General features: G+C 47.1%; 2 protein-coding genes and 1 long non-coding RNA gene across 19 annotated transcripts in view; 2 read left to right on the top strand and 1 right to left on the bottom strand.

Moving 5' to 3' along the window:
* The window catches only part of LOC123344345 (katanin interacting protein), a 177,514-nt gene extending 139,209 nt beyond the window's left edge, over nt 1-38,305 (top strand). For 4 of the 7 annotated variants that reach the window (XM_044980452.1, XM_044980457.1, XM_044980455.1 and 1 more), the window contains 6 exons: nt 3,033-3,143; nt 7,251-7,390; nt 16,470-16,571; nt 17,074-17,234; nt 20,828-20,916; nt 36,523-38,301. In XM_044980452.1, coding sequence (XP_044836387.1) covers nt 3,033-3,143; nt 7,251-7,390; nt 16,470-16,571; nt 17,074-17,234; nt 20,828-20,916; nt 36,523-36,581 — 662 coding nt within the window. In that variant the 3' untranslated portion in view covers nt 36,582-38,301. Of the gene's footprint in view, nt 1-3,032; nt 3,144-7,250; nt 7,391-16,469; nt 16,572-17,073; nt 17,235-20,827; nt 20,917-36,522 lie in introns of all 7 variants that reach the window. The other 3 variants (XR_006572527.1, XM_044980454.1, XM_044980456.1) reach the window with 3 other exon arrangements.
* Nucleotides 38,306-73,211: 34,906 nt separating this feature from the next.
* GSG1L (GSG1 like) lies at nt 73,212-200,338 on the bottom strand. 11 transcript variants are annotated; one of them, XR_006572557.1, is made up of 8 exons: nt 199,553-200,338; nt 164,202-164,249; nt 143,108-143,260; nt 130,450-130,561; nt 126,118-126,285; nt 106,238-106,305; nt 94,555-94,670; nt 79,421-79,557 (listed from the first exon to the last, which is right to left on the bottom strand). XR_006572557.1 is itself a non-coding variant. In XM_044980692.1 (7 exons), exons 1-7 carry the CDS (start codon nt 199,851-199,853, stop codon nt 73,579-73,581), a joined length of 1,806 nt encoding a protein of 601 aa, XP_044836627.1. In that variant the 5' UTR covers nt 199,854-200,331; the 3' UTR covers nt 73,212-73,578. The 11 variants fall into 11 exon arrangements, 10 of the variants coding, with proteins under 10 accessions (XP_044836627.1, XP_044836626.1, XP_044836628.1 ...); XM_044980692.1 differs by lacking the exons at nt 94,555-94,670; nt 106,238-106,305 and adding an exon at nt 73,212-74,005 and having other exon boundaries at nt 78,961-79,557; nt 199,553-200,331; XM_044980691.1 differs by lacking the exons at nt 94,555-94,670; nt 106,238-106,305 and adding an exon at nt 73,212-74,008 and having other exon boundaries at nt 78,961-79,557; nt 199,553-200,331.
* Nucleotides 107,847-159,296, top strand: LOC123344455. The gene is made up of 5 exons (XR_006572558.1): nt 107,847-107,970; nt 131,980-132,168; nt 132,787-132,844; nt 149,829-149,882; nt 158,767-159,296. It is a non-coding gene; the product is annotated as an uncharacterized LOC123344455 (long non-coding RNA).
* Nucleotides 200,339-215,260: the final 14,922 nt, after the last annotated feature.

Here is a 215,260-nt window from a genome sequence, read left to right on the forward strand (position 1 = left end):
ACGGTTACCCAGAAGTCACCTACTATAGGACAGGCCCAACAAGGAAAATAACAGAACACCACTGGCCATCACATACAGCCCCCCACTAAAACCTCTCCACAACATCATCAACGATCTACAACCTATCCTGTAAAACAATCCCTCACTCTCACAGACCTTGGGAGGCAGGCCAGTCCTCACTTACAGACAGCCCCCCAACCTGAAGCAAATACTCACCACCAACTACACACCACTCCACAGAAACACTAACCCAGGAACCTATCCCTGTAACAAACCTCGTTGCCTACTCTGTCCCCATATCTACTCTAGAGACACCATCAGAGGACCCAACCACATCAGCCACACCATCAGGGGCTCATTCACCTGCACATCTATTAATGTGATATATGCCATCATGTGCCAGCAATGCCCCTCTGCCATGTACATTGGCCAAACCGGACCATCTCTATGTAAAAGAATAAATGGACACAAATCAGACATTAGGAATGGTAACTTACAAAAGCCAGTAGGAGAACACTTCAGTCTTCCCTGGACATTCAATAATAGATTTTAAAGTAACCATCTGTAGTCAGGCGGTGTGACTCCCCTCTGCCCCGGAGGAGGAAGAGCCCAGCCAGAGGCCTGAGTGGGCGGAGCTAGTGAGCTCTGAGCCCGCCCCTCAAAGAGTCAGGCGGTGACCCGTAACTATAAAGGCCGGCCCTCAGGGCTCAGTAGGAGCCCAGCCGCCGGAGAGAGCAGACGTCCCTAGGGGAGCCCGAGACTGGGAAGCTCCGGCGGCCCAAGGCAGCCGTCCAGACTGGCCAGAGCTGCCCCATGCCCACTACCCGGAGGAGCTGCTGGAGCTGCCCCATGCCCGCTACCCAGAGGAGCTGCCGGAGCTGCCCCGTGCCAGCTACCCGGAGGAGTTGCCCAACCTGCCAACCAGCCCCGGCCGCGACAAACCCATGCTCCTGGACCCTGCAGAGGCCAACGTCAGGACCCAGGTAGGGCCTGAGGGGGAGTACGGAAGTAGCCCGGGGGCAGCCGACCCCAGTCTGGCTGCAGCATTACCGAAGCCTATGTCAGTGTGTTGCGGCCAGGATCCCCACTGACTAAGCAGCGGATCGTCAGCCGCTGCTAGGGCCCCCGGCTGGGATGCAGTGGAGTGGGAGGGCCTGCATCCCCCCTTCCATCCCATTCCTGGGTGGCAGACTCCCCCTCTCCCTGGCCTGAGGAGGCCGAAGCCTGTTACTGTTGCTCAGCCCTGCCTAAGGGCCTGAGCACTTCTGACTCAGTGGTTGCTGCCCCGCCCTGACCTAGGGCCGGGGCTCATAACTGTTGTTACGACTCAGCCCCGCCTGAGGGCCTGAGCCTCCTAACTCAGTAGTTGTTGCCCCGCTGGAGCCGGGACCAGACGTAACCACCATGCAGCCAACTACCGCAAGGGCTACCGAGGGAGACCCCCGGCCGGACTATTTCCCCGGACCCATCAGTGTGTAGTGAGCCAGCGTGGCTCCCCTCTGCCCCGGAGAGGGTCGAGCCCCGGTGAACTCGTGTATACCATCCTTAAACAAAAAAACTTCAAAAACAGGCTTCAAAGAGAAACTGCAGAGCTACAATTTATTTGTAAACTTAACACCATTAGTTTGGGCTTGAATAGGGACTGGGAGAGTGGCTGGCTCACTACAAAAACAATTTTCTCTCTCTTGGAATTACACCTCCTCATCAGTTATTGGGAGTGGACCACATCCACCCTGACTGAATTGGCCTTGTCAACACTGGTTCTCTACTGGTAAGGTAACTCCCTTCTCTTCATGTGCCAGTATATTTAAGCCTGTATCTATAATTTTCACTCCATGCATCTGAAGAAGTGGGGTTTTTTACCCACGAAAGCTTATGCACAAATAAATCTGTTAGTCTTTAAGGTGCCCGCCCGAGTCCTCATTGTTTCTGTGGATACAGACTAACATAGCTACTCCTCTGATACTTAGGAGATGCATATTATCCCACATCTGCGCATTGTGGGGTTTCTTGCACTTTTGTGGTAAGTATCTGGCCCTGGCCACTGTTGGGGACAGAAGTCTGGACTTGATGGACCCTGGCCTGATCCAGGATGGCAATTCCTATTCCCAGTTACTATGTGGGTCTGGGATTAGTCCAGCACAAGGACTTAAAAGGATGTTGCAAGGTCTTGAAATCTCACTTAGTGCAAACTATTTAATCAAAAGTCTGGTGGCTGGAAGTTCAAGCTAGACAAATTCAGATTGGAAGTAAGGCACAGTTTTTTAACAGTCAAGGTGGTTAACCATTGGAACAATTTACCAAAGGAAGTAGTGGACGCCTCATCACCTGGAACTCTGTTTTTTCTAAATGCCATGATCTTGTTCAATCAGAAGTTATTGTACTTGGCATAGGAATTACCGGGATAAATTCTATGGCTTGTATTATGAAAGAGACAAGACTAGATTATCATAATTGTCCCTTCTGACATCAGAATCAGTGAATCTGTATACTCATTAATTGTAGCCCACATAAGCTGTTAGCTAAATGGGCTTTATAGTTACCTGAATCCTCTCCTGCAAATCAGGATACCTGTGTGGTGTATTTGTGCATAACTTATTTAGTTTCATAGTAGTTGGCTCATCATGTGACCAGCACCTAGGGAAGACTGTGATGCTTGAGAAAAAGAATATGTACAGTACTGTGAATGCAGATTATTAATTAGAGAGAAGACAGCTTATGGTAGAAGCAGTCTAAATCAAGGAAGGAATATTTGACCATTATGACAATGAATTAGTGAAAGTAATAAGAGAATGAAAAATGATAATGCAAGATGTTACCCATGTAAATAAGACTGTAGAAAAAAATGTATGATGTACTAAATAGTGTGTGCCCCTGTAATTAAAGGCAGTATCATAATGCATACACACAAGTGGGCAGAGCAAAGGTTGCACAGCCATTTCTTCACCTTAGAGATTTAATATTTTCTTATAACTTTCTTCTGAAATAGAAAAAATGTTGGAATCAAAATTTTCCTTAATAACATCTTTCAGTTATTTTCCAGTTTCAGCTTCTAACAAGCTGGGGTGATCCATACTATATTGGTTTGAACGGACTAGAGTTGTATAATGAACATGGAGACAAAATCTTACTCACTGAAAACAGTATCCTTTACCAGACTGAGCTTCTTTTTCTCTTTCATATGCACTCTTCGGTCCTTGATTGACCCTATCCTACCATCATCTGCTGACCTATACAAAAAGTGCAGTATTACCCCTCCTGACTAACTGCTGTGATTGCTCTTGAGTTTTTGGTGATATTTATTGAGGTACAATTTCATAATGTTGCTGCTTCATAAAGTGGCCTCTTCACATTCCTGCTCTTGGGATGGGCCTGGCAATGCAGCTTGGACTGGTGGATCCTGCTCATAGTAGTGCCCATTAGAGCAGTGCTTCTCAAAGCCGGTCTGCCCCTTGTTAGGGAAAGCCAGTTTGTTTACCTGCCGTGTCCGCAGGTTCGGCCGATCGCAGCTCCCACTGGCCGCGGTTCGCCGCTCCAGGCCAATGGGGGCTGTGGGAAGGGCAGCCAGCACATCCCTCAGCCCGCACCGCTTCCCACAGCCTCCATTGGCCTGGAGCAGCGAACCGCGGCCAGTGGGAACCGCGATCAGCCGAACCTGCGGATGCGGCAGGTAAACATTTTAATTATTTTACTTTTATTTTTTATTTTGTTGGCTCGTATGCCTTGGCACAGATCCACAGTTCCAGACCACCACCAAAGGGAAAGAAATCAGGATTCAAGAGGTGAGCTTCTTGAATGTGGTCAACAATGTTGGGCTTTTACCATGGTTATATTGGTCTGAGGCAGCCTCTTGCTCTCTTGGGGAGGAGCCTCCTTGGCTACAGCCAGACACAAGCACACCTCTCAGAATTAAGACTGTCTTTATTCAAGCTCATATCTCTCTCAGGGTTTCTGAATACTAAGAACGTCACCCTTTTTTTCCTACAGCTTTTAACAGCTCACTCAGCATCCTCCATTGATCTTCCTGCACCCAGAATATTTTTAAATGATCTTCTGGACCATAGAACCACACAAGTTTTCATTATTCTTTGGGGTAGGTACCTTCATTTTAGTAGCACAGTGGCTGGGGCTTTGTCTTGCAGTTTCCTTATGGTCCCATGTTTTTATAGCTCTAGCAGGGCAGCTCTTATTTTCAGCTGACTGTTGTACCTCCTTCACCAGCCTGTTCTCATTCTGTATAGCCTTACTCTGCAATATTCCAGCTCTTATTGCAGGGTTACCACTTCAGCCTTTAGGTCCTCTAATTCTTTATCCTTCTCCAAGTCAGACTTCAACCCTTGCTTGACAATAAGCTGGTTCTGGAGTGCAGTTAGTTCCTTCTATAGCAGTGAAGACTGCTGTTCCCCAGTCTCCTTTTCAGCTCTGTGGCGGGTTATCCTCTGCTTCCACTTTATGGCTTGCACTCAGAATCTTTCCCGTGAAGAGCAAATCTCAGGGATTTCAGCCCAGTTCCCATCAGTTGTAGCAGCCTTCTCCTTCAGTTCCCTCCAGCCCATTATTATATAGGTCTGCTGGGTAACTGAGGAGTCTACTGACATTATTGAAGCTTCTTCTTTGTACTGGTTCTTAGTGTTCATGCCATGGGATTCCCAGTCCTTTGACAAACAGCCAATTTTCCTTCTTGGAAGGCCTTTCTGGAGCTTTGAGGGGGTCAAACAACTCCCCTGTAGCTACACCAGCCTGGCACTAATCTACTTCTGGGCTCTGCATGTGAGTGCAGGTCTCCACCCATGCTTTAGTGTCCTGGTCATACCATCCTTCACAGTCCTGGACCAGTTTTCCCTGCAACCCAGCTTCTTCTGTCACAGTGTGTAGGCTAATGCTTCATTGGCAAGTTTCAGGAGCTCACTAGCCTTAGTCTCCAGCTTCTTTTACCTCTTGGTAACCCACTGCTCCAAGGTATGATTGACACTCAAACTCCAGTTTCTGCTTCAAAGCTTCTTCCATTGTTCTGCTCAAGAAAAGGATCTCTCTCCCTTCCTTTGTACTTTTCCTTCAGCATATTCCCTCACATCTCTGCAGTGGGAGGAGCAGTTCTCCAGAATTAGCAGTCCTTCTGACTTTTGTCCTGGTTGAGATCCCTAACTCAAGATTTCCATTTTCTTCTGCTCTTTCACACATGTGCTCCTTTAGGGTGTTCTCACTCTCTAATGCAGTGGTGGGCGGCCTGCAGCCCATCAGGATAATCCACTGGCAGACCGCAAGACAGTTTGTTTACATTGGCTGTCCGCAGGCATGGCCGCCCACTGCTCCCAGAACCCATACCCTCTCCTGCACTGGAAGGCTGAGATTTTTTTGATGGTCTCAAAACTTTGGGAGAACCAAGGATTTAAACTTCTGAAATTGATCCAAGATCAGGAAGACTTTTCCTAAATCTGTCTTGAAAAGAGCTTGTGGGTGAGTGGTCCCTGTAAAGGAGTCTGGAACCTCTTCTCCTGACGGACGATAATATTAGAATATGGTGTCTTGACGAGAATGGCAAACTGTTTCCCATGCTGAGGAAGTATTTATTTATCTGCAGACAAAAATACTGCATTACTTATTACAAAACCACAAGCCAATGTAAAGTTAAGGCATTTAATAGTACATATTATCTACTTCTCTGTCCAGAGACACATGTAACCTTACCACTGGAACAGTACGTCATAGTAAACAAACTCTTACTTTTATCAGAAGATCATTCAGGCAGCGATAGATTTGAATCTTCAAGCTACAAACATCTCTGAGCATATTCACAGAGGTGTGGTAATAATAGTGGCTCAAGTCAGAACCAAAGAAATTCATTTGTTCCCTTGTCTAGTTGGCAAAGACAAGATACCATACTGAATTGGAACAGGCAACAAACACTGGCATCAGGGTGCTGTTATCTTTTAGATTTATGCTAAATCATGACAAGGGCAGCCTCACACCCACTTATTCGCTGATATGCCTGGGATTACTCATACAGATTACCATAGGGAAAATGGTTATCAAAACTATAAAGGTATGGCACTCTAGATCCAAAGCTCAAAGAGATCATAAGAGCCTACTCAGACCCCTGGGATGATTATTTTTTCCATTGACATCCCCTGACCCAGGTTTCACATGAGGAACCTTCACAAGTTCATACTAAAAAACTGGGGTTCAACACAGAAAAGTATGGAGAGGAAACTCTCATCTGTGAGGATGGAACTGTGTTTATGAAGTCAGAGATACTTACTTTGAAATCAGTGGGAGTTAGGCATATCTAATCCATGTAGGCATTTTCAAAAATCCCAATAGGCTTCTAAATACTAGGCCAAACACCCCCTTCTCTGTATGCTGGATATGTCCTTAGGGAGTGAGACTGCTGCACCTATTCCTTGCCGGGTCAGGCATTTGTCTCCTTTGCTTATGGAGGTCCAGAAACTCCTGGCACAAAACTGAATTACACCAGAGTTTTGTAACCATTTCTATAAAGGAATATTAGGCATGGGAATGGGTACAGACCAATGGGCTAAATGTAGAGAGAAACATAAGGGAATTCAACAACAACACTGAAACAGTGAAACAACAGCACAGTCCCTTCTCCTGCCTCTGTAGGTGCCCAAAACCTTTAACCCCTTCACCCGAGGCCTCTAATCCCACTGGTGGGATACATAAAGCTGAGCTGCACTAGCCTGGTAAGGTGTACTGCTCTCTGGTGGCTGCTCAGTCTGAGCCTCCAGCCTGGTGGGGCGCTGCTTTTTGACTGCTTGGTCATCACCTGCCCTCGGGACACTAGTGAATCTGAGTCCAAAGTGCTCACAACTTGTCCTTTCCCCCAGACTCATGCACACCCATACCAAGGGAAACACAATCCTTCCTCCTTCCACCAAAGCCCCCCCCACACACACATACTACAGCCAAGATGGCACCCACCCCACAGTTCCTCCCAGCTGCCATGGACTCCTCTGACCTTTTGTTCCTATAGGCCATTGATCCTCCAGGACTTGGCTGCTCGCACTTAGGTGCCATCTGCTGGTTTATTCCAATAACTTTGAAAATCTGGCCCTAAATTCTTCAGTTAACTGACAAAGTCACCAATAAGTGTCCTCTAATCAGCCTAGCTGTAGGAAGGATTTTATAATCTATACATTTATCATGAAGTCTGGTAGAAAAAACATAGGTTGTAAAATGATGGTGTTTTTGATCCTTCTTGTTTGGTTAGTTAAGCTTAAGTTTTGTTTCAGACATTGCTGCTTTTCCAGACAGTGTCAACATTTTAGAGGGTGTGTGTGGAGATATCCGAACTCCAGATAAACTCATTGACAGAGTTAATGACAGTGCTGACGGCAGACACATGTGGCTTGCACCAATTCTTCCTGGTTTGGTATGAATACTTTTCTGTTTTCATCTCTTCCTTACGTTTGAGTGCTCTGTATGTGTCATGTGTGCAAAGATACAGATATACAAACGTGTGTGTGTATGTGTATACTTTTTAAAGTGAGGTTGATGCCAGTGTAAAGTGCTGGACTGACACCTTTCAAAGCAAAATCCGCTGTCTCTTGAAGTGCTATAGAATGGACAGCAACAATGCTGGTTTCCCCACACTGTGACTCCCCTGTGCCTGCACTCTGACATGGAGGCATGACTTCTAGCAACAGAGTCTGTAGATCCTTGGCCTCTCAGCTGAGACTACCAACAGGGGAGGCAGATGTGTGTGTCTTGTGCAGTGGACACCTGTCCACTGAGAGGTGGGCTCAGAACACCAACTCATTTCATGTTAACCAATGCTCTGTATTGAAAATAGTGAACTAGAAAGGACAGGCCCAGTGTTCCATGTCCCAAGGTTCTGAGTAATGCATCCCCTTCTAGCAGCATCATTTTAAATTTGTGTGTGGTTTCTAATATCTGAAAGGGAAAAGAAGATAAACCAGACTAGTTCTGGCCTATGTTTAACTTTTGGGGATGAACCATTTTGCACACCTGTATTGTGGACATTTACATTTCTCCACTTAACCTTTCAGAATTGGGCAGGCTGGAAGTTTCCAAAGAAGGTCTAACATGATATCTGATGGCTATTGTGTTGGGATCCTGCATGTAGGGTTGCCAACTGTCTAATCGCACAAACCTAAACACCTGTGCCCTGACCCTGCCCTGATGTGTGCATACCAGCAGGGCTTACACAGACCAGTTACTTACAGTGACACATTAGTCCTCTTTATAAATCACAGCCCCATTGTGCAGATTGCTACTCCATTGTGGACAAGGCCTCCGAATGTTAAAATTACAATTATAAACTTAAACTGTCAATTAATGATAAATTTCAAAAACAACAAAAGAAAACAGCTTGGGAAATTATACAGACAGCATTATGTGTTGCAATGCAGTGGATATAAATGAGGCAATGCTACCAGATACGTAAGAACTCTTGGATATCTGCATTTCTTGGGGGTAATGAAAAGCACGAGACTAATTGCAATACCGGACTCTTGTAAGTATGCAGTACACCTGAAATGCCACAGCCATGTGGATGTTATTCCTTACACAATTGCCTCTTCTCCCGTATGTGCTCTTTCTTCTGTAAATGCTGTGTAGTGAAAACCTTTTCCTACACTTCTTTGGCCCTAGACTTTGCCTTCATGGCTGTGCCAAAGAATCTTGATTTCTTTGTAGCAGTGTAGTTGGTTGTGCTGGAGTACCACAAGATGGATGTATTTATTCCCTCTGGTGCATGCATCTCTTTTACTTTGAGACTGGAGTCTTGTTTCACAAAGCTCTTGGAGCCTCCAGTTTGCTATTGGTGAGAGTATTATCTGTACCATACACCTCTGAAGAGGACATTCTTCATAGCAATACACCTCTATCCTGATATAACGTGACCCAATATAACACAAATTCGGATATAATGCGGTAAAGCAGCACTCCAGGGGGTCGGGGCTGCACACTCCGGTGGATCAAAGCAAGTTCGATATAACGCGGTTTCACCTATAACGCGGTAAGATTTTTTGGCTCCCGAGGACAGCGTTATATCAAAGTAGAGGTGTAGTTACAGCCTAGTCATAGTGAGATACAGTCCAAATGGCCAAATTCTCTGTAAACAGTAGTCTATACGGGAAATGTGATGTGGGCAGTGATTTTATCCACATTGTCAATCTCAAGTCATCTCTGTTTCCATCTCTTACAGGCCTCTATCCTGTTTATATTTCCCCAACTCTCTTTTGCATCATTGCTATGACTCACCAGGTGTTCATTCACCTGAATATATCTAATGGTACTCATCTAATCTAAAACCAGCATCCATTGCAGGCCATCTGTCTTTTTCAGAGAATTTGCAAAGTTGTTACTTGAAGTTCTGTATGTATTTGAAACCAGATTTGTCCCTCACTCATGTCTGATCTTGAAGAACGAAATTATGGTCACTTATGATGCTTTCTTGACCTGCCATTCAGAGCTGATGCTCATTTGGGCAATCTTGCAATCTCTGATCACCTAAAACTCCTCAGTACACCTTCTGAGTAGGTTGCACTGCTTGCTAATCTCCCACAAGTGGGAATATGCAGAGGCCACTCAAAGAAGGGGAGGATACTTACTAGTAACTGTTGTTCTTCCAGAGTGTTGCCTCTGCATATTCTCAGTCCCTGCCAACCTTCCCCACTTCTTCAGAGTTCCAGGCAAAGAATTCTGAAATTAGGAAACAAATTGAGAGTGGTTTGGGCCATGCTTCCTTTTGTACCTTCAGAATCCAGAAGAAGGGGCAAATGACCCTAAGGGACTCCTCTCTAGTCCACAGCTCAACCCCAGGATGCATCATCAGTCCCACAAGTATGAATATGCAAAGGCCACACTCTCAAAGAATGACAGTTACCAGTAAGTAAGCATGTAAAATGTTTCCGGCATTCAGTGGAAGGTCACACTCCCAAACTTATTTTGCCTGTGCAGTCTCTACTTCTGGGACGAGGAAAGATCAGAGCCATTAACTTAGTGATGCTCTAGCACAGATTGAGGTGCCATAGTGTGCAGATCTTCCATTCTGGCACCGAATCCTTGGGTCATCTGTTTTATCTGGAGTTTCAGAAGGCTTTGATTCCCCTGTTGGAGTCTTTTAAGAGAAAAGAGACCATTTTAACAACTGCTCTTGCAAAGAAGAGAGCCCTAAGCTGGAAGTAAGGAGGTCAGGAGAGTTGAACTGGTCACTTTCTAGGCACAGAGGAGACTCTGGTTCTGACCATATTTCTTTGCCATGTTTCTGTGCAGGGCTTTGTTCTCAACAGTCAGATTCAAGACACTTGGATCCACTGAAGCATCAGGCCTGGTGTTCAAGTGATTCTTTAGTTCCACACTAGGTCTGGTACCCTCCAAGCCAATGCTAAAGTTAGAAACTGTTATGAGGATTGAGGAGGATTTAATTCTGGGACTTGGAGCAAAATCTTTCCAGATCCATCAGGATCTGCACAGAGAGGGTCCTCTGATCCATTGTCTGGATGGAAGGTGCCTCAAATGAGGTTTAGGTCAGATCCATATGAATCTTTGAGATGGATAACCATGCTTCAGTTAATGCTCAGCAAACCAATAGCTTCTTTTGTTCTCAGAGAGGATGTGTCCAATGTCAGATACCTCTGAGTCACCTGGCCCTGGTTCTCTTATCATTCCCCCAGAACAGAGTTTTGTATTTTCCGTTGCATTTCCCCAGCTGTATGGGGAACTACTGTTCCATCGCATGTTACTCAGGGTCAGTGTTCAGCTTACATGCCAGTATGGCCTTAATTTCACATTTAGGCTGTTAGAGCACCTTCTCCTAGATCAAGACCATCTGGTGGACCTCACCCACCTGAAAAACAAGTTGCTTGTCTCCTTGAAGCTTCTGTGCTTCTATCAACACTGGAGTTAACATTTCTGACTGTAGAGGAGTTGGAGGACGGCAGGTGGTAAAGGAGATTCCTGGGACTTCTACATTCATGAATGAATTCTCATTACCTTTTCCTCTTACTCTCCAAATGACAACAAAGCTTTGGAGATTCTTGTGGCTGCAGTTCCAAGGAAGTTGTATAAATTATTCAGTGTTTTCCAATCCAAGGAAAGAGGAAGGTGTCCTTACCTATTCTTAAAGGCCGTAAGGATTTTGCCGTGGATGTCTGCAAGTATACAGCTTCTTTGCCTTCTAATTTCAAGAAGTCTGATAGGACATACCAGGACCTGCAACAGGATTTAAATATTTTTCTTTCCCCCTCCCCATTCTGAGGACTGTGCAGATGTTTGTCTCAGCAGATAGACCTCTATAGTTCCCCTCCCTCCATCCCCCAGTGCAATAAAGAGTCTAGAAGTTTGTGTATTTTATTGGGAAAAGTGTATTCACTTGCTTGGCTCCTTGAGTGACATTTGCCTCTGAGTTCAAAGTGCTTGCATCACTAACGTCCCACTTAAACCCTCTCAATAACAGTGACTCAAATCGATTTGAATATAAATTGTCTAATGTTCCTCTTCCCTCTAATCTTTGTCTGCTTGCCTGCCAGCATCTAGATTGTGAGCTCTTCAGATGAGGGACTATCCTTGAATGTTTGGAATGTGTTTAGCACAAGTGGGCACTAGCTACCATAAATAAATGAATGATAAGTACAACTAAGCCCTTCAGAATCATCTGGCTCTTTGTGGAGATGTCCCAGGGGAAAACAATAACTGTTGAGAGACTGTGAAAATGGATTGAGCTCTCTTATGTTATTGAGCATACTGCCAATACCAGGCAGACCAGTAGTGGCTTAGTAGGGACTAAGCCCCACCAATTAAATCATACCCTCTTTAGATTTTTGGGGTTTCCAAATATCCATCCTTTCTCCTCTTTCTTTCCCAGTGCAGTTCCATGGAGAGCAGTCCAGTGGGGCTATTGACATGTAGCCCCTGCAGTGCAGCTGTCGGGGGAGGAAGAGATTGATGGAAGTGGTTGCCTCTAGCTCTTAAGAGAACTCCTTCTTCCAGTGAAAGTATTGAACAGTGCAGGGACCATCACATGTTCACAGCTGGCTTTTCAATTCCCTTTGAGCATAGCCTCAGTACAGAGCTACACACCTTCCTTAGGTGCTGTGGCAGTGGGAAAGGGAAGCAGAGCTGTCCAGCGTCCTGCAAATTTAAAGAGGAGCAGAGGCAGCAAGTGTGTAGGAAGAGGGAAATGGATGGTTAGCAGCCCAGCGGTGAAGGGTTGGGCCTCTCATACAGCGTAGTAGCCTAGCGGGGAGATTCAGGAGCTCAGTGAGGGATGGCCTTTGGCTTGTCAGGTCTGACAGTGGGAGCTGAGTGGCTGGAGCCACAGCTTCTTTTCAGGAGAGGGGAGGGAGCTAAGGTGGGGCCTTTTGCCTATGTCCTTGTTGGAAGGGATGGTAAGGAGCAGGAGAGGGGAAGGAGCAGAGTGAGTGGAGCACCACCGTTTGCTTTGGGCACCAACTGCCACTAAGGGGGACTTGGAGAGAGAGGAGAGACAGGCTGGTTACTTCAATGACTTCCATCCGTAACGTTTCCATTATGGCAATATGTAAAGCTGGTACTTGGCATTTGAACCATGCCGGATGAAGTATTTCTCTTTCCATTGAGATGCCAGTCTGATTACTGATTTGAGAGAGTAGTGCTTCAGTCTCTGTTTAATTAAATCTCCTTAGCCCTCCCTCTGTAGCTGTCTACTGCTTGCCAATCTCCTTAATAACTGGGAGTTAGCAAAACTCATTTCATGATAGTAAAAGGAAAATAACTCACCAATAACTGGAGTTCCCCTAATATATATGTATCTGTGTACATCCACACAGTTCTTTCCTCCTTCCTCTCCTCTTTGGAGGGTGGTTAGTGTCAGGAAGAAGAAGCAAGCCGAGCCTGCGGGGTGTGAAAAGGGCAGTCTCTGTAATGGCATCAGTTGGAATGCTGGACCAGATCTTTGGAATGCATGCGCCTCCTAATGGCCAGGCTGCTTTGAACTGTTCCAGGGACCCACCAAAGCAAGTGTGCCCCTCTTTAACTGGAGATCTGCAACACATTCAGCAAACTTCTCTTTTCTATTAAATAATCTTCCTTTTTCTTTTACTCCTTGTATTTAATCAGGCAGCGTAGTTCTGTCTTGGGGCTTGATAGATATTTGTTTGGTCAGAATGATTCATTTCTCCATCTCTGATAGCTGTTTTATTATTAATATATATGTGTAACCCTTCTGCCGGGCCGAAACAATAGCAGCAAGGGCCGGGTTCAATACATAGTTGTCCCTTCCCCACAACATAATGCAAAACCAGCTCGAGCCCCCACCCAGTGACCTGGGAAAATCTTACACTCACCCCTGGGCACCTCGAAGAGGCAATACTTCCCCTCTCGCAAGCACAGAGTCTTGGTGTAGCAGAAAAGGTTTAATTACATGACAAACAACAAGCATTAAATTGGGAAAATACCTCAGCTAGAGTTCATAGGTCAAACCGTGAGCAAAGACCCACTCCAGCAAATTGGGCCATGTCCTTCTCTCGGGGCCCTTGAGTCCAGCAACCCCCAAATCACCCACAGTCCCAAAAGTCCCACAATCCAAAAGTCTCTGTCCCGGGTCAGTGCAGCCCCAGAGCTCAAGAGTCTCTCTGCAGAGGTCCCCCTCCCCAGCCAGGGTAGAAAGGAGCACCTTACGTGGTTTCGGGGCCAACTGCCCTGCCTCTTCATGGGGTTCTGCTTCCACTAGTCATCTCCGCAAACAGCTCAGCTCGCTCTGTAGGCTGCTCCGCTCTGCCAGCTGCTCTGGTCCACCAGCTGTCCTGTGAGCCACTCCAGCCGTCCTCGCGAGCTGCTTGGCTCCACTCACCCAGTGGCTGCACAAACTGCTCCACTCTGCTCTGCCAGCTGCTCTGCTCCACAGTATGGCTTCAGGCTCCCCCACTCATTAGCACAGTACTCAGTGCTCTCAGCTCAGCAAGTCCAGCTCTTCAGTGATTTCAGCTCTTAGTGGGGGAGCCCCAGTACCAGTGAATTCAGCTCAGTAACCTGCATTTAGATTCTTCAGGGAATCAAAAATTAACTCTGACATTCCACAGTGGAGAGAGGCATAGGTGGAACTGGTGCTTCTGGCTCACACAAGGAGCCTGCACCACCAAGTACAGATCTCTGTCCCCAGCCTCTCTCTCTCTCGACTGGGTTTTGGAACCCATGTCCCTTGTCTAGCAAGTGCTATTTAGTTGACAATGAAACCCTCTATCATAAGACAGTTTTGTAGTTCCTCATTTACTTAATCGGGATGACAACATTTTATTGCTCCTGCCCCAATAACAACAAAATTGGGGCTCCCATAGCTGTGAAAATAACCATCCCAGGCTGCTTTGCGGTATGCTAAGTGGAGTGGGAGTGCCCATGCAAATAACTGAAATGCTAATGCGAATATTTGAAACTTCTTTCCGCACTCCCCATAATCTACCACCAGATGTCAGGGTAGAGCTCATCCTGACTCTGCTTACATATGAATAGCCAGCAAATTATTATTTCCCCTGAATGTAACTGTCACAAGGCAGAGTCTTTGCTGCAGGGCGGGGGTGGGGGTGGGAGGGCTTGGCTGGAGTGCATTTTTGGCTTTTCTCAACTGCAGGACAAATCAGATAGTGTACTAAACTGCACCAGACGTAGTCAGACCAAGAATCAAGGCAACACAAAGGTGTCTTAAAAGCCACTCTTGAGCCACTTTGGGCTCAACCACCCCCATGAACCTGGCCTATTGTCTTCAGTGGAGTACTCCCAATCTTTAATTGTGTAGCTGAGAGCAGAATCAGTCCCCTGAGCTCCCAGGTAAGTTAGAAAGCTGAGTCAGTATATTAAATACCACCATTAATCTTCTCACAGGCAAAAGCAGTGTCAGATCTATATTTCAGGTGGATTCAGAAAATAAAAAACTCAGTGTCAGCATCTGGCAACCTGAAGTTACAGAAGCAGATTTACAGTAGTATATACTTAATTGCTGCCTTAGAAAGCGTATTAAAACCCCAAGAATATTAGTAAAGACCCCTAAGGCATGACAACTCCATCCCTTCTTAAAGATAATCAGAGAGTAGCTACTGTTTCTTTAAAGAGATTGTGCTGGAAAAGTTAGCTCTCCCTGTGGAGAATGTATTCATGGAACCACACTCTCCCTGAAACCTGAAGATAGAATCCTAGCAAGAAATAAGAGTAGAACAATATATTGAAAACATACAATATCATACAATATTATTATTTTCAACTTTTAAAAATAGGCTTGCATACTCCTGAGGTCGGCGAACTGCTTCGGAACATCTGGCAAGGCTTATCCATGCTCTATTGCTAAACTTAACTGAATTACAGTAGCGCTGAGGAGGTCCCAGTCATGGATCAGAACCCTGTGGTGCTAGGTGCTGTACAAACACAGAGACAGTCCATACCCCAAAGAGCTTACAGTCTGAGTATGAGACAAGAGACAACAGGCTGACGCATCCAACAGAGGGGGGAGCGCAAGAAAGCAATGTGACAATCCTAGCCAGCCATGTTAAGTTTTTTGTAGGCCTCAGGGCAAAGGGGAGTTTTAAGGAGGGATCTGAAAGAGGACAATGAGCTAGCTTTGCAAATGTTATGAGGAGCAGCTCCTAGGCATAAGGGGCAACATGGGAAACAGCACCAAGTTGGAAAATGTAACAAGTGGGCAGTGGAAGAGGCATTGTTAGGAATGCAGAGGGGAGAGTCATTATCTCGATAATGTATCAGAGATGATGGGTAAGTGGGGATAGGCCACAAGGGCCTTACAACCAAGACCAGTAGTTTTTGATGCAGTAGCAAGGGGGGAGCCAGTGGAGAGATATGCAGAGAGGAGGGACATGGTTGGAGTGATGAGGCAGGAACATGATCTTTGCTATAGCATTTTGGATGGATGTAAATGGGGAAGAGTGCATTTGTCAAGGACATATTGCAGCAGTTGAGACATGAGATGATGAGGACCTAGGTGAGCGTTTTAGCTGTGTGGATGGCAAGGCCTGGTCTTAGAGATATTGTGTAGGAAGAAGCAGTAAGATTTCGACTGGCCTGAATCAGTGAGCCTAGAGCAAGATCTGAGTCGAAGAGAACACCCTGGTTCCAGGCATGAGAGATAGGCGGGAACGTGGTGCTGGCCACAGTAACTGAGAGAGGAGGGGGAGGGAAAGGCTTTGGACGAAGAAGGAAGAGCTCTGTTGTTGGTTAAGCTGATGGCTGGACATCCAGGAGGAGATGTCAGAGAGAGAGGCTGAGATTTCAGTTTGAACAGAAGGAGAGAGGTCCACAGCGGAGAACTAGATCTGTGGATCATTGGCATGGAGATGATAGCTGAACTCATTAAATGCTTAAATATCATTTTTCTGCTTACTAGCTCTGCTCCTTTAATACAAACTTTGAGTCTTGTTCTTCATGTTTGTCATGCTTTGTTTGCATTCCTTCATTGGTGTTTGTCATGTTTTACTGAAAATTAAATGAATTCTTTTCTCTGACAGGTGAATAGGGTTTATGTTATTTTTGACCTGCCCACTACCGTGTCAATGATCAAACTGTGGAATTATGCGAAAACTCCCCAAAGGGGAGTGAGAGAATTTGGTGTAAGTACTTATTCATAAGCAATTTTGATGAGTCAGCTTGCCCTAATTTCCTTTTTTATTTCATACTTATAATTTATCACAGTGTGATTCACACTTTTTGTGTGCAACTTCAACATAAATGTCTAAGTTTTTAAAAACATGATGATTCATTAAAGTTAATAACATGCAGAATAACAGAATCAATTTCTGTAATAGGGTGTAGTCAGTTCTCCTATGCCTGCTCATATATTTTATTAGAAACTAATCTGCCAGGAGACAGAGTGAGAAAGCACCAGAGGCAAACTGAGAGAGATGCAAACTGTTTGATACAGAGACACAGCTGAACTAGTGACCAGCTCTCCTGGAACAAATGGTGCAACTTCTATTGAGCTGACAGAGAGGACTGTATTGAAAGCAATGACATTTCATTCAGACACTTTTTCCAGAAGAGTTTTCATGAATAATAATAATAACTGTTCTGTTGCTTAAACAAAACTGATTCTTGATTATTTTATGTTTCCAGCTTCTTGTAGATGACTTGCTTGTGTACAATGGAATTCTGGACATGGTGAGTCACATAGTGCATGGCATCCTGCCCACCTGTGACCCTGTGGTCCCATATCATACCATTCTCTTTACAGATGATGAGAGGATTTGCCAGCGAGAAAAGAATACAGTGATTAGGTATGTGCTGGGCTTTGATTTTAATGAGGAATCCTGTTTACATAATTTTATTTCTAGTGGCTGATGTCAGCAACTTCTACATTACTGCAGAGAATTGCAGTGCTATGTACTGACTGGCATAGAAAGCAATTGTGCTGTATATTGTATTCAAAGGATCAGATACCAACCCAGTGATGCTAAATGAAAAGGAGATTTTAATAAAATGAGGAAGTTAGTGTCAAAAGTGAAAAAAAAAATTAAAATCCTTACATTTGGCATCAGTTCTACTAAGGAAACAATACTAGAGTCTCACCAAGTATGCATACCATAGAACAAAAAGGTAACCAGGAAGGTGAGCAGTAAACCAGTCTGGCTAACTGGTAAGGTTTGAGAGGTTATTCAAGCTCTTTCCCACTGCACTGTTCAGCACTTTTTGTAAACTTTGGGCCTGATTCTGATCTCATTAACCTGTTTAAATCCAGAGTGACTTCAGTGGAGTTATTTTAGATTTACACTAATGAAGCCCGAGGTAGAATCTGTCTCACTTAGTGTTATTTTGAGATATCCCTCCTTTGTCTCCAAGAATGGAAATCTAGTACAATAAGGTATCTTTAGATAAAAGGAAAAAGGTAATTATTGTTTTCTGAAGCTATCATATCACTGGATTCCCACTCACCTACCCTTAGGGTTTGCTTTTTTTGGTGGTTGATATGTAAGCATAAAATGGGGTTGGTCCATTTTGTTAATTTGCCAAGGTGGCCGTTAGATTTTAAAGCTAAAATCTAACAAACTAGGTTTGCCAATTGGATGAGTGTTATAGCCAATATAGAATGGAACCTAATAGGATAACCCCTTTGTTTTAAATCCAGGGAACATTAGCTTACTATTTCTCATTCTGGGTTCTTTACAGGTCAGCTTTTAACTTAAACGGTATTTCTGAAATCAGGACACATGCTTATTCTTAACCAACCAAGAATGTATTAATTCACCCAGAACCATGTTAGTATACAATCACACATTCACCACTCAAGTGTAGATAACAACCAGTGTTCTAGGTGTGTAGTACACACACACACACACACAATACAGTCTTGCAATCGATTATCACAATCTGGAGTTGTCTCAACAGTTATACCAAGCAACAATGTAAATTATCAAGAGTTTTTATTACATTTACTTATGATACTCAGTTTCAGTTCTTTAGTACCTAGCACTTTTATCGCATTCCAAAGATGAACTTGTCTTTAAGGCACTTTTAAGAGTGTGGTTGCTACAGTTTGAATGGATTGGTCCAACAGTGAAAAGTTTAGCATGTCAAAAGCAATTGCTTAAAGTTATTGGTTTTTATCTCTCATAGGCCAATTTGCTTGGACATGCAAAGGAATTAAAATCTAAAATACGGTTACTTTAGGACTCACTAGAAAGTGTAGACTAGGCAAGATAACCTACAGTTATTTATATTAAAGATTAGAAGGGGAAATACAGTCTTCGAAATGAAATCTCATCACTTCTTCATATCCACTTAGCCTGGGATGCGGGAGAGTTCTTTCCACCTGGCTGGTCTGGGCATCAGTCACACTTAGGATTCTGCAGCTTCTTATTCGGTTCAGTCAACTCTCCATTTGCACATGGTGACCTCAATTTTATAAACTCTAATTTCAAGGCTGGTTGGAGGGGCCAACTTCTGATTTCTATTGAACAAGTGCCAAGTGAGTGCTCCGATTTCAGCTCTCTCCATTTTTGCTGCTTCCATAGGTATCCCATAGTGTAGGTGTACACAAATTTCTTCAGTCCTTTTCTTATCAGAAGCCTTTACATGTTCGATTCATTTCAAGGATTGTGTTTCGTTATTAGCCCCTACTATCAATTGGGATCCACCCCTTTTAGCAATTTCTCTTAATATCCCAAAGTTATATCTTTCAACAGTCCTTCTTCCTTGTGCCAGACAATTCCTATTACTTCTAGAGTGCACCAGTTATTTACAATGAAAATCAACAAAATCTCTTCTCATCTTCTAAATCTGGAGGACATACTCAATGCATTCTTTGGTTGTACATAAGCATTTCACATTATTTAAGACTGACAATAGAACAAGAAGGATATATATATATTGAAGGAGATAGATCTGACTCACAAGGCAAACAAACTTGCAGCTTCTAATTTGGGGTGAAAGATTATCCAGGGTATATTTGATTTACAAGGAAAACAATATATAATTTATAAATTGGGGTGAAAACATGTGGCTTTGATTTTCGTGGGGTAGTTTGCCCAATTTGACCTTCAGTCTTACAGCCAGTCATCTCTAGTTTGCTTAACTTGCAGCTTCCCCATTCATCTCTTGATCCATTCACAATGTGCAATGGGCCACTTTGCGTAGGATATGAAGGTGTCACTCTTTCATGTAAATTGGAGTTCTTTTTTGGTAGGTTGGGAGGGAGAAAGAGGTTTTATCCATATGCAGATCATGAGAGAGTCTTGCCTAGGTGATTAACAGTACTCCCGTTTAGCCATTTTAATTTCTGTTCTTTGGGAGAAGAACTTCCAACCTTGGCTGATCTGTGGGTCTTAGACAAAAGTGTCTCACATGATGCGAATAATTTTCTTCTTGTCTTTACTTCTTAGATGGATCCTGTTTTAGGATAAATAGCAGTGGATAGCTTCTCTAATTTTTTTTAAGGCCAGAAGGAGTCAGTAGTTATTAATCAGTTGACATTTTTTCTGTATTTAATAGTATTTAAATTTGATTAGATTTTGAAGCTATTGAGTCCTGCTTGTAAAGGAACAGACAGTCTGTCTGCAGTCTACACACAAATGTTGCATTGGTTTAACTAAAAATCAACTTTTAAATAAACCACTCCCATATGGACACACTTAAACTGGAAAGAAAGAGAACATTTTCAACAGTGAGGGTAATTTGGTAACATTGGAACAACTTACCACAAGTTTGATTCTCCATTGTGTGCAGTCTTTAAATCAAGAATTTATGTTTTCTAGAAGATATTTTTTAGTTCAACCAGAAGTTATGGTCTTGATGCAGGAATCACTGGGTAAAATTCTCTGGCCTCTATGATGCAGGAGGCCAGACTAGATGATCATAATGGTCCCTTCTGGCCTTGAAATCTATAAATGTATGAAATTGGTTTATAACTCTTTTATATCAATTTAGCTTAATTCAGTAAATTACCAAATTAAGCTAAATAAATTTAGGATGGTTGCAAACTGATTTAAGAGTGTCTACATGGGTACATGGCACTGGTTTAATGAAGTTGATTTAAAAACAGATTTTGGTTCAGATGGTCAGACTTTGCATCTAGAGAAGGTCAGAATAGGCTGTGAAGTGGATGTGATAGTAGCAGTTGGAATGTGTGTTTGAGAGCACCCCTCCCAACAAATACAATTGTGAGGAATAACTTTAGGTTCTTAGGTTTATAGCTGTGGGCTATATGAGGGTGAAGCCTCATCCTTCCAGACTGTGACTCACAGAAGGCAGTGGTGTCAGTGGTGCAGCCTCACAGTGGTTTAGGTAACACATTGCAGTGTGCTTCCCTGTAGCTGCAGTGGTGTCTATGGACTATTGATTCTCCCTGCTATTGGTCTGCTTTTCATCTTTGCAGCAATCGTGTAGAGGATCAGGATGTACGAATGATGAACGAAAATCAAATTGTTACAAACTCCAAAAAGAAGCAGATTGCTGCTGACCCAGGTGAGTTTCATTTCTTTACGAGAACCTTTTGTCCACTTTCTGCAGACACAGAATGAATAACAGACATGCTTTTTGGCAGATATACAATCACCAAGAGTATGGAAAGTGGGGAACCTCCTGTAAATATACCTCCCTTCCCTGCCACCACCACCCCACCCTATGAGGGCAAACCTTCTAGTTCAAGCTCCTCCTTCCCCAGCATGACAGCAGGACCCCTTCATCTAGGCCAGTGGTTTTTAAACTTGTTGATGCCCATGATCCAATGGAGCTGGGGGTGAGGGGTTTGGGGTGTGGGAAGGACTTAGGGCTGGGGAGAGGGTTGAGATGTGGGGGTGAGGGCTGCGGGGTGGGGCTGGGAATGAGGGTTTCAGGGTGTGGGAGGGGCATATGGGCTGGGGCAGGGGGTTGGGGTGAGGGAAAGGGTCAGGGCTCTGGGCTGGGGGTGCAGTCTCTGGGGTGGGACCAGGGATGAGCGGTTTGGGGTGCAGGAGGGGGTTCCAGGTTTCGGGGGACTCGGGGCTGGGGTAGGAGGTTGGGGCACGGGGTTGGGCATGGACTTAGACTCATAGACTCATAGACTTTAAGGTCAGAAGGGACCATTATGATCATCTAGTCTGACCTCCTGCACAAAGCAGGCCACAGAATCTTACCCATCCACTTCTGTAACAAACCCCTAACCTATGTCTGAGTTATTGAAGTCTTCAAATTGTGGTTTGAAGACCTCAAGCTGCAGAGAATCCTCCAGCAAGTGACCCGTGCCCCATGCTGCAGACTTACCTCCGGCAGCTCCCGGTCAGTGGCACAGCCAGGGTGCAGAGGCAGGCTTCCCGCCTGTCCTGGCACCACGGACTGCGCTGCACCTGAAGCAGCCAGCAGCAGGTCCAACTCCTACGTGAAGGCACTCAAGCAGCTCCGCATGGCTCTCACCTGCAGGCACGGCCCCCCACCCAGCTCCCATTGGCCGGAAACCAGCCAATGGGAGTGCTGAGATGGTGCTTGGGGTGGGGGCAGCATGTGGAGCACCGTGACCCCCTTTCCTGGCCACTTCCAGGGCACAGCGCGGTGTCGGGGCAGGTAGGCACTAGCCTGCCTTAGCTGGGCAGCACTGCCAGTGGGACTTTTAACGTCCTGGTTGGCGGTGCTGACCAGAGCGACCCAGTACCTTCCATTCTGTGATTCAGTACTGGGTTACAACCTGAACTTTGAAAAACACTGATCTAGGCCACACCTCTGCCACAGGGCAGTAGGACCTCTTATCCAGACCTGGTTTAATATAACTAAACCCTTGAACTCTCACAACTCTAAGGACAGCTCTGCTCACAGGTTTAAAGCTTGAGGAATAATAGATGAGAAAACTTATCTCACAGTTCTCCTCCTTTCTCAATTCACATAAAGTAGCCCCTTTCCGTCCTCACTTTCCCCCTCTCCATCTTCTTCCCAGATATAAAAAGTGAGCCCTTGCTTACCTCTCTATACCCCTCCTGGCCTGCTTCCAACATACTTGCTAAATGGAAACAACACAGCACTATGAATACAGATAGTACCTAGGATGACCAGATGACAAAGATGAAATATCGGGATGAGCTGGGGGGAGGGCGCGGAGCAAAAAAAAAAAAAGACGGTGGCGGAGCAAAAAAAAAAAAAGCCGGAGCGCCCTCCCCCACCTGCCGCCAGGCGGCAGTGGCACAGCCCCGTCTCCACCCAACTCTTGGCGCTGACACCCCAGATCCCCACCCTGGCTCCCCCATCCCCTCGCTCCCGGGCCCAGCCTGGGCTCCGAGCTCTGCAGCCGAGCCATGTTCCGGGCCCCTCCTGCAGCTCCCAGCCCAGCCGCTCCCAGGCTCCATCGCCCCGGCCCTGCAGCAGGGGCTGCTCTGCTCCACCCCGCCCGGGACACTCGCCCCTTGCAGCCCCGGGAGCCCCGCTCCGGCCACGGGGAGCTCGGGGACCCACCCAGGCAGGGGGCAAACCAGGCAGCCAGGCCCGGCCCCTCCTGGCAGGAGTGTGTCTGCCCCACACTTGTCTCCGTCCACCCGGGCCCTGCCCGCTCCACGCTGCCCCCAGGCCCACCGCGCTGTCCCGCGGGCTGCAGGGCTGGAGCAGCCTCCACGCTGTGCTCCTGGCCCTGGCCATGGCCCGTGTGCAAACCTGGGAGGGAGGAGGAATGCCGCATGCTTGGGGAAGAGGCGGGACCAGGGCGGGGATTTGGGGAGGGATCCAATGGAGTAGTGAGGGGGCGGGGCCAGGACAGGGATTTGGGGAGGGATCCAATGGGGGAAGGAAGGGGCGGAGTCGGGGCGGGGGGGCAAGAGCCCTTCCGGGCTCCGCCTGTGTGCCGGAGCGGAGGGCAAAATTGCTTGTTTGTCCAGTGTCCCAACCAAACATCGGTCGAGACGCGGGACAAACAAGCAAATATCATGACAGTCCCGATAAAATCGGGACGTCTGGTCACCCTAATAGTACCTGCTCATAGCAGAGTAGGCAGTTTGTTTTCCCACTAGTTAGCAGGTTGAGTTAAAGACTATGGGGGAGCCTATTCTGTAATTCGACCTGCTGACTAATGTGAAAACTACAAATTGCCTTGTCTTCACTAGGCTTTTACCTTGCATTTGTTACCTTGAGTTAGCTAACTATGTGGAAGCCCTGAGGGAAGGGCTCATAGCCCTTAAGAATCCCTCAGAGAGGAAGCAGCAAACTTGCTGAAGGGCTTCCTTGTTCACCGCTCCAAAGTCGTGCAGGTGAGTCAGAATTTCCACATGGTCAGTGGTATCAAGAGCTGCTGATAGAGTCATCTTACACTAGTCTGCTACTAGTAGATCATCCCTCGTCGAGGTCAGCACAGTCTTTGTTCTGTAACTCAGTCTGAAAATGGACTGATATGGATCAAAGAAATCTGTTGAATGCAAGTGTAGCTCACGCTGACTCATCACCACCTTCTTGATAATGGAGCCCAAGAAAGGGACCCGGTTCAAGATGAGATGAAAATTGATGAGGTTGTCCATGTCCAAAGTTGGTTCCCAAGCAAGGGTGTAACTGCTCTTGTTTAAACATGGCGGGCAATTTTCGTACCTCAAGGAAGACATTACAGTAATGCTACTCCTCAGTACTGCCCTCGGTGTGTCTCCACGGAGTTTTTAATCAGCTTTGAAAGACATAAATTCATCTCAGAGGTGGTTGGTTGTGCTCCCCAAGTAAACCACGCAGTCAAGACAGTGTTTTTATTTCCATCCACTCTTCTCATGGAAGCTGTCAATCAGCCTGGATCTGATCAATCTTCTCTAAATAATAATCACAATTAATCGGCAGTTCTTTGTAGACTTTACTGAGAAATACTTGGACTGTGTTACCATACTGAATATGAGGATTCATGGGACTTGATCTCAGGTCTATGCTGACGGGAGAAGCTGCAGAGTTTTAAGTGTAGACTTGCCCTCAGAGTGTGACAGCTAAATACAACATGGAACAGATTGTTTAGCACAAGTATTTAAAACACATTTCAAGGGACCATTCAAGATTAAGTGGCCCATTAACACCCCTGTATTCATGAGGAGGAAGGGTGGGGAAGCAGCTGGGGGAGAGTTAGTGGGTTATAGATTGTTGTAGTAAACCATAAATCCAGTGCCTCTGACTGGAGGGGTGAAAAAGCGCTTTGTGTAAGCTTGTAGGCTTGTCTCTCTCACTAACAGAAGTTGGCCCAATACAATATATTACCTCACCCACCTTGTCTCTAATATATTAATCGCCCATGAAGCAGAGCTCCAACCTTGTCTCCATGGGTCCCATGCTCCAGGCAGTTTATGCTAGCCTCAGAGGCTCACTGCAACCCTCCACATTGCCCTTCTCTCTTTAGGGGCAGGGTTACAGTTCTCTGAGCCCATTTCATCATAAGCCAGCAAGGAGATTGGTGGGAGAACTCCCACAGACTCTGTTGTCCCTATGGGCTTATTCAAGAACAGTTTAGCCTCCTGTCCTGACAGGGGCCTGTCTTCCCCTCCCAGGAGGGTGTTTCTGTAGTGGCGGGTTGGGGGGAACCCGGGCCCACCCTCTACTCTGGGTTCCGGCCCAGGGACCCTACTGGCAGCAGCTGTTGGCAGCTGACCTTTCACCACCAGAGCTGCTACACTTCCCAGGGCCGCTTCCTCACAGCTCCCCCATTTCTCTCTCCCAACACCTTCTTCACCCTTATCTTAGGGCTCCCTTTCCAGTGGCTTGAGGGTATCTTCATTACCCAGACCATCAGCTGCACTCCCTTTCCTCTGGCTCCCTTTTCCTTCCCCTGACCAGAGTGTGCTCTTTTACAGTATCAGAGGGGCCTTAATTAGAGTCAGGTGTTCACATTAGCCTAACGGCCTCACCTGACTCTTTGCAGGCTAATTGAAGTCATGTGTCCACCCTAGCCTGGAGCAGCCCGCACTCTGGTCAGTCAGGGAACAGAAAACTGCTTATCCAGTGGCAAGTATATCTGCCTTTTACTACTCTGCTGTACCCAACTGGCCTGGGTCTATCACACCCCATATATGTTCTGCCCCATAGATAGTTGCAGGTACTATATTTAAGTCAAGGCAGCCCCCTAGCAGGGCACTTCAGATGCCTCAAAATCTACTGCCTAGCCTCCCGCTTCTTATAGTGGCCCTGGATGTGGGTTGAAATTCAGGCTCATGTTGACTCATGTGACTTATGCACTTGCACCAAGGTGCTGCACACCAAACCTCTTGGCACCTTCATGCCTCTGGAGACTCTGCCCCAGCCAAGGACAGCCAGTGCCATGATTCCATCGTAGAACTCCCCAAATCAAATGGCCACACAGTAGTACTAATAGTTGTAGATCAATTGACCAAGATGGCACACTTCCTCTCCTGTGCCCACATACCGTCAGCTCAGATGACGGCTCAGCTCTTAGTAACAAATATCCTCTGCCTCCCTGGGCTCTCCTGCCTCTGACGCGAAACCCTCAGGCTACTAAACATCCACGCTTATGCCTCCTTAGCATACCACCTGCAGACGGATGGCTGGATGGAGAGGATGAATTAAGTACTTGCGCAATATTTACAGTCCTTTCTTAATTACAGCCAAGACACCCTCGTACTGTATGCTGAATTTGCATACAACACCAACTGTGCTTCCATAGGGAAAAGCTCTTTTTTTTTTTTTTGCTAACTATGGAGTCACCCATTTCCTCCTGCACCACCAATAGCCTCCCTGAACCCACCGCCTACTGACATGGTTCAATGAATCCACTACATAAAAGAAAAACTAAGGGGACACTTTGAGGACGCTAAGAAGGACTACACAGGATACACAGACAGCCAGAGACAGGAGGGGCCAGTCTTTTCAGTACACAAGAAGGTCTGCTTATCTGCTAAGAATCTCACCATGAACAGGCCATCTCGCAAGCTAGACCACCGGTTCCTTGGAAACTACCAGATTTGTCAGAAAATCAGCTCTGTCACTTTCAAACTCCACTTACCTAGTCCCTCAAAATGCACCTGATCTTCCTTGTTTCCTCTCTTGAAACCATACACTGAAAGCCTGTTCCCTGACCGAACACAACCACTGCCCTCACTAGTTCAAGGTCCAGATGGTACTGGACTCTGGACTGAAGTGGGATCAGTTGTGATACCTCATAGGCTAGGAAGGTTGTGGTCCCAGAGAGTGCTCCTAGGAGCCTGCTGGTAACGTTCACACCCCATGACTTGTACAAGAGTTTCACAAATATTACCTTGACAATCTGGTCTTACAGTACCCCAGGGGCACCCCGATGGAGTTGGGGCATGATATGAAGGTTCATGGGACGTGACCCCAGCACTTCCATGCTGCCACGGCAGAGCCATCATGAATGCACCATACATTCTGGGAGACCAGCCACTGCTGGAAGTGGTGACCACAGTAGAGATGACTGGTATCCCCTACCATGACCTCTGATTGACCCAGACATACTATTTAAGTTGGAGGGAGTATCAGGAAGTTGTCTGTGGAACAAGGCAGATCCCTGACTTGCTGTTGAAACAGATCCAGCATTATTCTTACCTCCTTGCTCTGCCCCCTGTTTTCTGGCTATTGACTCCAGCTTGATCCTTGGCTGTGGTTCTTGGCTATTGACCCTGGCTCAACCCTAGGCTTCAGTCCCTGGCTACTGACCTTGGTGTGACCCATGGCTCTGGACTCCGGCTACTGACTCAGGCCCAACCACTTATGGCTTCAACCATTGAACCTGACCTCCCACACCCTGATTCCTGACTCTGAGGAGTCCAGGTTTCTCATATTGCCCACAACTCAGACCCTAAGAGAAAGAAATTTTGCCTCAACCACACCTACAATATAGGAATAAAAAATGTCCATATCATGCAATCAATTGGATTCAGAGCTAGTTTTCCAGCACCTGCACCCAATCCTTTTCCCATTGTTTCCTCTGTTATGTGTTACCTAAATTCTGTGTTGACCTGCAAGATCAGTCCTGAAGCAGAAGGTATCCAGGTGCCCTGTACAGAACAGTTACACTTTGACTTCTTGTCGCATCTCTTGTGCCAGCACTGAGTGGTCATGATAGCACCCTGTGTCTGGGTCAGAGATGGTCTAGGTCTCATTCTTCACTATCAACTCCCCAACTGAGGAGTGAGGATCACCTGCTGCTGCTTCTGAGTTGCTCCCATGCAGGACTTGCCTTTAGATAGCTGGGTAGACTGCTGTCCATCCTTAGCCTCTTCTCATTCAGCTCATCCCCTACTTTGCAAAGATGAAATGTATATTGCTAGTACTGAGATTGAATGATGCTCTTCTTCCTTACCATATTGCCATGTTCTTCCACTTTCCTTTCTCTTCTTCCACATCCATCCCATTTATCGTGTCATCCTGCCATGTCTCCCATAGGTGCATCCCTATGTGACCTGTCTGATTCAGCTATAACTCACAGCAGATTTTGCTTCTGTCTGAACCTCCCAACTATCTCCTCCAGAAAAGAAATTTGTACTTGTGCATATGTAGCTCTTCTAGCTTTCATTCAGAAATAGAATGATATACAACTTCCACATCAGATCGTTCTGGTTCAGTCAGGAGCCATGCTAGATTCTAGCTTATTTTCTTTTAGAGATGCCCTCCTCTTTCACTGTGGAAAAGGTTTCATAGATTTATAAGAACATAAGAACATAAGAACGGCTGTACCAGGTCAGACCAAAGGTCCATCTAGCCCAGTATCTGTCTACCGACAGTGGCCAATGCCAGGTGCCCCAGAGGGAGTGAACCTAACAGGCAATGATCAAGTGATCTCTCTCCTGCCATCTATCTCCATCCTCTGACGAACAGAGGCTAGGGTCACCATTCTTTACCCATCCTGGCTAATAACCATTTATGGACTTCACCACCATGAATTTATCCAGTTCTCTTTTAAACACTGTTATAGTCCTAGCCTTCACATCCTCCTCAGGTAAGGAGTTCCACAAGTTGACTGTGCGCTGCGTGAAGAAGAACTTCCTTTTATTTGTTTTAAACCTGCTGCCTATTAATTTCATTTGGTGACCCCTAGTTCTTGTATTATGGGAATAAGTAAATAACTTTTCCTTATCCACTTTCTCAACATCACTCATGATTTATATACCTCTATCATATCCCCCCTTAGTCTCCTCTTTTCCAAGCTGAAGAGACCTAGCCTCTTTAATCTTTCCTCATATGGGACCCTCTCCAAACCCCTAATCATTTTAGTTGCCCTTTTCTGAACCTTTTCTAGTGCTAGAATATCTTCTCTGAGGTGAGGAGACCACATCTGTACACAGTATTCAAGATGTGGGCGTACCATGGATTTATATAAGGGCAATAATATACTCTCAGTCTTATTCTCTATCCCCTTTTTAATGATTCCTAACATCCTGTTTGCTTTTTTGACCGCCTCTGCACACTGCATGGACATCTTCAGAGAACTATCCACGATGACTCCAAGATCTTTTTCCTGACTCATTGTAGCTAAATTAGCTCCCATCATATTGTATGTATAGTTGGGGTTATTTTTTCCAATGTGCATTACTTTACATTTATCCTCATTAAATTTCATTTGCCATTTTGTTGCCCAGTCACTTAGTTTTGTGAGATCGTTTTGAAGTTCTTCACAATCTGCTTTGGTCTTAACTATCTTGAGTAGTTTAGTATCATCTGCAAACTTTGCCACCTCACTGTTTACCTCTTTCTCCAGATCATTTATGAATAAATTGAATAGGATTGGTCCTAGGACTGACCCTTGGGGAACACCACTAGTTCTTCTTCGAGTGATTGCTCCTATGCATTCCAGTTAGGTGTGCGCGCCGCGCATGCACGGCTCTTCGGAAGATTTTTACCCTAGCAACTCCGGCGGGCCGGCTGGGCGCCCCCTGGAGTGGCGCCGCTATAGCGCAGGATATATACCACAGCCGGCCCGTCCGCTCCTCAGTTCCTTCTTTCCGCCCGTGACGGCCGTTGGAACAGTGGAGCACAGCTCAGCTGACCTCCACTTCCCTAGCTACTCGTAGTTTTCTCTCGTTCTGTTTATAGTTGTAGTTAACTCTGTTTGTTTGTAGAATAGTATAGTGTATTTATTTTACAGGGGTTGGGGTTTATCCCCTTCCCCTCACCCGGGGCCGGGTCCGATGCCCGGTCCACGGGGTTTTCTAATGCTCGGTCGGTCACAAGCCGCTGCCGACAAGAGATCTTCTCCTAAGTGCCTCGAGGGATCTTACCTCACAGATAAGTGCCGCATTTGTGAGGCCCTTAATCCGTGAACAAAGGGGAGCGGGGGTTTCGTTTTAAACAGCTCCTGAGGGAGGCAGCTCTTGCTCCTCCGCTCTCGGCGCCGAGCGCTAGTTAGTTTTCACGGCCCGCTCCCTCGGCACCGGACCGCCGGTGCCGCCAAGGCCTCCTGGCACCACCGTCGCTGACTCCGACGTACCCTCGGCATGGACCCCTCTCCTGGAGGATGAAGAGTTACTCCGGCCAGGCAAGAGCCGTCGAGTCCGGTGCTGGAAAGCTCCCCGGTACGCACCGTGGTCGAGCTCGCCCGGAAGCTGCGTCCGAGCCGCCTGCTCCGCAGCCGAGCGCTATGCTCAGTCGGATCGCCCGGCACCGATGTCTGCCGCGGCACCGACAATATCCGCACCTTTCACTCCGGCCAGGCAAGAGCCGTCGAGTCCGGTGCTGGAAAGCTCCCCGGTACGGACCGTGGTCGAGCTCGCTCTGAAGCTGCGTCTGAGCCGCCTGCTCCGCAGCCGAGCGCTATGCTCCGTCGGATCGCCCGGCACTGATGTCTGCCGTGGCACCGACAATATCCGCACCTTTCACTCTGGCCAGGCAAGAGCCGTCGAGTCCGGTGCTGGAAAGCTCCCCGGTATGGACCGTGGTCGAGCTCGCTATGAAGCTGCGTCCGAGCCGCCTGCTTCGCAGCCGAGCGCTATGCTCTGTCGGATCGCCCGGCACCGATGTCGGCCGCGGCACCGACAATATCCGCACCGTTAACTCCGGCCAGGCAAGAGCCGTCGAGTCAGGTGCCGGAAAGCTCCCCGGTACACACCGTGGTCGAGCTCGCCCGGAAGCTGCGCCCGAGCCGCCTGCTCCGCAGTCGAGCGCGATGTTCAGTGGGATCGCCCGGCACCGATGTCTGCCGCGGCACCGTCAATGTCCGCACCATTAACTCCGGCCAGGCAAGAGCCGTCGAGTCCGGTGCCGGAAAGCTCCCCGGTACGGACCGTGGTCGAGCTCGCCCTGAAGCTGTGTCTGAGCCGCCTGCTCCGCAGCCGAGCGCTATTCTCCGTCGGATCGCCCGGCACCGATGTCTACCACGGCACCGACAATGCCCGCACCATTAACTCCGGCCAGGCAAAAGCCGTCGAGTCCGGTGCTGGAACACTCCCCGGTACGGACCGTAGTCGAGCTCGCTATGAAGCTGCATCCGGGGTGCCAGCTATGGTCGAGCTCACTATTCCCTCCACACCGGAGACAGTGTCCACGGCGAGGGGGCTGATTGCAACGACAGCATCTACGCTGCCTCAACCCCCGGCACCGCCGGTGGGGGTTACATAGTCGATGGGCAAGCCTGCCTTGATCAGACCACCCTACCTCGGCACCGCACAGCGGCACCGTTCAGAGTCGCGGTCCCGCAGATGTTCTCGGTCCCGTCACCGATCTAGGTCTCGGCACCGTTCTCCATGTTGGTACCAGTAGTGCTCGCGGCACCGGTCAGCATCCCGTTCGCCGGTCCGGGACACTCAGCTCCGATCAAGCCCCAGGCACCGGGACGCTCGTAGCCACTCCTGATCATCGAACCTCGCACCCTCGGTCGACCGCCCGGCACAGCTTCGGTGGCAGGTCCCGTTCTCGGTACCGGTCTGTCTGCCGGTACCGATCCCCGGTGCCGCATCGAGCGACGTCAGTTACAGACGGAGACTCTACCAAGAGCTTTCAGCTCCTCCAGGGCCATCCAGCCACGCATCAGTGTCGTCCCGTGCGGACACTTCATATGCGTAGCACTCTGTTTTCCGATGTGCCCTCCAGAGTCTTCCAGGAGACCTATCAGTGGGCATTCTGGACGCCGTGGGTGTACTACCACGCCAGAGGCGTACCGGTGATCCCATCTCGCTCCGTTCCCTCCGAGCTCTGGGTGCCAGAGGTGACAATTAGTCGTCCCCGTCCGACCGGTACAGAGCAACCCCCGGTTCGGCACCGGGCTCCCAGATCCCACCGGATCAGGAGGTTGTCCAGGAGCTCGAGCCCACACAGGACCCGCTTGTCCCGGGCCTTTCTTCTTCCTCCTCCCCAGATGAGGCGAGGGCAGGAACATACCCCTCCGGCCCTCCTCTAATCGAAATGCGACCAGCCCCTAAATCCAAAGAGGCTGGGCATGTGGTCTTACTGGGTATAAGATGTACCCGGAGGGGGCCCTGCAACTTCGTGTAGCGAACCAGCAAGCCCTGCTTATCCGCTACTGTGGGTGGCGGTGGGCAAATTTACAGAGTCGGTTCTTCGGAACTCCCGTTAAGAGTTCGATGCCCTCCTGCAGCAAAGGACGGAGCTGGAGAGAGCTTCCCTCCAGGCCTCGTTGGACGCAGCTGACTCCGCTGCCATGACTCTGGCCTCGGGTGTTGCCACATGGCGCGTTTCAGGGCTCCATTTATCGAGCCTTCCCTCGCAGCTGCAGCACGCTATACAGATCTTGCCCTTCAGTGGCACAGGCCTGTTCTCTGACAACACTGGCCCTAGGCTGCAGAACCTAAAGGGCAGCAGGGTCACTTTGCTCTCTCTCTCTCTCTCTCTCTCGGCATACACATGCCGGTAATTCAGCGCCGACGTTTCCGTCCCCAACCTCCGCTCTTACCCTGCGCCTTGACAAGGTCAGGACATGGCCAGCGGGCGTGATGGCTTACACGGTCGTGGCCATCAATCCGCACCCCAAAGAAGCCAGAATTAGGGTCCTTCTGACCACCAATGGGGCAAAAGCCTACCCATCCTCGCCCCTCCTAAGGACCCCTCTCATGAGCGATTCCTCTGGCAAGAGGTGCGGACGCTCCTCCTCATCGGAGCTATACAGGAGGTACCTAAGGGCGAAGCCTATTCCCCTAAGCGAAGGGAGGTCTCAGACCTATCCTAGGCCTGCAGGAACTCAACAAGTCACGATGCAGATGAGTTCCGCATGGTACCCAGGGCGACCGTCATCCCATCCTGGGATCCCGGAGACTGGTACGCCGCCCTCGATATGAAGGGCGCGTGTTTTTCACGTTGCCATTTCTCTTCCACACAGAAGGTACCCTCGGTTTGGGGCCTACCATCGTTATTCCCAGTATACGGCCCTCCCGGTTGGCCTCTATACAGCCCAGGGGTATTCAAGGTGCAAGGCTGTAGTCGCCGCCTTTCTTCGCCACCGTCTGATACACGTTCTCCGTGTCTAGATGAGTGGCTCATTCGAAGAACCCCCGGCCCAAAGTACCAGTCATGTGGGCATCGACACGAACCTATTCCTGTGTCTAGGCCTGATGATCAATAGTAAAATCCACTCTGATTCCCATATAGGGAAGGGAATTCATTGGGGCCGTCCTGGACTCCAGACTCGCCAGAGCCTGCTTTCCTCAGCCTTGGTTTCAGGCGAGGGTAACAATTGTACAAGGTCTACGGACCTTCCCGCCAACTTGGGCTCGCTCTTGCCTCGGTTTCCTGAGTCACATGGCTGTCTACACGTTTGCAACTAAATATACCAGGCTTTGCCTCTGTTCACTCCAATCGTGGCTCACCTGGGGGTGCCACCTGGGCAGAGATGGCATACTCGTGGTCGTCTTGTTTCCCCCGAGCAGCCTAGGCTCCCTCGACCGGGAGTCGGCGTCCTCCCCGGTGTATCCGGGGATGCTGTTTCATTCACCCCTCGGGGTCCCTCATGACAGACAGCCCATCTCTCGGCTGGGTGTGCACCTGGTGTAGTTTTGCACTCACGGCCTTCGGTCAGCGCAAGAGCTGGCCTTACACATCAATGTCCGAGAGCTGAGAGCAGTCTGCCTTGTGTACCAGGCGATTCAGCTGGCGGATCGTCTCAGCAGATCCTTCCTGTCTCACAAGTGGTGGTTTCCTCCCGTCTTTATCTATTCCGTTTTCCAGAAGTGGGTCTTTCCCCGCATAGCCCTCCTCGCTTTCGCGAGAACGGAAAGAGAGAGAGAAATTCTCCTCGTTCCAAGGCCTCTCCCCAGGCTCGGTCTTGGAGGATTTTCCTGAGGCCATGGATCAGCCATCTGCCGTACGCTGTCCACTGACCCCGCTGGTTCACAAGGTCCTGCTCAAACTCCGCAGGGACAGAGCGCCCCTGATCGGGTTCGCTCCAGTGTAACCTGGGCAGCACTGGCACACCATGTTGCTACACCTGTCGGTAGCAACCCTCTTGGCACAGACCCCATGACGCAGAATCATGACAACCTTCACCACCCGGTCTTGTAATCCCTGCACCTCACAGCAGGACTCCTGCATGGCTAAACCGATCCGAGTTACGTTGTTCGGCCTCGGTTCTACGGGATTCTCCGGGGTGGTAGAAAATCGTCCATTCGGTTAAAGTATCTGGCCGAGTGGAAGCGTTTCTCATGCTGCTCCGAAACGCGCAATGTTTCTCCCGCCGAGATCCCGCTCCATTCCATCTGGTTCCTCAGGGCTTGGAGCGTTTATACACCCCCCCCCCAGTGGGGCCCCGCCATAAACCTGGCTCTTCAATCTGGTTCTACCCAGTTTTATGACTGCCCTATTCGAGCCAATGTCAACATGCTCATTGATATAACTGTCCTGCAAGGCAGTTTCCTGTAGTCTTTCCTGCGGCCACACGAGTCTCCGAGCTTCAGACTCTCACAATAGGCCCAAGGTATACTGTGTTCCTCAAGGACAAGGGCAGTTATTACCACGTCCGACCTGCCTCCCTAAGGAGGTGTCGGCCTTTTATATCCACCAGGATATCTTCCTTCCGGTCTTCTTTCCGAAGCCACTCTCTGTGCAAGGAGAGCAACGGTTGCCCTCCTTCGACATCTGCAGGGCATCCGCAATCTATATCTAGTGGACTGAGCCCTCTCGTAACGCCCCCAAAACCTTCATCGTACCGGCATACCGGACGAAGGGCATACCTGTATCCTCCTAGAGGATTTCATCTTCAATGACGTTGTGCATCTGCACCTCTTCTGTTTCGGCCCAGGTGCCATAGAGCCACCTTGCTGCACATTCTGCCAGGGCTCACGCTTCTCAGCTGCCTTCCTGGCTCGCATTCCCTTTCGGGGGATGTGTTGTACACCTATCTGGTCCTCGGTCCACACCTTTGCCTCATTGGTCTGGGAGTCCAGAGCTGTTGCAGCCTCTGGCTTAGCGGTTGCGTTCTGCAACATCTAACTCCCACCCCACCGCCTACGTAAGGCTTGGGAATCACCTAACTGGAATGCATAGGAGCAATCACTCGAAGAAGAAAAGACGGTTACTCACCGTAGTAATTGTTGTTCTTCGAGATGTGTTGCTCCTATCCATTCCAGACCCGCCCTCCTTCCCCACTGTCGGAGTAGCCGGCAAGAAGGAACTGAGGAGTGGACGGGCCGGCTGGGGTATATATCCTGCGCTATAGCAGCGCCACTCCAGGGGGCGCCCAGCCGGCCCGCCGGAGTTGCTAGGGTAAAAATCTTCCGAAGAGACGTGCACGCGCGGCACGCACACCTAACTGGAATGGATAGGAGCAACACATCTCGAAGAACAACAGTTACTACGGTGAGTAACCGTCTTTTACCCCTCTCCAGTCTGAGAATTTACCATTAATTCCTACCCTTTGTTCCCTGTCTTTTAACCAGTTCTCAATCCATGAAAGGACCTTCCCTTTTATCCCATGACAGCTTAATTTACGTAAGAGCCTTTGGCGAGGGACCTTGTCAAAGGCTTTCTGGAAATCTAAGTACACTATGTCCACCGGATCCCCCTTGTCCACATGTTTGTTGACCCCTTCAAAGAACTCTAATAGATTAGTAAGACACAATTTCCCTTTACAGAAACCATGTTGACTAATGCTCAACAGTTTATGTTTTTCTATGTGTCTGACAATTTTATTCTTAACTATTGTTTCGACTAATTTGCCCAGTACCGACGTTAGACTTACCGGTCTGTAATTGCCGGGATCACCTCTAGAGCCCTTTTTAAATATTGGCGTTACATTAGCTAACTTCCAGTCATTGGGTACCGAAGCCGATTTAAAGGACAGGTTACAAACCTTAGTCAATAGTTCCGCAACTTCACTTTTGAGTTCTTTCAGAACTCTTGGGTGAATGCCATTGGGTCCCGGTGACTTGTTAATGTTGAGTTTATCTATTAATTCCAAAACCTCCTCTAGTGACACTTCAATCTGTGACAGTTCCTTAGATTTGTCACCTACAAAAGCCAGCTCAGGTTTGGGAATCTCCCTAACATCCTCAGCCGTGAAGACTGAAGCAAAGAATCCATTTAGTTTCTCTGCAATGACTTTATCGTCTTTAAGCGCTCCTTTTGTATTTCAATCGTCAAGGGGCCCCACTGGTTGTTTAGCAGGCTTCCTGCTTCTGATGTACTTAAAAAACATTTTGTTATTACCTTTGGAGTTTTTGGCTTGCCGTTCTTCAAACTCCTCTTTGGCTTTTCTTATCACACTCTTGCACTTAAGTTGGCAGTGTTTATGCTCCTTTCTATTTGCCTCACTAGGATTTGACTTCCACTTTTTACATGGTTGTTAAGCCACGGTGTTTAATACCAGAAGGGATCATGAGATCATCTAGTCTGACCTTTTTGTATGTTACAGGCCATTAAATTTTACTGTTACCCCTGTAGGAGTCCAGTAACTTGTGTTTGGCTAAAGCATGTCTTCCAGAAAGGCATCCAGTCTGGATCTAAAGATCTCAAGGGATGAAGAATCCACCCATTCCCTTAGGAGTTTGATCCAATTGTTAATCTTTCCTCACTCTTATAGTGGAGAGGGTTCTCTTTCTTTGGGGCTCAGTACCGGGGAGAAAAGGTATAGCTTTCTGTCTGGGGTGGAAAATGGAATTGATTCTTGTCTCCTGGTTTAACTTGCGACTTCACTGTTAATATGTATTATTGGTCTTAAAACAACACACTTTTCTGTCCCAACAGCTTTACGTCCAAAAACCTGCATACGTGATAAAGGAATGCTGAGGAGGAAAAGACACTGAGGGGTTATGAAGTGGATATCCTGAGCCCACCAGCTGAGATGCCTACCATGTGGCACTTCTGAATGCAAATCAACCATGTGGCAGATGTTTGCCACTTGACACTCCTGAACCACCACCGAAAGGCCTGAAATCTTTACTGTCTAATGATGGGAAGTTTCATTTGATGGGGGAAGCTCTTTAGAAATGAAATTTTGAGTATACACTGATAGTGTTTTTTATTATGTCAGCACCTATACTATCTGCATTTTCATTCTCTGTTAACTGGCAAACCAGTAAACAATGTAAGTAAAGTCACTGTTAACTTCTACCTATCTCTACCTAAGTGGACCTGCTTTTGAGTAAGAACCTTAATGCTAACTGGAGTCCATTCTCAATGTGTACACATAGCTTTGGGGAAGCAGTATTGTAGAACTGAGAAAAGACCTTCAGAGTTGTAGTTCAGTCCTAAACTCTCAAGTTTTAAACTGCTGGTCAGCCACAAAGCCTTTGAGCCCCTAAATTATTTCTGTTCTGTTTCAGGCAAATTTGTATATAATCCACTGGAAAATGTACATATTAGGAAAAACTGTACTTCAGGAGAAAAGCCCCTCCACCAGCTCACTATGGAGTAGTGCTGTTAGAGGCAGGAAGTAACATTGATTTTGATGCCCATGGAAGCTCCTTTCCCCCTCATTCCTCCAATTGACAGAGGTATCAATGATAGCATGGGAATTGCCTTTTAAAAATTCAGGTCAGGAAGCAGGGTTTCCATGACTTCATGATCAGTAAAGTTTTAGCAAATTGCTCAATTCTCATTTTTGCAATGAAAGGATTTGAAATAATGATAAATTTGCATTAATTTCACTATTGTGAAAATAGCAAAAAAAATGTGTAGCTGGACCATTACCTCCTTACACATACTTCATAACCCTGCAGCTAGAACACTCCTCTCCTCTTCTCTTTTACACACACATGGTTACATACTGGATTGTGTACAAAGAGGCTGTAGCAATGCATGCCATATAGTGCACAAAACAGATCTATTGTCATCAACATACCACACCCATCCTGGCAAACTAAGTGCTTTCCCTCTGGTAGGTAACTTGTGTTCCATATATAAATCAATTATATTTCTGGATCTAAACCTGAAAAGTCCAGATATATTGTACTATAAGTGTGGTGTTATACAACTAAAAATGTGTCAAAAAAATGACTATGTTTCAGGATGCAGTTATATAAGTGTCATTTTCACTTAAAACTTGTAGCTGATTATAACCTACAAATCTCTTTTCCAGAAAAAAGATTCTTCCTTTTCCCAGATAGAGAGTTCCCAGTGTTCACCGTAGAGGTGAGACACTGAAATACCATAAGACACATTTCTTTTAGCCAGATGCTATTTTAAACATAAAGCAGAGACTTACCACTGCAATTCCTGATACAGCAACCAAATTCATTGCTGCCAATTCTAGGCTACATCACGATTATCTGAGAACCTGATAGCTTGTATATTTGCTTATAAAAATATATTTTATTCTTTGTCCTGGTCAATGTTGTTTGCTGAGTTGTAAAGCACAAATGAAATGTGCTCCCCCCGATTTCTGTGTATTGATATTGCAGCTATATGTAACATTTTGTATTTTAGACAAAAATAACTTTTTACTTCCTCTAAATATAAAATAGATTTCTATCTCTATTTCAATATCATTAAAATGCTATTATATGGAAATATTGATGTGCTGGGTATTACCATGAAAAAGTCTTATTGCAGCAGCCAGGAGATAAATGGTAAAGTCACTTCAACAGAGCAGGGTTAAGATCCTGATTAGGAATACTGTAAATGGAAGTCTCCTTTTGGTTCCTAGAAGGCATTTGTCCACATCATAAAGCAGCTGTAAAAATTTCGTTTCTTGGCCCTTTCTGCTCAAGGGAATGCTGCCAGTCAGGACTGGAGTAGATTTGGGATATTGTGGGTCCAGGTGAGGACTGTTACAGTAGTGAAGGGCTAATGTTTTGGGTTCCAGGTCTGCACCATCGTCAGTAAAGCCTAGTCTACACTAGAAAAAATTAGTAGCCACAATTCTTGACTATAACAGCTCACTATGGTAGCAATGGTGGAAGCTGTAGTGTAGATGGGATTTAGGCATGGTTGTACAAATGCCTCAGTCCTAAGCACAGTTGAGATTCTGCCTTAGCTACCCAGTAGAGCTGCACCGATTGTGAATTATGATGACAAAGTTTGCTAGTATAGATGCAACCCAAAAGAAACCATATAGAATAATGTTAGGAAAGTGAATAATCCAAGAACTGTTGGATTGTGCACTGGTTCAGCTCTACTGGTGTTAAAAATGGTGAGAATGAGTGTGTACAGTGCAGCCACTGGCATTTTGAGCACTGTTGTCTTCATAGGCTCAAAGCATGTCTCTGTGCCCAGTGGCCACATCTTGTCTACACTATTGCTCCCACTGCTGCTATCATCAGTGGAGCTGAAATTTTAGCAAAATGTGATAGCTTGTATACATAGTGATTTAGTGTGTGACAAACTAGGGTGTGAATCTACAGTCCACTAGCATGCTGCACGCTAACTGGTCATGTGAACCCTGCTACCTCACACTAAACATTCTGTCTTTTAGTGTGCAATGGCAGAGCCCACATGAGCAGTGAGTGCATAGCGTGCTAGTGCACTGTAGAGTCACTTGCTGGCTTCTCGTGCATTAAATCACCTTGCAGACAAGCCCTCTGAAGGTCTTGGAGAACTGGAGTTTAAAGAATGACAATTATTGGTAAGCTGCTTGTTAAAAAGCTTCCCTAACTTATACCACTTATTTATGTCAAGTCGCACTATGCCTTCATTGGTGAACTGAAGATAATATTTCCCTCCTCACAGGGGTGTTGAAGACATTGTCATTAATGTTTGTGAGGTGCTCAGATACTACAGACATAGGTAGATAGAGTTGAATGTTGTATTTTGCAAGGCTAGGTAACCGGAGTGTAGCTGTTGAGTAACATGACAGTGGACAGTACTGAGATACGTCTGTTAAAACTGCTTTCAAAATAGGCCTGGAGTAATGGATACTAGCATCCAAATAAGCTCTGCATTTCTGAATGATCAGCCATAGAAATGCTGCCCATTCTCCTCTGAGCCAGCTGGGCACCATTAAAAATGATACATTAATTTCTTATTAACAGTCTAACTTGCAAAATGTCCCAATGTCAGGCAGGAAAAGGTATTAAACTCTTGGAGCTGGGCCCTCCTGGAGTTTGCGGTGGACCCACTATGTGCTTCACAGTGGGGGAAGAGGTTTCCACATTCCCTCCCCAAGGCCGGGTGATTTTGGAAAACATTGCCAAGGAAACCTCCCAGAACCCTTCTCAGAACCTTCACCCATGGGTGTTTCCACAGTAATGAGTGGCTGGGCCCTCTGCAAGATATGTGTTCCTTTTCTGCACAGGGAGCCAACAAAATAAAGGTTTTAAAATAGACGGGGTACAACCATCACTGTGTTATATCTGGTGCAAAGTTCCTCAGCTCCTCTGGCCACTGTCATAACCTTGGATTGTCTCCACCGTAGCCACAGCCAGAGGGAACTTTTGGGAGCCTAAGCCCCAGCATGTCTTTACAGAGGGGGCTCCATGGGAGGGAGTAGAGCAGGGGACTGGCTGTGCTCCATGACACCAGACACTGCTCAGGCAGGAATTATGCCAGCAGCATTAACTGCAGCATTCCCTCTGCAGCTGCAACTGAGCAAGTGCCTGGGATCTTAGCCAACACAGGAGTTGGGGAGGCCTCACTAGAGCTGGTTAGAAATTTTCCATCTAAACATTTTTTTGACGGACAATGCTGGTTTTCGTCTAAGTTAAAAGAGTTTGAAAAAGTCTCTATTGCAACAAAAAATTCCCAGGAAAATCATTATTTTGAAACAATCATTTTAAAACATTTTCCTTTTGCAAGTTTTCAGAATTTTTGTTTAGCTTTCAAAAAAATTTTGAATTTCAAAATTTCATTTAGAATTTATTTTGGCCTTTTTATAAGTTTTACATTATTTCATGATATGTCAGTGGTAGTATCTTGCCATTTTGCCTTTAAATCTCTCTTTGAAACCTACCTCTGCCATGATGCTTAAAGGTCCCTCCCATCAGGTACTGGGTAGGTCAGGGACCAGCTGGACCTTGGGTTCTCTGTTACACGTTGTTTACACTATTGTTATCTTGTCTCCTCCACCCACCCAATCTCTGACCTAGATTGTGAGCAACGTGTTGTGGTGACTGTTGTATTAATTTAGATGGCATTCATAGATTCCAAGGCCAGACGGGACCATTGTGATCATCTAGTCTGACCTCCTGTATAACAGGCCAGAGAACTGCCCCACAATAATTCCTAGAGCAGGTCTTTTAGAAAAACATCCAATCGTGAGTTAAAAATTGTCAGTGAAGGAGAATCCATCACGACCTTGGTAGATTGTTCCATATAAGGGGCCAAAGGTGTTAACAAGACCCTGTCGCTGTCCAACATTAAACAGTATTAAACAAGATTCAGTATACAGATACCTCCGCCTGCCTAGTGTCATGGCAAACACATCATTAAATATTCTTTTAGCCTTTTAGTAAACATGCAGTTCAAGCATTTGAAATGTAAAGTATTAAGGCTTTCATTGTAACCTTATGCCAGGTTCCCTTTCCCTTTAGCTGGCGAGTCATTAGAAGGAAACAAACCCTTGTTTGGCAGTCTTCAATCATTGCCCTCTTGTGGGAAACAGAGAAGGAGTTAGTTGAGATGGGCTGGAGCCGTTGTTGCTGGTCCAGTCCCATCGCCTGGAAAACAAAACAAACAACCACACACAAGAGGGGAGAGAAAAGAACAGCAAAGAAAGAAAATGCAACTTCTGTCCCTGGTGTTGACTCTCACTTGCAATCTCATTGCTGGAGAAACACAGACATCATGCATGGTCTGATCAGCCACTCAGACCTGGCAAACTTGTACCACTGTCAGGCTGTTTAGGGCATTACTTTTAGTTGCCTCTTTGGCCACAGGCTTCAGCCGTGTTGCAAAATATTGTCTTGGCCAGCTAAGCCAGATTCTTACCAACAGAAGGCTTAAGAAGAGGGATAGGAAAGAGAAGAAAATAACGTGGGAAGGAAAAAGATAAATTGGGGAGACGGGGGTTGTTGGGATGACAAAATCTCACATCCCAAGTGGGGTTTGGAATTTAGTCAGAGCTGGCGGAAGTGGTGATGTCATCTGGGGCCCTCTCTTTAGCGTGGTCTGATCTCAGGATTAGGACGATGAAGGCCCAGCAATGTCACGGTAGAGCCCAAGGTCCCAGGAGATGGTGGGACTGGCGGCTATGACGGGCAAAGCTCACTCCAGCAGTTGTTTGCAGACAGATTCTTCTCCTCCCCCGCCAAATCTTTTATTTTAAGGACCCCCCAAAGGATAGATGTGGGTGAAATAGCCCATCCCCTCATTATTTTGGTCACCAATTTGACCTAATTTCTGACACACCAATTTTGGTCCATTGATTTCCAGTCCCACACTTCTCTTGTTTACCAGGCATGATCTTATTAGAGTTATATCAGGATGTGTTTTTGTTTCTACTAATTCAGCCTTTCTGCCTCCCTTTTGCACCTCATCCCATCAACATGTATATTATAAGTTATTGTAACAGTTCACAAACTTTCACTTATTTTTGATAGTTGCACTTACTATGAGGGAAAATTTGTTGGCCCCGTTATTACAATATAATCCCTCTCTTTCATGAACCAGTTCCATCCAGGATTGGCCACTGGTTCATGAAATTACTATTACAAAAACAGAAACCTTGCTTATTTTAAGCATAGAAAAACGGAAAAGGTATTTGGCTATATTTTTAGGTTTGCAAATTTCTTATTCCAAAATGGGGATTTATAGATTTTATTTGATTAGATGTTACAAAAACTACAATTAAACCTTAGAGATGTTATCAAAGTGCAGAACAACTTACTTCATTTGTAGCTAAAACAAACCCCAAACTGCTGCTATGATATGTATATAAGATGTTTAAAAACAAACCCTCTCTTATTGCTTCTTTAGCTCTGTGCCTAGAATGGGTAAAGATGCCAAAAATGTCTCCCTTCTTTTTGCCATTTACACAGTTAAAGCTGTACAGTTACACACCGTGAAAATTTTATGCACTTAGTGCTTACTTAGAGAACAATGGCATTTTCACCCAAGTGTGTTGCCTCCTTTAAAAAGAAGCAACAAAATGATGTTCATTGGAACCATTTTTGCATTCATGAGCCATTTGCAAGACTCAAAGGCAGTGAAAATTTGTAGGCATTTTTAGTCTATGCAGGGCCGGCTCCAGACACCAGCCTACCAAGCACGTGCTTGGGGTGGCACCTTGGGACAGGGCGGCACTCCGGGTTTGTTTTTGGTTTTTTTGGTTCGGCCGGGCGGCGCTGGGAGGAGGTGGGGCTTGGGAGGCGTGGCGCCGTGCTGGGGGGCGGGAACTTGGGCTGTGCGGCGCTCGGCGGGGGCGGGGGACTTGGGCGGCGCGACGCAACACTCGGAGGGGGCGGGGGATTTGGGCGGTGTGACGCTCGGGGGGCGGGGAATGGGGCGACGCGATGCTCAGGGGGCGGGGTGACGCGACACTTGGGGGGCGGGGACTTGGGTGATGCAACGCTCAGGGGGCGGGGCGGCGCTCTTTGTTTTCGCTTGGGGCGCCAAAAATGTTAGAGCCGGCCCTGAGTCTATGCCATATCCTACCCACCTGTTTCACCACAAACATTTGTGAGGAAAACGTGGCCATTGTGGGCTTGTGCCAATTTAGCCCGTTATGGGGATCATTAGCACCATGCTGTCTCTCATGTACAGAACAACAACAAATATCATTTACATCAAAAACAAAACCACCCCACATTGCAACAACACCACAAAAAGGAAGAAATTGCAAATCAAACAATCGCAAAAAGGTTTAGTGTTGCAACAGCCCTCGGTTCAGGTGATTTGAAATTTAATTTACAGTCAATTAATTAGAAGCCCTCAATTAAGAAAATAAGAATGTCCATACTGGGTCAGACCAAAGGTCCATCTAGCCCAGAATCCTGTCTTCCGACACTGGCCAATGCCAGGTGACCCAGAGGGAATGAACAGAACAGGTAATCAAGTGATCCATTCCCTGTCGCCCATTCCAAGCTTCTGGCAAACAGAGGCTAGGGACACCATCCCTGCCCATCCTGGCTAATAGCCATTGATGGACCTATCCTCCCTGAACTTACCTATTCTTTTTTGAAGTCTGTTATAGTCTTGGCCTTCACAACATCCTCTGGCAAAGAGTTTCACAGACTGACTGTGCGTTGTGTGAAGAAATACTTCCTTTTGTTTGTTTTAAACCTGCTGCCTATTCATTTCTTTTGTTGACCCCTAGTTCTTGTGTTATGAGAAGGGGTAAATAACACTTCCTTATCTTCTTTCTCCACACCAGTCATGATTTTATAGACCTCTATTATACCCCCCCTTATTCATCTCCAAGCTGAAAAGTCACAGTTTTATTAATCTCTCCTTATATGGCAGCCGTTCCATGCCCCTAATCATTTTTGTTGCCCTTTTCTGAATCTTTTCCAATTCCAATATATCTTTTATGAGATGGGGCGACCACATCTGCATGCAGTATTCAAGATGTGGGTGTACCATGGATTTATATAGAGGCAATATGATATTTTCTGTCTTATTATCTATCCCTTTCTTAATGATTCCCAACACTCTGTTCACCTTTTTGACTCAAGGATCAGCACCACCTGGGCTTGTGCCTGCAGTAACTTATATACAGAGCAATGTAATATTTCATTAATCTCTGTGGGATGGGAGCAGACATGAGTTTCTGCATCCCTAATCTGAGGGATTAGCCTGGATGCAATGACCTTATTATAAACCATTGCTAGCAAAGGACCTCTTTTATCCCTATACTCACATACTCTCTGCTGCAGATACCAGTCCAGTCATTAGAAGAGCAAAAACTGAGCTGTTGTTTTAATTTCATTTTTTCAGTAATAATATTTGCAAAAACATTTATCTCACCCCAGGGCTCACAGCAGGCAGAGAGGAGAAACAAAATTGTCATCAAGAAAGTTTCCTGTAGTCAATGTCAGGTCCAGTTTCAGCAAGAGTAATTCATTCCCATGCAGCAGCTGCATATCATTCAACATAGCCAAAAGTGTGATGCAAAAAGAAGAATTAATGTGACTTCTTGTCTTGCTGTTAAATGTAAAAGATTAAACTTCAGGCTTATCCACCAATTCAATTTCCAGGCCATTAAGCAAACCATCACAACGGGATTGTTCACCTTTACCTATAGCCTGCTTACTCAGAATGAACTGAATCTGGATTGTAAACATTGGTTTGTTTATCACAGCATGACATTGGCAAGGGCAAAGAATAAAGAAAAAACAAATCTGTAATGGACCATATCTCAGGCCAAGTCAGATCTACAATTGCCTTTTGATTTTTGAAAATCTAGCTAGCTATCATCACACTGGTATCTGATCACTCCGTGCGTCCAAGGATGGCTTACTAGCTTACATTTTCAATTTCTTTCTTAAACAAAACCAAATTCATCATTCAGCAGAATTTCAAATGCTAGTTCCTGGTAGGGGGCACTGGGTAGTGGGCAGGGGAGCACTGGTGGCATTTTAGCAGCCTTGGAACTTCTGAAAGGTGCAGGGCAGGGCAGCTGGAAAATTGCTGTAATGAGTCAGGTGAGGATAGCAGTGGTGATGGGGAACTCCTTGGTGATGTCAAGTCAGCATAGCAGGCTCTGGGCCAGCTGTTCCTGCTCCAACCCCTTATCCCCTCAGTTATAGGGTATGTGTCAAGTCCAGATCAGAAACAGCCAGACCTAGTGGTCAGAGCTGGAGTCCACAGTCAGGCATCAAGAGTCAGGACACGAGGAAATCAGAAACAGGAGACAAACTGGAGATCAGAACCACAAGTCGGCAACCAAAGCCAGGCCAGGTCAGGATACCCAGGGGTCAGAGGCAGGAGCCAAGCCAGGTCAGGATGCCAGGAAGTCAAGTAGGAGCAGGGTGGATCCCAGTTGTTCAGAAAGCTTCTGGTTCCTGTTGTTGGCTTACGTAGGGCTAGGGTTGCCAACTTTCTAATGGCACAACCTAGCCCCGCCCCTACCCCAAAGCCCCGCCCCTGTCCCACCCCTTCTCCAAGGCCCCGCCTCCACTCACTACATTCCACCTCCCTTGGTGGCTCACTCTCCCCCACTGTCACTCACTTTCACTGGGATGGGGCAGGGGCTTGGGGTGTGGGAGGGGGTGAGGGCTCCAGCTGGTGGTGTGGGCTCTGGGGTGGAGCCAGGCATGAGGGGTTTGGAGTGCAGGAGGGGGCTCCAGGCTGGGGGGTGGGGCTGAGGAATTCGGAGTGTGGGAGGGGGCTGCGGGTTGAGGCAGGGGGTTGGGGTGCAGGAGGAGGTACAGGCTCTGGGCTGGGTCTGGGGATGAGGGTTTTGGGGTGCAGGAGGCAGCTCTGGGCTGGGGGGGGTCTCAGGGCTGGGGCAGGGGGTTGGGGCTCGGGGTTGGGGTGCGGGCTTACCTTGGATGGCTCCCAATTAGCAGTGCAGCGGGGCTAAAGCAGGCTGCCTGCCTGTCCTGACACTGCATTGCACATGCCCTGGAAGCGGCCAGCAGGTTCAATGCTAGTAGGCGGCGGGGCAGGAACAGGGCTGGCTCCAGACCCAAGCGCGCGCTTGGCATGCCGCGGGGGGCACTCTGCCTGTCGCCGGGAGGGCAGCAGGCGGCTCCGGTGGACCTCCTGCAGGCGTGCCTGCGGATGCTCCACCAGAGCCGCGGGACCAGCGGACCCTCCACAGGCACATCTGCAGGAGGTCCACTGGAGCCGTGGGACCGGAGACCGCCAGAGCGCCCCCCGCGGTGTGCCGCCCTGCTTGGGGCGGCGAAATTGCTAGAGCCGCCCCTGGGCAGGAAGCGCCGGCCACTGCTCTCGCCCGCCATAGGCACACACCTCCCCCCGAGCTCCCACTGGCCTGGAACTGGCCAATGGGAGTGCGGAGTCAGTGCTCGCAGCAGGGGCAGCATGTGTTGACCTGTAGGCCCTCCACTCCTAGGAGCAGGACCTGCTGGCTGCTTCCGGGGCACAGCACGGTACCAGGACATGTAGGGACTAGCCAGCCTTAGTGCCTTTAACAGCCTGGTTGGTGGTGCTGACCGGAGCCACCGGTCCCTTTTTGACTGGGTGTTCTGGTAGAAAACTGGACACCTGGTCACCTTAAGTAGGACCAGCAGGCCAATCGGTTGCTCTGGGACTCCGCTAATGGGAAGTCAGGGGCAGAGCCTCAAACTGGGCTGGACTTCATGGGTCTTGGGTCAGCAGTTGTCAGTAGGCTGCCAAGTGGAGGGTTGAAGCATGGCTGCTTTTGTGGCCCCGGGTTTGAGGCCTGTGGATCATGCTATCGTGTGTCAGGGAAGGCCCTGGAGCAGGAGAGTGTGGCTGGAGTGCATTGCCCTCTGATAATGGAGACCGTTACTGCTGGGGTAACAGAGCATCTCTTCTACAGCGTAAGTTACACTGGGGCCTGAAACAGCAGCTGAAAGTTGGCGTGAGACCTTTCCCACCCTCCCCTGGAGGCGGGGGTGCAGGTGTCTTGGTGTCTGCATGAAGACGAGCTGGTAAGATTTTTATACAAAGCTTTCAGAGCTTTCTGTGCGTTCTCCACAGGCCTGCAGCAAAGACTCGTACAGTACAATGTCGTTTCCATTCAGGTCGGTGTCAGTGACAGAATCAAGTAGGGAAGAGCTGTAGCAGGCCCACCAATACAAACTGGTGAGCAGGAAGCTAAAAGATCAGGTAAATTCACCGTCTGAGTCACAGGCCAGACAGTATGTTGCTTGTTGCCTTTTGGAACACCTGGGAAAATTGGACACGTATTTCACTGCCACTGCTGCTCTATAGGGGATAACAATGTGTGGGGCCCACTCCTATTGTGCTGGGCCCTGGGGTCCCATAGGAGCTCACTGCCCAACCTGGGTCCAGAAGGGGCTGGTTTGAGAGTCAGCGCTGCCTTGTCAAGTTTGGTTAATGGAGGAGTTAAAGCCTGTTTTCGCCTCTTCTCCAAGTCCTGATTCTCTCTCAGGAGATAGAGAGACTGGTTGGAGAGAGAAACTGGGCTTAGTGCCGCTGAGGCATTTCTGTTGCCTGCCCGGGGGATGGGTCATGCCCACACGGAGGACACATTGTCACACTCTGCGGAAGCTCTTGACATGAATGAAGTGGATTTGCCAGGAGAGACGCCTTGAACTCCACCAGCCCCAAGTCACAGACTCTCCTCTCCCTCAGAACTAGATGGGACTTTGCGGGTCGGAGGGAAGCTCTGCTGCATTAACCCAGCACTGCAGGCTTCACTGCTCTTGGGTTTAAAACCCCTGAGGCCACAGCATCCCTCCCCTTCTGTCTCTGCTTAGCCAACAAAGACCAGCTGGTTCAGAAATACCTAAACAAAGCAACATCCCAGGCCCATTAATAAACCTAAAACCAACCCTCTTCCCTCCTCCCTGAGAACTGGAGTGCCTGGTATTAAATGAGGATATTGATATAACAGGCATCACAGAAACTTGGTGGAATGATGATAATCAGTGGGACATGATAATATCAGGGAACAAAATATATAGGAGTGACAGAGTAGGTCGCGCTGGCCGGGGAGTGACGCTATAAGTGAAAGAAAGCTAGAGTGAAAATTTTAAATGACTCAAACTGTACCATAGAATCTCTATGGATAAACTTCCATGCTTGAGTAATGAGTATAGCAGTAGGAATATACTACTGACCATCTGACCAGGATGGTGATGGTTGTAGGCTTTGCTGGAGCCCTAGGCATAACTGACAGCGTGAACCAGAGCAGGCCTGGCCATGGCAGAATAGTAACCCATTAGCTGTCAGCTAACCAGGTAAGCACATTCCTGACCAGAGAGGATGGTACAAAAGCACACACATCACTCCAGTAATTACATAAACATATTCCTAAGAGCTGGTACAGGAACACACTGACCCCTCATAATGCTAAGGGGATGTTGTGAAGTCCAAAATTAGAATTAGATAAGTTGATGGAGGAGAGGTCCATCGCTGGCTATTAGGCAAGGTGGTCAGGGATGCAACCCCATGCTCTGGGTGTCCCTAAGCCTCTCTCCAGAAGCTGGGACTGGACAACGGGATGGATCACTCAATAATTGCCCTGTTCTGTTCATTGCCTCTGAAGTATCTGGCAGTGGCTGCTGTTGGAAGACAGGTTCTTCAAGTAGATGCATCTACTGAGGTTTGTGCGCTCTCTGGAGTCAGAGAACTTTGCTGAGAAGTACCCTTAGGGGTGGCATGTATGCCCTGTGGCCATGGCCATGGCCCCTCTCCATATAAGGAAACCCCCTCAGTTCCTTCTTACTGACCAAAGCTAGAGTAGGGGCACAGTGTGGTCTTTTTCATCTTGCACGTTCAGTCTCAGTTTTGGAGAAAATGTTCTTGTACGTTGTAGTTAGCGGTACTTTAGGTTAAGCTTAGTGTTAGTTTAGTCTTAGCTTAGTTGGCTGCTCTGTGTGATGCCCTCACCAGGATTCAAGCATTGCCTGTCATGTAGGGGCCCATCCCCAACAGTGATCCCCACGCGAGGTGCGTGTTGTGGTTCAGTGAAGGACACATTGAAGAGACTGTTGCTCCATCTGCAAGTCATTCACAAAGAAGAGTCAGGTGGCGAGAGATTTGTGGCTGAAGCAGCACATGTTGGAGCAGGCCATGAGGCTTCATTGGCACCAAGGCTCTCATCTTATTGGTACTCACCTTTGGATCCAGCAAGTGATGCCACTTTGCACTCAGGCTTTGCCTTGTCCCCCCAGAGGAAGAGGGGTCATTTCCCCTCCTCTGGTATGGCAAGGAAGAGGTCCCATAAAATGAATTGGGCCCATTCCAGGCCTTGGAGAGATGCTTCCTCATCTTCTAAGAGGACAGGTGACCAGCACTGTTCTCCCTCCCCCAACACGCAGGATGGAGCTGGTCCGTCTAACCACTATCTGGTACTGCACTGGGAGCAGCGAGAGCCCACACCATTGACTCCAGTTTGGGCCATGGGGCATGCGTTGAGTCCAGTACCGATGACGTCCACACCAATGCCGACTGTCTCCATGCTGGTGGAGGTGGCATCAGACCTGCTTTGCTTCTCAGTCCCGGATTCTCCATTGGTTTGAGTTAGCTGGTGCCATGGCTTCTACCACCTTGTCCTCCGTTGTGCTCTTAGCAGCTTCTGATCTCATCGCAGAGCTACGGGGCTTGTTAGCACCCCAGCGCACACCGCCAGGCCTCAGGCTGTGGAGTTGAGGCTGATGCTGGGCCCAGCACCACAGGCTCCATCAACATTGGCGCATCCTTTGGCAGTGTCGCTGTCTTGGCAGTAGATCTCTTCATTGAGCTCAGTACCACCCTTTAGCTTCGGTACCAGCGCCTCTCCTGGTACCGGGTAGGAGTGTCTCTCATTTGGTACTGCCAGTGCCGATTCCCACCCCCTTCATTCTGCTTCAGCACTGATGTCGCCCCCCCCATATTGGGCTTCCGATAAGTCTGTTTGCTGCATTGGGGTTTGCTTCCCCATTGTTACCAGAGAACCTCAGGTTCCAGGTGGAGGTGGTCCTTTCCCTCCTGATCTGATAGGCACCAGAGATTGCCCTGGGATCACCATTGGTACCGAGATTGGCATCTGTCCCACAGTTGGACATGGGCTCTTGACCCGGTGCCTACTGGTCATCAATGCCTTATCTGTATGCCCAGTGGCCTCCTTGGAATCCTTAGGATGCTCCTCAGTCCCTGGCATCCCACTCCCCCCTTCTCTGGAGGGAGATCACTGGTCCAAAGAGTGACTCCTGCTCCCAAACCATGTCAGCCACCAGCGACCACTAAGCCTATTCCCCCCGGGCCCTTCAGGATTCTTCCGGCTGGATACTGTGGTCAAGAATACGACCCATTGTTGGCACAGAAAACTGCCTCCTCATCCTCCCTGGATGACTCTACTGTGCCGGAATCTCCCTCTTCCTCTGTGCCTAAGAACTTTAAGGCCTATTAGGACCTCCTGAGGCATATGATCGCTACCTTGGCTATCCAGATGGAATTGCTGCAGGAGAATATACCTAAGCTGCTGGATATTCTCCAATCATTAGCTCTGGGGAAAGTAGCCCTTCTGGTAAATGAGGCTTTCTTGGAGCCTGAAAAAGCTCTCTGGAATATCCCATCTTCACTGCCCCCGACAGTGAAGTATTGGTAGAAGCCATACTTCATCCCTATGCAGGGTTTGGAAGGTTTCTACTGCCAACCAGCCCCTAAATCCCTGGTGGGAACTGCAGCAAATGACAGGGCTTGGCAGGGGAGACATAAGTTTATTCTAAGGACAAAGAGTCCAAGAGGATGGACTCAGCAGTGAGGAAGATTTATAGCTCCTCTTCCCTGTAAATGTGCACCGCAAGCCACCAGGTGTTGCTCTCTAAATACGACTTTTGATTGCTTTCAGCTTCCCAAGTGATCCAGATCTCTCCATGTCAGGGACCTGTTGTTACTATTTGCCAGCCCATCACTCATGACTCTAGCACACTGGTGTGGCCAGGAAGGAGTCCAGGGCTGCACTCTTCATCCTCAGAAGAACTATCACATTGTGGGGGACAATCCAGACCAGTGATGGGCTGTGTCTTCCCTTCCCTGCCACCTTGGTGCCTCGCAATGCTTTGCTGTTGTGGCTTCCAACTTGGATCGCTCACAATCAGCCTGTCAGCATTCAGGTCACACCCTGAATGTCTGTGTATAGCCACAGGCCTGATCCAGCCACTCTGACCCCAGCAGCCTGTCAGCAGCACACCAGCCACACTCTGGCTTCCAGCAGCCTTGGTTACTACTTGCAGGGTGACCCCACCACGCTCCTAGTCTCAATTTCCCCCCCAAAAGCGTGTTCTGCACCAGCCAGCCCTCACCTGGACAGTCCAGATATTGGAGGTCTATTGCCCTGGAAAAGGGGTCACTGTACAATCGTTTAACTGCTACTTTAACCAGAGTTACCCAAACAGTTCATGCAACACTGGATTAGTTTTGTTTAAAGAATAAAACAAGTTCATTTAACTACAAAGAGAGATTTTAAGTGAGTGCAAGGCATTAAAGTCAGAACTGGTTACACGAGAAATACAGATAAAACGCTTTCTAGCAACTAAACGTAACAAAGTAGACTTGGTTCAAGGTAAAATCCTCACCCCACATTCCCAGCATCACTGCTGACCAAATTCTCACTTCAGGATCTGCCTCCAAAGGGTTGGTTTCTTTTGTCTTCTTCGGGGAACGAATGAGAGAGAGAGAAGTGCTGGGGTGTTTTTGCCCCTCATTTTATGTTTGTCACCATTTGAAATGCTTTTTCTGAGGGTATCCCCTAGACCACAATTTGAGGACTTCAATAACTCAGACATAGGTTAGGGGTTTGTTACTGAAGTGGATGGGTGAGATTCTGTGGCCTGCGTTGTGCAGGAGGTCAGACTAGACGATCATAATGGTCCCTTCTGACCTTAAAGTCTATGAGTCTATAAAGTGCCCTCCAGCTGTGAGGATGGAGATATGGGATCTCCTGATGAAAGAGGCTCCATGGTGGTGTTACTAAAATGCAGCTCAGCCCATTTCTGCCCCCCTTCCTTGCCAAAGAATGGCCACCTGACACGTGATTGCTCATCAGCTTTGATAACACCTGGCTAGAGGTGTCAGCTTGTCATTTGTCTTTGAGAAACCAGTTTAACCCCTCCCTAGACGTGTCTGGTAATATGTTGAGTCATAATTTCAGCTCATGTTCATAATTCTACATATAATGTTGCTACACACATTGCACCATAATATTATTGACCAGTGAGTTATTAGTTTTCAAAGGATATCTCCCAAGGCATATTTTTACAAATCTTATTACAATAATAACATGTAGGGTGTGAATACAGAGGTGCATTCAGTCACAAGAACATTTGAAAAAAACATGAGCTGTCACATTTGTCCTAGCATTTACTGCAGAGAAATTTGGAAGGGATGGGAGGGGAGGCAGGGGTGACTGTGCAGTGAAAAACATGAACACATACAGAGAGGGCCACTTTTTTCATGGCCTCAACCCAATGTCCAGTTCTGCAGGTGTAGTCAGGTTGCTAGGTGTGTAGATGGTGGCTCTCAGGGGTGCATGGCCATGGTCTCTCGAGACTAATAGATGCCTACTATTAGATGGTGGCATGTGTGCCCACAACTAATGATGGGCACAACAAGATAAAAAGTGTGACAAAAATAAAGGCCACTCCAGAAACCCAGGGCTCTGCTGTATAATACAGAGAGGACAGTAAGGGGAGAGGGGGGGAGGATGGTGCCGATTGGGATGTCAGAAGTGCTTATGACTCTCCTGGGGTGTTGGGGCATAGGGATTCAGGGGGAAAGGAGATTGGAGCTCTTGGCTCAGGGCCTCCACTGCCCGTTTCTGTGACTGTTTGTGCAGAGAAATGACTTACATCCCCTGTGAGACGCAAACATCCCTTTATCACGCAGCTTGTGTCACCCTAATGCAATTCTGTCAGTTGAGGATAAAATGTGGACTCAAAAAGCAATTACCAAGTGAATCTCCCAGCTGCTGGGAAGAGCTGAATAATGGGGACAGAGTGCCCATCCGGAATAATATTCTGTCTGACTGGCCACTAAATCTTTCTGGGAAGAGATCAGTTTCCCTCCCTTGTCTAATGGCCTCTGCTCCAGCCACCCAGCTCCATTCCAGGAGGAGCTGAGCTGAAATGTATGCACAGCAGGAGACACCTGGAAGTTATGGCTTCTTCCCTGTTGTATTGGCCTGGAAGTTAATGGAAAAGGGAAAGCAAGGCTGCAGCTTCTTCTTCTCAAGGATCTAAACCTTCCCTTCCCCAGCACCTGGTCCAGACAGAACCCTGGATGGTCCACATGATTCACAGCAGGGGAGCTGCCCCCAGGCTAGGCAATCAGCATACACCCCCTTCCCTCTGAGCAGCACACTGTGGGCCATGGCATTGGTACTAACTAGGAGAGAACAGCACCAGCTGACAAGCTGCTAGGATTATTTTTCAGGCTGCATGGGCTTCCCTTGGAGGTTTCCCATTCATATGGTGATTCAGCCTAGCCCTGCTTAGCTTGCAAGGGCACAGTGAGGTACTATGTCTGCAGAAAGTCTGCACCACCATATACTTGGCATGATCAAAATCAGCCACCCACACTTACAAACTCCCAGTGTGTCAGCTGTTCGCTACTCTTTGGGGCTCTGAGGATAGCTGGGGGAACACTCCCTTTGCCCTTAGACCTGAAGGAAAACATTTCCCTTGCAGGGTGGAGTGGCTGGCTGGGGAAGAGACTTGGGAAGAACTGATTTAGTTACTGTTTGTTTCAACATTTGCTGTTTGTTTTAAGCGTTCTTACGCTCCAGGCATGTGAACAATTATCTCTTATACGAGCTGCCTGCAGGAAGTCCTCACTCCTTAGCACTCCGTGGAAGTACAAAATGAGAGCCTCTTGCATTACTGTTCACTAACCACCCCTTACCCCTGCCTATGAACAATGGGGGCAGGTCAACACTTAAAAACTGCACTGGTGCAACTGCGTCGCTGTAGCACTTTTGTGATGATGCTGCTAGGTTGGCAGAAGAGCTTCTCCCATCAGTGTAATTAATCCACCTCTGTGAAAGCCGGTAGCTGTGTCAATGGGAAAAGCTGACATAGTGCTGTCTACACTGGGGGTTAGGCCAGCATAACTACGTCACTCGGGTGTGGGTTTTTCACACCCCAGAGCAACGTAGTTATACTGGTATAAGTTTGTAGCGTAGGCCTGGCCTTAGAAAGCAGTGCACTTAAGACACCCAAAGACAACTAATACCCAGGACGGATGTGCTATTGAAAAGGCCAGAAGCTGGGCTGTCATTAAAACAATGTGAGTGGTGGGAAGGGGAGGGTCCTACACAGGGACTATGCTGATTAAAACTGAAAACACCTGGAAAAGGGAGCTTCCAGCTGTGTTTTAAAGTGAGCAGGGCTGCATACGGGAGTGACGGTGAATTCAGTAGCAAAGAGTCTGCCTCCTGCTTAGCCAAGACACAAACCCCAAGAGGGGGGCTCAGAAAGAGCCCGGTCCCTCTCCAGTCAGGGTTTGAGAGCCCAGGGGCCAGTTTAAAGCCCGTTGACCATATTGTAGGCAGCTGGTGTGAGGGGATGCGAAGTGGAATTCTCTTATTGGTTGATCTGGATTTAGAGGTTCCAACCCACAGCTCACTCTGGGGGTGTCAGGGAGCCCAGTGCATAACTGCTTGCTCCCAAGAGCTGTGGGAATGCAGCAGAGTGCCAGCTGGCAGCTCTGCAGCACAAGCAGATTTGGTGCAAATTGCATCCCAAGTGCAGTGGGGGTGAAGCAGAGAGCGGAATGGTCTAGTCTCAGGCACACGAAAAAAGCACTCTGGCTAGGATGGGCCAAATCAGGAGACAGGAGAAGCTGCCTCATGATTCTCAGCGTTCTCCCACTGAAGGAGGTTCAGCCTGTGAGATGCTTGGGAATGGTCCCTTTGTGGATGGGGGATGACAGAGGAACGGTTGCCACTACCACCTTATAGACTCATAGACCTTAAGGCCAGAAGGGACCATCATGATAATCTAATCTGACCTCCTGCACATTGCAGGCCACAGAACCTCAACCGCCCTCTCCTGTAATAGACCCCTAACCTCCGGCTGAGTTACTGAAGTCCTCAAATCATGATTTAAAGACGTCATGTTACTGAGAATCCATCATTTACACTAGTTTAAACCTGCAAGTGACCCATGCCCCATTCTGCAGACAAAGGCAGCCTCCAGGGTCTCTATCAATCTGGCTCAGGGAAAATTCCTTCCCAACCCCAAATATGGCAATCAGTTAGACCCTGAGCATGTGGGCAAGACCCACCAGCCAGACACCTGGGAAAGAATTCTCTATAGTAACTGAGAGCCCTCCCTTATCCCACCACTGGCCATTGGGGATATTTGCTGCTAGCAATCACAGATCGGCTACATGCCATTGTAGACCCTCTCATCATACTATCCCTTCAGAAACTTATCAAGTTCAGTCTTGAAACCAGTTGGATTTTTTTTCCCCCTCACTGTTCCCCTTGGAAGGCTGTTCCAGAACTTCACTCCTCTGGTGGTTCTCTACCAGGGTGTTTCCAGAACAAATCCTGCTGCTCTTGGCAACCCAGCAAGGTTTGGTCAAGACAGAGAGTGATGCATTTTGAGAGGATGGGAAGACAAGCAGCACCAATGCAGCCGCTGTCCAGGAGTGCACTGACTCTGTGCCAGCTTGGTACATTATGGCCAGGATGATCATAGAATCATAGGACTGAAAGGGACCTCGAGAGGCCATCTAATCCAGTCCCCTGCACTCGTGGCAGGAATAGGTATTATCTAGACCATTCCTGACAGGTGTTTGTCTAACCTGCTCTTAAAAATCCCCAATGATGGAGATTCTACAACCTTCCTAGGCAATTTATTCCAGTGCTTAACCACCCTGACAGTTAGGAAGACTTTCCGAATGTCCAACCTAAACCTCCCTTGCTGCAATTTAAGCCCATTGCTTCTTGTCCTATCCTCAGAGGTTAAGAAGAACAATTTTTCTCCCTCCTCCTTGTAACAACCTTTTATATATTTTAAAACTGTTATCATGTCCCCTCTCAGTCTTCTCTTTTCCAGACTAAACAAACCCAATTTTTTCAATTGGGTCATGTTTTCTAGACCTTTAATCATTTTTGTTGCTCTTCTTTGGATTTTTTCCAGTTTGTCCACATCTTTCCTGAAATGTGACACCCAGAACTGGACACAATACTCCAGTTGAGGCCTAATCAGCCTGGAGTAGAGCGGAAGAATTACTTCTCATGTCTTGCTTACAACATTCCTGCTATACATCCTGTCATAAACAGATAGTTAAGGGTTAAGGTCTCTTTTACCTGTAAAGGGTTAACAAGCAGTACCTGAGAAACACCTGACCAGAGGACCAATCAAGGGACAGGATAATTTCAAATCTCTGTGGAGGGAAGGCTTTGTCTGTGTTCCTTGTTTGCTCTGTGTTCTCTCTTTGGATCTAAGAGAGGCCAGACATGTCTCCAAGTTCTCCTGGAGTAGTTCCTACTATCCAATAGTGAGTATTAATTAGAAAGGCGGATTCGTCTTATAATTTGATTTCTACATTTGCAATTGTGTGTTTGCTGAAGGAAATTCTTTATTTCTGTTGCTGTTACTTTGATTATTCTGAGGAGGAGGGAGGGGAAGTCTCTCCAGGTTATAAGTTAGACCCTGTATTTTTGCATCCTGGTAATACAGAGAGAGTGTACTTTTTTTTTCTTTCTTTAATAAAATCTTTTCTTTTTTAGAACTTGATTGATTTCTTCCCTTGTTTGGATTTTCAGGGGAGGGGAGGGGGGAAAGTGAATCCCTCTTTGTTTGATTCAAGGAGTTTGAATCAAGGTATCTCTTTCCAGGACTAGGGAAGGGGAGGGGGAGGTGAGTCCCTCTTTGTGTTGAGTCAAGGATTTGACTCGGTGTGTAATCTCTCCGGAGCAGGCTGGAGAGAGGGAAGGTGGGGGGAGGGGAACTGGCCGTTTCTCTCTCTCTCTGGTGAGATTCAAGGGGTTTGAATCTGGGTTCCCCAGGGAAAGTTTTGGGGGAACAGGGAGTGGGTCAGACACTTAGAAAACTGACTGGTGGCAGCGAGAACCAAATCTAAACTAGAATTTTAGTTTAGAGGAGTCCATGCAGGTCCCCATCTTGGAACCCAACAGCTGCAAGTCGGGGAGAAGACCTATGACACATCCCAAAATGATGTTTGCTTTTTTTGCAACAGTGTTACACTGTTGACTCATATTTAGCTTGTGGTCCACTATGACCCCTAGATCCCTTTCTTCAGTACTCCTTCCTAGGTGGTCATTTCCCATTTTGTATGTGTGCAACTGATTGTTCCTTCCTAAGTGGAGTACTTTGCATTTGTCCTTATTGAATTTCATCCTATTTACTTCAGACTATTCCTCCAGTTTGTCCAGATCATTTTGAATTATAATCCTGTCTTCCAAAGGACTTGAAACCCCTGCCAGGATGGTATCATCCGCAAACTTTATAAGTGTACTCTCTATGCCATTATCTAAATCACTGATGAAGATATTGAACAGAACCGGACCCAGAACTGATCTCTGTGGGACCCCACTCGATATACCCTTCCAGCATGACTGTGAACTACTGATAACTACTCTCTGGGAATGGTTCAATCAATTTGAAAACATAACTGGTAGTTATTCATCCACCTTATAGTAGCTCCAGCTTGGTTGCATTTCCATAGTTCATTTATGAGAAGGTCATGCAAGACAATACCAAAAGCCTTACTAAAGTCAAGCTATACCACGTCTACCACTTCCCCCTTATCTACAAGGCTTGTTACCCTGTCAAACAAAGCTATCAGGTTGGTTTGACATGATTTGTTTTTGACAAATCCATGCTGTCATTTATCACCTTATTATCGTCTCGATGTTTGCAAAATAATTGCTTAATTATTTGCTCCATTATCTTTCTGGGTACAGAAGTTAAGCTGACTGGTCTGTAATTCCATGGGTTGTCCTTGTTTCCCTTTTTATAGATGGGCATTATATATTTGTCCATTTTCAGTCTTCTGGAATCTCTCCTGTCTTCAATGACTTCTCAAAGATCATTGCTAATGGCTCAGATATCTCCTCAGTCAACTCCTTGAGTATTCTAGGATGCATTTCATCAGGCCCTGGTGCCTCAAAGACATCTAATTTTTCCAAGTAATTTTTAACTTGTTCTTTCCCTATTTTAGCCTCTGATCCTACCTCATTTTCACTGGCATTCACTATGTTAGACGTCCAATCACCACCAACCTTCTTGGTGAAAACCGAAACAAATAAGTCATTAAGCACCTCTGCCATTTCCACATTTTCTGTTATTATTTCTGCCCACCCCACCTCCATTATTAAGTAATGGGCCTACCCTGTCCTTGGTCTTCCTCTTGCTTCTAATGTATTTGTAGAATGTTTTTTTGTTACCCTTTATGTTTCTAGCTAGTTTGATCTCGTTTTGTGCCTTGGCCTTTCTAATCTTGTCCCTATCTAATCTATGTCTCCAATACATTCCAAGAACTTGTTGGATAATTTGTGTCCTGCTGTGTTATTTTCCCAACAGATGTCTGAGTAGTTGAAGTCCCCAATCACCACCAAGTCCTGTGCTTTGGATGATTTTGTTAGTTCTGTAAAAAAAGCCTCATCCACCTCTTCCTGGTTAGGTGGTCTGTAGTAGACCCCTACCAGTCATCACCCTTGTTTTTTTACCCCTTTTATCCTTACCCAGAGACTTTCAACAAGCCTGTCTGCTATTTCCATCTCAACCTCAGTCCAACTGTATATATTTTAAATATATAAGGCAACACCTCCACATTTTTTCCCCTGTCTGTCCTTCCTGAGCAAGCTGTACCCTTCTGTATCAATATTCCAGTCATGCATATTATCCCACAAAGTCTCTATGATGCCAACTATGTCATAGTTGTGTTTATTTACTAGCATTTCGATTTATTCCTGCTTATTCCCCATACTTCTCACCAGGGCCGCCGGGGGGCAAGTGGGGCAATTTGCTCCAAGCCCCGGGCCCTGTAGGGGCCCCGCAAGCCCTGGCTTGGTGGCGATCCAGGTCTTTGGCGGCATTTCGGCGGCAGGGGGGCCCTTCAGTCACTCCAGATCTTCAGCAGCATTTCGGTGGCGGGGGGGCCCTTCAGTCGCTCCAGGTCTTTGACGTCATTTTGGCGGCGGGGGGGGCCCTTCAGTTGCTCTGGGTCCTCGGCAGCATTTTGGCCTGAATCTGCTGGGCAGCCCTGCTTCTCACATTTGTATACAGACATCTAAGATACTGATTTGATTTCCCTCCCCCCCACCCCGTCTGTCTTGTCTCTCCCTTATCCCTGCTTAACAGCCCATGCTCCCACCAAATTCCGACCCTTCTCCCAGGTCTCCATGTTTTTGACTTACCTGTGGGCTTTGGTCACCTGCCCCCTTTGAACCTAGTTTAAAGATGAGATAGCACGAGCCCCCACAGGAATGGTTGGGAACGTCAACACCCGTGCATATGAATAATTTTCATAAACCTAATTTGTAAGGCTCCCTTCAGTGAGAGTAAAAATTGTAGGGTAGGTGGCCAGGCCTGGCTGGAGGGTCCTCTCCCCTTTGCCCAGAGTCATCTGCCCTCTCATCCCGAGATTTGATGGGAGATCCAATATTGTGTGTGTGTGTGAGATCCAATATTGTGTGTGTGTGTGTGTGTGTGTGTGTGTGTGTGTGTGTTGGTGAAAGAGAGAGAGAGCATGCTGGGTACAGGGATGGGAGTTCCATGCTGTTTATTATATAACCCAGTTCATTCAGTTCACACATCAGGTTAGGAATGACAAAGTAGCGTGAGCTGCAAATGCCTTTACTACATTTCTAAACACTGTCCCATCCCTTTGCTTTGGGGAAGTAATTGTGGAACTGGGGAATAATGTCACTGTGGAGTTCAGTGCATGAGCTGCCTTGATTTTGGCTGTGCCCAGAAATGGTGGAGTTCTGTGTGGAGGAGTGAAAACATCACTGAGGCCTGGTTGGAACTGAATCAGTATCTAATTCCAAATGCTTGCGACTTATTGGTAAACTGGCAGGAGGGGGATGTTTAAGAAGCCCGACCTGTCCCAAGTACATTAGCAGGTGGCTGTGGAGGGGGCTTTTTGTTTTGTTATGTTTTCTTAAAGAATGGTGAGCAAACTCAAAGGCCTATCCATTTACCAGTCGCATTGCCTGTGCTCTGTCATTGCTTCAGTGAACAATGGATCCCGTGCTCCAGTAGGGAAAGGCATCACTTGTTATTTGGAAGATACATCGATAGTGAGAGAAACAGAAGAACATGGCTCATCCTGGAACACTTCAAATTGGTTCTGGAAAGGTTGTAGAAATATGATTGGTTTTCTGGGGGACAGCAGCACATAAACCAAAGGGGGATTTCTAAAGAGAGAATATCTCCATTGCTGAAAATGTTTCAGGGTGAGATTTTTTGGGGGTATATTGAATTGATATGGAGAATTCATTCTAAATATATCAACATTAATCAGACCCATGTCTGCATTGCTAAAAATCTGTGCAGTGGGTTTGGACTGAGACAGAAAATGCGACTCTTGAGGAAGTGATGCCAAACCTGAGTTGTCACAGAGTAGTGATGCATTTTAATCTACCGTTTCCCTTCTAGTGTAAGATGCTACACAGTGTGGGTAAAGAGGGCCAGAATCTGGCACTATACTGATGGGGCATATTCATGATAGTCAAGTGGCTATATGCAAAGCTCTATTAAATCCCGCTGGCTGTCAAATGAGATCTGCAAAGTTGGAGGAATCTGATGACTCAAGGGTTGTGTCCTGTTCTGCTGCTGGCTAGGCCTGTGCTACTGTGCAGGGCCTGCAGGACCCTGGAAAAATTAATAACAAAAGAGGAAACACATCTAAACCCCAAAGGGGAAAAAATGAAACCCAAAGTTCCATTCATGACTGGAGTCTCCAGAGGGCTCTGGAGCTGGCATGTTTTCAAACAGCTATTTTCACCGGTGGAAGAGGAACAATTTTTGCATGGCTTTTCTATCGGTTTAAAGATTATTGGGTGAGAAATAGAAGGTGAAGGAATGAATCAAGTTGACATTTCCATTACCAACAGGAGATCAGTTTGTGGTCAGAATTCATGGAGAAGGATGCTGGATGCTACCAGGACTATTTATTACGTTTTAACACTGTCAGAGAGATGAAATAGCTTCTATTATTCATCTCCCCAGGACAGTAATGCATCTGTGAATATTAAAGCAAAACACGGAGAGCTGATTCAAACCTCTGACCCACCAAAGTATTTATCTGAATGTGGAAACATTTTCGTCTTTCCCATTTGGACACTGAGAAAATGAGCCCTTCACAATTAGGCTGCAAGCCGCTAAGATGCATATTTTGATTGCTGTTCCAGTGGTTTGATAATGAAATGCAAGCTTCCCTTTCAAAGGCCATTCTGTCTGCAGTCTGTGTCATGCACCTTGGGCTGCCTTCTTTCAAAGTGTCTTGTATTCATTCTTTCACCCTTGAGAGTTGACATAAGAGCACCGATGAGATCTGTGGTGCCGTGACCTGCCTAGGAGTGCACAGACTGGGAGCAGAAGGATTGACACATCCCAGCACATGGTGCATGCAGTCTGAGCCTAGCAGGAATTACTGATGTGAGAATGAGAGACACCTGAACACAAGGCCCCTGACTCTGCAGTGCTTTGTTCCTGCATTTGGCTATGGGGCAGAGATGGAGGGGCAGAGATGGGTGCTTTTAAGGTGGGTGTTTTTAAGGCACCTTTGCCTCAGCCCCCAGCACAACTTAGAGCAGCCCCAGCCTGCCTCTGACGTGCCCCTATGCCCTGGCTGCAAGGGGAGCTGGGGTAGCATTGTTCTGTCAGTGATAAGAGTATTCTGAGAGGGCCATTTCCACCCTTTACATTGCCAGAGCTGCACCATATGGAAGGCTCGGCACCAAGGGCAGTAACCTTCCCTCCATGTGTTTAAGAGGGACTCTCTGGCACAGCACTGGCTGTAGGAGGCATATTGCTCATGTGTGATTCTCCTCTCTACTGGGTGCTCCAAGTCTGGGCCACAAAAAGGAAACAGCAGTCCAGTGTGAGCTGCAAACCACTTCTTTGCTCAGGGCTACTTCCTTCATTTCTCCCCAGCGATCTTGCTTGAGTCCATTTGCGTTCCCTGTGTCCCAGAGTGGTTTTCACAGCCTTTCTGCTTATCTGTAACTGGCCAAACTGCACCACCCCTCCTCTGGAAACCTTCCCACTGTACCAATGCCCACTTGACATGTCATGCCATATGGAATCACAGTCTGTCTAAAACAGGAAGCATTTATTAATGAAAACAACTACAAATGATGGACACAAATAAACAGGCTTCCACACGGTTTGAGTTCCTGCTTTGTCTCCCTTGTTCACCAGGGACCACATCCTGCCTGGAACTCTAGAAAACACAGAGACATCTAGTGGCCAAATGATATGCTGCATGTGAACATATCATAGACTGGCCTGGCCTGATCATTCCCTGCTTCCCAGAGTCTTATATCAAAGCCCCCAGATGATGATACACCAACTCACCAGCCCACTCCAGCAAAACATGCACATGGGATTGGGAATGGCAAAGAGGAGACTCCCTTTAGGCACTTTACTAATGTGGAGTGGAATTTTGACTGTTCCTGGGAGCATTTGAGACAGAACCAACCTCATTGAGGGAAGCCCAGTGATTGTTAGCCTACCCTCCAGTATATTGGAGTATGGAGTCACCAGAAAAGAAGAAAGCTCTGGTTTACACTGGCAGGTGCTGGAAGCATTAACTGGAGGTGTCAGTAGGTACACCTCGAAGAAGTGCTGACCGTGCTGGGTCACTCCGTGGTTTTCTCCTTTGGAAGCCAGACCATGCTCCTGCCTGCGCCACAACATGGCATTGTGTTAGACCTGAAGAGAGGACTTGGGGAGAGAAGGAAGAGCATGAGTGAAAGGGGAGGTGTCATGGACTCACAGGACCTGTGCTCTCTCTTGGCTCTGTACAGTCCCTGGGAGAAACCCCCTTCAGTGCAAAAGCCCTTCTCGGGGGTCCACTCTCTCCCGGGGGTTAAGCTGTAGGCCCCTCCACCTCCTGGAACCGCACCTCTCAGAGCCTTCAGCACTCCTGTCTCTCACTGTGGGCCCCCTCAGGGAGTCCCCTCACTCTGGGCCTCTGGGGCCTCCACTCCCAGAAGCAGGGCCGGCTCCAGGGTTTTTGCCGTCCCAAGTGGCAGAAAAAAAAAAGAAGCTTCAATCGTGATCGGTGGCAGCTCCACCGTGCCGCTTTCTTCTTCGGCGGCTCTTCGGTTGCAGGTCCTTCCCTCCGAGAGGGACTGAGTGACCCGCCGCTGAAGAGCCCGACATGCCGTCCCTTCCCTTTGGCCGCCCCAAGCACCTGCTTGCTGAGCTGGTGCCTGGAGCCGGCCCTGCCCAGAAGGATTAATGCAACCCTGATCTCGAGACCGGAGTGATCTCAGCCAGCGTAAAACAGAAGGGTTTATTGAGCATCTGAACCCAGTACAGGAAATTCCCTGGGCCTTTGGGCCTAGCAACCCTCAGCCCAGTACATCTAGGTCTCTCCTGCATCCATGTGGGCTCTGGCTGCTCTCTCTCCCCAGTCCAGAAGCCCCCTCCTTCCAACTGATCATCCTATATCATCTCCCCCAACAGCCCTTCCCCTGTACTTTGCCTTTGGTCCCAGGTAAACAGGTCGCTGGGGCCCCTCTCTTCGTCCTTTTTATCCCACTGGCTGGTCAGGTCATCGAGATCCTCCCTCCTCAGCACTTTGTCCTCCCACTGGCCAGAACCAGCTGACTGCCAAGCTGGGCCGGGCCTCTTGATCACCAGGTCACCTGTCGCTAGGGTCCCCATCTCCAGGCCATCGTCCGGGGGTCCCAGCTGCTAGGCAAGGTCACACCTGGTCCTCTGTAACAACAAACCCTCTCCCACCTCCTTGTTAAACATGCAGCACCCAGGGAAACTGAGGCACACGCACACACCATTCCTGTAAAACACTACAAAAAAACCCAACTTCATCACAGGAGGGTCTGCATTTCTCACCCCCCAGCACAGAAGCAGGCTGCACTAGCAGAGTGAGAGAGCAGCTAAGACCCTGGGAAGGGCTGAGAGGTCAGGGAAAAAAACAGCCTGATGGGGACACAGAGACATAAAAAAACGGGTTTCACCGCGTTACTTAATAGATTTGTCATGCTTCACAGAAGACAACATAGACCCTTTGTGTTAAACTACAGGTCACGGTTAGTGTGTAAAAAAGGGAATCCTGCTTTTATGATCTTTGTGTGAAAGGTGGATTAACTATAAAAATATGCATCAAAGATAGTACATTAAAATATTTATGAGAGGGTGCCAAAGCACTAAGTAAAACAAGCATTTCTTATGAAATTTAACCAAGAGGAAAGTTTTGCCTTTTGGTAGCAAATGCATTATTAGTAGAAAGCTGCTAAGAACAACACTGATTGTTAAAATTCTGCAGCCCGAGGCGTGTAACTACCACATATGCAGTTTAATGCCACTTGTATAGAGGGATTAATTAAATTTTATTCTGTTCAATTCTGTATCCATTTAAAATTGCTTATTGATTGGGGGGGTGGGGAATCCAACCACCTTGAAATGGCAAGGGGCTGGTCTAATGGGAAATTCTGTTGCTTAAAAAAACCCTGCGACCACAGAGTATCATGAATATTTGTTCTTTTATTTGAAATCGTATGTGACTGATCCTTTGGTTACAAGGCAAGAGGTGATAGAATTTATTTCCATTCTAGCTGAAACCAAGTGACACATTTCCCTGCACTCATGTTCTATGTAGGACATGTCACACGTGTGTGTGTGGTGAGGGGGTGGAGACAGAAGGAGCATGCACAGCCCTCACAAGGACCTGCCATAGTTGCCATCCAAGGAGTGCATGGATTGCTCTGTCAGTGCACCTTTGGGTTGCCTGGTGCCCCACGGTGCCATGCCCCCCACTGCACCGGCCTGCGGAGAAGCTGCCTGCACTGGAGGCAGCAGGCTTTTCAGGCCCCCAGGGCACTGGTATGCTTGGTCCAAGCCCTCTCTGTGGAATGGTGCAGCTGCTTAGCTATTTGCTAAGCCCCACAGTAGGGCCCTGAACTGAGCTCAAAGACATTGTGTCATAGAAGAACTGGGTGGCCAACGTGGTGCATCAGGGGCATGTTTAGAAGTGTGCAGATGAAGCAGTTTAAGCTCAGAAGTGAAATGAGAAATAAATGAAGGCAATGGGTAGTTACTGATGTGGAGATGAAAGAGTGAAATGTGCATTTCATTGAAGCTTGTTTTGAACCGAGTCCTAATTTGACTGGGAACAGACACAGCCCAGCTGATGTTGTATTGCTGATAAACACGGACTTAATAAGTCAGCTCATAAACCCAGCAGAGAATGTGCAGCTTCTTGGCACTGAAAGACAAACTTCCCAGCAGGCTTCATGCAGAATGGAGCAAGTGTCAGAGTGTACCCAGGTGCGTGGGCTGTACTTGAAGTTCGAAGCAAGTGACTGCAGTGTGGCCACCTCGCCTGATGTATCATGAATCTCATGCTATTTGGAGTCATGTGATTAGGAGTGATGCTCAGCTTCCATTAAAAACACAAGCAAATGTGAGTTTCTAGCCCTCGTGCAGAAAGTCGTGATAGTGTGGCTCCGAAAGGCCCCACACCCGAAGGCAAGGAACGATTTTAAGCAGGGGCAGCTCTAGCAATTGCGCCGCCCCAAGCAGGGCAGCACGCTGCGGGGGGCGCTCTAGCGGGCGCCAGTCCCGCGGCTCCGGTGGACCTCCTGCAGACGTGCCTGCGGAGGGTCCGCTGATCCTGCGGCTCCGGTGAAACGTCCGCAGGCATGCCTGCGGGAGGTCCACCCGAGCCGCGGGAGCAGCGGACCCTCCGCAGGCATGCCTGCGGGAGGTCCACCGGAGCCGCCTGCCGCCCTCCTGGCAGCATGCCGCCCCAAGCACGCGCTTGGCGCGCTGGGGTCTAGAGCCGGCCCTGATTTTAAGGCAATGAGTAACCGGATTTTGGGGACCTGATTTGTGATTTTTGAACACTTGGGGATGTCAATACTGTGAATGTCATGCAAAAGGAGGGCCTATGGGGGAGGGGCTGCAGGGCACAGGCTGAACCACCCAGCTGGTCTCATTGACTGAGAATTACCAGGGTTGGTTGAACATTTTCTGTTGAAACTTTTTTTTTTAATGGAAATTTGATTAAACAAAATTTGTCATGCAAAGTGTTGCCTTCCCTTTAACGTTTTCAATTTTTCTGTCAGAAATCTCAAAACCTCAAAAGTATTGATCAAAACCTGAAAAATGTCAATGTTCATTTCTTTGACAAAATAAACCCAGATTTTCCGTGGGAAAAAAGCACATTGTCCAGCCAGCTCTAATTGTTACCCCAAATATTTTGCTATATAGGGGTTCAGGGTGTGGGAGGGGGCTCTGGGCTGGGGCAGGGGGTTGGGATGCGGGAGGGTGTCAGGGCTCTGGGCTGGGGGTGCAGGCTCTGGGGTGGGACCAGGGATGAGGCAGTTGGGGTGCAGGAGGTGGCTCCAGGTTTGGGGGGAGGCTCAGGCTGGGGCAGGGGGTTGGGGTATAGGAGGGGGTCAGGGCTCTGACCTAGGGGTGCAGGCTCTCGAGTGGGGCCAGGGATGAGGCAGTTGGGGTGCAGGAAGAGGCTCCAGGTTTTGGGGGGGGCTCAGGGCTGGGGCAGGGGGTTGGGGAAGGGGGTTGTGGCTCGGACTTACCTTGGGTGGCTCCTGGTCAGCAGTGCAGCGGGGGTACTAAGGCAGGCTTCCTGCTTGTCCTGGCACCGTGGACCGTGCTGCACCCCGGAAGCGGCCAGCAGCAGGTGTGGCTCCTCTCACCCACAGACACTGCCTCCCCTCAGCTTCCATTGGCCGGGAAACAACCAATAGGATTGCGGAGCTAGTGCTCGGGGTGGGATCAGTGCGCGGAGCCCTGTGGCCCCCCCACCCCCGCCTAGGAGCCGGACCTGCTGCTGGCTACTTCCAGGGCACAGAGCGGTGTTGGAAGAGGTAGGAACTAGCCTGCCTTAGCCGGGCAGAACCACCGACAGGACTTTTAACAGCCAGGTCAGCAGTGCTGACCAGAGCCACCGCGACCCAGTGCCTTACATTCCGCAACCCAGTACTGGGTCGCGACCCGTAATTTGAAAACCACTGGACTAGATGACTTCTAACTGTACAATTCTATGAATTTATTATTTGAGTGCTATTACCACCGCTTGTACAATGGCTCAATTTTTCCTTCTTTATCATGGGAAGCTTTGATACTTGCCTCCCTTATAGGAGAGGAGTATGACTCTTTGCTTAGTAAGGGCTGTGACGTACAGAGAATTAGTAACATCATTGAGAGAAGTGGAACTTGAACATAGGGTCTCCTGGCTCCAAGCCCAGTGAACCTGCCTTTAGGCAAAAGGATATGTTGATGATGGGTTAAGGCAGCAGCAGGAGAAGGGATTTTATCTGTGGCCCATCTGGAGGGATGCTCTGGTCTGGGTGGCTATTTCAGGAGACTCAGCAGGCCCAGGGAACTTGCTTGCTGTAGATGGAATGTTCAGAGTTTAGTAACAAGTTTGTAACAAGCTCTACTGAGAATGTGCAAATGGTGGTGCTGGGTGGGGGGAGATGTGGGGGAAGGGGAGGCCGGGCGGGGATGGGGAGGCTTATAACTTGGCCAAATCTGGCCATAATGTTTTGGGTAGAAACTTAAAAAAAGCAAAAGAAATTCAAGCCAAGGCAGAGACCAAACATGGAAAATGACTGTCCACATAGTTAAAACACAGAAAAATAACTATAAGCAGTTGTAACTAAGGGGTTGTAAATGATAGTGTTAGGCAATCTTAATCTTAGTGGTTGTTAGTACTCGTGGTAATAATCATCATCATGAATAACTACCCCTGTGTTGGATTGGTGATATGTGGGTAACACCCATCTTGCTTAACCTCTGGGAGGCAAGTACCTCCAAACAGAATCTGGTTAGAGCAACTCCAGCACAACATCTGCTATAGGCCCTTAGGAAAGTTTGATCAAACTGTATATGTGAGGTTGCACTCCATATGATTTTATGAAAATATGCTAACGAGGGTGAATATAATGTAACTGGAATACGCTTCACGAAAACAGTCTCTTGTAAGGTATCATTACAAAGCTTATAATCTACTGAGTGTGTTCATCCTATGTGTATGAATGTATCATTCTTGTATCTGAAACTAGGAATATAAAATATAATTCTGAGGTCCTATTGTAGTTATGCAAAGTGTGGGCCATTAATAGTGGTTTAGAATCTTGATAGCTCCCATTGACTAGGACAATTGGTTGTAAATAGCTCTATTTACTTGCAAGCCTTCCTGTGAGTAAGATCAGGAAGAATGAAGGCTTGGGAGGGGTCTCACAGGACATGTGACCATGTCATCTGGTACTGGAATCCATCTTAAACCTGGTGCTTTTCCATTTAGAAGGAGTGGGGGCGGGGCCCAAAGAGACAAGATTCCCGCCTTGTGCCAAAGGTATATAAGGGGGTGGAACAGAACAATGAGAAATCCCCTAGTTACCACCTGAGCTAACAAGGACTGTACCAGGGAAAGGATTGGGCCCAGATTAGGAAGGAGTCCAGTCTGTGAAAGAAGCTTATTGGAACATCTCTGAGGGTGAGATTTTATCTGTATTCAGTTTCCTACTGTATTAGGCTTAGACTTGCGTGTTTTATTTTATTTTGCTTGGTAACTTACTTTGTTCTGTCTGTTATTACTTGGAACCACTTAAATCCTTCTTTTTATATTTAATAAAATCACTTTTTGCTTATAAATTAACCCAGAGTAAGTAATTAACTCCTGCGTGAGAAAACAGCTGTGCATCTCTCTCTATCAGTGTTATAGAGGGCGGACAATTTATGAGTTTACCCTGTATAAGCTTTATACAGAGTAAAATGGATTTATTTGGGGTTTGGATCCCATTGGGAACTGGGTATCTGGGTACTAGAGACAGGAATATCTGCTAAGTGGTTTTCAGGTAAAGTCTGCAGTTTTGAGGGGACATGGTTCAGACGCTGGGTCTGTGCTGAAGCAGACTGGCATGTCTGGCTCAACAAGGCAGGGTTCTGAAGTCCCAAGCTGCCAGGGAAAACGGGCTCAGAGGTAGTCTCAGCACATCAAGTAGCAGTCCCAAGGGGGTTTCTGTGACCCAACCCGTCACAGTATAAAATACCGACTTCGCATGAGAAGGGAGCTGGGAGCTTCTCTTAACTCTAGCATAATGCGAGAACAGGGGGATGTGAGGTGACTCATGATATCTGCCACCTTCGCTCCTAGCAGGCAAGACACCAGAGCATTCTCTCAGGCACTGCGTGCCAGCTGTTTATATTCCAGGTGATCTAATCCCACCAGCACAGCCTGTCTTGCTCTCCCCACTGTTGCGACCCCTTCAGCGAGTGAGGAGTTGTCTGCTGTCTCTATCTCAGTCAGCAGGTGGGTTGCAGCTAAGCGGCGTGTGGCCCTCCATACCGCCTCAGCGCCCTTCCCTCCTGAGACTGGATTCCTCAACTAGAGGACAGGAGAGTCGGTTCTGATATGGGCCCTTTCCACAATGTTCCTAAATGTTGTTTCTGAAAACAGTTCTGTCTCGCTCTGCTCATCCAGGTCATCAGCTCTGGCCTGCAGACGCTGCGGGTGTCAAGGGCCACGAGCTGCTGGCCCTGGGTGCACACATACGCCACGTGGCAATAGACATTCTGCAGTAACTGGGCAGTGCTCCCCTTGGCTAGTCCGCTGCTGGTCCGCTACCTCCACAATCAGAGGGAGTTTAAGTAGCGCTACAGTATGGCTTTTATGTGGTCGGTTGAAGCATTTAGGGCAGAAGCTTTTAATTAGCCTAATTGTCTCTTAGCAATGAAAGTCAGAAGCCTGCTGCCCTCGGTGCCCAACTCCCCTGTGCTCACTCTGTCATTTGCCCCCTCCCTTGGCTGGGGACCTCTCCTTATGGAAGAACCAACCAGCAAGCCCTCAACGCGTGCTACTGCTTGGCAGGGAGGGGGGACGGCGGCCCAGGTTTGTGCAGTGCCACATGTAATGTTTTATACAGATTTTAATGAGCTAATTTACACAATTGCAAATAATTTGAGTGTAACCATAAGTTTCAGCCGATGTGTTGCTGATGAAAGGTGGGGGCCTGTTTGACCTCTGTGGAGAGAGGTGGATCCCCACTGCAGAGAAGAACGGTGGCCTTCCTCCCAGGAAAGGAGAGAGGGCCACACAGTTACTGATCAACTAAAAGAGGCAAAGCAAAACTATGAGGCCAGAGCTGAGATTGAAGGTGCAGAAGCAGGGAGCTAGCGGGGGTGCCATGCAGAGACCTCAGAGAAAAGGTCCAAGTGATGGTCACTGCCCAGTGGAGTTCTGCCTGGACTTAGGAACAGACAAGAGCAAGGCAACTGGCCCTATGCTCATAGAGAGCCTCCGCACGGCTGAGCTTCCTCCCCTGAACTGGTGCATGGCCAGCTAGGTCAAGGCCAGGGGTAGGTTCACAAGCCATCTCTGGAGTTTGTGGGTTCTTGGATGGGGTGACCGAAATGAACATGTGAGAAGAAAAGGGGCCACAATCTGGAGATAGGCCAGTGCCGTGGTGCATATACACTACAATACACTCTTTAATTACAGGAGCACATGCTGCGTTTTTCCAAATGGGCATCAGGGTTTGAAGATAGGACTCTCTGATCATTATCCCTTGAGTCAAAGGAGTAACTGAATGGATTTGATACAGACCTTCCAGCACCTTACACAGCTATTTACAAGATTCATAGATTCTGAGACCAAAAGGGTCCATTGTGATCTAGTCTGACCTCCTGTATAACACCGGCCATAGAACGTCTTCAAAATAATTCCTAGAACAGATCTCTTAGAAAAACATCTGGTCTTGTTTAAAATTGTCAGTGATGGAGAATCGACCACGATCTTTGGTAAATTGTTCCAATGGTTAATTACTCTCACTGTTAAAAATGTATGTTTTATTTCAGTCTGAATGTATCTAGCTTCAAATTCCAGCCGTTGGCTTGTGTTAGACCTTTCTATGCTAGATTGAAGAGCTCGTTATTGTTCCCCATGTGGGTACTTGTAGCCTATAATCAAGTCACCCCTTAATCTTCTCTTTGTTAAGCTAAATAGATTGAGCTCCTTGAGTCTATAAAGCATGTTTTCTAATTCTTTAATCATTCTCTGCACCCTCTCCAATTTATCAACATCTTTTCTTCTTGAATTGTGGACACCAGAACTGGATGCAGTATTCCAGCAGCTATCACACGAGTCCCAAATACAGAGGTAAAATTACCTCTCGGCTCCTCCTGTTTATGCATCCAAGGATTTTATTAGCCCTTTGGCCACAGTGTTGCACCAGAAGCTCATGTTCAGCTAATTATCCACCATGATCCCCAAATCTTTTCCCGAGTCCTTGCTACCCAGGATAGAGTTCCCCATCCTATAAATATGGCCTACATTCTTTGTTTCTAGATAGATACATTTACCCCTATTAAAACACATATTTTTTACTTGCATGCAGCTTACCAAGCGATCCAGCTCACTCCATATCAGTGACATGTCCGCTTCATTATTTTCCACTTCCCAAATTTTTGTGTCAGCTGCAAACTTTATTAGTGACGATTTTGTGTTTTCATCCAGGTCATTAACAGAAATGTAAAATATCACAGGGCCAAGAACCAATCCCTGCAGGCCCCCACTAAAAACACACCCCTTCTACTATATTTACATTTTCAGACCCCTCAGTTTGCCAGCTTTTAATCCATGTAACACGTGCCATGTTAAGATAGCAGTGGCAAGCTGGGTATCAGGACACTTGTCCCTGTGAAGGGAGTGTGGTTGAATGGGTGAAGCAGTGCAAATCAACAGTACAGCACAGCGCACTCTGAAAAGCAGGGTGACTGACTGTACTAACTTGGTCGGCTCTGCCATAGCTGGGCTATGGATTCTGTTCCCAGCTTTGCAAGAGCTGGGACCTTCTGCAGCTTCTCAGTTACTTGATTTGTAAAATGGGGGGAATGATTCCTAGGGTAGGGATATGAGGCCTTGGTCAATAATGAGGGTTGAACAGTGCCCAGAAATAGTAGCAATAATTTGTAGAAAAGGTGAGAGCCGAGCTTATGGTCTCCTGGGTGCTTTGGCAATGGGTCTTTGGAGTGGGACACTCTCTCCAGAAATCATGACAGTGGAACATGTGAGACAGCCCTTTCAGTGTACAGACTGTCTGGTGAAAATTGGGATGAGTGGCAACCCCACCCCTGCTACATATTTTGGAGGGTGCTCCTACCTATTTGGTGTCCTGGAAGCAGAATGGTATGAGTCCAGTAAATTGGGAGCAGAATGTCATCTAACCCTGAACTCTCATGCTCTCAGACAGCGGTGGCAGTAGTGATCGTGGGTCAGAAAGCACTTCAAATGCATTTGCGGTCATCTAGAAATCCAACTAATTTCAGTGACGCCTTTGACCTGGATACAGGTGTGATGGGTCACTATATGAGTGGAACAGATGACATGGATGATAGGCGTAAGCAGCAGCAGCAATTAAGGAAGGTGCTGGCCACAGAAAGGCCGTGGTCATACATAGAAAATGCATAGTTGTTAACTGTGGTGATCGACTGCCCTGTCAAACAGCTGATCATTACATCTGAAATTGGGAAACACACAGGCCATGGTCAGTTCCTTGCCGACCTATACACCTTTCACTGGATCCACTGGGATCTTTTTATGGGGCTGACAGCTACCGTGGTCACTGAGGTACCCCTGGCCCAACGCATGGCAAGAGTACAATTTTAGACTACAGTGGCTGATTGACTTGGTGTTTGATGTATTTTGAGACACAAAAGAGGCACTGTTTTCTAACAATTGATGCAATTTAATGAATGATGCACTATAGAAAATAGAAACTAGCTGGGTGCTGGGATCCAGATGAGAGCCGTGTTCCGTGGAGCCATGAGAGAAGGCCCTTTCCCTCACACACAGTGCCTTCTTTGGCTTATTTTGGCAGCATTTGCTGCTGCTGGAACCAAGGGAACATCAATATGTCGAAAGAAGTTCTAAGGGGGCATTTTCTTTCAAATGTGAAGCTTCACAGAAAGTCTTCCCGGCCTGTCTCCTCAGGAAAAGGTAACGTGACAGACTCAGAGCTCACCAAGCATTTGCAGAGAGAGGTAACATACAATGTCACAATTCAATGCTCTGAAATCTGTACAGAATGCAGGGTTCCTGGGCCTCTGTAGATGCTGGATTTGCTTGGTTTTATTGGACTTCTTTCTGGATTCTTTTCTGCACATGCTGTGTCTTTTCTCTCAAGGTTTGGCTGCTGATTCCAGGGAATAGGCTTTTCAGAATGTTACAGTACACCATGTACAGCTCCGGGTCTATCTTGGGCATGGGGGCTGAGTTCAAATTGCAGGCCTGTTCAGTGACAGAGTGCTGCAGCAAGTACACATCACTGAAGAGAGCAGTTAGGATTTTATGTGCCGCTTTGTAAGGGTCATTTTCAAACTGCACCATTGCCTTAAGCTCAGTCAGGGTATAGCCATTGTAACGCTTGCTGTCTTCTGCGCGAGGCGGCACAGTCTCACCAATATGTCTCACCTTCCACTTCAGGCATTTCAGTTCTTCTTTTACGTCATCCAGTTCTCTCTCCATGGCTTGGAATTCCTTCAGGGTTACAAATCTCCTGCTGAACGAGATGTTAATAGATACAGGGTGGGAGTCAAAGGACAATCAGTGTTAATTCAAAATTAGCTGCTGGGTGGGATTATCAGTACAGGGTTTGAGACTCTGCACAGGGGCCAGCCCTAAATACCCTCTGTCTGGGGCCATTCAATGCTTGAATTTTGTCATTAGTGCGACTTGGGCGCCATCCTAGTGAGACTCGCTCCGATCCTCCGAAAGGTATGTCCTGTGGGAGCTATCCAGCAAGATCTGGAGGTCACCACGTAAGTGGGGCTGGGGTAGAAAGAACTTGAGAGGGTGTGTTTGTGAGTGGAGTAGGGGCTGATGTAAGGGGACATACCAACAGGAAGGCAGGGCATCCAGCACTATATGACAGCAACAGCACTAGCAGTACTTTGGAGGATTGCTCACGTCTGGGCTGTGGCAGTGCACACAGGGTGTAGGGGGGAACAATGCATATTGGGGCTGGGAATACAGTCATGGGGGGTTTCCTACATGGGCATAGCTGCATGTTGGGGCTGTGGCTAAGGCCTGAAGCCATGCACGCTGTGGTTCCTAATTGAGGAGTTGCATGAATTGGGCAATCCACACTGTGGCTAGGGCAGCACACAGAAGGACCGGGGATGTAGCCAGAATTGGGTCATTACAGCAGGTCAACTGCACGGTCAGGCTATGGAAGTACACACTATAGGCCAGATTCATTGTTGCCCTCTGGGCCTTTTGTACCAGCTACCTCTAACTGGAGGGCAAAGATAGCCCACTGATCAGGTCCCTGGTTCCATCCTTGGTATGTGGGCCAACACAGTGCCTGACACATAAGCACAAAGACACAAGTGGCAAATAGTCCTGGCACAGAGGGCTCATGGGGGAGGTGGGAATCAAAGATGGGAGGAGGCATGGCCAGGGCAGTTCTGCCCTCCTTGATCACTGTAGTTGTGGGGGAAGAAATACATTTTCCTACTGTAAAAATTTCCAAAGGGTGGAGTTTTATAGCCTGGCCCAGACATTGTCCTTAATAAGGAGCTTCTGCTTTGCTGGGTTTGGGGAGAAAGTACCAAGGTTACTGCCAAATCACTTCTGGGCAAACTCACTGAGCTAAGTTTCTGATAGTGCTCAATGGGGTCCTTCCCTCTTTGTGACAGCATTGCACATGCTGAGATGGGGGCTCAGGCTGGCACGACTTGGAGGAAAAGCATCAAGTATTTCCTGAATGCAGCAACAGGAGAAAATCTGGAAGCCTGGGGTGCAAAGAAAGGGGCCGGTGCTGTGATTTTAAAGCCTCCACTATTTGGCTGCATCCTGCAAATTCTGTGTTTTTAGCATTTAAACAAATTAAAGGCCAGCTCCCAAAGGACGTATCAGCCATTTGCTCTTGAATAGGGGCCTCTGTGCTGGCCTGACCAATTTGGAGGATGTTGGGCTGGCATGGTAGGGGGAGGGAAGTCTCTCAGCTGCCACTCAGATTGGGATAACCCCACCACTCACTGAAGTCACTCTCCCATCACAATGCTACCGACCATGTTTGGAGCCATAGTCTGCCTCCAGCAGGCTGGGTGGCTGTGGTGCAGCTAAAGGGGCCTTCTGCTAAAGGATCTAGCTAGAACCTGTGGGCACAGAACCCAACTGGGCCACCTAGGGCCAGGCTCCTTGTCATCTGAATGCTGGGTCAGGAATTGGCCCTACATTTCTATTTTTTTCCCAGTGCGGATGCAGCCAAACCAATATAAAGGGACTGACAGGAGACTATGCAGTCACACTAGGGAAGCAGCAGAGCTGGGAACTAGACTTTTCCCAGCCCTGATCACCTCACCCCGAGGTATGATCTACAAAGCCTTTTGGAAAATCTGTAGGGCCGCTGGTCAGGAGCTTCTATTTCATGGCTGGATAGCTGCATACCTGAATGATTTGTACTGAAAACTTGGTTTTGTGTGTGTGTTTCAAATAATGTGAGCTGGCTGGAGCATAGAATGGGCATGGGAGGAGTTAAAATACATTTAAAAATAAACCCATAGACACTAAAATGTGGATATTAATAATCACCAACTTTTTATCTTTCACAAAAATTCCTTGGAAATTAACTGTCAAAAAACTGCATTAATGAAATGTGATCATTGCACACTTAAAAATTGCAGTCAGATTAAAATTCCAGTAGCAATGTTACCTTAGCTATGGTGCACAAGCAGATAGGCAGTGTATTAGCCTTCTGCTTTTCTGGGTAAAGTTGCTGCTTTGCCACGAAGAACCACATTTTCAGAAGCACTCAGCATGTTGCATGCATCTTGGGCAATGAGTTCTTGAGAATCTGGCCATTAGTGTCATGCTGGGATCTGAGGGGAGCTAAGCGCTTGATAACCTGCCTCCAGTTGCAGGTGCTGAGAACCTGAAAATCTGGTCCTGGCTCTTTGGCAAATCTGGACCTTGGTAACACCACTGGTTAGGAGAGTTGCTGTGCTGCGGTTAGCATGGCATAGGGAATGATTTTTGCCATGACAATGTGCTAGAACTCCTCCTATTGACTTCACTGGGGTTTGGATCAGGAGTTAAATTTGCTACAGCTTCCTTTAAGCAGCCTGATCCTGCAAACTTTAGCTATGTGAATAAAGTTTCTCCTGTGTCTGCAGGATCAGGGCCTATGTTACACCACAAAACATGCAGAAAATGCAGCATGACTGAGTTATCGCTGCTGCTCACTATATGTCCTTTGCTGAGAAATCAAGAGCAATCACTGCCCCGCGTATGTAACCAGATACCTGGGGTCGAGTGTATGAGAGAGAAACAACCACCTGTTCCATGGCAGTGATGAGTCCAAAGGCAAATTCTCTGAGTCCTGAGGCCCAGACCAGGGAAATAACTCTCTGCCCTGAGGGAACCTGAGGCAATGTTGAGCACAGTGATGGCCGTGTCTCCAGCTGAAGCCATTGCAGAGCACTGCCAAATCTCTGACACCTACTCAAGGGTGGGAAATGACCAGATAAAGGGCTTGCGAGATGACAGAAGTAACTACAGCCAGGAATATGGGGCAACTTCTTCCTCCAGGTTATGGCTGCCTGATGGGCTGTGAAAATGTAAAGGACCCTGAGCAGGGTGGAGTGGGGGGAAGAACTGCTGCTCACCTTGTCTCAGTGTGTAGGGAACCAAAGGCCAACACAGTGGGGGGGGGTGTTAATACTCTCCCTCCTCCCCCCAGAGAAGCTGAGGTTACGCCACAGCGATCCCCAGGCCCCAATCTCTGAGGAGGTGGGACACAGACAAGGAACTGGGCTGTGGGGAAGACTATTTACTATCTGAATTGTTGAAATTTGAAAAGATAAAAGGTATTGGCAGTCACGCACTCCCTTAGGATGCCAGTTGTGTGCCCTCATTACACCAACTTCTTTATGTGGGGGATGTGACCGATATGGCAGCCCTATGCAGTATCTTTGGGGACCATTGTATTACATTTGTGATACTTTATATAGGATTGTGTTCTACTGCATGGGGGATGGTTACCATAGTTCCTCCAGGAACTTAAAACAGTGGGGGTGGGGGGTGACCAAGGTGAGTAAACTCCAAAGGTACCACCCCCAGAGGTGGCTTGCATTCAGTGGGTCAAACTGCATTTTCCAGAGACTACATATATCAAAGCTTTTGGTATAAAAAGCTCACAATCTTCCTCTTGCTTCACAAAATGGACAGGCCCCTTGGTCCCAGAGTGGTCCCAAGCGTTGTGGAAGGACTGGAAAGACCTTGGCAAACCGGACTGCCCATGTGGATAGTGGATTATTCCTCGTATGTGTAGTGAGCATTAAAATCCTTGTATTGTTTTTGGCATGTTTTCTCTGTGATGCTTGTGTGTATAATAAATGTGCTTCCTTTGATAGAGTCATGTGGTCACTTGTACCTGCTGGCACACGCACAGTACAGATGCTGGCCATTAGGCAGCCTGGCTGGCTGGGGATATCTCAGTGTATGGCAGGGAGCTAATCAACTTTCAAACCCCCAGTCAGAAGGGAGTGAGCCATGGGTCCCTGCTCAGACACAGGAGCTGGCTGGAGGCCTGAGACCTGACTGGGCACTCCTGGAGTGGACCAGGGTGCAGTCACCCTGAAACTGTAACATCCCTGACTCGTAAAGTGTGGGCTTTTCAATGAATGGAGTGCTGCAGTGTTTGCAGTTTAAATACAGTATAAGCAACTGTTTAAATTCACAGACAAACTGCTCACAGCACCCAGGACCGGCGCTTCCATTAGGCAACCCTAGGCAGTCGCCTAGGGCGCCAGGATTCAGGGGGCAGCATTTTGTGCACTCCCCACGGGGCGCACGGGAGCTTCCAGTTCCGCTCCCGTTGCGCCGCCGAAGAAGGACCTTCTGCCGACGTGCCGCGGAAAACAGCAGCAGGCAATTGAGCAGCTCAATGACTGCTGCTGTCGCCTGCGGCATTTTGGCGGAGGGTCCTTCTTCGGTGGCACGATGGGAGCGGAACCGGAAGCTCCCGCATGCCCCGTGGGGAGCACACAGAGCCCCCCGAATTCTGCCTAGGGCGCCAGAAACCCTGGCGCCGCTCCTGACAGCACCTAGGAGGAGGAAGCCCAACAGATGTGCAGCCTTGCCCCCAAATGAAAATACCAACCCACATTGAGTGCAACTTCCCAGCGCTGCACTCAGGAGCCATCCTAACCACTTGTGTAATGAGGCCATCCCAAGCACAGTATAGAAAATAGCTCACCTGTGGGTCTGTCTGCTGCTTGACTACAAACCGATTTATTGAACCAAATACCAGCCTGACTCCCAACTATCAGTGTAACAAGGGACCATGAATATCTCTGGTATGCCATGTTTACATCATTCACTGGTATAACTCTCTGTGCTAATTGCTTCCTCAGTTATTTTAAAAAAAGAATAAACAAATGAATTAGTGACCTCCATGATGGGACCCCTAGTGCCTGTCTGAACTAAACACGTTACCCGGACGCATACCTTTTGCAAAGGGGATCTTCATGAGTCGGTTCAAGATTCCTTCCTGTAGGTGTGGACCCAGAATTGGAGTAGCCAGCAGATTGCGAGCTATCACTGGGGTTTGCTGTCACTTTAGGCCTTGTGCTTTTCCTGCTTGGAATCACTGTGTGGTCTGATGGTGAGGCTTGTAGAGTTTGTGCTGTGTGAGGACAACAGGAATATGAGGAGGTCAGATTGAGTCCTGCCTGGGATTCTGGGTCTTGCTGTGGATTGGCTGAGCTGGATGTTAGATTAGGCCTGAGGCTGGCGGAATGAGATGATGTATTTGGCCTTGGATTGGTTGGGCTGGAACCTGATGCTGCTAGTTTTGGATTCATTTGCTCCAATGTTCTAGGTCTTGATGCTACTCTTGGGGCCAATTGAGTGACGTGACCAGCTTCCAGCATGGTTGGGTTCTGCCCCATGGAGGTCTGGCTGACAGGCTCTGATGAAAGCGAGGCATTGGTTGATGTAGCGCTGGAGGAGCTTGATGTAGAACATGGGGATGTTTTCTGAGCATTGTGGCCACTCCTGGTCCTTCTCACTTTAGTAACGTTCAGAGCTGGGTGTTGCGCTGCCCTGAAAAAGACAAGCAAACAAATATTCACTCCCCTTTCTGGGCCTGTGCTAACAGCTGATATGTCAGTACGAGACCCATCGCCCTTGAGTATTACACCCATGATTCACCTATCTCTTTTGTGCCATAGTCCCCCAAATTGGTCTCTGAGGAAACAGTTTTACAAAAAAGCAGCCACTGTGAGAAATATACCCAGCATATCAACATTTCCTGTCTTCTCAATGACGTGATATACGGAGACCTTTGTTGTGGAATCCAGAAGCCAGGCAGAAGCCAAATAAACACTGACTAATGCTAAGGCGAGGGTATATGGATGAGCAGCTGAATGGACGGGTGAATGGCTGAAATGCAGTCCTCCCCCATGCCTGAAGAAGTCACTCCTGCAAAAGGCAGAACCTCCCTTCTCATTGCAAACAATGGACTCAGTGGGGTACCGTAACAGGTGAGTCCTGGCATAACGCTATTGCGGGAATTCTGGCCACAAGCAGCTCCACAAGCCGCTATCCCAGCTGGTGTCAGAGTTAGATTGGCTGGGGGACTTCATTGTCCTGGCAGACCTTGCAGATGACAGTTCTAGTTCATTGGCTTGGGTTGTTATGGACTTCCTGGTGGTCTCTGGTTCCACTTATATAAGGTATGCAATACCCGCTCGTGTCTGGGCTGTGCCATAGTTGGGTATTGCAAATATGCCACTGTTGTGGTCAAATCATCACCTCTAAGGTGAGATCAGGCCTTGTCCCCATTCCTGGCAGGGCAAGGACCTGTAACATTCTCTGCTCAGAGACCATGGCTCCTGCTGGGGGAAAATACTTTCCTTCCTGTAGGCCAGTGTGGACAGCCTGGTGCAGCATTGTGATGTCATCCTTGACTATTTATGCCCTGACCCTTGACTCTTTCTCGGCAATGTCCTTGCACTTCATCGTGGTTCCCAGATGCAGTGGCAGGGGAGGTGACTGGCAAGCTAGCAGTGGAGGGGCTGCACTGACTCACGTCACCAGTATCGTGGTAGGTTCAAGCCCCTGCAAGCCCCTGCTGTTGCTCAGCTGAGGATGGGGAGGTCTTTCCTTCTTTTCCTCAGCAACAGGAACTACAGAGTCCTGACCAGTGGAACTGTTCCAGGCACTGGGACATCTGACTGCCACAGGCTGCCTTCCCCAGGCTGCACTGTCAAACCAGTCTCACTGAATGATGTGCTTCACGGATAATTGTCTCTTGGGCCCCTGAGAAGCAGGAGGGAGCATTAAGTACTGCCCCCCTGGCTGAGCTGTATTCGGTCTCTCAAGACTCTGATGCGTGGGGGGAAGGCAGAGACATTTGCGACCCGGCTCCTTGTGCTGTGCCGGTGGTTCAAGGGACCAGAATCTAGTTGTAACTGCACATCTTGGAAACCCCCAGCCCAACATGTCCAGGGAGGAGGGGTGGTGTTGGGGGCAGGGGAGGAGGTGGGGCAAAATGCAGCCCCACTCTGCTAATTCTGTTCTATGGTCCCTGACTAAGTTAGAGCAGCTCCTGGGCAGACAGGGCCAGATCAACTGCGACTCCAGACCCAGGGAGCCAGATACAGCTGCCTGATGCCTCCCCACCCTTACACTCCCTTGTGCATTACGTGCAGGACAGAATCTAGCCTCAGGTTTCTAAGGCCACGGTCATGCTGTCTGGAACAGCTCACAACCCAACCTCAGGGCAAACTGTGCCAACCTCAGGGCAGACTGTCAAAAAGCAGGGCAGAGACCCCAAGCTGGTGTGTTCTATAGATCGATTTCACCAACCCAGTAACAAATGTGAACTCTTGGATCACTGTAACAGTCTTACCATGGAGTCACAGACAGTCCTCTTGGGCTCTGGAGTTTAGCCTGCCACCCAGGCAAGCAGGACTATGTGATAAAAGGTCAGGTCCACCAAAGATCACACCATATTCAGGTTACTCCCAGTCCCAAGAAATCAGTCACTTACCCCAGATCAATTTGTCCCTTAAATCTCACACCAAACACAATGCTCATAGCCAATCCTATAGTAAACTAACTAAGAATTTATTAACTATGAAAAAGAAAGGAGAGAGTTATTTATGGGTTAAAGCAGGCAACAGATAAGCACAAATGAGTTTCAGTCTGTGTTTCAAAAGGTGACAGAGTTGTAATAATCTGTCACTTCAAAATGCTGTTCACGGCTAAGCATGCCAGGTAGCATAGGGATCCCTTTGCTTATGTTTAGGAATCTTTGCCCCTCAGAGTCCAGCCAGCATAAAAGTTTTTCCTTGTCAGGGATTTTTATGTTCTTCACTCTGGAGTCCAAACTGATGGGATAAGTTCATGTGTAGGCCTTTCCTTCCTGGAGAGAGTTAGGAATGCAATCAATGGGGCCTCTCTCCTTTGAGGCTACACAATATCTCATTTGCCTTCAATGGTCCATCTTGTAACTTTATCTTAACTAATGCTGCTTTTCCTGTTTGGGGAGTTACAAAATTACAGAGGTTTACAATGCAAACACTCAATACAACTTTACACCATGGGCTGTAAAGGTAATAAGTGAGATCAATATAAAGCCTAAATACTAGACACATTCTTATCAGCAAAACATCTAAGCTCTATTTTGATGATGCTAACACACAGGCAAGCCAGACTGGTTTCCAGCTATGCATTTGTAAGTGTTCAGTGAGGCCTGGGGCCTTGGCATGAGCTGGTACCTGGTCTGCCAGCATCACAGCCATGATCTGGCAAAGCACTTGAGCATGTGGTTCATACCCCTCAATTTCAAAAGGACTATGCACATTCTTGGGGGCCTTGCTGGACCAGGGCCTAATCTCCAAGTTCAAAATGAACAAACCCTTTGAACTGGCTTAGTACAGCTGAGATAATGGCCAGAAGAGTGCGCTCACGCACACCCAGCTTAGCTCTTTAGAAAGGAAACACAAAAGAGGTCCCTGTGAAAGGAAAGAAAAGTGGAGAAACTAGAACATGCCATCTAGGGCAGAGCAGAATGTCCCAGAAAAGTCCCATCATCCTGAGCTGTGACTCAGTAGGGCCGGGGAGGAATCCTACTTGGAATGCCTGTTGCTGGCCTGCCTCTTATTGGAAGAGAGAGATGTCACTGTGCAGCTGCAGCTGGGAGCTTTGTCCAAGTGGAGATGGGTTGGCTGCAGGCCACCTGAGTCCCATGGGAAGGGAGCGATGTCACATCACACAAGGACAGGAGCTCGTCCTGGAACCAACCCAATATCCCATAGCCGCTTGGCCAGACAGTTACAGGGAGAGGGAAAGGGAGGAGTGGGCTGGTGGTGACCCAGGCACAGCGAGTGCATAGTGCCCTTGGTGGCCTGGGTGTGGTGGGAGCTCAGTGTCTTGGATGGACAGGGTGGGTACTCGGTGCCCTTGCTGCCCTGGGTGGGCAGGGGGGTAGTCAGTGCCCTTGGTATCCCATGCAGCTTGTGGCTCAGGGTTGCACATTGTTTTCTGTAGCTGGAAGGAGCCAGCCAAATGCAACCTGAACCTGGGGCATGGCAGCAGCCAAGCAGCCTAGACCCTAGAGTCCTGGTCTGTCCAAGGAGCATGAACTGCCAGCCAGCACAGCAGAGCCCAGATTCGGGACTCCAAGATTGCACTGTATTCAGCACTGCCACCTGGGGCGGTGGGAGGACGTACCCTACTTGGGACTGGGAGACTGGGGCTAGTGGGGTTCTTAGTGGCTTTAGAGAGCATTAACCTGTATATTTAGGTGCTGGGCACATTGTACCTTTGCTGGGGGGACCCTCCTTTGAATCATCCTCTATACTGAGAGAGGCTTGTCTCGGCACAGATAAGTGTTCTCTTATTGTTAACTGCATCTTTTATTTTTGGGGGTAATTCCTGTCTCCCCAAGAGGGGTTGGGGCATAGTGAGAAATCCCTGGCATGTGGCTTGGGATCTGGGAACCAATGAACCAACTGCGGGGCCCTCCCACCATGCAGACATCACCAGCCAAAAGTCATTGCTGAAATATTCCTTACCGCAATGACAAAATAATCATCTTCCCTGTTCTACTCCCCTCTTGTGAATAATCTACAGTTCTAAATGATCATAAACCTTAATCAGTTTCTGATTGTATTCCTCTGCTAACAGAAGGCAAAAGCTTCCACTAAAAGAGGCAGGCTGCAAAAATTCCTCCTTTTTTCCATTACATGTACAATTCTACTCCTCACAAACAACTACCTTTAAAGGCTTCAAAAACCCAGTGCAGGAGTCGTATTTGAAATCCATAGTAGTACACAGTTTACTACCGTACAGCCTGGTTTAAGCAACTGTGGTGGTGGATGAGGATAAACCCTGCAACCTGCCCATTTCCCCATGATATAGTCTGCTGGGCCTAATTTGACATTTATGATAAAGCATCGCTAGTAAATGGTGTCATCATTTCAAACTCTCTCTGAGGACAACACAATAGACTGTATTAAATCCGGTCTTGAATTTTGTGTTTAGGGCTCTCTGATAGAGTTTAAGGATCAATTTTAGAATAACTATCTAGGGACCTAAAGCAGCTAAGAAAGCATTTATATGGAAGCGCAAAAAAAATCTGTTGTCCTTAAAGGAGATTTCATTTTTTTCTATACACCTAATCCACTGTTCATCTTCTAAAGGGGCTTAGAAATCCACCTTCTATCATCTCCTAACTGGAATTAATACCCTTAGACGTGCTTTGATTGAAAACACATCTATAGCAGAAATGCAATATGAGAAATGGCAACTCTGACAGGAATAAGGCTTCCCAAGGAGACTGCAAATCTTTTTAGTCCCTGCACCTGAGTTCAGAAGTGCTGAGGAGTCCTGGCTCCAGTTCTACTCAATGGAGCTGCGGTTGCTCGGTGCTTCTGAACATCCTGTCCCGTATGTTTCGATCTCTAGTGTGAGATATTCAAGGGCCAGGCACCCACAACTCCCGGAAAAGGCAGTGGTAGGGTACCTGAAAGTTAAGCTGAGCATTGCAACACCTGGAGTCCTTGTTTTCTACACAGCCCTCCTGACCATGTGTCCCTCCAGATACACTTCATTGGGCTGTGCAGGTGCAGGATGAGAAGGAGCTGGGTACCAGCTGTTCCCCATGGCATTACCCCGGTTCTCCCCGCCACTATCCACGTGGGTATTCCATTGGGAGTGTAAGCTGATTCCACCAGCATTGCCTTGTGCAGATTGCCCTCGGTGACTGCTGCCACACACACACTGCACACTCGGCAGGTTCAGGGGAGAGAAGAACCAGTAATGAGCAGCGCCTGGCCATGAGTCACAGGGGGTGCCTTTGCGTGCCATTGGCAGGTCATCCAGATCTGACACATTTTTTATATTTAACACTTATTTTAAATGCTACATTTATAACCCTATTGTTTAAAATTAATTTATCTTTTCTCCCTGCTTTTAAATTAAGACTAAAACACATTTTTACCAAAGCGGGGATGGGGGGGAACTTTGTCACTGACACTTTTCACAGCAGACTTAGTGCCCCATTACTTCTGTGCTGCTGCTGGTGGCAGGCGCTGCTGCTGGTGGCAGGCGCTGCCTTCAGAGCTGGAAAGCAGCAGCTCTGAAGGCAGCATCGCTGCCAGCAGCAGTGCAGAACTGCAGAAGTAAGGGCAGCAACGCCATACTATGCCACGCCACCCTTACTTCTGCACAACGTTTGACCTTTGCTCTGGCAGGGGTAGCTCCTGGGGGGGCTCAGGCAAATTTTGGGTTTGCTATAGCCTCCACAAGCCCCCCTCCTGCCTGTGCATCTGACTGTTAAATTATCAATTACTTTTTTTTGCTGAACTCAGTGTTCTGGTTGGTCTGCGATTTAATGCAGCTCTTCAGCTGCTGAACAATCAAGCCCTCTAATGTTGTCTCAGTCCTAGCGCCGGCCTTAGGGAAAATGCTGCTCAGGATGAACTTCTATTTTGGCACCCTTTCTTTGGAAGAGGAGTTGGGGGTGAAGTTGGGCACATCCCCTTGCACCGCCTTAGGCTCCCTCCTGCCCCCACATCCTCCTCCCCCCTCAGCCTCCCGCTTGCTCCCCACAACCCCTGCACCCTTCAGCCTCCCTCCTGCCCCCACTTTGCCCTGCATCTCGCTCAGCCTCCCTCCTGCTCCTACATCCCCCTGCACCCTCTTAGTCACTCCGCTCTTCCCACTCCCCTTGTCCTCTGCACCCCCTCAGCCTCCTTTCTTGCCCCACATTCCTGTCTCCTCATGGTTTCCTGTCCAGCCCTCAAGCTGTAGAACACAGTTACAGCCATCTTTCCTGACTATGGCCTGGCTTCTCATTGAAAGCCATGGGCATTGGTGTCCACCTCTATTACACCTCTACCCCAATATAACGCGACCCGATATAACACAAATTCGGATATAACGCGGTAAAGCAGTGATCGGGGGTGGGGGCGGGGCTGTGCACTCTGGCGCATCAAAGCAAGTTCGATATAACGCAGTTTCACCTATAATGCGGTAAGATTTTTTGGCTCCTGAGGACAGCGTTATATTGAGGTGTATTACAACATTTTGTAACCCACTAGCCCCCTCTTTTTGACCTATGACTGCAGGCCACTGTGCCTTGACTGGTCCTCTAGCGCAGGGGTCCCCAACCCCCGGTCCGCGGCCCGGTACCGGTCCGCGGCCTCTTAGAAACCGGGCCGCGAACCGACCCAGTGGAGCTTCCGCAGGCATGCCTGCGGGAGGTCCAGCTGAGCCGCGGGACGAGCGCTCCCTCCGCAGTCGTGCCTGCGGGAGGTCCGCGGCGCCCGGGGCCCAGCTGGAGCGTCCGCAGGCACCCCTACGGAAGCTCCACTGGAGCCGGTGGACCTCCCGCAGGCGTGCCTGCGGAAGCTCCAGCTGAGCCCTGGGAGCAGCGGACCTCCCGCAGGCACGACTGCGGAGGGAGCGCTCGTCCCGCGGCTCAGCTGGACCTCCCGCAGGCACACCTGTCCCTGGACCTAAAAAGGTTGGGGACCCCTGCTCTAGCGCAGCAGTTCTCAAACTGGGGTCTGTGGACACCAGGGGGACCTTAGAGACTGCACAGGGCGGGGGCAGCAAAATATTACAAAAAGTTTTTAAAAATCTCACCTCCTGTCTGCATTGCCTACCGATTAAAAGCAGCAAATCTACTATTGCTGTGTACACAACATAGTCCGTGGTGCATGAACAACGCCATAATACATTACATAAGCATCAACATAAGAAATCGGACTGCTTTGTGATAGCAAAGCAGAAATGCCGGCCATTTTTTTGATGACTGAGATGTCTTTGGCAGGTGGAAGTGGAATATATTTTTACAGTGTGTGAGCAAATTACATTGAAAATAGATACGTTTTTAAAATGTCCTCATACTAATACTGCTAGTTGTGCTGAAGCCACGGATAATGAACAGTCAAGTAGTAAGAAACAAATGAAGAACAGAAAGTTTGACAAAAGTTATATTGATTTTGGCTTTATGGAATTTAGTGATGAATGACCGCAATGCATTGTATGCTTACAAATCCTATAAAATGAAGCAATGAAACCTGCAAAGTTCAAACGACTCTTCACAAGTCAACTTCAGTATAAAGATAAATCCACAGACTTTTTTCAAAAGAATACAATCAACAGAAAACTCAAATGACAAATGTAACATCAGTTCCGGAAAAGGCTCTGAAAGGATCTTTCTTAACAGAGCTTCAGATTGCAAAGAGTAAAAATTCCCATAACATTGGAGAAGACCTGATTCTTCCAGCTGTTGTAGAAATGTGCAATGTGAAGATGCAGCAAAGAAAGTTAAGGCCATACAACTTTCTAACAGTACAGTTAGTAGGAGAATTGACGAGCTTTCAAATGATGTTAAATAACAGCTAACTGAAAGGCTCCATACATGTGAATAGTTTGCAATTCAGCTTGATGAGCCAGCTGATGTTGGTAATGCAGCACAATTATTAGTTTTTGTTCATTATGTTTGGCTGGGGGACATTTTGGAAGATTTTATTTTTTGTCAGGAGTTACCAGAACGGACAACAGGTCAGGAAATATTCAAATTATTGGACGATTTCATTAAAGCTGAATCGCTGAATTGGGAGAGTGCATTGCTGTTTGCACAGATGGTGTTGCTGCTATGACAGGCAATAGGAGTGGTGTCATAGCAAGAATACAAGCCATAAACCCACAGGTCATTGTAACACACTGTACGTTTCATTGCCAATCCCTTGCATCAAAGAGAATGGAACCCAAATTACATGATGTGCTAAATGTAGCTGTGACAGTTGTGAATTTTATAAAGTCCTGGCCTTTGAATTCATGCTGTTTTTGCAAAGCTGTGTTTAGAAATGGGTGCAGGATATGACAAATTATTGTTTCATGCAGAAGTGCATTTGCTATCTCACAGCAGAATGTTGGAAAGAGTTTTTGAGCTTCACAAAGAGCTGCTGGGTTTGCTTTCTGTGCACAATCCCAAGACCATGGCAAACTTTTCTGACCTGATATGGATCGTGACATTTTAAACTTGTTGAATGTGCTGAACCCGTCCACACAAGGGGGCAATACAACCATACTTGAGGTGAGTGACAAGACTGCAGCATTTCAAAAGAAAGTAGAGATTTGGCAAAGTAGTGGAATCTCCGATGTGTTTCTGCTACTGACAGATTTTCTCGGTACGTGACAATTGACTGTGAGAGACAGGATTGTTGCTCACCTTTCAACTCTGGAAGGGCCGGCTTTAGGCCAATTCCCGTGAATCGGGCCCCGCAGTGTCCAGAAGAGGGGCCCCAGAAGGTAAGGCAACAGCTGCTGAGGAAGGACCCTCCGCCGAAGTGCTGCTGGAAACAGCGGCAACCAATTGAGCTGCTGCTGAATTGCCACCGCTATTTTCGGCAGCTGCTCAATCACTGCCGCTGTCTTCGGCGGCATTTCAGCAGCAGCTCTTTCAAATTGGGCCCCGCACGTCCTAAAGCCGTCAGTTCTGAACCTGGAGGAATATGATTGGATTTGGGATCCGTTCTCAACTCTTGCTATGTCATGCTGTTTGAGTGGAAAAGCAGACCAGGAGCTGCTCAAACTATCCTGTGACTGCACACTGAAAATTAAGTTGCAGGTACAGACTCCTTGCTACTTTTGGCCAAGATTTCTGCAGAGTACCCAATTTTAGTTACAGAAGCAATGGAAGTGTTGCTACCTTTCCCAACAACATATATATGTGAAGCATCATTCTCTGCCATGACAGCTAGGAAGACAAAGTTCAGGTTCTGCCAGGAAGTGGAGAATGATTTACACATTTGCTTGTCAACCATCACACCGAGGATAGACAGACTCTGCAGTAAGAAGCAGGCACACCAATCTCACTGATATCTGTAAGTACTCTTACCCGTCTTCTCTTAAAGCTAACAATACGTGTTTATATGAAGTACACATATACTTCTGTCAATCACTTTCTCTGTCGGGGGTCTGTGATTAACACTGCATTTGAAAAGGGGTCTATCAACCAAAAAAACTCTGCCTTAGAATATGTGCTAACTGCTTGTGCTAAACTATCTCTTCTGCCTGGCATTTTGCTATGACGCTTTCCCAGCCCTGAAGAAGAGCTCGGTGGGGCTCAAAAACTTGTCTCTCTCACCAACAGAGGTTGGGCCAATAAAAATTATTACCTCACCCACCTTGATGCACCTTTATTACGATCAGCCTCACTTCCCCATGCAAAGGCTGTAGGAAATGGCCGCTATTGTGACAGAAGGCAGTGTGGATTAATTCCTGTTGAAAGTAATGGGAGCTGACAGCCACTTCAAATAAAGAAATATTTACACGTTTGATGCCAGGAATCATGAGAGTCCTTTAAAAGCCCCCAGCTAGGTAGGTTTGAGTTGCTGTGAGATTGGGGATGGGATGTGATGTCATTTGGGGGAATGTTCAAATGTTTATTTCTGGGCTCTTGTGTATTTGAAATGTTCACTGCAGTGTCACATTAGTTGTGGGTTTTGCATTTCATATACAAAGGCTCACGGTCCACTTCACGTGGGCAGCCTCAGCCTTGTACCGCAGCCAGGCCTGGGGAAGGGGAGCAGCACTTGGCACTTCAGTGGGAAGGTCGATAAAACACAGAGAACATGCATAATGTTCAGCATGACATGCAAAAGTCAGACGAACATGCAGAACACTGTCTGGCAAGGTGGCCATGTACAGCAGCCTTCGTGTAATACTGGGTCATTCCTCTCCCCCTCCATGAATTCTTTAGTAAAAAACCCTAGAGATGGGTCTGTCCGTCTCATACATTTTTATATTATGCTGAAAACATGGTCCCTATGCACTTCCCCAGTGCTCAGCTATCGAGTCACTAAATGATAGCTGTGGCGTTCTCAGCAGGGCCGCCCAGAGGGGTCAGGGGGCCTGGGGCAAAGCGGGGGAGCTGCAGCGCTTATACTCACCCAGTGGCGGTCCAGGTCTTCGGCGGCATTTTGGCGGTGGGGGGCCCTTCAGCCGCTCCGCGTCTTCGGCAGCACTGAAGGCCTCCCCCCACCCCCCCGCCGCCGCCGAAATGCCGCCGAAGACCAGGACCGCTGCTGGGCTCATGGGGCCCCTGCGAGGCCCGGGGCCTGGGACAAATTGCCCCATTCCCCCCACCCCCCCGGGCAGCCATGGTTCTCAGTAGTTTACACCCTGTGCAGTTCCTCACGTGAATCTGGACCCTGCAAGTCATTGCACAGGATGCAGGAAGGAGCACAAACATATTCTGTTCCAGCAAAAGCAGTAGCTGGGAGTGTGTTGGGGGTAAGTAAGGAGTGAGCTCGGCCCAGTACTGCATGCTGCGCCCCACGCTGCAGCCACACATGCTCCCTCGCCCCTAAAACTGTAGGGTAAAGGAGGGTGGAGCAGGTTTTGGCGGAGGAGACAGGGCCTTAATAGAGCCGGTTGCCATTATTTGTCAATAAAGGTTTTCGTTGATTTACAATGCTCTGATTTTTCAACAAAACTCCAAAATGAAAAACTTCCATTCCTTTGGCTTTTCAGATTTGGGTTTTTCTGTTTTACCTTTTTTCTGTCTTTTCTTCCATTCCTTTTCCCCTCCCCCCCTTTCCCAGTGGTAAGTTGGAAAAAGGAAAAATAAGAGGGAACGAGGGAACGATGTAGAACAAAAGCCAAACCAAACATTTCCAAATTGAAACAGTTTTAAATTGAAAATTTTAATGAACAATTTCAATCCATATGTTGAAATAAACCAGGACAGTCTCTGCAAAAGCTGTGGAACAAAAATGATTTGGAAATTGTCCAATTTTTTTAAGACAGGCTTAAAACTGGATTCTCCTGAAAGTAAAGTCGGGGTCTGCGCTGTTATTCCCTCACACCACCGACTCGGCAGAAGTGACTCGGCAGCCGCGTAGCCGCACGTGCTCACGTTAGGGAATGACCAGGTGCCTCTGTGTGCTGTTTGCTGGCCAGCCAAGACTTTGGGCATATGCGATATTTGGCCCATCAGACATTGCTTAAAGCAGCCAATCTGGTTCCAGTTTATGCAGTTGCGACCAGTCAGAATTTGCAGTCAGCCTCACAGCGCTTTGGCTGACCTTTGGCCCATGGAATCCCACACTTGCAAGGTTGGTCAAGTCCACAATACTTATTCTCAGGCTGAACTCCCCTAAAATGGGCCAGATCATGGTCCAGGCTGTGCAGCTGCATGAGGCATATGGAGGAATCAAACATGCCTCCCCAGGCTTATGCAACTACTACAGTCATGGAGGGGCAAACAGGAGATTCATAGCTAATACTTCCCCTGTGTGCAAGTGGGTGCGGAGTGGTCAGAGAAGAGCAGAGCCTTGATTCCACTCCCAAAGTGCCAGCCAGTACAGCTGAGTTTCCTCCCCTTTTCCCTTCCCCTCAGGAGCCAAATAGCATCCATAGGATAGGCCCAGCCTGTGAAGTATCATAATATTAGTGTAGTCATGGCCCCCGGAGCAATTTGTAACTGTCTCCCACTGGTGTGTGACTCCAGAACAAACATGATAATGATACAGCCATGCAAAGCCAGCATAAACACAGTAACAAAGACATTTGAACAAGCAGAAAGCCAAAGCAGCTGTAGCAAAACCACACAGAACTTGGTCCTCGTGAGTGCATGCAGGGGCTTTGCTGGCATAGGAACTGCAAGAGCGTGCATGAAACCAGCACCGGTACTACAAAAACGTGGTATCTTTGTAGTGAATTAGGGCTACATGTTGCATTTACTAGTGGCTGCTTTTGAGGAGGTGGGTTAGAGCAGGGGAATCCTGCTCCTCATATTGCCCCCACCTCACAGGAGGCTGCAACCATTTGGCTCCCAGTGCTTAAAGCCATGAACCAAGACCCTTGCACATCACAGACTGCACTGGGAAGCCAGCACTGGGAAGAGCACTAATGACACCTAAAAACATAGATCCAGGGCTGCTAGTCACTGCTCTTGTCCCAGCCTGGTACTGCCTCTTCAGAGGCATAATTTATTCCTTCCTGCGTAAGAACTGCTTTTTAGTGCACGAGTCACCCTCTTAGGATGCCAGTAGTTTAAGGTAGAATTAGCAAGCACCTCCTGTCAGACTGCCACAGCCCCACACTGGCTAGGAGTCCTCTAGACTCTGCTTCTGGTGAGGTTTAGTTTATGAGGCCAGTTTTAAGTGTGTTGGCAGAATCATGAAGATTTTTCTGAGTGAAATTACCCACAAAAAGACTGAATCATGTTATCTGTAGCACCTTTTATTTTAACACACACATCACAATTTTACTGCACAATGGGAGAGATTTGGAAAGGTCCAATTGTCCAACTGGTTTTAACGAATTCATTGCACAGACACTGAGTCACAGAGCTGTCCCTAGGGTAGGGCGAATTGGGGTGACTGCCCCGGGCCCCACACTTCGGGGGGCACCGCAGGAGGCAGGCGGGGAGGTGAGGCAGGAGGCAGGCTGGTGAGCGGGGTGAGGAGGCAAATGAGGAGGCGAGTGGAAGGCTGGCAGGTGGGCGGGGGGGCAAGGAGGAGCCCCCCTACCAGAAGCTCCCCCTCCCCTCAGTGCCTCCTGCCCACCAGCGGGCCCCGCTGATCATTGCCTCCCCCTCCCTCTCCGCCCCTACTGCAGATCACATGTTTTGCTCGTGGCATCAGGAGGCGCTGATAGGGAGGGGAGGGGAGCGAGGGTGCAGTGCGCTATGGGGAGGAGGCAGAAATAGGCAGGGAAGGGGAGGGCGGGAAGAGGTGGGGCGGGGGGCGGAGCAGTGTTGGGAAGAAGCAGGGTGGGGATGGGGCTTTGGGGGAAGGGATGGAGTGGGGATGGGGCCTGGGCAGAGCTGGGAGGGAGCCCCCTCCGGCAGATTAGAAACTTGGCACCTATGTCCTGGGCCCCACGCCCCCTAGGGACGGCCATGCGAGGCAGTAATACATTTCACAGTAGGCCTCCTTGAACCCAGGACCCTCAGCCAGGTACGGTATAAATGTACAATCTTTAACTTGTACAGAACAAGCAGCCCCGGTTTTAGATATCCGTGTACTACGAAGTAACAAACACATTGTGTTCTTTCCCAGATTAACTGGGATTCTGAAACCAGCGCCCCAGGAATGTGTTTACATGCTATTACACTTGGCTCTACCGAGACAATGGCTTTCCTGTGGACTAAGCCAGTGTGCATCTGGTGATGGAGCCCAGACATCCATGCTTAGCCCTCCAGTCTGGTGTATAGCCTTCTACTGCTCCACCCTCCACTCTGCTGTTTGGCTGCCTTCTTCTGAGCTAACATTGCTCCGTTACAGGTCTCAGTCCTCTAGTTTGGTCTCCTGAACTGTTCCATCCTCTTGGCTGCCTGTGTTCCTGTCTAGTTACTTGCCTTTGCCTCCAAGTCCAAGGCATAGGTCCCTTGCACCTGAGCTAAAGGAGAATGTCTGCTACCTGGAATAGTACTAGGGTTTGGGTGACACCCATCCCTGTACTTGGGTAGCCTGACATTTCATCCAGAAGAGCGCAATAATAGCATGGATACAGCAGCTAGTAGGTTGTAACCTTCCATCACACCTTTGTCCTCTCCTGTTGGAAGATTCTTAATGTTTTCACCCTGATTGTAGTATCCCCTTCAGGATCTTTGGCTCTCAATAAGTTACTGAAGAAGAGCCAGATTCTTTCTTGGGTCAGGATCTGCTCAGCACATTTGTGGGGACGGGGAGACACAGGATGGGAAGTGGGGAGGGTGCTGTCCGAGGGCCAGTTACTGCTTATTGATTCTCTGTATGGTACTGTCCCTGCCCCAGCTGCAGTTCAAGTTAGAGCAGCCACGGGGCAGTTCCAAGCTGTGCCAGCTGGCAGTTGGCCCCAAGACAATCATCTGCCAGCTGGGAATAGTCAGAAGGCAGCATGCTCCAGCCATGCTGCCTCCCCACCCCAGCAGCCCCTGACATGGCCTTTGGTTCAGCAGCTCAATAGGGAATGGCAAAAGCGCTGACTCTGCTTGCTCTGCAGTCGCTGATAAGGTGCAGGTGGTGAATCTGCTAAGCAGAGGAGGGCACTGGATCTGTCCTGTGGTTGCTATGTCTTCAGCCCTTCTCCCTAGACATGCACAGGTCCTGGCTGTTTTTTGTTGGGGCACTGGCTGAGGGGCATGTGGATCGGATGGAAAGTCACCTTGGGACAGAGACCATCTATCTCTGTGCTTGCACAGTGCCTAGTGTGGGGGGACTGGTCCATAGCTGGGGTCGCTAGGTGCTACCATAAATAAATAATAATTAATACAACCACTTTCCCTCTTTGCTGTCTTGAACTGTCTGTCTGACTGGTGCCTCAAGACTTTAATAGCTATTTGTTTGCTTCCACCTCATTTGATGCGAAAGAAACAATCTTTGCCCTGACGCACAGAAAACCAGCACCAACACTGCACAGGCAAATAGAAAACCAAGCAAGCAACAAGCACTAAAACCACAAAAACAAGCGAAAAGGCAGGCCCATGCAGTTAGATTTCCAAAAGAACGCATCACTTAACAGCGCTGATCCCGAGCTTTACTGAACCAGCTTGCGAATGCACATGAAAGAGCAAGAATGACTCACACGATGCTCGTCTGGCTAAAGCAGAGGATGGGGAGTCAGAAGATCAATGCTGATGCTCCGACCGACGTCATTGTGGCCTGGGAGAAATCACTGACCTGCTCGCCCTGTGTCCCTAGCTGTAAAATAGCGATAATGATACTTAGCTGCCACACAGGGTCATGAGGCTTAAAGCTCACAGCGGCTGACTTTCATGGAGCTCTGCGTGTGACATTTAAGGCAGATTATTTAATGGGCCAATTTGCATATTTGCAACTAACTGGCATATAACAGCAAACTCTGGCTTTAAAACAACGGTGTGGATTTAGTGCTCATGCATAGCCTGGCGAACAGTCCTTGGTTTGTCTACAGAGCAGTGTCCGGGCGAGCTGCCCACACAACGCACTGCCAGCCTGGCTCACAGGTAATAGTGTGTGTCTGTGGCCCATGGATTTAGTTCTTGGTTTTGCTGCTGAGTCTTCCCATCAGTGAAAAGTGTAACCGTGTGGTGTGGGAGCTGGAACTGAACCCCTCCTGCAAACACAACTGATCTAGGGGACCCAGACAGCCATTAGCGAGAAACAACTTGTAATCCCTCCTGAGCTGGGCTGGTTACAGACTGGTGACTGACAGGCAAAAGGCTCTGAAACTCATTAGCAATGGCCTGAGGCATCCGGTTCATTAATAAGTCCACTGTTGCTGGCTCTGGAGCACCAGTAGCCTAAAGGTGCACTGAACTGCAAAGCTAGTGAACTGAAGGTTGAGTCTCAGCTGTTCCACTATGGGTGCTGCTATTTCTGTACTTTTCCCAGTCTTTGCTATAAGCCAAGACCTGATACTGGAACCTTGGGGGTAACTGTCATCCGCCCACTTCAGATAAGCTAACGGAGAGCGTGCAGATTTGGGAATAGATCCTGAGTTCTCTAATGTAACACAGTCAAGTCCCAACCACTTTGCCACACAGCCTTGTCTGGACATGGCAAATTAGGAGTGTCTCTGTGTCACCTTCTAGTGGCTAGTCAACATATACAAATGTATGACTACTCTGCTGCATCTGGCTCTTCAGCTCAAGAGGTAGACGCTCGTGTTTGGACATCCAGCAGTCTGGATTCATTCCTCATAGACAACTCAAACAGGCTTGTTACATTTGCAAGGCTGTTGGTAACCACTAGATTAGAATCTCCTCTTGAGCCAGAAAGAGGAACCAAGAAACCTGCCAGTGGCCACCCAGTGTCCCACCGCTGTCTGACAAATACTTGTTTAACCCACTGGCAATAGGTGTGTTCTGGCTCCCTCTATGGGCTATATCCACATAAGAGGATAACAGCATATTTTTCTCCTCATTGGTTTCTCTTTAAGCGTCAGCAGAAGAGGTTTATGCTGTGGATCTGAAGGCTGTGTATGCAAATCTGGCTGATGACCCATGTGGGTGAAAAACAAATAGGTAGATGTATTACAGTTAGTATAAGGACCCTGGAGTAATTGATGGAAGGATTTTTTAATTGCAAGATGTGTTTAGCAGTGAACCTGGGTGTTGTGTTCATATTTGTTTTACTGTTACATATAGATCTGGCGTATTTGGTGCTGTCCCTTTAAGAACAGGATTTGGCAGACTGAGCATATGCTCAAGAAGAGCCGTGTTTGAGAGACTGTGCTGGTGTGAGTAGACTGGGGCAGACTCTGCATGTGTCAGTTCGAAAAGGTCAGGGTTTGATCGGATAAATGTGTCTTTCCAGAAAGCAGCCTCACTTTCACACATATGGAAACTGGATGTCCCAGGGTGTTGCTATTGCTATAGAGCCTTTCACCTGCAGGTCACCACCACGAGTCCTGCCCAAAAGTGGTTCCCCTCTAATGGCTCCCTGTGTGGGATGAATTTGATGAGTGCTTGTTCCTGCTCCCATGTCAAGAACACACCATTATAATTTGCACTAGCATGTTGGCTCTTCAGGGCAGAGACTGTCTTTCTCGCTGTCTTTGTACAGCACCTAGCACTGTGGGGCCCTGATCTCAGATGGGTTCTCTAGTGAAAGAACCTGCAGCAGGGGCCAGAAATCGCCTGAGTCCCATGGGTGGGGGCAGCTCAACTCTCAGAGGCCAGACCAGAAAATATCATTTAATCGTTTTTTAAAACCTCATTCTATTTGGGCCAGTCTCATGATGTTTTAGGGTCTGGCTCATGATTTTTGAATTTTTGGGGTTGGTGTTACTGGCAATAAGCCTGAAGAAATGAGTCCCAACTGGAGCAGTGAAACTCCAGCTAGGCTGAGAGGCAAATGACATCACAAAAGCATCACTACAGCCAACCAATTAGCTTCTCTCAGTTCTGAACACCGTGTGAAACAAGGATGGTTGTGGGAATCTGGTATTATTATGTAATAGGAAACACTGGAGGATTATCTCATGTCTGCACCCTCAATGGACATGATGGGATCCCACTTACTTATAGAGAACAGACATAGCCAGCAGCTGAGAGACACTCACCAGGAAGGCACTTTCACATCTGTTATCCCCAGTTCCAGCCACAACCCTGGAGCTACTAGTGCAACACTTATCAACAGCAGTACCGTGGCCTAGTGGCGCACCACAAGACCTCGCTGGCTGTCCGTTTGCCACCAAACCTGGGCCACAACAGTTTTACATTCTCCATTTTTGACCAGGTGCTATGAGTGAATTCCTGCACCAAGACCAGCGGGGTGGGTGGTGTGGTGCCAGGCAGGTGAGATCACTGGGAGCTTTTCTCCATCCCCAGTGCCTCGGCCCCAAGCCCAGGCACAACCATAGGCCTTGGGCTCCGGGAATGGTCTTTGTGGCAATGGTTGCTCTAGTCTCCTCAAAGGGGACAGGGAGGGATGGGGCTATGGCCCACGCAGCCTCCCTTCCACACAGGCCCACCGAGCTCCCCTTGAAGAGGGCAGCTGCTGCGGCCTTGGAGGGAGAGGCAGAGTGGCTCCTGGAGTTCCAGTTCTCATTCATGGGAAGTGGCTGAACCCTGAAGGGCTACAATTGAGCTCTGTGAGCCAGATCCTCAACTGATGTAAATCAGCATGGCTCTGCTGATTACAGTGAAACTACCCCAATTGACACCAACTCAGAATCTGGCCTGTATGTTTATATCATTTCACTGCTGTGAGCTGAATGGTTATTGTTGGCTACATTCACTGTATCACAATCACTACAGCTAGCTCATGACATTTCCTGAGGATGCTGTGACAGGAGATTGTACCAGAAGGAGTCCCTCATTTGCTGAAGGGAGATATTACTGAATGTGTTACTCCCACTTGCATTCATTGTTTTCATTTGTTCACACCGAGAGCCCCTCCTCCACTTGCTGCTACAGCGTGTGACATCCAGCTTGTGTGCTGGTTAGTCTTATGCAGGGAGTCAGAATGAGAAGATGGATTTGGGAGCATGAGCTTCACAAACTGGATTTCCCAGCGTGATTAAAACAAGACACAAAAGATTACAGGCAGTAACTCATGCCTCCAGAATAGCCTTGCTCTGTGCTTAAATCCAGCTCTGGGTATAAAAATCAGCAAGAAAACAGATCCCAGAGTAGCAATATGTTCTTTCTGAGAAACTGTGCAAGTCTAAATACAGAGGCCAGATCCTCAGCTGGTGTAACTCAGTGCAGTTCCAGTGCCATCAATGGAGCTATGTCGATTTACACCTGCTGAGGATTTGGCCCAGACTGGGTGAATTACAATCTGGCAGTGTGGCTCTGGAAATATACAGAATAGCACTTAAAATGCTAGGAAAAGGGAAGTCCAGGAGCAGGGGCTAAATCGAACACTGTTTGCCTCAAAAGACAAAGGTCCTGCTGTTTAGGTGAGAAATGAGGTTTTAAATGTGGCTTGGTGAAGAGTTAAGCGTCTTACTGCCTCATTCGGGGAGCGATGTGCTAAACAGATATATGGTCTCAATGGGGGTATTTTGGTGAAAGGAAATGACGCAAAAGTTAATGTTCCAGAGAAAGCAATTCCAAAATGCTGTGAAGCGAAGCCAGTGTCTGACTCACTGAGAACGAGCCAAGATCCAGACATTCAAGGAGCTGGAGAATGGAGACGCAAACCCTGGGCATACAGTGGGTGAGCTTTGTCCTCCGTGTGTGGAACTCAGACACTGAGGCATCAGTTTATGGCAATTATGAAATGACAATTAATCGCTGCTTGGACATAGAGCAATAACTAACTCTCAGGATTTATTTCCAATGTTAACAGAAAGAAGTAAGTTTTCAAGGTAAGATTTGACTGCTGTCATTGGTACCTATCAACATTACCAAAGTGCAGGCTTTCCTCAGAATAATAAAGGAACATGGGCCATTTGTTGTGCGCTTGTTCATGTTTTAAGCTTCTGGAGTGTCTTGTAAAGAGTGAAAACTATGAGTGGTCACAGGGGCACCAGAAAGCATCTAACTAACCGAGGCCTAATTTTCAAAGTCATTTAGGTGCCTAATGAAGCAGACAGGGGCTTGTAGCAGGGCGAGCTCTGCTCCTGCCTTTTTGCACCACAGAAACCAGCTCAGACTCTATTGGCTGTGTATCCTCCGTGCCATTTGAGTTCCCTCCACCAACCCCTTCAGAGTTCGGTGCAGCAATCTCTTGTCAATATGGCCTATGCTTTAGCCAGTGGTCCCCACATTTTTTTCCTTGCACACTCCCTTACCCTTGTCTGCCTCCCCCTCACAGAGCAGGGGCCGGGAGGGGGCTGCGGCTCGGGGGTGGGGGGAGGTGCAGACAGGGTAAGGGACCTGAGGCTGAGGCCACAGCTGGAGGCAGAGCCAGGAGTGGAGCCCTGGGCACTGAGCCCCGGGCACAGGACGGCAGACAGGACACCGGGTGTGGGGCCGGCAGCGGAGTGCAGGACAGGGAGTGGGTCCCCAGGCACAGGGCCAATAGTCGGGGCCAGAAACGGAGCTGGGTAGCACTCCCTCCCTGCCCACCGTGGGGGCTGACCTGGGCCCCAGCCACCCCCAAACATTCCCCCATGCCCCTTGTGGGGGGTGCGCCCCGCAGTTTGGGGACCTCTGCTTTAGACCATCTCCTCAGTACCAGAGAGGAGCAGAGATCACTCTCCCCTAGGGCCACAGCAAGGCTTGGCTAGTCCCTTTATTCCTTTCTTCCCCCCTTGCATCTTCTTCCTTTGCCTCTTTAATGAGCCGATGGACTAATTGGCTCATTAGTTCCCAAGATCACCAGCTTGCATTAGCGAATTACCTTTAATTATCCCAATCAGCTTTCTGGGGGGGGAATAATTGGTGACAGAGTGCAGGCTCACATGTTAATTCCCTGCACTGTGTCAGGGCCTAGTGGGATTTCAAAGTGCCTCCATGTGTTAGACCTAAGTCTGCTTAAGGAAACTAGGGAGATAAGATGGGTGAGGTAATTTTTATTGGACCAACTTCTGCTGGTGAGAGAGACAAGCTTTCGAGCCACACTGAGCTCTTCTTTAGGTCTGGGAAAGGTACTCTGAGTGTCACAGCTAAATGCAAGGTTGCACTGACACGGCCACAACTACACTGCATGCAACATTAGGAAACCAGGGACTTCTGAAAATCCCACTAACCTCTTAACTGCTTCTTTAGGCATCTAAATACTGTTGAACATTGGCCTGAAGTAATTCAACCTGCACTGTGAAATGTTAGTGCATTTTGACCCTGAGGTAGGGTTTGTGGCATGTTTCTTGTCAGAAGGGAGGCTCTAATCTCACACAGGCTGACAGATGGCCAGGAGAAGCTCAGTGCATTTGTGTCACACCCCATTAAACATCCGACAGGGGTTTGGCATACAGCAAGAAAGGGGAGTTGGATACAACCTTTGTAGTAATGAAATTCTACAAATTTCTCTCTGTATGGTAGAAAACTTACTTGGATAAACCTTTTCCCCAGTGATTAGAAGCCAGGCATGTGGTAACATCTGTCACTGCTGACAGTGCAGAGCTAGTCTTTGAGACTTGTATTCTGGTTTCTCTTACAAAGTTAATAAGTAAGGCGTTTTCAAGTTCTTTGAAAAGATCCTGACAGAATTATATTTATTCCAAGGATCATCCTCAGCTGCTCTGGGTTTGCTCATCAATTCTTTATTGGTAACTCATGTTTTTAATCAGAGTAAATAGTTGGGGCTTTGTATTCCCATTTCCTCAGAGTAACATTGTTGTGATGTGCATGGCTGCCCAGATCCCTTACCTAGTACAGAATGCTGTTAGTCAGAAGGTTAAGTCACTCCCCCACCACTTGGCCTTCTCCATCTCAGAGCACAGGGGCTGGTAGCAGCAGCAGCCACTGGTACGGCTGGAGCAAAACACAGCACTGAGTGGCCTCTTCTTGCTCTGGTTGGAACTGGTGGACTCTCTCCACCTTGGTCCCCTCCCTCTCTCCTGACTTCCATTCTCAAGGTCTGCTCTTTTGCTAGAAGCTTTCCAACTTTCTATGATTCTATGAACCACTCCCTGCAAACTCAAGACGCTGACTCTTTCTCTCTGCTGGAACCACACACCCTCTTGAATCTCCTAGAACAGCTGATTTAGCATGGTGGATCAGAGCAGATCTCCTTTCTCCCTCACTGCATAGCCCAGATGCAGCAACTTCTTCCCTGCCCTACTTCCTGTGCTCTCTGGGAATCTCCTGCATGTCTCCTGAGTCCTGGTCTCTGCCCTCCCCTTCAGCCCCTCTCCTCTCTCTTTCTTCCTAGTTTCTAATCCTCTTCTCCCCTTGCTCCTCCTCTGCTCCTGTAAGCGCTCCCCCTGTCATCTCAATGTCACTTCCCCTGCCTCCTCTTCCTCATTCCCACACATCCTCCCCTCATCCTTTGCCTGCTCTACCTCTGCTCTCTCCTGACCCAGGCCACCTGTGTATCCGTGCCACTCCTGCTCCCACCCTTTGCCATTCCTTCAGACTTGGCCACGAGTTCTGCTCCTTCCAAATTTATTCCCATCCTCTGTACTCCTCCCTTCCTGCTACTCCCTCCAGAGTTCTGCTCCATTAGCAAGTCTCACCTTGATCCACTATTCCAAATCCTGGGCTGTCAGAGTAACTCAGGCTGCTTTCACCAAGTCTCAGAGCAGAAAGTCTCCCTTTGCAAGGAGCTTTCAGTCTACATAGCAGATCAAATTGACTGGATGTGGGGCAGCTGCTCTGACAGTATAAAAACAGGAGGGAGAGAATGCCTGCACCACTCCTTCACAAGTTCTTGGTCAAGATATCCTCTCTCGATACAAATTATTTTGACAATCACAACCCATCCTCTACACTTTGCTTTCTGGGAAAGTCCACTGAGGAAGTGGTGGCCAGCCAATCCTAGAAGCATCTGGTACTGCTGTCAGATTTCAGACATAGGGCCGAAATGGCCCAGCATTTTGTTTTGTTAGCTGATGATGTCCTCAGAACAATGGAGAGATCAGACATCCATGCTGAAATGTTTGACAAGGGGAAAAATTAGAGCACTAATGGCCAAGATTGTATGCTGAGTCCATGCAACTGTGGCACGTGTGCAGTGGTGAAAGCCGCCTTCTCTCCCAATATCTCTGTACAGATACATTTGACAGCAGAACTGCTCTGACTCACAGGCAGGTAAGTGACATCTGGCTCTGCATTGAAATAGTCCCATGGTCAGTGCTGTGAGCAATTTTCCACCTACTTCACAGACACGATGCACTGAATCTGGACTGGCGTGGCTGGTGTCATGGCGGAGGATCGGTGCCCAGAAGGGCCAAACACAATGTCTTCTTGGTGGGAGTTTCAACCCACTCTGAATATACTGCAAGAGCTTCCGCTTGTGGCCTGTGAATTGTGCTCATGCCCCTGTTGGTTTGCAGAAGTAAGAGCTATTCGGCCCATTGATGCCTGAGATTGTCAGTGAGTCTCTCCTGTAGGCTCAGGTGCCAGTTTCCCTTCTGCAAGTAGCTGTAGTTTGTCACTGGCAGGATGGAGAGTTATCAGCCTGTTGCTAATCTTCCCTCTGTGCGGAAGTCTATTATAAAGGTCTAGTGAGGCAGTTCTGGTGTCATTTGGAGTTCTCAGGTTTGCTTGTTCCATTTCAGCTCCAGGCCTGAGTTTGGGATGGAGTCATCACTGGTCTCATTGGGCACTGACCTCTCCCTAGAGATAGACAATGGTCAGGGGCCCATGCTCATACTTTGAGGCTGATTAGCAGCCTGAGATGGCTCTGAGGTTTATTAACTAGTCTGCAGGCTCAGACTGGGCAGACGGCTCTACTTTAGGATGCTTCCATTCTTTCCTCTCTGATAAGTTCTGGACAATGCATGTTCTGCTGTGAGACTTTTCTGTGAACAGGGGTAGGCAAGGGCATGTCCGTGAGGTACCCAGGGCAGCTACTTAGGTGATTTCGGCTGTGTTGTTACAGAATGCAAATGAGACACCGATTGATGTCTTCCATTGTGATGTCTGGGCTTACCCAGTGCTGGTCTAAGATGGGGGCTTTGAGAGTGAGCTGCCTAAAGCTCAAGAAAGAAGCGATGCTGGTAGGTTGGATGAAGGATTTTGAGACTATGCCAGGGATGGTTCCTGCCCCATTATTAAGTGGTTTGTGCCTGTTTAAAGAAAGCTTCAGAATTTGGGGGTGCTCTTGATTCCTGTGTGATCCTACTATACCAGGATGCAGTGATGGCTGGGATGGCTTATGTCATGATGGCTTATGTTCTTATTTTGTTAATTCTTTATTTCATCTGCATTTGGCATTTGTGATCTTTTCTTTCTCATCCAGACCTTACCATCATCCACCTCTAGGACTTCCAGGCTGGACTACTGCAATGTGCTCTGGAGGGAAGAGTATGACATTTACCTGAAGAGCCCTGTTAAGGTGTGCCTTGGGCACAATGCAACTTCTCAGATGGTTGGGCAGTATTAGTCACAGGGAAGATGTTGCATAAGTTCTCCAGGAAATGCAATGGCTCCTGATTGCTTCTGGGTGCAACTCAAGATACTGACTTGGATCTTTGATCTAAAACAACCTCGGAAGCTTGGGCTGGTTACCTGAGAGATACTCCTCTTAGAATGTGCTTCTGAAATCCCTTCCTTTTAGCTGCTGTGTTCAAACTGTGTCCCTAGGGGGAAACATCTGAGTAGGGCTGGCTGGAAAACAACAATTCTGTTTTGTGAAAAATGTTGAGGTTTTTAGATTAGTTTTCTTTCTGATGCAGAACAAACACAAAAAAGTGAGACTGATCCCAGAATAGCCAGTGCTAACTTGCTCAGGATGTGGGCAACCCAGTTTCATGCTCCTGCTCATTTTGACCAGAATTTCTATCCTGGATCTGAGAACCCTTCCCAACAACATTTTCATGGAAAGCAATGTATTTCTGTGACAGGTATGGCAACTTCTTGCCTTATCCTGAACAAACCTTACAGAATTAAATTAAACATTGTTGAATGAAGTTTAAATATCTTAGGAGCTCATTGTTTTAAAAATGCAAATATGTATGTGTTATCGTGGGATTTATGTAATTTGTCTAGGAGACATGACTAATATGAGCCTTGGGAAGCATTATGAGCTTCAATGCACTGTTCTAAACAATGGCTAAGACAAAAATGAACCATTAGTTGAGTAAGTTTCCTAGGGAGTACTTGGGAGGAGGGGAATGCAAATTCCCACCTCTGGACTTGCTCTTTTGAATCTTTGGTCTGGGGAGAGGACCTATTCACAGGATCAGATGGCCCAAACGAGTAACTCAGAGATTTATGAGTGTGCTTGTTCTGAGCAAACAGCTTTTATGAACTTGTGATCACAGAAAACCCCCTTGTGGGGGTTTAAAGGACTGTTCACTGGCCAGACCCCTTGTTGGAGTTAGGGTGATCTCTGGTAAGCTTCTTAGCATTCATGTAGATTCTTTTATTGTTTTAATAGGTTTTCTCTGGAATACTTTAACCTTAAGAATGAATGTGCTTGCTGAGAAAGAGCTGGGCTGTAGCCTAACTGTGTCAATTATACTGTTTACCGTCTCTGAGGAGAAAAGTAAAGCAGACCTGCTTAGGCAGTCTGACTTTGCTGCAGAATTCACAGAGTAGGCAGGGAGCCTGGAAATACCCTGGTCAAGAGAGAGAAAAATGTATGTCTCTGCCCAAGAGAGCTGAAGTCTGGGGAGCTGGAGGCCTGAGAGTGGCCCTTGCTGGACTACAGAGGGGGAATACAGGTGAAGTTGCCCTGAATTGTAACAGTTTTAGTTTTCAACAAAATGGCATTTTTTGATGGGGGGAAATACCAGGTTGTCAAAATTTCAAGCAACTTGAGGATTGAAGGTGGGGATTTCTCAGTGTGGGGCTCAGCTCTGGAACACCTCACCTTACTGAGTTCAAATGTGTTGACATTTAAGGCACAATGCAAGGCTCCCAAGTGTTTTCCTCAGAGGGCGGGGTGTTTGTGCATGATATTGGGTGCGGGGGATTAGAGAGAAAGAGAATTTGGATTTACGTTTGTGTCCCAGAACAAGGTTAGGATTCATTTTATACTGATGTAATCAGAAACACAAATCGAATAATCAGAAATGATAGGTTTTGTTTCATTACACCTCAGCCATATGGAAATTCAAAAAAATGTATAGTTTGTGTAATGGATCCACAGCTGACATGTGACTCTTTCAGCTCAAGTGCCAATCCACCTTTGTGATACCAAAGCTGCCTTCAAGCCTCAGTAAATGCCAGTAGATCTGATGACCACCACCATCAAGAAACCTTTCGTGGAGAATGTAAGTCCGTGGAGCTGCTAGGACAAAACTGTAAAGGTATCACTGTCCTCATTATTTTTATCAACGGCTATGGACACTGAGATGTGGTTGTGCATTCTGCATCCCAGTAAAACAGAGGAAGTGGGTTTCCAAATCTCATTAGTGTTGCCAAGTCACTTCCGGGAGCTCCGCCAAGCAGCGTTCCCTCCAAGAGGCTTTTCCACTCTGCTGAGGATTCTCCAGCTTTCCTTGTGAGAATTCCATGACTCTTTTGAACACAATGCTGTTTACCATAAATAAACAACACGTTGCTATATCCGTGTTTGTATTTGCGGCACATTGAAGGGAAAGAAGAGCATTCATGATGAGTCAGACCCTGAGATCCTTACTCGCATGTTCATCAACACTGAGACAGAACAGCTGACTTAACTCCCATTGGCTACACTAAGAATTTTGCCTGAATAAATGCTGAATAAGATCAAAGTAAGGACCTATTGATTTGTCTGTGTAGTGATTGATGAAAGACGGCAGGAGTTGGCCCAGTTCATTCATATTAAAGTTATTATTGAATAATACTTGCTTTCAGTGATTTTATGTATGAACGGTAGATATTCACTGCATGCACAAGTGTGGATTAGTGTCACATACTGATGAAACATGTACAAATGTTGTACATTATTATTGCAAATTGAAAATTATACAGTTATAATTTTCTAAATTAGTTCTTATCTTGAAAAATAGATGTCTCTGTAGTAATGGTTGCTAGAGATACTGTATGGTATATCATCGTAGGACAACATTGCTTTGTATGCACAGCTAAAGTAAACGTCATGTAATTGTGCACAGTTCAGTTATTTTTCATTATTCCTATGTGATTAAAATTGTACTTCCATGGTGGCTATTTGATTAAATTGCAAACATGTATTTGTCCCACCTCCCTACTTTAACCTGTATCCAAATTCCCAGGAACCATTCTGAGGGTTCCACAAACCAGCATCTATTAGAGACACGGAGAGCTATGTTCACTTACTATTTGGGGAGCAGCTATGGAGGCACTGTAACCTCAGATCCCCATCCTCATCCCTCTCCTCCTTTGTCCTGGAAAAGAGAATATAGAAGTAGCATCTTTAACAGAAACAACAGCTGTTCCCAAATGTACAGAAAGGAAGGGTCAAAATCAATAAGAGCACAACGTACCTGGGCTCCTCCATCTACAGCCAGCCAGGCCCTTTACGGTGATCCTAATGGTCTCAGGAGGGACTTGTTTCCATTGGCTTTGCCCTTCTCAGGGGAAAGCTTATGTACAGAGGCCAGGGGGAATGGGAATGGGAATGGGGGTGGGAGGTCAGGGCTGCGTCTCTCCCATTCTCTCACTCTTCATGATGAATCTAAGCAGCAGGAACTAACATTGTACAGTACATGTGCTGGAAGTGGGTATGTTAATGCTACACCATTTAAATGCCAGTCCATGTAACTTTCCAGAAGGAACAGCTCTGCGGATGTTCCCTTCCATGCATTGCAGAATAAAGTACAGAATAAATCCAAGGCAGAACTTTGCACTTGTACCTTGTGTGCCAATAGGAGGCGAATAATCAGATTTGAAATTCTTGATCGTTTGTACTGTCAATGGCAGCTACTGGGTGCTCAATATTTTTGAAAATCAGGGAATTTATTTAGATGCTTAAACATAGACACTAGAGCCAAACCTTAAGCATCTCTTTTGAAACTCTTGGCCAGAATCTTCACATCTGGTTGTGCACACACCTGAAGCTATTGCAAACAATAGGGATTACAGTACATTAGTAATTTTTCCTTAAGAGCCCACACAATAAGAAAAAATGCTACATGCACATGAGACTATAGGAAATGGTCATATTGGAAGGTAATTATTATAAAGGGAACAGGAGAAAACTCTCTAGTGGTTTACAGAATTCTTTCAACTCTAACGTTTGTTTCCAATTGTTCAGAATGTTCCAAACCTGTAACCTTTTGGGCTGAAATTTCCCAGACTCAGGGTGAAATCCTGGCTCCACTGGAATCAGTGAGACTTTTGACATCACCTTCAATGAGGCTAGAATTCCATAGATTCCAAGGCCAGAAGGCACCACTGTGCCCATTTAGTTTGACTTCCTGTACAACACAGGCCAGAGAACTGTCCCAAAATAATTCCTAGAGCAGATATTTTAGAAAAACAGACAATCTTGATTTAAGAAGGGCCATGATGGAGAATCCACCACCACCCTTGGTAAACTGTTCTGCTAAAAAATGTACCCCTTATTTCCTGTTTGAATTTGTCTAGCTTCAACCTGCAGACATTGGATCATGTTAGACCTTTATTTCCTAGACTAAAGAGCCAATTATCAAATATTTGTTCCCCATAGACTGTAATTAAGTCACTCCTTAACCTTCTCTTTGTTAAGCTAAATAAATTGAGCTTCTTGAGTCTATCACTGTGTGGAGGGGCAGCTGCCCCTCACTGGCAGAAAAGGGGTTAAAAGCAGCCCTATGGAGACTGCGCCAGAGGCAGCCAATTAGAAAGAGGCTGAGAGGAGTAGCCAATCATGGCCCGGCAGGCTCATATAAGAAAGGCTGCATGACAGAGCAGAGTTCAGTAGCTGACTGGAGCTTGAGGGGAGAAGACCAGGCTTCTAGCAGGAGGAAGGGGCACCAGCACTTGGGAGAGAGCAGTGCTGCAGTCAGGGACCCAGGGAGCTAAAGAGAGCTCCTGGCTATCTGCTAGGGCCTGCAGGCTGAGACCCTGAGGTAAGGGCAGAAGAGGATGTTGGAGCTGCATGGGAAGCAGCCCTGGGACAATAGACTGCAATTGCCACTGAGGTAGTGGTGGGACAGAGATTGCAAGTGCCCCAGAAGGGGGGAACATAAAGTATGGCATGGCAGGCAGTGTCACTGAAGTGGATCCTGCAGTCCTGGGAGTGGTGTGGGTCCTGGAACAAAAGTGATGGTGTTAAGGCACCACCAGAGGAGGCTGCTCTGGTGAGCAGAGCTAATTCCCATGACAGCTGGCAGGAGGTGCTGCAGGGATGAGTGAGACTCATCACACACTATAACACAAGTTTTCTAGTCCTTTAATCATTCTTGTGACTCTTCCCTGAACCCTCCCCAATTTATTAACATCTTCTTTTACTCAGGGCTTGTCTACACTTACCAGGGGATCAATCAGTGGTGACTGATTGGTCAATGAGTGGTGATTGGCGGTCAATTTAGCAGGTCTAGTGAAGACCCACTAAATCAACTGCAGATCACTCTCCCATTGACTCCTGTACTCCACTGGATGGGGAAGAGTAGGGAGCATCAATGGGAGAGCGTCTCCCATTAACATTGTGTAGCATGGACCCCATGGTAAGTAGGTCTAAGCTATGTCGATTTGAGTTATGCTATTCACATAACTCAAATTGTGTAGCTTAGATTGAATTTCTTCTGTAGTGTAGACAAGGCTTCAGTGGTCTCTGCCAGAAGGTGATTTTTTTCCTTTTCTTTTCGGAAGTTTGAGCAAAAGCGTTCAGTCATTTGGGTGTATGAGGAGAATGGGAAAAACTACAACCCACACTTTCCTTATCCCCATTTTACAGATAACTTAACACTAAACATTTCAAATTTAGTTGCTTAAAGTTATCCATTGCATCACTGTGCCTCAGAAAAATGTATTGTAATCTATATGCATAGTCTGTCTGTAAAATGGGTCAAGTCCTGCATGCTCCCATTTCTCAGGTAATTTGACAGCTACAGCTGGGAAAACATCAGGTAAATGTAAAGTGTCATGTGAGGCACATTCTTACAAATAAGCAACTTGAGCCACAGGAAAATTCATAGATTTTTAAGCCCAGAAGGGCCATTATAATCATCTACTCTGACCTTCTGCATCACACAGTCTAGAGAACTTCCCCAATTGAAAGTTGCTCCATCTATTTACTTTATCAAAGAGAAGATGAAGGAATGACTTGATTAGTCTATAAGTACCTGCATGGAGAACAAATATTTGATAATTGGTTCTTCAATCTAGCAGCGACAGGTATAACATGATCCAATGCCTGGAAGCTGAATCTAGACAAAATCAGACTGGAAATAAGGTGTACATTTTTTAGCAGTGAGGACAATTAACCACTGAACATTTTGCCAAGGGTTGAGGTGGATTCTCCATCACTGACAAATTTAAAATCAAGACTGGATGGTTTTTTAAAGATCTGCTCTAGGCATTATTTTGGAGGTAGTTGTCTGAGGGGAGTGTGCATGAATATAAATGAGAGAAAACCCACTCTTTATTGCTTTATTAAATCTTGAGGAGCTTCTAGGCCAGACTCTCAGCTTGTGTAAATGGTAGTAATGCCATTAAAGTCAGTGGCGTTACACTGATCTACACCAGCTGAGTATCTGATCCTGTATCTTTTTTTGCAGGCTATGTGAGTTACGGTGGTTCAACTTTGTCACCTTAACTGGACACATTTGACAAATACCACATTGTTGAAATATGAGAGAGCATATGGACAGACCATGTCCCTTTTCTGCCCAGTAGGAGGATCATGTTAATACAAATCATATAGATACATCTACAAAAATGAAAGCAACATGTTATGAAGACCCCTTTCCAAACTCTAAACTAATGACCTTCTAACCAGTGCTAGAATGTGGTCTGCAGAGGACAGTCCATTGGGTTCTGAGCTTGTTTTTGCAAACCAATGAGCAGACTTCAATTTCTATTAAAGACCCCACCTTTATGTTACCCACAGCATGAGAACCAATACTTCATGGTAGGCCTAGTTGCATTGTAATAGTCACAACAATAAACAGAGCCCTGTAACTTCTTTTACAGGAGAGGATGTCTATTATGAAGGATTGTAACAGGGTACGCTGAGTAAGAAGCTAACTCATCACCCTGTCATTCTAATACCCACCTGTATATATTAATTGGGACTTAATTGGAAGACAGGTAGTTGACAGAGGGCGTCAATTAACTGAGTAGCGCTACAGTGGAAAGGCTAATTGACAGGGAAGCAATCCCAGCAGGTGGGATTATATAAATTGACATGAAAGATGGGCTAAAGAGGAGGGAGCCTGAAGCAAGGCAGAGAGACAGCACTAGTTGCTGTTAGTATTGTGCCTGTCCCTAGAAGCAAATGGGGAAACTACCTGTGCAATGTAAATACATGTAACACTACAGGCGGTGGCCTGCTGGAAGAATACAGTAAAACAGGGTGCTGATGAAGGAGACCCGGAGTGGTTATGGTCTGTGATTAAGTCCTGAAAAGACTCTCAAGGGATGGCCCCATGACAAAGGGATAGTGGGAACCTTTTATTGGTATTTGGAATCAGAGGAAAGACCAGAGCAGAGAAATGCTGTGAATCCAAGTATGGCACAGACAGACTAGGAAATAGGTTAGGAGAGTTTTCATAATATCTGGTAATATAACCAGGCTGGATTGTAAAGTTGGTGGAACCTAGTGGAATAGTTCTCTCCATTGCTGGAGTCCTCCTAGAGTTGCACACCGCCTAGAGCGGCATAAGGTGAAATACTCAATTAGCTGTTCCATTCTGAACATTCCTAGAGCTTTCACTCCCAGGAGGCATCTTGCTTTATGCAGGGAGAATTTGCTTTGCTTAGAAGCCATTACTTAGAAGGTTCTTCTGCTTTGACAATGTTGGCTTGAGCTCAACATTTTATGCCCTTTACTTCATTGTGACCCTCCTATTTATAAAATCTGGGAGCACCTGGGACACTAGACTTTGCAGTAATATCTAATCTTTAGAATTCTGAGTAGCTCCTAATTTAATTTTTGCTTTAGGCTTTCTCGCCATCCTGTCACTTCCATTTTGGGAGCATTGGGGGAAATTTTCAAAAGTACAAAGGTCAGTTTGGCTTAACTCCTATTTGTACTGTTGAAAATCTCCCCCTTAGTGTTTATTCCAAAGTGTCTAAAGCTTTGCATGCACAGCCCAAGGACAAACAACTTGGCTAAGGCTTCCAGAACTATGTAATTATGGAAGCACTGGTCCCAGCTTCATAGTTATGACTGAGCTGAGTTTTGTACTTAGAGCAGGGATGCAACCACGAAAAATAGACATATCCTCCATAAATGCACAGCGTTTCCTCTTTGCATATAAAATGAATTTTCTGATAACGTGCAAGTAAATCTGTTTTAGTTTGAGTTAAAACTAATTAGAAAATAGGTCCCTTAAGAAACTTAGCACTCAACTGTCAGATCTTCCCCCCGCCCACCCCAGAGATCTCAGTAATGAAATAACAGACTCTTCAAATATGTAAAGTTAATAGTGATTTTGCCTTTATTATTCATAACTGACAGTTTTGTCTTCAGCAGGGGCTAAAGAATAATGTTGCAATTAAAGCTGGGAAAAATTTTCACATTAAACATTTTTTAATGAATAACAGATTTGATGACACCAAAACATTTTGCAAATTTGTTTTCTCTTAACTGTTTTGGTCAGGGAAAAGAACCTAGAATACCCAAACCAAATGCCCCCCATCTCTCCCAGAGAACTAAATGTTTGTTTTTGACATTTCAAAATGAAACATTTTGATTTTTTTAAATGACTTTGTTTCAAAATTTCCTTTAGCTTAATAAAAACATTAAAAAAATTTAATTGTCAAAATTGGTTTTGTTTTTGTCAAAACAAAACTTAATTTGACCCAAAACAAACTTTTTTTAGCTTTTTTGTTTGAAAAAGTAAGTTTGCTGGTTTGATGTAAAACAAATACATATATTTTTGATTGTTCAGAATTGGCAAACCATAAAAATCCATTATTTACCCAACTCTAGTTGCAAAATAGAGAATTCTACAAATAATTGCTCTTTCAAAATGGATGCGATCTTTATTTTTTTTCCAGCCTCTGTTAAAGATAAACATCCATTATGCAGAAAAATGGGAAAACATGACATTTAATCGTTAATATTTCTTTTCACTTCGTTGCACTAGGTCTGTTCAACAGAAAATGAGTGGAGGGAGAGAAACTAGGGGGTGTACATGTGTGTTCATGTGCATCTGTGCGGGGGAAATGTGGGGACAGGTGGGAAAAACTGTGTGCACACATGCATGCAGAGAATTTGAGAGGAAACAGGAGGAAGGGATAATTTGGTGAATGTGTGCATAAGGGAATGGAGCGGGGGGTGCAGGAGTAAACAGGAATTTGAGGGGGTGTATGCAGAGGAATGTAGAAAGTGCGGGAGGGAGTATTTGAGGCATGTCTATGTGTACAGATGAGAGGAAGGGCTAGAGGAGGTGAGGGGAAAGGGGTGCACACTGACTGATTTTTTGCTCTTCCGGTGGTACAAAGCATCTGTGAACCCAAAGTAACTAGCCAGTACATGCTGGCTGTTTTGCATTGCTCCTGACTGGCAGAAATTATCCAGAGCATCCTGGTGAATCTGGCAATAAAAGTTACAACTAAAAACAAGTGATTTCAGATTAATTACTGTGTATCTTCAGGTTATTAGAAATATCACATGGTTACATTCTCTTTGGGTTTCTTGTTCAGCATCCACATGAATTTTTTTAATACTTTAAAATAAAAAGAAATTAAGGTGACATTGAGGCTCAGAGTACATATAGTAACTTAATGGTAAAAAAATTACATGAAGATTGTAATTATCCCAACACCTGTATAAGGAGCGCTTGTGGCAGGGTAAGCGTGTGCGGAGGATATGTCTTCTGGGATGTGTATGTGCTAGGAAGGGGGTGTGAGTGTTTGTGTGGGGGGATTGCATATAGTTAGGAAAAGCTTTAACTATATGTTAGGGATTGGAAATACCAACACAGCAAAGGCAGCTAAGCTCTGGAATAGGCTTCCAAGGGAGGTTGTGAAATCCTTGTCACTGGAGGTTTTTAAGAGCAGGTTAGACAAACACCGGTCAGGGATGGTCTAGATTTATTTGGTCCTGCCTCCGCGCAGGGGACTTGACTAGGTGACCTCTCTAGGTGCCTTCCAGCCCTACATGTCTAACATTCTATTTTATGAGATGTGGGAGTGTTTGGGGTATGTGGTGAGATGTGAGAAGGAGAATTGTCTGATTCTGGAGGGAGTGTGAGATGTTTGGGTGTAAGGTGGGATATTTGTATATGGAAGAGGTGGTTTGGGTCTGGAGGATGCAGAGGGGTTGGGCAGTGTTTGGGGTGAGTATGGTGGGGCATGTGTGTGAAGGGGGTTGTCTGGGTCTGGAGGGTGTATAGAGTGGCATGTGTGTAGTGGGTACATATGTGGTATGGGAGGGTTTGGTGTATGGGTGGAATGGTATGTGTGTGGAGGGGGAAGGCTGGGTCTGCAGGGCATGTGTGTAATGTGGGTGTGTCTGGCCATGTAGAGGTGTGTGTATGTGGTGGGTGGGGCTGGGTTTGCAAGGCATGTGTGTGGTGTGGTCTATGAGTGTGGAACAGGAGTGTTGGGTTGCATGCAGTGTGGAAGTACTTGGGGGTGTGGATTGAGTGGTCTCAATTGTGATATGTGTTTTTTGTCTCCTAATGTCTTCATAATACTGTACAACCCAAAGCATGATGAGATAAAAGCCCCCTGTCAAAAACCCTGGAACAAATCTTCATCCAGGTTCTGATCTTCCCAGGCAGGAACATCTGAACATCCAGTACTGAGCCAGGCATACAGCAGGATGGCCAGTGTGCTCTGGCTAGAGGAAAAACCTCCTTCTCCCCTAAAGAAGTCATCCCATATAGGGGAGAATGAGGCTATTAAATGAGAGATGGCTACATGGTTTCATGAACACCTTTGCCATTATAAATACCAACAGACTGGTTTGGGGAGCATGCCCTGAATGTAGGGAGGAGACCTAGAAGTAAAATGTCTGCTTCAAGCGCAGGGTGTGATGTATTTAGTAGTTCTGGTGTAGTCACACGCACATTCCTGCTCTTCCTCCAGAGTGCCTCCTGAAAGGCCACCCAAACCCACATTCCCAGTCCAGTGAACTTTTGATTGGAGAGCAATACCTACAGCTAGGGGGTCCTCACACCAAGAGATGTCCCACTAAAAGATTAAGTAGACTATTGCTTTCTTCTACAAACTTGAAGCATCTTGGATTTCGGGGGAGGAGAAACAGCAACGTTGGAACTTTGAGCATTAAGGAAAGTTCAACATTTCTAATGTTCTGCTACAAATGGGATAAAAAGCACCATCCAAACAAACATGCAAGGGTTAGAATTGTTAGTCTGCTATGCAATTGACTTGCTCTATTTATCATGCAGGAAGGACTGCTAGAGATGCTATATAAAATTGCTTAACACTTCCCATTATAATCCCATTTTTAATCGCTTATAACTCTGCCACACTTTAACAGGTCAGGAAAAAATTTCCATTCTTGTACTCTATCTCGGGGTGAATTTTTCCGGGAAGACTCACCAAAACTTAATTTGACAATACTAACTTTTTTATGACCAGTTTTTAAAAAGAGCTCTAGCACCTCTGGAGCTTGTAAATTGATGTCAGAGAGGGGCCTTTTACTGTTCTCATAAAACACAACTAAATGTGGCCAAGTTATAAGCCTCAGAAAATCACCATTTGTACTGGCTGAGTAGAAGTTGTCATAGGTTTGCTGCCAAAATCTCTGAACAGTCCATCGGCATTAAGCATGCTGCCTGGCCCTGCTGAGGCAGCTCCAGTGTTTGGAAAGAACCAGGCCTCCAGCCAGGACAAAAATGGCTCATTCCCCTCCTGCTCTCTGCCATCAAAATATCTTTTCACCTATGGGAAAGTGCACAGCTTCCAAACATGTGCTCCCATGCCTTGCTGAGCAGCCTGTTTGTTAGCTTTCCTCATCCAGATACCTTTTAAGCTAATGAAAGGTACACTGAGCAGGGAACCTGGAGGTCATTAGTTCACATCTCATCTCCTTCACTGACTGACATCACTATTTCTGGGCATTTCATGGTGGGGTTTTTTTAATAGCAAGGCCCTTTTGCAGGCAGGTATTCCTGCAATTTCAGATAGAATAATACAGAGGTTATATAAGGTCACTTCCAGTAGAGCTGGGACTAGGGTCTAGCTTTCCCATATGGCTGGCTTCCATCTCAGCCACTGAGCCACCCTGCTTTTCAGAAAGTTTGCCAAATCTGTGTGCTTGTCCATGCTGTATGGACATTCTCACATATGTAACCAATTGTTTGTGATGAGTGCTGAGCCTGATGAGTCACTGGAAATAATTAGCTGCAAGTCCTAAGTGCCCAGCCAAATCCACAGTCTAACCAAGTGACCCCAAGGCAGATCTATAGGTTGCTAATGAAAGCAGCTACTCTAGTCTGCTCGGTGTTGCTAGCTGGCAGTTCTGATATCACTCCCGCTTGACCCACAGCTGGTCACTTAGCTATCCTGTTTGATGTGATGAGTCAGCATTCTCTATAGCAGCTGACCTATGGATGATCACAACCTATTTCTGCTGCCATCTCATGTGGTTACTCTTTTCGTTCAAGGGTAGCAGTCTGTGCTGTGTATCTAATGGTCCTAGATTAAACCCTGCTGATGATCTATGTGGGGAGCTGATATGCTGGCACATGAATTCCTTTGATTTTTTTCATCTGCCACAAGCATGGCAAGCGAGGGGCTGTGTGAGTGTATGTGTGGTGGTTGGGGGGTGGGGAAGGGCAATGGATGGGTGGAAGGAGGAAGGGGCAGTGCATGTATCTGGCTGAGCAGTGTGTGGCAGGAGATGGGCACTATGTGTTTGTGGTGAGGAATGGGGCTGGTCTGTGTGGAACGAATGATGAGCATGCAAGGGGATGGGCAGCTTCAGTGTGGGAGAAGGATGGGCTCAGTATGTGGGGAGGAGAAGAGACGGATTCTGTTTGCAATGGGGTTGGGTGAAGTAGGACTGTGTAGGGGCTGTGGGTGATTTGCAAGGGGGATGATGGCTGGCCTGCGTGCAGGGGAGCTGAGCAATGCCTATATACTGGAGGGGGGGGGTTGTCTGTGCAGGATGTGCAGTGTGTTGGTGGGGAAATGGGTGGTTTGGGGGGTAATGTCTGATGTTTGTGCAGGGAGATGGGTGGTGTGTGGGGAGGATGGGTGTGTCCATGAAAATACATGTTGGTGAGGGTGTGTGGGAGGAAATGGGCCATGGGGTGGAAGGAGGATGGGGGATGGATGAGTTTGGGAGGAATGGGTTGTGTGTGGGATAGACAGGCAGGTGGGGGAGGCAATGAATGTGTGTGAGGGGGACGGGGTGGTGTGTGTGGGGCAAACATGCATGTGTGAGGGGGAATGGGCAGTGTATGGGGGGGCAAGATAGGTAGGGTGCATGCCAGGGGATAGGCAGCTTGTGTGTATGTGGAGGATTGGTAGGATGGGCTGTGTGTGTGCATGTGAGGAAGAGGTGGGCTGTTAGGGGTGTGTGTGTGAAGGGGCATGGGTTGTGTGTGTGGGAGTTAGGTGTTTGTGTGGGGGAGGATGAGCAGTGTGTGTAGGGAGTTGTGTGAGGAAGTAGGCAGTCTGCATACAGAGGAATAGACACTGGGGAAGAGGTGGGGTGTGTGGGGGGAATGAGCACTAGGTACCTGTAGCCTGTCCCCTAGATATGTGTGAGGGTGGAATGTGTTGTGTATTTGGTTGTCATGGTTTTTGTTCCTATGGCAACTGAGTTAGATTATTAGGGGATAGCCCAGCCGGTTTCGGACGGTTGGGTGAACTCTGTGTCTGTAAATAAAATGGTAGTTTTGTTAGCTGTCTGCTGTCTGGCCTCAAGTGATTTCTTCCTAAACCGGCTGTCCCCAAGGATATAACAAGTGGCGACGAGGGTGGGAGTCCGGTGCTGCTCCAGTAACAGAAGGAAATAGAAGTCAAGGTAAAGAACAAACAAACAAAAAAGCTGCTTGTTTGCACTGACTGTGAAAGTGAAACTAAAAATCATGGCTACTCTGACCAGGCCACTGGAACCTTTTGATGAGAATATAGAGCAGTGGCATGTGTATACTGAGCGTTTTGAGCTTTTTGTTATTGCAAATGACATTACAGAAGCGAAGAAGGTGCCAATATTCTTAAGTGTTGTAGGGGCTAAAACCTACTCCCTGCTACGCAGCTTACTACACCCTGTTAAGCCAGCGACTAAATCTTACAGTGACATTGTGGAAATCCTGGGGTCCCATTTTTCCTCCAAACCACTTGTAATTGCTGAAAGATATAGGTTCCACAAAAGAGACCAAAAGGAAGATGAAACAGTTGTACAATTTGTAGCAATTTTAAAAAAGCTAGCAGAACACTGTGAATTTAAGGAGATGTTAAATGATGCCCTGTGTGACAGGTTAGTGTGTGGCCTCTACAGTGAAGCTATACGGAAGCGCCTACTGACAGAGGCTCAGCTTACATTACAGAAGGCTGTTGATGTAGCCAGTTCCATGGAGACAGCAATAAGGGAGGCGCAATGCATCGGTGCATCCCCTAGGGTGCAAAAAGTGTCACAAGAACCGATCCACAAAACTGTGCAGAGTCAAGAATGTTACCGCTGTGGTAAGCCGGGTCACCAGGCATCAGAATGCTGGTGTAAGGACCTGGTGTGTCGACACTGTGGCAAAAAGGGACACATTGAGTATGCCTGTAAACAAAATAAAAAGAGGCCTGTGGTCTGGCTGACAAAAAGAGGAACCCTGCATACCCTAGAGCAGACCCAGGATGATCAAAGTGACTCCTCATCGCAAGAGGAAGTGCCACTGCATGTTTTGTCTTTGGCAATGGGCTCACATGAATACTGGGTAACCCCGTTGTTGGAGGGCAAACCTATACGCATGGAATTGGACACCGGTGCAGCCGTCTCGCTGGTCTCCAAGACTGTGTATAAAGAAAAGCTACAGCATCTTCCGCTTAAGGCAACAAAAACTGTTCTGAAGACGTATACGGGAGAAGCTGTGCTCATGTTGGGCACTATTGATGTTAAGGTGGAGCTCAATGGACAGGCTGCTAAATTGCCACTGTTTGTGGTGAGAGGTAACTACCCAGCCTTAATGGGTAGGTCTTGGCTTGGGAAGATTCAACTGAACTGGGCAGAAGTGCACCGGATGACTAAAGAAGAAACCAGTCTAACCCCTATACTAAGGAAACATGCTGCTGTTTTTGGAGATAATTTGGGAAGTATGAAGGGAATCACTGTGATATTGAACATTAAACCTGACAGTCCACCAAAATATCTGAAAGCCCGAACTGTGCCATATGCCATCAGGCCGAAAGTCAAAGCGGACCTGGAGCGCCTGGTCACCAATGGAGTCCTAATACCAGTTACCCATAGCTCATGGGCCACTCCTATCGTTCCAATAGTGAAGAAAGATGGCTCTCTCCGGATTTGCGGTGATTTTAAAGTCACTGTCAACCCAGTGTTGTGTGCAGAGCAATACCCGCTTCCCCGCTTCGATGACCTCTTTGCAGGCCTGGCTGGGGGACAAAAGTTCAGTAAGATTGATCTGAGTCAAGCATATTTACAGATGCACGTCGATGAAAAGTCCCAAGAGCTGTTGACTATTGTGACTCATAAGGGGCTTTATCGATACTGTCGCCTACCCTTCGGAATAACGTCTGCTCCCGCCCTGTTCCAGAGGGCTATGGACCAGATCTTGTGTGGCTTGTCAGGAGTTCAGTGCTATCTGGATGATATCCTGGTCACTGGAAGAAATGAAGAGGATCACTTAAAGAATTTAGAGGCTACCCTACAAAGACTGGAAGAGTATGGCCTACGAGTTCGCAAAGACAAGTGTGAATTCTTCAAGCCCTCTGTTGAATATTTGGGACACATCATTGATTCTGCAGGTCTTCATAAGGCCCCTGCAAAAGTTAAAGCTATTGTGGAGGCTCCCCCACCTCGAAATGTAAGCCAGCTGCGCTCGTTTCTAGGACTCCTGAACTATTATGGAAAGTTCATCTGACAGTTAGCCACACTGCTAAAACCACTTCATGAGCTCCTTGGGCAGAACAAGGCATGGAAGTGGACTGAAGCCTGTGATGTTGCATTTAACAAAGCTAAGGATGCATTGCTAAATTCTGAAGTTCTAACGCACTTTGATCCATCCTTACCCCTACAATTGGCCTGTGATGCCTCCCCTTATGGAGTGGGAGCAGTCGTGTCACACATTATGCCTTTGGGAGAAGAGAGACCTATTGCTTTTGCTTCACGCACTCTAAGCAAAGCAGAAACTAACTACGCCTAAATTGAACGTGAGGCATTAGGAATTGTTTTTGGAATTCGGAAGTTTCATCAGGACCTGTTTCCTACACAGTCCGGACTGCAGAGAATCTTACCTGGCGGCGACATATAGATCAGCTGTTCCCAGGTCATGCCAGTCCTCAGGACACATCTGCAGTTGAGTGGTCTGACTTCACCACTTCTGGTGAGACACTGAATCACAAATCACCTGTTTCTGACTGTTCTCCTCCATTACTGCCAGCGGCTGAGATACCCCTTTGCCCAGCACAAGCTGATACCACCTCCTCACCTGTTCGTGCTGCGGACCCAGAGCCCATGGTACTTTTGGGTGCAACAACACCAGAAGTTTGCCGTAATCCACCTAGAGACAGAAGGTCTCCTCATCGGCTGGATCTTTAGCTAGGGCGAACCCACGGTTATGGGGCAAAATAATCCCCAGGGTTTAGCCGGGAATGGAGGCAGTCTACCCTCCTTCTCTAGTCTAGTGTGTGTTTTATTTAGGGGATGTTCTTATTAGGGGGGGAGGAATATGTTGTGTATTTGGTTGTCATGGTTTTTGTTCCTATGGCAACTGAGTTAGATTATTAGGGGATAGCCCAGCCAGTTTCAGCCGGTTGGGTGAGCTCTGTGTCTGTAAATAAAATGGTAGTTTTGTTAGCTGTCTGCTGTCTGGCCTCAAGTGATTTCTTCCTAAACCGGCTGCCCCCAAGGATATAACAGAATGGAAACTTGTAGGTGGGTGGAGCTGGGTAGTGTGTGTGAGGGGGTGACGTGTGGAGGGTGCATGCAGAGGGATGGGCAGCATGTGTGTGAGGAGGTGGTGTGTGTGTGGGGGGGTGTGTGTGTGCAGGCAGAGGGATGGACAGCATGTGTGTGTGAGGGTGATGTGTGAGTGGAGTGTGCATGCAGGGGGATGGGCAGTGTGTGTGAGGAGGAATGCACTATGGGGGGAATGGGTGATATGAGTGCATGGGGCAGGTGAGTGGCTTGTGAGCAAGTATGCATATGGCATATGAAAATGGTGTGTATTTGGCCTGTAGAGGATTGACAGGAGAAGTGTGTGTGTGTGTGTGTGTGTGTGTGTGTATATGGTAGTGGGCATGATATGGGGATGGGTTGTGTGTGCATGGGGCAGGGATGAGGAGAGTTTTTGTGGAGGTTTGTGTGATGTGTTGAGAGGGATGCTTGGTGTGTAAGGGATGGGTGGGGTGTGGGGGAGTATGGTGTGTGTGTGGGGGGGGAGGGAAATGTCTAGAGTCTGGGGGGATGGGTAGAGCATGTATATGTAGGCAGATGTGTGGTGTCTGTGGGCAGGATGAGCAGTGTGGGGAAGGAATATGGGAAGCTTGTGTTGGGTGATGTGGGGGGGCAGTATGGGCAGTGTGTCGGTAAGGGGGTTGGATGGCATGTGAATGTGTGTGAGATGGGTGATTTGTGTGGGAGTGTGTGGAGAAGATGGCAAGTTGTGAGGGGATGGTTATATGTGTACCAGAATGGCAGGCTGGTGTGTGTTTGTGGGAAGATGTGTGTATTACTGGAAGAGGATGGGCTGTGTGTGAGTGCTTGCAAGAATGGGCAGTGGGTGGTAGGTAGCAGGGGTGGGGTGGATGGATGGTGGTTGTGTGTGAAGGGGGGTGGGTAGTGGGTATGGAGGGGGATGTGATTTGTAGGCAGTACGTAGGATGCATGGGATGTGTGTGTGGGGTATGGCGAGGAGGAGCAGTGGGTGTATGCAAGGAAGGCTGCAGCGCATGGGGGTGGTTTGTAGATGGGTGGGTGTAGCGGAGTGGCTATCCGCTCCCGCCTGGTGGGGGTTTAAAACAGCCCTGGGAAGGGGCTTTTAGCTGGGCTGATTGGGAAAGTGGCTGCAGCTGGAGGCCACGCCCCAAACTGAAGCCCTGGGGCTTATAAGAAGCAGGGAAGCCAGAGCCCAGACAGTCTCTCTCTGTTTCTAGAGGGAGATGGGCCTGGCTGCTGAGGGCTTGAGACTAGATACCTGAGTGAAGCAGGGCTGGGGGACAGGCTGAGGAGCTAGGGAAGCTCCAGCCTGGAAAGCCCCAGGCTGCGGCCTAGCAAAGGGCCAAAGGTACTGGGAGTTGCAGAGGGCAGCCCAGGGGTAGGACAAAGCAGCAGGTCCAAACCCCTATTGCCTGTGATGAGTGGGCTGATACTGCAGTCTGCCCCAGGGTGTGGGGCTAGACCATGACCCTCAGTGGCCACTACTGAGGCGAAGTGGGGATAGTAGGGTGGGGGTTCCCCTGGGAGGGGAAGACCCTATTATAGTAAAAGGGGCACCGGGTCCTGGGAGGGACACGGTGCCGATAGTAAAAAGGGGGATCACCGGCCTGCAGAGGGCGCTCCGTGCTGAAAAAGAGCCAATTCCCCAGGAAAACCAGCAGGAGGCGCCGCGGCGGTGAGTCGGCCCGTTTACAGTGGGGTAATATGGATGAGCACTGTGTGGAGGGGATAGGCAGTGGGCCTATCCCACTGGGATAGGACACTTGCAGAGGGGGATGGGTGCATGTGTTTATGGGTAAAGATGAGTGTGTGTATGGAGGAAAAGTGTGTGTTGGATTGGGGGGTGTTAGCAGTGATTTCCCCAACACACAAAACTGGAGGGGGGTGTGAGCTAGTTACATACCAATTTAGTGACTGTTTGGAAATCTGAATTTAAACTGAAACATTAATACACACTTTAAAAGCTTATACAGTGTATGATAAAATGTGTATCTGAAAAAGTATAATAGATTTGAAAAGTATGAACATAGACTAGCTTCCTTGCTTCCTTATACAGCTGTTTGTTATGATGTCAGTGCATTTATTTCGGTGATGTTGGCCAACCTAATAATTTCAAAAGATGATTTGTAAGCAAAGTCTAAATGAGCTCTCCCTGACAGCTAGTGACGAGCTGGGGCTGCGGGGAAAGGCTTCAGGGCCAGATTATATTTACATTCACACCTAATCTACCTCGGTATCCAGCAAACAGAGCTGTGTTGTCCAAGCAGGGGCGGCTCCAGGCCCCAGCACGCCAAGCACGTGCTTGGGGCGGCATGCCACGGGGGGCGCTCTGCCGGTCGCCGGGAGGGCGGCAAGCAGGGTGCCTTCAGCGGCTTGCCTGCGGACGGTCCGCTGGTCCCACGGCTTCAGTGGAGCCACGAGACCAGTGGACCCTCCGCAGGCACACCTGCGGGAGGTCCACCGGAGCCGCGGGACCGGCGACCAGCAGAGCGCCCCCCACAGCATGCCGCCGTGCTTGGGGCGGCAAAATGTCTAGAGCCGCCCCTGTGTCCAAGTGATAGATTTTGGCTAGGGTTGGGTTACAAACCACTTGAATGTGGGGGGGAATGGAGGATGAAATGTTGTTCTTATTGTATGAGTAAAGGGCAGTAGAACTGTACTTAGCCTGTGATGATTTGAAGGCATCAAGAGAGAGGGTGGGGACCTGTCCCTCTCCACTGTTTAAGACAGAGCTGATTAGGCTCCATAGATAGTCTTTTGTTCTGTTAAGTGACCACTGCAGCTGAAATCACTGACAATCAGGTCTAAGTGCTTAGTCCTGTTGTGGGGACAGTGTTCCTGTGGGGACAGTGTTTTTGTGTAAGAGACAGCCCAGACTGCACTAGCAGTGAGGTTCCCCCACTGAGAGCTCAGCTGAAATCACTGAGAGCTGGTGGAACCTCAAGAGACCAACTCGCAGAGGTCACAGTGGCAGGTGGCAGCAGAAAGTGACTGCACAGGGCCATTGGCAACAGAGCGGTGGAGTGAACGGTGGCACAACGAACAGCCGTGGCCAGAGCGAACAGTGAGCAACTGGAGGAACAAGCAAGGTGCCTTCTTGCCCCCCACCTGGGAGGTGTACTCATGTGAAAGCACCTCTGAGTCTCTACTGACCAAAGACAACATTGGTGAGCGGGGTGCGGTGGAGGGAAAAGTGAGGGGCACGTTAAATAAACATTTGTTTGTTGGACTATATTTTAGTCACTTTGCTCCAGAATGCTAGATTTGTGACTGGGAATGGAAACTTATATAAATATGTTTCCTAGTAGGCCAAGATTTTTAAAATGCATTATTTGCCAAGGTTGTTATCTCACATTGTTGCTATCTTGAGAGATCATTATGTTGGGGAGTTTCTGTACTAAACATTTTTATTATTATAATTAATTTTTACATAAGAATGGTCATACTGGGTCAGACCCATGGTCCATATAGCCCAGTACCCTGTCTTCTGACAATGGTCAAGGCCTGGTGCTTCAGAGAGAATGAACAGAACAAGTAATCATCAAGTGACCATCCCCTGTTGCCCATTTCCAGCTTCTGGCAAACAGGCTAGGGACACTTAGAGCATGGTGTTGCAGCCCTCCCATCCTGGCTAATAGCCACTGATGGACCTATTCTCCAGGAATTTATCTAGTTCTTTTTTTAATCCTATTATAGTTTTGGTCTTCACACCATCCCCTGGCAAAGAGTTCCCTGGGTTGACTTTATATTGTGTGAAGAAGTACTTCCTTTTGTTTTTTTAAAACCTGCTGCCTATTAATTTCATTGGGTGACTGCTAGTTCTTGTGTTATGTGAAGGATTAAATAACATTTCCTTATTCACTTTCTTCGCACCAGTCAAGATTTTATAGACCTCTTTCATATCCCCCTTAGTCATCTCTTTTCTAAGCTGAAAATTCCCAGTCATTTTAATCTCTCCTCCTGTTTCATACCCCTGATCATTTTAGTTGCCCATCTCTGTACCTTTTCCAGTTCCAATATATATATATTTTTAGGATGGGTGACCAGATCTGCACACACTATTCAAGGTATACACATACCATGGTATACACCACTTGCATCCGAAGAAGTGGGTATTCACCCACGAAAGCTCATGCTGCAAAACGTCTGTTAGTCTATAAGGTGCCACAGGATTCTTTGCTGCTTCTACATACCATGGATTTATATAGAGGCAATATGATATTTTCTGTCTTATTATCTATCCCTTTCTTAATGATACCCAACATTCTGTTTGCTTTTTTGACTGCTGCTGCACATTGAGTGGATGTTTTCAGAGAACTATCCACAATGACTCCAAGATCTCTTTCTTGAGTGGTAGCAGCTAATTCAGATGCCAACATTTTGTATGTATAGTTGAGATTGTTTTCCAATGTGCATTACTTTGCATTTATCAACATTGAATTTCATTTGCCATTTTGTTGCCTAGTCACCCAGTTTTGTGAGATCCCTTTGTAACTCTTCACAGTCTGCCTGGGATTTAACTATCTTGAATAGTTTTGTATCATCTGCAAATTTTGCCACCTCACTGTTTCATCTGGAAAAATGGGTAATATGTTGAATAGGACTGGTCCCAGTACTGACCCCTCAAGGATACCACTATTTATCTCTCTCCATTCTGAAAACTGATAATTTATTCCTACCCTTTGTTTCTGATATTTTAACCAGTTACTGATCCATGAGAAGACTTCCCTCTTATCCCATGATGGCTTACTTTTCAAAAGTCAATTTAATTTTTTTTTTAATTTTATATATTTTTTAGAAATCTAGACCTGTTATGCATTTTGGTGTAACTTGCATTATTCTTATGTTAAATTTGCATCATCCTAACAAAACATTTACTTTATTCATATCTCTTTTATATATCTGATCCTGACCTGTAAATTCAAACACCCCCCCCTAATTTCAATTCCTGGGGAAACCACTGTGTGTTAGTATGCAGGGGAAGATGGGCTGTGTTTGTGTGTGGTGGGGTCAGGTGAGTTGTGGATTTGTGAGCATGGAGAGTGGAGGTTGCGAGATGGGCAGTGGATGCAGGCAGCAAGGGAATCACATATTTGTTGTGAGTGCTCATGTGTTAATGTGAGAGAGAGTGGTTGGGGCACATGCTGGGGAAGGAGGGGGGTGACTTCATCCTTCTTAGAATGAGGAGATGTGTGCGTGGCAGGGGTGAGAAGTGGTGTGCATGTGTGGCAGGGCTGTGAGAAATGGAGAGGGGGTGTCCATGGCAGGTGGGGTGTGTTCACAAGTGGTGGAGCTGATAGGTGAGGTGTGTGTACAGGGGAAGGAAGACCAGTTCTGTGTGTGCATGCATGGCTGAGGGTGACGGGTGGTAAGTGGGTGTCTCAGGGAGTATGTGGAATAATGAGGGGGTCTGATGTGTTCTGGGTGGAGAGGCTGGTGGAGTATGCAGTTGTCCCTACTCCCAAAGGCTGCACATTTCGGACCCTGGGTCAGAGCACAATGTCTGGCTGTTGCAATGGAGAACACATTTTACAAATTGAAGCCAATCACATCATTGAATCCCAGCAGGCCTGAACCCATTTCTAGGCATCTGTACTACCTGGATTCTCAATTGCTTTTTGCAAGCAGATGCTCCCAGAGCAGGGGCAGCTTCCTTTAAACAAAGGGAAAATGTCATTTTCACCAAACACTGAGCATTGGTGTAAGACTTTCAGGCTACTCACACTAGGAGAAAAGTCTTTGCTTCCATTTGCAACATTGCCTGCAAATCAGACACATGCCATAGGGAGCTTGCCAGTCCACCTTTAATGAGGACGTAAGAAGTGGCACGTGGGGACTTCACAACATTGAAGAAAAAAACACAAGTCAAGCAGAATCCTATGGGCTTCTCTTTAACATGGTTCTTCTCCAAGTATCTCATACTCCACCCAAATCTACTGAGGTGGGTGAGATCCCAGACTTTCTGAGGCTAGCAGTAGAGTCCACAAAAACCTCCACTGACCCAGAGACTGACTGCACTGACCTTTCTCTGAAGTACTTGATTGCCTCCTGGTCTAGGAAGGTCTGCTCCTCTCGAAAGCCCTGCTCAAAGATTTTGCGCTTGTGTCTGAACTCAATTACAGTCTTAGTGTAAGAGTTCAATGTAGTGACTGAGGCAGCCATGCAGCAGGTGAAAGAACCCCACGCCAGACTGTGGAAAGAAAAACCAGCAGACAGAATGGGGTTAAGACAGCAGCCCACCTTGTGTTTCTGGAGGCAAGAGACGCATGCAAATGGAGCGTGGTCAGGAATGACCAACACATGAGAGATAAGATGGGTGCAGTAAAGATGTAAGAAGAACTTTGTGCAATCTCAAAAGCTGGGCTTTCACCAACAGGAGTTGGTCCAATAAATGATACACCTCACCCAACTTGTCGCTCCAACATCCTGGGACAAACATGGCTACAACAACAGATTTGACTCATTTTACTTCAAGAGAACTCTGACTAGAGCTAGACCGCTTGGCTCAGACAACAGCTTATTCACCAAAAAACATATATATTTTTTTTTGGTCAAACAAAACTATTCACAAGTTTGGGTCAGTGGATTCAGCTGAATAAAAAAAATATTCAAAACAATTAATTTCAACATTTTCAGAATGTTTTGACTTTTTAGTTTGAAATGACATTTTGTTAAGAATTTTTAGCTGGATTTTTTTAAAGGGTTAAAAAAACACCCCATACCAAGATGTAATGTAACACACTGAAAATCCCAAAATATTTAAGTTCAGATCAAACAACGTTTTGTTTAATCTGAAATAAGGTGAGTTTTTCGTCTTTTGTTTTTTTCGTTTTGTCCACTGAACTAGAAACAGTGATTATTCATTCAGCTCTGTGGCCTGATCTCTAATGCAAGGCAGGATAACTTGGGCCACAATTATCCTTGGCACTGAGAAGTCCTGTCTGGTAACATGGATGCCACAGTTGAGTGGGGTGACATTTTTCAAATGAATAGTTTATTCTCCAAAAATGCAGTTTCAGTTGACCTAAAACTAGTCATGAATGTGACATGAATTCATTGAATGGTTTTAGTCAGGTTTTTATTTGTATTTTTGGGGCTTTGGTGCTAGTCACAAAACAGCAGTAGGAAGAGGTGGTGCCCACCTTATAATTCAGTGATTGGGGACCTTACGTGGGCTGTGGAGACCACAATGTGGCTCCCTCTGCTGCCTAAGGTTGGAGTGGGATTTGAACTGGGGTCTCCCACACTGCAGGAGAGAGCACTGAGCTATAGGGTAGACTCTATTTTTTTTTAAGACAAAACATAGGAAGGGAATGACCTAGGGAGTCATTCCCATTTTTGCCTATGTGCCCCCAGCCGATCTCAGCGAGGCCAGCCAGGAACATCCATGATAGCAGCAGACGGTACAGAATGACTGATAATGGTCATCTCATTGCCAATTAACAATGGCATGGCAGACAGTACAATATGACTGGTAACCATCTCTGCTATCTTGCAAAGGCAAATGTACAAGGCAGGTTTCTCTGGGTATGTCTACACTGCACTAAAGGACCTGCAATGCAGCCAGGCTGGGTCAGTTGACTCCTGCTCCCAGGCTTGGGTTGTGGGGCAATAAAATTGTGATGTAGACCCACCCACCCACCCACATGCAGGGTCTCAGAGCCATACTGCTCTTTTTAGCTCTGCTGCCCAGCCCTAGGAGCCTGAGTCAGCTGACCTGAGTTCTGAAATTTGGTACATGGGATTTTTATTGCAATGTAGTTGGAGCTATGCTTAAAGATCTTAAAAATTTTCATTAATTCAGCATCTGAAAAATGTTGGAAATTCTGAGTTAAAGTTAAAAAAATCCAGACAGGGTAAGACCTGGAAATGTTCAATTGATATCCAAACAACCTTAATTTTGCCCGGCAGCAATGTAATAAATACATGGGTATGTGATCCTAGATTAGATTAAACTGATTTTTAAATACAACTAGGAGGTTGAATGCCAATTCTTGCTTTAAGTGCAAAAATCAGCTCAATCTTAACTATGCTGTCATGACCTGCACCTCCATAACACTGGCTGCAATTAGTCTAGTTACCTATATGTCCCCATTGCTATAACATCTGAGCACTTCACAAACATTAATTCCCACAGCTCCTATTTGAGGAAGGGTGGTGTTCTTCTCCCCTCCCCTCCCCCCACCATCTTACAGAAGGGACTGAATCAATGTAAAACTATGCAATTGTACTAATGTCACACAGGAAGCTTGTGACATAGTCAGGAACAAAACACCCACCCTCTAAAGCCCAGCCATGAGATGACCTTTCCTCTCCTGTACTTCTTCAGTAGGGGGAGGTAGGCCTTCCTGCTGTGTAGGCCAGACACTCAAACACTAGAACTGGATTTAAAAGGAAGCTATAAATAATAGCTATTTATGTTGCTGACTTAGAGGTAATCAAACTTCATACTTCAAGGCATCATCTGATCCCCAGGGAATTTCCCCCTACATACAACACCTCACAACTGGCCTGAAGGCCATGTAGGGTTTTTTGTTTAGTTTTCACCCTCCTCTAAAGCATTCCATGTGGGCCATTGCCAGAGGCAGATACAGTTGTCTGGTCTGTTGGGCAATTATGTTTGTGTTAATCTGGAAGGAGGGAACATAGTTTTATGGTCAGAGCAAGGACCTGGGAGTGATGCGCTGGGCTCTTTTCTCAGCAGTGCTACTGGTTTGTTGCGTGGCCTTTGGGAAGCCACTTGACCTCTGGCCTCAGTTTCTCAAACTGCAGAACAAAAATATTGATGATGTGCACCCCTTTCCAGGGGCCACTGGGACTGATCTGATGTTTCTATAGTGCTTGGAGGTCCTATGAGAGGAGATATTCCAGAATGGCACCATCATTACCATGGAGATAAAAATGTTAAGCATGATAATGTGTCTCCTTCACTCAGGGAAGCTTGGCAGGAGACAGTAGCTATAACGTAAACAATCAATAGACACCAAAGAAACTGAAAGTTTGGTTAGACTTGAAACAAATGTGTGAAGGTTTGGGAATGCTCAGTGCCCATGACCTGGGCCATGGCACCTTCAGCCTCTCCCTCACAGCTGTGTCAGGCTGCTTCTTGCTCATCGCTGAACTGACACTCAGTTAGTTGGCCTCTGCAAATCCAATATTTATGTGGCTAACAATGAACTGGTGCATAGTGAGTTCTGAAACCAGGGTGGGGGCCCCAATAGTCTCCTGATAACCCTTCTAAAGGGGGTGATGGAGGCTAATAATTCCTTGCACTGGAACATAGGCGGGATTGTGGGGGATAACAGTCATGTGGGGGGGTTAATCCCAGCAGTGGGGAGTGGGGGGCTAAAAATCCCCTGCATTGGAATGTGGGATTTGGAAGAGGGGGAGGGCTAATCCCTTGCCTCACAATGTGGAAGGGGCTAATAATCAACTGCACTGAGGTGTGAGGGGCTAAGAACATCCTGCCTCAGATCCTGGAGGGTTAATAACCACCTGCCTTGGGATGGATGTGTGGGTGGAAGGATCATTAATAATCCCCTGCATTGGTACCTGCAGGGATTGTGTCCACACCTGCCTGATTCAGGGAGTAGAATTAAAATTACTCAGTAATTTAAAAAAATTAAAATACAATAAATTACAATGGAAACCCCTTCCTCAGGCTCCACAGGACAATGCAAGCTGTTGAAAGTTGTGAAAACTGCCTGTGATTAAAATATTCCTAACTCCCCAAATTCTCCTATACTAGTCAAATGTGCCAGTTCTCCTAAAGGGCAGAAAAATAAAACATACTGGGGGCTGCTAGGCCAAGCCAGTATTTTTATCTCATGAGCACAATAAATTTGGGACTCTTTCCAAAAACCAACCCCCCTCACTGTACATTAAATTCTCTCCAAAACACTTTGTCTGATTTGTCTCAAACCTTCCAAGAAACTCCCCCTGGGTGCTGTTGTGAGATCCAAAGAGCTATGCCTCCCACTGCCACATAGGGGCATTGCAGTTTCTATAGAAAATTTCCCTGTAAGGCACAATTGAGCCCTTACTGTAAATGCATGAAACCAAGAGTTTCAGAAATGTTATGGCACCTAATTCAAATGTATACACTTAATGGAACTGCTCTCAGTGGTGGTAATTGTGGATGCAGTTGACTTGCAAGAGATATATAATTTTTATTTGCAATTTCATAACTAGCCAATGCAATCCAATGTCCATGATCAACTGCAAGTGTTTTTGCACTTGAAAATGTATATACAATTTGCTGGAGATTTAGACCATGTTTGTAACCCCTGCACTGATATCTATAATCAGACAATTCAAGGGTGAGATGAAGATACTAAATGAAGGAGACACTTACCAGAAGGACCAGCCATAGTCCCATGAATGTGGTCTCCAATCTTCTGGTCCAAGGCTGACTGTCACTTGGAAAACTTGGGTGTACATCATATGAGCCACCATCCCCAAGAGACCTGGAAAGGAGGAATTGCAACAGGAACATTTTTCCCATCTTTTCTATTCTTCCTGAAGGAGCTTCCCCAACTCCAGCAGATAGCCCTCTTAGTGCACCCTACACCACTGCAGAAAAGGCAGCACATTGTGGGCAGAGGAAGGGAGCCATTCAGGTTTAGCATTTTACAATACAATCTGAATGGTACAGGAGTGCTGTTGGTATAAAGGGAACCCTTTGAAGAGCTTGCCAGCACATTAATGTTACCATCAACCTTGCTACTGTAGGCCAGGTTTTCTCTGGTTATGCCATTCAGCTTCTTCATGGTACGTGAATACTTCCATTGGTTGCTCATACAAACTGTTTCCAAGAATCACATAAACATCCAGCCCCAAGTGTCCCTTGTGAGAAGTTGGTTCTCAACCAGGGGTACACAGAGCTCTTCTAGAGGGTACATCAACTCATCTAGATATTTACCTAGTTTTACAACAGGCTCCATGAAAAGCACTAGCGAAATCAGTACAAACTAAACTTTCATACAGACAATGACTTGTTTATACCACTCTCTATATACTATACTCTGAAATATAAGTACCATATTTATATTTCAATTGATTTTATAATTATGGAAAAAATGAAGTAAGCTATTTTTCAGTAATAGTGTGCTATGACTTTTGTATTTTATGTCTGATTTTGTAAGCAAGCAGCTTAAGTGATGTGAAACTTGGGGGTACACAAGACAAATCAGACTCCTGAAAGGGGTACAGTAGTCTGGAAAGGTTGAGAGCCACTGACCTAGGATTCCTAGTCATGGACCCAGACTCTATTGTGCGAGGTGCTGTAAATCACCGAGCACAAAAGACAGTCCTTGCCCCGAGGGACTTGCAATGTAAGTATAAGACGAGACAACAGATGTCTATAGACAGATGGGGGAGCACAAGTAAGCAATGAGACAGTATTAGTCAGCATGGTAGGCAGTAATCTCCGCACACCACCAGCCCAACCATTGTCAAGGTTTTTGGGGGCAGCACAGCAAAGGAGAATTTTGAGGAGGGATCTGAAGATGGATAATGAAATAGCTTTGTGTACATTCATAAGGAGAATCTCCCAAGCATGGGAGAAAGCATGAAGGTGTTTGAAAATTTAGCAAGTGGGCAGTGGAGACTGGAATTGTGGGGCCACTGTAGCTGAGCATCAACAGCTCAAAAGCAAATGAAGTATAGGTAGTGTGAGGACTGACTAGGAAGTAGAGGACTGCTTTTGGGGCAGGAAGGAATTCATTAGTAAAAGGATGCAAATGCAGTGTACTATGTGCAGTATTTCAGACTGACTGTGATCATAACATGACATTTATATATATATGAAAACCTCTTAACAGAGACAGTTCCAAATTGCATAAAGTTACACGCAGTATAAAATGTCTCATTTTTTTTTGTACAGGTCATTTGCTTGGGAAGACACTCAAGTACCAAGCACACACATTGGCCATGAAGGGCTTGGGATTTCTGAGAAGATGAGGATGTCATCTAAGTAGATCACTACAAACTGCTTCAGAACATTTCTAAAGATGTTGTTCACAAAGTGCTATAATGTGGCTGGATCGTTGGAAAGACTGAAGGACACAACAAGGTATTCAGAATGATCATACTGGTTGTGAAATACTGTCTTCCACTCACTGGCATCTAGGATACAGACTAGACTGTAAACACCACAAAGATCAAGCTTGGTGAATATTTTAGCAGAGCCCACCCTCTCCAATAGTTCATTGTTCAAAGGTAAAGGGCATTCATTCTTGAGAGTAATGTTGTTCATGGCTCGACAGCCTACACAAAGATGTGCAGAGCTGTATTCTTTTTGACAAACAGAACTGGAGCCCCTGTCATAGATGTAGATGGATGGTTAAAGTTTTTTTGTTAGGTCCTCATTGAGGTATTCCCATAGGGCTTGGCGTTCTGGCTCCAACAAGGTATAAAAACATCCAATGGAATTTTGGCCCCCAGCTGAATATCAATGGAGCAATCAATCATAAGACCTATGCAGGGGTAGGACATCAGCATTTTTTTAAATCAAATATGTAGGCAAAATCTTAATATTTTGGAGGGATTAGTGAGCAGTTACTCCTTGAATTTGCTGGACACAGAAGGTGGTGGTCTTCTCCATGCTGTTTCTTATCCCTTGCTGCCTGACTCTGCAAGGCACCATTACTGGTAGTAGCCTGACTCAAACCATACCTTTTGCATCTTCCAGGAGATATTTGGATCATGGACCAAGAGGCAGGGGATGCCAAGTGTGATGGGGAAGTGAGGTGAGTTAATAAAGTTAAATTGCAGGGTTTCTTGGTGGTCTTGTATTTTGACCCAAAGGGGCACAGATTAGTGGGTGACGGGACTTGAGGATAGCATGCTCCCATCAATCAATTTCACTAAGTGTGGGGCAAGCTTTCTTTGTACTGGAAGCTGGGTAGCCTTAGCAAACCCAGGGTACATTGAATTACTAGAGGCTCCAGAATCCACAAGTGCAAGTTGGGTGCAGCTCATCTTAGGTGTGCAGAGACAGATGCAGAGACAGAACAAGACTTACAAGTGGCGATGGCAGTGATCCACAGCTGTTAAGCTGCATGTTGGCAGAAGAAGGGATCAGTTTGGGGAACCTGATTTAATGATTACGTCCAGCTACACCCCCCCCCTTAATGGGGCTGGACATGGTTGTTTCCTGGATCTGGCTCAGGCCTGGATTCAAGGGTATAGTCAATGGTGAAGTGACCTGCCCACCACAGTACAAGCAAAGGCCATTCCATCACCAATATTCTTTCTCCAAGACAATGGGGTGTCTTTGCATTATGGGCTCTGTCCCTGGGATGCATCTGGGGGCAGTCAGAATGGGACTGCACCTGGACTTGGGTTGAATGTATACTCTTATGGCACCATTCGAACAGTCGACTGAACTATACTTGCAGATTGACAGTATATGAGTTCAGCACTGTATATGCCTTGAGTGGGGGGCAGCCCAAAGCTCAAGATCAAACTGTTGATGAGATGTGGGTAGAAATGGACTCAGTCTGAGTTTTACCCAGGGACCCACGGTTCCCACTAAATGCTTGAGGGACCCAAATTGATAACAATATTTAAGAAATTGTACCTTTTTTTACACAGTGAATGGGCCAATACAGAAAAATTAAAGGGTTTCCATTCCCACTATTTTATGTGCTTTAAAGCTTGGTTCCTGTAAATGCTCTAAAATCCAAATGGTTAATCAGATTGCTTTGAAATTTGGTGTGCCTCCTGGGCTGCATGGTAGTGTTAGGGGTCCCGGTTTGATGTCATTTGATGCCCGGGGATCCCCCCTAAAGCCAGTTTCCTTCTGTTGCCTTGAACTGCTAAGATGAGAGACACTAACTGTTGGATGAATCACACACCTCAGTGAGTTTGATGAATCTGCGTTCACCCTTGATGCATTTGAAACCACCCTTCAGTTACCATAACTATTGATAAATTAATCACAGACTCCCATCTAGGACAAAAGGAGTGACTGGAGACTGGCTACAATTTGTGAGTCATGGGTGGCTGTTTGTTTTGGGGGGCAGGTACTCAAAGTGACAAGAGTGAAATGCCTGCAACCTGCATGGAAACTATTTTAAAACCACTGTAATTGAGATGCAAATTAAATGTATACCCCAACTAAAAAAAAATAGTAAGAGGACCAAAAAATGCCACCATGGCAAAACAGAGTAAAAGAGGTTAGAGGCAAAAAGGCATCTTTTGATAATAGGATTTGACTTCCAACTCAGGAAAATATAATGGAGCATTACCACTGGTAAGTCAAGTGTAAAAGTATAATTAGGCAGGTCAAAGAATTTGAAGAGCAACTAGAAAAAGGCACAAAAAATAACAGCAAAAAAATTAAGTATGTTGATTCTTTGGCAGGCTTCTTGCTCAAAATGAGCCACTGGAGGATGATCAAGGTGCTAAGGAGCACTAAAAAGACAAAGCCATTGCAGAGAAGCTAAATGAATTCTTTGCATCAGTCTTCACTACAGAGGCTGTGAGGGAGATTTCCACACCTGAGCCATTCTTTTTGGGTGACTAATCTAAGGATTGAGGTGTCAGTAGAAGAGGTTTTGGAACAAATACATAAATTAAACGGTAATACGTCATCCAAGCCAGATGGTATTTACCCAAGAGTTCTGAAGGAACTCAAATATGAAATTGCAGAACTACTGACTGTGATATGCAACCTATTGCTTAAATCGGTCTCTGTACCAGATGACAGGAGGATAGGTAATGGGGAGGTTGTTTTTTTTTTTAAAAAAAGGCTTCAAAGGCAATCCTGGCAATTACAGTCCAGGAAACTTAACTTCAGTAACAGGAAAATTGAAACTATAGTAAAGAACAGAATAATCACCCACACGTGCAGTAGGTGGAACCCCCCCCCCCGCTTAGGGGAGGCTAGCTCCCAGCTCCACCTCTTCCACCCACACCCTTTCTGCCAGAGCCCCAAGACCCCCGCCCCCACAGCCAGAGCCATGAGTCCCTCTCCCCCACCCTGCCTGGAGGAATACCAAGCGGTGCCCCCTAAGTCAGAGGAGCCCCAGGCTGGCTGGAGTCCTAAGTGCCTGCAACCCCTCTCAGCCAGAGGAGTCCCAGGTAAGGTTGCTAACCCTCCTGGATTGGCTGGGAGTTTCCCAGAGTCAATCTCCTGGTGACTAAAAGTCCAGTTGGCAGCACAGCAGGGTTAAGGCAGGTTCCCTAACTGCCCTGGCTCCACATGACTCCTGGAAGCGGCCGGTATGTCCCTGCAGCTCCTAAGCACAGGGGCAGCCAGGGGGTCTCTGTGCGCTGTTCCTGCCCCAAGCACTGACTCCATAGCTCCCATTGGCCAGGAACCACAGCCAATGGGAGCTGTGGGGGTGGTACCTGAAGGCAGGGGCAGTGCACAGAGCCACTTGGCTACCCTTGAGCCTAGGAGCCAGACATGCCAGTCGTTTCTGGGAGCCGCCTGAGGTAAGCGCTGCCCAGTTGGAGCCCATATCCCTCACTTCCTGCACCCCAGCTCCCTCCCACACCCAAACTCTCTCTCAAAGTCCATACCATGAACCCCCTCTTGCACTGCAACCCACTGCCTGAGGTTCAGCCCAGAGCCCCCTCCCCATACTCTGAACCACTTGGCCCAAGCCTAGATTCCACACCCCAACCCGCTGTCCCACCCCGGTGAAAGTGTGACACTGTGTGTGTGTGTGTGTGAGACACTGTGTGACACTGTGTGACAAAGGGAGGGGGGATGGAGTGAGCAGGGGGGCAGGGCCTTGGAGAAGGGGCAGGCCAGGGATGTTGCCTCAGGGAATGGGCAGGGAGGAGCAGGGCAAGTGTGTTTGGGTTTGGTGTGATTAGACAGGTGACAGCCCTAGTCCCAGGCCAGCCAAAGCCCCCAGCACCCATCCACCTGCCCAGAGGTGTCCCAGGCCAGCCACAGCCATGCCGCACCTCCCATCCCTCCCCTCCCCAGACCCCAAGACGTTGTGAGAAAAAGCCTCTCACTCTCCTCTGAAGAAGCTTTTTATATGCCCCATGCAGGTTCCGGGGCGACTGGGCAGCAGTATTTGCTACTCAACTTCTTGGGTTCATAAGTAATCTCTCTGGATTCCAGGGAGATTACTGATGAACCCAGGAAGCTCAGAAGCACATACCACCTCCTCAGCCACCCCAGAACCTGAATGGGGCATAATAAAGCAAAAACTTCCTCCCAAAACCCCTCACCGGGGGGTGGGGTCTGGCAGCAGCAGTGCCAGGGGCTCAAAGGACAAGGGTGATCTAGTGGATATAATCTACTTGGACTTCCAGAAAGCCTTTGAGGTCCCTTACTAAAGGCTCTTAAGCAAAGTAAGCAGTCATGGGATAAGAAGGAAGGTCTGCGCATGGATCTGTAACTGGTTAAAAGACAGGAAATAAAGGGTAGGAATAAAAGGACAGTTTTCACAGAGGAAAGAAGTAAATGGGGGGGAAGGGAGCAAGGATCAGTCCTGGGACCAGTGCTGTTCAACATATTCATAAATGAACTGGGAAAAGAGGTAAACCGTGAAGTGGCAAAGTTTGCAGATGATACAAAATTACTCAAGATAGTTAAATACAAAGCTGACTGTGAAGAGCTACAAAGGAATCTCTCAACTGGGTGAATGGGCAACATAATGGCAGATGAAATTCAAGGTTGATAAATGCAAAGTAATGCACGTTGGAAAACACAATCCCAAATGATAGCTAATTTGGATCCCATTATTTTGTTACCACTCAAGAAAGATCTTAGAGAGATTGCAGACTGAGTGGATGTTTTCACTGAACTATGTGCAGCGGCAGACAAAAAAGCAAACAGAAGGGTAGGAACCATTAGGAAAGGGATGGGTAATAGTGTTGTAAATATCACAATGCCACTATAGAAATCCATGCTATGTCCACACCTTGAATACAGTGCACAGTTCTGGTCGCCCTATCTCAAATAAGGTATCTTAGAATTGGAAAAAGTACAGAGAAGAGCAACAAAATTGATTAAGGGTATGGAACAGCTTCTGAATGAGGAGAGATTTAAAAGATTGGGGCTGTTCATCTTGGAAAAGCAATGAACAGGGGGGATATGATAGAGGTCTATAAAATCATGATTGGTATAGAGAAAGTGCATAAGAAAGTGTTATTTGTCTCTTCACATAACACAAGAACCAGGAGCCATCCAATGAAATGAATAGGCAGCAGGTTTAAAACAAAAGGAAGTACTTCTTCACACAATACAAGGTTGCCCAGTGGAACTCATTGCCAGGGGACATTGTGAAGGCCAAAAATATAACCAGGTTTAAAAAAAGAATGAAGATAGGTCCATTAAAGGTTAGTAGCCAAGATGGTCAGGAACGCCACCCCATGCTCTGGTGTCCTTAAGTCCCTGACTGCCAGATGCTGGGACTGGATGACAGGGGATGGATCAATCTATAATTGTCCTGTTTTGTTCATTCGCTCTGAAGCATTGGACATTGGCCACTGTCAGAAGACAGGCCATTGGGCTAGATGGTCCATTGGTCTGACCCAGTATGGACATTCTTATGCTATGTTCTTAAAGCATGTGGGGGTGGGAGGTGGAAATTAGATATGTGAATGTCCTGAGAGGGCAGGCTTATTAGGGGTGGAGGAGTGGGGAGAAGAGGGGTTTGGGGATGCAGTGTGGGGAAGGGGGATAAATGTCAATGGATAGTAGGGGAGGTGAGAGAGGTTGGGAACTAAGGGGCAAGAGGCCTGGCACTCAACAGCTGGGTCAGTGCATCCCACCCCTATAAATGCCCCAGCTCTGCCGGTGCACCCCAACCCCCAGCTCTGCCAGTGCACCCCCAAATCCTTTGCACTCCACAGCTCTGCTAGTACATTCCCTGTACTCCAACTCTGTCAGTGTCCCTCAACCCCCCTGCACCCCATAGCTCTGCCAGTGCTTCCTAACCCCCCTGCACCCCACAGCTCTGCCAGTGCTTCCTAACCCCCCTGCACCCCACAGCTCTGCCAGTGCTTCCCAGCCCTGCCAGTGCTTCCCAAACCCCCTGCACTCCCAGCTCTTCCAGTGCTTCCCAAACCGCCCCCCCCACACACACACACACTCCCAGCCCTGTCAGTGCAGATTGGGGGTTCCAGTGAGGAAAAGGAGGGATAGCTCAGTGGTTTGAGCATTGGCCTGTTAAACCCAGGGTTGTGAATTCAATCCTTGAGGGGGCCATTTAGGGAACTGGGGTAAAAATCTGTCTGGGGATTGGTCCTGCTTTGAGCAGGGGGTTGGACTAGATGACCTCCTGAGGTCCCTTCCAACCCTAATATTCTATTATTCTAAGGCTTGTGGTGTACAGAAGGGGTGAGTGGCAGGACAACTGGGGAAGAATAGAGGCAAGGGCACCTACCAGCCCTACATTGTCCCCTCCTGTGTCTGTGCCCAGAGCTGAGGGACCCTTCCCCCCCCTCTATGGAGGACCTGAGCCTTCCTCTGTCCCCTCCAAATCTGAGGGGGATTTGTTTTTTGGCAGTATCTGAGCCCCTCTTGCTGACCTCTGTGTGTAAGGATCTGAGGGGCCAATGCCCACATACAGGGGTTGGATCCCACTCCCTTTATCTGGGCTGGGGTCTTGGGGGCCTGGCCTCTCTGGGAGGACCTGAGGCCTTCTCCTTGTCCCCATGCTCTGGGAAAGTCCTGCCCCTTTGGGTGGGAAACAGAATGGGTATATGTCATGCATATCACAGCTCTGAAGCCTGGAGGAGGAGGATGGGAATACCCACTGATATGAATGGTGCAGGTCACACATCTCAGAGCTACTGTTCAAGGCTGTATTCATCTTCACAGGGTATTCTCATTCAGCTGAGAACACTACACTGAGATGAATGGGCCACTTCATACCTTTCAAAGCCTCCTCTCCTGCAGATGGTTGTGTAGAAGAGCTCTTTCCCTCCATCATCCCTCTATCCTTCCTGTTTAAAGGACTATATTTCTAAAATCCACACATGTTTGCATGGATTGTGTTGAAATTTGCTATGCCTTGAGGTAGTGTGGAGTAGGGTTCGTGACCCACATTTAGGGTCATTTGAGCCAAGGGTTCTGGAGATATAAGCCCTGAAAAAATAGCAGTTTTCAAAAAGTTTCTAGATCAGTGCTTTTTGCACAAAGCTGGAGCTCAAACTATGGCTGTGATGCAGGACAAAATAGTCTGTTGGTCAATTTTAACCCAAGGTAGTGCATGGCACCCACTAAGGTTTTTCAGGGGAGACCCAAATTGTGAACAGTATTTAAGAACATGTTACCTTCTTTGTTTGTGCAGTTGTGCAGTCTGGAAGGATTGCACTGTGCATGCACCAATAAAGTAGGGTTACCATACGTCCATATTTTCCTAGACATGTCCAGCCTCTTAGTTCTTAAATCGCCGTCCAGGAGGAAATTTTTAAATATCTAAAAATGTCTGGAAAAATATGGACATATGGTAACCCAAAGTCCCGAGGCTGGCAGCGCGTCCTGGGGCAGCTCCTGGCGCTTGTCCGCCGGCAGGAGCCTGCAGTGTGGGTGGCCTCTAGGCACAGAGGCAGAGGGGGTCTCCACATGCTGCACCGGCTCCCTCTTGTCCAATTAGAGCTGCAGGAGTGGGGCCTGCAGGCACGGGCAGCGGGCAGATAACCCTCTCCCCCCGAGCCAGAGGGATCTGCGGGATGCTTCCCAGGAGCTGCCCCAGGTAAGCACCGCTGGGACTCCCCACCTATCCCCCCTGGCAGGTCCCTCTGGCTCTTAGGGTCGGGTCCGGTTGGGTTGGGGGTGGGGATAGAATGCTCTCTGTGCGCTGCCGGTGCCTACAAGCCCGGCTCCGGGAGCTCCCATTGGTGCTTTTCCTGGCCAATGGGAGCCACGGAGCTCGTGCTTGTGGCGGGTGCAGCATGTGGAGACCCCTCGGCTGCCCCGATCCTAGGAGCCAGAGGGACCTACAGCAGGAGGGGTGAATAGGCGAGTGGGGCGGGGTGGAGAGGCAAGCGGTGAGCAGAGGGGGCTGAATAGATGAGGGGTGAGTAGGTGGGGGGGGTGAAAAGGCCAGCGGCGGGCAGCGGGGGTTGAAGAGGCGAGCGGCGATGAAGCCAGCAGCAGGTGGGTGGGCAGGGGTGAGGAGGCAAGAAGTGGCGAGCTAGCAGCAGGCGTGGGTTCTCGGGGCGGTCATGGGGGTTTCTGGCAGGAGAGTGAGGAGGTGAGTGGCAGGTGGAGGAGGCAAGTCATGGGTGGGGCCTGAGGAGGGACACAGCAAGTCAGCAGCAGGCCAAGGGGTGAGGAGGGGTGCAGTGGCAGTGCTGAGCAGGGAGGGGGCAGGACATGGGGCAGAGTGGGAGCAGAGCATGGGAGGAGTGGGGGTGGACTGTGCGCAGGGCCAACACTCCCCTTCCTCTCCCCATTTCCCCCCTGTGGCATGTCCTCTTTTTTTTGTGGATGTTCAAATATGGTAAACCTACAATAAAGAAAAAAATTGTGCAAAGGTTTCTATGCAGCTACCTTATGGTTGCCTGGGTAGTTTGTGGGAATGTGCCAAAGCCAGTGCCCCTGGTGAACACCCCACCCCTGATGTTTCTAGTGTGAACTTTCGGTACATCTGAGCAATAAGAGTTAAAAACTCACGTTGCTTGCTACAAGTTGTCTCTGTTATAATATAGCATGCTTTGTTTTATGGGGATGCTTGCTGTGGACACAGGAGAGTTGTCAGCAGACAGTCTCACCACTTTTTTGTTATAGTGGTTGGGGGGGAGAGCAGGAGACAGAGAATTTGGGGAGGGGACAGAGACAAGGAGAGGGGTTGTGGCTGCAGAGCAGTTGGTCAATGAGGATTGGTGGTAAGCAAGCTGTGGATTGTATTTTACTAGCCCTTGTGGGTGGGGGCAAGTGGCTACTTCCTGATCTTGGGGCAGATTAATGAGAGGGTTCCAAAGACACATAGCATGGAGGTTTGGAAATGACAGCGCAGGCATCTTGACCACTGGGGGAAAAGAAATATGTGCACTGCCAGGTTTGCTAAAGGGTGGATTCCAGAAGATGGAATTTTCTCTTTGCAATCACAGTAGCAACAAGGAAGTTAATGTTGTAATTCTCCCCCTTCACAGTGAGTCTACTGCCTAGCACAAACTGGAGTGCTGCTGAGTTCATTGTGGCCATTGGTGAGAGAGAGAGGACGGCTTGCTGTCCTGCACTCTTTATCTTCTTGGTTTTCATTTGCATGGCCCCACATGTACAGGCTGTGTGAGAGGGAATCACACAAAGGGTCAGATGCCAGATGTTTCAAGGGTGTGTGGCCATCCTCACCCTTCTGAGATACTCGGTCAATTTCTGTCCTAGTGCAAGAGTCACAATTTAGGGCTCCAGCAACTTTAGGAGTCAGAGAGCTGGCAGGGAAGCAAAGCACATTAGGCATATACCAGGGACCCTAGCTGAAGCATTCACATGCTGTCATCAGACCCTCACTTTCACTCTGTGTCTAGAATGCATGGTTGGGTCTATCTACACTGCAGTTGGGAGCATGCCTCTTAGCCTGGGCAGACAGACTCATGCTAGCTCTGCTCAAGCTAGCACACTAAAAATAGCAGTGTGGCCATTGCAGCATAGGAATTGGCATGGCTTAGCTGCCCAAGTGCAATCCTGGCTGACCCCCAAGCTCAGGTGGCTAGCCCATGCCGCAGCTTGTGCTGCAACATCCACACTATTAATTTTAGCATGCTAGCACAAACAGAGCTGGTGTGCATCAATCTACCCGAGTTGGGATCCACACTCCCAGCTGCAGCGTAGACAAAGCCTAACACAGTTTAGTCTGCTGGAATCTGCAGCCAGCCTGAGACAATAGATCTGAGAGGTGTGAACTTCCTCATTCATGTCCATGGAGTTGATCCTGAGCTGTCCTCCTTCAGTAACACCAAGTTTTCTTCACCCGCTGTGGCTCCTACAATGCTTCTCATTCTTAATTCTCCTAATGCATCAGCTAGACCCCTTTCCTTTTTCCTGCACCCTCTAGCCCTCCTCTGTTCTTTAACGTGAAGATTAAAAAGGGATTTTCAAAAACACACCTTCTCATTTTCCTATTTGGTGACCAGGAGGGTGATGCCGAGAGAGGAGGTTTATAGATGACATAATCAGGGCAGTGTCGGTGGTGTAGGAAGATTAACGAGTGTGCCATCACTTTGGATTTAGCTCCAGATATTTTCAGTTCTAGGGGGCTACCGTCAGGGCCGCCCAGAGGATTCCGGGGGCCTGGGGTCTTCGGCGGTGGGGGGCCCTTCCGTTCTGGGACCCGCCGCCAAAGTGCCCCGAAGACCCGCGGCGGGAGCCCCCCGCCGCCGAATTACCGCCGAAGCGGGACCCGCCGCCGAAGCGCAGCCCGGTCTTCGGCGGTAATTCGGCGGCGGGGGGGTCCCCACCGCGGGCCTTCGGGGCACTTCGGCAGCGGGTCCCGGAACAGAAGGGGCCCCCCACCGCCGAAGACCGGGCTGCGCTTCGGCGGCGGCGGCGGCGGGTCCCGCTTCCCGCCCCGGCCCCAGCCCCAGCCTCTTACCCGAGCGCGTCTCCGGCGAGGCCTGAGCTCCGTCCCGCTCAGAGCCGCGTGGTGAGGGGGCGGGGCTGTGAGCTCCACGCCGAGCGGAGGCAGCTGCCCCGCCCCCTCCCCACGCCGCTCTGAGCGGGGCGGGGCTCAGGCCCCATTGGAGCTCCCAGCCCCGCCCCCTCACCACGCGGCTCGGATCGGGGCGGGGCTCAGGGGCTCGGCCGGAGACTCAGCGCTTGATGCGCTGAGGCTCCAGGAGGGGGGCGGAGGCGGGAGCCTCCGCTCTTCTCTTGGGGGCCCCTGCGGAGCCCGGGGCCCGGGGCAAATTGCCCCCTTTGCCCCCCCCTCTGGGCAGCCCTGGCTACCGTGCTGACCCTTTCCCAAAGCTCTAATGAAACCAGGTGAGCTGCACATGGCTGAGAGGAGTCCGGCAGACCTATGTTTTCAAAGTTTCAGAATCTCACTTGGTTGGATGTCCCAGGCCGACTGAGGAGTGGAAAGGTCCCTTACCTGACAGCACAGTGAAGACAGCAGCAAAGGCATTTAGCTTGAGCCCATCTATCACATTACTCGAATGGAAGAGCTCTAGGCACATGAGGCTGAACCCAACAACTAACAGCGTGATGTACAACACTTCAGACACGACCGATAGCCACAGGACACCTGCAACACAGAAGAGAAACAACCAGAGGCTGCTTTTAGTTACCTCTGACACAGTCCAAAGTTGACAAAAGCACAGCGATGAGGGCAGGAATATGTAGCACTGTCTCATACAATTTAAATGGGGCAGAGAAAACGCTTGAGGGAAAGCAGATGTGGCAGTGAAGGGGGGTGGCCTTTGGGTGAAGGCTTTGGCTTGGGACACAGGAGTTCTGGGCTCAAGTCTCAGCTGAGCTCTGCTAATGACTCTGTGTGATCCTAGGCAAGTCATTTAATCCCTGTGTCTGAGTTCTCCAGCTGTAAAACAGACATGATGAAATAATAATAATAATCCCCACCATAGCTGGGTGCTTCTGGGAATAAAGCATTGATGTTTGGGAAGTGCCAGGGACTGGATGTGAAAATGGACAGATAAAAGGGTTTGATATGCCTCGAGGGTAAGTGCTGAGCTGTTCTGAGACAAAGATTCAGTTAGGTGAGGTCAGAGCAGCTCCAGGGCTCACGCTCTCCTAAGAATGTGAATGGTGGAAGCAGCAGGCACTGACTGTTCAGAGAAAGAGTTGGAAGGGCACTAGAATTGTGCCGTTAGTGCCCACCATGTGTGTTTGAGTCGGACAGCTGTGCAATTGCCTTGTCCCACTACATAGCACAAACTGGAGTTCACTGTGGTGATGAGTGAGAGACGGAGAATGGCTTGCTGTCCTGCAACGTGGTATCTTCTTGGTTTTCATTTGCAGGGCCCCTCAGGGATGGGCTGAGTGAGATGGAGTCTCGGCTCAAAGGCCACAATTCAAATTCCCATTCCTCGCAATATCTCCAACATCTGAGTGGTGCTTATGTCACTTTTTTCCATCTGAAGATGCACATTTCTTTGGAAAAGACGGCCGTTCTCCAATCAGCCTCAGTATGAAGCAGAAACACTGGAAAACTACCATTCTTGGATGGATGGATTTGAAAAGAAACACCCTTTATACCTTTTCTGAAGCACCATTGCAGGATGGTGGGGGTGTTCACCATGCCTACATTAGTGGCACAGTATCAGACAACTCCAGAGAGACTTGCACTGACTCAGTGCTGTGTTGGCAACTTGATTCAAGCATGGGTTGACTGTCAGGTCTTTCTACTGCATGGATCCATGAGAGCAAAATGCACTGGTACCAGCCATCACACTAGTTTAATTTCCTAGTGCAGTGGAATTAATGAGAAATATAGTGTGAACATCATATCTTGAAGATGACATTGGAGATACAGAGGCAGTAGTGCTTAAAAAGTGCGCTAAAATGTTAAGTGACATGAGTCTGAATTGAGAAGCTAGCAGGTAAGACTATCTTTCAATGGGATAAATTAATTTTGGATTCCTAATAGTTCTGTATACATTGGTACCAGGACTTTAACTATGGCAATTTCCCATGAACCCACTTCAAGAAGGAACTGCTGCATGAACTACCTCAGTTGAAGAGAAAACATGGTGTAAGTGACCCTTCACCTATCAGCACTGACAATGGAAGGATCATTGATGTTCTCCTGGTATGACTGCCAAACAGGAGCAGCAGAAGCACCCTAAAAGAACGGGGGGTCACAGGAGCCTGAACAATGGCCCTGCCCCCCAAGTCCCTGCCTTCATGCTGCCTCTTTCCCCGAGGCCCTGCTCCTGTGTCACCTCTTCCCACCATGACCCCGTCCCCAGTAGCTCCTCTCCATCGCCTATCCCATGTCGCTTGGCCTTATGGCTAGTAAAAAGTGGGAGGCCCATGGCCCCCTGCTCCCCCTTTTTCTGGTGCCCTGCTGGCAAAAAGAACATAAGCGCAGCAAAACCTACTGGTACCTATGTCTTTGGTAGGTATAAAAGGCCAAAGGTTGGGAAAACCAATGAGAAAGCACTGGTAAGGATTAAAAATGGAGTGAATACCATGGTACTTTCTCTGTCCTGACCATTTTTGCCTTTAATATGTTCTTTCCAAATTTCTAGGCAAAGCTGCATTTAGAAAAGTCCATTCTAAGAAGCAGGTGGATGGGTACCAATTGCAGTAAGACAATCCCTCTGAATGCAGTTATGCAGTTGTGGGGAGACGAGGAAGACTATGAGCAGGGCACCTTTTCTAGCCTCTCCCCATGTGGGGTGAGCAGAGCAGGTTCTAAAAAGGGCAGCTCTTTCATAGCTGCTGAGTTGCACTCTTCCCTCTGTCCAAATGCAAAAACAACCATCTAACAGCTGCCACCTGGGTGCTGGACTTGGACATATGTGCATGAGTTCTTTTAACGTGGAGATGCCAATGCCCACATGGTACTTGACAGGATGAAACTCTTAATCCAACGGCAAGGGAACCAAGAAGATTGGAGAGTGCCATCCTGCTGCAGCCTTCGTCCACCTCCACAGCCGTTGAGAGCAATCACTGCTGTTGAGGACGTGGGGTGGGGTGGGGTGGATTGCTGTTCGTCTGGAACCTCACCTTTGACCTTGCTTCCTTGGGTGACCCTACAGGGAGTGCAAGACTCCCGATAGCATCGCTCTTGGGATCATGAGAACACTCAAGCTGCTCCATCATCTCAAGGTTATGATTCACTGGGGCAGGTTAGGATAACATATTGTGATAGACCCAGGCCAGTTGGGTATAGCAGAAGGCAGATATACTGGCCACTGGATTAACAGTTTTCTGTTCCCTGACTGACAGAGCAGGGGCTGCTCCAGGCTAATGAGAACACCTGACTCTAGTTAACCTGCAAAAAGTCAGTGAGGCCATTAAGCTAATAGGACCACCTGACTCTAATTAAGGCCCCGCTGATACTATAAAAAGGACTCACTCCAGTCAGGCAGAAGGGAGCCAGGGGAGAGGAAGTGCAGCTGAAGGGCTGGTTAATGAAGACACCCTCAAACCATTGGTAAGGGAGCCCTAAGGTAAGGGTGAAGAAGGAAGAAGCAGGAGAGCTGTGGAGAAGTGGCCCAGGGAAATGTAGCAAATCTGGCAGTGAAAGGTTGGCTGCCAACAGCTGCTACCATTAGGGTCCCTGGGCCGGAACCCAGAGTAGAGGGTGGGCCTGGGTTCCCCCCAACCCACCAGTACAGGAACATCTCCTGGGAGGGGAAGTGAGGCCCCTGTCAGGACAGGAGGATAAACTGTTTGAAATAAGCCCCCAGGGACAACAGAGACTGTGGGAGTTCTCTCACCAACCTCCTTGCTGGCCTATGATGAAAAGGGCTCAGTAGACTGTAACCCTGGCCCTAGAGAGAGAAGAGCTACGTGGAGGGTCACAGTGAGCCACTGAGGCTAGCATAAACCCGCCTAGAAGCACAGGACCCACGGGGGCAAGGTCAGAGCTCTGCCACAATATGTATACTGAATTATGATATTGAAATATAAAGATGAATTGCTAAATTGTAATAAAGGCTTTCTTACTTTAATAGTTTATAGTTATGGATAGTGAATACGTTTGAATGAGGTAACACTTATGCCACAGCCTTGGCTTGGGGGGTGGTTTGCCAATTTTTTTCTTACGTGGGTTGGCTTAGATAATGCTTGCTGCTGACGGAGATGTTTTCTTATTATGCCACCCCCCCCACATCTTTTTCACTGCTTCTCAGGATAGTCCCCATTCTTTGTTCTTAAATATCTAACTTTACATTTGGCCATATTAAAATGCATATTGTTTGCTTGCACCCAGATTGCTCTGTATCAGTGACTTGTCCTCTTCATTATTTACCACTCCCCCAATCTTTGGGTCTTCTGCAAACGTTACCAGTTATCTTAGGTTTTCTTCCAGGTCACTGATAAAAATACTAAATAGCTTCTCTGGGCTTGCTAGTCCTTGTGACTGTGGACTCACCAGCCATCAGTGCCCTGCATCTTCACTTTTGCCCACTATATTGTTTAGTCTTTGGGATTTCCTCTGAGCTCACTAGCTCCCCCCACCCCCAAGCTCATCCAGTGCATTTTCTGTTGCCTGGATAGATAATGGGGAAGGAAAGAAACCATCACGCTGTCTGGAGTTGCTCACGACCATGAATGCCTGCCTCAGGGCAGACTGTCAGAAAACAGGACAGACACTCCAGACCGGTGGTGTGGTTGATAATTAGATTTCACCAAGCCAGTAACAAAGGTGAACTCCTGGATCACTATAACAGTCTTGCCATGGAGTCACAGACAGTCCCCTTGGAGTCTCCAGTCTATCTTACCATCCGGACAAACTGGACTTCGTAATAAAAGGTCACTTATATCAAAAACCACCACATCAGGTTGCTCCCAGTCCCAAGAGACCAGTCACATACCCCAGATCAATTGGCACTCCAGATCTTACAGCAAAGGCAGTGCTGGCAGCCAATTCTATAGTAAACTAACTAAAGGTTCATTAGCTAAGAAAAGGAAACTAGAGTTATTGAGGGGCTAAAGCAGGTAAAATATATGAACAGGTGAGTAACAGTATATAATTCCAAATAGTAGCAGAGATGTAGTAATCTGCCAGCTTCCCAAAAGTCTCTCAGGGCCACCCAGAATAACTCTGGGGATCTCCATATTCTTGTTCAGTTGTTCTGCCCTGTTAGAATCCAAACAGTCCAAAGATAATGGATCTTTCCCTGAATCCATACTTATACTGTAGCTTCTTCTCCCAGAAGACAAGCTGACAGTGTCACTACCCATGTGGGCTTTTCCTTTGATAACAGAAAGTGGCGAATGCATTTTGAGTCTTTGACCTCCAATCATCACACACAATGACCACTTGCTTTAAAATTAGCACTTTTCTGTTGAAGTTCTTCATTTGCATTTCACACGGCTTCTTTCTCATTTGACTGCTCGTTTGATGGGTTATTTAGTTGTGGGGTATATACAATGTAAGTATTTGCAACTACATTATAATGGGATGCAGATGCGTGAAAACATTGCAAGTAACATCTCACTTGTTTTCATGAAGATTAAACACCAAAAACAATCTTACACATTTACCGATTACTTTGATCTATACTAATACACAAGTGAATTGATCTGGAGCGTCAGCATGAGCGGGCACCTGGTCTGCCAGGGTCCCAGCTCATCTGATTTTGACAGTCCTTCGGTATGAGTGGGATGGTGGGAATAGGAGAGGAATGATTCGCACACCTGGGTTCACAATTTCAGAGCAAACATTCTCAAAGATATAAAGTAAAATGTACCTATTTTCTTACAGCATGGAATACCGACATTCCAAGTGAGATTAATGCATGCAGCAATTTGCAAGCATTTCATCGAGTCGAAATACATTCTTATAAGATAAATACCTATTTTGAGCAAAACTAACATACAGGTGAACTGATCTGGTCTCTAGCTATGAGTTTGTCAGTTCTTAGCTAATGCCTGGGGCCTGGGCAAGAGCTGGCATCTGGCCTGCCAGCGTCACGGTAACTATACAAGTGTATTAAGTTTGAGGAGGAGGTGTTGGGATGCTTTGTGTCTCCTTTGTGAAAAGGCATTAAACCTCATTCAGGCTTAAAATAAGGGCATGATGGCCAAGTGAGCACTCCTGCTTTCTCGTTCAATTTCACCATTCAGATAGTTTTATTACTATTTTTTCCTTGTATGTTTTAGGCTCCCAGATTGGAATTGTGTGCCACAAATACTTGGTGTGATCAATAAGAAATGGTGAAAGAAATAAACATTGAGCATACTGTCATGGCTGGCACAGTTTTCCAGCTCTGCACTCCCAGCACTGAGCATTCAGGCCATCTGTTGGGTAGTGTAATCTGATTATGTCAGACCATCTGCCTGATTACTTTGTGCTTCTGTGTAGAAAGCTGGGATGAGAGAAATAGATCAAGAAGCTGTGAGGTTTCCTCACAAATTCTTCATGCTGCCTGAGGTGCTGGCAGACCAGATGCCAGCTCATGTCAAAGTCCCCATGTCTAAGCTGAACACTAATAAACACGTACCTGGATTTAGTCTGCCTCACCTGTGTGCTAGCATTGTTAAAATAGTAGTATTAGAATCATAAAAATGTGTTTAGTGTTTTGACTTAATTGAATATTTGTAAGTTGCTGCCTGCATGAATCTAATAACATCTGTATCCGATCTTGTAAAGTAATGGTAGGGGGTTGTATTGTAAGCCTCTGTGACTGTGTGAATTACCAGGCAAGGGCTAGCCATTAACTAGTGTCACGTGCTGATTTCCAACAGAAGGTGTTACGTCCTGTCCAACAGGCAAGGTCCATCAGCACCAGGTTAACTATTGTGGAACATGAAATAGGACAAAAGATATTTGCTATTTTTGCTCTCTCTTTCTTGCCTCCCTCCCCCCCACCCCCGTGAAGATCCCATCAGCTGACTTTGCAGCTCAGAGCACATGGCGGGCGGGGGGGGGTTAAAAACCCCAAACAAAAGGAACTAGGACTCTCTCTGCTGCTTGGACTCCAGTGGGCAAAGTTTTTCTAAGCATTGACAAGAGATCCCCAGCTGCTTAGTTAGGGTTAGCCCTAAAGGACAGCTAGTGCTTACAGATTATAGAAGCTTCTATTTCCTTTTGAAATTTAAGATTGTAACTCATTTGAGTACTTATGTTTACCTGCATTAATGTTCTAAATTTCCTTTCCTATGATTTATTATTATAGGATTGACTACAGGAGTTGTCTTTGGTGTGAGATCCCAAGTGCAATTGACCTGGGGTAAGTGACTGGTCCTTTGGGACAGGAAGTAACCTGAATATTGCTCTGGTGCTTGGTGTAAGGGACCATCTATCGCATAGGTAGGCTCACCTGGGTGGCAAAATAGATTGGAGTACCCAAGGGGAATGTGTGTGACTCCGGGTATAGTGCTTGAGGGTATACATTTGATTAATTGGTGAAATCTAAATACAAGTCACAGCCAATGTGGGGTGTGTGCCGTGGTTCTGAACAGTCTACCCTGTGCTTGGTACCCATGCTCCTGAGCCACGGCAGGGCAGTGTTACTCTGCCAAAACCCAGCAGAGGCACCTACAATACTGAAATCTCATTAGACACTCAGCAGAAGAGATAGAAAGAGAGGATCATCCAGCCAAGGTGGCTGTGGCTAGCAGACTCTGGGTACATCTACACATTGAGCTGGAGGTGTACATTCCAGCTCAAGGAAACATATTCTCACTAGCTCTGGTCAACCTAGTGCACTAAAAATAGAGCAGAGTCCTCACGGCACAAGCGGTGGGAGGGGCTAGCTGCTCATAGTCTGTGCTGACCATTTTGGATAGGTACCTACTTGAGACCACTGCTGCATCAGAGCTAGCATGGGTGTGTGTCCTGGAGATGGAACTCACACCTTCAGCTCAAAGTGTAGATGTACCCTCTGAGACTGCATGTGGTGAGTCTAATGCCCAGGCACAGTTTGGATCATGGAAAGAATGCTGGTTGTTTTGGTTTCATTTGTCTTTAATCTTGGATGTAATTCTTTATTTTCTTGGGATGAGAGGAGTTCTGTGCCAAGGAACTAAGAGTGTGGGCTGGAGTCAGAAGGGAGGGTTTCCATTGTCTACTGCAGTACAGTTGATTCCTCGCTATTTAACCAAATGAGAGGAAGGTTGGTTTTATGATTATGCCATTGGACTGGGATCAGGAGTCAATTCTGTGTGTGACTTTGGGCAGATCACTTGATATCCCTGTGCCTCTTTGTAAAATGGAGGTAATAATACTTCCCTACTTTGCAGCATTGGGAGACAAACTAATTAATGTTCATGTGGCACCTAGATATGGGGTGATGAGTGCAATGGAAAACCCATACAGTAATATCTAAAATATTCCACATACTTTTGTATGGAAAATGCATTAAATCTCATATCCAAAACAGAGTTTCTCTACTCTATCCCCAAACACGTCAGAGTTAATACAAACCATAAGTGACATACAACATGAGCTGCCAGTGTGATGCTGCGGCCAAGAGCTAATGCGATCCTGGGGTGCATAAACAGAGGATCTCTAGTAGGAGCAAAAATGTTATTTTACCTCTAGATTTGGTACTGGTGTGACTGTTGCGAAAATACTGTGTCCAATTTTGGTGTCCTCAATTCAAGAAGGATGTTGATAAAATGGAGGTGGTTCAGAGAAGAGCCATGAGAATGGTTAAAGGATTAGAAAACAGGGGGAGACTGAAGGCATTCAATCTATTAATTTTAACAAAGAGACGGTTAAAGGGTGACTTGATTATCTACATGGGGGAACAAATATTTAACAATAGGCTCTTCAATCTAGCAGAGAAAGGTAACCCTATCCAATGGCTGGAAGTTGAAGCTTGGCAAATTCAGACAGGAAATAAAGGTGCACATTTTTAACGGTGAGAGTAATTAACAACTGAGAGAACTTACTCGGGGTTATGGTGGAGTCTCCATCACTGACAATTTTTAAATCAAGATGGGATGTTTTTCTAAAAGATCTGCTCTAGGAATTATTATGGGGTAGTTCATGAATCTGTGTTATACAGGAAGTCACAATGGTGCCTTCTGGTCCTGGAATCTATGAATCAATGAATATATGTATCCTATTATTCACAAAAAGCTATGCTAAAAGAAAGTTGTTTGTAAAGTCCATCACTCAGCCATCCAGCAATATCAGATATAAAGTGTACTGTGGAATCTTAATTCTGCCCCTTGTGCTTACATTATAACCAATCAATTTCGTAACATCTCATAGGAAGTCTGTGATGGAGTCAGGAACGGAACCCAGCTCTTTTGGGTCCTCATGGAGTGCTGTGTCCACAAGAGAACAGGGAACATTTTCTAAAGTTCCTAAGTCACTTTGAATCCTAACTCCCAATGATTTTCACTGGACTTAGGCTACTAGGTGCCCTAGGCACTTTTGAAAACTGTACCCATCATCTTTCTTCACGGACAGATCTTTGCTTTGAAGCTAATATTCTATTTCCTATGAATACACAGGTAAACTAGTTTCAGTGGTAGCTGTGTTAGTCTGTATCAGCAAAAAAACCAAGGAGTCCTTGTGGCACTTTAGAGACTAATTTATTTGGACATAAGCTTTCATGGGCTAGAACCCACTTCATCAGATGTATGAAGTAAAAGATACAGGAGCAGGCATAAATACATGAAAGGTTGCTTTACCAAGTATTAAGTCAGTCTAACAAGAAATCAATTAACAGCAGGATACCAAGGGAGGAGAAATAACTTTTTTGAAGTGGTAAGAGAATGGCCCATTACAGACAGTTGACAAGAAGGTGTGAGTAACAGTAGGGAGAAATTAGTATTGGGAAAATTAAGTTTAGGTTTTGTAATGACCCAACTACTCCCAGTCTTTATTCAGGCCTAATCTGATGGTGTCCAATTTGCAAATTAATTCCAGTTCTGCAGCTTCACATTGGAGTCTGTTTTTGAAGTTTTTTGTTGAAGAATTGCCACTTAGAGGTCTATTATTGAGTGACCAGAGAGATTGAAGTGTTCTCCTACTGGTTTTTGAATGTTATGATTCCTGTTGTCAGTTGTGTCCATTTATTCTTTTGTGTAGAGACTGTCCAGTTTGGCCAATGTACATGGCAGAAGGGCATTGCTGGCACATGATGGCATATATCACATTGGTAGATGTGCAGGATGGTGTGGCTGATGTGATTAGGTCCTATGATGGTGTCCCTTGAATAGATATGTGGACAGAGTTAGCCCAGGGGATTGTAGCAGGGTTTGGTTCCTGGGTTGGTGTTTTTGTTGTGTGGTGTGTAGTTGCTGGTGAGTATTTGCTTCAGGTTGGGGGGCTGTCTGTAAGCAAGGACCAGGGCTGCCCAGAGGGGGGGGCAAAGGGGGCAATTTGCCCCGGGCTCCGCAGGGGCCCCCAAGAGAAGAGCGGAGGCTCCCACCTCCGCCCCTCTCCTGGAGCCTCAGCGCATCAAGCGCCAAGTCTCCGGCCGAGCCCCTGAGCCCCGCCCCGCTCAGAGCCGCGTGGTGAGGGGGCGGGGCTGGGAGCTCCAACGGGGCCTGAGCCCCGCCCCGCTCAGAGCGGCGTGGGGAGGGGGCGGGGCAGCTGCCTCCGCTCGGCGTGGAGCTCACAGCCCCGCCCCCTCACCACGCGGCTCTGAGCGGGATGGAGCTCAGGCCTCGCCGGAGACACGCTCGGGTAAGAGGCTGGGGCTGGGGCTGGGGCCGGGGCGGGAAGCGGGACCCGCCGCCGCCGCCGCCGAAGCGCAGCCCGGTCTTCGGCGGCGGGGGGCCCCTTCTGTTCCGGGACCCGCCGCCGAAGTGCCCCGAAGGCCCGCGGCGGGGACCCCCCCGCCGCCGAATTACCGCCGAAGACCGGGCTGCGCTTCGGCGGCGGGTCCCGCTTCGGCGGTAATTCGGCGGCGGGGGGCTCCCGCCGCGGGTCTTCGGGGCACTTTGGCGGCGGGTCCCGGAACGGAAGGGCCCCCCGCCGCCGAAGACCCCAGGCCCCCGGAATCCTCTGGGCAGCCCTGGCAAGGACTGGCCTGTCTCCCAAGGTCTGTGAGAGTGAGGGATCATCCTTCAGAATAGGTTGTAGATCCTTGATGATGCGCTGGAGAGGTTTTAGTTGGGGGCTGTAGGTGACAACTAGTGGTGTTCTGTTACTTTCTTTGTTGGGCCTGTCTTGTAGTAGGTGACTTCTCCGTACCCTTCTGGTTCCGTCATTACATTAATTCACATGAGGCAATTAGCCGGCACTTCATTTTAACATAGTTACGCTGAAGGCAATCTAGATAATATTATTAGTTTCCTGCAGTATCTTACATCTTTGATCTTAATATTAACTGGACACAGCCGCATATATAATTAAGGCAATTAAGACATGGAAGGGGATTAGCATCTACAAGCTAATCTGGTTACATTGTTAAACTTCTAACAAGATATAAGTAAACATAGACAATTACTCTTGAAATTATTCCTACAAACGAATGAGTTGATTGCTAGTCTAGTACATCTCTTTGAAATGTACATACAAGTAGATGATCTTGATTAAAAATTGTAATGCCTCCTGTTAGGTTGTTATGGGTCATATATAGGTGGCCTGTCTGTCAGTGTCTCAGAATTGTATTCTTGCAGTTAGTAATTGCCTAATTGCACTGTCTCTTTAGGGGTGTGTCTACGTTTGAGTGTACACAGTTCCACTTGTGGTGTTGTGCCATAAACCCCCTACTGTCCACATCTGAATCCCTGAAGCACATTCCTGAAGGACAGTCTAGTTCACGAAAGCTAGCATGCATGAGGTGTGTGGGTGTGTACTCAGCTTTGCTGTGGCATGGCCCCGTATCTGTTCTACAGTGCAATGTGGATGGGTGCAAAGCACATGTACTAGGTCACGGGTATCAATAGTCCTCCAGGGCCATACTCACAGTGCATTGATCCCTTTGCTGCCTGGCCCTTGCTCAAAGGTAGAAAGGTCCTTGATCTCCTGTTGCCAGAGGTACTAGCGACCTGAACTGAGCACCTTCCATAGGTGCAGGAACTAGGAGTGCAGCGGGTGCTGGGGCTCCACTCCTGGCCCTGCATGTGGGGTCCCAGCCCCATGCCTGTGCCCCTGCTACTCCCAGCCCTGCACCCCTGCTGTGGCCTCAGCCTCAGCCCCCTTACCTCTGTCTGGGTGCCCCCCTCCCGGAGACATGGCCCTGCTCCTGGCCTCCGCTCTGTGGGGTGTGCGTGGGCAGGGGTAAGGGGGCTGGGTTTCAGCACCCCCACGATTAAGTGCTCCAGCACCACTGGCACTTTCAGTTCTGCCATGAACTGGACTGCTCAGCACCTGCGATCAAGAGCTTCTGCCTGGTCTCTGGAGCCCACTCGTGTGCTGATCAGTGCATGGGCAGAATATACCCTTCTCTATGACTTCCTCTTTACTGGCAGGAACTTTCTCCTGTCTCGGGAGATTTTACAGATTCTGGAGGAGGTGGCAAGAACCAGACTTTGTCCCAGAGATGAGAGTGCATGAATCATCTCATGCTCAGGTACCAGAGGGTTAAGGACTGAAACAATTGCTCTGGAAAGGGACCTAGCACATGCCCTTGTAGATGAGCTGAATTGGATGCTCTCCAGAACTGCAAGCAGTGAGCCTGAATTCAGTCACAACCCCCTCCTCAACCCTACCAGCCTCCTTATGCGACAGGATGCCAATGAGGGGCAGGGCAAGGCGGCATCAAGGATCATGGAGGAAGACTCCAAGGAAGTCCCAGAAGACCTGGAGGAAGAGAAGCATGTTACTCTGCACCTCTACCTGGCAGACCTGGTAGGGAATTATTTAGGAGGGCCCCAAGCCATGGCAGGAAAAGGAATCTCAGGCTGGCAAGTTTATAATACACCCTCATGCTCCCTGGATCTATCCCCTCTTGTGCCAGTAATACACGCCTGGAAGCTAGCCCGGTCACCATATCCCCCCCCCAGGCTTCACCCCAGCATTGTCCCTGAGCAAGACACAGCTGTAGATCCATGATTTTATTGAAATCCCATGAACCACTGCAAAGCATTTAGCACAAGCTATACCAGAGTATTAACAAGCAGTCACTCTGCCCTGTGCCGGTGCATTACTTGCCCAGCACGACTGTGATAGTTCCTTGGCTGCATGAACCGGGGAGGTGGTGGGAAAGAGGGAGAGAAGAAGGATGGCATTGGTTTTAAGCGGCCCTGAGTGGGGAAAGAACAGTTATGGTGGTGACAAAAACCCAACATCATCCCTCCCCCAGCCCCCCCATGCCCATCTTTCCTTCCCCTTATGAATGGGAACTGCATGGAAAGGGGGAGGGGGTGGTTGGGAGCTTGTGTGTCGGCCTGCCTAGGTCCAGGAAGGGAAAAGGTTGTCCAAGGAAAGTCAGAGTGGTCCATTCTCCTTGTGACCACTGCAAATGTTATGTACCAGTCCCAGTCCCTGGGCTCCGTCACCACACTGAGCCATTCTGCAGATGCTGGGAGAAGCACCTGCTCCTGTGGTTCCATAGACACAATGCTGTGTCTCTTAACCATGGAGATGTGACTGGCTTGCGGTGTTAATCCAGAAGTTCAAGGGAGAAAATACACTTCCAGTGCATCTCTGTTTCCCTATCTTTTTCAGTGCTGTTCGCTGTACACAGGGGCCAGAGTCTCTGGCAATGCAGGTGGGGTTGGTGGCCATTCTTTGTGATTCTCTGTTCCTCTTCCATAGGAAATCAATCTGCTAGCTTAGAATACAGTTTCCTCTCAAATTGCCACCCAGTCCTGTAAGCATAATTCAGCAAATTTTTGCAGTAGCAGAAATTTAAGCTGGTTCTTCAGATTTAAGGACTGCGCAAATGTGCTTGGTCCATCTTTGTAGCTCCCCAAACCACTCCACTCAGCCGTATGTAGAGAAGTCATCAGTAGCAGAAACATCTCTCTGGCACTGGTGGCCGGGTGCCCTCCTCAGTCCTCTTTTCCATGCCGATGCTTTCAAAACTGCTGTATTCTCTAAGTGATGGCCGGCCTTTAAAGAAGAAAAGGGTGACTGGTAACATTACCCCTGAGGGAACTGACCATACCCCAACAGGACACTTGATGCACTGTACGCATTACAACATTTGAATATAAGTAATACAGGTATATATTTACCCTCCGCTCCTTCCTCATGGGCTGCAAAAGTAATCTGAAGAAAGGAGGCTGTAACAGCTGCACTCCTGGGCTGCTAAAAACTATCAATATTGTGGCCTTCAGGCCTACATTATGGGGGCATTTCTTAGGTTCTGTCAAAGGAGAAATGAAATATAATACTAGCTGTCTGTTTCACTCGGCAGTCCATTCTGATACCAACAGGGAACCCATTCCGCTGGGAAGGCAGCAGTGGCACTGCAGAGACAGCAGAGGAAGATGTCGAAGGACTCTGGAGGACCTGCTTGTTGGCATACACAGAAGGAGTCAAGAGCAGCTGGACTGACTTAGGGCAAGGGAGGATCAGGCTTTTGGCTAGGATGAAGCATTCCTGTAAATGGAGAGACAGCCCAGGCAATGGGAGCGTGGCCACAGGGAATGGGTGCGTGCACGCATGCAGTGCCTAGTTCAACTGGTGGTAGAATGCTTTTGGGGCTCACCCGCTGCTTTGCTGCTACTCCTCTCCTGGAACAGGCAGCATCTCTCACTTCTACTCCTCCTCCCTCAGATGCCCAGGCTGCAGCTGAGGCAGTGAATTCCAACCCCACCAGTGATGAGCTGCCAAAATCTTAACAACCGGTTCCCTATAAAAAGTTCTGATTTAAGAGGGGGGCAGGGGAGGGGCCGGGGTGGGGGGGGAGACATATTCGTGGGGCCGGGGGCCCCTGCAGGGCCTGGGCCAATTGCCCCACTTGCTCCCTCCCCTCCCCTCTGGCCAGCCCTGGAGCTTGCAGCATCCCCCCCCACACACACCTTGCCGGGCCATTCAAAAAGCAGCAGCAGGACAACTCCCGAGCTCAGCTGAGCTGCCCAGCTGGTGCCGGTGGCTGGCCAAGCTGCAGCTGGGGGGAAGCGGAGGAGGGGCCCAGGAAGCCTCAGCCTCCCCAGCTGGGAATCCTGGGAGCAACAGGATGGTCCGGCCCATGGACTGGAGTTCTTTGCTCACCTCCTGGCCCTTTAACAACCGGTTCTCCATGGAGATCTAATTTTAGCAACCTGTTCTTGGGAACCGGTGGGAACCGGCTCCAGCTCACCACTGAACCCCACCCACCAGGGAGGAGCATGCTGGACACCAGCCACAATATACTCTGCTAGCATCTGAAACCCCTCTCAGGGGAACTCCCCAGAGCATGGAGGAGGGAAACAATGGGCTCCATCTTGTCCCTGTAGCCCAGCCTTGGATCAGCCCCCAAACCTCGCACAGAGATTCCCTGTTTGTCCCCCTGCACCATAATCCACAGTTGTCCCCTTCCACCTGCCCTTTATCGGGGGGAGGGGAAGAGCAAGAAGACATTTCCACAGACATTAATGTTTGCCCATTCCTCTGGGATGTTTTTTTTGTTTGGTTCATTTGTTTCTGTTTTTTAAAAAAAAGTTTGCTCTGGGGATGTAACTAAAAATGTCTATTCACTTCCCTTGTGTGCGCATCTTGTTTTCTGAGTATAATCATGATACTTCCCAGAGGTTGGGAAGGGAGTAGCAGAATTCACAGCTCATGATGGTGATTTATTAAAAATCTGGTACCATGGAACTGCAAACAACATCATCCCTGCACCAAACCTTTCCAGGACCCCCACTCATGAATTTGCTACCTTGACAATGAAGTAAGCAGTGAAATAACTGTTGCAACCAAAGCACCACAATGAAAACCAGAAAAGAATTTAACTGACACATCTTTATGTCTTTGTTAATAATTTGTGAAAATACAGAGAGGAAACAAAAGTAAAATAATGGGAGATATGTAACAGTGAGTGGTGCTTTTACGACTCGTGTGTAGATTTCAGTATTGATATAGCCTGGTAAAATGCCCCAATAGTTGACTTCCCAAATTGGTTTACAACAGACTGATAGCTGTCAGATGTTGCCAGATTCCAAAGGGTGATAGCCACATGCTTCTGTTCTATAGGTTTCCAAATATGAGAGGCCTGACCCTGGAGGGTTGGGGCAAGCACTTTGCACAAGTCAGTGAATTCCTGCTTTCTCATTCAGAAGTTCTTCAGCCACTAGTCATCCTCCTCGGAGTCCAAGACAATGTGGACCCACCACGCCATGCTGATTCTCCAGGGCCAGAAGCAGCAATCCACCTGCAAGCATACCATTGCAATCCTGGCATTGAAAACATCTGTTCAATGGGACCCAAATGGATTTTCATTCCTCTTCTGGGTCAGCCATCTTCACCATCTGAAATCTTTCTGGACTGATTCTGTCCAGTAACTAGTACTGCACTGCACGAACACTTGTCCCACGAGCAGGAGAAGAACGACGTCATCATAGACTTGCTCCATGACTCCAATGCAGTTTGGCAGAAGGGAGAGATGACAGAGAGGTACCGTTGTCAAATGCATGAAGGTACAGTTCCAGCAACATGAAGCAAGGCAGTTCCTAGAATGTCTCCTGTGATGCACAGAACTCCAGGACACTGCTCCTGAAATGTTACCATTAACATTGTGTAGCGAATAGGTGCAGTGTGGATGAGGGCACTCAACAGTGCACAGCATATACCCATACCCAGTACAGCATCTATGGCCATGTGGTGCAGGTAGAGAGTACATGCTCCAGCAGTACATGGACAAGTAACTGTGTACACTTTAAAGTGCAGACATAGCCTAGAGGCACAGGAAGTGACTCTGGGTGTGAGTCCAGAAGACAGAGAGCTCTGGAGAGTCTGTGAAGCCTCTATCTCATTTTAAATATCATACTTTTCCCTTTTTTATTTTTGTCTTTTTTATTAGCTGGGAGATGCCCTAGCCCCCTTTTTATTGAGAGAGAGAGAGAGAGAGAGAGAGAGCAAAAAGCCCACATGGGGAAGATGCCGGAAAGTGAAGTGTCCCAGCTGTTAACAGCTCTAAATATTGTCTCATAAAGATACTCAGTAGACTGTCTTCTGTGCCTAAAATACTTGAGACTTTGAGATTGTCCTCTGTAATGTCTAGTAAATAAGGGTTGTTAAACTTCTGCTTAGTAATGGTGTTCTGTTAAAGTGTGTATTATAATATCTGTGGGAGAGGAAGAAAGGGTCAGCCCCCCACATAAGAACTGACGTCTAAGAAGGAAACTGTATAATTGACTGTGAAGCTGTGGCTAAGATTATAAGAATTTGGTTTCATTGTTAACCAGGTGCAAATGATACATTTGATTTTTTTGGTAAAATTTGCTAGTTAGAATTTATAACCAAATGGGCGGCCACCTTCTTGTGCTATCTCTTAGAGTTTATATAAGCACTGATTATATTTTTAATACTCATTTGGTGATTTCATTCCAACCTAATATTGAGACTCTCTTGTTTGCTTTCTGGATTTGATTCTGTTCTGATAGTGTTTTATTCTTAATTTAGTACTAATAATAGCTTAGCTATGGTGATATATTTCCTTGATTTTTATTTTAGTTAATTTAAGAATTTTAATAAAGTTTATAAAATAGAAACTGATCCAGACAACAGCTCCAACTTTGCCCTTTCCTTGCGGGGTGCTCGACCCCTGCTCCACTCCAGGTCCCATCCCCACTCCACCCCTTCTCCTGAGGCCCTACCCCCACCCTCTCTCTTCCTGTTCTGCCCCCTGCCCCAAGTGTGCCCACAACAAGATGACTCAAACAGATCAAAAATTTAGTGGCTAAATAATTGAGTCCTAAAATGTAATGATGTAAAGGAACCTGTAACTATTCAATGTGAAGCCAGTGAACACAGCATTATTACAGACTGGCCAGCCTGTGGCATTTGTCTCGTCTTGGACAACCTGTGGCATTTATCTCGGACAAAGCAAAGCTGTGCTCAAACACAGAAAGATTGCCTAGCCATTATGTTTTAAATGCATCAAGTTTGACCAGTCTGTCCTGGGACATGATCATGTCCACGTGGACACAGACAACCTTTGGGCTCCATCTTCAAAAACCTTTTGCTTCAAAATATCTTCAAAGAATGCTAATGAAAATTCAAAACTCATTGCTTGGACATAGAATACAAAGAGGGTCTCTGATGTTCATTGCAGACTCTGTCCAGCACAGCAAGACCATTAGGAACTTGAACATATCAAAAAGGCAGAATTCCTTTCTGTGTCAGGTAGCTTCTGTAGATACAACACCCTTCCCAAACAGATGTTGTATTGCCAGCACTCAGAGCAGTCACATACTCTGCTCCCAGAGCCAGAACCCAGGAATCCTGCTACCCAGTAGTCTAGTGCCAGTTCACAAATAGTTATCTAACCCAGCAATGAAGTGCATGCTCTAGCTCCTTCTGTGGGCTATGGGCTGCTCTCCTTTATTTCCCTTCCCCTCCTCCAGTACCTCAGTTACTCCTAGACCTGGGGTAATTCAGGACTGTGTTATGCACCTGTGTGGTGGGGGTTCAAATCCAGCTGATGGTGGGATGGGCAGAAGTATATGTAAATTAGTGTGAGGACCCCAGGGAAAACAGTCTAAATCACTTTATATTACAGAAGAACAGTCAGACTGGCTCAAACAATAGGCCAGCTAGCCCTGTATCCTGTCTTCCAACAGTGTCCAGTACCAGAGGCTTCAGAGGGAATGAACAGAACAGGGCAATTACCAAGTGTTCCATCCCTGTCGTCTAGTCCCAGCTTCTGGCAGTCAGACATTTAGGGACACCCAGAGCATGGGGCTGCATCTTGTCTAGTAGCCATTGATGGATCTATCCTCCATTAATAATTCTTTTTTGAACCCAGTTATATTTTTGTCCTTCACAACATCCTCTGGCACAGGTTCCAACGTTCCACAGGTTCACTGTGCATTATGTGAGGTACTTCCTTATGTATGTTTGAAACCTGCTGCCTATTTACTTCATTGGATGACCCCTGTGTTATGTGAAGTGGTAAATAACACTTCTTTATTCACTTTCTCCACACCAGTCATTATTTTATAGACCTCTATCATATCCCCCTTCAGTATCTTTCCCAAGCTGAACAGTCTCAGTCTTTTTAATCTCTCTTCATATGGAAGCTGTTCCATACCCCAATGGTTTTTTATTGCCCGTCTCTGTGCCTTTTCCAATTCTAATACCTCTTTTCTGAGATGGGGTGACCACAACTGCACACAGTATTCAAGCTGTGGGTGTACCATGGATTTATATAGTGGCATTATGATAAAATAGAAACTATCTGTCCCTTTCCTAATGGCTCCTAATATTCTGTTAGCTTTTTTGACTGCTGCTGCACATTGTGCAGATGTTTTCAGAGAACAATCCACAGTGACTCCTAGATCTCTTTCTTGAGTGGTAACAGCTAATTTAGACTCCATCATTTTGTATGTATAGCTGGGATTGTTTTCCAATTACTTTTTACTTAACAGCATTGAATTTCATCTATTATTTTGTTGCTCAGTCACCCAGTTTTGTGGGATCCCTTTGTAATTCTTCGCAGTCTGCTTTGGACTTAACTATCTTGAGTAATTCTGTGTCATCTGCAAACTTTGCAACCTCACTGTTTACCCCTTTTTCCAGATCACTTATGAATATGCTGAAAAGAACAGGCCCCAGTACAGCTTCTTGCCCCTCCTCCCCCACCACTATTTACCTCTCTCCACTGTGAAAACTGTCCTTTTATTCCTGCCCTTTGTCGCCTGTCTTTTAACCAGTTACTGATCCATGAGAGGATCTTCCTTCTTATTCCATTACTACCCACTTTGCTTAAGAGCCTTGTCAACAGCTTTCTGAAAGTCCAAGTATACAGTATCAACTTGATCGCACTTGCCCATGTGCTTGTTGACCCTTCAAAGAATTCTAATCGGTTGGTGAGGCGTGATTCCTCTTTACAAAAGCGGTGGAGATTCTTCCAACAGATCATGTTCATCTGCATGTCCGATCATTCTGGGTTGTGTTGTTTTTTGTTTTTTGTTTTTTTACTATAGTTTCAACCAATTTGCTTGGTACTGAAGTCAGGCTTACTGGCCTGTAATTGCAGGGATCACCTCTGAAGCCTTTTAAAAAAATTGGTGTAACATGAGCTATCTGCCAGTCATCTGGTACAGAGGCTGATTTAAGTGATAAATTGCATACCACAGTCAGTAGTTCTCCAATTTCATATCTGAGTTCCTTCAGAACTCTTAGGTGATACCATCTGGGCCTGGTGACTTCTTACTGTTTAAGTTACCAATTTGTTCCAAAACCTCCTCTATTGACACCTCAGATGAGACATTTCCTTAGATTTTTCACCTAAATAGAATGGCTCAGGTGTGCAAATCTCCCTCAATATCCTCTGCAGAGAAGACTGATGCAAATAATTCATTTAGCTGCTCCACAATGGCCTTGTCTTCCTTGCGTGCTCCTTTAGCGCCTTAAGAGACCAGGACCCCCTGACTGTTGAATAGGCTTCCTGCTTCTGAAGTACTTAAAATAATTTTGCTGTTAGTTTTTGTCTTTTGCTAGTTGCTCTTCAAATTCTTTTTTGATCTGCCTAATTATATGTTTCCTCTTGACTTGTGACAGTTTATGTTCCTTCCTATTTTCCTCAGAAGGATTTTACTTCCAATTTCTAAGAGATGCCTTTTTGTCTCGAACCACCTCTTTTACTCTGTTTAGCGATGGAAGCATTTTTTTGGTCTTTTTGCTATTTTTTTTATTATTATTATTTGGGGTATACATATAGCTTAAGCCTTGATTATGGTGTTTTTAAAAAGTTTCCAGGCAGTTTGCAGGGATTTCACTCTTGTGACTGTTCCTTTTAATTTCCACTTAAATAGCCTCCTCAGTTTTCTGGTGTTCCCTGTTTTTAACTTTAATGCTTCTGGGGTGGGTATGTATTCCCCCCACAGTAATATTACATTTAATTACACTATGACCACTATTAATGAGTGGTTCAGCTATATTCACCAGCTGGAGAAGGAGATTTTGAAATACTGAAGAAATTGACAAACCAGAACTCCATATATCAGGTTGAACAAGATCTTTACAGCCAGTCCCTTCTCGGTGCTGTTGACTCATCTTTTATTTCTCTGCCTCTCAGACAAACAAGCAAGCGAACCTCCCACAACCACTATTTAATGAACAATAATGCCTATAACACTGCTGCTTGCTTTTCATGCAAATCTTTCTGGCCTATGAAAACAACACAAATGTGCTGCTCCTCTCCTCCATTGCTGGGGATTAAGAAGTTGTTTCTGGGCTGTGGTTTATAGTTTGACTTCCTGGAAAGCAATGGGTTTCCTCAGGAGGAGATGCATCTAGAGAACACTACACAAGACCTTGCAAAACTCCCACATAAACACTTGCCTCAGAGGTAGGGAAGGGCTGATTGGATGTTCTTCCTCGCTTTACACCCCACTCCCTTTCTTGTCTAGCTATCATATAATTTCTATTGTAAGAGCCTCTTGCATTTTTATGAGACTCCATGTTATGGCACTGAAGAAATATGAAAAAATAATAGCGATATCTGCAAAGTGGCAAGTAGGAAGAAGCCTCAATTGTTATGTCTTACCTTTCTCAGAAGCCGGGGCAAGGTCAATAAAACTTCGACATTTTTCACCTTTAAAAGAAAAGGATTTATTTTAAGAGACAGAAGTTGATTTGGTTTTGCTTTGTCTTCTCTCACTTCCAACGATGGGTACTGCAGCCACTCCCACTTCAGGCACTAACAGACCATGCACCGAGAGCCAGCTATTAATCTGCCCACCTTTCCCATCCACCATGCACTGCTCCCACATGGTCTGACCTTTCAGTAGATCGATATGAGGTTTCCTCACCCATGTGAGCTCCCACATTCCCTCCCTCTGTTGGGAGTTGAGAACATGATTATGGAGAAGCAATTTACCCTTTGACTGCCAGGGTCCAGTGCTCCTGCTGTGGTGGTGACAGAGGAGATACAGTCTGTGCTGCACCTGTTCAGGAGTTGTAAGGTCTTCTGTTGTACCCCTGCTGCAATGGCCACTACGCAATGCACTGCAGGGGCACAGGATCACTGGGCACAGGCCTGCCCTGGCACCTGGTGCTCCAACCAGGGTGCTACAGAGCCTCCCTGTGGCAGGGGGCATTCCAAGGAAGATTGTGTGGGGGGTGTTCCCTTTGCACCAGCCTAGCTCTCTGTCTACCTCAGAGTTACTCAACCCCTCCTGCTCAGAGTAAGCCTCCCAGAAGTAGTGGCTGGAGGAGCCTGGTCAATGCTAGCACACACCTCAGCTAATGCCAGTGAAGCAGAATTGGTGATAACAATGATGGGGCATTTTTTGCAGAAGAAGCCCATGTAAAAAAGGCCAATGCTGCATGAAATTTACCCAGCAGCAAAAGTCTCTTTTCACTGTACCTGGAAATACTCAAATGTGCTGGGGAGGGAGCATCAATAAACCATTGGAAATGGTGAAAGAGGAGAAACTGGAAGATACCATGAGGACCTTGCCAGCTCTGCTCTACACCAGTAGACAGATGTGTTATTGCAGCGGCTTAGCTACACTGCCACCTCCCTACCTGATTCCTTCCTGCTGAGGGCTCTGGTTAGTGTCATACAGACAATAACAGACTCTCATTCGTCCTTGCACTGGCACCAGCATAGAAACCTAGGTGAGGCTGCAGGGGCCAGCATGGCTCCTGAGATCAGCCCTACAGGCTGCCCAACCTTGTGCCTCAAAGGGTGCTAGTAGCAGTAGCAGCAGCATGAGCAGTACTGGGGGGTAGTGCCCAGCAGCCCAGTCAGGGTGGGACTGGACCCCATTCTGCACACACTGAGTTTACCGTCTGAGTCTAAGAAAAGAACAACAGGTAGGTTCAGACACACAGGCAGAGGAGGATAAGGGAGCAGTGAGACGCTAGCTATGATCACAGTGACAAGCAGAAGTCATAGTACACAAGTAGCCTGGCCTAGCCCTTGTTTTGTAGCCATCATAGCAGAGGAGCTTTAAGGAGGGATTTGAAGAAGCAGTGAGGTGGCTTTGTAAACAGGGAGCTTAACCCAGGCCTTTGGGGGTGGCAGGAGAGAAGAAAACGACTAATGAGCACTCAAGACTTGCTTCCTTTGCAGAGTGGAGCTGAGGGTTGACTGCTCGATCACATATAAGAGATGATAGGTGGATGGGATAGGTCAGTAGGGTTTATTTAGAAGGGAAAAAGGTAGTTTGTTTTTGAGGCAGCGGAGAAGGGGGAAGCCAGGGAAAGGATATGCAGAGAGCAGGGATGTGGTTGGAGTGATGAGGCTGATAAATGAACATCGCAGTAGCATTTTGGATGGATGTAAGTGGGGCAAGATTGCATTTGTCAAGGCTACGAAGAGGATATTGCTGTACTCACACTACGACATGAAGAGGGCCTCGGTGAAAGTTCAAGCAGTGCAGGTAGAGACGAAAAGCTGGGTCTCAGAGATGTGGGGCAGGAAGATTTAGACATGGCCTGAGCTGATTGGTCTAGAACAAGGGTGGGCAAACTACAGCCCTTGGGCTGCATCCAGCCCGTCAGACCTTTTAATCCAGCCCTCGAGCTCCCACTGGGGAGTGGGGTTGGGGGCTTGTCCCGCTCCAGGCGTGCTGTGGCTCCGCGCAGCTCCCGGAAGCAGTAGCAAGTTCTCCCTCCTACACATAGGGGCAGCCAAGGGGCTCCGCATGCTGCCCCCACCCCAAGTGCTGGCTCTGCAGCTCCCATTGGCCGGGAAATGCGGCCAATGGGAGCTGTAGGGGCAGCGCCAGCAGACTGAGCAACACACAGAGCCACCTGACTGGCGCTGTGCCTCCTTGTAGGAGCCGGAGGGGGGACTTGCCACTGCTTCCGGGAGCTGCTTGAGGTAAGCGTCACCTGGAGCCTGCCCCCCTAACGCCCTCCCAACACCTTGCCCCAGCCCTGATCCCCCTCCTGCCCTTCAAACCCCTCAATCCCAGCCCAGGGCATCTTCCTGCATCCCAAACCCCTCATCCCCAGCCCCACCCCAGACTCTGCACCCCCAGTAGGAGCCCTCACCCCCCCCCGCAGCCCAACCCTCTGCCTCAGCCAAGAATCCCCTCACGTACCCTGAACCCCTCATTTATGGCCCCACACTCGAACCTGCACCCCCGGCCCAGAGCCTGTACCCACTCCCACACTCCAACCCCCTGCCTCAGCCCGGAGTCCCCTCCCATACTTCAAACCCCCCTGCTCCACCCCCAGCCCATAGTCGCCTCCTGCACCCCTAACTCATCATCCCTGGCCCAACCCCAGAGCCCCACACCCCAGCCAGAGCCCTCATCTCCTCCCACACCCCAACCCACAATTCCGTGAGCGTTCATGGCCCACCATACAATTTCCATACGGGAAGGATCGACTGCTCCTCCCTGATAAGCTGCAGGCAGAAGAGGAGGGCGCCAAGAGAGAGGGGGAAGGCACAGGGCCTCTCAAGGCAGGGAAGGAGGGAGCTATCACTGACACACGGTGAGACTACCGGCTCCTCCGGCTGCACTGGGGAAAAGGGAAGGACCACAATATCATTGTGGGGGGGGAGTGAACAGTGAGTTCAACAGAAAGGGGAAAGAGGCTCAAGCACGTGCGGGGGGGGGGGGGGAGACATGGGCACACGAAGCAAGGGGCCAGCCGAAGGGGGGTAGGGATACTGGAGGCCAAGGGGAAAAAGGAGCGGGCTGGAAACAGGCCAGGGCCAGGACAGGCTAACCAAAAGGACTAGCTTCAGGGCTTGGGGTGGGGTCGGCAAACTAACAGTCACCCAGGGACCGGGGCACGGCAGGCAAAGAAGCAAAACTCCTAAGGGCAAAGAGTGGGGCAGGCAAACAACCTGAAACTACTGGGGGCCAGGGCAAAAAAAAAAAGGTGGTGGGGTGGGCAGCAAGGGGCAGGCAGTGCAGGTAGCAAGGGGAAACGGGGGGTGTAAGCAGAGTCAGGATGAGCTCTACCCTGACATCTGGTGGTGAGCCATGGAAAAGGCCTTCAGGGGCTGATCTCATTTGCATGGGCACACCCACCCTGCCTAACATGAGGGACTGCCTGCCCAAATGGTCACTTTGGCTGCTGTGGGATCCCCAGTCTCTGTGTTACTGGGGCAGGAGTAATAAAGGGTTGTTATCCTGAATCAAGGACAGTAGAACTATACTTGGCATTTTATGATGGAGGGACTAGGTTCCAAAGCCTCTAGGCAAGGGACATGGGTTCCAAAGCCTTGTGCACTAAAAAGGCTGGTGATAGACATCTGTATTAGATTGTAAGAGCCCTTTCTGAGAGCTTTAAACACCATGTTGACCCTTGATCTTATTAGGAGTCTTGTTACATGCTACAGAGCTAAAATCTCTGATATCTAGGTTTAAGTATTAGATCTACTTTGGGCTAGTGGTGCACCAGCACTTAGGCTTCTCTGCTACTAGCTAAACTCACTAAGGAGCTGAAGTTAGTAAGAGCTGAGAGCTGTGTCAAGTGTGTGTGGGGGGTTAAGGCAAGTTAGTGAGTGGATAGCAGGCTGGCTGTCTGGTGGAGCAGAGTGGATAGCAGAGCAGAGTGGATAGCAGGACAGCTGGTGGAGAGGCGCATCTGGCGGTGAAGATTGCAGCAGAACCCCATGGAGATGCGTGGCACTTGGCCATCAACCTGAGCAGCGGAGCATGTAAGATATGTCCCCCACCCCCACCCATTTCTCCCTCCACGTCCACCCTGCCTGGGAGGTAAGCTCTGCAGATGAACTTCTGAATTCAGGGGGGCTGCACTGACCAAGGTCAGCAACTGTGGGTGGGGTGACTGTTGGGTTGCTGGATTTAAGACCCTGAGGGGAAAAGGACACTGCCAGACTTACTTGGGGGTGGGTCTTTTGCTCATGATTTGTGTTATGAATCCTGTTTGTGGTGTTTCCTCAACATAATGCCACATTGTTTCCCTCCTTTCTTAAAAGGCTTTTGCTACACTCAGACTCTGTGCTTGTGAGAGGGGAAATATTGCCTCTTATACTGCCCGGGGGGGTGGTATGTAATTGTCCCAGGTCACTGGGTGGGGGCTCGAGCCGGTTTTGCATTGTGTTATTGAAACAGAACCCCTAGGTCCTGAACCCCGCCCTTCTTGATGCCAACTCTGACGGGCAGAAGGGTTACGGGGGAACTGCTGCAGGGAGGTTGGTGGGCAAGGCAGAGGATGGGGAAGGCCACCAGCCAAAAGCATCAGGAGAGGTAAGGGTCAGTCCAGGGGGAGGGAGGGGGCACAGGGGTCCATGTGTGCTTGCAAAAGCCCAGCCTGTGTGTGCTGCCGCTACAGGCCCAAGTGGTGGAAAAGGGGTGAGGAAAGCTACTGAGTCCCAGAGTAAGGAGCAGAGGCAGATGGTTGGTGGTGGTGGAGGGGGCAGCAGTGGTGGTGGGGACAAGGGGGAACAGATGAGGTGTGGCGCAGAGCCCTCCCCCAGTCCATCTCCCCACAGCAACAGTTATTACCCCCACCACAAGAGCAGAGATGGAAGCAGTCACTCAGTCCTTCAGGAGGCCCCCTCCATGGTGTCCTGCAGAGTTCCTGTGTGCTCCCCCAGCAGCCAAGGTCTCCTTCTTTCTCCCCAAGGCATCAGCAGGCTTCCATGCAGCACAGGCACCAGCAACAGTCAGTCTGGCAATCAGGCAGGAGGGACCCCTCAGGTGGTGGCAGCGGCAACAGCAGTGGTGGGGTCCCTCACTCCCCCCTCTGGGGAGCAGGCCATCAGGCCCCCCCAAGCAGCAGCAGCAACCAGGGAGTCCACCGGCTGGCAAGGTAGCGAGGGGCAGGGGATCTGGCCCAAACGAGAGTCTGAAGCAAAGGAACCTTGGGCCCAGCAGCAGCGGCTCCACGCCCACAAGAGGGTCCTGGACAGCCAATATGTTAGCCCTAGAATTAGGGTTACCAGATAGTGTTCTCAGTGGTAGCAGATGACAGAACAAGGAGTAATGGTCTCAAGTTGCAGTGGGGGAGGTTTAGGTTGGATATTAGAAAAAACTTTTTCACTAGGAGGATGGTGAAGCACTGGAATGGGTTACCTAGGGAGGTGGTGGAATCTCCTTCTTTAGAGGTTTTTGACAAAACCCTGGCTGGGATGATTTAGTTAGGAATTGGTCCTGCTTTGAGCAGGGGGTTGGACTAGATGACCTACTGAGGTCCCTTCTAACCTGATATTCTATGATTCTATGATAGCAACTGTGAAAAAACGGGACAGGTGGTGGTGGTGGTTGGGGGGCGTGGGGGTGGTAATAGGCACCCATATAAGAAAAAGTCCCAAAAAACAGGACTATCCCTTTAAAAACAGGACATCTGGTCACCCTACCTAGAATGTTAAAGGCCCTTTTTTCCTACAAGCTGAGAAGGGATTACCTCAGGTCAATTAGGGACACCTGAATCCAATTAAGGGCTGCCTCAGGCCTTTAAAAATCCCTCCTCTGGGGAGAATAAGACAAGCTACTGCTGGGCTAGTGGTAGTAAGGAAACAAGCTTTTCTAAGCTGAGAGGCTATGCCAGAGGGGAACAGCCAAATCTGAGTGCATGCTTGGGGAAGGATGGACACCCCAGGACGAACAACAGGACAACACCCTGCCCCACTGAGGAGGCAGCAAAAGGTATGCCTTTGTGATTATAAGACTGTTTCCTTTTTGATTGATGATCACCCCCCATGACTGATACTGGGGCCTACCCTGAAAACACAGCCACAGGTGCACAGGAAGCAGGAAGGCAAACACTCCCAACGTGAGGCTGACCCTGCCATTGCCAGACACTGGCAAGATAAAGGAGGTGCCTTGCCACACTAGGAACACCCAGAGCATGGGGCTACATCTCTGTTCATTTTGGCTAATAGCCATTGATGGACCTATCCTCCATGAACTTATCTAGTTCTTTTTTGAACCCTGTTATAGTTTTGGTCTTCACAACATCCCCTGGCAATGAGTTCCACAGGTTATCTATGTGTTGTGTGAAAAAGTCTTCCTTCTATTTATTTTAAAGCCGCTGCCTGTTAATTTCATTGCACAACTTCTGGTTCTTGTGTTATGTGAAGGAGCAAATAACACTTCCTTATTCACTTTCTCCATGCCAGTTGCGATTTTATAGCTATCTATCATATCCCCTTTTATTCATCTTTTTTCCAAGCTGAAAAGTCTGTCTTTTTAAATCTCTCCTACTGAAGCTGTTCCATACCCCCTAATTATTTTTGTTGCCCTTTTTTGTACCTTTTCCAATTCTAAGATATCTGTTTTGAGATGGGGTGACCAGACCTTAACACAGTATTCAAGGTCTAGGTGTACCATGGATTTATAGAGTGGCATTATGACATTTCTGTCTTATTAGCTATCCCTTTCCTAATTGTTCCTAGGATTGTTAGATTTTTTTAACTGCTGCTGCTACGGGTGTTTTCAGAGAACCATCCACTATGACTCCAAGATCTTTCTTGTGTAATATAAGCTTTTGCAAGGGGTCTAACTTAGCTCCTAACTATAAAAGGCCCCTTTTGAAATTGTGTGTATATGTTAACCCTAGAATTAGGGTTACCAGATAGCATTACCAGGATATTGTGACTGGGGTCATGATGGGGTTCTAATGCCACACCATTGTTGTCCCAGGTCTGCAGAATAGCCTGAAATTGCTAGTTGAAACTGGCTTACATCAAACTGATATGCTTCAGGCACAGTGAAAGTCTGTCTGAGGCAGAATGACAAGGAAGCAATAGTGGCCAACAATCCTCTTTTTCCATGTCAGCTAGACCAGAGGTTGAAACTTTTTCTTTTGGATGCAGACTGAGCTACAACTACCCATGGCTTTGTCACTTCAGCAGTGGATAATTATCATTATGTGCTTTGCAAGGAACTAACCAAGACAGTCATTTGGAAGCTAACTAGTGGAGACAGCCTGCTTGCTTGGGGTACCTGGCAGGAACACATTATACCTCTTCTCTGGGAGGTGCACGGGCTTCCCCTTTGTTTCCAAGTGCAATGCATGGTGTTTGTATTCACCCATAAATCCAGGGCCGGTGTTAGACTCGCTGGGCCCAGGGTAGAAACTAAGCAATGGGCCTCCACCCTGCCTCCCTTAGCTGTTCATACATTGGATTACTGCAACATTTCTGAAGGCAAAGCTTGAACCCCACTGTCACCCATGGTTACAAAAGCAGGCTGCTGCCACTGCAGTTTTGTTAGCGTCTCTCACACAGAGCCACTGCCATTGAATCAGGGATTCTTCCTGTCTCACTCATTTATCACTGTAAATGAAATTCTTTCTGCAACAGATTCCACGTTTGCTACCTCAGCCACACTAAAAGGCTTGTTGTTTCTGAAAGGGAAGCTTATCTCCGGGCTGGGAAGTGGGTATTTGACCTTTCTTCTTTAGGCAGCCACAGAGAGAAGATGATTTCACTCCTCCGAAGCACCCACCCACCAAACCAATGTAATTGCCTCTTTGAATGTGATGTGCCCTGAGGGGACCAATAGCATAGCTAGTAAGAGATCCGGAGATGGCATGCCTGTCCTAGGTAATAGAGAAGAGTCCATTTCAGCCTAACATTACATAATTAATGTGCAGGCAGCTGAAAGATACTGAGTGAAGGTTTTGAGTCATTTTCTTGCAATTTTAACTACTCTAGTAAAAACACTGAGACCAAAAATGTAATACTAATAGAAGAAAACAGCAAAATGCTGCAGAGACCCCGAAAATTACTGTGGGGTTTATTAATGGTAATTAATTAGCTACACAAGCCATAGTAAAATGTTAACTCATTCAGTTTCCTAGGATTCTGAGTAGAATGCAAAGTATCAGAATGAAGAATCAGAAAGTTCTAGAATAACAAATTATAATACTGCTATTGCTATGATTTCTTTTATTTACCTTCTATAATTCTAAAACTATACTGAATAAGGAAAGGAGAGAAAACAAGATTAAAGAATTATGAAGAAAGGAAAAGACAGTAAAATGTTGATGAAACACAGACAAGGGATACTTGGAAAACATATAAATCAGCCAGGGTGAGTAACAGGGATCTTTGGGTATTAAGTGGACCAGATAACTAGGAGGATAAATGTAAAAATAAAAATGTAAATGATAGTCACTTAAGAACATTTTACTATATGTCCAAAGAGCCATAATCACCAAAGAAAGGTAAATGAGTTTTTTTTTAAATCCTACTTTAGAGAGAAAGGTAAAGCAGCAAATAAAAAAAATTAAAATATAACAAATAGAAAAGATGCTGATAACTTCTAATTTATATTAAACTTTTAAGAAATGCAGCCATTTGATAAGGGATGCTAAAGGTACCAGTGGAAAAAATCCATGCTTGGTCAAGTTAAGAACACAACAGAATTAAAAAAAAAAATTATCAAAAACAAGGAATGCTAGCAATAGTGTGTGTCCATTATTAGATTGAGATGGTAAAATTGTAACGTGTGTCCAAACTTTTTCACTAGAGATCATTTTTTTTATTTAAAATACTATTTTTTTTTATTTTTTTATTTTTTTTTAAAAACAGCAACCTTTACAAGAAATTTTCCATTTTCATTGAAATTTTGCAGGGTTTTATTAAACATTGTTTGCTTTTAAAACCTGGAAAGTTTCAAAAGCTAACCAGTGTTTGGTTTTCAATTTTGTGATGAAAGCACAAAAAGTTGAGTGAAATTTTAAACAAAAATGAAGAAAAATTAAATTTTGGCAGGAAATAGATACAATTCCCAACTAGATCTATAAAGCTGTTAATGCAGATGCAGAAAAGAAAAGTGTTCAATAAATATTTCCATCCTGTATTTGGAAATAAGCTGGATGAAATATTCACATCATACAATGATGAAATATTTCCATTCCAACAGTATCTAAGGAGGATGTTAAACAGCAGCTACTGAAATTAAACATTTTAAAATTTGTGGCTTTTGATATCTTGCAGCCAAGAGATTTAAAAGAATTTGGCTAAGGGACTCTGTGGCTTGTTAATGTTTAATAAAACTTGTTATAGAGGAGAAGTTCTAGAGGACTGGAAGAAAGAAAAAAAGAGTAGTGTAGCTGTGGTAGCACATATAGTGGCAGCTGACATGGCCGAGTACATACTCACCAAGTTCAGGCAGATTTGTACTTGGCACACCTCAGTCATGCCTCTGTCACCACTACCCGTGGTGCTATAGCTACACTGCTTTTTATACTCATATTAGCTCAATCAGAGCTAGCGCGAGTATATGTACATGAGCAGGGCAATCGCATGCCTTGCTTGTAGCACGGACGTAGCCTAATGTCTGTCTCTATGGTATTTTCTCCAGTCCTCGAATCATTTTCTCCTTTCTGCAAACTCCCCTTTTCTTTAAACACGTGGATGCCAGAACTGTTCACAGGGTTCTAGTAGTGGTCTCACCGATGCCACCTAAAATGGTAAAAATCACTTCTCTACTCCTACTCATTACTCCCCTGTTTATACATCCACCGATCACATGAGCCATTTCTGCCACAGCATCACGCTGCCTGGTTCTGTTCAGTTGCTTGTCCACAGTGACCTCTAGATCCCTTTTCAGAGTCACTGCTTTCGAGGATACAGTCCCCCATTCTGTAGGCATGGCCTGCCTTCCTTGTTCCTAGAGGTATAATTTTGCATTTGGCTAGATGAAAGCACATTTTGTTTGAATGGGTGCAGCTTACCAGGTGATGAAAAACAGCAGCCGTGCTAGCAAAGCTATTTTCAGAGCTTTCCTGATGAACCAAGAGTTTTTTAAAATGAGCAGCAGTTCCCTTATCCTCTCCCCTCGACTCCAGAAAGCAGAAATCACTGAGGATTTAAACAGCAGCTGTCCTGGGCAGCATTAGGAAAGTTACAGAGATGGGAAGAGCTAAACATCTGCCTCACTTGCATGGTGGATTCCAACAGTCCTCTATGAACCAAGGTGGAATACAACATGTGCTGTAGGTGATCGGTACACATTAGAAACTGTTGAGTTCATCAGCAGCACCTAGGCGCCTACTCTTTAAAGAGCTGGAGCACAGCATGCCCTTTTCCACAGACAGGCTCAAGGTTTGAGACATTCACTTCTCCTCATTTACCACTATGCAGCTGCAGAGACTACCCACATCAGTTGGCAAATAAAACCCCAAAGCTCCAATCCCTTCCAGAGGAAAAACCCTTCTCTAACCTTTAGATCACAGCCTGTCACTTGTGCAGAGAGGTCTCCATGATACTAGGGAACGAGTGCATTGCGAAAGCACATTCTGATCAACACTAGCACTAGCCCAGTGCCCTCTCCCTGCTTCTCACAGCGGGATGAGAGGCAGCTCCACTCCTTACGGAAACTGACAGCTGCTCCACATGCCACTCACAAGCTTGCAAGAATCACTGATGCTTCATCTCATCAAAACTTTGCCCAAACATTAATTTTGCACTGAAAATTTCCCTATTTTCCAAACACTGTAAAGGTTTACATTAAAAAATGATAGGCGAAGGAAATAGGGTTTTGTGGGTGTGGGAGAGAAGGGTGCGCTTTGGTCACAGCTGTTAGGGGCAGATCAGGGTGACACTGCTTGATCCCAGGGAGGGGCTGAGGAAAGGGGTCAATACATATGCAGGGGCACAGGAGAGAAGAAAGGAGGTGTGGGAAGGAACATGCAGAAACCTCTATAGGAGGCTGCTATGCAGTTGGCGACAAGAGCATTGGGCCCTTCAGAGCAGTGATTCTCAGCCAGAGGTCCGGGGCCCCCTGGGGGTCCATGAGCAAGCAGGGTTGGTGTCAGACTCGCTAGGGCCTGGGACAGGAAGCCAAAGCCCCGCTGTGCAGGACTGAAGCCCGGGGCCCTGAGCCCCAACACCCAAGGATGAAGCCTGAGCAACTTAGCTTTGCAGGGGCCCCTGTGGTGTGCCCTTAACGCAGGCCCTGGCTTGTATATGGAGAAAAACTGTTCTGGCACAGCTGGGCCATGGAGTTTTTATAGCATGTTGGGGAGGGGGCTTCAGAAAGAAAAAGGCTGAGAACCCTGTATTAGAGCAGCTTCATACAGATGTAAGCAGAGTCAGGATGAGCTCTACCCTGACATCTGGTGGTAGATTATGGGGAGTGCAGAGTGGAAGTTTCAAGTATTCGCATTAGCATTTCAGTTATTTGCATGGGCACTCCCACCCCACTTAGCATACCACACAGCAGCATGGGATGGTTATTTTCACAGCTGTGGGAGCCCCAATTTCGTTGTTATTGGGGCAGGAGGAATGAAATGTCACCCTGATGGGGTAAATGGGGAACTACAAAATTGTCTTGTGATGGGGGGTTTCATTGTCAGCTGGATAGCGCTTGCTAGATGGGGCACATGGGTTCCAAAACCCATTGAAAGGAGAGAAGCAGTGGATAGATATCTGTACTGGGTGGTGCGGGCTGCTTGTGTGAGCCAGAAGCACCAGTTCTACCTGTGTCTCTCTCCACTGTGGAATGTCAGAGTTAATTTTTGATTCCCTTAAGAATCTAGATACAGGTTACTGAGCTGAACTCACTGGCACTGGGGCTCTCCTGCTATGAGCTGGAATCACTAAGAGCTGAAATCACTGAAGAGCTGGACTTGCTGAGCTGAGAGCACTGAGTACTGTGCTAATGAGTGGGGGAGCCTGAAGCAATACTGTGGAGCAGAGCAGCTGGCAGAGCGGAGTGGAGCAGTTTGTGCAGCCACTGGGTGAGTGGAGCCAAGCAGCTCGCGAGGACGGCTGGAGTGGCTCACAGGACAGCTGGTGGACCAGAGCAGCTGGCAGAGCGGAGCAGCCCACAGAGCAAGCGGAGCTGAGCTGTTTGCAGGGACGACTAGTGGAAGCAGAACCCCACGAAGAGGCAGGGCAGTTGACCCTGAAACCACGTAAGGTGCCCCTTTCTACCCAGGCTGGGGAGGGGGACCTCTGCAGAGAGACTCTTGAACTCTGGGGCTCCACTGACCCAGGACAGAGACTTTTGGACTGTGGGACTTTTGGGACTGTGGGTGATTTGGGGGTTGCTGGACTCAAGGGCCCCGAGAGAAGGACATGGCCCAATTTGCTGGGGTGGGTCTTTGCTCATGGTTTGACCCATGAACTCTAGCTGAGATATTTTCCCAATTTAATGCTTGTTGTTTATCATGTATTAAACCTTTTCTGCTACACCAAGACTCTGTGCTTGCAAGAGGGGAAGTATTGCCTCCTCGAGGCGCCCAGGGGTGTATGTAAGATTTTCCCAGGTCACTGGGTGGGGGCTCGAGCTGGTTTTGCATTATGTTGTGGGGAAGGGACTCCTATGTATTGAACCCGGCCCTTGCTGCTATCGTTTCGGCCCGGCAGAAGGGTTACACACAGGTGCGTGGCTGAGTACGGAGGGTACAGATACCACCTGCCGGCAGCCCCAGCTTCCACGGTAGTGAGCAGCTCTCAGTCTCAGGTCCCCCTGCTGGAGAAGCAGCAGCTGCTCTTCACGTTCTGTTGGGGCCAGGCGCTGCTGTGGAAGGATTGGCAGGTACTATTACTGGACACTACTGCCTGAGAGCTGGTGCCCCTCCAGGAGAGAGGAGTCCCTGGAGGAGAGGGAGCGGCAGGGGGCTAATGGAAGAACACATGCTGCACTGCTGGATGGGGGAAGCTGGGCTGCTCTCCCTGCCTGACCTGCCCACAGCAGTGACCCCAACACTGTCTGGAGGTGGGTGCTCCCTGCCATGAGGACATGGGAGATGCCCCCCCCCACCCTTCCCAGGAAGGCACTGCTGGAGAAGGAGCTAGACAAACTGGTGACTCACACCAGCCCAGAGCCTTGTTTTGAACCATGAACTGAATGAAAATCTAAGAAAAGGGAGTGTCCATCAGAACCCCGCAAACAAATTCAGAGACCCAGACCGGGTTAGCCTGTTAATCCAACACGGGCATGGTTGGCTGAGCTAGACCTGCTCCCTCTGTGTCTACCCGCACCCCTCCACTGCAATTAGTAAATGACATGATGAAATCACTCCATGTGACAGCCCTATGACAGGTCACATGTGTCTGTCTGCGTCGCTTGAGGTAGATGCTGAGCTAAGTCTCTCTACATGCTGCATTTGCTGAGAAAGGGGCTGGGGGTGGGGCTGGAGAATGCGAGTGCAGCTATGTCACAGTTGGGGACCTAGGGCTGCAAGCTGTCTCCAGACTTGCCGCTGCCGCCTCCTCCCACCCACAGCCTCTTCTGGCAGGGTTTATTGCTGTTTATCATTCATCCAACTGAACAGACTTCTTGCCACACTCCCCAGGAGAGACGTGCACTTGTATGTCATGATAGCATGTGCCACACTAAACGGGCACTTGGCCCACACACTCTGCAGTGGAGAGGGAAGGTGGGTGACAGCAAGTTGGTGCAGTGCTGGCCTCACATCTCTGAGTATTTGCCAGTATGACAGAGGGTCTCAGTTAGGGGTTATTTTCCTGGGATCATGGAGACCTCTCCCATTCACTGTAGCAGTAGCACATTGAAAGCCCTCCAGACTGTCCCAAGAGGACCCACTGCTCTCTCCCTCTGCTGCAGCATCTGCCATGATGTCACGTGCGGGTAGTAATGCTGTTGGCCACATGCTGGAGGCTCTTGGTCGTGGATCTGAGCCACCATGCCTGTGAATCTACTCTAAATGCCCTCTTCTTCCCTGACAGAAACAAAGCCATAGTGGATTTGAAACAGAGGACTAGGAGTGTTGCAGTCAGGTGGAGCTTCTTTTCTATCATTGCTTGTAAATGGCAATTTCCCACAAGCACAGACAGCATGTTCCCGATCAGAGCGAACCCAGCGTAGTGCTCGGTTGCTGGAAGAGGTTTTTATGTGGGGTTAGTTTCCTCTCCGGTTTGCACAGCAAAGGGATTAGCTGGCCAGTGCCACATCACCCCTGCTGCCAGCTTGGTGGCTTCACTGCAGTGCTCTAGGCCAGCAGTTCACAAACTGTGGGTTGGGACCCCAAAGTGCATCACACCCCCATTTTAATGGGTGGCCAGGGCTGGCTTAGACTTGTTGGGGCCCAGGACCAAAGCCCAAGCCTGAGGGCTTCCACCCTGGGTAGTGGGACTCAGGTTACAGGCCACCTGCCAGGGGCTGAAGCCCTCAGGCTTGGGCTTTGACCTCCCGGCCTGAGGCAGTGGGGCTTGGGCGGGCTCAGGCTTCAGTCCCCACTCCTCAGGCCTGGTAGTAATTTTTGTTGGCAGAAGGGGGTGACGGTGCAATGAAGTTTGAGAACCCCTGCTCTAAGCGGTTGCAGATCTTCTCCACAAGCAGCCGGAGGAATGCTGACAAGTCCAGGAGGGTGTCTGTCTCAGCCTAATCAGGGTTGTAGAATGCTTGCCCTGCTGCTCTCTGCTCAGACAGATGCTCCAGCAGGCAAAAGGCAGAATTCCTTGGTCACCACATCCTGCTTTATCTGTCAAAGAGAGAGAGACCAGCCCCTCACGCTGCACAGAAACGGCTACCATGGCCTTGGATTTGACAGGCCACTGTAAGCCATGCTGCACCTGGGCATCCCCCTCTAGAATTCCCTCATCGCCAAACTGAGGCAGTGAAGGAGGCCAGGGACATGCTGGAAGCCAGCATCATGCATGGCCTTGGTGACATGCAATCCATTGTCCGTGGCCACAACACTAGCAGAGAGTTAGGGGTTCATTCATTCCTCTGCAACAACATGCAGCTTCCCCACAATGCTCCTGGAAGAGTGCTGCTTTGCACAGACAGCACAGGTGGTGCTAGTCTTGCTCCTGCTTACCCATTGGGCCATGACAGCTGTTTGGCTACTGGTCCATATATTGGTGGACAGATACCTCTTGCCACCTTCACAGTTACCCAGAGAACACCATGTAGCTCCCCTCGTGGCTGCACACAGCTCTGCCTTGGCCCTCTTGGCAAAATAGGATATGTGCCAGCTGGGAGCATAAGCAGCTGCAAAGTCCCTGTAGCCCTTACTCTCCATTTGGGAGAAAGGAAGCAGGTGCACAGCCAGCATCATTGCACAGGCTGCAGTCAGTGATATGGCCAAAGGCTGGTTAGGACTGTATTTCTGTCCCACTTGAACACACTAAGTGTGCTCTGCCAACCCCTGCTCTGAGGGCCCAGTGCATATTTGTTGTCCTGAGAGAGGCTGCTGCTACTTTAAGTCATGAGGGCTGGGTGCCATGTGGCTCAGCATGCCAGAGGCCTCTGCCCTTTAGGGGTCACAGTCAAAGCCAGCCATAAATATCTGCACAGCTGGCAAGTGACCCTTATATTGTCATCACCACCATTCAAAAGGAGCGGTGTCTAAAGGGCTTTGCAGCAAGGGCCTGGGGTCTGTAGCTGGTGATGGCTGCTGCTGAATGGTAACGTGTAGGAGCTCTGTCTTCCCCACAGCGCTCCTACTAAACCCATGTCCAGCAGAGGGGGAGGCAGTGCCCCAAACTGCTGCACAATATTCTATTGGAGCGAACACCCGTGCTGGGAATGAGGTTCATAGAACATTTGCTTCTGTTCCCCAGGAGGTTCCTGTTAGCTTTTATCCCACGGCAGTGCAGGAGGTGAGAGTTTCCTTTAAGTGTTCTAGATGTTACCAGTATATTAGGAGTCAAACTGGACCACAGTCTAAATGAGTGACAACTGTCTGGGAAGGGAGTGGATGATCCCCAACAAACTATAAGGGGCTGATAGGCCAGGCGATAGTTTAGATGGAAGTTTGTGGGCACTATCAGACTCTCAAAGTAAATCTCCATTGATGAAGTTTTGGCCAGAGCATTCATGTCCTGACAGTGTCTCTTCAGCATTGGGTAGATCGTTAGCCACATCAGCGAGACAGAGCCCATCCACATGTACATACTTACAACCTACCAACAATTAAAGCCAGTAAGTATACACATTGAAATGGATCCTTGCAGGAGTCCACTACAGAGATGTCTAAGGGAGTTAAGTTTGTCTCCATCTTGCAAAAAGGAACTCAAATTTGTTATTTCCATGATGAGCTGCACCATGGGTTTAGAGAGAAGAGTGTGACACAACTTGGCAGTCAGCCCCACCTGCCAAACAGCATCACATGTAGCTGATAGATACACCAGAACAGCACCAACTTTCTTGCTCTTCTCAAAGGCATCTTCAATGCCTTGTGTTGAGTGAATAATGTAATCTTGGGTACAGCATGCTCATCTGAAGCCAGCCTGAACAAAGAGCAGTTGTAGCTTGATAACCTCCCTGATGCACATCAGAATCGGTCTCTTCATAAACTTGTATTTGACACAAAGTAGAGAGATGAATCACTAGCTCTTGGGATCTTCCAGGCTTTTCCTGGTTTCAGAATGGCTACAGCCTTTGCATTGTGCCAGATTTTTAGGATGCGGTTGTTCTGGAAACACTGGTTGAGGAACCAAAGCAATCACCTTTTAGCCCTAGGTATAGTAGGAACTTCATATGGATATAATCCAGGTATGGAGCCTTTCCTGTTTTCATAAACGTTATGGCCCAGTCCAGCTCTTTGTCTGAAAAAAGACCTATCAAGTTTGAATCCACACTAGGAGCCTGCCATCTGTAATCTCAGTTTTGACTGCAGGGCTGAAAGACTTATCCAGGTTCTGTCTATGGGCAATAGCCATTGGCTGGGAAATGACAATATTTGTGGAGACAGGAAACCCTTTTTTGATGAGCCTGGAATATCCAAAAAGACTTTTAATGGTCTGCCAGGCTTTCCGGCTGGAATGAGTAAAGTCCACCTTTGTGACTGTCTCCCTCTATCGATCACACCTTGTTTGATCCAGCAGTTGAATGAGTTCCTTGCTCTTATTAACAGCCTCCTGTTTGTTACCAGCAGCTCTGAATTCCTGGCAGAGCTTAATTGCCTTTGATGACCACCCAGGGATATAATGCTGGCAATAGACTCCAGGGATTGATTTCTTAGCAGCTGCCTGAACTAATTCACTATTCAAGCAGCTCTAATTAAAACTTCAGCCTTATTGTTCCAGTGTGTTGTGTCCCTGTCCCCTACCGCGTGTCTGTGGGGTCTGTTTATTCTGTACAGAATTCACAGTAGGGACTGTCTGCTACTCTGTTTAGCACAGTGGTGCCCCATTCTCGGTTGGTTCTTAGGCTGTACTGGAATAAATAATAATTCGGTTAGCATGCCTCCCACTCGAACTGGGACATACCAATGCACCTGTGGGAAGAGCCAACAGCACTCAGTGATAGCAGAATAGTTTAAGCCAAGATATAAATAGACTAAGACCAGAAGGGGCCATTATGATCATCTAGTCTGACTTCCTCCACAACATGGGCCAGAAAAAAAATTCACCCAGTGATTCTGGCATCAACGCCATAACTTCTGACTGGGCTAGAGCAGGTCTCTTAGAAAGATACCCAATCTCACCATAAAGACTTCAAGTGATGGAGAATCTGCCACATCCCCAGGTAAGCTATTCAATGGTTAATCACCCTCCCTGTGAGAAAATTGCACCTTATTTCTAGCCTGAATTTGTCTAGCTTCAGTTCCCAGGCACTGGATCTTGTTGTGCCTTTGTCTGCTGGACTGAAGAGCCCTCTGCTGTCTTCTCCCCAGGTAGGTATTTACAAACTGTGATCAAGTCCTCTCTTAACCTTTATGATGAAAACCTTCCATCATAGGCGCCAACTTCTCCTGGCACTGGTGGGTGCTCGTGCACACACACACCCCCGGCCCTGCCTCCATTCCAACCCCTTTCCCAAAGTCCCTGCCCCAACTCTACCCCCTCTCTGCATCTATTGGACTCCTCCCCCAAATCCCTGCCCCGCCTCCTCCCCTGAGCACACCGTGTTCCTGCTCCTCCCCCTTCCCTCCCACAGCTTGTTAGCCTGTTTTGCAGCAGCAAGCGCTGGGAGGAGAAGTGGGGAAGGTGCACTCAGGGAAGGAGGCAGAAGCGAGCTAGGGCAGGGAGCTGCCGGTGGGTGCAGAGCACTCACCAATTTTTCCCTGCGGGTGCTCCAGGGCTAGAGCACCCAGGGAGTCGGTGCCTATGCTTTCCATAGAGCAGAAGAAAGGGGAGAAAACGGCCTGTGAGAGGTCTTGGAGATCACCTTTTTCCCCCATTGCAGGTCTTCACTAGGCATGTGTCGCTATTATCTACCTCACCCCTCCCCCACTGTTTGCTCCATGGTCCAAATTGACAGGACAACGGCCCCTCCCTTTCCTACCTACATCTTAATGTTCAGGACTCAGAGCGCCACATGGCACCCTCAGCAGCAGGGTGTGGAGGAACATCAGCAGCTCCTGCTGGCATGACCACACATAAGGGTGCTGTGCTCACAGAATCACTGCACCAACACAGAGACAGGTGGCCAGGTAGCAGCAAACCAGGAAGAGAGTAGTCAGAGGAAAGGGAAAAGAATGGTTGGTGCTACTTGCAGAGTGGACCATTGTGGCAATTTAGACCACCACTGCCAAGGCTTTTAGTTCAGAGTTACCCCAAAGAAATCACCCTTCCCAAACATAGCTTTAGTTTACATTTTTGAGAATAGCAGCATTTCAAAACTGGAGAATAGGGATACCCTAGGGACCTGACAAAGCCAGGGGAATGGGCAGCATGATGCCAGATGACATTCAGTGTTGGCAAATGCAAGTTTATGCACCTTGGAGGAGTAATTTTAACTTCTCGCACTCTTTACTGGATTCTAAATGCACTGGAACCACTCTGGGAAAAGAGCTGGGTTGCACTGCAGATGGCTTAGTAAAGTCCTCGGCTGTGTGTAGCGGTGGCCAACAAGCAAAGAAAACGGATGGAAATTAATACTGCAAATAGTGTTATACTGTCAATTCTATCACCCCATCTTAAGAATATACCGGAAATCAAAGAGCTCCAGAGATGGGCAATGCAAACGATTAGAGGAGTGGATGGACTTCTGTATGAAGAGGTGTTAAGACGGACTGTTTAAGGAGGAACTGGATAAGAGGGGACATGATAGAGGTTTACTGAAGGAAGGGGCTAGAGAAGGTAAATGAGATGCTCTTATTCACCCTCCAATACAAAAAGAACATGGAAATATTCAATAAAATTTAAAACTAACAGGAAACATTTTAAAACAATGGAACCCACAAAAAATCCACCAAAAAGAATACGAACACCATTTGCGCGCACGCACACACACACACACACGCACACTCCATATCTATATGTAACCACGCTAGGTGACGTTCACACTTGTGTAGGGTACTATCACAAAGAGATGCACAAATAAAGTGGTGCACCAGCCTTTGCTAACCCTAAGCAGCATGATGAATTTCACCCCATTATCTTTTGCTTTTGTCTGTGACAGTTTTTATCTTTCCAGGATTAATGCTTATCTGTTTGCCTGTGACTATGGTAGTTGCATTTGTCACACATTAATTTCTTAAAACAAAAGTGAATTAGTATATTACAAAAACAAAAAGCATAAAAAAACCCTGAATACATGAGAGAAATCTTTAGCCTCCAGAATATCTAGTCACCTTGGCATCTTTCTATCTGTCTTTCTGTCTCCCACTCATATAAGTTAACTGCCTCCTTTCTCAGCAAATCATTACTTATATATATATTCATATATAAGTATAAATTAGAATTTACATGTTTATAAATATTTTATATTTCTCATTAGAAATGCATTGTGTGGAGATAGACATTATTCTGTGGAAATATTATAGATAGTTTTGCAGTTTAAACTTGACATGTAATTCTCATTGTTTGGAGGTAAGAGACGGCAACATAAAGCAGGAGCTTAGGGCCTCAGCTCCTGGTGCCATGTGATGATGCCAGAATCTCAGCTTTCATTTTAAAAAAGCCTCTCCTGGCAGTGAAGAAATGTTTGAAAATGTGACCCAAGTGTTATTGCTATAGTAATCTCTGCCTGAGTCTGAAGACAGCCTGATTCTCAGTTATTGTACTACAGACGACATTATTCATCTTATAGGAACATACGAATTGCCAGACTGGATCAGACCCATACTCCATCTAGTCCTGTCTCTGACAGTGACCAGAACCAGATGCTTCAGAGAAAGGTGTAATACCTCCACAATAGGCAGATGTGGGATAATCTTCCCCCAAACAGGTCATAGTCTCATCTCTTGGCTTGAGTCCTGAAGCCTACTGATGCTTCCAAAATTTGTTCATAATTAATTATGATCACTCTGGATCTTCTTGAGATCCATATAAATGTCCAATCTCTTTTGAATCTTGTTCAGTTCTTGGCCTCAGTGATTTCCTCATTACTAGCCCCCTTTGCAGATAATTAATAAATACATAAAAACAACACAGGACCCAGTAGGGGACCCTGAGGCCTTGCTGCTAAGCTTTGCCATGATGAAAATTGACCATTGAACCTTAGTGTTTTGTCTCCTAGCCAGTTTTTGATCTATGGCAATACTCTGCCTCTCGCCTCATGACCACTTAGGCCTGGTCTACACTAGGGTGGGGGGTCGAACTAAGGTACGCGACTTCAGCTACGCGAATAGCATAGCTGAAGTCGAACTACCTTAGTTCGAACTTCTTACCTGTCCAGACGCCGCAGGATCGAAGTCCGCGGCTCCCCCGTCGACTCCGCCACCGCCGTTTGCAGCGGTGAAGTTCCGGAGTCGATGGGAGTGCGTTCGGACTTCGAACTATCGCGTCTAGATTAGACGCGATAGTTCGAACTCCGAGAAGTTGAACCCTACGCGTCGACCCGGCAGGTAAGTATAGACCTACCCTTAGCTTCTTCAGTAACCTCTTGTATGAGACATTGTCAAAGGCCCTTTGAAAGTTGAAATACATATCAGCTGGTTCTTCTTTATTCACACGTTCAAAGAATTCTAAGAGATTAGTGAGACACAATTTTCCTTTGCAGAAACCATGTTGGTTAGACCCTGGCAGACCGTGATCTTCCTGGTGTTTTGTTGTTCTATTTTTAATTATTGTTTCAACCAATTTACCAGGTAGAGATGTAAGGCTGACTGGTCTGTAATTCCCCAGATCTCCTCTACAGTCTTTTTAAAACCTGGGTACATTTGCCACCTTCCAGTCCTTTGGAACAGTGGCAGTTTTTAGTGAGTTTAGAAATTTTTGTTTGCAACTCAGTCACTACCTACTTGAGCTCCTTCAGAATTCTTGGATGCATCACCTGGGTCTGGTGACTTATTGTTTAAATTGCAATAAATCACAATCAGTTTGCTCCAGGACCTTTTTCAGACACCTCCATCTCTGAGAGCATCTCATCTTTACCAGAAAGACCAATTCCAGGTAGGAATCTCCCCAACAGTGGGCTGAGGCAAAGAAATCATTTAGTTTCTCACCAATGTTCTTATCGTCTTTAATTGCTGTCTTTAACCCTTAATGATTTAGCAAGCCCATCAATTCTTTTGCAGACTTTATGATTCTGCTATATTTAAAGAATCCCTTGTTTGTTTTTATTCCCTTCACTATTTGCTCTTCAGACTCCTTTTTGGCCCTTCTTAACACCTTCTTACTTAATGTCTGCTGTAATTTATTATCCTATTTATTGGCTTCAGAGGCTCAGATTTCCACGTTTTCAAAGATGTTGGTTTGGCTCAAATAACTTCTTGAACCTTTCATGTAGACCAGTGCTTCTCAAAGCCAGTCCACCGCTTGTTTGGGGAAAGCCCCTGGCGGTCCGGGCCAGTTTGTTTACCTGCTGCATCCGCAAGTTCAGCTGATCGTGGCTCCCACTGGCCACGGTTCGCTGCTCCAGGCCAATGGGGGCTGCGGGAAGCGATGCGGGCCGAGGGACGTGCTGGCCGCCCTTCCCGCAGCCCCCATTGGCCTGGAGCGGCGAACTGCAGCCAGTGGGAGCTGCAATTGGCCAAACCTGCAGACACGGCAGGTAAACAAACTGGCCCGGACCACCAGGGGCTTTCCCCGAACAAGCGGCAGACCGGCTTTGAGAAGCACTGATGTAAATAACATGGTTTACTCCTTGCTTTCCTGGTTTCCCTCTCTGTTCAGGGGTAGGGGTGTGTGTGTGTGTACTCTGAGTCTATTATAGGTTTTTCTTAGTAGCATCCAAGCCGTCTCTAGGGATTTTCTTTCCTTTACTTTTAGCTTTAGGGCCTTAGCATCTAACCTTCTCATTTTATTGAAATCTTTTTCTAAAGAAATCTGTCACTTTTTGGTATCCTACCTGCCTTGTGGATGTTTAACCTAATTATATTGTTGGGTTTGTCACTTTAAAAAAATTAGCCTGAAGTAATAACCTCTCCTCTTCGTGCTCTAGAGCTAGCTGTTTCAAAAAGCAATTACATGAAGTGTTTTTCGGGAAACCTTGTCCTGTTGAGCCATCTGACAAGTGTGTGTGTGGGTAGTTAGTCTCCCATCACTAATATTAGGTTAGATATTGCTGCCTTTTTCATCTCTCTTGACATTGTGTACTTATCTACATACCAAATGCCTTATAAACTGCTGAATCTTGGCCTGCTGAGAAACCTCAGGAGCACTGGAAAGCCTAAAAGAAATTTTAGAGACTCTGAAAAAGGCATAGTAAAGGTTGCCGGATTTCTGGATTCAGAGGATCATGCCACACCAGTGTCATATTTACAGTAAATCTTTGAGCTCCTGCACAACCTGGAAAATATCAGTTGTAGGTACAGGATCTCATGCAGTTCCTGATTCACAGCAGCTATCACACAGCATATAGAGGAAGTCAATCTTTGTTGTCACTTTATCGTAGCATTTAGACAAAGCTAACAGATATTGTCACAGGCTGACTAAAGAATCATATTCCCAAATAAGTCTCTCCAACCATTCTCTAGAATGTACTATTAATTTGCCTCCCCTCTACCCCCACTGGAGAAGCTTTGTAATTCAAAGCTGGTTCCTTGATCCAACAGGGCTTCAGCACTCCCTTCAATAGTATATGCATGTCATCCCATAAACTATGGGTGGGATTTGCAGAAACACTCAGTGTTGGCCTAACGCTGACCCCATTGAAGTCAATGATAAAATTCCCATTAGTTTCAATGGGAACAGAATTACACCAACATTGAATGCTTCAGAAAAATCCCACTTTGTACATTTTCCAGTTAAACTGAGATAGCTCATACAATAACTTGGTGTGGTCTGAGCATATACAAAACAATTGTTTCTTTCTAGGTAATAGTTAGGGCTGAGTGAATGCAGAATTTCCATCCTGCAGGAAATTCTGACATTGCAATATTTTGAAGTTTTCTGTAGAATGGAAATTTGATTGGGGAATGCTGAAACATTTCCTTTAGATATTTTTGATCCAAACAACAAAACAATTTGACACTCCTGAGATAAAATGTTTCATTTCAGTTTGTCAGAATAACCCAAAATGCTTCATATGGAGTTATTTCAACATTAAACTGCATTTCCTTATGGGAGAGCCTGATATTACCATTCTACCCTAAGGGCCAGGCCCCAGACTGGACTACAGCTCCACAATACACCCAAGCTCATCTATAGCCTGTCACAGGGGCCACTCACTGTGAGTAGCACCTCCTGCTGGCCATCCTTAGTATTAGCTCTGCCAGCTTGTGCTCCCCCTCCAGTGTTGTCTTTTTTCCCCACCCCCATCTTGTCTTGCTCTGCTGCCCTGCTTGCTCCTGGGTCTGCATCTTCTGTGGCTTAGCCCTCCAGCCAGGTCATTAAAGTCCTCCCCTTCCAGGGAATTCAGTCTCTTCAGACCTGCTGTCTGTCTGGCACCTCCAGTACCCTGGCCACTCCCCAGTGGCTGGTAGGGGAACTCAGGCCCCCTATTTATAATGGGTTCCAGCCCAGGGACCCTATAACAAGCAGCCACAGTCCCTGTGTAGTCCTACCTCTTCCTGCTGTTTCCCTGGTCGTCTTCTTACATGTCTGGCTTGCCCCCTCTCTGGTTTTGCTAGCCTCCAACTCCCTCCACTCAGGGAGTGACTACAGCCTTTCCTAGGCAGCAGCTCTGCTACCTGGGTTTATACCAGCCCTGCCTGTTCCACCACATGTGAGCCTGTCCTTAATTAGCTGCCTCCAGCCTAAATCTCTCCTGTTTGAAGTCTAATCAGCTGATTGGGCCCACTGGCCTAACTCAGCACTTGCTGGGCTAGTATGGGGAGCACACCCCCATTATGCACCACTCAACTTGGTCACAGTGAAATCAGTGCATTGCCTTATCCGATGTAGGCCCTTTGAGCCTAGCCCATAAGAGAGAATGGGGGCTGGAAATACACAACCCATAAGTAAGGTGACCAAGTGTCCTGATTTCATAGGGACAGTCCCGATAGTCAGGGCTTTTTCCTAAATAGGCACCTATTATCCCACCCCACCCCCAGTCCCAATTTTTCACACTTACTGTCTGGTCACCTTACCCATGAGACAATAAGCCACAGTAGGATAATGAAGTTTAATTTTTTTAACTGATTCTAGCTGAGTCAATCTGGGTCATTTCAAAAACAAACCATTCCAGTTTGGATCGAATTGGCCCAAAATGAAATACTTCATTCTGATTTTTCCCCAACAGAAAACTGCATTTCGCAGAAACTGCACTTTTCATTGGAAAAATCATTCTGATGGAATATTCCAAACCAACCCTACTATTTCAAAATAGTTTAGTTTAAGAAAGGTCCAGCTAATAAAATTGTGTTCACTCCTGATACCAGCTGCCATTTTTAGCTTCTGTCCATTAGTAAACAGTTGCAGGCTTTTTTACTTCTGATTTAGTAACACGATTATTTTATCTTTTGAGACAGCTCACACTCTCCGTCCCATTGGGGGTTGCTTTAACTCAGAATTTCTGTGGCCAATTTTTTTTATGATTTGTTTTTTTTCTGCCAACTCCAGCAGCGTCCCACTTCGTTACAGTACAGAGCGTTAGATTTCCTTGACTTATGTTTATTTTGTGAATGTGTGTAGACAGTTCACAACCACAACAGATTTTACAAACGTAAAATCCATATTTTATGCTTATGCTGAAGCATCTTTTTGGCTGAAATGGTGGGTAGCTGTGCAAGGAGGCTGCGCTGTATGTGCTCCTGTCGGCCAGCATAGCAGAGAATGCTAGATTCTGCTGGTGCTGACTCAGATAGTCGTGCCATGGCAACTGCCTTTTCTACAGTGAAACCCTCCTGTTGTAAGCATCTTTCACACAGCGTTTTGTTGAGCAAACTCCTCCACAAACTGATCTCAGATCATGACTAATTCAAATGTGCCAAAAACTCTCACTTCCTCAGAAGCCCACCTAGTTCAGTTCCTAGCTAGAGTCATGTAGTGTGGAGTCCCATGCAATATGCCAGCCTCGTATCTTTGCCTATGCCTGGAGCAGGAAGAGGGAAGGTAGACCCAGGGAGCACCTAAGCGCACCCTGGGGACTATGCAGAACAAGCACCATGCTTGCCTGACATATGCACTCCTCTGAGATGGGGACTAGAACTGTGAGAGTGACTGTGAGAGCACCCATGGCATTCTTATGACGGAGGGACCCCAGCCACTGAATGTAACTGTAACCAGACCCCAGGGCCTGGGCGTGTGCCTCATACTCTGACTGGAGGGATATGGCAGTAGGTCAGGTTCACTATCCTAGCAGTGCCACAGTGGGATCGTGCCCACTCTCCATGTCCAGGATGGCCTGATCCTGCTAGGACAGTCTAGGTGAGGGTCCCCAGACAGTCGGCTGTTGCCAAGGCCCCTCCACATTGCTCTGAGGTTCTATGTCCTGGCCAGCTCCCCCACAGCACTAATTTCACTCCTGACAGTGATTCTGGAGGTGGCTCTTCAAGACCTCTCCTTTTAGGGGCAACTGAGGAGCTGGGGCCCACCAGGATGACAGTCAGTTTCTCCAGCCATGTAATTTCCCCATTCTCAGATCCACCACCACTGGGTCTGTAAAGGGGTGGCCTGTTCTAGAGATCTTCCCCCAACCCACACTTTCCCAAGCCCATCTCATTCCCTACTGCACACTGGCCAGAGCTCCCATTGGTGGCAGCCATTCTTCCTGAGACAGAGGCAGACTGCACTAAGGTAGTATTGCTAACTCAGACCAATGCATTGTAATTTTTGCTCTGTCTGAAGAATGTCTTGTGATGATGTGAAGAATTGTACTCATCGAGAGAGAGAGACTTTCTTTTTATGCAGTACCCTATAGCCTAGAGGAGAGTGCCCTCAACCACAGATAATGAGTTCCAGTCCCAGATCTTCTACTGACAGTATTTCAGTGGCATTCACAACCCTAAATCTGAACCAAGGTCTCATACCTTGTGCACGTGGCAGGGTAACTATCATTCACCCATTTCACTGATAACTAAGAGCTTGCACAAGGTCATTTCAGGCTGAGCTGACAATAGAACCCAGGGTTCTAATCAACAGAGCTAAAAACATTGCAACCCTTCTGCCACCTAGTCTCTAAGGTCTGGTCTACACTGGGGGAGGGGGATCGATCTAAGGGTAGGTCTATACTCACCGTCCGGGTCGACGCGGTGAGTTCGACTTCTCGGAGTTCGAACTATCGCATCTAATCAAGACGTGATAGTTCGAACTCCCCACGCGCTCCGGTCGACTCCGGAACTCCACCACCGCGAACAGCGGTGGTGGAGTCGACCTTGGAGCCGCGGAGTTCAACCCCGCCGCGTCTGGACGGGTAAGTCAGTCGAACTAGGGTACGCAAGTTCAGCTACGGGGGAGTTCGACCCCCCCCCTTAGTGTAGACCAGGCCTAAGTTACGCAACTTCAGCTATGTGAATAATGTAATCAAAGTCGATGTACTTAGATCTACTCACTGCGGTGTCTTCACTTTGATGAGTTGACTGCTGCAGCTCCCCCGTCTACTCCACCTGCACCTCTTGTGGAGGTGAAGTACAGGAGTCGATGGGAGAGTGCTCAGGGGTCGATTTATTGCATCTAGACTAGATGCAATAAATCAACCCCTGCTGGATCGATCACTGCCCACCGATCCGGCAGCTAGTATAGACATAACCTCAAAAACTAAATGCTCTGTAACCCCTGCCAACACCATGTAGGTCTGTGTCGCTCCCTACTGGCTAATCCACCTATAGAGGTTTGACTCTACTACTATTTCTATGCTAACACACAGCCCAATTTTTAAAGGTATTTGGTTGCTTGAGGATGCAAATAGGCACCTTTTGAAAATCCCACTAGATGCCTAACTCTTAAAATCCCACTAGGCACCTATCTGCACCTCTAGGAACCTCTTAGCTACAGCATTGAGCTGGGAACTCATGTTCAGCCAGTTTCCACTATGACCCCTACGTTCTTTTCGGAGTCCCTGCTTTCCTGGATGGAGTCCCCCATCCTGTAAGCGTGGCCTGCACTCTTTGTTCGATTTCTAAGGCTCTCAGTGTGCAAGGAGGCTACCTCCCAGTGGGATTTGTCTGGATAATGACATTCCTTGTTCTTAGATATGACATGCTGTGGACTATATTAAACATGCACTGGTCAAAGAAACCCAGGCAAACTAGATCACTCTGTTTAACTGATCTGTCCTCAAAATTCTTTAACACCAAGATTAGAAGAGTGATATCTACCAACTTTACTGGCACTGATTTTATATTTTCTTACAGATCATTGATGAAGACATTGAATACAATTGGGCCAAGAACTGATCCCAGCAAGACCCCACTAGAAACACCCCCACTGGATGATAATTCCCCAGTTACAATTAGTTTTTGAGATCTCTCATTTAACCAGTTTCTGATCCAATTAATATGCACCACACTGATTCTTTTAAAGAGCTAGAATATATTTGGTGATGAGTTAAATGCCTTCGAGAACTCTAAGGACCAGACTTACAAAGAAACTTAGGTGTGGTGATGCTGATACCCCCCCAAACCTAAATAGAAAAGCACCAGTGATTGCTCTTTATAAATATATCAGAGGGATAAATATTAGGGAGGGAGAGGAATTATTTAAGCTTAGTACCAATGTGGACACAAAAACAAATGGATATAAACTGGACACTAGGAAGTTTAGTCTTGAAATTAGATGAAGGTTTCTAACCATTAGAGGAGTGAAGTTCTGGAACAGCCTTTCAAGGGGAGTAGTGGGGGCAAAAGACATATCTGGCTTCAAGACTAAGCTTGATAAGTTTATGGAGGGGATGGTATGATGGGATAGCCTAATTTCAGCAATTAATTTGGCAATTGATCTTTGATTATGAGCAGGTAAGTATGCCTAGTGGTCTGTGATGGGATGTTAGATGGGGTGGGATCTGAGTTACTACAGAGAATTCTTTCCTGGGTGCTAGCTGGTGAGTCTTGCCCACATGCTCAGGGTTTAACTGATCGCCATATTTGAGGTCGGGAAGGAATTTTTCTCCAGGGCAGATTGGCAGAAGCCCTGGAGGTTTTTCACCTTCCTCTGCAGCATGGGGCACGGGTCACTTGCTGGAGGATTCTCTGCAGCTTGAGGTCTTCAAACCACAATTTGAGGACTTCAGTAACTCAGACATAGGTTAGGGGTTTGTTACAGGAATGGGTGGGTGAGATTCTGTGGCCTGCATTGTGCAGGAAGTCAGACTAGATTATCATAATGGTCCCTTCTGAACTTAAAGTCTATGAGACTCCAAGCCACATGGGTTTGCTATCTTGGAGCTAGGTACCTAAATCCAAGCTGCAGTGAGGTACCCGCCTATGCTTGGTATTCTCAGCTGTAAATCCTCTCCTGGAATTAGGTGCCTACACTGTTTCTGTGAGGATGAGGAGGCAGCAGCCTTCCCTCCTAACTCTTAGCCCAGCAATTAGGGTCCCTCAGGACCACTCTGAAGAAAAAAGAGGTACTCGGAGCTTAGTAAAAAACACCATTTGAAGAAACCCAAACCAGGCAGTTTCACCTTTCCTTTGGCTCCCCTTAATGAATAAAGAAGTGAGAGACCAGAAATCAGTGTTTGCAATTCTGTGGGATGTGGTGTTCATGCTACAGTTCACTAAAAGTTTCAAACTGTTTTGCGCTTCTTTTTAAATCAAAAAAGTTCCTGCACTGCACAATGGCAGGAGGTTGCTGTCGCCATACCATTGCCAGCACTCCACCTAAAATGGCGTATGACGACAGGCCAAGGAGTGCAGCTGACACAATGAGAGGGTTTCTCCACAGAAGACAGACTACACAATGTTTCAGAGAGAGCTGCTAGTACAACAGAGGATTTCCCATCATGGAGGAGATCTTCCAGGGCCCTGTATTGGATGACAGTGGTGGGGTACAAATTTGGATCTGAGCCATGTTACCCAAGAGCTCTTCATGTCATCTTATAACAAGGTAAAGGAGAGAACTGTCATGCTAATTACAGTGGAGTTATAGCTTTACCAATGTTAAAATTGCACCAGAGGTTTTGTTTAAGCAGCAGTGTTAAACTTTCATCAAAAGTCTCTGAATTCTCAAAAAGTCCAGTTTGAAATTAAGAGCTTAGGCAGTCTCATTGAGGGGAATGGGAAGGTGTGGGGCCCCAGTAAACATGACCCACTTCATCCCAGTTATAGATGTTTTGAGGGCTCCCTGAGCTCAGGGCCCTGGTACAATTGTCTCCCCTTCCCCCTCTTTGCCAGCCCTGAGCTTAATTGTTTCCAAAAATCACAATAGCATGTGAGCAGGAGCAATGAGGGGGACAGAGATACTTTGCACAAACCTTTATCTTCCTCTTCAAGCTAAAGACAATGAGAGTCAATAGGCCTGTCCCAACAGGTGGGATATCTTATCTGGGGAGCATTAATTAAGCTAAAGTAAAATACACATTACCAGGAAAGGAAAGCTCCTTTGATTAACAAGGTCTTCAAGTTACTGTTAAAGGGAATCTCCTGTGATTTGCATGAGGACATAATTCCCATCTTACTGGCTAGCTACAAAGTATTATGAACCAGTGATGAGTGTAGAAACATAAGTTTAAGTCCTCTAGAAATAACTAGTTATGAGACCCAGAAAACTGAAGGTCAACTGGAGCAAACTATGTGTTCCTGCAAGAAATCCAACCCACGTTGCCTTCACCTCAAGCTATACATTTGTTTGCCTTATGACTCAGACGCATATCTCTCTGTGACTAACCTGTCTTATTGTGACAGTATAAAGTCTCCAATCCCATGACAAACCCTGGAAGATGTGAAGTGAAAAGAATGTAAAGACTTTGCCCACTAGGGTTAGAGGAATTATAAAGGATGTTGTTTGTTTTCTTCGTAAACAGTTGCACTCTAGAAGTGCCAGGGATTGTATGGTACAAGAAGGGGAAAGGAATGGTCTAAGCACCCACTGAGGTTATAACTGGGGGAATTCCAATTAATAATCCAGGCTAATATTGAAATACAGTCCTTGAAATGAATCCAATATAAAAATCCTCCAATAAGAAAAGGACTGAAAGAATGTGTTATATACTGACACCCTCTACTGAATACCAATGGAAGTTACAGAGAAACCAGGAGACCTGAAATCTGAATACCCAGCTGGCCAGTGTCCAGTACAAAATAAGGGGATTGCCTTCCTCCAGTGGACCCTGAAACAGTATCTCAACTTGGATCAGCTTGTGAGACCCTAGAGCTTGCTGAACCCCTGCAGACAGCCTCTCCTCTTGGCCAGAATCACAGGATGGAGCAGGGGTGACTGAACCCACAAATAAGCTGCAAAATCCAGACAGGAGAATGATATTTGGATCAGCCATGAGGAAAGGATTCTCCCCTATTTCTTGCTTAACCGGGTAAGAAGTGGTGAGATTAAATTTCAAAGATTGTATTTCTCCTTCTATTCCGTAATATAAATAACTGAAGGTTGGCTTGTTGAGTCTGCACTCTTTAGAGAGACCTCAAGTAACCATATTCTGGATTTTTAACTAACTAATGCTCTTAGCACGCGCTACTTTGTATGTCCAGCAAATTGGCCTAAGGGAGATTTAATACAATAATTATAATCAATTGCTTTTGATATTTTAAACTTGTCCCTTTTATTCCATACCATTCAAATAGCAGGGGACCATACTCGTACAAGTGCCTTAAGACAGCCGTACACATTGGTGAGGGACCACTAGTGTAAAAAATGTATTAGAAATACTGACAAAGTGATTATTGATGATCTCATATGTAATAAGAAATCTTGGTAGTTTGCTTTGTTCCTTGGCATAACTGCTGACCCTTGACCCTAATCTATGACCATCACTTCCAAGACTGTATTTTTGTGTTCAGTACAGACCTAGAAAACGGATTGTGTCTACAGCTGATTGAAGAACTGTTTATGGCATATGGATGTGGTTCCGGGTGAATTAATAAACTGTGGCTTGGTTAAGAATACCAAATGTACTGATTTGAGAAACACTGGCTGAGCTAGAAGTAGACCTGAAAAAAACTTCACTTTAGAATTAGTAAGCTAATGCTCCCTGGACGCAATAAAAAGGGGTTATCTTTAAATTCCATTCCAATATTGGCTACATCACCTATCAGCTTGGCAAGTCTGTTTTGTCAGATTTCAGCTTTAAAATCTAACTGGCATCTTCGCAGGCTGACAAAATTAACCCCAATTTACACTGCTACCATCTTGCAGAATGAGATGCCCTCCCCTGGGGCTCTTTACACACCACCACAATTGGTTCCCATCCTCAAGGAAGAGAGCAAATCTCCAGGGCAAGCCAGGAAAGGAATGTCTTGTATCCCTGGGGCCATGACGTGTATGAGGGTAGCACTGGAGCCTCCAACCCAGCCCAGCCCAAACCCACTAAGGGAACAGACCCTGTTTAAACAAAACTAGAAAATTAAACACACACCACAGTTTAATTTGCTGTAGCAGCACAAGTGTCATGGTGATGCTTGTTGGTATGTGTAGGAGATGGAAGTGACAGCCTGTGTATTGCCCATGCTGTGGCTATATGATCTGTACTATTGACTGCACTGGGGCTGTAAGGAATATTGAATTAACAGTGCTGTGACTTTACTGAGTGTGCTATTGACTCTATGGTGGCTATATGGAATGTCTTATTGGCAGAGATACAGGCTATACAGTGTGTAATTGACCACCCTGTGGTTATACCGAGTTTGCTATTGACAACCTTGTGCTTGTCAGCTATACAGAGTATGTTATTAACAGTGCTATGGTTGTATCGAGTGTGCTATCAACAGGGTTGTGGCTATATGGAGTGTGTGAATACACTGAAGCATCCTTCCTTACTAGTTCTGGCCCTGTGGTTACAGAGCATTGGTCACCTAGCAATTCCCCGCTCTGCAGGGTATGAAGAAGGTGTTTGAACTTGGGGTTCTTAGCCCTTATGCAAGTCCCTTAACCCTAGTCTATAGGACAGTCTGGTGTGGGCATTTGTCCATCTCTCCAGTTGAAGCTGTTCCACTGGGTATGAAATAATTAAATATGCACTGGTTCCGAGAGCGAGGGAGTAAGGATGACCCTTTACTTCAAAGGTTCAGGGACTCACCGGAGAGGTGGGAGACCCACATTCAAACAACTAGGCTGTTATATGGGTGACAGCTTTCCCCCACGCTTGTTTTGTGCAGAGTTTGGCATCAGCTGCTGCTGTTCTTGCAACAAGTGCCTTAGGCACCTGACTTGAGGGAGGGTTCACGGCTGAGAATCACAAATGAAGAGAGGTGCCAGCCTCCAGCCAGCACTTGTGAGTGGCACAGCTTACGCCACCTCCTTCTGCGAGCTATCTGCTATTGACTAGCTTGCACGGCCCTCTGCTCAGCATTCTGGCTTCTGCGAGTCCCTTTCCTAGGTGCCCAGCTCTCCCTATGCATTGTGTAGGAAGTCTGGGCCCCTAAAAGTGAGGCACTGCAATGCACCACCTAAGTCGTGCTGTGTAGTTAGTTAGCCCTGCGGCTATGTGGAGTGTGTTCTAGACAGGGCTCTGGTTATTTGGAGCATGGGAAGGTGGCAAGGAATGCTGGGGCTGTGGTGGGGAGCCAGGGGCTGTGCTCTGGGTAATACACTCAGAGGCAGACGGCCTGTGATTGCCCTGCACGATGCTTTTCACACCTGCAGCACAAAGTAGCCATGTGTGCACCCCCTCCCTCTCCCTCTGTAGATGCTGCCAGTTACAAGCAGGTGGGTACATGGCCCTGACCACAGTGAGCCTGCCTCACTGTCGAGCACTTTCAAGTCGGTCAGGCCAGTCTAGTGCCCAAGGCTGCGCTAGGCCTGGCTGGTGCCTGACTGCTGTGGAGGCAGCCTTAGCTCTAAATGTTATCTACGCCAGCAGGGCTTTGTCCCCTGAGCACAGCTCCTAATGAAGGGCAGATACAGGCTTTCCTTCTATTGCTGACTTACCTCACTGTATGAGCTGGACTGAATTCACAGGGTGAAGAGGTACCCAGGCAATCTGGGGCATAAACAGTAATGGACTGAGCCTGGCTAGGAAAACTGGAATAGCCTGTAACAAACTCAGAGGCACTTGGTTGGCCCTGGTTCTGGTCTGAGAGCCACCCAGCTCTGGCTAGGTCCTGCTCTTCTTTCAAAAATCAGTGAGAAAAATGCCCTTTTTGCCTGTAACATTTTATTCATCCATAAATTTTTATGGTCCAGCATTTGCCTTCGTTTCACCCCAAGCAGGTCTGAGAGGATGATCCCAAATCAGGAGTTCCATGCACATTTCTTCCCTCACCTGAGCAAGATGGCCCAAGTTTACCCTTCTGTTGAATGAGCTTCAGTGGTTGACTAATTCTTAAAGTACCACCTCAGAAAGCAACACTTCCTGTCCTGGCCATCCAGTAAGCAAGCAACCCAGTGCTTTGGGATAGCGCAGACCTCGTGACATAATCAAGCTCCCAGCCACGACAGCTCCAATTTATAGACTATTTAGCCTGTTTTACTACAGCCCCTAACTCCTGCCCCGAGAATCTTTGCTTTAGCTCTGTATGGAATTCCACCCTTTCAGGTCTGGCGAATCCTTTTCCATTTTGCTTTGAGTCATCCTTTTGCACTCTGGGCTACATTAAGGAGATCTGGGGTTAGGCACACTCCCGCATGCAGCTCCCTGGGACACCACCCTAGAGGATGCTGAATCAGTAGCAGCCGGCCTCTCCATCTCTCCCAGAAGTGGTAGGAGCAACACACCTGCTTTCCTTGCGGGTGTGGGGCCAAGCAGCTTCCTCCCTGGCAGCAGTGGCTGCTGCTCCTGCCTCTGCTGGAGGCCCACTGCAGCCGTCACTGCCTCGGGGACACCTGGGTCACATTTTCATGCTTTGATTTGCAACCACATGGACTAGATTTTTAAAAATGAAAGCTTAGATTCTGGCATTGTTGCACAGCTTGGGGAGTAAGGGCCATAGGCGTTGGGCCTATAGTGCCTTCATCCAGCCCTGTTTGCTTGTCTATAACACCTTCCATCCAGGAGTGTTTTACTGGTGAGGTTGGAAAATACCATTACTCCCATTTTACAGTCAGAGAAACTGAAACGCAACCTGGTGAAGTGCTTTGCCCAAGGCGGCACAAGGAGTCAGTGACCAAGCTGGGAATGGAAATGATCTCCTGTCACTCAATCCTGTGCTTTCACCAGCATTTCCTCTGCTGGACTTTGGTTAGCTTGTGACATAGCCTGGGGGTCGTGTCACAATAAGTGTTACTAGAAACAGACCATCGGGGCTATTGGCTGAGTGGAACCATGAGCTTCACCCTCCCCCTGAAATCCAGGACAGTGTTTTCAGGATATTTAAGGGGATGATTGGGATTGGGTAACTGAACCCCAGAACCTCTGCAGCTACTAACAGGACCTTGTCTTTTGTATGATATGGCGAGTGACTCATGAAAGGAAAGCACGGACTGGCCTCTGGAAGCAAGCAAGCAGCAGGGCCAGGGCTTGCTAGCACATATTTGTCTGAGGTTCAGCTGATTTCTCAGCACACACTCACTGCCTGATCAGCAGACAAACAAGCAAATTCTCCTCGCAATGAACAGGTTGTTTCCCCTCTGTCCTGTTTGCAACAATGAATTGCTAAATTCTCAGGCTTTCAGCTGCAGAGAGTTTACAGTTGCAAATAGCTCCTCCAGTTATTTGTTAAGCTGCTGAATCAAATATAAAGCAATGCAAGCTGAAAGGAAATAGTATTGCCACTTACCAGCAGCATTGATATTTTCCTCACAGGAGTACCAGATCCCAGTGTGGAAATACCGGAAGAGAAAGCGGTCATCCCCCGTCTCCCAGCTATAGTGCACCACGTTCTGGTTTGTCTCATTGGCCGTCTCATTCCCACTGTAGTTGAGGCAATTTGTCTTCTTGTCTTTCCCACAGTTTGGCTTGGGGACCCTCTGAGTCCCTTCACACCAGTGGGTTGTGATAAAGGCTGTGGTGGAGAAGAGGAGAGCCATCAGATTCAGACTCACTGCTAGGAGGGCTCTGCATCTTCGGTTTGTCTTCATGGTAACCCGCCCCCTCCTGCGGAGAAAAGAAATCAAATGTGGGGTTTTTTGGGGCTGGGAAGTTCAAAGCCCGTCACAATTCAGAATGTGGTTTTCCAGTCACAGAAACTCTCAGCTTCTTCCAATCTGTTGCTGAAACAGTGAAGGAAATGCTGCAGCCATCCTCCCATTTTCCTCTTTATTTGAAATCCCGTCTTGGTGTGTTACAAGAGCAGCTGCAGCCAGCAGAAATGTAGCTGTATTGTTGTGTGTGTCGTGGCTAAGAGTGCTGAAAGAATCAGAGAAGGTCTGTCTCAGAGGCAGCATGAAGAGCAAGTGAACATCTGCTAGCGTAACACACATGATGCCGAGGGGCTATGCAGCCTTCTCCAGGGGGAGACACCTGCAGGCTGTGGGACTACATTGTACTTGACTCCGAAATCAAGCAGGAGCTGCTTCTGCATGCCATCAAAGTCATTTGTGAATCACGGCTGTTACTGCATCATGCTGACAGCTGAACGTTACAGAGGAGGGGGGAGGGAAGGAAGCCTCATTTTATATTCAAATTAATAATTATTCAAGGCTGAGAAGCCCATTTTCGGAAGCTGTACATGAATATTTACCCAGAGGAAGGGGGAATTCAGAATGATTACAGACTTTTTATTGTGTCTTGAGTAAGGAACAAGTCAGGGGGCTGATCCTCCTGTTATGTTACATGGTATAATTCCTCTGACTTCAGCGAAGCTACTTTCAATTTACACCTATGTGAAAGGAAAATTAGGCCCAAAGGTGATTAATTACTAAAATGCCGTAATTAGTAGAAAAAAAAAACCAATCCCACAATAGCAAATGGAGGCCACTGTTACAGACTTATTTCCAGATATAGCAGATACAGGCGTATCATATGAAATAAATCTGTAGGATAAATCCACTTTCTATGGATGGAGAGAATTAACTTGGAACAAACTGTGATCTTTGCACCTTTGTGTCTGCTTCTTGCCTGCCAGCTGATAAGGGGAACTCCTTAAAAAGATCAGATTCACAGGAATGATGTATTGTCCATCACTGTCCACCTGTTTACTGTGTCTCTGATCAGCGTGCAATCTTTTATTCAGTGAATGCTCAGCCTGCTTGTAAACTGTCTCAATGAGCACTGTTGTGAGAATTTGATATACAGAATTCCAGATCCAGCTGTGTGGTTGGTCACCTTAGTCACATGGTATTGTTTTTGTGCCCTTATCAGATAAGCATAACTTTTTGAACAGCAGAAGTTGCACAAACCTCTGGGGCTCTGATCCTTTTAGGGAGCCTCTGGGAGCATGTTAGGGACATACCTGCTGAGTGTTATGCAACTTGTATGACATCACAAATTTGACAAAACTCTTTTGTTTGGAAAAGTTTTGACTGACTCTTTCCATTTCATTACTGCGCCTTATGTTCCATAGAGAAATGTGGGGACAATACCAAAATCATGCCTGAACGTAAGCAGCTGTAGCATGCTGGGGGTGGAACAAAGCTGTTCTGGGCTCCCTGTGACCATTCCAATAGACTCAGCACATGGTTCCTATGGCCCCTGCCCCCTGTGGACACCAAATAGGACAGGAGTTTCCCCAACTTATGGAGGGAAGGGAGAGAAAGCCAAGCTAGGCTCCCCTCAACCACCTCCCAGATCTCACACCTAACTCTAGTGCCCCCTTCCCTGCACTCCTAGGATAAGAGCCTTCTCCGGCAGGCAGTTAATGAAATCAGTACTGTAGCTCACTAACTGGTTGCCTGTCCTGCAGGTTCAAACACTACTGATGCTGCACAGTGTGTTAGGTATACTATACATCACCTTAATAGGTATTATGCTCATGGTATTAATGATATACATCATAGATGTTGTGCTAGGAAGTTATGTTAACTGACTGTATTATGCTCTTTCCACAATTCTGTTCACCTAAGTCAGTATCTCACAACACTTTGCAAAGCCAAAGTCAGGTTTGGCATTAGAAAATAGGAAACCTGTCAAAAAACAAGATACGTGAATAGTGTGTATGTCCTAGCACATGCTGGGATGTCCCTCTTCACCCAACTGGTTTAGAATGCCGTAAACAAGAGATAAGGAAAAGTACAGAACAAGTTAAGGAACTTATATGAACTGATGGGTTGGATCTTAGGTGATTTATAAAGTGTTTTTAGCTTGTAAACAACCCTACTATAAATAGAGGTAATTTTGAGGGTGTATAGAATTATAGAATATCAGGGTTGGAAGGGACCTCAGGAGGTCCTCTAGTCCAACCCCCTGCTCAAAGCAGGACCAATCCCCAACTAAATCATTCTAGCCAGGGCTTTGTCAAGCCTGACCTTAAAGTTTGAAGTTCTTTGAAATTCACCTATCGTGTAAGATGAACATGATGTGAGAAGCAGCTTCCCCGAGGGAATTGCATATAAACCTCTGTGACAGAATGTGTAGGGTGTGAATACACTGATACACTCTTGTAATAATCTTTGTACAAAGTTTACTTTATATGGTATCATCAGAAAACTCATAATTTGCTGATCAGTATCATCCTGATAAAATATGTATGTGCGGCAGGGTGGACTAGGTCCGGAGGCCCCCTGCTGGAGGCCTCTCAGCCCTGCATCACCCTGTCCCAGAATAGATCAGCGAGAAGTCCTCCAGGCAAGCCAAGAGTGGCTGCAGAAGAGCAGCCAATCAGAGGGGCTGCTGGAGTGACCAATAAGGGGCCAGAAGGGCCAGATAAAAGGCAAGCAGCAGTGCAGAGCCTTCAGTTGGTGTGTAGAACTTGAGGAGGGAGGACCAGGTGTCTGGCTGGCTAGATGAACAGCAATACTGTGACTTGGTCACTGCAGAGAGCTCACCAGGCAGAACTGAGCCCAGTAAAGACTGTGGGCCTGACTGGCTGGATAGAATAGCAGCAGAGGTGTTGGAAGGTCAGTGTGGGCAGGCTGAGCCAGGGGGCCAGACCCGATGAGGGTACTGAGATGGGCCCTGCTGGTCTGGTAGCAGTCTGGGCCTGGGGAGGGATGCTGAAAAGGACACCAGTTGAGTGGTTGAAGAAGGCGGTGCGTTTGGGAGAAGCCTTAGAACTATGGCCCCATACCAGGGCTGTGATAAGAACTTGGGGCTGCATACCCAAGAAGAGGAGACAGTGTATGTGGCTTAGCTGGAGGTCTGAGCTGCCGAAGACCAGCCGAAAGAACCACTAGCCGTGGGGAGGAGGTGCTTACAAGAGGTGGGTGCCACCCTGTTGAAAGAACAAAAAACCAAAAGCAGGCTCACACCTAACCAAGAGAAAGGGGGCTATCCACTAGAGATAGGTGCACACACACCCCTGAAAAGAAGGGTTTGTGGGTACTATTGGCCAGAGAAAGGGGGGTATGCACAAGAGGTAGGTGCTGATGCCATTACAGTATGGCAACATTTAAATGAAGTCATAAGATTCCTATGTATGGTGTTCACACATGTTCCAAATGGAGGCTGGCAAACAGGTCTGTCCTAAGCAAAGGAATGTGTGCTCTCCTTAATTTGCATTGAAGCAGTAAACAGACTCATCAATCAGGAAGAGAAACAAGAGACACTCAAACAGGTGGGGGGGGGCAAGAAAGCATCAGGGAACATCTTTCCCCATAGTCTCTTGGTACTCAGCTGAAAATGTTTTTCAAGAGTGGGGACTGATTCTATAACAAGGAGGGGCAAACATGTGAAGGGTTCTGCTTCCTCTCTCCTAGCCCATTGCATTCATGACACCTGAAGCAACAGGACAAAGTAAGCATGTTTTGGATACTTGGGGAAGGAGTCCTGACCTAAGAAATTGGGTCAGTAAGACTGCTGAAAGCATATGCTGAGAAAACTTTGCTTTGAATGTATAATAGTGTTTTAATTTAGGCATCTGTTGCATTTTATCTTTATTTTTCTTGTAACCATTTGACTTTTGTATCTCATTTTTGTATTCGCTTAATATTTGTAGTTAATACACTTGTTTTACCTAATCCAGTGTGTTTAAATTGAAGTGTCTGGGAAATTCCATTGGGGGTGGCAATTTGTATGCATATTGTTTCTAATAAAGAAAAAAATCTTATATTGTCCAGGACAAGGCTGCGCACTGCAGGACATACATTTCTGGAGGGAAATCTAAGAATGTAGGTGCAGTTGTGGTCACGCTGCAGTATAACCAAGGCTAGTGATAGCCATACTGCAATCCACTTGGGGCTGGAAGGCGACAGACAGACAGACACACACACACACACACTGTGGTTTGCATGCTGGAAGGCTGTTGTGAGTGGCCAAGGTGGGAACTCTTTCAGCAAGGCATCATAAGGCACTCAAGGTTACAGGGTGTGGTCACACTGCTGCTCACTAGTCTAGATTGTACTCTGAGACTTGGGCGGCAGATAGGATCCTGGATGCTTAGAATGAGGCTGAGTGCAGATGCCCAGAGGCAGAACCTTAGGAGCATCTGGAACTTTTCCTGCAAAAACTTAGGTGCTGAGCATGCTTAGGATTAAGCAGCAGCCATGCATGGATCACAGTGAAGCCTAAAACTGGTGCTTAGGCACATAACTCCCTTTATGGATCTGGACTAAGGTACCTAATTCCCACTGGTAGATGTCTAGACACTTTGGAAAATCCCACTAAACATCTTAATACCTTTAACTATCTAGCCATTAGGTACCTTTGAAAATTTTACCCAAGATCTATTTTCAAATCTATTCATAAAACATTAATTCATATTAATTATGCTACCATTCTCTAATTCGGTGGTTCCCAAACTTGTTCCGTCGCTTGTGCAGGGAAAGCCTTTGGTGGATTGGTCGGCTTGTTTACCTGTTGCGTCCGCAGGTTCGGCCGATCGCGGCTCCCAGTGGCTGCGGTTTGCTGCTCCAGGCCAATGGGAGCTGCTGGAAGCAGTGGCAAGTACAAGCCTGACCTTAAAAACCTCTAAGGAAGGAGATTCCACCACCTCCCTAGGTAACCCATTCCAGTTCTTCACCACCCTACTAGTGAAAAAGTTTTTCCTAATGTCCAACCTAAACCTCCCCCTCTGCAACTTGAGACCATTACTCCTTGTTCTGTCATCTTCTACCACTGAGAACAGTCTAGATCCATCCTCTTTGGAACCCCCTTTCAGGTAGTTGAAAGCAGCTATCAAATCCCCCCTCATTCTTCTCTTCTGCAGGCTAAACAATCCCAGTTCCCTCAGCCTCTCAAGTCATGTGCTCCAGCCCCCTAATCATTTTTGTTGCCTTCTGCTGGACTCTCTCCAATTTATCCACATCCTTCTTGTAGTGTGGGGCCCAAAACTGGACACAGTACTCCAAATGAGACCTCACCAGTGCTGAATAGAGGGGAATGATCACATCCCTCAATCTGCTGGAAATGCCCCTACTTATACAACCCAAAATGCCATTAGCCTTCTTGGCAACAAGGGCACACTGTTGACTCATATTCAGCTTTTCATCCACCGTAACCCCAGATCCTTTTCTGCAGAACTGCTGCCCAGCCATTCGGTCCCTAGTCTGTAGCAGTGCATGGGATTCTTCCGTCCTAAGTGCAGGACTCTGCACTTGTCCTTGTTGAACCTCATCATATTTCTTTTGGCCCAATCCTCTAATCCTTGTTGAACCTCATCAGATTTCTTTTGGCCCAATCCTCTAATTTGTCTAGGTCCCTCTGTATCCTATCCTTACCCTCCAGCATATCTACCATTCCTCCCAGTTTAGTGTCATCTGCAAACTTGCTGAGGGTGCAGTCCACACCATCCTCCAGATCATTAATGAAGATATTGAACAAAACCGGCCCCAGGATCGACCCTTGATACCAGCTGCCAACTAGACATGGAGCCATTGATCACTACCCATTGAGCCTGACTTGGCCCAGGATTGATGGTAACCTCAGTGGCCTATAATTATCCAGGTCATCCTGTTTATGCTTTTTAAAATCTTGGCCCAAGATTATTTTTCTAGTACTTGTACTTCTCCAATATTTCAAAAATTTATTAAATATCAACATCAGTGGTTCAGAGAGCTCCTTGGTCAACTCCTTTTAAAATTTTTGAATGCCAATTATCCAGTCCTGCAGATTTATAAATGTTTAGTGGCAGCAGTTTCTATTTAACATCCTCCTTAATTACTGTTGAAATAGTAATTATACTGCAAGATATAAATACACCATCAGACTTCTTTTCAAATACAGAACTGAAATATTTATTTAACTCTCTTTTTCTGCATCACTGACAATTTTACCATCCCTATCTTGTAAGGAATTGACACTATTACTGGAATTTGATTTGTTCCTAATATATTTACAAATTCTTTTGTTGTCCTAACCCTACCGTTTATAGATATGTCCAATGCCTTTTGCTTCTCTTTAGTCTCCTCTCTGTTTTCACTTCCCTTCTTAACCAGTACAATTTTAAAGTAACAATCTTCTTTCCATCATTGGACAATTGGGTTTTTTGTATCTATTAAAGTTTTCTTAAATGACTTCAAATGATCTTTCTCATTGTTTTTGTTTAGATTTTTCCTCCCAGTCAAATTTTGCTCATAACTCTTTTCAGCTTAGGGAAAATGGAATTTGTGTGCATGTGCATATACACACACAAGGGAGAGAGGTGGAGGGATTTAAAAAAATTAGGGAGTTTTTAAAAAATGTTTCAAGATATAGTAATAAACCTCAAATTTCTCAGGAGCTGTGGTTTTTTAAGAAGGCCTATTACATGGGGGAATAAAAATCCCCTTGTCAGGGAAGGAGCAAAAACCCTATTTTGGGAAGTTGAATAAAAAATACCCTATATCAGGGAGGAGTATAAAAAAACTCTTATATGGGAGGAGGAGTAAGACTCTTCTGTGGGGGGATTTAAAAGTTCCCTTCACCTCACCCACACATGTAAGCCTGTCTATCATAATGGAGATACATAGGCAGATAAAACTTAAAGGTGAAACAATTGCCATATCATCTGAGAAATTTAATGAGTGAAACCCATACCTGGTCGCACAAAGTACAAACCAAACCACCACTCCCCATCAAGCCACTGCCCATGCAGCTGCTGTTGCCATTTGTTTCTGTAATCCTGGGGACACATTGATCAAATTCAAAGCTGAGAGAATTCTCACATTGCCTTTCACCTTTAAATTTTGTCTACCTCCCCATGATGATTCGCAAAGGCCTTTGCACATACCAATGACTGTGCAGCTGTGGTGTGGTTCTTTTTTGTGAGGGACATCCAGGCTACAGATCCCTGGATTTCAGAAATGTTGTGGGAAGAGGTTGCAAGATTTTAATCCTGTCTGGATATGTGGATCTAGAGAGAGGGGAGAGTCAAAGATAGTGTCCAATTACAAGCCAATGTAAGCTGGGGTAGGTTCCATTGTCATAAAGGGGAAAGAGAGAAGACTTACGGGAAAAGATCAAGAGCTCGGTTTTGCAAATGTTGTGCTTAAGGGGCTGGCTGGACATGCATCTGACACCTCCTCGTGTAGGTTTGGTTGGAGGGAGCCATGTCCCAAATACAGCGATAATTTTACATTGACTCAAAAAAAATAAAATCTAGTTGAGGTTGTGCAAGCAAATAAGATTGCCTAGCGATGAGGGGCAGACAGAGGAAAAAGGGGGGGCAATATGTGCATTCTTTGGGGCCCCAGGGAAAGTTGGATGGAGAATGACTCATCTAATGAAACACTAAGACCAACTAGAGAGAGAGAAGGAGACCCAGGTGAGGGTGGAGCCACAAAACCTGAGAGAGAAAAAATGTTGTAAGCATCCAATGATCCATATTAGAACACCCAGCCCCAGGCACCCTATGCCTCAGGTACCCAACATAAGAACTTTCCCCTTATCTTGGCTGAGGGTGCTGCCATTTCACACTAGCAAAAATGTGGCCTGGCTGAAAGTGTCCCTGTGAATCGTGCAACAATATTTTAAATACTCTGGGCCAAATTCTGCTCTTCTTTATACTACAGCAAATCTGAAGTACACCAATTTACATGGGTGTAAAGACAAGCAGAAATGGCTTACTGAATGTCTATATGTATACCTAAAAAAGTCTATTAGTTTCTCAGAGACAGTTTTTGTATAAATATCCACTTTTAATATCATTGGACTACCAGTCTATAGAGAAGCTATTGCTGCCAAGGAGCTATTTAAAGATACTATAGCCGTGATAGAAATTGTACTTTCCTGTAGCATTCCAAAAGCTTCTACTTTACTGTTACAGATAATGCCACATAAATACAACTTAATCCTGATATCTGAACTGCTTTCTGTAACACATGTATGATCTTTCCATTTTTATGCATTTTTAAATCTGATAAACTGGGATTATACAGAGAGGAATGGTTGATGTGTTCCAGAGTGAGAAAAAACAGAGAACCAATTTCCTTCTTTTCAATTAATCCCAACATACACTACAGAAAGAGTCCCCATGATTAAGGGAAGCTGACTTTCATTAGGAAAAAGATAAATTTCAGGGTAAAACCATCCTGACTTATGGCCAGCTGTGCTTTAGGTTGAGCATCTTATGACTTTTCAGTTTCTAAAGCTATTTATTGTAAAAGAAACTAAGAAAATGCCGGAGAGAAAGTTCTTGCATTGTTTGCAAATATCTATTAGTCAAGATTTTCACAATCACTAGTGATATTTCGTATCTTAATCAGAGACTGCCCAAATTGTGAGAGATATAAATGAGTGATTTTCAGAAAATGAAGAGCACCTGCTTTCTGAAAATTCAGCCCTTCTAATCTGCATTGAGTTGGACACCTTCTGTGGCTCACAAAATCAAGATACTTTTAAGGAACCCTGGCTGAGTTCACCATATATCAATGTCTATCACTTTCACGCTGACTGGCATTCTGCTGCTGTCTTGATGCTGTCTTTTTAGAGATGTAGAAACCTGGGGAACTTCTAATTTTCATTGTCATGATTAGGTTAGGTCATCTAGTCATGCTAGTAATTATATTATACAACCAAAAATCATGTTTCTTCAAGAAACATGGCCTCTGGAAAAATAATGCAAAACATGGCACAACGGTCCCAGAAAATACTCCAACACAGTTCCAACCATACTGTCCATCCTTCAACACAAGGAGAAGGCAAGTGGAGAAGTGGGCACCAGCTCATTCAGCTCCCTGATTTCAAGGTGCAAGAGAAAATACATGCAAGACAAAACTCCACTGGGGCACACACGGCCCAATTTTCAGAAGTGAAATGACAGCAGCCAGAAGGAAAGATATATGCAACCCCAAAGCTGAAGTTGGTGACAAGGAAATACAGAAGGACAACAGTGAGTAGAAGTGGTCATTGAATCAAGTCCCTGGGGTGGGTGGCCATCACAATGCCATGTCACTGTGCCCATGACTCAGCTATGCTTTACTGTGATCTGGGGCGGCTCTAGGAATTTTGCCGCCCCAAGCACGGCAGGCAGGCTGCCCTCCACGGCTTGCCTGCAGACAGTCCGAAGCTGCGGGACCAGGCACCCTATGCCTGGCGTGCTAAGGCCTGGAGCCGCCCCTGACTGTGATGTCACTGAAGCATGCTCTATCCAACATGGCCAGCTCCTAGGAAGCAGAAAATGGCCTCTCCAAGCACAGGCACTGGGCGAAGGAACCCAGTGGAGGCAACTAGCTCCAGACAACAAAATCACCCATAATGCACCAATGGCATTGGATCCTGTGGGCATAGCCCAGCACCTCGACTGAAAGGGGAAGAGGTGGGGAAGTGAAGACCCAGCCACTGAAAGGGGCTTGCCACTTTGTCAAGAGCAACTTTTGTTGTTAGTACTCTGGCCCCCTACAGCCTCTCTAAGCTTCAAACATGTGCCTGAAGCAGGCACCAAACACACTCAAGCATCCCTTCAGGTCCCACATCACACTCCACTGCATCCCAAAAGGGGGAGGCCAACTAGGAAGAGAATGGAAAGTTTGTTAAAACTCAGAATTAAGCCAGTCAAGTCCATGTTTATTCTTTAGAGACCTCCACTAGCAGACAGCAATTCTGCATGTGCCTGTAGGGCTGTCCCAGCAGCGTCCACCTCATCATGTCTTATGGGGGTCCTCAATAGCTCATCATAGGGCTATATATCAGATGAACCATTAGGCTGGGTCAGCAGCACCAGGAGCATCAAGGGCTGGTCCTGCTCTGCAGCCCTGCCAAGCTGAGCCCCATTAAAGGCAGGGTATGCACCATGAGCGTGAGTCAGTAACACCAAGGAACAAGTGATGAAAAGCATGGTGGGGGGAGGGGGAGAGAGAGAGAATGATTACATAGCTAGAGTCCATTGGACCAGAATTTGGATGAGTGCCTTGTTCTCTCACATTTGCTAAACCAGGTGTCCTCAGCATTGTGTTTTGAAAACCTATTTTGTCTACTCTTTTGGGGTGTCTGCCTCCTTGGAGACTGACCTCTCTGTGCCCTTCATGCATGTTTCCTTCTAGCTGCGTGAGGCCAGGCAGCTTCGACTGGGCAGCCATGAGTTAGGCTGGGCATCTCTCCTTGTCTGGGGATGTTACAGCTAAGTAAGTAGATTCTATCATTTGCTTAATCCTCCATTTGCTGGGAATTTGTTTCCCTATTGACCATGCCTTGGCCCAGAAAATTCCAGGAGTCCTAGTCCAATGGTTCTGGTTCAATGGGAGCTCTCAGAACTGCTGCCTCTGCCATCACTGGCATCTTCTCCATTGAGAGTGGCAGCGCACATGTTAGCATGCATGCAGGCCAGAAACATGCATTAGTGGAAGCCCAGACTTTAGCAGTGTGACTACTGATGAAGGAGACGGCTATTATGCCAGAGCTGGAGCAACTCCACAGTTAAGTTTGTAGCCGAGTTTTCATTTTAGCAGTGTTAAAATATATTCAAAACATTGTTTTCATTTTTAGAATGAATTTGAAATGGTAAATCCCTCAATCCTCAGAGGGTTGTTTTTTTTAAAACACTTACTCTAGAAATAAGGCAGGGTTCCTCTTCCTCCGTGCAATAGGGATTTTTTACACCTCCCCCCAAACACTTTCCCCCATTTTGACCCCCAAAATGGGAAAAAATTTACACTTCCCTCCAAAAGAGGGTTATTTTATCCCCAAAATAGTTTTCTTTACTCATCTTCCCTTAATATGGGGATTTATTTTATCCCTCCCTTCCAAAATAGGGTTTTTCCTTCTTTCCCCCTGAAATAGGTTTTTTTCCATTGTCCCACTTCCCTGAAATAGGGGGTGTTGTTGTTTTCCCCCCCCTCCACTGGGGAAGAAAAGGGGAGGTTTACTCTTCCCCTAGAATTAGGATTTTTCTACCCCAACCCTGAAATGAGATTTTATTTCCCCAATGTATGGGGTTTTTACTCATTCTAGTACATAAGGTTCGTTTACTCCTCCACCTATTGATTTGCAAGTCCCAGGGGGTAGACAGAGGCTGGACAGGCAAAGGGGAAAAGCCAGCTCTGGCCAGCCTCATTTACTTACATGAATTATAATGCTGCTTACCTATAGTTCCTTCCAATCTTTGGGCAGTTGTTTAGGGAGAGATTCTGCCTTCCTTCAGCTTGTCACCTCTGGCAGCAAGTTTGCTCTCTTCCCTGCTTTGCCAACAAATGAGCTGCTCCTCTGTCTTTTAAATTCTCCTCCAGTTCGTGCATTTGCTACAGGTGTGGCAGGGTGGGGCTGGCTGGTCCCAGTAGTTTCTTAACCCCTTGTCTCCCAGTGTGGGGTTTGTATATCCCATCACACCTTGTCACAGACATACATGAGTGAGTGTACCTGTAACCTGTTGGACAGGGCACTAGGACGTAGCCTTCGTCACCGAACTGAGCCTGTGGTCTTTCTTTATGTGTAACATCGTCCGTCTGCCGAATCACAAGCTACAGTCTCAGAACACATAGGAGCTCCAAGAACAGCAGCACTAACAATGCCCACTATCACTCAGGAGCTGAAATTGGAGTGGACGTTTCTGAGGTGATTTTTCCAGGAATACGTTTATTAGCAGCAATGTCTCAACTGGAAATCAATTACTTTTTTTAAAAAGGTGTTCTAAGGCCTGTTTTGATGTTCTTCACCACATTTTTTGCAGGGCTATCACTGTAATTCCTCCCCCTACTATTTATGTGTTCCAATATCTAACCACATGCTTCCAAAACATTCCTGTGGCATGTCCACATGTAGGCACTGCAGAGTGGATTAAAACAGAAGCTGGACTCTTAATAGCTATTCACATACTTTCCATCTATTCCTATGGCATATCCACATGTGGGTACTAAAGAACATGTTAACGACCAACACGGTTGGGGGGACCCATTTGTCACAGTTCAGGGCAACTGCCCCTGTGTTCTGCCTCCATGGTTCACCAAGTGCACCCAGCTCTTCAGCTTTTGACTCCCCAGCCATCGCCTCTCTTGGGTGGAGATGTATGTCTCTCCCCACTCTCCTAACTGGGGTATTTCCAGGCTGCACGGTTCCCTGCCTATGCTGTGAATTCCACAGCAAGTCAGACTGCTCAGCAGGGCTGCTTTGTCTTCCTTCCTCAGAAGCTATAAACAGCATAATTGCCCACATTTAAGGTACGACCCAACTCTTGCTAAGCAAGCACATTTATTCTTAGGTAAATGCATTATAGAGAAAACACTCTAAAAACAATAAAGGAACCTGCAAGCATGCAAATACTTACCAGAGATCTCTCACTCTCACACACACACCCCTTCTACAAGGGATCTGGTAGGAGTCAGTCCTTTAAACTCCACCAAGGAGTTATTCTGTGGTTACAAATTCATAACCACCTTGGCTCAGAACAAGCACCCTCAATGAATCTGTGAGTCATTCTTTTGTACAGTTGGGCCTCTGATTTTTGTCTTCAGAAAACAGGTAATCAGCAGACACAGGTCCCCTCCTCAGGGCAAAGCTTTAAAAGGCTGAGTTTTTGCATAATTGGAAGAGTTATATTCAGTGCTTAATTTGTAATGAAAGAGGAGCTGGGACTTAAGCAATTAGTGCGGGAGCTCAAGTAATTTTTTTTACATTATAAGTTATGCAGCAAGCCCAGAGGTGCCAGGGCTCAGCCTTGGGAAGCCCTGGCACAAATTAAGCACTGGTTATATCTGCATAAACCTCCCCCTAGAGATTTCTTGGGAAACCCATTTAACTTCAAAAATTCACATTGTTTCAAACAGTCCTTTGAAGCTCATAGCATTTCGCAAGGTGTCCATTAGCCAGGTCTCCCTAGAGACATGCCCACAATAATACATAAACATTGCATTTTTAATACAGCAAACTCCTAAGATACTTAAATTAAACCTGATTGAATTAAGTTTAATTCAGTAAGGTTTGTCTGGGCTATTGCAGGCCATTGCCATATCTGTCACACCATTGTCTGAGCCAAATGATGTTGAAAACATGATTGACTCCTATCTTTTTATTTATTCATTCATTTTTTATGGCACTTGGGTGACAACTAGTGGTCTAACAACAGACCTGCAAAAAACCCAAACAAACAAAAAAGGAATGAATTGAAAAAGCAAGCTACTTACTGTGTATTTTAAGAATAATGGTATTAATTTTTTTCAGAGAGTTAATACTTTTAAAATATATTTTCAATTTTGGGACAACATTATACTACAAAGTAGATAAAACACACTGAAAATGTCTTATGTTTTCAATTTAACAAGTTTGGAAGAGAAAAAAATAGTTAGAAACATCTAAAAATCACACACACCGTAATCTTTGACTAGCACAGATTTAACCAATTATTTTTCTGGTTAAGGACTCTGACTCTGTGAAAATCATATTCGTAGGAAAGAATGGCTATTTACCTTACAGTAACTGTGGTTCTTTAAGATATGTTGTCCTCACACTTTTGGCGTGCATGGAGCTCACACATATAAGTTCAGATCCTTTTTGCTAGCAGAGTCTGTTGGGGCCATGCCTGCACCATAGATGTCATCCTACACATCCCCATCTGATGGCATAAAGGGTGGGACGGGCCCAACCATCCCTCAGTTCCTTTGCCAATCCAGAATCCCAGAGGAGTGGGACTCGATAACAGCAAGGAAGGAAGGTGGATCCTGGAATCCATGTGGACAGCACATCTCAAAAGTTACTGTAAGATAAGTTACCATGCTTTCTTCTTCAAATGATGGTCCACACAGATTCCACTCTTGGTGACTAACAAATTGCCAGGTACCTGTTTGCTTGGAGGTTGGTAGCAGAAGTCCTTCTTAAACAACGCAGGACAGCCCTACCAAAGTGAGTATCTGATCTAAAAGCCTCTGCCAAAGAATCGTGACTCAAAGCTGTGGATTGAGTTCTCCTTCACTGCCCAGCAGCTTTCAGAAAAAGGTGCTATCTTTAAACAGGCAGCAGAGGCTGCCTGAGCGCTAGTGGAATGAGCTCTGCTATGGCTAGGTGTGTGTACCCTGGCTAACTTGTAACACGTCCTTATACAGCTGGAGACCCACTTAGATAAGCTCTGAGGATATTGCCTGACCCTTCACCATCTCTGCAAAGCCCACAGACGGTCTGGGGGTGTTTTGAATGGTTTGGTCTCATCGGTGTAAAAAGACAGGGTTCTTACTACATCAAGTGTGTGAAGTTTAGCTCCCCACAAAGTTAAGTGAGGTTAGATAAATTGGTTTACATGGAATTTTAAAACAACTTTGGGCAGGACTTCGGGATGAGGCCTGAGAATGATCCTGTCCTCATGAAACACTGTACGGGGAGCCTGCCATGAGGGCCTGAATCAGCCCTACCCTTTGAGCTGATGTGATGGCTACTAAAAAAGGCAGGCTCCATAGGGTGTCATCTTGGATATAAAAAGTTTGCATTGCTGCTGTAATGTAGACACTACAGCAATGGAAGAGGTCATTCCATTGCTGGACCTTCCATCACCAGAAGAATTCTCCTAGTGACCTAGCAGTGTCTACACCAGGGCTTAGGTAGGCTTAATTACATCACCCAGGACATGAAGTTTTTCACAGCCCTGAGCAATGTAGTTAAGCTGACTTCTCTTTGTTGTGTAGAGACGCCCTCAGAAGCTGGTGGCTTGGACTAAGGGCAGTATCATTCTCAATTTCTCAAGCAGAGATGACTCTGATACTGGGCCCACAGTTAAATTACCTGGTATCATGTACGCTTTGGGTATTAAGATAGCCAATGCCAAGGTACAGGGTATCAAGGAACACAGTTCAGAGATGACGAGTCTGAAGGTAGTAGCTACTGGGGATTTGAGTACTCGGGCATTCAGTACCAAGGCTGTAAGTACCAAGGCACCCAGTGCCAAAATTGGTTCTGAGAAACTGGTACTGGCACGTAGTCTATAGACTCAGTAAGTACTGCTGGCACTCTTGGTAAACAATACTGCGGCATCCAAGGAGGTGTATCTGGCTTTTGGCTCTGAGGAAGCTGAGCCCAAAGATGAGTCAGAAGTTTGATGACACTTGTGTTTTGGCTTCAT

The sequence above is a fragment of the Mauremys mutica genome, chromosome 11 (genome assembly GCF_020497125.1).
Source record: "Mauremys mutica isolate MM-2020 ecotype Southern chromosome 11, ASM2049712v1, whole genome shotgun sequence".
Taxonomy (NCBI): Eukaryota; Metazoa; Chordata; order Testudines; family Geoemydidae; genus Mauremys; species Mauremys mutica.

Excerpts from the sequence above, each read along its gene's own strand:
- GSG1L (XM_044980691.1), bottom strand. The coding sequence starts at position 199,853 with ATGAAGACAAACCGAAGATGCAGAGCCCTCCTAGCAGTGAGTCTGAAT. Across the intron at positions 164,250-199,552 it reads GGAAAATATCAATGCTGCTG|GTGAAAAATGTCGAAGTTTT; the intron begins GTAAGTGGCAAT and ends TTTCTTTTAAAG. Across the intron at positions 126,286-130,449 it reads GACTATGGCTGGTCCTTCTG|TCTGGCGTGGGGTTCTTTCA; the intron begins GTAAGTGTCTCC and ends TTCTTTCCACAG.